This window comes from Serinus canaria, chromosome 1 (genome assembly GCF_022539315.1).
Source record: "Serinus canaria isolate serCan28SL12 chromosome 1, serCan2020, whole genome shotgun sequence".
NCBI lineage: Eukaryota > Metazoa > Chordata > Aves > Passeriformes > Fringillidae > Serinus > Serinus canaria.
In genome coordinates, this window is record NC_066313.1 from 75,545,436 (window position 1) to 75,809,327 (window position 263,892).

The 263,892-nt window shown below is 41.8% G+C and overlaps 2 protein-coding genes across 4 annotated transcripts; both read left to right on the plus strand.

Annotated features, from left to right (window-relative positions):
* The first annotated feature begins 24,704 nt into the window (after positions 1 to 24,704).
* TM9SF2 (transmembrane 9 superfamily member 2) lies at positions 24,705 to 54,824 on the plus strand. 2 transcript variants are annotated; one of them, XM_050974293.1, is made up of 17 exons: positions 24,705 to 24,988; positions 29,969 to 30,036; positions 31,100 to 31,193; positions 31,892 to 32,019; positions 37,993 to 38,122; positions 39,680 to 39,804; positions 40,664 to 40,775; positions 42,683 to 42,762; positions 42,857 to 42,965; positions 43,089 to 43,221; positions 43,471 to 43,590; positions 45,746 to 45,803; positions 46,448 to 46,607; positions 48,060 to 48,211; positions 49,244 to 49,355; positions 49,974 to 50,145; positions 54,158 to 54,824. In XM_050974293.1, exons 1-17 carry the CDS (start codon positions 24,857 to 24,859, stop codon positions 54,223 to 54,225), a joined length of 1,953 nt encoding a protein of 650 aa, XP_050830250.1. In that variant the 5' UTR covers positions 24,705 to 24,856; the 3' UTR covers positions 54,226 to 54,824. The 2 variants fall into 2 exon arrangements, with proteins under 2 accessions (XP_050830250.1, XP_018764339.2); XM_018908794.3 differs by lacking the exon at positions 24,705 to 24,988 and adding an exon at positions 25,649 to 25,729.
* Positions 54,825 to 72,715: 17,891 nt separating this feature from the next.
* On the plus strand, positions 72,716 to 237,651 carry CLYBL (citramalyl-CoA lyase). Of its 2 annotated transcripts, none has more exons than XM_030234906.2 (9): positions 72,716 to 72,784; positions 159,700 to 159,889; positions 209,355 to 209,543; positions 213,084 to 213,185; positions 214,955 to 215,048; positions 216,443 to 216,610; positions 221,660 to 221,784; positions 236,992 to 237,091; positions 237,222 to 237,651. In XM_030234906.2, exons 1-8 carry the CDS (start codon positions 72,732 to 72,734, stop codon positions 237,085 to 237,087), a joined length of 1,017 nt encoding a protein of 338 aa, XP_030090766.1. In that variant the 5' UTR covers positions 72,716 to 72,731; the 3' UTR covers positions 237,088 to 237,091; positions 237,222 to 237,651. The 2 variants fall into 2 exon arrangements, with proteins under 2 accessions (XP_030090766.1, XP_030090767.1); XM_030234907.2 differs by having other exon boundaries at positions 237,496 to 237,651.
* Positions 237,652 to 263,892: the final 26,241 nt, after the last annotated feature.

Here is a 263,892-nt window from a genome sequence, read left to right on the forward strand (position 1 = left end):
GCTAGAAGATGTCTAAAATCCTGCTACTTTGAAATCATTTTCAAGCGCAGGAACAGGTCTCTTTCCTTACCCAGCTCTTACAGCAGTGCTGCCATCACATGTGGAGCACCTGGTACCACATTATCTACTGCTGGCTACCCTCAGGTGAGCAGGAATTCAGCTTTCCTCCTCCTAAGTGTGCCTTCAGCTGCTGGCTCCCTTTGACCATGTGAATGTCCCTGCTCAGGAGGGGAAGTGACAACTGTGGCTGCAAATGGTCGGTGTCAGAATGAGTTAAAGCTTGGCTGATAGAAAATGGGAATAAGGAAGAATATTTCTAAAAGGGCAAGAAACAAAGGGGATTTTTTTTTTTCAAGAGCTGGGGGAAATTTGAGGGAGACCAGTAATTTCCCATCTCTCAGATGTAGTAGTCATCTGATGACTTCAGCTGGCTTTGACCATTAATTATACAATTCACAAAGAGAGCAAAGACACCTCTTTGCAGTGGTCTTATCTGTGGGGTTTTCTGTTTGGTTGGGTTTTCTTTTTGGTTTTTGGGGGTTTTTTGATTGTGTTTTTTTAATGCATTCAATTACTCTGGGACAACAGAGTAATCATTCTAATTCTATTTAAATGCCAGCCCCTGTGAGGAGTATAATTAGCTATTTACTAGAAATGGAGACAGTGTAGTTTCATTTGCCTGACTTTGATACTCCTCGGAAGGTGTAGATAAGGATTTGCACAGTCTCCCCTCCCACACTTTGTTCATGAATTAATAGCCTGGCTATGGCTGGCAGACAGAGTGCCTCGAGGTGAAAAAGCAGTTTCTGCCTTCAGCTCTTTCTCCTAACAGGGAACAAAAGGTCTGGTCACAGCCATGCCAGCCTGGCTGCCAGAGGGAGGCCTGCTGGAGCCTGGTCCTGCCATCCTCCCACAGGCAGACAGGATTCCCATTGCTTCCCAACACTCCTCACCACCGGCCAAAGCTGTGCTTCACTCCAGGCTCTGCACGCACCAGTGACCCACCAAAGCCTCAGCTGCCAGGTTTGAAGCCAGACTTACCAACACAGGTGGGCATCTGCCCACTGGCTTCATGCTGCTGGATCACCCAACACCCAAATCATTCTCAGTTTCACTGCTTGCATGCTTTTTATTTTGCAGACAGTTCTTCCCAGTATTTGATTTGTATGGTTGGCTTGTTACTTAAAAACCACAAACACGTTTTCTGGTGTGATGTGTATTGACAATGTGATTAATATTTGTAATGTTTTTAGTGGCTGACTGAAGTGAGGATGAGGGGGAAGGTGGTTTTATGCCCAGAAACACGTTTTCTTCTTGAGATGTGAATGTTTTCATCCTGTTCTTTGAGGTGGAGCAAATCTGTGGGTAGATTCCCCATGGCTGGCTGGGCCAGGGGATCGTGTACTTTTACATGGAGTTCTTGTGAAAGGAGAAGGTCTTATAAAATGTACTAAGCTTGACAGTGCTTACCACTTGGATGACCCAGTTTTCATCAGAAACCAGTCCAAGGTAAAAGAAAGGTACCACATTGAGGCCCTTGAGTAAGGTCCACTAAGCAAATGCTAATTTGATGCAATTTCATGCATGGAGTGTGGGGCTTCTGTGACAGAAACAACCCTGAGCAGACAGGTCATGCTCTCTGCTGGGCTACTGGAGACTGGGTCCAGAGGGCAGCTTAAATGAATGTCTGCTGAGCCACCCAGCTCAAGAGGTGGCAAACCATGTCCTTAGATCAATCGAAACATTTACTTAAGGATTGTTTCCTGCAGGGAAGCCTTCCCTAAGATGCCTCTGTGCAGCTGGGTGAGATTGCTGTCCTGCCTGCCGGTGAGGAGCTGGGTGACATGGAGCAATGCCATGGTGGGATGGCACACTGGGATTCCTTTCCTTCCTTTCCTCCTGGAGGAAGGGAGCTTGCCAAGGGGCAAGTTCCCCTTTCTCAGGTGGTGTTGAACTTTCTCTGGCCTCCTGAGGGTGCAGGGTGCCTGCAGGGCCTTGGCACTCAGCCCTGAGCAGGGTGATGCCGGGTTGAGCAGGCTGATGTGATAACTAACACCTCCAGGGCTTCCAGGAGGCACAGGAAGGAACCCCAGCCTACCACAGCCACTGCGATGCTGCTGTATAAGATATATGAGCAGCCAATATAAGGTGCTCCAGAGGCCATAGGGGAAAAGTCACTTGGCTGTCACTGCTGTGTGTGCACGGTGCTGCAGGGAAGAAATGCTGAGTGACTCCGGAGTTTCTGATGGCAGACATTTCTCCAGGCTTGAGCTGAGGAGGGTGAGCAGAGCTGTCTGCACGTCCTGGTGTGGATTCACAGAGGTGGTGGAGGGAGGAAGTGGTTGCTCTCATGTCTGCATGACTGCTGCTGCACACCAGTTGTGAAGCCTTGTATGGGGCTCATGACAGAGCCTGCCCTGCACAGGCAAGGCAGGATGAGGAGTTGGTGAAAAATCCCCACATTTAAGGGAAGAAAAGTGATTTTTGTAAGGGGGGAAAATGTGTCATCCCACATCACCTGTGGGTTTGAGACAAGCCCTGCTTGGTGCAGATGGAGCGTGGCAAAGGCCAGCTCAGGCATTCCTCCATGCAGCAGCCATTGGCCCTGGGACCACAGGGGCTGCTGAGGAGACAGCAGCTGGCCTGGTGGCAGGAAGCCTCCTTGCCCTGTGTGGAAGATGTTGATAGGATAGGGGCACATGGGACTGGTTTCCCACCCCAGGATGCCCAAATAGGAGATGAGGCTGAGTTCATCAGCTCATTTTGGCCCGGGAGCTTGGTTTTGTCCAGGGGTCTGGCCTTGTGTGAAAGTGTCAGCAGGGTGCTGGAAAGAAGGGGGAAGAAGTGCAGGAGAAGGAGGGGACTCTCTTCTCTTTCTGGGCCTATCTGGAGCAAGGAGGGGACATGGGGGGAAACTGAACTTCTAAGCCCTAAACCACATCTTCTCCACAGTCACAGATGCCAAAGAAATGTTGATTTACAACAAGAAATTAGGAAAAAGGAGAGAAAGCAAAAATAGATTTTAATCTTCAGATGCTATTTTTTAGGATACCAAGAGGTGAAATCTGCTGCCCACTGTCCTGGGAAGCAGGCTCAATATCGGGGAAAATATCCTGACTACCCACCTCCCACAGATCACAGGGACCGGCTGTCTGCGCTCTGGGTGCAGAAAGCCCAGACCCAGAGCCCGTTTTGCTTCCACCTTCATTTCCTCAGCGGCAGAGGTGAATGGCGGCAGCTCCGGGCTGGGTGCCCAGAGGAGGAGCGGCCCGGGGCCAGAGGCGGCTCCCGGTGCCACTAGAGGTCACCGGCACTACGAGGGAGGCAGCGGCCCCGGCGGGGCGGGGCGGGCGCGCATCCCTCCCAGCGCGGGGCTTCACCGGGGTGCGCGGCCAGCTTTGTGGAAGGGGACGGAGTAAAAACAGCCGATTAACGTAAAGGAGGGAGGGAGAAATCAGACAGAAAATGCCTATTTTTATTTTCTTTCTTTTTTATTTTCTTTTTTTTTTCTTTTTTTTTTTCTTTTTGAGTTTTGAAACTCTAGACGGCTTTTTAAGCATGAAGCATCCTATGCAAAACCTTCCCTACCACAGCGCTTGGAAGCTGATTTTTCCCAAAAGCTTCAGTGCCAAGTGTCTCCCACACTGGCACCCACCTCCATCAAACATGTCGTCTTCACATTTCCTCACCTCCACCCAACAGCGAGGATGTGGGCAAGAAATGGGGTCCCAGCTGCTGCACCAAAATCTTTGGTTTAAAATCTTTGCTTCTTTGTGTGTATGAATTAAAGACATTTAAGAAAATGAGGTGTTAAACTTGCCTGAGGGAAATACCTACGATTTCCCTAGAGCTTCCCCCGTGTCCTTCCTTGGATGTTTGCTCTCCTGCCTGAAGTGAGCTTCAGCCTCTTTGGGCACAGAGAGCTCTCATTTACGTGCCTCAAATGTTCCTGGGTAGGGTAACGTTTAAAAGTAAGTAACCATCATGGTTTTAGCCAGGTTTTGCTCTGAATCACCAACTTACCTCAAAGCAAAACTGAGAAAAAGCTCTGGGCTAACTCTCGTGTTCTCAAACCCTGGACTGTTGCACGTCTTGACTTTGCATGAAATTATTCAGAGCTGATGCTGGCAATTATTGCTCCTGTTAAAAACCAGACAAAACCCCCTCAATTTCAGTGGTTGCGGGATTTGTTTTTAGTGGCTGCCCCCATATTTAGCTGGCGGAAATGCCGGCAGCAATCACCGGTGACACGAAGCAAACTCACTCTCACTTTCTGCGCTCGCACCCTCTGCCAAGCTGCTGCTCTGGTGACACTGCTTTTGGGGAGGACTTGCACCTCCAGCCCTGCTCTGGACTGGGAAATACCACACAATAGGGAGAACTGGGATCTTTGGCCAGTGGAAGGTGATGGGTGTAGGGTGTCAGGAAGCAAAACCTGGTCAATATAGTGCAGCCACTATAAAACATCTTTCCTCATGAAAGCCAACATCCTGCAGGGCTGTGAGGGTGATGACCTCAGGAGCTCTTCCCATGAAATTTTCCATAGAAAAATGCATTTTCCTCGTGCTGTAAGGGTTTGACAGAAATGTTTTGCCTCAATGTTGCCACTGTATGCAGGTACTATAATGCTGGTGGGCACCTCAACTGGAGGCAAAACCTTCCCTTTGCAGCGTGTAAAACAGCTCTGAGTGAGTCACAATGGTTTGGGATGAAAAGAACCATAAAGGTCATCTTATTCCCACTCTCCTGCCATGGGAAAGGACACCTTCTGCTACACCAGGTCACTCAAAGCCCCATCCGACCTGGCCTTGGACACTTCCAGGGATGGGACATCCACAGCTTCTCTGGGAACAGTTCTAGTGTCCCACCACCCCCACAGTGAAGAATTTCTTCCTGATATTTAACCCAAACCTGCCCACTCTCAGTTTAAAGCCTTTGCTCCTTGTTCTATCACTACATATCCTTGTAAAAAGGTCCACCAAGCTCCTATTTACCAGACACTTCCTCAGCTGTCTGGGCTTGCAGGAGGAGAGGGAGAAAGAGGTTCAGGGCCCTGCAGTGTGGAAGGCTTGGCTGGGAGAATCCTGCTGCAGGGTGCTTTTGGACCCTTATGTCTCTCTGTTCTTCTTCTCTGAACTCTGAACCCCAGGGACCAGCAGGCATTTCCATGTTCCCAAAGCATATTCACAAGTTTTTGCAGGCACCTCATAACAATTTTTGTTTTTACAGGGAGTCCTAAGGACTTGTGCAGCCTTCCAGCTTGCCAGCAGCTCCTTGGCACACGTCAGGGGAGGGAATATTGTTTCCTAGTAAAAATAAGGGCACTGGTGTAGGTGCTGCAGTTTAATTTATCTTCAGATAGCCCTCCTTACACAAGGCCTGGTATGGGGAGGAGGGAGGAAGAAACCAATGGGAAGAAACAAAACAGCCTGAGAGCAGTGAGGCCCTGGCTCCTGGAGGACACCTAAGGGTATTTGGCTTTTAAGGGTGTCATCTGTCATTAGAGCCCATGTGATGTGGGAGAGCCCCAGATGCCACACCCCTAGCCAAGGCTGCTACATTTCCTAAGGTGTGGAAGAGGTCTCGCAGATGGGGCACACAAAGCCAAGGCAGGGGAAGGTTCCCCCCAGTCTCAGCTGGAGCAGGTACCACCTCAAGTTCAGAACAATGTTTCCCTCATCTTGTAAGGGAATCTCCTGCAGAGGCTGTAGAGAATCTACAAGAAAACTTCAATAATAAGCCCTGTGGTTCACTGGACTGAAATTACCAAAAGCCAGGGCAGCTTTAGTGGGGGTTTTGTCCATTTAATAAAATGTGCTTTCCATCTCGCTCTGGAAGCACATGACACCAGAGATTGAAAGCAGGCCAGGAGAAGCCCTAAGGAAAACCCCACTGTAGGAATGGGATAAACTCCAGTACAGAAAAGTTAGGTGCTGATTAGAGACCATAAACACCTGAATAGAAAACACAGGGCCAGCCAAGGTGCTGGAAAATCCATTCCTCATAGGAACCATAGGAGAAGGTGAACTGCAGCTGATAGAAGCCTCTGTTTGGCACCAGATGGCCGTGGAAAGCTCCTTCGTGTGCCATTTATTGTAGAGGGGGATCTGGGGACTAATTCTTAAGCCAACATTTAGGCAGAGCAAGGATTTTGGTGCATTTCAGCCTTGTTATTCAGGCATTAAGTGAAAATCAGGAAGACATACATGTACCCAGAAAGCAAATTCCTGTGGAAAAAATTTTAAATGACAAGCTAGTTAAAACAAAAAATGTACAGATTTTGGACATCCAAGTTAAAAATTATTCCCACCAGTGCTGTCTTTATGTGTTACATACTAAACCCAAGAGACAGATGCATGTTATTTTCTAATTTGGTGATCAAATGGTCAGTCTTTACTAATATTATCAACTGCAGCTTGGGTTAGGCTGCTGTAAGACCTATTCCAGCCTTGCCTAACTTTTGATGAGAGTTTCTAAACAACATAGATTGACAGAATTCAATTAATTAGAGGCAGGTTCTAAAGCTCATGGGCTTGCTATCAACAAGAAAGTTAATCCTAGTTAATACCTCAATCAATCACAAAAATAAACAGTCAGAAAAAATCAAAAGCTCCTCCCAGAAGTCACTTAAATACTTTATTCGTCTTTGAGCAATGTCAATGACTTCAATTTTTACAGCTTTTGAGTCTACCTAGGAAAATGAAATTTGTGCCATTTTGACAGATTGGGGAATTTTGAAATAATTGACATTTTTGTGGTCTATTACTTCCTCACAAGGGGAAGCAGAGGGGCAGGCATTGATCTCTTCCCACTGATGACCAGTGACAGAACTCAAGGGAATGGAATGAAGCTGTGTCAGGGCAGGTTTAGGTTGGGTTTTAGGAAGATTTTTCATCCAGAGAGTGGTTGAACACCAGAATGGGCTCTCTAGGGAAGTGGTTACAGCACCAGCCTGACAAAGTCCAAGAGGCATTTGGACAATGCTCTCATACACATGGTGTGATTCTTGGGGTTGTTCTGTGCAGGGTCAGGAGTTGGACTCTATGATCCTTGTGGGTCCTGTCCAACTCAGGATATTCTGTTATTCCATGAAAAGCATGACACAACTGTTTCTTGAATGAAGTCACTGTGTTTGTGTGGGTGAGATTCAGCATCTCTGGACTCACCCACTTACACTGAGATACTGCAAAGTAGCTGTCTTCATGTGAAAAAAAAAAATCAGCTCTAATATTCAGATGCAGAGAGTGGAGCTGAGGACAAACAAACCTTCTGGAACTTAAGTGGGTAAAAAATAGGAAAAAGTTACAAACTGGTAGCCTGGACAGTGAATTAAAAAAACTGCACAGGTCTGTTTGCTGTTTTTTCTTAGATTTGGGACATAATCCTGCTCCAAGTCAATGGGAGTTTTGCTATTGAATTCAGAGGGATCAGAATCAGGCACTTTGTCTTCTCCAGACCTGACCACTTTATTTGGAAATATAACTTTTTAAAACACACACTTCTCTCTTAAAATGCTACAAAGTAAAGCAAGTAATTACATTAGGCTCTACCTGAAGCTCCAGAGAATTAATACAAAGGCTGCTTGACTCTTGCCAACTTTCACTATTACAATTTTACTAGCACCATATGCAGCACTACCGTACCTGCTTGTTTCACTTAGTAAAATCATTGGGGTTTGGGTTTGTTGTTTTTTTGTTTTTTGTTTTTTTTTCCAAAGGAACATGCAATATCCACAAACAAAATCTCCAGGGAGTAGGAACCAGCTCGGAGGCCCATATGGTCTTAGTATCAAAGTAACCAGAGAGGGAACAGGTCTGTTTGCTCAGCAGCCCCACCCTTGTTACAAACATGCGAGAGCTGGCTCAGGAAAAGGTGCTCTTCTGGGTGGTTTCTGTTGCTTGCTGTCATGCAAGAAACTGTGAAGTGAGATCTCCAGTGTTATTTTCAGCACCCCTGTAGCCTAAAAGGAAAGAAGCTGTGAGGCAGGGAGAGAACTGGCTGTGTGAGACCATGGGAGGGTTGGGGACACTTTCCTAAGGACACCCAGGAAAAGGTTTCTGCAGAGGAGAGTTTTAACCAGAAAAAAAGCTAAGCCTGTGATTCTCATTTGACTAATTCCAAGGCAGAAGAACTGAATGCAAATGACACATACAAGGCTTCACATAAAGGCCAAAGTGTCTGCTAAAGCAGAGTAAGAGTCAATGAGGGATTTTTCATCACTGACTTGAAAATATAGTGACTTATTGCTGAAAGATGAGTTTTGAAGACCCAAGATTCTGCCAGTGTGCTGCTCTGACATACACAAATACACTGAGCTGTGACTACTGCAAGGCACAACCCCGTGGAAGTCAGATATCAATGACTTTAAGACACTGGCTAGCTAAGGCTGACAGGTTTGTTTGCAATCTTGGTTCTGAACCCCAGCATAGACTAAAGCCTACCTGCAAGTGCTAGGCTGAGAGCAGCCCTCAGGAGATAGCATCTGGGAGAGCTGCCCTCTCCTTCTGGCCAAGTGAGCTGGCTGATGGTTTGGGACATGCTTCTCTGCTGCTCTCTTGCTCCACAGAATCACAGGAATGTTGGTTGCATGAGACTGCTGGAGCTCACCTAGTCTAATCTTCTGTCAGAACAGGACTACCACAATCACCATACATTAAATTAGCCTTATCTAGCTAAGTCATAAAAAGCCTCCAAGCAAGGAGCCACCATCACCTCTCTGGAGCATCTGATGGAAAAGGCCAAGCTGAACATCTCCATCTGCCACGTGTGCCTGTTGCCCCTTGTTAAGTCCCCTGACATGACCGAGAAGGGTTTGGATTTGTTCTTTTTGTACCTGCTCTTCAAGGAGATCTGCTTTGGGTTTCCCTTCACTGGGAAAAAAGCTCCTTCTACCTCCCTCTTGCTGCATCTGCACTCCAGATGCTGGACCATGGTGGCAGCCCTTAGCTGGATCTTTCCAGTTTTTTTCCATGTTCCCCTTGAGGCAGAAGTCCCAAAACTCCAGCTGTGGATGCACCAGTGCTGGGAAAAGGAAGTGCCAGATGTTCGAGCCACAACCTCAAGTTGTGGGCTAATGCATGGTGCAGACACCACTGTACCTCTATCCCTATTTCCACTGCTGACTGTCAAAGGATCCAAAACAGTTGATATAAACTAGGAGAAACAGAGTGATTTTGGTTACAGCTACAGCTTTGGCTCAGTATCTGTATATAATTTTCCATGCTTACTCAGCAAATCAGAGCAGAGCCCAACTTACGCCTTCTTGTTCCTCGAGTTGATCTTTCAGTCTAAGACTTACCAAAACATAGTTTTATATGCTAATTTCCTCCTAATAAACCCCTTTCTGTATGTCATTCACCGATACCAAGAGGTGTACATGGAAGAGCAGGCCAATATTCTTTGTATATTACCAACTTTATGAGTTAAAGAATTACAATGTGCTTGCTTTATTTAGGTGGTAAACTTTTTTAATGAGTCTGGAGGGTCCTTTACATAAAAGTAGTGACTCTAGCTTGGAATCTCTTTCCATGTTTATTAGAAATGTGTTTTACTTTACCGTGAAAAAAGCCAAGGAAACATGCAGCCCTAAAGTCTAATGAAGTAGTTACTCGTGCAGTCAAAGTTCATAAATTTTAAACACATTTAATTTATAAATTGAAAACATAGCTTGCACTGGCTTTTTCAAGATTATTGCTTGCCACAGGGGTTTTAGGATAGTTGCTGGGCCATGCATGCTACCTCTTTTCTTTCCAAGCCAAGACTGAATCTTCATGATTTGCTCACACTCGTGTTTTTTGATTTTTTTTTTTAAATAAAATTCCTTTCAGAAAGGTATCTCTTTGGAGTATTAAAAATCATAACCCATCCAGCAGTCTCAGCAGTCTCTTTGTTCTCAACTTAGATAGGATTTGCTTATGAGCTGACACTTTGAGAGTTCTTTCTCCTGGGGAGAAGCCTTTTGTCCCTCTGGAGACCTGTCTTCTCAGCTAATTGTGAAGAGCAGTCCCTGCAGTGGCAGTCTGAGATGGATTCCAGTCTCACACCAATAAAACATCAGTGCTAGCCTGGGTGAGGAGCTCAGCTCCCAGGAAAAGGGAATTTGGGGAAGTGGGGAAATGAAGATGCTAACTCCCCACATTTGCCCTCCGCATTCCACAGGTTGCTCATCAATCCCTTGTGAGCGACTCTGGCTGCACAAGCTTCACCATGATTTGTCCTTCTTGCAAAGCAGTCTCAGGTACAAAACACTCCACAGGGATGTCTGGCACACAGCAGCACTCTACCTGTTTCAGGAGGAGATGAGAGAAGGCTTCCAGTCTTATGCCAGCTGGAATTTCCACCAGACATCCTCACTAGGCACACTGCTTCATGTTGGTGCCTCTGTGATGGCACCATCAGATACCTGATGACTGCAGGATCACTTTTTGTTGACTCAGAGTCACAGAAGGTCAGTTCTGGAGCTTCAGGCCACTTCCCATGTATATTAAAGAAATTACACTGTGCCTATGATAAGGGAAAACATCAAACCCACAATACCTGAAACAGCAGCATGGGTATTTAACAGTTGAATCTTTATATTTATATGGACAATTCCGCCAAGCTTCTTTCAGCAATATGGCAATGCAGGTAAAGACAAAAGGGTAGCAGGGCTCATCCTCTCTGTTTCCATGCCCCCAAAACGATCAATTATACCCAAGCCACTTCAGAAAGATATTTGTGTGTCACCTGGCCTCAGCATCCCCATGCCACAACATCCCTTGCCTGGATACCCATGGAGTCCCTGTCCCCACACTTACAAGGGCTGCTTCTGCATGGCCCCTCCAGATCACTCCATCCTCAGTCGAGCAGGCACCTCCAGGAGCTTCTGCAAAAGGCAGCTGGGAGGTGATGCCCTCCCAGTGACGGATGCAAGTCCCTGCTCTGGCTCACTGTTTCTCCCATCTCTTTTCACCCTAAGCCCCGCAGTCCCTGCGTCGCTGCCTGGCTGCTGGCACAACCAGGCCCAGCCAGCGCCGGGAGCAAGGCCAGTAATTGGAAAGGGGAATTGCAAAGCCCCAAAGCTTATCAGCTGGCAGTGAGGGAGCATTCAGCAGCCACTTCAGGGGCCGGCCCAAGGTCTGGAGTGGGTTGGCAGCCTTTTGTTTGGTGGCACGGGGCGGACACGCACGGCTGCTCCGCTCCGAGCGGGCACGGCCGAGGTTAAAGCAGGTGGTGGCTGAGTGGCTGGAGAAGCCTTCTCCTTCTGCTGGGGCTGCCGAGGCTGTGCCGGAGCAGTGCTGGAGCAGGGAACAGCCATGGCATGGCGCTCAAGGAGCTCACACTCACCAGTGAGCATGACGGCCTCAGGCACGGCTCCGAGTGCCACCAAGCACCATTCCTATGCACAGCAGGAGCAGCTCTTTCCTCATATATCTTTTACTCATTAACCAAAGCTTCTAAATATAGCCCCGACTAGCAGTAGCAAGAGATGGGGGTGCCCTCTGTGGTTGGGTCTTTGCTGTCTGCCTACCTGCAGCACCAGCACCTGATCTTCGCTTTGTCTGGTGCCTTCTGCTCTAGGCCTGGGACACACGGATAATTTACACCACAGGTTTCCTGCTGCACACAGCAAAAGCATGCAGTCCCAGGAATGGAGCCCGCTTCTCCCGTGCTCCTGCCAGCCCCGTGCTGTCCTCCCCTTCATTTCTGAATCAACTGACCAAAAAATATCACTCCTGGTGGAGCCAACATGGGTAAAACCCATGAGTTCAAAGCCTGACTCCTTTTGCAGTTGTTCTCACTCATTACTTAGGATGGGTCTATTGGGAGCTCTCTGTTCTTGGCAGGGAAGGATTGAATCTTATCAGGCAGGTAAAATGGAAACTATTACCTTTGCTGGGAAACTTTCAGGACATATTGGGAATATCTGATATACTGGCATGATTAGATTCCTGACTTCAGCCTTGGCTTGATGGCAGGTAGTAGAATCCTTGTATCTGCCAATTACTTACTGCAAGACAATGCTTAGCCCTTCACTCAGCAATTTATTCAAAAAGTGGGCAGCTGGGGAAGAGGGAAGACATCTCATGCTCCTGTGTGAATTTTGGGCTACATCCCCCCTGCAGCTTCTGCAGGAGTTACATGTGTCCATTCCCATTCCTTCTTCCAGTTCTGTAAGAATTGAAAAATATAGTCAAGGGAGAAAAACTAAATGACCATTTGCACTTTGTCTGACAAGAAAGAGGTTATGGATGTTTAAAGATTTGTTGCTATATTCTAGGTAAAGGAATATGATTATGATTTCTTGCATGTTGAAATATGATGTCACTTGACAGCTTAATGTTAATTTAATTTTTTGTCCATTCCTACCAAAATGGCTTTACAATGTAGTAAAAAAATTTCCAAAACTCCTCAGAGCAGCCTACCATGAAACTTCATAATCATTCTATGTGAATTCCTCAACTCATCTCGCTCAACATTATTTCCTTGTAGTAAATGGAAAACCACGTTCTCTATGCCTTGAATTCTTTCTGTTATAATATTTGAGGTAGGATAGCATTTTGTATAGAGAAAAAAACTTTGTAATGGGCACAATATGCTCATCAGAAGTAACCTGCCTTTTAGTCAATGACCTCTTATCTATCCTCTCTTACCCGAGGATCATTTTTCGCAGTAGCTGGAAATCTAACTACCCATGTCTTCTCTCGGGAAAACACTGTGAGAATAAAAATCTGCCAGTGAGCAAATATTTGGTGGCAAAGCCAAAGAAATAATGTTCTTTTGAGACAAAACTCTCTTTACTTACAGCTGAGTAGACAGAGAATAAGTTATAAGGAATCCGGGCTCCTTGCCAATTCATCCCCATCTGCTTGTCAGAAACAAATGCTTTGTTATTTGGCTCGGAGAGGGAGCAAAGAGCAGGAGAGAGGACAGTGGGCCATGGCCATGACCTCCCACAGGCACTCCCCTCTTGGTTTTTGGTTAAAACTTCAACACTCCCCCACCCACAGGAGCTGCTCTTGCAGCACTAATACTCCGTGCTAGTGACAGAGAGAGGGCCAGGACTGGCTTGCCAGCAGAAGTGGGTACCATTCAGGAAAAAAACTCCATCTGGATAAAAAAGAAATGAATGAACATGAATATGTGAGAGTTAAGAAAAACAAAGGTGGGTGTGGAAATCAAGAAAGTAAAGAAGAGAGATTTTCAGTGTCCTTGTGAGATCAAGGTACATTGTGTCACTGATAGGAGCAAAGTGACCTCTGGGGGCTCTGAGCAACTGAAAGAGTTGGTAGTGCATGGAGCTATGTTGCTGTGTCACCAGTATTCTCTAAAAATGTGAAAAATTAGAAGAGCAAGTGCAAGAACTATGTACCTCTACCACAGCAGCAATCTCAGCAATCCTATGAAGTTCAGCAAGGAGACATCTAAAAGTTCTGCATGTGGGAAAGAATAACCTCAAGCTGTGAAGTAACAGCTCTGCTGGAAAGGACCTGAGGGCTATAGTGGGTGACCAGAGGAGTGTGAGACTAGAATGTGATCCTATTGCAGATAACTAACTGCAGATTGCATGCCAGAGTGCTGGGAGGAGGATGGCCAGCAGATTGAACTGGATAGCTGCATGGCACTGGTAAGTCTGCAGGTGGAGTGCAACATCCAGTTTTGGGACTCTTGTCTCAAGGGGGATGTGAAATGAACTGGAAAGGTCCAGCTAAGGGGTACCACTAGGGTCCAGTGTCTGGAGTGCAAATGCAGCATGAGAGAGGGAAGGGAGCTGGGCTTGTTTTTCCCAGTGAAGGGGAGCCCAAATGGTGATGGAACAGCAGCCTATGTCTGCCTGAAAAGAAGGTACAAAGATGATCCAGATTCTTGGTGGTTTCAGAGAATGTAACAAGGAGTCACAGGCACACATGGCAGGTGGGGAGGCTCAGGCTTGCTATTAGGAAAGCTTTCTTTGCCAGATGCTCCAGGGAAGTGGTGGCAGTTCCTGCCTTGGAGAGTTTTCACAACTTGGCTGGATAAAGGCACAGCTGACCTAACAGTGGGGGTAGTCCTGCTTTGAGTGGGGTGATCTTCAGGGTCTCATCCAACCAACATTTCTGTGATCTCATTTCTTGACATAATGTTATCAGAGTAGGTACTGCCTACTTCACTAGCACGGATGTTATTTTAGGAAAGGTGGCAAACAATCAATGCAACATTACATAGACAGCACGTTGCAATCCAAATGTGTCACCCAACCTGAATCAATGAATGCACGGGCTGCATATTCAGCTGCATGTATTTTCTCTTCAGCCAGATCACACAAATACAACTGTGTCCTTCAAGAAGCTTTTCCCACTGCACCCAAGGTGTTGAGGCACTAGCAGACTCAGCTGTTGGTTTTCTGTAATTGCTTCCAGATTCACCATTTTTGGCAAGCCAAGTCAGCACAGATTGTTCTTTCTTTTCTTTCTTTGGCTTGCAGAACTCCTGAAGCACTCAACATGCTTCAGACACAAATACAGGACCAAGAGGTCTTACAAACCATAGATTGCTGGGTCAAATGCATTATCAGCCTTCCAGACTACCACTCTGCACTTATGTATATGGAGGAGGAGCAGTACAGAAGCTGATCCTTCCTGAAACATTGCTAACAAGCATCCAACATACAACATACTGGCCAGTGCACCCAGTTTCAGTATCTGTGAACACAGCTGCAGCACCATGTAATAGCAATAGTAATCACCCCTTACACACTCAAATTTTCTATCATTTTAATCAAGGAGTATAACTGTTCTGCATGTTGCAAAGTCATGCTATTGAAACTGAAAAAGAAAGCGGACTTGACCATTGAAACCGAAAAAGAAAGCTGAGACCATTGAGACTTGCAAAATTCTTGGGTTGTGTTACTTTCCATTTTCTCTGCAGCACTGCTCTATATTCCTGCTCAGCCAAAGCCAAGAATGGCAAACAAGGACCTCTTTCTGAGCAGTGCCACGTAACCTTTTCAGACCTACCCACCACTAGGAATGTTTAGAGATGATTTTCATTACAGGTATACTTGATTTGTTAGCAAATTCACATGTCAGGTGTGATTCTTTTCATTACAGCCTCTGTTTCCTGCTCCTGCCTAGTGGCACAGTGACCCATATGTCGCATGGTAAGTAAATCTCCCAGGGAGCATACTGTAATTTCCAGAGAGAAAAGGCCACTGAGAGAGCCATCTTCATTTCACCAGGACTTCCCAAGCATTTCTGTCTCTTTCCTATGTAAATAACATGCATGGATTTTTTCACATCTGAACAATGTTCTACCCACCAATCATAAATTGAAGAGGCAGTTTTGCATTTATCTGTATTTTACATAATCTTATTATCTTTGGTGAGATATGGAAGACATAAATCAGCATGTAATTCAAAATTTCCAGCATTCCTCTGGTTTACAGTGAATTAATAATACAGAATAGCAGAGATAATAATTCCCCTACCTGGTGTTTTACATGAATTTTTGGCATCCTAATCCCATTGATTGCTAATTTAATTAAGTTTTACATTAACCTCCATCCTGTTATTGACTGGGATGTATTTACAAAAAAGAAAAAAAATTAAAGCATGTGATTCTTTAAAAATTAACTCAGCAGACAATTTATACAAAAATCTATAGGGGGACATACCTCTCCTGGTGCATTCTTTCCCCTGAAATATCTAAGCACTCCTAACACATCACTTTGAAAATGGTAATGAGGCCACATTAAGAAAGAAGTTTATTTGCAAATGAGGCCACATAACTTTATTAAACCAGTTTGTATGTGGGAGCTGGCAAAACCACCTTTTGCAGTCTACCCAGTAGGAAAATACACCTCTTAGTTGTTTCTAATAATTCAAATTTGGGTGCTTAGAGACCTCACCCTCTAAAATATAAAAGGGAATTAATTATGGGAGGAGTTCCAGTAGGTTTGCTTGTTTTTCTCCCTCACTTGGGAAAACAAAAATCTTCATACAAAGGATCTTAATATTTTTGTCTGCTTAGGGCAGGTTTGTATTGACTGATCCAGCAAATCCTGTTCTGTTTAAACTCACACACCATTGCTAAGAGGGCAAAGGCATTTGCATGAAACTACAACAGTAGATCTGTAATACTGTGCTAGGTTTTTGGTCTGGACATTATATTTTTAGTCTTAGAGAAAATAAAGTTCCCCCATTTTGTGCCACCTTCTCTCTCCACACCTTTCTTCCTTTTCCATCTTGCACATACTTGGCTGATCCCTTGCCTCCTTTTTGCCCTACTCTGCAGTAGTTTAATGAAGACCACATGCCCCCTAGTTTACCCATCAGAGTGTTTTATGGGACAGCATCAGAAGCCTGCCTTGTATTGCCTGCCTGCAAGCTGCCTTTTATACCATCTTTTGGACTGTCAGGCCATCTTCCTAGGTGGTCACACTGGCCTCTCCCCATTCCTGCTGGGAGCCTCCTGCATCAGAGCGGTTTTTCATCCCATCCTCAGCGCCTCTTTTAGGAGCTGAGAGTTCTCCAGGGCTCCCTTTCCCATTAAAATTCCTTTCCACAAGACTGCATTTACCAATTCTTTGAGTGTGTTGAAGTCTTCTGGTTTAAGTTCATTAGTCCACTGCTTCTGCTCCCTCCTCTCCTGAAACTCAAGAGCTCTGCTGATTTGTGATCTTTTCCACTCAGAACACCTTCCTCAGCAGCAGCCTCTCATCCAGTTTTCCCACATTAACCAGCAGCAAACCACAAGCCACCAGGTAGAGCTGCACATGCCTCATGTCACTGCAGCAAAAAGCTGCTCTTTATCCACAAAACTTCAGGGATGGGCTAGACATTGTAATTGCCTCCTGAACACATATCTAGGACAGAGTTTCCAGTGCTGTGGAACTCCTACAGGAGTTGCAGGCATCACTTTCCCACGTTCCCTGCTGCACACAGGGATCTGGTTCAAGGTATAAGCTGACTGCAGTTAAAGAAGGATGCTTGTGGCTCTGCAATCAGACTCCTCGTCTCTGTGCAAGCTATTCCACTAGGAACAAGGAACCAGCTCCAACGCTTTGGCTCTGTGCTGTCCCCCACTCCCAGTAAGCCCTAGGATGTAACTGACTGGAAAGAGATGAGTCTGGGAACTTCAAAGTTGTGTTGAGCCAATGCACTTCTTTCCCCAGTAACAGGCAGTCAGATGTTCAGATGCAGATACTGATTTTGCAGTCCTCATCTTGGATGCTGAATTTCTCTCTGAAGCCAAGGAAAGCAGCATCAGGAAACTAGCAACACTGAAAGTCACACCCATGGTCTTAAAAAAGGGCAACAAAAAAACCTCAACAAAATCCACAAAAAACAAGACATATAAATCTGAAATGCAGAATTCACAAAAAAAAAAAAAAAAAAAAAAGAAAGAAAGAATTTTTGCCTGGATTTCTCCCAGAAATAGCCACAAAAATTCTCTGTTGGGCTGATGATCAAGAAAATTATCTTTTCGTTCTACCCACATCATCTTATGTGGTATTTTAAACATATTATTCACTGTAATTTTTCACCCCTAATTGCAATGTCCTTTCACTTCTTTTACTTCTAAGTGCCAAGCTTACAAGAGCTAAGCAAAACTCCTTTCAGTGTCAAATTCTCCCCAATTTAAAGGGCTAGTTGCACTGCATTACTATTGCCATTTAATACACATCCTGCTTTTTGTGGTTTTGTCTTGCTTTTCTCCACTTATTACTTTTTCCCTTTCTCCACCTTCTATTTCAGGCTGTCAAGGAGAAAGCAGAGTCTGACTCCCACAATGAAATGCTTCACCTGCGGAGCCTGCTGAGAGTGAAATTGATAAAGGACAGCACCAGCCCAGGCAATTTCACTCACAGCGGGCACTTGCAGGTGAAGCACTACCATAAAATGGAGCAAGGTTACTTGCCTGCTGCCTCCCAGCACAAGTCACCAGTCGATAGCTGCTTATTTCCTGACCTTTTCAGTTGTCTCCTGCCATGCACCACTTGCTCTGATCCCAGTGGGAGAGGCAGGAATCAGTCATGTAGCCCAGTGTTTGCGGGCAGGGGCTGAGCCCAGGTAAGTGCTCCAAATGTGGAAAACTTGGCTGGAGGCTGGCCCGGCCACGGGACTGCTCAGGCCACCTTCCCACCAGGGGGATCCTCAGGAGGATCTTTGCAGTCCCACCCACATCTTCATGTAGTGCAACAGTCCCACAGAGCTGTCACCACTGCAACTGCCTGACAGGACAAAATCAACTCATAGATGCTTCTGTAACATCTCTGTAGGGTACCAGCCTGATGCCCTATGTCATTTAAGACAACCTATACATCATTTTAACTGCTGGTTTCCATGGATCTATTTCAACACAGGTTTGATCCCAGGGGCTATCACTCTCCCTGTCTCTCCAGCACTGCTTTGCCCCAAGTCCCGCTTTCTTCACTATTTGAAAATCTTGTGTATTAAAGAACAATTCTAGTCAGCTCAGAATTTTAATTTTGTTTTTATTTTGATAGGAATGTTCCTCAATGCCTGAAAAATACCAGGGCTGATGTTTTTCCCAAGACAGGTTAGTGTAAGGAGTGGTCATATGAGAATTGTGGTGATGCAAAGTAGGGAAACCTGGCTCTGCCATCTACCCCTTCTTTCAGTACTAGGAGTCGGGGATGAAACTCAGAATCTCCAGATGTGGAAAAAAACCAACTAAACAAACTTTTCCTATGTAATTCATCATGTATTTAACAAGGTAATTACACCATTTCATACCCAAGACCAAAACATTTTGAAATATAAAAAAAGCTTAAGTCTTTCAGGAGAACAGGCATACTGTCACTTAGATCACATGGACAAAGTAAACTTAAAAGTTACAACAGATCACCTTTCTCATACTTCAGGGCATAAAATTCCAGGAACAGAAGGGATTATTGAGAAACTCCCTCTCTAAATGGTGCTTCTTATGGAGTGCTATACAGTCCTTGTTAGAGACTTGAATACCAGGCAGTGCCAGACATGTGGCAAAGCAATTCCTGTAGCTGTGGTGGGGGAAAATCATTGCTACAAATATTCTTTCTATAAATACCCATCATACCATTTACAAAATTCGAGGACTGAAATTAAGACCTAAGGAGCACAGTGCAAACTCAATGTACTTGAATACCCAGATCCTAATTTGGAACATAATTCTCAATTGAAATTAGTGGAAAAATAGGAGTCTCAGAAGGATTTAACTGCCTCAATGCCTTCATGTCTAGATTTCCAGTAGGTGCATCTCAAATCAGCTGTGTAGCCTTTACTGCGCTGTTCCAAAAGGCTTTTCACAATCTGAAGTGCAAAATTTACCACCAGGAATTTGCCTTCGGTAAAGACCTTTATCAATGACTGTGGCTGATTACAAGTGTGATTATTGTCACGCCACGGGAGGATACAGGGCAAGGACAGAACACTTCAGAAATGTGACCAGAGATTAACTGCTAATAAGCAGATGGTCTCTGTGTGTTCCCATTTATGAGCTAGAAACAGATTATAATACTTTTTAAAAATGATTTTTTCCCGAAAGATCTAGGTTAACTCTTGTCGAAGACCCTGAGCAGTCTCTTGGAGGAAAAAAAATCTACAGGAGATTCTTCTTTTCCCAGTTGATAGAAATCAGTGACTCTAAGAGCGATTTAAGCTTGAAAACTTAAATAAGCCTGTACATTTAAGCTGACAGTAAAACTATTACTTGACCATGCTCACTGCTGAACAGGTAACCAGCTCAACTGATTTGGGGGTCACAGAGCTATAAAAAGAAAGCATTTCCCTTTGTTTTATCCACAAACATATCAAGGGTATAAGGGTTTGTTTCTTTGCAGTCTCTGTAATTCGTACTGATGTTAACAGCATTATATTTTTACACACTAATTGGTGCAGCCTGAACCAGACCCGCTCCAAACATGGGAGATGTGAGCCAGGCAGGCAGCAATCTTCCCACACTTCCTTTTGTGCCGTTTTAAAACTCACCAGGGACCTCAGAGAAACCTTACCAACAGCAACAGCTGAAACAAGTCATAAATGTGGCTGCTCCCAAGGCCCAAAGTGTGCAGGCTGCTCTGGTTGGTGCCACGTGTCCCCTCTCCCTCCCGGGGAAGTCTGGCTTGTGTTTGCTGCAAGGCATCACCACGTCCCTCCTGGCACACTTATTTCTCCAAAGGCTCTGCCCCATTGTTCAGGCGAAGCTGAGCTGAATTTAGCTTTTAATATACAGTAATTGTCTCAGCATTTTCTTTTTAGATGTAATTCATTAATAGTTTTTACCTGACAGAGCTCTTCTTTGCCTGTTTTATTCAGTCAGTCCTTTCTCTTTTTAACTTGGAGAGTCAGACATTGGACTGATTGCATGTTTCTAGTGCCCTTCCCTTTTTCCAAAGGGAAAAAGGACATAGGCCTCCACAGCATACCAAAGGCCTGAAAGGATTTATGTTAAATATTAATTTGAAGTTGGTCATAAAATCACAGGAAGTGCTGAATCTAATGCCTGAACGAAGATTAAAAAAAAAAAAAAAAAAAAAAAAAGTGCCTCGAAACCAGATCCGCAAGTCATTAAAAACCAAACAAAATCAGCAATGGCACAACCAGATGAGTTTCTACACACCTTGTGACTACTCAGAACACTGCCTTGTTTACTTAGGTGATGATGTGGCTTCTGTACAAAAGGACACATTTTTCCTGAGAGACTGTGTCTCTACTTGGACCTGGAAGAGAAGCACGCTTCACGTGCCACCGAGCCCTGATGAAGTCTTCATCATTACTTCTCATTTTATAGAAAAATGGCCAACCTACCAGTGTAGGAGCTACTTAACAGCAGGGGATTTTCCCCCAGATACGAACAACAAATATGAAATTTGTCATTGTTAGTACTGGTTGCCTCAGGAGAGAAGAATTCACTTATTTACAAAACTCTGTATATTAGTTGATTCAGGTTCCAGGCTGCAAATAGACTGTTTATATTAAAAAACAAAACAAAACAAAACAAACAAACAAACAAAAAAAGTTGAAATGACAATTAGCAGCAAAATGGACATTAGTTGTATCCAGTTAGCACCCTAAAAGTTATGCAACAGAGCATTATTTTGTTCTTCTGGTACTAAAATTGGAACAGAACTGTCACCTGTACTGAAAAAAACAACTGTGTGCTTGCACCTGCCAGAGCAAGGATTATTTGTCTGTTCACAGCAAGTAGGACAGCCCCACAGCTTGGCTGCTAAGGCACTCAGGCAAAGGAGGGACTATGCTAGGAGAAGGCATTGGACACTGAGCTACAGGATAAGTGTGATTTTTGGGACTTTGTTTCTGAAATGAAGAGCTAAACTGTGGGAACTGTGAATCCTCAGATGAAGAAGGCACCCCTTGGAGCCCTGACATGAGCAGCAAAATGTGAGAACCACCATAAGAATAGCAAAAGTTATTCACAACACTTCTTGATAAAAAGAAGGGGTAACACTTTTCAAGGAGTGACACTTACTTCCTCAGAAGTTTCCAACTGCTCTATATTCTTATCTCTGTATTTTCTTATGACAATAATTTATCAGGAAAATCACAGAATGTCCTTTCACATTGGCTTCTGTTGGTGTCTGAAACAGTATTTTTTCCTGCACTTTATTTTACAGTCTTGCATAACCTTGAAATTTCTGATGATAAAACCTGTGATACTTGTTCTTCCAGTACTAAAACCACACCTCCTGAACTGTAACCTATGGCTATAAGACTCATAGCAGGGAAATGCAAGAAGAGAAATTATCAAGCAAGTTCCCACTGAATTTCTCATTAAATTAGAGAGGATGGGTTTTGTCCAGTTTCAAACTGGATTACAGGGACCATGGTCATTCCTGGGATTGTAACCCATGGTTAAAACTACTCCAAATAACACAGCCTACAAACAGTTTTTCCACATCTCCTTTGCAGAGCAGTGAGGAGGGAGCATCATAGCATATGGCTCCACATCTACAGAAACGCTGTCTGGACTGACTGGCAGAGCACTCCTTAAAATAGCTCTGAGTCAGCAGGTTTTGCAGTCACGAAGGCAGAACAAGGGGAGAGACTGAAGCAGATCAGAAAGCATTGATGCACACACCGCAACTCCTACTCCTGGCGCAGCTTTTGGAGTGTTCTCAAGGAAGAGGAGTTTTAGATGGGCAAAGGCTTTTAAATATTCTCTCATGCAAAGGAATGGAATTAGGCCCACAAAAGTAATTTGCTTGGAATATTAACCTGGGAAATGGGAGATACATTTGAACTCCCTTGTGGCAGAAAAGCAACTGAACTTGGGTCATTTACAACCTGATTATCCTAACCATGAGTAATTTTAAATAAAAAGAGGGAACTGGGATTTCTTCTCCAGCTGTGCTTGTCATAAGGCTTGATCTTATAATTGTGCTCTTAGGATATCTACAGGATGAGACAAGTAGGAATTAGAATGAGAAAGGTAGATGAACAACTTATATTTTAAATGTATGGAGAGTTCAAAAATATCTAATGTATATGCTATAAATTAACATTCATTCATCTCAAACTTGAAGAATGGCTTGTGTAATGTTGAAAATTCATACAAATTCATTAAAATAACCTTGCCTAAGGACTATGTTATGTGATCTAGGTGCTCAGGATGCTCAGCCTTGTATCTGGTCAGATGCTATGTGAATTGACCCACCTGAAGCTTCACCCTGCCCTAGACAGTTTGGCTACTGTAGGACTGTGCGATCAACAGGTATGTCCCCCGAGCCCTGTAATAAACAGAAGAAATTAAATAAAAGATGTTGGGAGAACCAAGGCAATTAGTGGAAATGCTTGAAGCATTTACAAAAATAGTTTTTCGTGAGAGGGTGTTGTTTGGAGTTTCTGAAGCTGCACAAACTGAAATGGATGGAATGCTTTAGGAAGTAGGGAAAGGTAAAATGATAATCTGAGCAATGTCCTCTCCTACATTATCAAAACAGTGTTGTTATGTCTACCCCTCTTATAGGGTGGGGGTTTTTTGGTAGGGATTTTTTTCAGTAGATTTTTACCAGTGCTATGTGACAGACGTGGAGAGAATGAGGACAGAGATTGTTCTGAAGGCTCAGCTGCAATGGACAGCCACCACAGCCAACATCTGTCTGTCTGCCTGCCTGGCTCCTCCCCAGCTCCACTCAGCCAGCAGTGTGTCTCACCCCAAGAATTCGGTTTGAAAACTGTGAAGAGTTGTCCTCCCATGAGAATCAAAAAACCCAAACCCCATGAGAAATAAAAAGACCAAAACCAGACGGGAATGTTGTTCACTCTGGGTCTGGTATGGGCAGTGTCGTGCCATGGTCACAAGACACCTGAGTCTGGAGGCCATCCTGCCTCCTTAGCCATTCAGCCTTCAGGGGTGATTGCTTCCTGCTAGCTGTATCAGTCATTAATTCCCCACAAGAGCTCATGGGAGGAGAAGTGAGGATTAAAGACTGGATTTTCTATTTTAAAGAGATTATATTTTGCATAAAATTTTTAATGTTTTGTTTTTAAAAAGCCTCACCCCCCCCCTCCTTCCCAATAACAACCATATTCTGCTGCATCTAGAAGAAGCTCCTGTTTTGTTTCAGTGCTTTGAAATTAACTTTATATTCTAATAACCCCTTCCTCACTTAAGAACTCTTGAACTGAAAATGATTGGGAATTCAAGGGTGCTGGTAAGGGGGGCTGGGCATGGCAGTTCCCTCTTCCCAGTGAAACCCTTGAGAATTAAGAAAAAACACACACACACACAAACCCCCACCCCCCCCAAAAAAAAACCCAACAAAAAACCAAAAAACCAAAAAAAAAAATACAGACAATTTTTTTTAAATGTATAATTTATGTTTTAAAAGACAAAATGTATTTTTTTAAAAGCAAGGACTGCAGGACAGGCATGAAGGCAGTGCAGCCTGACCGGGATCAGTGGACCCAGGCTTTGCTGGGATTGACTGTCCAGGTGTGGGGGTCCCAAATGGCAGCTGAGCACCATTCCTGTCTATCACCTGTGAACATTTACAGAATCACTGAATGGGACAGGTTGGAAGGGACCACAGTCGGACAATCTGGTCCAACCTCCCTGTTCAGGCAGGGTCATCCCAGAGCACACAGCACAGGATTGTGTCCAGGCAGTTCTCCAGTGAGAGACTATCTCCAGTGAGGGAGACTCCGCAGCCTCTCTGGAGAGTCTGTTCCAGTGCTCAGTCACTCGCACAGTACAGAAGTTCATCCTCACTTTCAGTGAGGATGCACTTTCAGAAATTTCCAGTGCATCGGTCTCTGCCCGATTCCTCTCGTCCTGTTGCTCGGCACCACAGAGCAGAGCCTGGCTCCTTCCTTTGGCACCCTGCCCTCGACACTGATAAACATTGATGAGGTCCCGTCTCAGCCGTCTCTTCCCGGGGCTCAGCAAGCCCAGCTCTCTTAGCCTGTCCTGGTAAGAGAGATGTTCCAGCTCCTGGATCACCTTTGTCTCACCCCGCGCTGGACCCACTCCGGGAGGTCCCATCTCTCTCGTACGGAGAAGCCCAGACCTGGACACAGCACCCGAGCTGAAGAGAAGGGCAGGCTCACCGCCCCGGGCCCGCTAGCCGGGCCCCGCTCACGCATTCCCGCCCGGCCGCCGCCGAGGCCCTCGGGGCGGGGCGGGGCCGCGCTGCCGTGGCAACGAGGGCGCGAGACACCCCGGAAGCAAACGCGCGCGCCGGCCCCGCCCCCCCCCCCTCGGCCCTCGGTCTGGCAGCCCCGCGCGCGGCGGGTGACGACGTGTCGCGCGCGCGAGGGGGGAGCCGGAAGCGGCGCGGCCGCGTCAGGGCGGGCGCGGGGGGCGAGAGACGGAGCCGCGACCCCGCTGCCGCCCAGCGACCCCCGGCCCCTGCCCCTTCGTCCCCCGGCCGGACATGGCTCTGCGGCGGCTTCTCCTCATCGCTGCCGCGCTGGCGGCGGCCACCGCGCCCGCCGCCGCCTTCTACCTGCCGGGCCTGGCGCCCGTCAACTTCTGCGAGGCCGGCAAGGAGAAGCCGGAGTGCAAGGTGAGCCCGGGGGGCGCTGAGGAGAGGCCCCCGAGGCCGTCCGGGTGCGGCGCGGCCTTGGGTGTTGTCCCCCTGCTGCGGGGGCTGCGTCGTGGAGTTTGTCCGGAGGGTTTGGAGCCGCCTCGCCGTGCCGTACCGGGGCTGTCCGGCGGCGCGGGGGCTGTGGCTGCGGGGACTCCGAGCGTGGTTCGGTTCCCGCTGTGCTCAAGTTGCTCACAGAATTGTTAGGGTTAGAGGGGACCTCTGGAGATACCTGGTCCAAGCCCCCTGCCAAGGCAGGGTCGGCGGGAGTAGGTGACACAGGAACGCGTATGAATGTCTCCAGAGGGGGAGACTCCGTGGGTCTCTGGGCAGCCTGTTCCAGCGCTCTGTCACCCTCCGCTTAACGAAGTTCCTCCTCGTGTTGAGGTGAAACTTCTTGTGATTTAGTTTACGGCCATTGCTCCTTGAAAAGGAAATTGAGGAGACAGATGGGAATGGCAGAGGTGCTTGCTTGGCTCAGCTCCGGCCTGGCTGGGAAGTGACCACGATCCCTCCGAGGGAAGGAGAGAGCTGTCGGCTCATCCTGTGAGTTACGGCCACGTCAGGGAAGTAGGAAGCTCCGGCCGGTTATCTCTTGGGTCCTTTCAGATCATTGCAGGAAAGCTGCAGAAGCAAGGATGGCAGTGACAGGTCATGCCGAGGGGTGTGTGTGTGATTCCTGGCAGGAGTGAGCAGGTGGTGGCTGGAGCAGATATCAAGGTAAACATCCTGTAACACTCTCTGTGCTGTGTCTTCCTGGCTGCAGGAACCTGAAGTGTAGGGGCTTCTAGGGCCCGGGATGTCAAGTGAAGCTTAAACTTACTTTCATGTCTGTAGAAGGGACAAGCCAAGTTTGCATAACCAAATAACTCATTTGTAAGGTGTCGCGATATGGCACGAAATGATGACACAGACACTGCTGTTCTCGAGGGGAACAAAAAAGAGCTCTTTATTTTCTGACTCTAACATTTATAGTTTTCCAAAAGTGACAGTGGATTGGAGGGTGACAGTGCCACCTCTCCAATGCCACTGGACAGACCAAGGGTCCATCAATTCTCTCCACTTCTATGAAAGAATGCAAAACATAGGTTATTTACAGAATTGTGTGTGAGAAAGTTTGTTGAGAAAATATAAACATCAGAAGGCTTACAAAGTTTTACAAAATCAGGGCGACAGTAAGGATATTGGTGGGGAGCATTAATGTAAATCTCCTCTGATGAAAAATCATCTTTGCTCCTTTGGGGCACCTTTTGAAGTTGTTTCCTGCTGCTGTGATGGAAATTACAGCAGACTAGACTTTTAATACTTGAATGAGAAAGTTCAAGACTAATCAGGTTTATGATCCATGGTCTTACTACTGTAGAAAGCAGCTGTCTTGCACTTTCTGAGCTCTCAGCTTCTGCGTTGCCTGAAACACTGGTTCATAATTCTTCAGAGTAAGAGCCTGCTTTAAACTATATGCTTTTGGTAAATACCATGTGCTGACTTTATCCTTCTGCTGTCCTGAATCAGCAGAGCTGGGAATAAGCCAAGCACACAATGAAGGCGGTTCAGTTGTAGTAGTTAAACATCCTGCGGACATTATTTTATAGGACCACAGAAATGGTGTTTGGAAGTGACCTCAACAGGTCATTGCAGCCTCATGAGTATGGAGCATGAGAGGACAAAAAGCACCCCTGTTGTCAACACTAGATCAACTCAGCTCTACCTTTGTTTAAGCAAGCTTTGGGAACATCCAAGCACAAAGTAGCCATCTCCTCCCTGGGTGACCTGTTCTAGTGCTGCACCACCCTCTTAAGGAATGGCTTTTTTACAAATACAGGCTAAAGCTTTCAAGCTGCAGTTTGTGTTTTTTCACAACATCCCTGAAAAACATTGCCGTGTTTGAATTGTTTCTGTTTTAAACTTGTGGAAGAAAGATTTATTTTTTTTAAGTTAGGTGGACCTCATAGCCTACTATCTTTTGTAACCAATCTGAGACACTTATGGGGTGATCTTTCTCAGATGTCTCTGCATTTCTATTCCCCATTAAAACATGTAAAATATTTGTCTTCTCCTCAGATTTTATTATTTAATAAATGTGCCATGAGGTACTTGGGTAATTTAAATGTACCACCAGCAGGCAGCTGAACACCTCAACAGCTGTCGTAGTGCAAAAATTCTTTCTGCAATTAGCCACCTCTTAGCTATTTCCATATTAGACATAGGCATATGGAGAAATCTAAAGCACTTTTCACATCTAATTCTCTCCATGTAGTCTGCAGCTGAGTGTACTCTGGTTCCTGGTAAACAATATATGATTGGATTATTGCTGTATCATATTTATGTAAGTGGATAAAATCAAGCATCCTTGGACAGGCTTCATTTCTCACAGGTTTCTTACAGTTATCACTGTTAATTGCAATGTCAGTAATAGTACATTTTCCTCTGCCTGAGGATTTCAATCCACAGGCCAGATCTCAATACCTTCTATTTGTCTGTTATGATCCCTGTGACCTCCTGTCCTGTGTTGGTGAGGTGGGATGAAATGCTGTTAACAGGGCATGTAGCTAAGAGCAGTGAGACCTGTGGCTTTCCCCCTTTCTCCAAGTTTCCTGCTAATCTGCTTGGGCAAACTCAGTTTAGTTGCTTCTTCTGGTTTTGGTTAGAATATCATCAGAAATTGAATGGGATCTATGCAGACTTAAATATTAATTCTTGCCTAAAGATTAAGAATCCTTACTCAGTTTGTAAAAATCCTGATTGCTCAAAAAATGGTTTGGTGTTGTATGGGAAATGGTTTATCAAATATGCTGATCTGCAGTAATGCATATAATTCCTAGGAAAAATTGCAGCATTCATGTAAATCTCCTCAGATGAAAGTAGCTTATTTAAGGCCATGGTTCTGTGGCCAGCTGAGGTAGTCTAATTCCCTGCTGCTGAGAGATTTCATTGCTGTCTTCCCCTGGGCAATGTGTTCCTGTCCTCTGTATTGCCTCAGCTGTTACTTGTTGTGTTTTTGAGCTTAACATGGTAGGAAACTATCCAACTTTTTGCCAGTCTAGTTTCCTGCTGTGTTAGGGAGTTGGAAGTGACTTACAGCATTACGGCAAGCATAGACTACCTGGAGGTGATCAGCAGGTCTGCATGGCTCAGGGCAGGGGAAAGATGAGCTTGAAAGTGTGTCTTCTCTTAGTGGGTCATAATTACAGCTCACAGAACTTCCTATGTCTCATAGGACTGCATCCTGACTTGCACATGGACAGCTAAGTTATATCAGTAAAACACAGTACCCAGCTGAAGTATCTGAGTTTCAGATACGTGAACATTTCCAGCTTTTCTTTTCCTGCAGAATTTCTTGGTTTGGCTAAACTAGAGTGAATTTTCATAGGGATGAAATGCTCTTCTGTTGGTAAGAATATAGATGACTTGCTGTTGAAAGGGAGAGGGGTTTGTTGTTGAGGGCATTCACCTTTGTGTTGCTCTTCAGCTCTTGTCTGATTACATAGTAAGGCAGCTCAGTTTGTGTTGTGGTTTAACCCTAGCTGGCAACTAAGAACCACTCAGCTGTTTGTTCCCTGCTGACCCCAGTGAGATAGTGAGGAAAAATGGGGGGAAAAGTAACTTGTGGGTTGAAATAAGAATAGTTCAATTGAAAAAAAAAGTAAAAATACTCAAACTACTAATTTAAGTATCAATAATAATAATTTTAATGAAGGGGGGAGCGCAGGGCATGACACCCAGGCAAAACAAGTTGCACAATACAAGTGGTCACCACCCACTGATGGATACCCAGCCCATCTCAGGACAGTGATCATCCCCTTCCAGCTAGTTTATATACTGAGTGTGGCATTCTGTGGTATGGAGTGGCCCTTTGGCCAGTTCAGGTCAGCTTCTCCTGGCCATGTTCCCTTCCAACTTCTTTTGCACCTCCATGCTGGGCAGAGCATGGGAAACTGAGAAGTCCTTGACTCAGTAAGCACTGCCTAGCCACAACTAAAACTTCGGTGTGTTATCACATAATTCACTCATTGAATACAAAACACAGCAATGTACCAGCTACTAAGAAGAAAATTCTATCCCAGCCAAAGTGGGGACAGCCTGCTGTGATATTAAGAACTGCTCTTCATAATTCTTTTGTATAAGACTTTTGCTGTTCAGGCCCATTGGATTGGTTTACTGTGCAAGCAGATAACTGCCAAAAGCAGTGTAAGGCAAACACTTGAAATTTATTGAAACTGCAAGACTAGAATAAGGGAAGGGATTTTGAGACTAAGAGGGAAGAGTGAGAGCCCTCTCCCTTTCCATAGATGCGGAGTAGCCCATCTGTAATTAATGTATATAGATTAAACTAGTCTCAAACCACAGCAGACTGAATTTCAGGTTCTTATTCAAGAGTTGATAGTAAGTGAAAAACTTCTATAGGAAGGTAAATGTGGGTATCCTTGCCTTCTCTTTGGAAAGAGATTCTGTTTAAACTTAAAATGTATCAGTCTGAATGCATTGTTGAAATTATCAAACTTCAGTTTATAGTTACTACACATATAAAATTGTGGAGCATCCTTAATTACAGGGAGAAGTACTGGTCTCATCTGCTCTTTCCTTCATGTTCTTTTAAGACTTATTACACAAAAGTTGTGGTGATGACTAATATGACTCTAACTTGGTACATTAAACTCAAACACTGGCAGCTGTGCTAAGGATATTATTTTTGTGCATGATTTCCTGCTGTCTTGTAGTTGGAATGGTTGTGTTAGCCTTCAAGTGTTTTTGTCATGTGGTCACTGCTTTTGTGATGGTTAGATAGGGCTTTACTTATGCTCCCAGTAGATAGAGTTCATTACACATCAAGATGTATGATTACACAAATCTTACATTTTCAGCTTTCCTTAACCCTATTCAAACAAATCTCTTTTTATATATCCAGGGGAAAGGAAGGAATGCTTTAAATATAACTGCTGATTTTCTCTGCTCTTTCAGTCTGGAATCGAGCTGTTTGTGAACAGGCTTGACTCAGTAGAGTCTGTCCTCCCCTACGAATACACTGCGTAAGTATATTATACCATTTGTGCCATTTTAATTGTCAGTTTTTCCTAAAAGATTGATTTAATTTGCCTAAAGTATTATCTGCATCTTGTTGTAGCAGTGTGCCACTGAGGTCATGGCTATTTATTTTGCTAACATAAGTTTACACAGACAGAATTTTCATTGAGCAGATGGATCCCTACATTGCTTCCTTTGTCTCAGTTTTCATTGTATGGATTTATAGGCCCTCATGCAGGTTGAATCGCTGTTGTACTGTAACTTAAGGTTAAAATATGTGTGTGTAAATATATGATACTTGACTGCATCAGTTGTCACTGTAGATCAAAGTATTACCTCTGTCTTTAGTAGCCAATGCCAGATGAGTTGAAGTGGTAATGAGGTGCGAACATCCCATCAATTATCTTAATGAGGTGTTAAATATTTTCTTTGTACACATGATAGGAGTGCACAAAATGTATCAGTGCCTGGTACAACTATGTAAAGTTTTTGCTATAAAGAATATTTTGACTGTTAATATTGAAGAGCTTAAGTACCAGTTATGTCTGCACTTTAAAGAACACAAATGTGCTATTTTCCAGTCTATTTTAAAAATAGACTGGAAAAACGTGGAGGATGTGCTATTAAATGTATTGGTGAATAAAACTGTAATAACCTGTTTAATAATGCTACTTGTAAGGGAGCAGTCTCTGTCTTTTTTATTTTTATTTTCCCTCAAATTCTTGAATCTGGCCTTCATGCTTTTTTCTGAGGGTCATTATTAAACTCTAGATGAAGAATTAATTCTTGTCTAAAATCCCTGTTCAAATAGGAAACTTCTAATTACTCAAAGAAACTTATGCTACAATGTTCTGAAATAGCTGATGAAAGGATTTGAATGTTGGTTCTGTTTTGTCTGGTTTATTTTCAAATCAGAATAATTATTTTGACTTCACAGGTTAAATGAAGAAACTGTTGTCTGAAGGGAAAGCCATACAGTTCCTTCACTTGTGATGAACATGTTGATTTGAGAACATTATTTGCAGCTGAGAATATTTTATTCATTTTTGTATCTTTTCTCTAATTCAGGTTTGATTTTTGTCAAGCAGAAGGAAAGAAGCGTCCATCTGAAAACCTTGGCCAAGTCTTGTTTGGAGAGAGAATAGAACCGTCTCCTTACAGGGTTGGTTCTCTGATAGTAATGTGTGCATTCAAATGTAACCAAAGGAGATCAGAATCTTGAAGATGATTTTCTCGAGGGCTTTATCTGAGAAAGCTTCAGCATCTGAAATTCCACTCGATAAAAATCTGTCAATTCAACCTAATTGTAACTGTGTACTTTGCATTGTGGGGCTGTACCCTGAAATGCTGTGCAGGTTATCTTCTCTCTTTGGGATCTGACAAAACCTGATTATTGCTGCTCAGCACTGTTAGTTTCTTAGAACCCAATCTGAAAATATTGCAGCCATAAAACCAAAGAATTATAAATGGTGTTAGCTTGCTGGTCTTTCCTGCTGACTGAAGCTCTCACATTCTCTTCTACAGAGGTAGTAGGAGAGAAAGTTACCAACTGAAGCTGCCTGTGACAGCATGGCTGCTGTCAAATGACTTATCTGGTAAATCATGGCAGAAAATGTGTGCTAGTCAGGAACAAGGAGTTAGTCAGTAACTGTAGGGCTCCTACAGTGAGCACAGGAGGGGTTTATAGCACACACCAGTATAAAAACCTCTTCTGGAGGGTTGATGTACCTAGTCTCAGTAATTAGTTAGGTATTTCATTATAATAGTATAGGCAATGAAGTGTATAGGATAAATTGTTATGTAATGAAATAAGACAGTTTGTTACAACATTTTTGCTCATGAGTCTTTACTTTTTCTTAGTTCACATTCAACAAGAAGGAGACCTGTAAATCTGTTTGTACAAAAACATATGATACCACAAAGCCAGAAGACAAACAGAAATTAGACTTTTTGAAAAAAAGTATGCTACTGAATTATCAACATCACTGGTAAGTTGGTAAGTCTAAAATTCATGGTTAGTGTAGTATGTTGGTGATAATTTAGTTTATATATTCTAAATATATAAACTAAATTATCACCAACATACTACACTATATAAACTAATATATAATATTCTTTTATATTTGCAAGTTAATAGATGGAACAATAAATATGTGCACTTAATTTCTTCCCCTGTTTTTGCATAAAATGTTATATTGTTTGTTGTCTTCACAAAAAAAAATCCTTCACTTGAAGGATAAGCATTAGGAGCAAGGGAAATGAATCTGTTTCTAAATACAAAGCTTTGTGCTTACTGTAAAATACTGCTGCTTTTTTTTTACCTGTAAATGTAGAAGTTAGTCCTACCTTAGCTTGAGAAAAGTCTTACAGGACCTTTATTCTGTTGCTATGTTGTCTTTGTTTTCCTTGACAACCCTTGCACTCACCTTCAAATGCTGTGTCCAGGAGACAGGATCAGCAGTTCTGAAAGACTTTTATGCAATGTTTGTTTCTCTTCTATGGATGTGGAAGGGAAAGGTGGCCAGTGAAAACTAATTAATTAAGTAATTTTGGCGAATGCATAAAGGCTTGGTACTTTCCTATTCTCTGGGCCTCTCTGTAACCATCTAATTGACCTTGGAGCATGCTGGAGCTGTCTTTGAGCTCAGACATTGAATCCTTGACAGATGGGCATTAAGGGTGGGGCAAGACTGAATGTATATGCTGAATCTCAGGGAGATAGTCAGTTTCCCAACACTGCACCCACATCCAAGAGCTGTGAAATGTTTATCAGCAGGCTCAGTCTTGACACTGGAAATGTCCCAGCCATGTTATCAGTGTTTATTTAGTGCTTGACGTGTTGGCATGCTCTGCCAACAGCAGCTTTCAGGTGCAAGAATAGAAGGAACAACTTGAACATGAGTTCCTGAGGCCCAAGTCTTTGCAAGGAATACATGAGCATCATTAACTGATGTCACTCACAGGTATGCCCTAATTCCAAATATGGGCCTCCTGCTTTATGGGAACGAATATGATGGTCTTCATCTAATTTGATTTAAACTTTTTGGGTATTTTAGTTAAAATGCAGGTTGAATGTTGCCACTGTCATTACCTGTTTTTCTGTAATGTCACATTTCATTCCTTCAATTTTGAAACAGCTGGAAAGGCAGCAAGTGCATTTTCTATTGCTCTCAAGAACTGATACTGGATATCCCTTTGTGGGGATAAACTGGGGCTCACTGACGTAAATTTTCTGGGAACCTCTTGAAAATGAGTATAGTAGGAATTTGATAGGTTATGTCAGAAGGGCTCACAGGAAATAGTCATATGTACAGGTAGGTGAACAAGAAAGCCATAAAGAAATGTACAGCTACTTTTGCAGGGATTTGAAGTGCGTATGCCTAATGCTATAACAAGTGGAGCTTCAAACATGCTGAACTTGATTATATTCCTCTTAAATACTGCATATGTTTGTGATATTTGCACCACTTTGAATTTTAGTAATGCATGTGAATCTGGCATAAAAGACTCGGCTATAAAAGGTTGTGTATATTTTGGTGTGTAGCCTAAAAATAGCTTCCTAAGACTATAAATCTTGAAAGAAGTTTTGGTTTTTTTTTTTAGGAAAGCCCATAACTTAATCAGATAGAAGCTGAAACCAAACTGTGTAAAATTAATCATACAAAAAAGTACTTCACATTGGTTTGGGTTTTTTTCCCTGTAGATTAAATTGTTTAAAATATATATTTAGTGTATTCAAGTAGACTTTTATTTTTAACCAATGTAGCTAGCTTGATAGATAGGACTGTTGAGGTTTAAGTAAGATATAATTCTGTTTTTCAGTATGAAAACTTCCCTTGAAGTGTAGGTTATTTCTTAATTCTTTTAATGGCTTTTTCTTTCTTTTTTTTTTTCCTTTTTTTTTTCTTTTTTTTTTCCTCTGCCCACTGCCCTAAAACATCCCTGTCTGTTAGTTCTCCTTAGCCACAGCTTCACAAAGTGGCTGTGGCTGGATTTTGTGATTTATAATGCATGATCCAGGAGTATGGTACAGAGGTATGTTGTACAGGGATGAACAAAGTAGTGTAAGTGAGGATTCAGTAGAGGGTTATTATCCAGCTTCAATTTATCTTGAAATTCCTGGGGAACACAGATGGTGCAAAATACTTCTAAGGTTTCAAAAGCCACTTAATAAGATTAAGAATTGACATACTGAATTGGATTCAACAGCTATACTGATATCTTGGCCGACAATGTTCATCACCAGATGTTCTTGAGAGACATATAAGAACACTGTTGAATAGCATATTTGCTCCACATGTATAATCTCTTCAAGTCATTTTAAATTTGAAGATTAGCTGTGAAAAATGGTTTGCTACTTAAACTACCGATTTGTTCTGGCATTGCTGCTGCTGCTTGAAGGCAGCTCAGTATGTCTTTGCTGCATAGATGCAAAGGAAAGCTTTTATCTAAACCAAACTTACTTGCAATATGTTAATGTTGCCTTGTTTTGATTAGGAGATGAAAACACTAATGAAAGCAAGCAATCTCTCTAGTGTACGTTATGGAGATAAAATTTCAAATACACAAGCACAGAATTGTTTGCATTGGAAAAGACCTCTAAGATCATTGAGTCCAGCTGTGTGGTGGGTTGATCCTGGCTGGACACCAGGTGCCCACCAAAGCTGCTTTGTCACTCCCCTCCTCAAGTGGACAGGGGAGGGAAAATGTAGCAAACGGGTCAAGATAAAGGTAGGGAGAGATCACTCATCACCTACTGTAATGGGCAGAACTGAATCATATTGGGGAGTTCAGTTTAATTTATTACCAGTCAAATCAGAGAAGGGTAATGGGAAATAAACCCAAATCTTAAAACTCCTTCTCCCCACCACTCCCTTCTTCCCAGGCTCAACTTCTCTTCCAGTTTTCAACACCTCCTTCATACAGGAGCGCAGGGAATGGGTATTTTTGGTCACTTCATCACACATTGTTTCTGCCACTCCTTCCTCCTCAGAGTCAGGACTCTCCACACCTTGCCCTTGCTCCGGTGTGGGGGTTGCTCCCATGGTAGAGTTTTTAATAAACTTCCCCAGTGCAAGTCCTTTCCATGGGCTGCAGCTCTTCAGGAACTGCTCCAGTGTGGGTCCCTTCCATGGGGTGCAGTCCTTTAAGAAGAGGCTGCTCTAGGTGTGGGTCTCCCATGGATTCAGAGGTCCTGGCAAAGCTGCTGCAGAGTGGGTTCATCTTTCCATGGGGCCAAAGGTCCTGCCAGGAGCCTGTTCCAGTGTGGGTTTCCTATGGGATCACAGCTTTCTTCAGGGTGCATCCACCTGCTCTGATGTGGGGTCCTCCATGGGCTGCAAGCAGATACCTGTTGCCCTGTGGTCTTCCATGGGCTGCAGGGGGACAGCCTGACTCGCCATGGGCTGCACCACAGTCTGCTGGGGAATCTCTGCTCCTGGTCCTGGAGCATTTCTTCTTCGTCCTTCTCCACTGACCTTGGTGTCTGCAGTGTTGTACATATTCCCACTCCTCTTCTGGCTGCAAATGCTGTTTTGAAGGGTTTTTTCTCCCTTTTCTAAATCTGTTTCCCAGAGGTGCTGCCTCTGGTCACTTACGGGCTTGGCCTTGGCCGGATAAAAACCTCTAGCAGTTCTTACACAAACTTCTATGCCCCCCTGCCAATCAAAACCTTGCCACACAAACCAATACAAACGTTAACCTGACACTGCCAATTCCGCCACTAAACCATGTCCCTAAGTACCATATCTAGGCCATTAAATGCTTTCAAGATTGATGACTTTATCGCTTCCCTGGACAGCCTGTTCCCATGCCTGACCACCCTTTCAGTGAAGAAATTTTTTCTAGTATCCAACTTGAATCTGCCCTGGCACAACTTGGGGCCATTTCCTGTCTTCCTATCGCTAGTTTTCTGGGTAAAGTGGCTGACCTTCACCTTGAACATCTGTCGTGCATTTCATGACAGCAATAAAGTCTCTCTTGAGCCTCCTTTTCTCCAAACTAAACAACCCAAACCCCCTCAGCCACTCATCATAAGACCCTTCCCTAGTTCTGTTGCCCTTCTCTGGACATGTTCCAGCACCTCAGTGTCTTTCTAGTTGTGAGTGTCCCAGACCTGGACACCAGATTTGAGGTGCAGCCTCTCCAATGCTGAGTACAGGGGGACGATCACTGTCCTGGTCCTGCTGGCCACACTATTGCTGATACAGGCCAGGATGCCATTGGCTTTCTTGGCCACCTAGGCTCACTGCTGGTTCATGTGCAACAGCTCTGGACCAGCACCCCTGGTGCTTTTCTGCTGTGCAGTTTTGCAGCCACTCTTACCCAAGCCTGTAGTGCTACTTGGGGCTGTTGTGAGCCATGTGCAGAACCCAGCACTTGGCCTTGTTGAACCTCATGCCATTGTCCTCATATAATATGGTCAAAGTATAATGAATCTAAATCTGGAATAGCTCCTAATTTGGAATATCATTGTACCCTGTAGTAGCATGATGAAGTGAGTAGGAATTAGTTGGTGCTATTGCTGCTTGCCACTGTGATAGTCTTTGGAATCTCCTGAAAACTTGGCAATTATGTTTTTGTAGGACCTGTCTTCACCTTTTCTGTTGTGTCAATATAAACCAAGAATACTGCAGTTTATTTCTGCTGGGTAACTACTGGTAGGGATTATGCAGCTCTCTCCATGTTGTGTGAATAAAGGCAGCACATACCACTCTTTTCTCCCCTGTCTGCTGATGTGCTGTGAAAAGTGGTGCTAATTTAAAGGCTGTTCCAATATGCAGTGGATTAAATAGTGCTTTGTTTTTGTTACCTGAAGTCATAATTCCTGTTTGAAATTAAGTATTTAAAAGTATCTTTGAGACACTTAATTGTAAAGACATTCAGGAGCTTGGTAAATGGTACAAAATTGTGTTAACTTTCAGTGGCATGTCCTTTTTCTGGTTTAGTAATGCACAAAATATGACAGTTGTCTAATGTCTTCATGTATGAAGTTAATCAGTATACCTTTGAAAATATACCTTGGGCAGTTATGCTTGTAGATACTGAAGTTTAGGTCTTCTTTACATGACATTCTTTGGGGATTAATCTTTTAGCTGTTTAAAACACTTCATAAAACATAAATTGGTTTGGGGTCTTCTAGTAGTTCCTTTTATGAAGGGACAGAATCCTTTTTCTGTGTTTAAAAGTATATTTTTTGTTTGGACATTTGTACTGTTAGTTGCATGTTAAATACAGTTTGTATCATACTGTCTTACAACTTCTGCAACTCATCATGGCAGTGTGCATTTCCACAAAATTTTAATTGAAACTGACCTACAAACCCCCTGGTTTTAGGTAATATGAGTATAAATCTTGTGAGGCAATAATATAAAAGCAGGAGTTTTGAAAGTTATTATTTCCCCAGTTGATTGGTGGCTTACAGTTTTTTGGCAATGCATATCATCTAATTAAAATGTTGCATACTCTTTGGTAGCTATAAATGAGGTTAATGATTAGGAATTTACTTAAATAGCAAAAAAAAGTTTTAAGGGTGCCATGAAAAATGTATTTTGCAATGAGGAAGCTGGAGAATTAATAATATGTGATATAGGATTTTTTAAAAAAATTTTGTCTTAAACTTGAAATTGTCAATTTTAGCTGATTTAGCAAATTTGATTATTTTGGCCATTATTTAAGGACAAAATAATAAGTTAAATTGTTACGAATTTGGACTGTGTGAGTTTTTGGTTTTGGGCTGTTTTTGCATGGGGACTTCATGAAGTGGTTTCAGTTGAAGAGCTACATGCTTGTAACTCGTTTGGAACTTGGATTGGCAATCAGTGCAATTCCATGGGTAGTATTATTTTTGTAGTTAATATTCCAGTAATGAATGTAGCAAATTAGATTAATGTCAATCTGGTTTTGTTTCCATTACACTGTGTATTTTGAAAAATTGTGAAGTGTCACTGTGTCATTTACAGGATTGTGGACAACATGCCTGTGACGTGGTGTTACGATGTGGAAGATGGCCAGAGGTTCTGTAATCCTGGTTTTCCTATTGGCTGTTATATTACAGAAGATGGCCGTCCAAAAGATGCCTGTGTTATTAATGTATGTTTATGCAATTATATATTTTTTAATATCCCCTTTTTACTAATTTAGAGACTAGCACTTCTCCTCTTTCATGTTTCTATGGTGAGTCCTTGCTATTTTAAGAACACATGTTGCCTAAAAATAGGCAAGTGGTTTGGTCTCTACAAGTACCTCAATTTGAAAGCCTGATCTAAGCCTAAGAACCTTGTCTCTTATGCTGCATAATACAGAAGAGCTCTAAAAGATCACGGGGTAAACATGCAAAACATTCAGTACATGTGGAGGGTAAAGGTGAAGGAAAGCATGTCATCCTTTATTGCCTAAGAAATAGAAATGTTTGAATGCTTGGATTTGACATTTTTGTGGGATAGAAGTGTTTTCATGGAAGCAGATTTGCATAGGTGTGTTTGTACCTCTGCATACTTTTGGAAGGTTTGCTTTCCCTAAAACTGGGAGCTGATGGAAAAAGATAAAAGATTCCTGCAGGATCAAAGATTCTTTTGTGATAGATGGTATAGTGGTGGAGATCCACATAAGTGCACTGAAAGCATTATGGAGATAAGAATACAGCAGAAAGTCCAGGAAGTCTTTAGACTACCACAGACCTCTTCCATGACAAGGTCACTGAGAACTTGGGATAGGTTTTTGGGTTTTTTCAAAATGGTTGGTTTTATTTAATAGATCTTCCCAAAGATAGCAGTTTCTGTGGTTGCCAGTTTTGTTTAATTGCCTCCATAATTAGTTGGTTTTAGGGTCTCCATATGAAAGGATGCATTTATGATCAAATATGTAATCTGGCAATATAATTTTAATCTTATTTTAAGACTTGCTTTTAATAAAAGGAAAATAACCTTTGAAGAAATAACTAATGTACTGTAGAAGAACATTTCATTTATGTAACTTTTCTTATAACTGGGGCAGCTCTATAGGAAGGGTGGGGATAGAACCCTTTGGAGGTTCTAACTGAACTTCAGTAGACATAGCTGTTGAATTACTTGTGAGTTTAACAGCCTCTTTAACTAACTAAATTCCAAGGTGATGTTTCCCTTCACCTGAAGTTTGCATTCAGCATTCTTGCCTGCTGCTTGCTGTTCATCTCTGTGCATCTTTGGTTTCAAAGGTGGTTCTGTCACAGAGAGCATTTATTTGCATTGTTTTGGGAGGTTCTGTTTAATGTCTGAAAACTATACTCATTGTTTTAAAATAGCTGGTGCTTTTTAAATGCTTTTAATAACAAAACTTGTCCCATAGTTATCTCTTCAGTTTGCTACTTAAACAAAATAGGACATCTTCAGTTAAATTTATTAATAAATGTATATATATTAAATATTTTAAAATAATTTTTCTACTTTTAAATTTTACTAGACTGTTCTTAGCATTAACTTTTCTAACTTATGTTTTTAATGCAAGAAGGCACTTACTGTCTGTATAATTTCCAGTATCTCACATTCATATTTGAGAACTTCTTGACAGAAAAACTATATGCAGTTTAAAATTCTGTTATGCAGGCTTCTGTCTAAGGCTTTAAGATGTCTGTATTTTTTGATTGTTTAATATAACCCTTTTTCATTGCAGTCAGAATTTCATGAAAAGGATACCTTTTATATTTTCAACCATGTTGACATAAAAATTTATTACCATGTTGTGGAAAATGAAGCTCTTGGAGCAAGACTTGTTGCTGCTAAACTTGAACCAAAAAGGTTAGTAGTTGAAAGTAACTTGTCATCAAAAAGTGATCCATCCCAAGACACTTGCTTTGATCTGGGAACCTGCTGCTAGTCAGAAATGCTTTCAGATATGTGACCTGTAGATTACCTCTCCTGTTGATTGATGTAGTGTAGTTAGAACAGTTTAATGTAATTTTGTAATTTGATGGACTTTGGTGCACTTTTTCCTACTTGGACCAAGAAAAGATAAAATAAAACCTGTAAGTGTTGGTGGGGTGAGATGAGTGTATGTGTTCATACATGTAGAACCCTAATTTCCCTACCAGGGAATATTCTGTCTTGTGTCAGAGCAGGACACCAGTGCCTGCTGCAGGCTTGACTGGAGTGCAAGATTTGATCTCTTCAACAATTGGGATTTGTATAGAAAGATTTCACAGATACACTTATCAGTTGTCCTCGTGTCTGTGTGGCTTTTGCACAACTGGTGTCTGTTGTGTTATTTCTTAGCATCTTGTCTTTCATGGTATAACTGAGCTTCTTGCATTGTTGGATCAGTTGAAAGTATTTTTCCTGACAGAAGTTAGTAATTCTAGTGGTCTAACTTTTTTTATGTTTTGAAGGTTCATAGCAATACTAAGGCTTCTTTCATTTTTGCTACTCTGCTTTAGAGACTGTGCTCTTTTTTAGACAAATCTTGTTTTAAGAAGTTCAAGTTTCAAAAATTCCTGAGCTTAGGATATGTTCCTTATGAGTTCTGAAATTTATGAGACATTAAGTACAATTCTTATATTTAAGGGGAGAATCCTTGGTATGCTTTTCTAAGATGAATGAATTCTTTCTTAAGAATGTTGTCAGTGAATTGGCTTTCATTCTGTGTTTTGTCTTCCTGCAGTTACAAGCATACTCATCCAGACAACCCCGACTGCTCAGGAGTACCCATGGATATAAGTAATAAGGCCAGTGGAGAAGTCAAAATTGCATACACATACTCAGTTACTTTTCATGTGAGTACCAAGATTTCTGTGGTAGTTACCTTATAAAATCATGCATTAACACTCTGAATTATAAAGATGGACAATTAAAATTGGCTCAGAATAGTAAATTTGTCGTTTTGAAACTTTATTTAAACTGGAATGTCAGAGGTGGCTTGGGATTTAACCACATACATTACAGTTTTGCATACCAATACATACAGAGTAGATGTGAAACACATATGTGGTTTTTGAGAGTCACACTTCCCACATCTGCCTAGGTTGTCTGGTAGATTATTTTTCAATCCAAGTTCTTAAGTCTGAGAAATTGTCTGTTTCATGTAGGTAGGTTGAAGCTGATAGTTTTCTGCCCTCCTGCTGCAAAAGCTTCCTTCTCTTTAAGGTCTTCTTCCCCTGGAATCCTTCAAAAGAGTAGGAAATTGGTAGTCTTTGTTCTACTACTCTATTTAAAAGCAGAGGAACAGTAGTATATCAGGCAACTGCAGGCAGCAGTGATAGCTGAATATTTCTCATTCTACTGACACACAAAAGAGGGAGGTTTTGATTTTGTTTTGGTTTTCTGTAGGTGAAGTTTGCCGAACAAACTGTTTATCAAAGTTCCCTACTCCTTCTCTAACTGCTTCCACTCTGAGTTAAAAATACAGTAAATAGTATAAGAAGTATATTCAGGACGGATTATATAATGTATATACTACATAATGATATTTTGAGAAATTTTATCAGTTGTGGTGCTGAAATGAATTTGTATACTGAAAAGCAAGTATTTCTGGAAACCTGTGAGAAGTTAGTAATTAAGAGTGACCTCAGCTTCATATTATTTTATTGTTTGTCCTTAAAAATGACATGCCCTGCTCTGTGTGTGCACCTGTCTTGTGCACAGTGTTACATCAATTGGAGGTAATCTCCTGAATTTCTGTTGGGTTGGCAGACCAGGTCATCTCAGGAAGACAAAAAAAAGGCAGTTCTGTCCTAGAGTCACTGATATCCTGGTTTAGAAATTTGTTGCTTCCTTTGAAACGTGGTTTTATAATCTCAGTAAACTATATATGTGATCTTGGCTACATTTTTTTAACCCACCGTTTTTGGTTGTTTTTTTTTTTTTCAAAATCTGGCTTTACTGGAAAGCACTCTTGGTCTTGTATGTTATAAATTAGTGAAATAACAGCCTGTCAGACACCTAGCCAGTTTTGTTAATTGGTTTGTTTAATAGCCATCTTCACCTTGATTAACACTGTCTGTTCCTTTTTTCCTGTTTACTCTGCAAAATAAAACAAAGAAATGTTCTTTTTGAAGTGTTTTTGATCAATGAATGTTCATTTTGAATAAGTTTAATCTGTTGAAATGCCTGGAGGAATAATTTGCTTCCCTCTGCTAGCAGTGTAAGTTCTGTAGTATTGTCTCCCCACCTGGCCTGCAGTAAAAGCTGTTTGTAATGGCATTGGTATTTGGTACTGAAATAAGGGTGTGTGAAAGCAAAGGATAATTCGGACAGAGCATGATCTAGAGAGTGAAGTATCATGCTGGAGACTGTATAGCATAGCTTAGTTTCTTGATATATGCACTTACATGTGCTAAAAAATGTATGTTCTTTCATTATTCTGCTAGTCCATTTGTCGTTCATCATTCCAGATGAACCAATACAGTTCTTGAAGGGAGGATGCACAATTATATTAATTTGGTAAGCCTTAATGTCTTAAGAAGACACAGGTGCTCAGATTCAGATAATATTTTGGTTTAGATTCTATGGTCAAAATGTTAGGTTTGCTCTAGGTAGCTATTATTAAACCATTTCCTGTAAGGCACGGAACTTGAAATTTCAGTTAGTCACAAGATTGAAGATTGCTTTGCACAAACATCAACTTTTAAATCTACGAGTTGAGTACTGACTGTATCTGATGTTCATGTGTTTACTCTTCCAGGAAGAAAAAAATATCAGGTGGGCGTCAAGATGGGATTATATTTTGGAATCCATGCCTCACACTCACATCCAGTGGTTTAGGTAAGGAGGAAATTTATTGTACTGAAGTTTTTACATTGCAGTTTGAATGATGATTTTCATTAGCTTTTTTTTTTTTTTTCCTTTTTCTTTTCAGTATTATGAATTCCCTGGTGATTGTCCTCTTTCTGTCAGGAATGGTAGCTATGATTATGTTGAGGACACTCCATAAAGATATAGCAAGATACAATCAAATGGATTCCACTGTAAGTGTAAAATGTAGCTCCTTAAATTTATTTGAAATGTAATTTTTCCAGTTAAATGTGTAGCTGTAACCGGCTATTTAAGTTGCAATCTATTGTATTAAAATAGATGTATTTCTTTTACAGGAAGATGCTCAAGAAGAGTTTGGTTGGAAACTGGTTCATGGTGATATTTTTAGGCCCCCAAGAAAAGGAATGCTGTTGTCAGTTTTTCTAGGCTCTGGCACACAAATCTTAATAATGACTTTTGTTACCCTGTGTAAGTAAAGTGGGGAGGATTTAGTTGATTGTATGTGATTTTTTCACTGCTAACTACATGGTGCTAGTAAAAATAGCAGTATCATTTTGTCTAGAAATTTCATTAAAGTCATTAGAAACAGTGAGCTGATGTAGTAGACATGCAGCTTAGTATGCACAGATTATAAGATAACTGATGTACCAGCTTTAAGTCAAACATATAGTTTAAGGTCTAACATAATTTCTAAAATTGTGCATCTCTGCTTCACAGTTTTTGCTTGCCTGGGATTTTTGTCACCTGCTAACAGGGGAGCTCTAATGACCTGTGCTGTAGTTTTGTGGGTATTGCTTGGAACTCCAGCCGGTTATGTTGCTGCCAGATTCTACAAATGTGAGTAATAGTTACTGAAAATGACAAGGCTTAAGTTCATAAACATAAATTATCATTACAGAACTGATTTTTATTTTGCTGCACTGTTTGTAGCTTCCCTCAGGGCAACTTGGGGAAATGTACTTACCTTAACAACAGAATATGCATATATAGAACACTTAACATAGTTACACTGGTTTTGATGTAATCATGCCTAAAGACTCTGAATTGCTCTTGCTGCTGTGTATTTGTGAAATTAAATAATATTAGTACTAAGGTCATTACATCTTTATATCAGACTGTTTTCTCCTGTTTCCTGTCACTGTGGAGACTGTGTAAACCTGCATTGAATTTTAGCTGTGGATGTTGCTTGGTAACACACACCTGCACCCCCAAATTGTGAACCTCAGTTCTTGCATGCCCGAGATTTGTGACCTCTTTTTAGCTAGCTCCCAGGTATTTTAGAGAATAATGCTCATTGGACTGTGGCCGGAACACAGGGAGAAGGACTATTCTGTAGTTGTAGAAATCAGCCTTGTGGTGTTTGGGCCCCTGACAGGAGTGTGTTGATACTGTTCTGCCTCACTGATCCCAGCTATTGTTTCAATACCTGTCTGTCTGCCAGCCTCAGATGGTTTACCCCTGTATCCTCTGATTTATTTTAAGGTGAAGCATGGCATTCCACATACAGCTTGTTTTAATTACTGTACTCAAGGTGAAAGGTTTTTTGACTGAGAGAAATGAATCTTTTGAACTACTTTAGTTGTGAATATATGGGGCTAGAGGAGAAGTTTATTTCAGAACTTCAGCCTGGCAGTAGATATTGGAGATCATTCTTCTTACCATTTTGTAATTTTCATGTGGGGATAACCAGTGGGAAAAGTGAGCTTGTATCTTGTAGGGAGTTTTTACATAGTGGTGGTGACGTGAAAGTGAAGTATTCTAATATCCAGGCCAGTTAGACTTAAACAGAAGGAAATTTTAGTACTAAGAATATAATTGATGATAGAATTATTCTTTATATTATGGTGTATGCTGTGTGTTTTGAAGGATATTTTGAAGTGTATTGATGGTAAATTGAATCCTGTGTCTTTGGTGGAAATCTAATTATTAAGGATAAAATTTAATATTTTACTTATTGGTAATCACTTAGTTGATACTTGAATGTTGTGTTTAATTACTAAGATAGTGAGTGACTGATCCAGAGATATTTTTGTTATAACAGGAAGTGGTTTATACCCTGTATTAGAGCATGTAAACATGAATGGGGGGTTTTTTATAGTATAGAAATAATATGATGCATAAAACAAAATGCAACTGAAATGGATATCCAATTTTAGAAGTAGGGTTTTTTTTCCAAAATTGCATTTAAAAAGTGAAACCTGAGTTGGAATTAAATGGTTAATCTTAATAACTGCTGTCACATTCTACCAAGTTTTTATGAAGAAATAGAAACTTAATTAAAATCACTCTAACTGTAATCACTTCTGACTCTTGAAATAAAGAAGCATGTCATTATGGCAGTGCTCAGATGAAATTATCAGCTTCACTGCACTCCAGCAGGATATTTTCATTTGAAAGTGTATTGACTAGAATTTTTATCAGCATAGTGCAAATTCAAAGATTTTCTTAAAAAAGCTATCTTTGGTCTTTTGGTATCACCACTGCTTAATGCTGTTAAGACTCAAGAAAACATCACTACTTCTGTAAGCATGTTAGTTTTGACTTTTCTGTAAGATTCATAGGCAAGAATTATTTCAAGAAAACTGTTAAGCTTGGTTTTCACATATAAATGTATCTTTACCTACTGAAACCTGCAGTCAAATGCTAGAAAGCTTAAATTTCTTAATCACTCCAGGTTTAAAACATTTTTTTAAAGGTTTAGAAATACTGCAAATCTGTTTCCTCCTTTTAGTAGATAAAGTTGTCAGAAACACAATTTTAGTTGGATACCTTTCCTGACCTTGGTCTGAGATGTTTTGCTTTGAAGTTCTGTGGTTAAGCAATAGGATAAGGAAATCCAATTTTATTACTGAATATTTAAATTTACAAGTTTTGGGCATGATAGCACGTTATTTGAGTATTTGCAAGCTAAGTATAACAGGTAAATGAACTGGAAAATTAATAGTTGAGCTTAATGCATGTTTTAATGTCTGTCAAATGTTTTAATATACAGCATTTGGAGGTGAGAAATGGAAAACAAATGTCCTGTTGACATCATTCCTTTGTCCTGGGTAAGTAGAGAATATTGTCATGATTAAGAGAATTAAATTGTTTCTCTGATGTGCATAGCTAATTTTTTAGGTTTCAGCTATACAAGTAAATCTTACATTGTCCCTTTATTCTGGGAGCTACAAGAGTATCATGGTGCTTTTGACAAAGATGAGTAAGTTAGTGGCATCTCATCCTTGGATTTTTTTTGGTAAGCATTTGTTTACTCTCACCATGTGAAAAGGTTGATTAGGAAAAAGCATTATGATAGTAGTAAGTTTTAGGCCCACTTTTTCATTGTTTTCTTTTATTCTCTGGACTGCACTATTCTGACTGCACTGTAGTCAGTCTTATATAGTGTCATATAATATATAACACTCTGATAATTTTTTCCGTTTAATCACAGCAAGCAGTCTTACCCTGAAGTGTAGTTAAGACAAGCATATATTTGAAATAGCTTAGTTGGAACGTCAGTGCCTGCTGGAGTTCAGTCCCACTAGATTAACAAAGAATTGCTTGTCTGATCTCTTTGTTTTCATATTTTTTGTGTGTCACTTGGTTTTAGCAGAGATTTGTGCTAAAATCTCAAAACAGTGCCATTGTTTTGTCAAGGTTACTAAATGTTCAGAAGTATTTCTTTGCTCTAAATGTGCTCTGTGTTTTTCAGAATTGTATTTGCGGATTTTTTTATCATGAACCTCATTCTCTGGGGAGAGGGCTCTTCAGCAGCTATTCCGTTCGGTACCTTGGTTGCTATTTTGGCACTCTGGTTTTGCATATCTGTACCACTGACGTTTATTGGTGCCTATTTTGGGTTTAAGAAAAATGTAAGTGTTTCTGAGAAGTTGTTTTTTTAAGTGTATACATACATAAACACGCACAAATATTTTTCTCTGCATAGGCCATGACTGAGGTAGCACCTTAGCTAGTTGCACTGTTGGCTCCAGTTCAGTTCAGTTGCTTTAGAACTGCCTTAGATAACCAGTCTTGGTATTCCAAGGCTGTTACACATGGACGGTGGTACTGATACTTCTCTGAAGTGATTTGGGTTCTCATTGTATTTAATTGAGTGACTGCTACAGATAAAAATGCTCAAATCACTGATTTATTTTAATTAGCATCTTTTTCATATACTAAAACACCTACTTGACCCAGCAAGCATGAGGGAAAGCAAATTATGCATTTCTGGGTTTTGTCACGTATTTCTTGTTCCTGTCTGCCCTCTACACTGAGGATGTTTGCTGATCAAATTGCTAGAGTTCTGTGAAATCTGTTTGCATAAGTGTTCTCTAAATGGTCATCTCTGCTTGGCTGACATTAATTGTGATTTACTCCTAAACCAATAAATTTTACATATTTTTATGAGGGCTCTTTGTGACCAAACGTTTAATAATTTGGTGACCAAATCATTAAACAATGAGATTGGTTCTTTTTTTTTTTCCTTAAAAAACTACTTACTGCCCCCACAAATAAATTTCTATAAGTGCAGATACATTTGTGGGTTTTCTTCTGCATAGGAAGCTAGGATTCTGTCTTTCTGTAGGTCTCCTCTAATACCTTCAGAGAATATTGTTTTAGTAGGCACTTTTTAATTCAGTGTTTTTTTTCTGATAACCATGTTGAAATTCCACCAAGTTCCCCTGCATTGTACAGGTGTGTATGTATTCTTTTAAGGAAGGAAGATTTGATAAGCTAATAAGACAATGTGGTAGGTGTCACAAAAACTTGAAAATCAAATCAGAAAGGAAGTATCTATTAATGCTTTTGATGTAATCTTTATGAAAGGTGAAAGATGCAAAGTATGCATGTATCTTACAATGCCTTACATTGTTTTCTCCCACCATGCTGATCCATGCATGTGTCTTAAATTAGGATTAAATTGCCAGATTGAGTCCTTTCAGTTTATCCTAGTGAGATCTTTAAGTAAATCCTGAAAGACAACATGCAGGAATTTTTAGAAGGTGAAAACAGGAATCTGCACCACCACTACCCCAGCTTAAACGTGGTGAATCAGCTCAGGCTCTGTAGCAGATGATAGGTAGGCAAACATTAAAAAGGAAGTCCAAAATGTCTGTCACTATCTTTTCAGTAAGAGCTGTCTTTTAGCAAGTTTGCCAAGCAAGTGGTGGTAACAGAGATGGAGCAAAAGCAAATGTAGTGTAGCTGGGTATGCACATGCTCAAAATAAAGAGTAGACTTTTTGCCACCAGTCATTACAAAAAGAAAGCAAAATGGTTTGATATTTTATTTATTTAACTGTTTATTATTTTCATTTAAAGGCTATTGAACACCCTGTTCGCACAAATCAAATTCCACGTCAGATTCCTGAGCAATCATTCTATACAAAGCCATTACCTGGTATTATCATGGGAGGGATTCTTCCTTTTGGATGTATCTTTATACAGTTGTTCTTCATTCTCAATAGTATTTGGTAAGTTCACCATAAATCGAATTTTCTCTGTCATAAAAAATGACTTTCACAGTTTCTTTGTAAAAGTTTTTCTTCAAGTTGCTTTCCCTGATTATTTGAGGATGCAGTGTTACCATAATACTACTTCAATAATATTTAAATGTCAATATCTTTTTAATGTTTTGTTATTTCAAAGATGCTTGGTGCCTCTTGTACTTGTTGAGGTGTACACAGAGGTGGCTGTGATATGCTTAGCAATTCACAGCTGACCTACCTTCAGATAGTTTGTTGTTTTCTCATGCTACTCTTGTGACTTCATGTGGAAGTGGCTCTGAAGCTGGTATATGTCATATAACTTGACAGTAGTAAAGTTTATTAAAATAAACTTGAGATTTTTGGTAGCTGTAATTAGGCTAGAAAATTATTACTACTCTTGGGAGGAAAAAAAAGAACCAAGAACAAATTCTTGTGAAATCTTTATTAAAAAAGAGTAGTTATTTTTAAAAAGAAAGCCTCATAGAGTAGTCCAGTATAAGTGAATTTTGATGTGAGCTCACTGACAAACTAATCTACTGTGAGGAATTTGTCTTCCTTCTGGCATAATTTAGTTATTGGATCTTGTTAAACTGTTTCTGAACCTTGAATAGGTGCCTCTACCCAACACAGACAGCTACAGCATTTGACATTTCTTGTTATTTTGGAGCTTTGCCCCTCTGATTGAAATGTGAGGTGAAATCCAGGTTCTTCTGAAGTCAGTGGAAGAGGTCATGCTGACTTCACTTGAACTGTGATTTCACCATTATGTTTAGTCATTTCTTTCTCTAAAATCCCAACCAGGGGCATACTTTGGCCTTGCTTTCTAAGTGTTCTCAGACTGAGCTGACATGGTTACTATTCTTTAGTTAGAAAATAAATTAGCCAATTGTATGGCTGCACAATTGACAGTATTTCAATAGGAAGGGGAAATACTTAAGGTGAAGGTGATGTTACTACCTATGAAGAAATAATAATAGCACAATGGCCATTTTAATTTTTTTTAACTCATTTTTATAGGTCCCACCAGATGTATTACATGTTTGGCTTCCTGTTTCTGGTATTCATTATTTTGGTTATTACATGTTCTGAGGCTACAATATTGCTCTGCTACTTCCATCTATGTGCAGAGGTAGGAAATATTTCCTCTGTTTTCAAACCTGATAATGTTCTAAGAATGCTTCAAAAATGTTAATGCTTTTGTAATTGAAAATAACTATTCCAGAATTCAACATGAACACTAGTGCTAGATGAGATGTACTTAAACCATGTCTTTAAAAAGTAAAGCAGGCTAGTTTTGGCAAAACTTATAAGAAATATTAAAACCTTGCACTGGGTATTGCTGAGTCAGATATCACATCTTTATATTCTCCCAGTTTTTTGAAGGTGCTAAATTAATCCATTAATTTTGTTCAATCAGAATGCATTTTGGACATGCCCAACCTTGGGAAAAAAAATCTCTATGGCTGGAAAGAAGTACACGTGGCTTATTTGGGGTTTTAGTATTTTGTGGTATTTGCTATTGATATTTAGGTTACTTTTCCCTAATTTTTTGAATGTAAAAAATGATGTAATTAAAGCAGTATTGATTATATATAGCTCTTCTCCCTCTAGATAAAAAACCCTGCGAAAACTTAAGTTTTGGATAAAAGTCATTATAGAGAAAGTAGCTCTGCATTTACTAGTAGGATCAGTGGGCTAGAGGTGTACACAATATTTCTCATGCATTTGTATTTTTTCTCACTCCTAGGACTATCACTGGCAGTGGCGTTCATTTCTCACGAGTGGCTTCACTGCAGTTTATTTCCTAATATATGCAATACATTATTTCTTTTCTAAACTGCAAATCACAGGAACAGCTAGTACCATTTTATACTTTGGTTATACCATGATTATGGTTTTGATCTTCTTCCTTTTCACAGGTAAGTGTATTGAAACTGAATTTTAAATTTTGAATCTGCCTTTAGTTTTGCACAGTAGAATCCTTGGCAAAAAAAATCTTTATGGCTTGTTACAGAATTATAAATTTATGTATGCCTTTGATTTTTTTCCAGGTGTAGCATATTGCAACTATGTGCTTACAAACTTTAATAAAAGAGATAAGTGAGGATGAGGGAAAACTACTGCTAACTTGAGGGGTGGCCTATAATTAGGTCTACAAATATGTGATAAATGCTTTTCCAGATTTTATTTTTATGATAGTCATATGACTAACTCAAGTTTTTTTAAATTAGTTGTCTTTGGAGAAGCACATTTCAAATCACACAATCAAGTATAAAGTTACAGTGTCAAGATAAAAACTGCAGATTTTATGGGATAGGTGGAAGAAAGAGAGGGAATAAAGATTGGCAAAGAATGCCTTTTTTTTTTAATTTGCTCTCTTCCAGAATATATTTACCTTTATCCCAGTTGCATTGAAGTGGTGTGGGAAGCAGACAGAATTTCTCTAACATTTTTTTATCAGTCTTGTCAGAACCTTGTAATGCTCATTGTGAGTGTTTGGAAAATACATCTGTCTTAGGTGCTGCATTTCAATTTCCTCTTCAGTTATTGAGATGAGGTCACAAAATTTTCCATTGTAGTCTTCACTCAGACAGAAATAGCCCTTGTTTTAGGTGGAAAAATGGCAGTGAAAATGCAAGAAGTCTCCTTTCAGACTGATGCAAGAAGGCAGCAGCTGCCAACTCCTCAAAAAGATCTTAAAAATTCTGTGTTCTGCTCCAGCAGAATACAGATACTCTGTATACTCTGCCCTACAGAGCAGTACTTCTGAGACTACTTTGAACTGATCAGTGGTTAAATAATTTCAGGCTTCATGTTGATGATGACTTCTAATGATTCCAAAGGCTTGGACATGTATCTGTGTATAGACACTATATTTTGAGGCCTCCTAGACTACAAATGGCTTGTCATCAGAGCTTTTAATACAAATCTCACTATGACTATTAAGTAGAATTTTCATTTCCGCTTAACCTAGGAGAACAAAAATAATGAAAGAAAAAAGAACTAAGAATGGTGTTCATTTTAAGTGTAACTGAATATTTCGAGACATATCCACTTCAGCTAAGGAAATATTGAAGCTGTTTGTGGACTGAATGCAGATGATGATGAATGGGAGCAATGGCCTGCAAGGATTTTCTTGGGTCATTGCCTGTTAAAAAGAAGAAATGGGACTTGAGTGCATTATATAATCTCATTGAAAAGTGATCAAGCTGTGTCCCAAAAGTGGTCAGTTTTATCTTCCATCCTTCATTTTAAGTCAGTCCAATGTATTTTGGCATTGCTTGCAGATAGTTTGTAATTTACGCATCTCTGCTTTTATTCACATTTCTGTACCAGTTTGCAAGTCATTCTGAATGCATAGATCAGAGATTCTGCCTCCCTTGCTCAGGTTTTCTTCTTTCTCACCCTGCTTTTCTCTTAACCTTTACCTCTGGTCTGGGTGTACTGATAGTTTCATTGAACTAAAAAATCCTAGGACATGTGGTTGTTCAACCGGAAATGAATGTGTACTGCTGTATGCAGATCAATTTTAAATGTGGTGCAAACTTACAAAGAAGTGTGAAAAATAGTAAGGCCTTACATAAGTGTAAGGTCAATTATTTTCGTTTCACCAGCTTTTCCAACAGATGTTCAGCAAGTCTGCCTGTAATAGTAAACAGTTCTGCCCAAAACCAGAATTGTGTTTACCCTGTCTCCTTTGTTCACTTTGGATGTGTGCACTAATTCTGGAGCAGATTCATTCAAGATAAAGGGGATTTACAATAATTTTCTATGCTGAGATGTGGTTTAGCTGCCTTTTGCATCTCAGATACCCATATAATATCCATCTTTTGCCCTTACTCTTTTGAGTCAGCCATGTCACATGACATTATCTAGAGGCATTAAGTGTCCACTGCATCCCCTTTTTTCTTTGCTCACGTGTTCACTTTCAGTTGACCAAGTGGCTGTGCAGCACCTGCCAGCAAATTTTTAGGTTAGGTTCACAAGCATGCAAAGATGAGGTGGTTTATTTTCAGCCCCTTTCAGCTGCTTTTTGTGGCAGTCATTTGTTTGTAATTGGGACAGTGGAAATGCAAGTCATCCTGTGCAACTAGAACTAAGTTTTCAGAGTCTGTATGCTCTTGGCTTTTTAAATTTTCAATTTCTGTGTTGAAATCAGGGGAGGATACACTTGAGGTAATTAATTACACAGAATTGTAAAACACTGTGCTTAACAATTTTTTTATCTACTTCCCTCAAGATTAAGTGCAAATTACCTTTTAAATTGGGGAAATAATCCTGTTTCTTAAGATTTGAGAAGAATTTTGTCCATTTAGGTTGATATGAATGTAAAAGCAGATTATGTTCAGTTCTCTGAGATTTACTGAAGTGCTCTGAGATAAGGATTTACAGAAGAAATCAGAGGTAGGGTAAAGGTACAGGCAGTTCTCCTTTTTTTTTAAACAAAAGAACATATTAGCAATTTAGCAAAAACTGCTCCCAAACACAACTGACTTCCCATGTCAGGATGATAAAAAAGCTAAAAAGAAAAAATCATAATTGTTGTATGAAAACTATTCTGCTGCTGCTTACTCATCTGTGAAAAATTGTCAGGATCAGGAGGAAGGGTTTTGATGATGCCCTGCTGCTATGTCAGTGTAACACATGCTTCAGGCACTTGCATCCATACTGCATTCCAGGTCATTGATCAGACTCAGCAGGCAGAATACCAGGAGCTACATGACAAATCTTTGATTCACAGCTGGGATCACAACTACGTATCATAGTCAATGAATCACGTAAACATCAGTAGTTTAGCAAGCGTAAAGTGAAAAAAAATGACCATGATATCATTCATGGTTCCTTTCAAGCTTTTATAGACAACAAGTTACCACACAACTTTTGTTGTCCCTCTTACCAGATCTAAAACAAAGGAAGTTTTTTTTTCTCTAAAGAACTTCTTTGATGCTTATATAAATTCAGCATATAATTTTAGAAGAGGTACTTAGGCAGAAATTAGATAATCTTCAGGGCTTTTTTCCTGTCCTAGTTTTTGTGGGAAATTAAGGTTCCTGTAACAGGTGCTCTGAGCTGCTGTTTAATCCAGTATCATTCTGATTAAGACTGAATTTTGATGTAATCCAGTTAGATTAACAAAGCTCAACTATGTTAACTATTTCGCATTCAAAATAATATTTTTGTTAAAAGTTTCTTTTGGAGTTACACAAAAAGAAGGGATGAAGCCACTTTTTTTTTCTGCTAGAAGGATAGTAAGTTATCAGGGAAATGGCCTTAATCCTCCAGTTTTAGTTCAAATCTGTGTGTACCTTTTGACTGTCATAAGTATTTCAGAAGTGTTTATTTTTAAGGTATGTAACACATGTTTTCAGTCGGACTACAAGTTGTGTAGTAACTACTCTATGGTTTGAAATTTGTAGTAACTCAGTCTATGGAGAAATAAAGGTAGTTTATTTCTCCATAGACTGAAAAAAGCTCTAGTTTTCCAAGACCCTAAAGTATTGCTAAGTAATGGAAACTCTGATAATGTTATTATGTTTATTAAACATAATAGCAATGTTCTGACAGCTCAGCAGATGAGATAAAGTGTGTGTGAGTAGTCACTGAGAAAGGGTGAAATGGAGCAGTGTGAAGGAGTGGGACTGCAGCATACTGGAACAACGAGAAAAAAAAGTAAACAGAAGCATCTTACTACTAGAGTGTTTCACATGATCTGTTTTATGCTTCTGAAAATAATGAGAGGTTACAGAGTAGTTGATGCCTATAAGGTCCAATTACTGTCTGTGACTTTCCATTATCTGATCTGATTGATGTACTGAAGGCTAAGGACAGCAGATCACATATACATACATCCTGACTTATAAACTACAGATAGAAATTAATGTCTCCTGTGTCAGTGTTGTAACATGTCATGTTCTGTTTTCTCTCTTTTAGGGACAATTGGATTCTTTGCATGCTTTTGGTTTGTAACCAAAATATACAGCGTAGTGAAAGTTGACTGAAGAAACCAATGTAAAGAGTTAACACAGAAGAGGTTTAGTCTTCATTAACATAACTTAAAAACCTGGTCTCGTTGATGAACTTGAGCTTTATCAGAAGTATTGGCTTCCTGTTCTTTGAGAATGATACTGAAATGCACCTACTTTTCCACTAACACGTTTGTATTGTGACTTAACAACCTGTTTTCATTCAAACCTTAATGAAGATCAGAGTTATGATATTTATGCATTTGTAAATACAACTATACTTTAAAAGAAATGTTACATTCTAATGGCAAAATAGAAGTGGCTGTATTACACAACTTAATGATACTTCTGATCAAAGTACAACTGTAAATAGGTTTTTCTAGCTTGGTAGGTGGGATGATTTATTTTTCTTTGAGGGAAATGAGAACTTTTTATTATGCTAACTTTGAAGGATGACTCTTTAAGAAGTGTTGCTTTTAGTCTGGATGTGATTTTTATTTTTTACTGGTGTTACGTCCATAAATACTCTGATTTCTGTGACTTAATTAGTTTTGGTGTTCTTGGCCTTTTAAACTATGTGCCTCTGAGTCCTTGAATTTATAAATTCATAATCCAATAAATGTTGTAAAAATGTCTTCATTGACTTATTACATATTAGAAGTTCATAAAAATATGTAAATACAATTATATTGAAGACAGATGCCTACAGATTGCATAGAGTATTTTATGGCATTTTCTATGGTTTAATGTATATTGACACACATTTAGATCTGCAAGAATTATAATTTGTGCTTAATGGCTATAACATGGACATGTGATTGTGGCGCATGGGAACTAAATTATACACCCATTTAACAAAGCCTCTCTGCAGCATTAATCCAGTCCTTAACCCAGAGATTGCTATGGAGTTGTCACTATGTTGAGAAGATCTTAAAATGCATGAGTCAGCATTCTCTGCTGATCTTGCTTTTAGATCTCAATGATGCATATTCTATAGAGCAACTATTGCTGACTGTACTTAATGTAGGTTAAAAAAATAAAAGAAAATTACTATTTTTGCTTTATATTAAAAGACTAATGTCAATTTTGGATGACTGGCATTAAACCTATATTTGCCTTTTTTTGAAATGGAGTATTTTGTTCAAACCTTGTTTGGTAGTTTTAGATTCATAACACAATTTGGCTGGTACAATTTTATTTAAAATTAAACTTCATGTACCAATTGCTATTCATAAGGTTGGGGGGTTTTATTCTTACCAGTTTACTTTTCTATAGGACCTTAACCTGATGATGCTTGAATATTGGACCCAATAAAAATATCCTTGGTTAAGGTAATTTGTCATTATTAACCTCTCAAAAGTTGTCACATAAAGGCTTCAGGAGGCATTCCCAAAATTGAAGTGCTCCACATCCCTTCCCAGATGAACCATAGCACTGGTGCTCTGCCTGTTGCCAGACACAGCTCTGCTCAGATGTGGACAGGTTTGTTCTTGTGCCCCTCCCAGCATGTAGTCACTAGGAAATGCTGATTTTAGGTAAATCTTCTATGCTTTGTGTTCAAAACAGGAAAAGGGTGAGTATGGTAAGTGTTTGCTCTTTACTGCTGCAGTGAACTGTAGCGTGACTCTTGATTCAAATGTTTGTTAGAATAGTCTTCATATCCGTGGTTTTGTGACCACCTACTGTATAGTCACCGCCTGAAATCACCAGTCGTTTTTACACAAATAGGGATACTTCATTTGAGAAACATGACTCAGTTACCTGCTATTGAAATTCAAATTCAAAACCCCAGATTTTTGTGATGTATTTACAATTGCTGTTTTAAAAGTCAGATTAATAGTAGTTACATGAAGCCACTGTGGTGTGCATGTGGGTTTGAAACTGATGGCTGTATTTTCCTGGGGATTTTTCTACAGACTACTTGACAATTTGTGGCAGCTTCTCAAGTATTTTATTTCCAGCTTTAAAGGCAGTCTGTGAAATGTGTTACTATCTTCTGGAATCTAAACCTGCTGCATACACAGCTTTTCAAGCAGCCTTGCTTGAATTGTTTCACAATTGTAATGTTTCAGTGCGGACTACTTCAGTGTGAGACAATTCAGAAAGTTTAATACATCACAGATTTTACAGAAGAGCTGTTCTAAAGTTGTTTTGCCCTTGTGACACATTACTGCCTCAGATAATTTTAAATGTTTTTCTAGAATTTAAGCTTTTGGTGTGTGTTAGGGCATTTAAGCGTTCTACTGTATACTTGTATCTGTTTTCCTCTTGGGAGACCTGTTATTTTGTCTAAACTTTCAAAATACTGAGCTTTTCCAAAATCTTAATGTATTACCCAGTATTTTCTTAAATTGCACTTATGGCATGAGTGTCTGAGAAAATGTAAATTAAGAGGGTTAAGAGGTAGGACAAATTGCTGAGCTGCAGGAAGACGGCAAATTTGGACAAAACACTTCATAGGAAGTGTCAATTTTTTGGTGCCTGATAAATAATTTTAAAACTTATTGTTCAGATTCTGAAAAAGAGGCCCGTCACTGCCAAATTTAGTCTGAAAGGAATCCTTGGTCCAAATCATACTTTGAAAATGTGATATGGATGTGGGAGTTGGTGTCCTGATTTTCTTTCTCCACAAGAAACGAGAAAGCAGCTTTGTGGCAAGCTGTCACTCACCACAGCAGGCTCATTGAGCCATCTTTAGTCTGTAGCTTCCCTTCTTATACAAAAGCTTGGCCATGTTTGAACACCTGTGAGAACCCTCAGGTTTCTGTGGTCATACAGGTTGTGTGTGCCTTCAGCTGCTCGGCTGGATCTTGTAAGCAATGTTATACATATTAGTTGACTGTGAACCAGTCATAGTGTCTTGAGGCTTTTTATGCCATTTTCAGGGCAAAAGGCAGTGAGGAATGCCTTCTGGAAAAGTCTGGAAATGCGGACAAGAGGTGAAACGACAAAATTCTGGCAGGCACCTGAGGTGCTCAGTTACGCTGATCTAAATATCTCTTTTGAAGGGCTGGGAGGCACCAACCAAGTCCTGTTTGAACTGATGTACAAATCAAAAAGGTGAAATGTTTTGCTAATACTGGTAAAGGCAAAACCACCAATCTCTTAAGTAGGCTGGAGCTCGTCTATATTTCAGGCAAGGTAGGGAAGAAGTGAGAGACCTTGAAAGGGAGTGGTTTTAGTATATGACTTTGGTCTGTGGAGTGGAATTGTGGCCAAATTTTGCTGCAAAGCTTTGTGAGAATGCTGGGGAGGGGCTGCTGCAGTTGGTCCTGATGACATGGGTGGTGCAGAGTTAGTTCAAAACTGAGGTTTCTCACTGAATTGTAACTCACCTGATGGCGATCCTGAGTTTCACAGGTAAGAAGTAAGTTACATGAAATTCTGTAATGAAAGTCTGGTAAATCCTTAAGAGCTGTAGATGTTTTTGTGTTTAATGGCTGATAAAGCACAGCAGTGAGCATAGAATCACAGAATGGTAATAGTCAGACATACTTTCCCCCCACCCTGCTTTTTGGTCGGTTTTTTTTCGGGGGGGAGGGGGGTGCGGTGTTGGGGAGCAGGGGTGCTTTTTGGTTTTGGTTTTTTGGTTTTTTCCTCCTTTTAATTGAGTGTTTGGTTTAGCACCGTGTTTGGTTTAGTGTTTCTGCTCCAGGAATTGAGCAAGAACTTCAGTAAGCTTAGCTGGTGTGGACACATGTCCATAAGTTTTTTCCATGAAGTACAGGCCATGCTCTTTCTGTTTGGACATCTTTACCAGTTTGGATCCCACCTTCATTTCTGGGGGCAGCTGTATCTCCAGCTGCCCATCACAGCTATATATTTCCTTAAAGGAAGGGAGATTACTTGTGCAGAGATGTTCTTGTCCCAGATACACTGCTTCCTACAATTCACCTCTAATTTAATTTTTTTTATTCTCAGTACCCCGCTGTTTCTCCTTATGTCAGCCACTAGTGATCTATTTATTTTCATATCTCCATAAATATGTGTTCCTCAACAGGCTCATTAAATAATTCTCCTGTTACTTTAAAGAATTATTTCGGGTATATGTGCCTACACAAGTGTGTGACACTTCAGATTAAAGCACAAACCTTCAGGGACTACTGAGAGACTTAATTTATCAGTTGATTACTGTACAGCTGCCATCATGCACTATTTCTTCTTATGTGAAACATCTGGAACTTGCTGTTGATGAGATGAGAGTAGTTAACTCTTGTAAATCAGATAAGCCAGAAGATTACAAATGAAGCCTGTCATGTTTGGGTGATGGCACATTCTTGCCACTTGCCAGGATTCCAGGACTTCCAATGAAAATGCAGTTGAAGTTCTCCCTTCCCTCAGCTATCTGAGCATTGCCTGCTGGCCACAGCACACACACAAATACAGGGTGCAGGAGTAGAGGCAAGGGCATGATAGGAAGGTTTGACCAAAGCAGTCTACTGGAGGGATTTAGCATTAGATCTTTAAACATGCATCCAAAGTTTCTGGAAGTGCACAGCCTAAAATCTTGGCAAAGAACAGTAATTAACCAAATAATTCATTGGTGAATGTGCTAACAATGCGTTTCCTGCGTTTAGTATGGGCACGCTGCTAGCAAGAGCCCTCTAGAGTTCACTGTATTTGTAAAGCCTTGCTTTATAAAGATTTATTTTCCTTACTCAGGAACCCATTCTGATACCTTCAAACAGTTTTTCTAAGTTCACTACAAAAGGCTGCTTCAGATAGGGTCCCTACAGGGTATCCTGAGAGGCTGTCCAGCCTGGGCAGTGAGGTGGGCAGAATGGCACATTCCAGCTTCTCAGTTCAATAGTGCCAATGCCTTGTTTTCAAACAATTCAGCACAATTGCTGTTTTGCTGATGCTGCTGCAAGACTTAAGACTTAATGTGGCTTGTGTGGGTGGTTTGGTTGGGGTTTGGGGTTTTTTTTGGGGGTGGGGGGAGCAGGGTTGATTGCTGGGGGTTTTGCTCAGGGGTATGTTGGGGTTTTTTTCAGTAATTATATCAGGTCAATTTCATCTCTCTTTTGGGGAAATTGTTCAGGTAGAGGAGATGGTCTTCCTGATATTTTCCCAATTTCCCATTACTATATTTTGATTTGTTTACCATTATGCATTTGGTTGAGGTGTATGAAATCATTAAACTGACTTGGCTACATGACATGAAGAAGGGAAATGTGCAACTAAGAAAAGTGATGTCCCAGCAGGGCAGACACATGCACAGTCTGGTCTCTGCTTGCCCTCTGTGTTGCAGAAGGCAAGCAAACTTCTCATTCTCTGGAGGCTGGTAAAGGCAGGTGGGCTGTGTTCAGCTCCCACCTATTTCATGCACCAGTAATTAGTTGCTTTGGGATATTACTGAGGAGGTCAGTGGGCTTCCATGATGTCCCATCCTCTCCCTTCGTAGCCCCAAGGATACAAGAATCAGTAGGGTTGTGACATTTCTTCTCCAGCCTTGCTTATGAGCTACGAAATGGAGAAAATCAGATCTGCTTCCTACATTCTTCTGCAAGTTCTCACACGGAGCCCTTTCCACTTTCCTGCTGGAAACTACTCTTTACCTACTGGAGGAAGGCTATCAAGACAGCTGAGAAGAAACTGATGTTCTGTTGCTCTGTCTATGTCTGCAGGCTATTGTGACAGCAACAGAGCTAAATCATACGTGTTCTCCTGCTGCAGGATGTCAGATCAGGGCAGCCCCAAGGCAGGTGGAGGGCAAGGCAAAGGAGAAACAGCGGGTGGCCTTAAATTTGCTGTTTATCCCAGAAAGCTGGGTGACTGTAGTAACAATGGATAAAAATTAGAGAGAGGCTTCCTTCTCTTTAAAAAGGACACTATCCACACCCAGGGGGCAGAGTCCAAACAAAGAATTGACTAATGCAACAGGAAGCTGGTGGTTTATTAAACTCAAGTCTTTTCTCTCAGTCTGTTACCTGCTTCAAGTGGGGGGTTTTGCTGGAAGAGACATCTTAGATCCAGAACTGAATTTCTGAATAGACCAAGACTAGCAGACAAATTAAGTAGGCAGATTAAGAATGTGACTAAATCCCTGGAGATTTTCTTGACCAATGTATTATGTTAAGGTTACTGTGTCTATCTTTTTGTCCTTTGAAACAGCTTTGCCAACAGGTTAGTGAAGGCCCGTTGCTGCACAGAATGGGACAGAACTTGTAATCTTGGTTGTGTTGCATGGGACACTGTCTCCTGTCCCACCCATCCCTGACACTTCAGAGAATTGCTGGTAAAATAACCTGAGCAAGCCATCCACCATGTACTTTGATGCAGAAATACACTTCTCATTGCTCCAATTGCACAATGTTCATATAAATACCCAACAGAAACCCCTAGAGTTTGATGTAACAAAAAAAAAAAAAAAAAAAAAAAAAAAAAAAAAAAAAAAAAAAAAAAAAAAAAAACCAAAAAAACAAAAACAAAACCCTTAAACCCCAAAAAATGGGGATAAGTAGGAAACAGAAATTTCATGACAAATGCTAAGTTCTTGGGCTGCAAATAGATGACAGCAAGGACAAATACTCCCTCTTGCAGTTTCACTCAACTTTGAATCTCACAGCCTGAGCAAATACAGATAAAGCTGCAGCACTGCTGGTTCATATACGGTATAGAGCAGAAATCCACCTAAGTCGGGGCTTGTCACACAGGAAGAAGTTCATGGAAAAACAAATAAATATGCTCTTAAAAGGTTTGTAGGAACCAATAATAAGAGCTGTATTTACCACAGGTGAGCTTCAAAAGAAAATCTGGGCTGTCTGAAATGAAAGGGAAAAGGAGAGGGCTTGTCTGCAGATGCTACACAAGCCAGAGGGTCCAGTTTGGTATGGACATGTTCCAGCACTTCACATTTATTTGTGTGGATGCAAACATTTCTTTCTCTTTTACTTTTTAGCACAGCTTCAATAGAGTAGTGAAGGCATAGGAAGAAGCAGGTATTTGCCTCCATGTCTTATGAGCAGTGGCAACATCCACAGCTGGAGTAAAGGAGATTGGATAGAGCTAACAAATTAGAGAGCAATAATTATTAAACAAATAATTATTACCCACCGCTTTCATTATAACTTTGGGCCGTTTATTCCATTATCTCACTGCCTGCCCTGGGAGCTCAACAAATTGGCCAGGTGTTTGTTGGGGTTATTTCCTCCTCTCCATTAGCTGTTGTTCATTGTGACAGGAGCTCCTGTCTAAATTTCAGTTAGGGCCTGCAGGTCCGTCTTAGCAATCCACACCTGGTGGTCTTTGTGAAGCAGCATGGAAGGCTGTGGTGGAGGATCACAGATTGCTATCAGCAAATCGGTAACATTACAAATTAAACATCAAAAATTTGGCATTTCTGAGGGGCCAGGTTTATTCCTGGCAATGAACACTGAGAAGATTTTTATACGTGGAAAAGACTGAATTCATACTATGGTCACCAAGTGTAGCAGTCTCATTTTCAACTATTCTGTTAAAACCTGAACAACTGAAGGCTACTTCTAAATACCCCAAGGCCACAGTGGTTAATGAGGCCAGCCGTCGTTATCTGGGAGATGCACAGGCGGCTGTCATAGTAGCTGTCACTCACAGCAGCATTAAGTATAAACCAAGGCATTAAAATAACAAACAGGAGAGGAAAGCTGGGCTGCAGAAGGATTATCCCGGGTCCTGTCCATGCTGAAAACACCACATGACCTTCTTCCCAAAATGGTAGGCAATCACTTGGTTGCGTGGCAGTGAGTGATCCCCTGGTGAAACTCTGAAAGGCAGCCTCTTCTCAAAATTACTCCTGCTAGAGATTTTTCTTGTCTGCTTAGAGCATGGATTTCTCTTGGAAGTATATTTCACTGTTTCTGAAGATGGTGATCTTTTTTTGAGGACTCTGTGCTTCCACCATGCACGACAATGATTTTCTGTTTGGTGTGTGGTCAACATCTAGCCAAAATTATTTGTCATTTTTACTTTCAGTTTAACTTAGGTTTAATTGTCTTGATTTAAGCCTCTTGCACTAACACTAAGCTGCTTTTGTTTTTACTTTGGATCCAATAATTTTAATGTTTCCTCCATATGGCAGTGAGTTTTTGAAGGAAAAAACAAGGTCTGAGATGAAGTTATTTGAATGGGATTGAAATTTGGAAAGTGAAACTAAAAATATAGATAGGAAATACCAAGTTAATGTGACATAAATGTAGGGAACTCCTGTGTCATATAGAGATTTTAAAAATTGACAAAATTTTTCACTTCTTTTGTATCTATAGTGGATGTCTTATGCCTTCAGCAGCTGGATAAGCAGCACAGCTACTCCCTTGGAGTGAATGCCAGAGAATAACAGTTATAAAATACATTTCAGTGATTCTAAACAATGAATTACACCTCCTTGTCAAAAGTATTTTTGTCAAGCATAACTGGCCTGTGGGCTTATCTGTGAGTGTGGTATGTTTTGTTAGCCAAGTTCCTTTATAGTCACTTGGATCATTAGCACAGGGAGGAATGCAGGTGTGCCGACCCAGCTTTTTAGTCCAATAGGTATATTGGTAAATATTCCCCCTTTGAGAATATTTAAGCATTTGTTAAATTGACAAAACCAATTAATCTGGTAAAACCAATACTGTCTCACCAGAATCTGAATTTGTGTCCTCGTCCAGTTGTGGTTGTGCCCTGTGAGGCCAGGCTGGGGGCCTTTGCTCCCAAACATGGTACTTCAGAGACTACATTCCAATTAGATCTGCAGGCTGAAACATTTCTGTGACCACCCTGAGCTCATTTCATTTCAAACACCCTTGGTTAGCCAAGATCTCCTGCTTAAACCAGCTGATTTCAACTAAACACCTTGGGGAGCAATCATATGATCCCTTCTCTCAAGCCACCCACCAGCTCAGGAGGTCCTGCAGGTCACAGTGGGCCATTTATGACCACAACTGGAGCAAATCCACTTGAACCAGTCTCTATATTGCTTTGCTAAAACCACAACTCTCTTTTTCCCTGAAAAAAATGTGTGAGATACAGGAAGTGGCACGTTTCTGCATCTACTTGCACTCTTTTACTTGCATTTAAGTCTCAGGTTGCTCTCCAAGTTTTAGGTCTGGGCTCCAAGGTAGGAATTTTTTCAGTCCTGACTGATCTAAAGGTAGCCAAGGTTATTAGAGGATGTATTTTGTGCCATGTGATAGCCTTATGGCAATGTCTCTAATGATGGATGATTCTGCTCTTCTTGATGGCAGAAAATATTTGTGTGTCATTGAAATTGTTGTGACAACTATTCACACCATGTCAGTCACAAAACTGGAATAAATTTAAAGAGAGAGTAAATGAATGGAAAGTGTATTTCCAAGGTACTCCTGTAATGTCAGTCACTCTGAGGCTGCTGAGGTGCAGGAGATCTGTGTTCCTGATGGGCACGATAAACATGGATGACAAAGTCAGCAAATACTTCAGTTCAGGATCTGGGACCAGCATTAAATTTACATCTGCCTTATCCATGTGGAGAGCTACAGAGAGCTCCCAGCTTGATCCTGCTGTGGCATGTGGCATGTGGCATGGAGCACTGGCCCGAGTCAGTGGGGGAGCTACCTGGCAACTTTACCCAATGAAATGATCACAAAACCCTACAATTTGAACCCATACAAAGGGGAAAGGCAAATTTAGTCATTAAACTTCTAGCTGAGACAGAACATGGGAGGCAAAGTGCTTGTGTAAATTTGCAAGAGATTCCAGGTTTTCTTAGTGGCCTGAGCCCTCCTGAGCACTTGTAAGGATCCTGAGAGAGTTCTGCTGCCAGCATTAATGGTCTGTGCCTGAGGACAGAGTATAACAAATCTTCCCACTATTCATCTGATGAAGAGTCCCAGCTTTTTGCTGGGATGCTCTGGCACCTGGCTTATTTGAGGAAAACAAAATAATTTCATTTGATGTTTCACACGTCGAAAACATTCACAAAATCTAATCACACTTGCCAAATCCTTTCTTTCTGTCTATAAAAATAAGGATATTACGTTATTGAAGCAGAGTGAAACACCAGCCTTTGGATGTTTAATGGTGTTTGGAAAACTTTTTTTTTTTTTGAGATCCACTGCTTTCTGACATGACAGAAAGCACCAACATTGAAATGATGTTTCAGGCTCTATAAACAGAATAACATATTCCAAATATGCACTGTATTCAGAACATGTATTCTTACCTTCTCGGTCTCAGCAAATTTACTGGTTGAGAAAATCTTACTGGAAATCAGTGAAAGCTCTATTTCCTAGTTTTGTTTTTTTCTGCTTTTTTTACCTTTTGGCATTAAATAATGTACTATGTATAATCATAAGAACTTCAGAAATGTCTAAAAATTATGTAAAGTCAGTCCAAGTGGTAGGTAGAATGGCTAGTTTCAGGTTCTCTATGACTTCTTTGAATGTAATTTTCATCTTTCTGTATTTTCCTCTAGTGGAGCATAATCTCTGAAGCCAGCAGCAACCAAATCTAAATGGTATCACAGGGCTAAGTTATACCACATTTTAACTAAGGAGAAGGAAAGGCTAAGTTGTACAGACCTTTAGTTTAGAATTAGATAGAAATTGAACATTCCTTAAATGTTGCCTCGTGGAGAGGTGTGCAGATAAATCAAGTCAGCTTTTTTCTACCTATTTTCTCCTCCAGTTTCCCAGAGCTGAATCCCCAGTTCTTTGGCCATAAGGGCTCTTTTGGAGATGCACTGAAAGGCTGCCATAGGTCCTTCTTTTCTTTTATTTTGATTCACGTGGTACTTTTTAGGATATGCAGGTCCCAAGTCCCTGTGATGCCTTGTGAAGGCTGACCTGGAACAGAGACTAGATAGAGCTGAAGAATAAAGTAGGTATTTATTAGGAGGCCTCAATGGATCCACCTTGGGGAGCACAAGAGCCCAGCCAGGGCTACATCCAAGACGAGCCCAAAATGGTCATCAAATGGATGACCAGTCATGGGGTCTCACATTTTTTTAAGTTGTGGTCCATTAGCATATTGGAGTTACTGTGCAGTTACAGCTTTAGCCCATGAAGCCCCATCCTTCTTGTTTTTCTCTCCATTCTGCCATTGTTTATGCTTTTGGGCTGAGATTTGGATCATTTGTCCTTGGTCCCCAGCTGGAGAAGGAATTGTTTTGTCTGCCTGCTCTGTGAAGAGAGCTTACTGTCCCCTCATACGAAGCCCAGACCCACACACTAAAGCAGCAGAGAATCTGAAAAATATAAAAGCTAAAACCTGAGGCATCACCTGCTGCACAACCTGGGCACGAGCATTCATGGCCTCAGGTGCCACAGTCACTTCTGCTCGCAAGTTGCGCCTGCTGCCAAAGCGATGCCTTGTGCTGCCTCCATTTGCTGTGCCCCTCTGCTTGGGGTTTCATACCCTCCTCCCAAACCACAGCATCACATGCCCAGGGGCTGTGCAGATGTAGGAAGTGGACCTGAAAACTAGCAGAGACAATCAGCTGGCAGATAGTCTGAGGAACAGAAATCTCCAGTGCAGGCACGCTCACAGGAGTTTGATCTGCAAGATATGAGAGTGTCTGAACCTACATTCAGAAATATTGAGACTCTTCTGCAAAGTACAACAGGGACCTGGACTAGCAGCAATGGGACTAAAAAGTAAAACCAAACAAAATCACAGCTAAAACTGTGATTAGAAAAAATATTTTAATATGACTTGCAGTATAACTGAAATGTAGTATAAAGGTGTTCCATCTGGTGCCAAAAAATGGCTCTGTTCTACTTACCTGGTAAATAGCATGATTTCTGTGCACAAATTTTTTCTTTACATATTGGCACCTTACAACTGAAATTCTGTTTTGCCTCCGAGTTTGCTTGAAAATGAGTGTCAAGCAGAGTTCAGCTCTCCCTTACACAGAGTGAGTTTTAAAGACATCACTCCATGTACACATACATAAACAAACAAACCCGAGGGTCTCTGCCTTTTAGACACACCCATTTCCCTCCCCCTTCAGCCAGTAAACAGCTTCTGGTTGCAGATTTGATCCTTTATGGAAGAGATTTTTAAGATGCTGGCTGACCTGTCCAGCACCCTGGTAATCCTCAAATCATCTGCTCACCCCCACGCTCACGAGGAGATGTCACCAAAAAGGTTTGTTGACAAGCTTCTGCTGCACTAAGGACAAGTCTGTAAAACTGCCACTATCTTACTCAGTTCAACTTCACCACATGGTTGCATAAAACTTTGCCTCCTGACAATTTCGCCAAGACTGTTGACAGAAAAAGATTGTATGGAAAAAATACTTTTGGTTTCCAGTTCAGTTTGGCTTAGATTAGATTGACACTGGTCTGTATAACAGTTTGTGGACTCATTTAATTATTTTTTTTAATTTACAAGTTGGTTTTTTTTGAAGTCTGAATGTCCTTTCCATGAACGTTCTCATACAATGCATTTTAAACATCAAAATACCATAATTTATATTTGCATGAGACTAAAATATTTTAATTAGATTCATGTCAGTTATTCAGTTTTTATTGTTTCCATATACAGTGATTAATTCTCAGGTCTTAACAAGAACTTGGATGGCAAAAAGTCAGTAATTTAGTGATAAAATAAAAACAGTGATATTATAAGCACCTATGAATCCTTCAATCAAATTTTGCATTCAGTAATAAGTACTAATCTCAGCTAAACTGTTTTGTTTCACATACAGCATGCTGTGATCCCAAAGAACTCCTTAATCCACTATTTTAATAATAGCATATGGATTAAGGGATCTATACTGTATACTGACACAATGTATTGAGTTCAGGGTCTATAGATGAACATTTCTGTGATCTATTTTAATGGCACACAAGCCATCATAGCATTATGGTGTCAACAAGGCTGCAGATTATCTCCTGGCTTTCAAAGCATCCTGCAGGAAAGCGAGTTTAATGAATCTCCAGAAAGGTGAAAACATTATCAAATCTATAGGGAGACAGGACTTTGAAATAAAAGTGATCATATAATAACCAACAAGCATTTTTATATAATCAACTATAGGATACACAGAATGTTTGGAGTTTTGAAATCTGTCAAAATAACAATGTTAAGAAGGACAGTCTGCTTTTTTGGCCACTTCTTCTCAGCATGTGCATCATCATTTTCTCCTGGCATCCTCATTTCCTCTCACAATTTGCCACTATTTCATGTAGGAAACCCATCATGATGCACTTCACTCTTTTTTTAATTAACTTGCTCCAGATAGCCCCGTGTCTGTTATATTCCTGCTCCTGAACTACAGCCCCCTTGCTTTAAGTCAAACCACAGTGCCCGAGCAGAGGTTCTCCAGCACCAGTGCAAAGGAGAGGAGTGTCCCCACCACCCACTTCACATGGAAATGTCACCATGTGTTTAAGGTCATTTTCCCCAAGCTCTGCCTGTAGTCAGGGAAAGGACACACTCCTGCTGGAGTAGGAGTTGTTGTTGCCAGCTCATATGAAACCCAGTGCAGAAACCACACCTCTTTTTGTAATAGATCACCTGCTTCCACCGGGAGAACTGGTAAACACATCTCTCCAAAGCCTCTTACAAACTCTTGTTTTCCAGTTGTTTCCCCTGTTTCCCCCACCTTCTAATCTTTCCCAGCCAGTGTACAGAGCACACAGGATGTGTTCTGCTTTGCAGCATGAAAATACTTTGACTTTTCTGAGTGCCAGTGGTTCCATGGAGATACTATTCAATAATCTCCTCCCACAATTGCATAGTACATAACAGCATCTGAATTGTATGGCAACGAATTCACTGTAATGTCCTCCTGATGCCTGGAAGCAGGGATTCTTCATTTCTCTTATCAAGCATTTACTTCCATTTATGGCTGGACCTGTTCTCCTAGTTTATACTCCCTGCAGCTTCACCTCAGCTACTGGCCCTTTGTTTTTTCCAGGTGTTTCTGCCTTCTTTTCCTATCTGTTGACGATGCTTACCAGCATCCCCAATTTACTGCGGAAGGGAAGAGTTTGATCTCAAAGGTGGAGAACCAGATTTGGACAAGCAACCTCCAGAACATCTCAGGTAAGCAGGGGTATTTACCTTTCCTGAGATCTGGAGAGGATCCAAGAGCATGAAGCTGTGGATTTCCCCTGGTTCAATAGGATGATGGTAGCAGGGACTCTCTGCCCTTCCCAAGTGGAGGAAGCAGCTGCCTGGGTGGTGCTTCTGAGGTAGTTGAGAAAGGGAAGCTGCTTTGGGCCCTTCAAGACCACAGAGAAAGCTTTTCCTGACAAAACAATCCTGTCTCAACATACCAGGGCTATTCAATCTATTTTCACCAAAATCCACCTTCCATCACTCTATATGCCCCAGATGATGTACTCTACATGGATTTATGGGGGATTAAAACACTCTGCACTGCTGGGATACGACACACACTGCAGTTCCATTGAACATAACGGTGCAATGAATAGACACTGGGCAATTAATTTTTCATCGCGAAAATGCTGGCTTATTTCTAGTTGTATGATAACACAGTTTTGGGGAAGGTTCTCAAAACTTTTTGGTGCTGGAAAGCACATTCCTCCTTTCTCATCCTACAGGAGGAGATGTGTGTCATGAGGGAGTGCTGTGAGCTGTCTGGTCTCAGGTTTTTGTGGTTGAGATGACCCCTGAGCTGTTAGAAAGTCTCTTTTTTCCCAGCCCCGCGACCGAAGAAGTGAGAGAGATTTGTCAGTTCTGCTTTTCAAGGTTGTTTATTTTCCCTTGTCTATTACATTCTTTCTCTGACCTGCAGAGATCTGTCCAGCAGGTCGGATTGTGGCACAGTGTCTGCCCTGGGGTGGTGTTAACTTTTTACACTAAGAACTATGTGTACTTTATTTACAATAATTTTCCAATACCTGTCACCTATGTCAGACAATCTGTTTCTACTCTAAACCAATCAAAAAGTGTCACCATTCCAGCAGAAGATGGAGGACAAGAAGAAGGAGAAGAAGGACAGGACACACCCAGATTTCTCCATCTTGCTTCTTGAACCCCCATTCTAAAATCCCAAAATTCTACTTTTTCGCCCTGTGACAAATTAACTATCATTCTACTCAAACTCCTGTGGCTTGTAAGTCTTCACACAAAGCTGGTCATTTTTTCCATGAACTAAAATCAAAGGCACAGGTGTCTTTGACTCCGTGCCAAGGTCTCTAAGCCCCTTGCCAGGGTCTTGACTCACCCAGGGCAGCCAGAGGAATGTCCCGGGTCCCGAGAGTCTGGTGGCACAGGAGGCATGGCAGGACAAAGCTCCCTGGGTGATCTGTGGTCTCCAAGCTGGGGGGCAGCAGACACTCAGGCAGGGAGGAGGTCAGGCCCAAAGCAGCATGCTCACCACAGGAACACTGTAACACTGCTGGCCAGCAAAAACCAGTGCCTGTCAGAAAGAGGCACAGGAGCCTCAGCCAGATTGGTGCCAACAGTTATTTGTTTCCCAGTGTTGCACAACGAGCTGAGGAGGACATCCTTTTATGTTCACACAAACACAGAGAGGAAGGCACAACATGCCTTGGCTGTTATGATGCTCATTTCTCTCTTGAAAATCAAAGTAAATGAGTGTCAAGAGGACACTGACATGCAATAGCTTCAGGCAGCAGCATGGCTCTTTTTTCCACTAAGATGCCAATAAAAAATTTCTTTTTATCAGCATGGTTTATTAATAGTTCTACAGTACTGCAGTAGTACACTGCTTCTTTTTCCCTTTCTCATTCAAAAATACTTGGGTTTGTCACTATCATACCATTAAGAGATCATCATAGAATTAGAAAATGCTTGTAGAACAAGGACCACCACATATTCTGCCAAAAGATTTGGTTTGCTCTTTTGTAGCAACCTTATTCATTCAACATCTCAAAAGACACTAGACCAAGATTACAAACAAGGTGTTTGAAATCCAGCAATTTAAAAAAATACTGTACATTAAACGTACACTGTGTTTGGTGTGAAGCTTTATTGAAATATGAGAAGAAAAACTGGTAGGTAGTTATCCTTTTTTAGAATATTTTTCCTAATCCTTTATAGTTGCTAAATGATTTTCACCAGCACAGTCCATGAGTCATTCGACCTTCATAATTTATTATTTATCTGAGAAATTGCAGGATCCCTCTCTCTGATTAATTTATGTGCAGTTATCTCAGGTTGAGCTGCAACATTTGTGCACAGGAGATTTTGCAAGGAGACACAGAACCCAAAAGCACCCACAGAAGTATCCTAATTTTGATGAGCAGTCCCAAATTAGCTCAGCAACCCTTTTCTGCACGTATTCTTCATGTACACATGGCTCCAGGAGTCTTAACCCCAAGCATACTGCTGCTATAGGATTCACATCCTCAAATGTACCTCACACCTAACTCTTGAGGATGCCAGTGAGAGTTAGGCTCATAAACGCCTTCTGAGCATCCTGGAAAATGTTCTACTGCCTTAATCCAATTAAGTGAAAATGTAGCATCTTTAAAAGGCTTCCCATTTTAAAAGGACGAGACAGATGTAGTATTTTTCCCAGAATACAGAAGGGAAAAGATGCTAATGAGATTTAATTAATGCCCTGTGTTCCCATGATCATTTACAAGTCAAAGGGATGCAACAGGCCAGGAAAGTCCAGGTTTGTCAGCACTGGTTGATGCAAAACCCATGCTCAGCTGCTAATGCTGAAGAAAGGTTACTTGGACTTCTGACAAAGCCTGAAAGCTGCTCATGTCAGCACAGTGTCCTGCCTCCCCCTGATGTCACACTAAATGCTGTTCCTGCAAGGAAGATTCTTCTCTTGTCTCTGGTGACCAGTGACAGGACTCAATGAAAAGGCAGGAAGATGTGTCTGGGAGGTTTTGGTTGGGTATCAGAAAAAGGTTCTGTCCCCAGAGGGTTGGGCCCTGGAACAGGCTCCCCGGGAAGTGGTCACAGCACCAGCCTGACAGAGCTCAAGAAGTGTTTGGACAGTGCTCTCAGGCACGTGGTGTGACTCTTGGGGTGCCCTGTGGAGGGCCAGGAGTTGGACTTTGATGATCCTTGTGGGTCCCTTCCAGCTCAGGATATTCTATGGTTCCATAATGCATGTTTCAGGGGTTCTGCCTGTTCCGGCTCTACCCCTGCTCACATCCTCTCCAGGCTGCTGCTCTGCTCTGCTCTCTCTACAGGGAGCCACAGAGAAAGAACAGCCAAGAGGGTCTATCAGGTGTCACACATCTATCTCTTTTTCTTTCCCCATTGCAGGCCATCCTCATCAGTGAAGTGTGGAAGGAGAGCACTTTGTACACCTGGGAGTCTTGGAACTGGAAGAGGAAAAGATAAGAGAGGTGCCACAAAGGAAATCTACAGAAATAAGAGGGGGCCAAGGAAACAAGTCCAAGGTTCTCCTCCACCATGTTGTGCAATATCATCCTGCACGAGGAAGTTCCCCAAGGAGGTAAGGTTGGAAGGAAGAGAGAGCAAAGGAGGAAACAGTAACAGGAGGGAGAAGGAGCAGTCTTTGCCACACGCAGTTCAGTGGACCTGTGTTGAGAAGAGTTAGCACTGTCATGCTGCTGGTGATGAGGAAATGTTTGTTATCACAGTGTGTCAGATTCAGGTGGTATCACCCACGACTTGCACGCAAGATTACATGGGGGAGGGACACTGAGCGCAGATCACGTTCACGGTTCAGCACAGGTCTGCAAAACAGCACATTTTATTTTTGCTAGGAGGGGAAGCTCATGCTTTGCTGACACCACTTCCCCAGTAAAGTGATGCTAAGCCACACTGGAAAATTTCCACACAGCTTGCTGACAAAGAAAAGCCAGTTGTGTGTCGGGAAAAGAACAAAGTCATATGGCAAAACTCAGTGACCCTAGGAAAGAAAAAGCCCTTCCATGGAGACTTGGGATGAACCTATGTGGATGTGATCCTGGGTTTTCCAAGGAATGGGGGCACTGGCTTGGGGTGTTTCGTTATCCATCTCCTGGTTTTATGAAAGCCACTGCAATTGAGTGTCTTGGGGATGTCTCTCCCATGGCCAGGGCAACATGTTCAGCAGTTGTGGAAGGACAGAAATGAAAGATAACAGGACAGAGAGGTGACATGATCCAAGTGTGTGACCTTTGGGAAGGAAGCTAAAATATCTACAATATTGGAGGACTTGCTGGGATTATGCTTTGTGGCTCTGGCACATTCGAGCATCATGGCAAAGAAAATTATATTATATACTCAGTCTAAGTTTGGACTGATGGAAAATAGAATCAGAATCCCTATTTCCTTTTCCCGATCCTTCTCTAGTTTGTTTCTTTCCCACCCCGCCCACTGCTACTTCCTATGTTATCTTCGGCCTTGTCTCTTTATCCTCTGCACGAACGAACCGTTCCCACTCACGGCAGTCACCCGCGCACTGGGGGGAGCGGAGCTGCAGCTGGAGCATCCCGGCCACCGCGGGCTCCGGAGCCGGGAGGAGCTGGAGCAGCGGGAGAGCGGCGCTAGCCCGGGAGCGCGCCCCGCCCTGACGTCACAGCCGAGCGCGCGGCGGGGGCGTGCCGCGGGCGCCGCCAGCGCGGCCAATGGAAGCGCGGGGCGTGTCGCAGAAGAGCCAATGGAAGCGCGGGGCGTGTGGCGGCGGCGCGATGGCGGCGGGGCTGTGCTGGCGGGCCGGGCTGCGCGCGGGGAGGCGGAGACTGTGAGTGACGGGCCGCGCGCGCGCGGGCGGGGCGGGGCGCGGGACCCCCGGCGCCGCCTCCGCGCCCCCTCCCCTCCCCCTCCCCGCTGGAGCCGCGCCCGGCCGGGGCTCCCCCGGTCCCCCCGGGTGTTCCGCGGCCGGCCGGGCGTGCGGCGTCCGGGCTGCCCTCGGGCACGGGCAACGTGGAAATGGCAGTCGGCTTTCTGCTCTAGGGGACGGTGTCCCTGCCCGCGGCGGGGAATTGGAGTGAGATGGTGTTTTAGGTCCCTTCCGACACCAAACTGTTCCTGATTGCTCCCGTTACCGGAACGTTGCCCTTGCCCGGCTGTCCGCTTTGGTGCAGCTGCTGCCTGGAGGGTGACCTTGGGTCTTTCCCATTCGTGCGCCCGGCCTTGGAGCGAGCGGGCTCCTGAGGGCCCCCGTGCCCCGTTTCCCGCAGGGGGAGCGGGGCCAGGCGGGCCGGATCCGCACGGGTGGCTTTCCCGTTGTCCAAAGAGCATCCTGTGCCGCCTGCTCCATCGATGGCCCGGCATAAGTGGTGATGTGGGCAGAAGCAGGGCTGCCAGATGCCCCCTCAGCATCCCTTATTCTTGGGATATCCTGGGAGCCGCCTGGGAGCCCGGGGGGTGCGGAGTTCCCGTGCTCCTGCGGCGGCAGTGCCTGGCTGAGGGAAGGTTGTGTAGGCAACGTATGTGCACTTGTCAAGGGTCTGACATCACCAGGTGCTTTCCCACAGGTGGGTGAATAGCTGTCAGGAATAGCACGGAGTTCGGGCGGGATGCTGGGAAAAGCTCTGCTTTAAATAGAGGATCGCCGTACAGGTCGGTGTTGCAGGATCAGGCTCCGAGTGACAAACGCCACCGAGGACAAAGGCTCCGCTGCACCTTCCTCCTGGAGAAGTGTGCAGGTTTCATGTCCAGCTTTCTGCCTGCAGGTGTGTGCCTGTCTGATCCCGGTGACAGGGAGTGACTTCTGCCAGAGGGAATGATTGATGGGTCTGTGCTCATTTAAGGCAGGTTTTCAACTGTACTGCTATAAAGAGAACACCCTTTTTTTTTTTAGTATTGATATTAGGAAGGTAATCCAGAGTTAATTCATTTTAATATGAATATTTAAAGCTTTAAATTCTCGCATTCTCTGCTGAGACCATGGTTCTGTAAATATTTTATAGCTGAGTGACAAAAGCCAATGCGGTCTGTAAAACTGTAACATAGATGTTACTGTGAACATGCAATATTGATGCTGGTGTTCTTGGGGAGCCTCAAGGACAGCTGGAGTGCTTTGTGCTGTGCTAGAGGCACACTGAAGAGCCCAGTAAGTCAGTCATTCCTGCCCACAGTAATGTCCTGCCTAGCACCCAGGGTCATTTTTCCAGCCTACCTCCTTCAGTGCACTTTTACAGCCAATTTCTGGGGAGGATGCATGCACATGCATGCCTTTTTTTCCCCCCCTTTTTTTCACTCCCTTTCCTCCATAGTAGTGCAGAATCATAAATGCTCTGCCTTGCTATTTGGGGTCATGAAGGATTTTGAATATTCATGCTGTGGGGGGTAGAGGAATCTACGCAGTGTGAGGGCAGTTGGGTGATGACATTCATGTGTGTGCAGCACCTTTTCAGGGCTGGGAGAGGAGGCTGCCTGCATGCCCATCGTGAGGCTGCCCTCTTCCAGCTGTGGCTCAGAAGGGGCTTCCTTGGCTGGTGCTGCCATGGCTTGGGACATGGCTGCCAGGCATCACAACACCCTTGCATGACTTCCAGAAGATCTGATGGCCTCCCCGTGGTGGGATTTGACTGCTCCTGGTCATCAGTGCTGCTGTGGAGCCCAAGAGGCCACCAAGGGCAGGTTGAGACCACAGAATTTTGGGCATCCAAGCAGTCAGAGACCACAGCAGGATGAGGCATGAGGAGTTCTTGCTCACTTTTGAGCTAGGCAGCCATGGGGCTGTGTGCACTTGGGAGAGAAAATACAGCAATGACTTCAAATGTCAACAATCAATGAACACGTTGATTGGATTTAATTAGCTCTTGTGTCCCACAGAGCTCTCTGCCATGCTGTTGCATTGGGACCCTAATTACAGCAGACGTGGTGTGGCTGCCTTTCCAGCTGCTGCCCTCCTTCTTCCTGTGCGTGCTGCTGCCGCTGTGAGGCTGGGGGGAAGCAGTGCTGCCCGGAAAAGGTGGACCAAGAGTTTGTGCTATTATCAGGCAGGTACCCAGAGCTGGTTTTTCTTATTTGCCATGTTCCCGGGCCTACTGGGCTCTCTCTGCCTGTGAAAGATCTTTGTATTGGAAAAAGTTAAAAAAACCCTTAATCCAGCTGTTTTTTAGTAGCAAGTGCAGCTGGTTTTGCTGTTGTTCTCTCATTGCTTGGTGATTATGCTGTAAGAGAAGAGCATTGCACATGTAAGCACAGTCACCTGTTTGCCCTCAGCGAGCCAAGTGCACGCTGGCCTCAGTTTATTACGTGTATTCATTTACATGGCATACTCCAGGCAGATCCATACCCGCATGCCTGTACTAAATCAGTCAAAGGCAGCAGCCACATCTCAGTGGAACACTGCAGAGTATGGAATATGCAGTGTGGGCACGTAGAGCCTGTTGTGCCAAAGGTGCAGACACCAGCATGCCTGCTAGGAACAAAGGAGCCTGACGAGTACTAACCCCGTGTCAGATCTTCTTCAGAGACTCTGCCTATGTCATTTAAAATTTCTAGCATCGGGAGTTTCTTTTCTCATCATCAATTCTCATCATCTTCCTTCCCAGGAGTCCACCACTCCTGTGTCTTGTGTTTCAGGCTTCAAGTCTGTGTCTGCTTGGTAAATGAGTGAAGATGTTGTTTTTCATGTTTTGGACACTGGAGGGTGCTAATGCAATGGGAGCTGAAATTGTTCTAGCAAATTAAAGGGTTCCCTTTTGTTAGTTGTGAAATAGTTTCATTCTTTGTTGCAGGATTTAAATGAAAAGACATGAATTGTGGTCCTTACCAGTAGCTGATCCTGTTCAGCGTGTGCAGAGCTGTGACCAAGAATATCAATAAAGTGTTATGTCTGTGAGGGATTTCTTTCCTTAACCTCAATCAAAAAAAATCACTCATTTTATGTTCTGCACATTTTTAAGTGTGTCTTTCGAGATTGTGGCCTCGGGGTGAAAATTATTTGAAAGTGTGACTTTCTAGTGATAAAAACACTTTATCTGGCAGAATTGTTGAGCTCCGTCTGCAGAGTCTGCTTTTCTACAAGGTCACTTTGGTTCACCCAAACGAATATTGTTGTGTTGCTAGTGAGGTGAGAACGTGATAGCAGCTCACATTGGGGAGGACACCCACTGGGGACACCCTGAGCACCCCTAATCAAGTCCCTGGCACTGCAATCCTGTCTCTGGGGGTGGACCTGATGGAGCCTCAGTCTACCTTGCAACCAGCATTGCTGGCTGTGTGTGAGGGCATTCCATCCCAGGGAATGTGTGTAGGATGGGGCGTTCCATCAGCCATCACTGCTAGGCCAGGTGAAGCACGTTACAAAACTGAGCCTTAGCTCTGGTGTTTCAAATTCACTCAAACATTTTTGTCAGGTTGAAGTTACATTGAGAGGTCTTACAGCAAAGGAGGCATTACCTATTCACTCTGCTCCAGCTTTCTGCTCAGCCAGGTCTCTGCTCTCCTTTGCCCTTGGCAGGAAGACACAGGGCATATATAAGGTCCCTGTAGTGCACACTGGCAGCTCCACAGTTGGCATGAAGGACTGTGAAACAACTGCCCGAGCCAGTTTTCATCCTGGCAGCAGCAGAGGTATGATGACGGATAATTAATGCTAATGAGAAGCAGGGTGCAAAGCTGAGTGTGTCCAGCTAATCACCACTGGCACCTCAACTGGTCCACTAAAGCCTGTGCTGTTCTGGACACTCCTGTGTGCTCCTGTACCTGGCCTTGCAAACTCATTACCCAAATGAAAGCCAATATTTGTACAGTGTGTGAGCAAACAGAACTAGGGACAAATGCATCTTCCTTAGCAGCCTTTCTTGTTTGATGTGCATGGCAAATGAGTTACTCCTCTGTCTTATTCCTTTTCCAAATGAATTGGGCTGTCCTCTCCTGGAAAATACTGTTATCTTGCTGTCTTATATCAGTCAGGTTTTATTCTCTCACAGGTGTTGAGGTTTGTTTACATATGGTTCAATTTTTATTTCTTTTAAAAATAAGTCTTTTTTTCCTGAATTCCTCCTTGAACTGAAGATGTATATGAGCCTGTGGATGAGGAAACCAGAATCTCCTGTTCTGGTACCAGTAGGGGCCTGCTGTTCATCTTGCAACCAGAAGCATGGACAATTTCACAGCAGAGTCACTTGGGTGTTTATCAGAAGCAGTAGAAATGTACCCAGTTAAAAGTTTACACTTATTTTGCCAAGAGTTTTAGTAGCTTACCAGAATAGGGTTATAAGGGGATGTGAGCAGAAAAGCTTTTTAAAATCATTGTAATGAGTATTGGTACTGAAGACACTCTGCTTAAGAGTAGTCTAAGCACACAGATGAAGTCAAAGCAGACAGAAAGAGATCTGATTGACAGTATTGGTCTGGTTTAGCAGCTTTCAGAGAAGACTGCTTCTTCCATCACAGCTCCATGCTTCCAAGCAGAGAGCCAGGGTATGTATCCTGGTGTTGTTTCCAGAACCAGCGTACTAGCTGTGGTGCCAAAAGGATTTGAATTTGTGCATTTTATGTAGATGGTGTCCTAACTTGGTGTGGGAGACCTTTCTCCATGAGAGAAGATTAATGGACCTCCCACCAAACCTGTGTGCATGATTGCGCTGAGTTTAAACACTGCCAGCTGTGGGATGGCATCTTGAGGTCCAGTGCCAGCCCTGCCTGGGGGCCCTGCATGGGAAAGGAGGGGGTGCGTGCCCTTGGTGGGTGCTCGGTGCCTTCCATTGTTGAGCTTTCACACACTTGGGCAGTATTTCTTGGCTACTCATAAAGGCTGGGGAAGTAGGATCCCTGGAGTTTTCATACCTGTTGGGGAGATTGGGCTGCTGTACTTGAGGTCTTTTGTCTTAAGAACCATTCTGGCAGGTGAAAGCCCCTTGATGCTATGAGCTTTGTAGAATTTCTGCTGATGAACCTCCGTGTATCTCCTCCTGTCCTCTGCACATCATATGAGTTCCTGGTAGTGGTTTTTCCTGGACCCCTTTCTCACACCTCCCCGAGTTCTGAAACTCCTTGTTTGGAAAGGGGAAACACTCAATTTGCCCTTATTTTGTCACCTGGGCTGTGCTTGGAGGTGTTTCTCCAGCCACCGCCCTTTTATGCACTTCCCTCTTCCACCCCACAAGGCTGAGGAGCACAGCAGGTCTGCAGAACTTTGACTGCAAGTGGGTCTGGAGGTCAGCTTATGGTTACTTAGCCCCAGGATGTTGAACAAATCTCCTTCATATATTTTCCCTTATTTTCTGGTCAGATCTATATTTACTTCTCAGGTTTCCCTGTGCCCTTTAAATCTCCTGGCATCACATGATTTTCCTGTCCCTGTGAAATGGGCATCTCTGTAGCTGCTTGCCCTGCCTTCTCTAGCTCTTTGTGGGACAGGGCTGTCCAGTTGTCATTGTCTGCATGGCCAAATCTGCCTTCTTCTCTGCCTTTTTAATTAAAAAATGTTGGCATCAGGGGCTCTGCAGCAATAAAGGGGAACGATGAAACTTTGAAGAATTTGGGGCATAAAGTTGATCTCTAAATTTTAATGTACTCGTTGCACTTAAGCAGTTGATACATTTTATTATTGAGCATTCAGGTGACCTAATTTCCCTTAGTACTGTACATTTAGCTTTATACATCTGCACCTAATTTGTAAAAAAGGACTTAATGAGAAACTTCAAACAGTTTAAATGTCAATTACAAAGAAAGCGAGGTTTTAAAGTTCCAGTAATCTGTCCATATTGGTCATCGAAACATGATCCCAGGTGGACGTTAATTCAAGACAGATGGCATTCCAAAGGCACAATTACAAAGAGCTTATATATTTTCAACACTAACAAGCTGTCACGCTATGTTGTAGCTACACTTCCACTACTGTATAAGCACAATTGCTGCTTTATCTGCTGTGGACTTGGTAATAAAGGGGTTTGATTCCCCACTCTTGATATTGTCAGTGGGATTTTTGCGGGGGTGAACCGGAGAGCGGGGTTAGTTAGTGTGAATATCTTTCATCTGCCCAGCCTGTTGGGTCGGGGGTTTGTGTTTGTTTCTATAGTTTTTGTTAAGTTGGTGAAATGCTCTTCAAGGAAAGGAGAGGAAATGCTGAATATGAGCATAACAAGACCAGTTCATCGCAGCTATATTTCTATTTCCTGGCAGCAGTAATTAACTTCAGCCTTATCAGCTGCTGGGCAATAGCTATGATGATTTGTTAAAACCCCGAACATCCTGGATGTTTTCAGTTAAAAAGTCATCTGAAAGCCTTTGGAGTAATGCACATGTTACTTGGAAGACTGAAGTCCAAGGGATTAATAGTGGCTTGACTTGCAGTGGTGTAAATGGGCAGCAGCTTGGCTGCAGCTAGGTAGGAGTGCTACCCTGGGAAGAAGGCAGTTGGAATTATTTTCAGATTTCTGAAAATACTCCTAGGCCCAAAGGCAGAGTTGGAGGAGCAAGGTCAAGGATGAAGCAAGGTCAGAGCAGGGTTTCCATTAGACTGAAGCATCAACATGTAGAGTAGTTGATCTAGTAGTAGATGCCCCTAGCCATGGCAGGGGGTTGGACTAGCTGACTTTTAAAGGACCCTTCCAGCTCAAACTATGGGAGTTGACAAGGTTTGTTGTAGAAGGATAATGTTTCATATCTAGTTAGTAGCTGAGGTGGGCAGTGATCCATTTAACTGAATGATGAAAGTTAATTTGGCATCATTTCCAGATTTTTTGTTTGTTTCTTGAAACCAGGTCACTAAAAAGCAAGACTTGCATGTCTATGACTAGACGGTGTTTTAATAGGCTTTAAAAATTCTGTGCTGTTAGCAGCAAGATTAATAATACTCCCCAGGAAGGTTTTTAAGCTCCTATGGGCACGAGTGTCCTCTAAGAGGTGCTGAGCATTAAGAGCTTATATTTCTGCTTGTTTATCTACCTTTCATTGGTAAGTGGAGAAGAAAGCAGGAAGGCTAAGATGTTCATCCTCGCAAGGCAGGAATTAAATGGTAAGCTTCCACTCTTTAATTTTTGTTTTTCATTAATGAATGTTATAAATGGGTTTTTTAAAAGCATCTTACCTGGCTTCCACTTTTGAAGGAGTTGTAGGTGCTATTTGAAATATGCAGCTCACCAACAAGTGAATTGGACTCTTGAGCCACACTTGAAACAAAATACCAATTTTACCTGCAGTTTTACTAGGTTTCCTGGTTTATGCAGTGGCATTTGAATGGCCTCTAGTAATTGTTTTTAGCAGGAAAAAAATTCTAACAAAAATGAAAAGCACAACTCAAAGCTCATTAGCACTGTATTTGGCATGCCATGAATCATTAAATCTTTATATAAATGCAGAAGTAATTTGTAACAAACAAAATCCTTTCTTTTTTTGGAAAGACTTTCTTTTGACTTTTTGTTCATACTGCTAAGGTACAGTATGCTTTCCAAACACTGAATATTATTATAAGAATAAGAGCAGAACCAATCAGTGTTTTAATTAAATATTATCTATAATCCTTGAGCGTAGGATATACTTAGTTGATAAGTGTAAAAAATATTAGGTGCAAAAAAAAAAAAAAAAGACTAATAAATACTTAGATAGGGTCTTTTTAACCTGTTTTTTTACCTAAATATGCTGCTATTGTGTGTTGTTCTCAAGTGGCTTCCCCTTGGATTTTTCCAGTGCTTATCAGGGTAACACACTGAAGTCTTTTTATTTAGATCAGGCTTCTTTTTGAGAGTAACTAATTGTTCAAGTCCAAGTGGGAAATTTTCTTGCACCTGGAAAATTAGGAAAGCTAAAGATGTCCACATCCTTTCCCTGGTGGTTCTTCACCTGCGAATTTGAACTGCAGTGGTAGTAAAAGTTTTGTGGACCTCATTTTATGTGAGATCATTAAGCGACAGGGGAATTCAGGACTAGCTGCCCTTCATAATTCAGGACACTGAAAGGTGCCATTTATAAGCTCAAAGTGCCTGCAGGAAGGCAAAACAGGCTTGTAAAACCCATGCTCCAAACCCTGAAAGGGAACCGGTTTGTACTGCTGGTTGCAGCCTTGGAGTGGCAAAATTGCAAAGGTGGTGGGCTTTGGTTTAAAAAATTGGAAAAACACCTGCCTTTAATATTTCATGAAATAACTTGAGTTTTCACACTTCTTGTGTTGATAACTCTTTTCTCCCCAAAACAACCCCAAAACATCCCAAGCAGTGATCCCAGAAAAACCTTAGCAGTTGAACTGCCCAGCTGTTGGACTTACTGTCTTCCCTGTTACAGCCCACTGTTTTGCTGAGCTGTTAATTTGGCTATAAAATCAGGTCTGTCCTGGCTTTTTAATAATATTTTGCAACTGGTGACCTTTGCCCATGATATTGGCCAGGCATTTTGTAGGGAGAGCTCCTGCCTCTTTATTGCTTGAGAAAGAGTAGCAGCATGTACAACACTTGAAAGGGGATGATATGGTGATATGCCTTTGTTACAACTCTGAACAGGCAATGTAATCTTAAAAATTCACAATATGCTTTATGGACTTAGAAAGCCCAAAAGGCAGCCCAAAGAAACACTGAGCCCAGTGTTTTTTCCCAGAGCAGGTACTGATTTCCTTACCTGCTCCCCTGTTAATCCTCAAATAAGAGCTGGAGCTGTTGTTTTAAAGTTCATGACCAAAATGTAGCAATTCCTGCCTGGAATGAGCCATCCATACCTCTAATCTGAAATGGTTGGGGCTGAACTCTTCCAGTCAGGCCAGAATAAGCCAACTATTCATGGCCACATGAATGTCCTGTGACTGAAGTTACCTGGGTGCCCATTTTCACCATCAGAGCCCAAATGCCAGTGGAGACAAGAGCTTACTGCACATCAAGTCTACCTGCAGTATCTTTGCTTTGTTCATCTGATTAATTTCACACCTGCCTGCTTGTGCACACCTATTCCAGCAGCACCTGGCTGTCAGTGTGGTATCCAGGCTGTCATCCCTCCTCAGGTGGATCACGTAGGAGCCAGTGGAATGGCTGCACTTCGGAGGCACATCAGTATTATTCCATTTTCTGTCACTGCTTTTTTTGCCTGGATTGCCATGCTCAGGGTCCCAGACACTGCACTGAGCCCATTGTGACCCCAGGCCTTTGCAGAGCGAACTGCAGGACTCACACCTTTGTAACCACTATTAAAGGCAGTTATGTGACTGTTTATGTTACAGCCAGGTGCTTTGCTGCCTGTGGACATGCTGTTACTTGACAAAACTTCGTATTTTTTAAATTTTTGATCCAAATGTGATGAATATACTTACCTGAGGACCTTACTCTGGGTAAATGGCTCAGCAGCCTCCAGCCACCGCTCAGATTTCTGTGGGGGACGAGTCAGGTTTTTCTGGCTCTCTGTAGGGATGTGTCCAGGGCAGCATTCCTGTTATTTCTCTATTTTCTTTGTGAAGGACATAAGGTTTCTAGATGGCATGTCAGTAATATATTTTTAATGACAGTTTTTGGGAATTTATTGTTCAAGTTCTCTAACTTGTAGTACATTTCTGAGTTCTGTGGGTTCGTTTATTTAGGCTTTCTATATGAATGCATGTTTTGTGGGCTTATTGTCTTAACCATTCACTTGTTTTGTTAAATCTCTAGTGATACTAAAGCACTGAAGGTGCTTTGGGTTGGGTCAGCACCAAACAGTGACTTCAATATACTGGAAGTATAAAATCTGTTTTCTTACTGACTGGTTTTTTTAGAAGTTGATAGATGTGAAAGCCATTTAACAGTTGGGGTTTTTTTACTTTCCTGTTAAACTAAGCTACTGAGGAAATCTTCCTGCTACATGCTGCAATATGTCAGAAACACCGTTATGTTATAGTTGCATCATTATCTAAAGAAAAAATTGAGTGTGGGTTTGAAGTCGACAAGTGATGAAAGTAGCCCTGAGGTTGTCAATTAGAAAGCTAAGGCCTGGAACTGATAAGTTAATGGCCAGTCCCCTTCACACCCCCTGGCTTTGCTGCCTGCTCCCACCTCACCCCGCAGCTTGGAACAGAAATGAAAGGCTCCCATTACTTTGTATCTCACTGATCCTGTTCACTCAAAGTCCTGGATGATTGTGTTCTTAGTATAGACAGATAGTTAAATGAAAAGAAATGAGATGTTGCAGATCAAAAATACAAACTCAACATAATCCCTTTTTTTTTTTTTAATTTGTTCATTTTAATTTTTTAGCTTGTTCATTTTTGTTTAAATGTTGAACTGTTAACATGGTTTTTTCATACTATCCTCCTGCAGTACACACAGCAAATTTAGCAGCAGTGCATAATTTTAACTTCTATGTTTGTTTGCAGGTTTTAAAAGCTGAAACTTAATGGCAGACAGTTGGAACCCATGTGTGCCTGCTAAATGCAGAGGGCAACGTGTGGTTTTTTGTGAAGGGAAATACTGGTTACCAAAGTTTATGCTATAATGTCATGTAATACAAAGTGTTTGTATTTTGCTTGGGCAGGAGGGAACTAATGTGTTGCCATTTCTCCTGGGGATCACATGGGCTTAGATAAATAGATAAACCATGTCAAACAACAAACTTTCTCAGATTTTAATGATTCTTAGTATGCTGTATGGTGAGAACAACAGTAATTTTATGAAAAGTGTAGTATTAGAAGTAGATATAATTCAAACAGGCATTGTGCAAAACAAAACATGTAATTAATCTTCAGTTTTTGAAAATTCATGTACAATGTACATCTTTAGGACTTGTAAAAGTTTGCAGTTGGGCACCCCCTCTGCAGCCTGAGGTTTTTCTGTTATTGGCACTGCTTCAGTGGCAATGGAGAACTAAGATTTTTTCCACATAGCCCTCTCTCAATCTAGAAGAGATTAGGAATAATGATGAGTTTGAGAAAGCAGTTTAATTTGTAGGGACATGAAAGTTTTTGACCTTTCTGGTAGTTTCACTGTAACCAGCAAACATCTGTTGAAAAATAAAAAAAATTGTAGTTGCTACTTACCTGACACAATGCAATGAAATGGTGCTCTGGGCAGGGACTGCTGCTCTGGACTCCCTCTCTCCTCCAGCCAGATTTCCAATCATGGAGTAAATCTTTTTCTAGCTTAATTCACAGAAAAAAAGATGTGACATTGTGTTAAACAATTCGGCATGGATGGAGTTTTCTCCTTATGTGCCAGCTGTGCCCGAGACCCATTGGGTTGAGTTTTTCAGTAGTTCCCCACAGAAGCAGTGCACAAGAGGTAGTACATGATTTTCCAAAGGCACATGTTCCTTCTGTGCCCTACTTTAACTTACTCCTTGAGATACATGTTTCACAGTACCCATAAATAATGAAACTGTGCAATGACATTTTTAATTAGAGGCTTTGTTTTCTTACACATTGTGACGCTGGTGTTTTGAGAGCTACAGGATAACCTCTTGTGGTGGTCTGCTGCAAGAGAGGTTATCTCAAGATGAAGAGCACTGTATCTAGTTTAGTCTGGCTGGTTCAGGTATCACATCTACCAGAAGGCATAATTCTGCAGTTTCCTCCTAAGATGATCTTTCCCTTGGATTGTAGTTTTGTCTTTGCAGGAGTCTTCTCTAGTTATTTTTTGAATGAAATTCTGAAAGTTAATGGTGTTGGGTAAGAAAAGCTCCTATCTTTCTGCATTTTTTTTCTCTTACCCTCTTGCACACAATTTTACTCACCCATCAGCCCAGCAAGGCTGTTGTGCAAGGTACAGCTACATGCTGTAAGGAAGCCTGTCAGCCAATTTTTGGTGGAGCCAGTAACTGCTCTACAAAAGGCAGACTGATGCCAAAAATCTCCATCTCTCTCAGTGGGTTGGGCTCTGCTCCTCTGGAACTTTTTTCCCCTCCCCTTTTGTTTCTGTTATTGATTGTGTGTTTTCTCACCCATGACACACTTTCAGCTCGAGAGTCCCTCTCTTGCCATGTATTTCTTTACTTTGTCATGCTCTAAGCACAGCCGTGTCTTTCAGTGTGTATGGTTTGATATGTGTGCCATTGCTTACTAGTATAGACCAGTTGCTTCCACAGCACATGAAGCACAGCATGCTGAACAGTGCCCATCTTAGGGTAAAGGCTGTGGTGCCCTACAGAGAAGGTACAGGTTGAATTTGGTTTTGTCTCCCTTTCTCTACCTAAGGAGTAAGAGTCTCACTTTAGAAGGAAAATGAGAATTCTTTTTTGTCTGCAATGCTGGATCCACATAAACTCCTGACTCTCAAGAAGTTTGGTTGCATTGGATCATGTCTGTCTGAAGATAGGGAGGCCTGGCATCAGAACTTTTGATGATATAAACTTTCTAAGGCTAAAAATCTAAGGGGCTCCTTTCCACCTACATACTTTACCTTCTCTGCCAAACAGAACCTGAGCAATGCTTCCTTCCCTTTTGAGTGCTCTCAAGCCCTATCTCACATTCATCTAGCCAGGTAAATGTAGGAAAGACATGAAAATGACTTACCAAAGAGTGGTGTGGCATTTCCTAACATTTCTTTTCATTCCAATAGAGAACCTTAAAACAGGGAAAATCTTGCCTAGATCCAGTAATTTGGAATGAATAGAACCATGTCTTATACATAACAAATAAAAAAAAAAAAAAAAAGAAAAAAAGAAAAGGAAAACACAGTGACACAGTGCTTGCACAAGGACACATTCAGGGTGTGAAAGTTGACTTGGGATTTGCAGATTTGTAATTTCGAAGACAAAATTGAAGTAAGTGCACTGTGGTCTTTATGCTGTTACAATGGATTTCCTTTGAATATGTCTGAAATGATACACAGCTCAGTTAAGTCAACCTTTTCTTTAATGTCAGTATCGTCATCTAAGACACATGCCATTGGCAGTTTGTCTTCCCACAGAAACTCAGCACTGGTGTTCCTGAACAACATAAACCAGAAAATAAATGTGCTCTCAGATGGCTGCATTTCTTTGGGCATTTTTGCTTTGGGTATTTTTTACCAGCTTCTTTGACTGCTTTTGCCTGGAAAATGGTATATTAACTTGAAAACACAACCAACAAATGGCAGAATCTAAGAAACAAAAATACAGACATGATAGTTTAAGTTTGGTATTGTAATCTATGACTGTATAAAATGACATTGATTATGCAATGATAATGGCAAAATTAAATGGTTTTGAACTGAAGCATAAATTTGCTGGGGCAAACCAGCAACAGTTTGGGCCTTTCTGGTATTGCAGACTGCAAATATGTTGGGACGCCTTGGCTTCAGAGACAGGAATTCTGACCCCTTGCCAGATTGATCTGTTGCAATGCCTGACAAGGTCTGCAGTGTGGACAGTGGGGCCTGCAGGATGTCTTCACTCTACAATCATGAAGGGAATTAGTTTAGGAAAGAAAGACATTGAAAATTTTTAATACTTTAGACTCTGTTAGATTCTTTTTCAGACCACTTGCGGCCTGTTTACAATTGATAAAAATTATGTTCTGGCATCTTTTTATTAAATACATGAGATGTAGGTCTTGCTGCTTTCTGCCACCAGTAATGGTAATGCTGGTATATATTACTCCATTAAAGGAAAAAATTCTGGAAGTAAATGATAAGCAGAGAGCTGAAATCAATGAGATGGCAACAACTTTGTGAACAAGAAATAAATAAGAAAAACAGTTTTCAAAAATTTATGCTGGGTGTATTTATTTTTAAAAATATGCCTAATAAAATGACAGCAAATCCTAAATTTACTGTAATCTGTTTGAATAACGATCCCCCACCCCCAGCCAAAACAGAACAGTGCTTCCAGGTTGTGGATCAAACCATTTAGCTGATGAAAGTCAAAATCTAAACTCTGGAAGCCCAAAGTGTTTGAAGTATTGTGTTGGCTTTTGAGATCAATAGCCTCCTCTGCAAGTACCAAGAGAATATTTTCTTCAATATATTCAATTAGCTCAGTTAAATGACTAATTTATTCAAACTTGACCAATTGGGAGTTGAAAGAAGCAGAAAAGCTTGTTCTTCTCTACCAATCTGTGAATAAAAGCTAATTATGAGAGGATTAGATTTGTTAATACTACAATATTGGAGGCTATTAAGACCAAATACTAGATTGGTGCTAATTCTAGCTAATACTAAGTTATTTTAAAAGATAAATTTTTAAATCTAATCCGAAATTTTTTCCAAGTCCAGCCTCTCTCAGATAGTGCTATGCAAGCAATAAGCCATCTCATTACATTTTAAATTGTATTCCAGTTTTCATCCAAAGAAACATAAATCCTAAGTAAACACAAAGAGATCAACTAGTAAATAAGAATTGTGCCATACATGATTTTCTAATACAAACAGTAAAATTAATCAGAAAAAAATATATAATGAGGTATAGAAAAGTTTAAATATATATCAGCAGAGCTACTCTGTCCTTCTGGCTAGCAATAAGAAGTGCCAAATTTAGTGTAAAAGCTATATTTAGTTACAAAGCAACATACTTTAGTGGTTACAAACTGAGAATTAACCTTTCTCCAAGAAAATAACTAAAACCTTTACATGGGAAAACATGCTTCAAATTAATTATCTAACTCAAGGTTTCCCATTTGGTGAAACCATTTAGTGTCTTGAAAGATTTAATCCCACTGAAAGTCATCAACAACTGAAGTACCTAGAAGCAAACCTAACCATCATTGCAAACTTGACATAAGGATTCAGAAATTCAGCCAAGAAAGCTGTGTCAAGAAAATGTGAGGATACAATTTTTCAGTCCTGTCCATAAACATTTGGTACACGGGACACCCCACAATGAAATTTAATTACCTCTTCTGCTGGTAGAATCACGAGAAAAATCCTTGCTTCAGGCACCAGCAGAATGAGGTACGGAGGACACGATGGAGCGTCTCGGTCATTGCGCCTTTGCGGCAGAAACGCTGCTGAGTCCTGCTGCCTTTGGTCCGTGGTGTCCCAAGCTCTGGGACAGAGCCACCATGGTTCCTCTCCATCTACTGGTCACTTTGGAAGCTGTTCGGTAAATGCCAATTTGCTTCGAAAAAACACTGCTTTCAGTTGCTGTTTAAAAATCATTTTGGCAATTCCTCACAAACAGAGTCCCCAGGTGGTGCTGAGTTTCTGAGAGGTGGTTCTTCTCCAGCAACTTACTTGACAGTGTGGCTGGATGATTCTTCCTCACCTTTTAGCCAAGATGCATGACTGGAGCAGTACAGACCAGTGCTTGGTGCAGTGCTGCCAGACCAAGAAGCAATCTCAGGGTGCTGCAGCACCCAATTTGTGCACTTGTAGCTTATTTATGTTTTGAGCTCTCATGAACATGAGTTCCTCATCTCCAGCAGGTCCATAAAACAGCTGTGTAACTTAGAAGTAGCACACTAGTAAATAGAAAAGGAATTTATGCTGGACTCTTTGCTGGGTAGAATGTCCTGTTTCCCCCAGCTCCCCATTTTCCCCAAGGCTGATCACTTCTGTTGCTGACAAGCCTGGGAGAGAATTGTTCTTAACTGGCCACCCAGCCTGGTACTCACTACTGGAGGCACAGCAATGCAGCAATGATGGGTGTTTAGGGGATGAAAAGCCCAGATGATCATGTTTACATTCCCAAAACTATTAAGATGAACAGCCTATGGGTTCATCCCAGCCTCTGTTCTTTGCAGCCTCCCTTACTGGGCTGTGGGATCCCCAGCCCTGCTTGGGCATTCACTGTAACAGCGACGAGGCTTTACATCTTTATTGAACTGTAACCACCAGTGCAAAGGACGCTGAGATAAAGGCTGTGTGTTACCTGCCCTGTGTGTCTGCCAAGGCTCCAGATTTTTAAATATGCTATTTCTTTGCAGCCCCTTTCAAGTGAAAATTCAGATTTTGCCATCTTTCCCCCAAATACATCCACTGTGAAATTTAGCACAGTATTTAGGTTTCTCTGGACTGATTTTCAGGACAACTTGGACCTCAGTTTTTTTTCCTGTAATGTTTCTAAAACTGGCAGAAGAAGAACATTTTTTTAAGCCTGCATATGCTGCAATGAGTATTTTAAAATAAAGATTTTTTTTCTTAATCTGTAAGCATGTTTAATGCTTGTATAAGGTGCCAGATTTTAATTACAGTTGGCATTTATAAGTGTGGTGCTGGCAATGGCAACCATATTGCTGAAAAAAGGCATAAATTTTGACACTGGCAATATGGGAACCCAGCATATGAGACTGTAAACCTCATTGCTTCCTGTTTTAATATGCTGCTTTAAGGGAAGGTCTTTTAATGGTTAATATTTAACTAGAACATTAAGGGTTTGATATAAAGTTGTTCTAATTTCAAACTATTTAGTAATTTAGGTCCTATGAAAGATCAGCTTAGGTAATAACTTTCTATTAAATAGCCTTTAAATAAGCATGCTTAAAGTAGGGAAAATAAGATGCTTCATTACAAGAAATGAGGTTGGCATCTACCAGGTTTTCCATTAAGTTCCAGGTCACAGACAAATAAAGGAAGTATGTTAGAAAAAAAAAACCTTTTTAAAAATAATTAGGGAGATGTCTGTTTTGTTCACCAGATGGAAAATCAGTAGTTGTGGGTGGTCTGTGCTGGATGGGGCATCTCACAATTGGCAGAACTATGCCTTTAACTTTTAAAGTCCTGGGACAAAATGTGAAAGTAATTGACTGTTCCGAATGCTCTCTCTCTGGATACCTAGCATGCTTTTAAAACCAAGATTTGGTGAGTTTCTGACTTTTTTTTCCTACAAATGCTCAAGCTGTTGTGTCTAGTATTAGGCCAATTGGGTATATTTTTGGTAGCTGTTTAGTGGAGCTGTTGTCTTTTGTGTTTATGCCTGCGTGTGCCTGGACCTGCCTGCACACAACTGAAATGCCACAGCTTTACAATTAATTCTCCATTAACACAAGATTTTAGTAATATTGTTGGTGTTTGCTGTGTTCAGGATATATATAACTTGGTTAACAGTATTCGTTTCTTTCTTCTAGTTCATTCAATTTTAAGGAATTTAAATCTATCCACTTGCCAACATACTAAAGAAAACAAAGTTGCAATCTCATTTTCATAAACAAGAAGAAAATTCCTGGTTTAAAGTAATTCAGGCATTTGCAAAAGTATTAAAAATCCACAGTATTCTATTTTTTTTTAATGGGAATAAAGAAATCCAAATGTGCATGCGTGGATACTATGTGTAAGATATGCATAGTAAATACGTTCATTTATGAACACATTAGAATCTTTTTGGTGCAGTTTGTAACTTTGCTTGCTGTTTCAGAACTCGTACTTCATAATTTCAGAATAATTTGAGAAAACAGTATTTGGAATGTGGAAGATGGGTTAGAAAATCCTTCTATTCACATTAAGAATAACAGATTTTATTATCTGCACTGCCATAAGAATGTATTCTGTTCAGTGGTGACCTCTGAAAGAATGAGACAGAACCCATTTATGTCACAGGAGGCAATTGCTTTATATTTACCTTACTTTACAGACAATTTTTTTGCAGTTATCTATATGAACGGTCACAGGGAATTGTATGTGTGTGTTATATCTATATTGTAGCTTGTGTTAAACCAATCCCCACACTTATTATGTAGAAGCATTCTTGAAGATAAGTGAGGCACTCAACTTAGTGCCTTCTTTGTAAAATCCCTTTTGCTATGCATGACATGTACTCTGTATTTTTTTCCTTGCAGTAAATTAAAAGCTTTTTTCTTTCCATGAATCTCCTTCCAAGAAAACACATACAGCCTAATAACACTCGCCTTGAGGACCGTGCATTGCCTCCACTACAAAGCCGTGTTTTCACTGAAGAGATAATTATAATATGGTTTAATGTTCTTGTCAACCCTGAAACACTGTCCCTAAAGAGTGCTATTCTGCTGGATGTCTTTTTGAAGAGAGCTGAATGTGGCTAAGAGAACATACACATAGCCACACACTTGTCTGATAAACCAGGACACATTTTTAATGCAATAAATCCTCTCTAAAAAGAATTATGTTTTCTAAGGTGCTAATTCAGAACTGCATCTACCACTGCCAAAAAACCACAACATTTTCTTGAATTTATTAATTTTACTTTCTTCTCTCCCCATCCCCCATAATATTTATACACTTTAAATCCATCTGAGAACATAAACTCACAATAATAATTAAAATGTTTTTAATGCGCTTTGAGGCACAGCCTTCAGATGAGTAAAAAAAGCCCAAACTGGAACACAAATGGTTCTTCCTGGGCAACAAACATGCTTGGCTGTTAATATGCTGTAATTTGCTGCTTTACTTAGTAAAAACAGCAATTACTTATTTGTTCCACATCCCCCCCAGCACAGATGCTCCTCAGTCTGTCCACGTTGGAGCTCCGAGCGCGCTGCGCGCGCGGGGCCACGCGTGCCTGCGCCGAGCGCGACGCGGGGCACCCTTGCTCCCCGCATGCTGCACTGCTGCCAGCACTGCTTCATTTGCCACGGAGGCTGCTTTGCCACCAGCCCAAGACAATGGTGTGCTGGGAGCGGCTGGGGCCAGGAAGGCCTTGCTTTGAGCTGTCTCCCCTGCTGAAGGCAGATGTTTCCAGGTGCTTTACCAAGCTGACCTTGGCTGTGTGAAAAGCTGGACAGTCACACCAGTTAAGGCTGAAGTCCAGCCGAAGAAATCTTTTACAAGGTTTTTGCTGTCTTGTCTTTTGTGGTGGTCTGGTGGTTGGGAACGGTGTCTGGTGCTGCTGAAAGCAATGTAGTCTCTGAAGCAAAAAGGCTTTAAGGGAAATGGAATCACAGGGGGGGCTGAAGGCAGTGCAAGATTCCCCTTGGTCCTTGGCTTCAGGCTGTCTGGGATTTCCCCCTTGGGTTTCCAGTTAAAGGTTGACACACCACAAAAAGTACACATGACCAAAAAAAACCCCAAAAAGCTACGGACAGCACAGTTCCCTCACTCCTCATATGGCTGTTAGTGTAGACAAGAAATTGTGTGGCTCAGCACAATGCAACCTGCTGCTGAATCAGGGGCCTGGGATCTTGAATTTAATACCTAATTATTTTTAAAAGCCGTTGTAATATGAGGAATATGGGAGAATATGTTAATTAATTGAAAGGCATTCTAGTAAGTATTTAATTAGCATAATTCTGGAAAGGTAGTACAAAAGAAACACAATCCCTGGCAAAAGTGTATAATTTGAATCTTCATCGCAGTTATGTCATCATAAGCAATCAATTTGCTTGCTCTAAAGCCAATGGGATTTATTTTTTTTTCCTTTGAGGAGAATTACAAAGTAAGGCCTTAAATTAATATTGTAAATAATCTCTCTAGAGAAACTTTTCACTGGAAAAACTTCCTCAACAAGCAAATGTTAAAACGTTTATTGTGCACAGTTTAAAAATATCCTTGAGATTTGTCCCCACAGGTTTATATGTTCAAGATAGAAAGAATAAGCAAGTGTTTCTAGCATAATTAACATTTTACCATCATGACAAGTATGTTTTGGTTTCCTCATCATTTTTCTTTCTTTTTTTTGAAGGAAGAAAAAAATAGCCCAAAAATACAAAACCTTAGTTAATGAATGCAGATGCAAAGCGGCATAAAAATGAAAAATGCCATTTTCCCACTGCCCCTTCTTTTCATAGCTTTGAATGTTTTACTATACACACTATTTTAAGAGTTTTTCTTTTCACAAGATACACTGTGTTCCCACCTAATCTTTTTTAAGCAAATCAGCATGTAACATTTTGTTAAGTCTTGGGTTTGGGGTTGTTTGGTTTTGTCTTTTTTCCTAAACTACCCCTTTTTCTTTTTTGAACAAAAAAACTCATTTTGGGATTAAATATGTGACAAAAACATACTGGACTTTGCCAATAGGTGAATATACATTAGTTTGGCAATTTTATTTCCTCTTTCTTTTTTTTCAGGCTACACATTCAATTTATTTTAAATTTTGTTTTGTCTTATTTTAGCTACGGTGATGTCACATATAAATCCTGTCACATTAGATGCTACTGCAGTCACAGCTAGAGCTTGGTGATTTCTGTCCAACAGACAAATATTTTTGTTGCTGTGTGTCCTCACAAATCCCCCTCTCTGAGAATGACTGTGCGGCGGGATACTTCCCTCCAGCCTGTTCTGTGCAGTCCTTCTCCTGCTGCCCAGAAGCACTCCTGCCAAGGAAATGTTCCTGCTCTGCTTTTAACAGATTCTTAATATTCCACTCACCTTTTCCATGGACCCTTGCAGATAAGGAATCCTTATGCTCTAAATGCTCTCAGTGTTTTATTTAAAGTAATCTTGATTGCTAGCACCTAATATTTGGGAAAGCACTTAACTTCCAGTTCACATCCAAATCTTGATATGGGGAAAGCACAACAGCATGGAAGGCTGCGTTGTTGAATGCTGATGACCAAATCTGGTTTCAGTGTGTAAATACTCTCTCTGACCACATTTCTTCTGGAAATTCTCATTGGCTGCATACTATTGTTGTGAAATCTAAGCTGATTCACCAATATTTTCTTGCCTTTTAAAAGACCAGAGCAAAATTTTGCTGAAGTTCTCTTTTGATATTATTAATATCGTTTTCTTTTATAATTCTGGCATTCTTTCAGCCTCTGTATCTCTCCACACACAGTATTCTTAGAAGTGTTCTTTTATATGGGAAGCTGGCAAAGTCTTGCAGCAGCTCAAAGCAGCTTCCTTAAGGCTGGAGAGTAAAATATTCAGGAGTTAGGAAATGTCAAAATTAAGATAGCTGGTGCAGTTAAGTTCAGCCCCCTTATATATTTGCTTGATAGCACAGTCTTTTAAAATCAAGATCATGCATAGCTTTTTCCACAGGACCCCTGCCTCAGCTAGTGAACAAGATGGACGATGCTGAGTTAATGAGCAGTTATTCAATATTTTGTTTTCTCCTAATTTTTCAATGTGTAGCCCTAGGCCTTATTTACTGCACACTATTGAAACCCTGCTGTGAAGACAGAATTGGTAATTTCCTTATGAGGTTTTCTATGGCACTTATTGCTATAAATATCTGAATGCTTAACAAACATTAATTAATTTATCTTCAGAAAACCCTCATGATAAAAAGGGCTCGTAATACTTCTGTTTTACAAATACTCAGCTAAGGCATACGGAGATTAGAGTCATGAGTGTCCCATAAATATGGGTGCTTCATTGTCAGCTTACAGTTAAGGAAGTATAGATTTCTCTTCACCTGCACTCTTTTACTTTTGAATATCCAAATAATTTTAATTCTGTGCCAAGTAGAAACTTCTAAAGAGACTCACAGACCATCACAGCAGTTGACATCACTAGACTTGAGAAGAGGTGGAAATACTTACCTTCTAAGTGAGCAAACCTAGACAAGGGGAAGTACTGCAGAATAGCACCCCTTAAATCACAGCCTTTTCCTGAAAGCCTTACTGTGGCTTTCAGGAAAGCAGTTTCTTCTACTCAAGATTCAGAGCTCTTAGCCCTTTATATATTAGAGTCACTTATCTAAACTCCTGCATCCAAAAGCAATTTGGAATTTGACTTAACTAAGTAAGACATTCCAGAACAGGACAGAAACAAAAATGTTGACAGGAATGTCCTCTTGCTTTAGAAGTTGCTCAGTGATAAGGAGCAATGGCATGAGTGCATTTTTATTTTTGAGGTTATTCAAGCCTGTATTTTCAAAACACTGCTTTAACCAGTAATGGGTTAAACCATGACTTTCTACATGAACAGGTAGAGGGATTCACTTGGTAGGGGGCAGACCCAATTTCCATCTTTGCTCCAATTAGTTATCAAAGTAATTAGTATTAATCAAATATTGGTTACAGTAAAAAAGACATTTTTGGTTGAGTGTCATGAACTGTCCTCAAAAGTCATGCTTGGGCTTCTGTGGATCATCCCTCTCAGATGCAGTGAATATGTAACTCTGTGCCAGTGAGCAGCGCTTCTGCAGTGTGTCCACCAGGAAGGGCAAGACCTTAAAAAACCTTAAAATGGACACACAAACAAATAAAAAACCTCTCACATTCCTACAGACAATAATCTTCCTTATCAGTGATGATTAAGGTCTGTCCTGTAGAACATCTCTGCAGGAATATATTATTGCATGCCCTGAGGACCGAATTCGGATTACACAGAAAAGTCAAATTGGCTGTTTCTTAACTTTCTGTTAGTTTGCCTCATAGTATTTGCAGAAATGTTTTAGTGGGTTTTTTTTGCAGATTGCTAAGAGGAGATTTTAGCCTGAAATGAAACTGGACCCCCATGGTTTGTCAGCATGACTTCTGAGCTGGAGAGCACCAACCCATGGGGCCAATGTGCAGGTAGTGCTGTAATATTTCATTGACCAATATGCATATGGTACCAAGATACTGGGCACTGATATGCTGTTGGTGTCCTCTGCACAGGCGTTTTGTCTCCTCAGAGTGGCCTGGGGTCACTGAGCCACCACCCCTGCCGCTTTTGTCCCCAGAGCATGGTTTGTACCCGGCGCTGTCCATGGGTGGGAGGTTGCCATCCTGCTTCTTCAGAACAGAGCCAGGGAAGGACACAGGAGCCTGGTCCTCCTGAGAGCAGGGGACAGAAAACAAGACCACAGGGAGTGCAAGGAAATGGGGACTGCAGTGCCCTTAGGGCCCCTTTCTGCTGCAGCTTTTCCTCACCATGTCTGAGCCCCCACTATGAGCAGATCACAGGAGCTGCTGCCTGCTGAAGTCCCATTTACTGTCTAACAACTGATTTATAGTTGGTGGAGCTATGACACTTTTTCTTATGGGGGGAATCTCTACAACTAAAGATGCCCAAGGGCAGCAGGGCCATTGCAGGTGATGTGATGCTTTCTGCTGCAGAAGAATCTCACTCTCTGAAATAGCCTGTTACCATTGTAAACCTCCCAGAACTTTACCCCAAAGTGGACAGATAGCCCTGGCATTTCCTTTCCCTGCTTGCAGGAGAACAGCATGCAACTGAAACTGAGAACTATATGGCACCTTAGGCTACAATATGATCCTACTGTGGATAGCCCGCTTCCATGAGAGAAGCTGAATGTGGAGAATGATGTTGCTGTGCTAATGGAGAAACAAAACTTTCTGCAGACTTCATGGAGAAAAATGGCTATTTTTCCAGTCTGCTTAGGCTGCAAATTCCAGAACTTTAGAAAAAATGAATTCAAGCTGTAGGCAATGATACCCCTCTCCAGTGTTCAGGTGCAGAGCTCACTAGATGTGGAGGTTTGAGGGGTTTTGATTACAAAAAGACCAATGCTGCTGATGCAGACCCCCTGCTATTGGAACACCACAGTGTTGGACTAACAAATTAGCACACAAGAAGTCTGCAATTGCGGAAAAACACGGGTGTCATGATTGTAACAATTGTTTACATCTTTCTACAGCAAAAAGGCTGTTTAATCATGTTGAATTACAACCTCATGTTCAGATAGTGGGCTCTCACATTACTGTCTTTGTGAAGATGAGTTGTCACTTCTCTGATCTAGGTTGCTCTCACAACAAAGAGGCACTAAGGCTTTCTGTTTGAATTAGAAGAAACGGAGGAATTTCATTTGGTGCTAGGCTGTGCAACAGTTTCCCTAAAGCTGAGCCTTTACTAATTGGTACTGAAATGAAAATGAATCTGTGTGAGAGAAGGGAATTCACAGCTCAATTTTAATTATTGCAGAGAAAGCAAGCAAAACTGTGCCTGGGCTGTGCAAAAGCATGGCCTAGGAGTAAAATGCTCAGCTCGAGCTTGTTAACTGGAACTGATGTCCTGGAACAGCAGCTGGTAGCCAGGTCATATCTGTGCACTTTGGAGCCAGCCATGCAGGTTGAGAGCGGCACTGCTCCCCTCTCACTGCCACTCCAGGAGAGGCGATGGCTCCCGTAGGTGTGCCTGGGAGAAGTTCAATACACACTAATGGGGCTCACATCGGCACTGAGGCAGCCCCTTCCCACCAGTGCAGCTCTGGAGGCAATCACATCCGGCCTGGCTGATCCCAAGCACCCCAGACTGATGCCATCCCAGGTTAGGTTCAGAAGAGGACGTCTGCCTGCAGCCTTCAATCACTGAAAGCAGTAGGTGTCCTGCTGGTATACGTTTTATGGCCTCTGCTTAGCAGAGAGCTCCCTGGAAAGCATTTCATGTTCCTCTTCTCCCTCTCCCCAGCTGAACTGCATAGGCTTTCCTTCCTCATGGGTACTCAGTCAATGGAAACACATACCTCATCATAATAAAAGTGTTGGTTTTTTACATGTCTCCATGAAGAGCAAATTCATCCTCTGACTAATATGCTACATCTCTACTAAGCTCCTGTTTAGATAATATTCAAGCTGACTTAAAAATTTAAAGCAAAGTATCCAGGGTTTTGGAAAAGGATGCTTTTTTCCTCTTGATATTTCTATTGTTTAAAGAAAAATTAAAGGGTTTTTTCTTTTTTCTTTCTTTCCTTTCTCCTCTTTTTTTCTTTATTTTCTTATTTCCTTGTTTATATTAGTTGCCTTTGTAAAATTAGAGGGCCAGTGAAATGAAAGCAGTAGATCTGGCTATATTTTTTTGGCTCCCGGTTTTGACTGGAATAGCAAAATAGCTTTGACAGTGCATTTGGGGTTTTTAAACTTATTCTTTCTTAATTAAAATTTAAAAATCAACCAGCCCTAGTGAGTAATGGCTTTAGAGGACTCCTGGAGGTTGTTCACAAACAGCAGTAAGATGGGGATGAGATACTGTAGCAGCAGTTCGTAGGCTGTACCCTTCTGGTTTGCATAGCAGTCATGGGAAACACAATGCTGAAGTCATACCCCATGTGAAATGTGGAATTACTGCTCCCCCCAACACTGACTGTTACTGTAAGGGGCAAAACCAACCACAACTGGAGGTGCACAGAGTAAGAAAAGATCATGCTTTTTGCAATCTCTTTTCTGAAAGACTTTTAAAATTTGATTTTTTGTTAGCAAATGGCAATACATGCTGGGTTTTACAAAAGTATTTTTTAAAGGATTTACAAAAACTTGAAAATCCGGTGACAAAAATACAGGTGTCCATCTGATTCCTTGGCAAACACTCATTTCCGCTCTTTTTCTGCTCTGGAACCGTGGCATTGTCTTTGTCCTGCATATTTAGAGGGACTCAGGCAGAAGAAAACAAGAAGGGCTGAACTTCACAAAAGCTGTACTTGGCAATTATCTTTGCCAATGCTAAAGTCTATTAACTGTTGATTTTTTTTTCTCCAATAAAAAGTAGAAATTAAATCCTACTGTGCCCATTGGAGATGTTTTTCAAAGGAAGAGTTACTGATGAGCTATTCTTCCATGATTGTGCTGGTTTCTCCAAATAACAACATTGCCGTGTGTTTTTCTCAAAGTGAGTAATTTGCATAGCATGCTTTTGGGGGTTTCTGCTGCTGCCAAAGCTAATTTAATACTCATTAAAGTACTGAGCAAGTCTAATCCAAAGCCTTATGTGCCTTCAATGCAGGCCCATAAAATGTGCAGATTTGCACTTGCTGGGCTGCTCCAGGGAAGGCATGCTGCGGAAGGAGGGGGTTGGTGTGCATCCTGCTATCACAGAGCTGCCACTGCTTAAGGGGGAGTTCGGACAAGATTCCCATCACCGTAGGCAGGGGCATCTAACCTCTGGTAGCAATCCTAGCTGCCAAAGCTGCAAACAGAGTGAGGGTCCAGCTCTGATGATGATGATCCCACCGCAGGAGGCTGCCCAAGCCATGTGACTGGAATTCCATGAGGAACAGCTGGCGTGGGCTGCTGTGATGCCAGGGTTGCCCTTTGCCTTGGCCCAGAGAGGTGCTGAGCTGTGCCCCCCACCAGCCCGGCTTTTTAGGAGTGGGGCCCAACACCAGCTCTCCCCTGACATTTCAGTCTCGTGAGGAGTGCAATGGGTGAAATTGCAGCACTGGCTTTGCTTTACATGGGGCCAAGGATTTACCCAGCTTGTTGTAAGTGCCGAGCAAGCCAGCTGCCCGCACTGTACACCAGGGCTCGGGTGAGCCTCTGCGAAAGTGGCACAGGCACGGTGTGGGTAAAGCCACACACCTCGGCGACGCCACCTGAGCCTTCTCCTGACGGCATGAGTGCTGCCGAGAGCACGGAGGGGCCGCGACTGCCATCGCCCGCCCCAGTGGTGGCAGCTGCGATGCCGAATCCTCTTTTGGCTCCGTGTGCGCCCCACACCTGGAACAGTGTGAATTAGGGCACGGCGGCGCCATAAAGACCTGCGCAGCTTTGCGCTGCCGAGAGGCAGCCGGGGCTGCTCCAGCCCCTCGCCGGGGGTTGCCTCACTCCGGACGGGGCACGGACCCTGTCCCGCACCTCACCTGCAGCTTCGGGGGTGTTTTGTCGCAGCTCGTGGCTGCTTTCCAGGCCGGGAAGCGGGGGTGTCCGTGGCGCGGTGTGGGCCCGGCCACGGGGCCGCTAGATGGCAGTGCCGGCCCGGCGGAGCGGCCTCGCCCGGCCCGGGGCCTGCTCGGAGCCCGGAGCTTCTGCCGGCACCTCAGTGCTGCTCTCTGGGCACAGCTGCCGCCAGCACTTTACTCTTCATCTACCTATTTGTTAATTTATTAATTTATTAAATGTCAGGTGAAGTATAGATAAATTGTTCCCTGTCAGTCGCGGAAACAGCAGCAACACAGGGCCCTTTCCAACCAGCCAGGATCTCTGATGTCCCTTCCGAATCAAGCCATTCTGTGATTCCAGGAAAACATTAATTCTGAGGCTGTTCCCAGCTGGTCTGATGGACAAGCAGAGATAAAATGTCAAGTGACACTGTCTAAAGGCCATAGGCCGAAGTCTCCTGTGTTACAAATTGAGACACTGCCATTTAAAGGAATCGCATTGTACTATTACAACCGAGATTAGGGCTAGACAATTTTATGTGTGAACATATTCATATAATATTCAGGAAATTCCTAATTTTTCTGTTGGAAAGGAAGGAACAAGTCTCCTTGAGCTACCACCTCCATGAAACGATGGCTGTCTGAGGCAGCTCTGCTTGTGCTGCTCGATGAGATGTTCAGAGCCTACATGCGAGAGTGATTCATCTCTGTGCTTCTGGGTTGAGATAACAGCATCGCAAACCCGGCTGTTAAGGTTAACCTGTACACTGCATAAGGACAACAGATGGAAATTCTGGTGTAGAGCCACTGCAAAAAATAAAAACACGTTCCAAAGGGAAAAGGAGCTTGTATTTCTGTGTTTGAACCTTTGATCTTCGCTCACATCTGAAGGGAAGAGTAGACCTTTTGCTGAAGACACATGGTTTTGCATCTGTGAAAACACAGCTGTATAGAGCAAAACAAAACTGGTGCAAAACACAATGGGTTTGCTGTGTCAGTTTAACTGGTGGTGCTAAGATGCTTTAAAAATAGTGGGGTTTTTTTTGTAGACTCTTTTAGAAAGTCTGTCTTTACACAATTGTTTGTTGAGCTTTTACTCTGTGGATTTGCAGTTCGTCAGTGATCAAGAGACAGCTGCTACCTAAATATTTAAAGCAAACTCATGGGAAAGTCTGGCAGTCCCTCAACAATCCTGTTTTAATAATTTTCAGAAAATATAAATGAGAGCATCAAAATTTACAGGAAAATCCACACTGGCAAAACCACCTTGATTCTGAGGAAAAAAAATAATCCATCTATCATCAATGTCGAAATTCTTAACTGGGTACATGCCGTATACAGCTATTTCATGGTAACATACTGCTTAATCTGAGTTGCCCAAAGCACCCCCTGAACGTGTCCCCATGTCCTCAGTCACATCGCTTTGCTTTTGAGTGTGATGGCAGAGCTGTTCCCGGATGCCTGCCTGTTGTCTCCTGCCTCCCTGCATTTGCAGCGACACATCGCTGTCCCAGCAGCGTTCCCTGCAGTCCTACTGCCTCGCTGCATAGCCCAGCACTACCTGTCCCCCCCCGCACCCATCTGTGTGTCCCCCCAGCACTGCCACTGGCACATTTGTGTCAGGAGTCTGGCAGCATCACTTGTTTTCTGCCTTAAATTCCTACTCACTCTAGTTGGTTTATTATGAAAGACAAAGAGGAGCTAGAAATGAGGAAGGCTAAATGCAAAGATGCAAAATTGTTTCTTTAATTAGAAAGAAGTATTCTCTTATTTCCTAACCACCAGATTCCTTTTTGGACAGAGAGGAAATCTGGCTTTGTTTTTCTAATTCTTGACATCATCACAACAACACTTTGCTCTTAAAATTTATCCATCCTGGAGCCTTACGATAAATTTTCAAATGTGTTTGGGTTCCTAAACATGCAGCTGGCACTTAATAGGATTTTCAAAAGAGCATAAGCAGGTTAGACGTCCTCCCGTCCACTGAAATCGGTGGGATTTAGGTACCTATCTTGCTCAGTTGCTTTTGAAAATCCTGCCAGGTGCCTGTCTGCATCTTCAGTTGCCCTGGAAAATCTGGTCCCCATCTATCTCCGTGACACCATCCCACCCCACCTCACCCCCACGGCTCCCATGAATATTTGTCTTCTGTCTCTGCCTCCTGCACTCTGGCCTGTATTGATGCTGGAGTCTCCTCCTTTGTAGTTCCCAACACCAGGGACATCCTGCTCCTTTCTCTCCACCAAACTGGCTCTTCAGCTGGTTAAAAGCTCAGTTGAGCAGCTATGAGCTTTCCCGTATTTTTCAAATTAGTTTTCCTCTCCTGATAGTGATTTTTAATTCCTTCTTGGTGTTGTTTTGACTGTGGAAAGCATTCGAGGGTAAAATTCACAGTGCAAACGAGAGTGAATGTGAGGGGAGCTGCCTGTTATGCCTCTGTTAGGCTGAATGCAAGATGGGGAATTAATTTCTCCATCAGCCTGTCTTCTCCCCTTCCCTTGGAATGGTAAAGTGGTCAATGGGTAGTATATTTAAAGATGAGAAAATTGGTATCTTAATTTCCTTCTCGAGTACGGTGACTCACTGGCTCTCCTCGCGCAAGCAGTTCCCCATCTGTAAAATGGATCCCCGGGTCCCCGTTTGCAAGGATACGGAGCACGGGTAATTAATTAGTGTTTGTGCAGCCCTTTGAAAATGCTCAGACAGAACGTGCTGGAAGGTGCTGCGGGTTGGCCTGGGGTTGAAGAGGCTCACTCCGGAGCGCTGCCGCTGTCAGAGCCCCACGGGGCCAGGACGGGAGCAGAGGATCCAGAGGGAGCTGCTGGCCAATTCCTTCGCCGGAGATATTTTCCATTTTCTTCAAGAGAAAACAAATTGGAAAGGGAGTTATCGGTGTGCACGCCTCCCTCACCGCGTGTTGCCTTCTCCTTTCCCAGGAATAACAACAGCTTCATTAGCAAGCTGACAAAAAAAAAAAAAAAAAAAAAAAGAGAAGAAAAAAATAGACAGATAAAAGAAGTAAGAAAAAAAGGAAAATAAAATTAAAAAAAAAAGCGGGGGGGAGAAAGAGAAGTACGAGAGTATTGAAATATTAAGAACAGTAATAGTCCGGCTAACGGAGAGACACAACAACTCTCGTCTTTGCCTCATGCAGAAAGTTTCCTCTTTGAAGTGGTTTCTTCCCTCCTCACCCCGCCGGGAGGGAAAGGGGAACAATTGTGGAGATCTAAAGCCAGCCAGGAATGCTGAGCTGATGGCTTTCCTGCCTGCCCCCTGCCCGCACCCCTGCGCACATTCCTCTCTGCCCCTGCCCGCACCCTGACCGAATCCCAGCCTGCCCCATCCACATCTCTGCCCGCCCCTTCACTACCCCCTCCCAGCGCACTGCCTGCCACAGCCCACACTCCTGCTTGACACTGCCCGTATCCCCGCCCGGGTCCCTGCCCGGGTCCCACCCGGCTCCCTGCCCGGCTCCCTGCCCGGCTCCCGCCCGGCCGTGCCCGTCGGGGAGGGCGGCCCTGGCCGCAGTTCGCGTGGTGGCCGGTGGGTGTCGCCCCGGCCCCGCTTTCCCTCCGGGCCCGGCGAGGCGCGGGTTGTCACCCCCGGGCGAGCCGTGACCGTCCCACGCCGCGGGTGTCCCAAAGAGAGGCATTTCCACAGACACACGTCGCGGCTTAAAAGCGTCGGGTGCTTTGGGTTTGGCTTTTTTGGTTTTGGTTTGGTTGGGTTTGGTTTGGTCTTTTTACCGAGGGTGTTGTCGAGTTCCTCCCGCGTGGGGAGTATTCCCCTCCCTTCTCCTGAGCGTGGCGGGCGCCCTCCGACTTGTGCTGCCAAAGCGGCTGCTCGGAAAGGGCGCGATTCCCATCACAGTGCTTCAGCAAATATGGAAATGCCACCGGTAACAGCGAAAAGGGGAAATTTTCCCCTTTCGAGGAGCAGGTGTGCAGGTGTCCGCTTGCCATCGGCAGCGAGGACAAGAAATATTTACGTCTTGCTTAAGATCATCAATGCACATGAGCAAGAACTCCCTGTCTGGCTTGAACCAGCCAGTGAGATAAATAGATATTTGCTCTTTTGCAAAATACACACTCAAACAATTTTTATCCCTTGAAGTTTCTTGCATATCTCACAGGCACACTTTTTCCCAGTCTAGGATTGTTTTCCTAGAGCATTGTGATTTCTCCCTCTTCTTTTTCTCATTTAAAAAACCTAAAACAACCCCCAAAAATAAAATAAAACCACAAAAACCAAAAGCAAAACTCAGCCAAAACAAAACATAAAACAAAAAAAAACCCAACCAAAAGACCCCCAAACAAAGCAGAGCAAAAACCACAGAAAAATACCTTTAAACATCTTCCTATGTTACGGGTTATTCACGTTTTGCAATGTATTCCCAGTAATTTGCAACTTTTGAAAGCCGGGCATTGTTCATCTCAATTTATTGAAATGCACAGATATGTTAAATAGGAAGGGAAAGAATCCCAACCCCAGTGACTTCTGTTTGGCTGCATATGCAAAGAGAGGGCAGCTTGACTCTTCCCTCGGCGTTTGTTAGTCACATCCTCTTGGCCATTGTTTTGCTGTTTGTGCTGGGAATCCAATTTATTTAATGGTAAAGAGCCAGGGGTTCTTTGGTAGTTTTTTGGTTTTAGTTTTGTTTTTCTTATTCCACTCATTTTGAGCTGATCTGAGAAAGAAGGAAAAAAAAAAAAAATTAGCCATACCAAGGGGTAGCTCTCAAAGGAAGCTTTAGTTGCCTTGAGGGAGGGATGAGGATCTCCTAAGTGACAGCATACAAAATATACAGCGTTATTACACTTTCTTAGTAATTTTTGGTTGTATATTTTATTTCTGAAGATCTTAAAACCCATCCTGTGAGTTGATGGTGAAAACTTGGCTGTTATTTCAGACACTGGGCTGCATGTACAGTACTTCTTTCCTTTCTGTAAGCCTTAGGAGGTGGTCCCCTGGCTGCTGTAGGTTGCCTGTTTCTTGAAAATTGAAGTCCCCCAGAAAAACTGTTTATAGCAACAGGCCTGTTTCCAAAGTCAAGGGGGGAAGGAGGGGCTTTCAAATTACTTTTTTTTTTTTTTTTTTAGGGAAACAGAAACAAATAAGTTCCTTGTGAGAAAGGTGTGAGCTGCCTAAATTGAGAAACTGTCCCGTCTTTGAAAGCTCCCAAATCCCAAAATTATTTTATTAAAAAGGACATCGAGGAACAAATTTCTGATGTTGTTATGGCAACAGAAATGGTTGGGTGGCAATGTGGGTATCCAGAACGTCAAGACTGTAAGAAACCAGCAAAATAAGAAGTGTGTTGTATTTGGCAAAACAAATTGAACGATGGTGGCCAAGTCTTACACTTCTTTCATTCAGTGTAATCCCCATTTTCTTCTGTCCAGCCATGCCGACAGTGCCTTAGCGAAGGTGCCAGCAAGTCATTACAGCACTTATTGCCCTTAAATGCGACCTGAGATTTCAGTTTGTTATTTTTTGCCGTTGACATACTAGAAGGATATTTCCTTGTGTTTTATATTTACTTCTTCAGTGCCTCCAACTTTTTTCTTTTATTTTCTTTTTTTCTGCCTTTCTGTAGCGACACGTGCTCCAATCCCTTTTTGTCCCCGCGCTCCCTACCTCGCCTGCCGCAGGACCGTCGGCAATCCCCCTGTAAAAACAGCCGGACGTACTCCCCTTAAACCTCCGCGATATTAAAATTTCACCACCCGCTTTCATTTCGTTCTAGCTGAGGGAGCCCTGAAACCGCAGCTCCGTATCCCTAGTTTGGAAATAGTCGAAGTATTCGGGAAGCTCGCGGGTCCCTGCTGTAACACGCTTCAGGGACCTTTTGTACAGCAGCAGAATGAGATGAATTTGCCAAGTTTCAAATTTCAGGGGCAGGCAAGACATTTGTAAGTCGGTGGTTTTGTTATTCTGGAAAAGTTCTTTGATTTGCAGGCTTTTTTCCCCCCCTTTTTACCTTACTTTTAATAAAAAGGAGATGGAGTGTGACATTAAGCAATTTTACAGCATTAGCAGCTTTGGGCTGTAAACAAAAACAAACGAATCCCGCTTACTTTCAGGCTCAGAAGTTTGCTGTCAGCCGGTCCTAAACTGGGGACTGGATCCTACGGGACGTTATTCAAGCAAAACACGGCTTGAAGTCTCGGAGAGTTGTGTCTGAGTAAGTACCCGGGAATCAGCCCCTCTGCCTGCTGGAAAAGAAAAGTGCTGGTTATCTCCTTTTTAAAGTTCTTTAAAAGAATGCGGTCTTTTAAAATGCTGTCGCAGACTTCATCCTAAAGCTTTTGATTTCCTTTCAGATTGCCTTGCTAAGGCAGGGTTCCTGATGCAAAAACTGGAGAGCAAAAGAGAAATTAATGTTTCTTTTTAGTAAGACTGGAGGTTTTTTCTTTTACATTTAAAAACATCTCCTCCTCCAAATAAAACAAACCAAAAAAGCCCTTTTTCGAAGCATCTGATTTTAATTTGATGTGATTTTTGTTTCAAGTTTCTTTAAAAAATTAAAACATATCCCACTCAATGATTTGAGCTTCAATTTTCAGCCTTTTACAATGTAAGATTACTTGACATTATTTAATTGGACATGAGGGTGTAATACAGGAATTTCCGTTATGTGATGGATTAATTGTTTTCCTAATACTTTAAAGGCTGAGATCCAAACATTTTTCCATTCTATTGCAAAATTAACTGCAATAAATCTGTCAGACCCAATTATTCATTTAAAACATTCCACACTGATTAAATCTGCACATTTGCCTGCGTGCAAGTGCGAGCGAGGGAGAGGAGGTGTGCGCGGAGGGGGGAGTCCAGGTTTATTCCCTCTCCTCAAAACGGCAGTGGTGATAGAAACGAGTCCTTTAAATTTAACCTGGAAAATGTGAATAGCGGAACAGTCTAGCGAGAGGATGAAGAATATGTGGATGCACATCCCTGAGCCTCCCTGCTATATCTCCTCCTCGCTGCCAGGTCCAGACATGCTTCTGCGTCACATTTGGATGCTTGATGCTGTTTGAAAAGATCATATTTTACTTCTAGTGCGGGTGGGGTTCTTGATTTTTGTTTTGTTTTGGTTTTTTTCTTCAGTTTGTTGATGTTTTCAAAGTCTCTAAACAAAGTCAGATGTGTTAACAGTCTTATTAACAATGTTAAAATGGAATTAACAGCTTGTGGATACCTCTGGAGTACAATAGCATGTCAGCCTACCCTGCCCCCTTATAAATCGCGTCCCGCTGTCTTTCTTTTGTTTCGTGCGCAATCAGCAAACTAAAGTTTTGTTGAGACAGAAGGGCAGTTCAAGTGTTCCTGCTCCGGCGGAGGAGGAGCGGCGGTGGGCTTTCTCCTCGGCCCCGGCGAGGCCCCCATGCGAGCGCGCGAGGGAGCGAGCGGGGAGACGGAGCGACCCCCAAACCTGCAGGCAGGGCTCTGCTGACCCGCCTGCCTCCCTGACCTCTGCCGTCCGGTTTTGTCAGTTTAAAAGGCTTTGCCGAGGTTGTAGTTTACTTTTATGGGCCTTTCAGCGCGGCTACAAAAGCTTTTGTTTATTTTAGATGTAGCGCGGTTCAGATTTCTATTAATCTTCATATAACTTCGGTGGCTTTGCCTCTTCAGTAAGGGTTCGTTGCTGAAATGGTGCCGTGTTTGGGTCTGAGGCAGCCAGCATCGTCTGGGTAATTACAGCGAGTTTGGGGACTTTCAGAAATAATTTGCCTCTGAGAGTGGAAATTAGCACCAACACATGCTGTTGTTTAACTCGATTTCACCATCATTTGGGCTCAGCGCTAAGGAAAGACTCTTGTTTTACTTTTTACTTGCTTGAGTTTTTACTTTTTTACAATAGAACTCTGCAGAAGCATCGTCCAGCCAATTTCAGCATTCAGTGCAAAGTGAACATTTAAGACAATCTTAATTTTTTCATGTGGCTGGAATTACCTTGGGTTAATTTGCATAGAAAATTTATGGGGAACTCTTAAGTGTTTTCCTTTATGGTAATTATAGTTTTACTCCTTTCCTCCAAGAATATCCAAGTATTTACAATTCCTCCTAGAAGAGCAGAGCGCTACCAGGCAGGCATGCATTTCAAGTCCTTTTACTGGTCAAAAAACTGCAAGGCCCAGACAGGTTGCAGTTCACCTAAGGACTGCAAAGCATTCTTAAGCCCAAAATGGAAAATGTAATCCCTTTTGTTGGGGTACTCAGGCCCCATGTGCCTTCAGCCAGCCCCACAGGCTGCCTTGGCTCTGGCTTTCCCACCCCACTCGGCTCCCTGACCCCACAGCTGGCCACTGGACAGGGAGCTTTAGATGCATCTGCCCTCTGCAGTGCCCCAAAGCAGGTAGTCTCTGTGTCCAGAGGCTGCTATCTGGAGCACTAGTTTTGTCTCTGTCAGCCCCTCATACTGTGCCCTCTCTGAATTACTTTGGCCAAGCTGGACTATACTCTTTCCCTGCTGTCTTTGGGCTTCCCAGTGCTGGCTCCCACTGTGTCCCCTCGTGCATCCCACAGATCAAGGTGCTCTGCCTTTGCTTTCCATGCAGGTAGCAAAGGGATGCTTGGTGTCCAGTGTCACAGCTGCAGCTGGACTGCCTGGCCCTACTTGTCTCTTTCCTCTCTTGTGTGTGTTCACCCTCAAACCCCAGCCTAAATCCCTGCTGCCCTCCCTTCCCTGCCCTTCAGTTTACACAGCTGTTCTGTAAACAGAGGAGATGATACCAAATGCAATGCAAATGGATTGGTAGCCTGTGGGTCGTTTGATTCCACTCTGGTGCACACCAAGCATGGCTTGCCCACCACAACACATGAAAATATTTACCCTTTCTGCAGATTGTGTTCTTGAGAAGGTGTGCAGAAGGTGTGCAGATGTGCACTGATGAGGATTAAGTTCATTGTTTTCTTAACCAGTACAAAAACTCTCTCACAGGGAAACTTGTACCAGTTTTGCACTTATAAAACGCAGCATATGGTCTTAATATGGAAAGAACCAGAATGATAAAGACTAAATTATAGAGGGGAAAAAATGTATCTTATTAGTAGTATAGTTTAATTTACTGTATTGTAAAAATATTATATTTAATAGGCCATACAGTAATATGAGAAAATATAGAATATAATATTTTCTTTCACCTTATCTGAACTGCTAGGGACCTATTTTTGCACTCCAAGGGTTTTATATCAAAAATCTACAGAAAAAGGATGCATTTTCATCTTGTTTTAAAGTTGATGAAGCTGATGAAACTGATGAACAAAGAAAAATTTATAAGTATGTACTAGTTTACTTATAGAGAAAAAATAAATGCCCATTTTTGGGAAGCAGATTCATTTTTATGCAACATCTGCTGAGAGAAAAAACACATCTTTTGTCTGACTCCTTAGGAAATTCATAAACAGCATTTATTGATAAAATATTAGTTGTTGATTTAAATGGTGCATTATAAAAAATGGCATTAGTACTTTGTGCTTTTTGCGATTTTCCAAAATTTGGGCATCTCAAAGTGTCTCAGAGGAGCAGTGCTCCCAGGAAAGGTGCTTAGGAATTCCTGGGTGAGCTCTGCAGGTCACCCTCTGTACAGAGGTGCTGTGCTTGGCACTGGCCATCCCCATCACCAGGGCATGGCCTGCCCATCAGTTACTGTGCTTCTGTCATTGTGGTGGTAAATCTCATTTGTTTTAGTAGCAGACCGACAGCAGTGGAGGAGGGCAGAGTAGCAGGGCAGCCCGTGCTGGCTCACCTTCATGGGGCACCAAACCCAAACATCAGAGGTGCTGAGACCATCCCATGGAGTGACTTCGACAGACTGGTGGCTGCTGCCTGCTGTTTGCCAGCATCAGCCCTGGCATCATTTTATTGTACAGAAACTTGGTCTCATGTGTGATTTTTCCAGGTTCCTTAATTTGTCTTGTTATAGAGAGATCATCTTCCTGCTAGAAATTTCCTGAAAGAATAACCACATTTCCCCCTTCTTATTTCTATTCTTTATCATTTGTAGCAAATTCCTATTTTGAGGAATATAATACAGTTTGTTAACTTTTAATGTGTGGAAGTTTTGTATATGGAGCTATGTGGAAACTCATCATCTGTATTGTCATCTCGATGAGCTGTCAATTATGCCCACAGGAGTTTGCACAAGCTCACTGAAAGGAGACCCCTACAAACTACATAACAATTAAAAAAGAAAAAAAAAAAAAAAGAGAAAGAACAAGCAAATTTAGTGCCACTTATTTAAAAGCAATTTTAAATGACAGAATATATTATCCATTTGCTTGCCATTTGGGTCCAAATAATTCTCATACAAAATTGTACACTGCAAATTGCACCATAAGAACAGGGTCAAAGAAGTGATTCATTCTTGATCCAGAAGAATGTACCCACATATTCCATATTACAAGTGCAAAGAGATCTACTGAAGGTAAAATCAAGATACTGAAAAAAAAATCTTTCCAGGATTTAGCCCTTACACAAATGTCTCTATTTGAAAGAAGCTAAAACATTATACAGTATGATGCTATCTTTTATTGCAGTCTAAAACTACTGACTAGTACCTTTTGGTCATATTTCCTGCTTTATGTCTGGAGAGCCTCTTGCAGCTGTTGGAGTAGGCAGGATGGGAAGAAAGACTCCATTGTAGTAAAAAGTGGCTATGCAAGAGAGGTGGTGGTCACTTGTTGACACCCCCTTGGAGAAGCCCTTTTCCTAAGACCTCAGAAAAGACCCATAGATGTCCCCAGAAATCTTTCCTTTGCCCTTAACTGTAGGAAAAGCGAGCACATGGCTTTGGGGGAGGAGGTGAGGGTATGTCTTTGATGGGTGCCAATATTGGGCTTTTTTTTCCTTTGGGTGAGCTCCACACAGGTTGAGCCAGTGTGGGGGTCAAGGTATGGGCCAAGGGCAGAAGCTGCCAAGGATGGAATATCTCATCTTTCCTGCAGAGCAAAAGAGGCACCGTGACACAGAGAGCACTGTTCTGAGCATTGGGGCACGATGGTGCTTGAGAACCAGACACTGTCCATTCAATCACTTGCCTGGTGCTCAGCTGAGTGGAGGGAGGCACTTGGACCAGACTCCCAGGAGCTTCACTAGAGTATTCCTCACCTCTGTACTTAAATCTACCTGGCTAAGCTTTTCTGAGGCAAATAGTTGTGTTCACATTCAGTGTTCATCTGTCCTGGATGACTTATTTACCTTTCCCATGCCAGGCAAGTTTTACTGAAGGCATCCTGCAGGGTAACTACTTGCAGGTGACTTTTTGTTTTTCATGGCTCCTGCCCTTGCAGCGAGGTGGCCAGAGTGAGGTGCAACTGAGGAGGCTGCATTTCTGAGATCTGCCATGGGGCAGGTGCAGATGAGCCATGGCTTGGGAAAAGAACGAGGTTGTGGGTGCCAGAATGACACTTTGTCTTTCCCAATCAATGGAAGGGTCCTATCACATAAATTCTTTACTATAACTTTATTTCTATGAAAACATATTCATGGTAGGAATGCTGCCTCACAATGTGTGATTTATATGGGTGTGCCTCTCTAGCGATTTTTCCCTAGAGGTATAATACTTTAAAAATGTATGTAAAAGGTACGAGATGCATTTTGAAGATGTAATACTTTCAAGTCTGTATTCTTTCCTACTTCAAGATGATTTTTAGATTGGAAACTTGAAAAAACCTTGTAAATGAGGCTGTTAGTTTATTTATTTATTTGTTTCATTTCAGCTGAGACAGATGGGATTCTCGGATCATGCACTGTTAAGCCTTCCTTTGGAATTCGCGCCACTGTGGCCACAGAGCCCAGATGGTGCTTAAATCTGTCATTTTTTAACAACCTGACTTTCTTAATTTTATATCCAAGCACATTGAGCATTCAGAGTGATTAATTACTGTCCAGATATGTCTGTGCTGCAGCAATTTACTCGTGTGTGCCAAAGATCATTTCGTTTTGGAGTAGGTAGTTTGATGAGGGCTGAGTGGGTGGCGAGCAGCACCCAGCAGACACTTTATGCTGGAGGTAGCAGCACGGTGCTCCTTGTATCATTCTCCCATGGCAGCAGCTTAGCAAAAAGTTTCTGTAAGTAAAACAGAGTTTTTTTTCACCTGGACATTTTACAGCTTTTCTAGGGAATTTTTACTATTGCATGGAAGTTTCAGTCTTACCAAATCTTCTATTTCCCATCAAAAGGGAATTTTTTGTTGCCTGACATATGCCAACATTATTTTTTCAGGATTTTAACTCCAGACATTAGAAGCTTTGCCAAGATTATAATGGCCAGGTATTTAGCAAAAGAAAGCTGAAGAGTTTTCATCAAGAAGCAGACCTTGCTCCAGAGGGTTTTGTTTGGGGTTTTTTTTAAGTGGTAATTTTTCTGGAGGAGTTTAAATACTATTTGCGAGTCCAACACTTGCATTAATTTTCATGCTTGCAGCAGGCTGCCATCAATTTTTCAATTTTGGAAGTGAGGGAAAAGCTGATGCTGCATGGTCTGTGCTACTCGAACTTTACAATATAGCCTGTCAAAATCCTTGAACATCTGCCCTTCAATTGAGAACCATTAGGCAACCATCAGAATAACCAGAAGGTTATTATTGGATGTTACTGTATATTGTTCATTTGGCTGTGTGGGTTTTGGTGCAGGTGGAAGTGCAGTTTCAAAAAAAACTAGAGAAGTGGGAGCTTTCTCCAGCCTTAAGTTAACAAGAGTTTCTAAGACTTCTGTCCACTTTGTGAAGGAATTGTGGTGCTTGTGATATGTTAAACACCAGCAAAGCAAATGTCCAACCATTCCTAATGCTGGGGGACACTAGTCAGAGTCAGGCTGTGCCACTTCTTCTTCACACAGTCTTTACACTTGCACAGTCTAGACTGTTCATGCCACTCTTTCGTGTCTTACCCATCGTGCGCACCACTGCTGAGGGCCACTTCATGCTCAAGAGCAATTGGCACTTCTTTAAGGTGTAGAAGCTTATCAGGGATGAGTTTGGGCTCTTCTCGAAAACCTAGAAAAGGAACTGCTCCTCGCCATATCAACACACTTTAAAAGGAGAGTGCGAGCGAAGTCAGTCTGAATGTTCCCGGTTTGATACTGTAGCTTCTATTATTTAACTGCTGCTGTAGGCTTTTGTTCCACAAGCAGATACATCTTGGAATAGACATCTCCCTTGTTACATTTCAGTTGAATTTAATTACCTTTAGTAATTACTGACTGGTGTCGTTGTTGCAAAATTGACAATTAATGTTTAAAAGCTAATGTATAGGATTAAAAAAAGAAAGCTTTGGAGGAGGGAGCTTCCTCACCCCCAAAGCCCAGTGCTGCATCATAGCATTGCTTCTGTGGCAGTGAACTTCCCCTCTTTCATGGCCAAATTTTCCTTCCATCTTCTAACACATTCTAGGAGGTCTTACAGTAATTATATGAAGTTGCAGCAATGCTTTGATTTTTTTTTTTTTTTTTTTTTTTTTTTTTTTTTTTTTTTTTTGTGGTTTATGATTTAATAAGGCAGGAGAAGGCTGAGCGGGCTTTGGATTTTAGGAGGAGAGATTTATTGGCTTGCTGGGCAAGGAGTTCAAGTTACTGTGTGTTTCCTCACTCTCTCACAGGTGATATGGTATCTAGCGTGACATTTTTCAGACAAGCTAAATGTTAAAAGGGATTTTTTTTGGTCCTTACTGGTTTGTACCCTGCAGTGTACTGAGAGGTGCTTACAAAGACACCTTCTATAGCACTGAAATATTTGGATAAATTTTAATGTGAGTTATAAACTTATAGTTTATATAAAATGGACAGATAAGCCCTTAACCTAACCCCACTCTAAAAAATCTGGTCTGCATAATTAGTACTAAATTAGAATAATTCTGGTTAGTATTCCTTTTTTAAAATATTTTTTAATTTTTATAAATAATACAACTTCATAGCAACTCTATAAGCTATAAATAACACCAAATTAATGAAATCAAATAAAATTAATTAAATTTTAGGTTTCCATTAAGCGAATCCCAGTGGTGTGGTGGGAACTTATTCTTCACTCAGAAGGTTCAGTTCTCTACCCATATTGCTCCTGGGTACCTAAATTTCAGTAGCCTACTAAGTGCCTGTACTAAGCAGTCACTTCTGCACTTTCTAGGTACCCCTAAAATGTAATATATGGAGTTTCTTAGACAATGGAAGGGATAGTTTTGTAAATTTTTTTGGCCTCTTTTATTTAATAGAAACATAGGTCAATTTACATCTCTAGCTTCAACCCTATTTTGTCCTTACTGTAAAAAGAAAAATGCCTTAAGTTCTATGGGAAAGTCCTGATTTCCATTCCCTTTATTTGCAGGTAGATATAGAAAATCATTGTACTATAGAAAAGTGCTACCAGGCATGCATTTCTCAAAATATTTCACGGCAATTTCACGCTGAAGGAAATTACTGCTGTTGACACATTAATATTGGATGTTTGGTTTTGACACAGAGATAACTTGGTATATCTCTACACCATCTTCCTTAGCTCTTGTTAGCCAAAGAGTGACCTGGCATTGCTCACCACCTGCTGACACTTCAAATGCCTGAGTGTGCCTCCTCCTTGATGCGTACCCCTCAGGAAATCCAGAGGTTTGATCTAACTGCTCAAAATATAGAAGTCCTTTGGAGAAGTAAAAGTTAAATCAGGTTATCTAATCAAAATTTCAAAACACAATAAAAGGGTTGAAGCTCCCAAGACCTTGGTTCCTATTCACTTTCAAAAAAGAGCCCACTTCACAGACTCATAGAATCACAGAATGGTTTGTGTTGGAAGGAACCTTAGTTCCATCTAGTTCCAACCCGCCTGCCATGGGTAGGGATACTGTCTGCTGGACCAGGCCCTGAACACTTCCAGGGACTGGGCATCCACAGCTTCTCTGGGCAGCCTGTGCCACTGCCTCACCACTCTCACAGTTAAGAGTCATTAGATTCATCTTATTTCAAATCTGTCAGCTTCTATCTTAGTTATTCAATGCAGAAGGATAATATTTCTATCAAAATCTTTGTTAGGCAATGATGCCATTTTCACCAGTCCTCTGTCAGGGCACGCTATAAAACTTTAATGGGAAAAACTGCAAAACAATTTGCTTTTTTCCGGAGCATATTTTTGTCATGGGAACAAAACATGGTGAGGAAAAAGGGTACCCACTCTGCCTAGGGCTCCTTTCTCCTTTCTCTGGGAGCACCTCTTCCCAACACCCCAAATGCTGGACTCTCCAGGATGCTGCTCTGATCACACACAAAAAAAAAGCTGTCTTTCACAAGTGAGTCTTTTAAACCTTTTGCTAATGAGTTCCCAAGTGCTTTTTGGCCATAGATATTAAAGCTTGTGTGTTTGCGATTTCCCTGGCAAGCTGCCGTTCGTAAAAAGGATATAGTGTTTTCTTGGTCCTTTGCCCAAAGTAATTTTGCAAGGAACTGTAAGTGCATTTAGTACATGTCATTCATTGGAGAGAAGTCATTGTAATTGCATTTGATCACAATCAGTTTATGGCTCTTTTATCATGTTTTCATGCTGCATATCTACTCAAACATCATAGCAAAACTTAATGGCTACTGTTTTACTTCTGCGTAAAACATTTTATGGCCTTTTTGTGCAGCCCACATTAGGTTTCAATCACCATTGCCCCATAGAGAGAGAAAAAAGTTGGATGAAGAACTATCAAAAGTCCTTAACTACATAAAATTTTATTTTAGGTCAACTTCCTATAAAAGATATTAAATGTATTTTGTGGTTTATTCTGCACGTTAACAATTTTAGAGGAGCTGCAATATTTCGGGGGAAGCAGTATGAAAGGGGGAAGTTAATTCACAGAAGATGTTTAACATTTGGGGTAGTTTTCCTTTGTAAAAAGATGGATTTGAATATGGAAGGGGTGGCTGGAGAGTACTGCTGTTGCATTCTTGAAGCAGCTTTAAAAGTTCACTGTTGCCTCCACAAAATTCAGATTTCTGAAATTCTGCTGAGTCTTTTTAATCATTGCTTTAAATTTTTAATGTTCCATTCATAAAACCCAGCTCAATTCTCGTACCTTAAATTATATCTTAAATTATATCTTTGGCTGCCTGAGTGCTGCCAAAGTTCCCAGCTGAAAAGTTTAATTAAAAGGGAAACTTTGACATGCTGCTGAGAAGATTAGTTCGCATTAGAATGGTGAGATAAAAGAAAATTTACTTCTAATCTAATTAACACCAATTAAAAGATGTAAAAGAATTTGCATCAGCCAATTGTTAATTATGCATCAATTTGCCTTTCCTGTGACAAAAAAAAAGCAAAACATGACCTGTTTTGTTTTAGGATACCCATAGTGGGATGATATTGCCACAGTCATTTTTCATGTGAATTGACTAAGATGGTAACACTTGCTTTGCATCATCCTAGTGCTTTGGTTTGTGTTCAAGACTTTAGCAGAAGGTTATTTCAGAATTAAGCAGAAGCTTAATTGGTCTGTAACTTGACAACTGTATGTAGGGATGATGGAAACGCAAAAAAAATTCCAGTTTTACAGAAATCTACTGCATGTATATGTATGCTTCTTCTCCTTAAATGTGGTAGTTTGGAGGTGTGAGAGGGACATGCCTGTCCACTTCAAAGTTTGTCTGTGTATTTACACATGCTTATATTTATCTTGATTCGTGGTTTTAAGATTATAGCCAGGATTGTCTGGTAATAAATATGGGTTTATTCCACATGCCTTGACTGTGCTTTTATGAATGATATAGTATTTTGGGAGAAGTGGTATACCTAGTGAGCTTCTCAACTTGCTTCCAGGTGGAGGGCTGAAGGTCTTTCGTCACTGTATGGAAGGCACTTGCTGCACACTTAAAATGTTCTTTTTTCATTTTATGTGCATTTGATTTTTAAAAATTTGTTTCTAGTTTTCTTTTGCAGCTTTACAATTTAAACAAGATGTTGAGTATGAAGAAAAGGCCTAGAGAAGACTAGGGACTAGAGAGTAAGTCCTGTGAGGAGCATCTGAGGGAGCTGGGCTTGTTTACTCTGGAGAAAAGGAGGCTCAGGGGAGCCTCTGCAGCTGCCTGAAAGGAGGGTGTAGCCAGGTGGGGGTCAACCTCTTCTTCCTGGCAGCAAGTGACTCCATGACAGAAAATGGCCTTTAGCTGCACTAGGGAAGGTTCAGGTTGAACATCAGGAGGAATTTCTTCACAGAAAGTGTTGTTAAACATTGGCATGGACTGCCCATGGAGGTGGTGGAGTCACCATTCCTGGAGGTGCTCAAGAAATCACTGAACACTGCACTTAGTGCCATGGTCTAGCTGACAAGGTGATGATCAGCCAAAGGTTGGACTTGATAATCTCAGGGGTCTTTTCCAACATAAATGATTCTGTGGTTCTGTGACTAAGTTGTTTACATTCTGTGAACTACATTTATTTTGATTGAGGTTGTCATATTACTATTTTTTATTTAAAAATTAGGGTATTTTGGTAACACAACCAGACATACAATTAGTTTATGATCTTGGTTGCTGCTTGTGCCATCAGCAACCTGGATGTAAATTTAATACAAGTATCCTGAATTCATGTTTACTCTATTATCTTTCCTAATGCTTTTATTCACTGCCTATCTGTGCAGCTGATGATGTAGATACAGTTTGCCTTCATGTGGCAAGCCTAACAGGGTTGTGAGGATGTCAAAGCCCTAAGCAGAAGAAGGTTGGGTATGTCCAGAAACCATCTACAGAGGACAGCGGATGTGTTTTGGGGTCTAAGAGAGCAGTTATGTCAACCTGCTGTAGGAGAGACATATGGGAAGGGTATTTTATAGCCACATTGTAAGTTGTGGGGAACATGTCAAAGGGAATAGAAATATTTGTGTTACAGCATTGCTTGCAATCTAGTGGTATAGAGTGGTAACAATGTCTTAATTAAGAATTGTCCTGAATTTGCTCATAATATTCAAAAACATAAATAATTCCTTTCCTCTGTAAAAATGTATCAAGTAACTCTTCTGTGTGTCTTCGTGTTCTGCCTTGCTGTGTTGTTCTTTACACTTTATATTGCCTTTTGTGCAAAGCATCACAAAGGTTCTTTCTAAAGAAAACAAACCAGGAGCTAGAACATTAAGAGTATATTATATATTTGACCAATCACTTTTATAAAGTCTGATGCAAGTCTTTAATCTGAGATCCTTGGAGAATGCTTTAGTTTTTAATATTTCTATGACCTTCTCCAGGGGACTGAAAAATTACTTTGAAGTAACAAAGTGGTGCATGGAGTTTTAGCAGTGTGATTCCCATTAAAGTCAGTAGGAGCCAGGTAGCTAAAACTCAACACAACTATGAAAACACACTCCTTGTGCAGTGTTAAGTAGTAAAGCAATTCTGTAACATGGCAGTGACATTTTACTGCATTTGCTGGCTTTATAGCTCCACTCAAGGCTTGCATTTTTACTGAAGTTTTACTGTTCAGTGAAAATAATAAAAGAATATTCAAAAGCAGGTGTAGGCTATTCTAGTAAAAGGCACAGCTGTAGGAAAAAGCTGGCAAATTACCTATATTTTTAGTGTGAAATGGCAACATCTATTTTGCAAACTCTAGTTCATCACCTGCAGACTGGCCATGCTGTAAGCATTTGTTTGAGGTGCCTGGAAATATTTTACATTCTCTCAGCCCAGGGCCAAAATCAGCCCTTGTTGACCAATGGTGCCAGCAGCTGATGGGGACTTCTCATCCCAGCCATGCCCCTGTCCAAGGAGAAAGATGAGCCAGTGCTTCCCAGAGGTACTGACAGGCAAAGCAACCATCCAGAAGAGAAGCCTGATCCAATTAATGAAATTTCTTTCTGAAATGTCTCTACATTTGTTGAATATTTCTACGGAATAAGCACTGATTGACTCTTTGAACCTCAGCAAAGGCAGAGCAGCTGGGGGGGTTAGTGCCTTTTTTTTTTTTTCCCCAAACCATCAGGGTGGTGGGAACCTCCAAGAGGGCAAAGTGTTTTCTATTTCATGTTATTTCACCTATGGACCTGGAAGACAAGGCTTTCTATGGAAATTACAGACATTTTCAAGACTTTGAACTGGAAATTCCAGTATTTAACTGGAAATTCTGGTATTCCAGTATTGTCCTGATGATTTGTGTTGGATAGATCTCAAGGAAGTCTGTCACCACATTTTAATCATTGTCACCAGTCTCCAGTAGTGTGGTTTTACTTTCAGTTTATGCACTAAGATTTTTAGTATTGTCTGTCAAAGATCTCCATATGTGGTATTTTATATGAGCTTCTGATTAAAGTCCAAACCCTTATGCAATAAGTTTCATCCTGTATAAAACCTGTATGTATTATTTTGTGTTAACCATGATAATCTGTCCTACATTTCTTTCTAGGAAAGGCAACCCATGAAATCAGAGGTATTCTTTATTCTCATTAATAACCTTTTAGCTATTCTTGTTTTGCAAGTGCATAGTTTGAATCCATATTATAAAATCAAATTGCTCCGTGCAATGCTGGTTTTATCCCCTCTGGAGCTACATTCAGAAATCCACAGGGTTGTCCTACACCAAGGACCATTTAGAAATAATTGATAATACACTATAACATTAACAATGCTTGAGAAATGAGAGTATCACAATCTGTAAGCAAAAGATAATTCCAATTTTTTCTGCCAAGGTTATATTTTCTTTGTCTTCTACTTTACAAGAAGAAAAAGTGTCAAGAGGAGCTGGCAATCAGATCTTCATTCATCTCCTCATATGTGGGCTTTGTCCATGCTGACCTTTGTCCAGCGTGAAGTACCTGGAATCAGCACATCTCCTTTGCTTCCATATGTCCAAAATCAAAACACCCTCTAAAAGGTCACAATGCAATCAAATTGTTAAATGCTGATGAAGTTAATTTACAGCAGTGTGAGACAAGAAGTCAGCTGTTCTAAACATCTTTCCTAAAATCAGAAAGGAGGATTTAAAGCTTCCAAATCTTTCATTTCACAGCAAGGTTTAGTAGCCATCTGGACAGCCTTCTAATGACATCCCTACCAGGGCCTGCCATGCCCTCCTGATCAAGAAGCAGAGCTGTCCACCAGGGCTGCTGGCTGGGACGTGCTTCTTGGTGCAGTATTAGCTCACAGATGTTTCTTCTGAGAGCAGTCCTCCAAGATTCAAAAGAGGAGTGGAATACCTGATGAGGTGTATTGTCACAAAATGTTGTTCAGGAAATAAACTTATAGCTAGCTTGTCTGTTTCTCAGGAAGCACTGAAAAATCAAAATCAATTACTCCAGAATCTTGGGGCCTGAGATCATCTCTGACTGACATGACAATAACCTATAATGCTCAAAAGATAAATCTAGCCATTAATATGTGACTATAGCTTCTTGATATAGCCAATGATATGCTGACATTTGCATTTTCACCCCAAAATGTGAAAAGTGCGTAATGCATCACACTACCTCAGTTATACTGCAATTTTTATGCAGCTGGGCAAGTGTATTTATAGTGTTCAAGTTATAGCATATCACATTTTATAGCATCAAGTGTTTTGTCATTAACACCATCATTTCAGCTTTCCTCAAGCTGACAAAAAAACTTCCAGAATTAAATAACATTGAAAGATAGCAGGTAGTGCCCATATGTCCTTAATTCCCAAATTTTTATTGTGTGGGTCTCAGTGCAGTCTACCAGGATCTCCCCTAGTGGTTTTTCTTAGAGAGGTGGTGGTAATTCATCTCTAACATGGGCATAGAGTTCCCAGAAGCTACAGGCTACAGGATATAAAATAACCCAAAGCACAAACTGCAGAGACAAAAATTCTGTGTCAAAGAGGGGTTTTGCAGCACTTCTGTTTTGAAACAGGACTCTGCATTTGACAGTCATTGTGTTGACTTCCACAGGTCCATCATTTATGTGAAATACATTCTCTGAGCTTTCTTGAGGGTTTTTAAAATACCATTTTCATACCTTCTGAAGGGGCCACAATGATGAAATACTGACTTATACTATAGGAACAAGGCACAAGGCCAAGGACTTGCTCCATTTTCATCCTCTGCTAACCCATGCATGTTTATACTGACCTGTTAGGAAATGTATATTGGTATTTCTTGCTACATGACAATACAAAGTAACTCTTTTCATATGGTAATACAAACTGATGTCTCTGTAATTTTATAATAACACAGTGTATGAGAGTGCATCTGTATTTTCATGTTAAATTCAATTACCAGAAAAATCTTGCCTTTGATTTGCAATACATAGCAAGCATCTGAAAAACAGAAGAAATAGTGTCATTTCATTAACTTGGTAGACTTTTCAGGCTTACAGATGTAAACAGATTATGATTTTATTTAATAGACTATTATTTTATCATTCATTTCTCTTTAACTGAGAAGTATTTTGAAGTATGCAGAGATTGAATTGAATTTTCATTACATACCTGGTCAGGGATCAGTCTAAATGATTCTTTAAGCAGTTTGGAAAAAAAAAATACTCATTGAAGACTTGTTAAGTTGTGTGAGAATATGCATTAAATGCTTATCTCTCCTGTGGGTATGTAGGTATCAGCTACTTAGTTTACTGTGTGAGGTTTAATGCTTTTCTTCTAATTTCTAATGAACTTTACCACCAGACTACTTGATCATGACTAAGCCTATGAACAATGCAAATGGAATTGCCCCCTGATGGTGAGGAATGGGGCCCAGATGGCCCTTAAAAGGTGATAATTAGGAAATATAGCATATCTGAGTAGCTAGAAAGAGAGAAATTTGTTGAAGACAGTCAATCTGTTTGAAGCAATGGTCTTTCCCTTAATTATATAGATTTTCATTTAAATCTGCTTTAAAGTAAATTTTCCCAGAAAGTTCTTTTGCAACTGGAAACTAGAAATCACTGATTCTGCTTCTTCCTGTTTTAAATTCTCTGTGGAATCCGTGTCATGTTGTCTTCAAAATTTAGGTGACAGGCTGGCTGTGTATGTTGAGACAGTATTTTAGGTTGTAGGTATTCTTCTGCTGCAAAATGGCAGAAAAAATGGGAAGCACCAGAGATACAGAGATTGGTAGGCTGTAAAACATATGTATTATCAGAATTCAGCTGTAAACTCTGCTGGATGAGGGTTTACTTGCTTCTAGAATGATTTTTCACTGTTTTGAGTATTTCATTGCCTTTTGGGAGTTTCATTAAAGCTTAGATTTTTATTTCTCTATTTAACTTTATAACTTTATTAAAACAGTGTCATTTGCAAATATATTGTTGCTTTATATTATGGCTCAGATGCTAATGAAATAGTACCACAGGTTGTTTAAGGCTTTTCATTGTAGCTCTCCCTTTACAGCCACCTTATGAAACGAGGGGGTTTTTTTTATTGTGTTTGCTGTGTTGTGAAAAAAATGCCTGTGGGGAGGGGACATCCATATTGCTAGCTTCTGGGAGGATGCCATGGGGGAAAGGGTCAAGTTCTCCATCAATCCACTGCTATTAATTTCCTACATTCAGTAAACCCTATCCTTGAGAGTGATATGACTCAAGCAAATATCAAAATTTCAGAGAACAGGTAAACAGATATAAAGGGAGAGCCATATCACATGTTCTTTAACATACATCCATCCTGACTTGAATTCAAATATTGAACACAAGCCTGTGGGAAGTGGTTAGCAGTAAAATCTGTTGGGATGGCCTGCTTGTCCCAAGCTTAGACCATGAGTCACCATGTCAGAAATAATTCTTCATTACAAAGGTTTGGAGCCTTGCAGACTGTGTTTTATTGCTTTCTTGAGAGGGGACAGACTTGCTGACAAACTAGGGAATGTGCTCCGGGAGGATTATTTTGTTCTTTACAATTTCTAATTCTGTCTCATATTTTGTGTTTTAGGAAACAGTACCATGTTCTGACTCTGTCACACTGAAATGGAAATACAGGGCTCAGCAATCACTGTATTGCCTGGGCCCACAAGTGCTCTGATCATCATCATTGCCTCTGTTACCCTCCCTCGTGTTGTGTATTGTCCTTGGTTTCTAAATGCATTTTCCTCAGCTTCTCCTAGGCTGAACTGGATCATTGAAAGGTCAAGTTTCTAGATCTTTAAATATCAGTGCATTACTGGTTCCTCTTCTGCTGGAACATCCTCTTGCTAGGAACCAAAATCTAGTGCTAAAGAAAAGCCAGCCTGAGAGGAAAGCTACAGGAAAATTGTTTTTTCCATGATTTGTTTTAATTTTCTTATTTCCAAGTCTACAGTAGGAGTCTAGTGCATAGTATGATATCTACATTCAGTTATCACTTCTAGGTCTGGAAGTCTTACTGCAAAAGGTAAAAATATTTCCAAGACTTTGAATACACTTATTTGATGATACAGATAATATGAAATGGCAATATTAATATGAAGTGCAATTAAAAACATGATCTTTGTTGCCAGTTTGTGATAGGTTAATCAGACATTGTTGTAATAGATCCATAAGTTGCTCATCAAGCTAATAGTTGTTTGAGCTCCAAGATTTATTTTTTTTTAATTGTTTGGAAGCATGAAAGCAAAGTTTGTGAGAATTGTGAAATTCTCATTTTAGGAGAATTTTAAAACTATTAGCTATTACATAGAAAACAATGTCAGTCATTAAGAATAGCTCTGGCTGGTAGTGTTTAAATTCAAATGAATATAATTTTAGGAGACATGTGACTACTGAAGTGCCAAAAATGTACCAGCTGTAAGTGCTTGTGTGTGGGCAGAAATAGTAAATAAACACAGCAGATTTTGTCCTCCCTACCTCACATATCACAGCAGACTGTAAATAAAAGTACCATTTCAGCAAGGCCTGTGGGATCCACAATGTGCCTGACCCAGGAGTGGTCCAGACACAGACCCCACTAATCAGTGTCCATATCTACGGCCAGATCCAGAGTGCGAGTGGGAGCAGTCATGGTGAGAATTGCCTGCGGCCTTGCATAATTTAGATGATTTTGTGGGTGTTGGAATAGCACTGTGTATTTGGATAGAAGCAGTTTAGCAAACACACAAAAGAGGTTCTTGTTCTTCTCGAGTGTGAGTGTTCTACATGCTCAGCTGCATGTCCATCCCAAGCAAGAGGCACATCCAAGTGGATGGGGTTGAAGGTGTGCAAATGGAAACCAAAGGAGACAGACAGATGATGTCTGCACCTAAGGAGCTGTTTGCCTGTTCATCAGTTCCAGAAGTGACTTTCCATTTGACAAGCCATGTCGTTATCTTCCCACTTTTCCTTCTATACTTACTGCCTACTCCAAGAGGCTGTGCCTCCTTTCCTGCCATAAGGGAAAGCTTTGCTGCCACCCCATTGTGTCTCCCAAGTCTCTTGAATGCTTCATTTCTTTATGTTCTATTTTAAGTGAGCTAAGTAAATCTCATCTGCTAGGCATGCTTGCACTGCTTCCCAGTGTTTCTCTAGGGCCAACATTTTGGGTTCTCTTCTGCTTTGAATGAAATAGGTTGGGTTATTCTGCTTCTCTTTTGCAGTTGGTTAAAAAAAAAAAGGAAAAAAGAGAGATTCTTACTGCCGTTAATGTTGTTCGTTATTCAAAAAGTGGTTTTAGTCTTTCTATCCATTCCCAGCCTACCAAAAAACTTCCAGAACATTCCAGATTCTGTCATTTAGCAAGTAATTTATTGCAAGGTTAATTTCACATGGCAGGAAGGAGAAGTCAGAGGTGGAGGGTTACTGCATGGTGCTCTGATGTGATTCAGTGTGCTTGCTCTGTTTATTATAATTGATTGGGAATGGTTAAAGTACCTAACAGCTGCCTACTATATTGTGCTGATATTTATATGGTACTTTTATATTCTGTCTGAAACCATAAGCACAAAGGGCTTCTAAAGAATTAATATAAAACTTGCTTGTAAAATTCCAAGGTTTATAGCACGATTCGTTTGGTGCAGGCCTGTTTGGTTTATGTGAGTGGATTCTACTTAACTCTGCACAATCCTTTTTCATGTTTCTCTCATACAGAAAAACTTCAGGTTTTGAAAAGCTTAAAACATTTTATCTTACTGAGACAAGCCTAACATCTTTTTGTAAAGAATTATTTCTAAAGAACGTGACAGATATACATGCAAGATTAATGTGGCATAGATATCCTGAAGTACTTTAAATCACTTAGGTAACCAGTGGCCACTTTTCCCTAGCACTTGAAACCTTTTGTTTAGGATTAACTCTTTAGAAGCTTGCTTGTTTTTCCTGTCAAACAACCAGCCCATGGTTTGATCCCGGACATGATACCAGTGCAAACTGGCTCAGGACCATCTTTTCCCTTTATCCAGTGACCACACTTGTCATAAGACAGACCTCTTCTGATACTTGCTCCACAACTGAAGTTTTGATTTCTTGTGTTTTACACCTAATCCTGGGTTTGAGGCTCCTGGTTTCCTGTTCTGGGTGCAGTAAACCACAAGCTGTTTTCCTCATGCTATAGCTGTTGCAAGACTTTTTACCACCTCCGTCCAGCTGCATTGGCCTTTTGTTGAAAAAGCACAAGAGGCTGAGAGAAAACCTGCAGCACTTTTAGGTGTTGGCAAACCTGAATGTTGCAAATATTTCCTCTGGAGCCTCTCCCACTACTACTGTGGTCACTTCTCCAATTTCAATTACTTCCGGGGAGCCACTGATTTCAGTCCCATAAAAAGAGAGCAGGCATATTAGTCCCAAGCCAGAGGCTTTGCTAAGGGCAAAGGAGGTGTAATGTGAATTTTTTTGAAATCCCTTCTTACTGCAGGAGGCAGTGGGGCTGTCCTGGACATTTCTACCTCTTGGAAGGCTGCTCTTTCCCCAGCCCATAATCTCTTGTCTTCAGGATTGGTGTTTGGTTGTGGAAATATTGCAACAGGTGCACCAGACCTGCCCCATGACAAACTGAGCATGGCTGAAAAGCAGGTCTGCTTGGAGCTGTGTTAGCTGTGTGTGGCACTGGGCATTAATCCAACCTGATGCTGTAACCCCACTCAGTTGCCTTGCTTTGGTGCTGTGTCTGCTGGAGCACACGAGTGTCTGATTTCCTCCGTGAATGAGGTTTCAATGAATTTGCACCTGAAACATTAAAACTCACAAGATTTCAGCACATGTAATAACAATGCTGAGAGTATTCTGGCTTTGAACTGTGTGGTTCCCACATTTCCAAACTTTTCTCTGCAATCAGCCACTCCTGAGATTTACCTCATTTAAAAATCATCATGTAGGTCTATGTTTCTTAGAAAGGAAGGATGAACAAAACCCAGCATACCGTGTTTTTTAATGCCTAGAAATCCCAAGGGCACAGCGAGCATCTTGTATGTTGACAAAAATGAGAACAGGCAAATATCCCTACGAGTGTGGTTATTTGTGCCCATTTTCTCTTCTTGGGCTGGATTCAGTTTTAATGACTGCATCAGTGTGGCAAGATCATCCCTGCTTCTTCCCACCCTTCCCACCTACCCCCCTTCTGGTCCGGATGTTATTACACAATGTTAAACATATTCTTTCCTGGACATTTGCAAAAGAATAGGAAGATTACCTTATTTTCATGTCTATAGCCTGAATCACAGATAACTTGTTCCCTGTTAGAAGTACTTATACTTAAAAATAAGGCTGTGGTTAATCTGCACTCACAGAAGACCTGTATTAAATAAAGAGGCAGAAGCAGGGTGGGATTAGAGAAAGGAAGAACTAATTGGTCGCACAGAAGGAGCTCTCGGGCAAGTGGAGGAAGAGCAAACTCCCAGATGCATTCACCTTATTTTGTTTTGGTTTGTATTTGAACAGCTAACCCATGGATTGCAGACATGAAAATCAGAGAGTAGGAATTTGTGATTTGAGTAAGCAGCAAAGCTGCCTGCTTTAACAGAGCACTCCGTAGTGGGATATAAGGATTGTCTTCACTGGGAAAAGCAGTTTTGAGTTCAGGTAGCTAATATACATCTGCTGAGCTCAGGTAAAAACACAGTGAAGACGAGGCACTTGGGTTTTGTTCTGAGGTCATACCCTGACTCCACATGGAGTTAACCTTCTGACAAAAACGAAGTACCTAGTTTCCACTGTCTTTCTACCTGCCCATATCTGCCATGCACAAGTTATTTCAGTGGGAGAAAAAAAAAAAAGGCAAGCTGCTTTTTTATCAGGGAGAAGCCTGAGGTGATGGAATCCTCAGCCTTACAGAAATATAAATGACCAGGCTTTGATTCCTGCAGAAGGTTTAAGGCTGATTATTTTAAGAACCGTTGAAACCTGAAGCCGCAGCTCTCTGATTACAGTCCTAGTCTGTATTTGACATAGTGCAGTAATGATTTCTAACATCTATTTTAGTTTGGATTTAGGGAGAGAGAGGCAACCTACATTGAAGTATATTACCATGCTCTGACTTGTGTGCATTGTGTAGGAGGTTTAAGTCAGATTATTTTAAGAACTCAACAAGCCTGAAACAGCATTTTTATGATTATAGCTTTCCATCCCCCCCCTCCTCCCGCATCCTTTCCACCCTGAGCAGTACTGAATTCTAACATCTCTTTTAGCTGGCTTTAGAGCGGAGCCAGCCTACACTGAATTGGCCTCTTTTGATGCTACAGTATTGACTGAGGGGAGGGACAGATGGAACAAAAATCCTAATTGCCCAAACTTACAATAGGTTCCCAGCAGCAGCCACCACAAAAGAAATGTTAATGCAGTAAAAGGTAAATGGAAGCAAGCTAAACCCAACTTGTGGACAATTCAAAACCTACATCAATTTATTTTAAACTGCTTCCTGCAGTTTGTGAACACCTTCCTTGTCATAGTAGCATTATATTTGTTTTTACATTAGTCACTGCTCTGCAGAAGTCTTATCGTGCTTCTGCAATTTGTAAAGTAACTGCAAAATGTCATCTGGAATGAGGAACAAATGACTTCCTATGGTCTGGGCCAACTCTCTTGAAGTTATTTTTTGCAAGTGGTCAACTTCCCTTGCAGCTGAACACTATCTTTTCTAGCAGTGAGAGCTGAAGGTATCTGCAAGCACAACAGATGGCAGTAGTATTTTGATGCTCCAGCCATAAAATGAGGGGGCAAAATGTCATTACTCATCCATCCATCTCACAATAATTTTACTAACATGTCATTCATCACATTTATATTTGCTATGTTTTCTGTTCCATTTCCATTTTATGATACCCTTACCTGTTCATTTGCCTTTTGAAATGTAGATCTTACATCATGAGGGGTGCATTGCTGGAAGTGTGTCCCTGTTCCATGCCATGAAAAACATCCCCTCATTAAACAGATTCTAAGAATTAGTTTCTTTGGATGACCATAATTACCTTTTCTAAAAATGGATACGGCTGAGGATCACTTTGCTGGTTTCTAAACTTCCACACTAGGCATTAATTCAAGATACAACTTCAATGTGCTTTTTCCTGGAGTGTAAAGGATCTATAATCACAGAGCAAGCCCCCTTATGTTAGATCAAATATTCATTTTTTGGGAAGGTGATCCATTCTCTAAAGAGACATCCGTCATAAGTAATTAATATGTAATTTTCTTAACTTGTGTTTGGGATGATTGTCACAGACTGTCTGCAGTCCACTGTTCTACAGTTGATGGATTCCTGCAATTACACTCTGAGGAGAAGCAAATACCACTGTCCTTTAGAATTAAAGTGTGGTGGGACCTGATCCATATTTAGCACAGAAGACTTTAATTTTTTTGTTCCACCCTGTTGATGAAAATCATTAATGAAAAACAGTAAGTTTACAAGGACTGTGACTGGAAACTAAATCCTGACATGAGTGACTCAGTACCTTACTGAATTTGGCAGTCAGGTTCCTGCCCTTGCCTTTTCATGATCATGCATGTCACACCAGCAAAGTCTCTCAAGTGGACAAGAGCAGAAGACAAAGCCCTCGGCCACTGGGCAAGGAAGAAGAAAGTTATTAATGTGATTGCATATTTAATCAGAAGCTTTCTTAGTTGCTAGACATACAGTTTAATAGACTCTGCCATCATGATAATTTTCTAAGAAAAATTAACCTCTTGGATGTGACTGCATTAGTCCAGCCATGGAGTCATGTTCAGTGACATGGTTGGTGTCTCCCTGCTCCTCTGCACCCAGAAGGAGGCAGTCAGAGTCTTGGAGATGAAGCAAGAGATGCCTTCACTTTTGCTGGTTATTAATATGAACATGCTTACATGAACATACATGTATGATGATCTGTGCTTTTATTGCACAAACCCCCCCCAAAGTTATCTGTATGCTTTGACATTATTCCTCATTCAGCTCCAGCTGGGTTCAAGATTTACATTTTAATTATAAAGTGCTTTTTCCTACTTCTGCCTGATTATTAACCCCTTCTTTACCTGGTACATGCACCACTGATGGGAACACTGTGAAAACAGTGCTCCTGAGGTCCAATATCTGAGGTCCCTGGGGGGTGCATCTGGTACTACACAGAGGCCACTAGCAGAAACATCTCCCCTTCTCCCATTTCCCTTTCTGCCTCCTTTTCCAGGTGACAAGGAGTGAAACTTGGGCTCTTATGAGCCAAATTACTTCCATCCTGTAGCGGCCCACGACTGTGGGGCGCTTGGTTTTGATGCCTGGCAGCAGTGTCGCTCGCTGGTCCCCTCCACGCTAACAATTCAGGGTCTGTATGTTTAGTTATAAAAGTCAAAGGTTAAGTGATTTGGGAATAAAATGTCACTTAATGCGACAGAAACACGACAGAACTGAACCCACTGAGGCTTGCATTACTCCTGGGGTTTTCTTTTTGCTCCCAGGCTCAGTGTTAAGTAATTTTATTAACTGAGGAGGGGGAAACATATTATTTGCTAACATTTTTATCCTCATTGCAAAATTTATTGTGTGTTGCTTCATAAGGTTTTGAAAGCAACATAATTGTGGAGGCAAGGAAAGTAAAAATGAAAGATGTTTGGGTTTTGGGTTGTTTTTTGGGTTTTTTTTTGTTTTTTTTTTTTGGAGGTGTTATTTAAAACATTGTGTGATTAGTTAAAAGATTAATTGTTGCTTGTGGCTAAACAGATGATAAATTTAAAAATTATATTATTACAGTGTGTCAGCATAAAAGCTCTGTGTCCCAAGTGTGTCGCCTTTTTATGTTTCTGTTGACAAGGTTCACATTTTATAGCACACTACCAGAAAGTGTTGACACATATTCAGATCACTGATTAAATGTTTTAAAAACGTGCCACTCAGAAACTAACCCTGATGGTCTTGGAGACCGGCATTTTAGGAGTCTGAATGCATTTCCCTTCATCAGTTAGGCTGTAACACAGTGAGCAGTATTAATTAACAATTTTTTTTTTTCTTACACTGCAGTACATTACTTAGGAACAAAGCAAGTTATATTATATTTTAGGCTTTTTTTTTTGTTGTTGTCTTTAATATAGTGTCAAAATTGTACATTAAATAGCTATTCTGAAATATACCTAGACACTGAAATGGGGGGAGAAAAAATAATCTTTCTCATGTAGGAGTTTATGAAGGTGTATTTTGGTTTGGAGGTTTTTTTGGTTTTGCTTATTGCTAACACTTTGGTTTGTCTGCCTTGAGACCATTGGACAATATTAAAAAGTACAACTCAGTGTGTTTGTAATTCCAAGCTGCAGATACTCTCCTTATTTTGAAGGTTTCACTTATAACTAGTTCCAAGTCTGATTTGCCACCTCAGATGTTTTTTTCTGCATGGAATTGCCTGCAGATGGTCAAGTTTCTTCCAGACCCACCATTCAGGTTTGCTCCAAAACTTTTTATTATCTGGTCTCACAGGTTGCTGGGTAATTCCCATTCCCACTGCTATCACGGAAGGGCTAGTTTTTCTCACAGAAGACTCATAGAATAAAAAGCAAAGCTAGTCTGAAAGTACAGATTGGCATGTAGGTGGTTCCTCCCCAGACCTGTTCTCTTTTGCAAATTCAGGCTTCTTTGTAGTTTCTGTCCCCATCCATTTTCTCTTCTTGGAAACCAAGCAGCCTGTTTGCAGGGATAACAAAGGTGTACTATTAGTTGATTGTAAAAGCCCCTCCTGTGGGTTATCGTGTGTTTGAGCCTCTGGAGCCTGAGCCCAGCATGGAAATCCCAGCTCTTGCTCTGGGCAGAAGCTTCTGAGTAGTTTCTTCACTGTCTGTCCTTCAAAGAAAAATAATTAATCCTCATTAAAAGAGCATTACTTTTTATTTGAGATAGGCTGTGGAACTTAACCTGATATTTTCTACTGGGATTTTCTAAGGTTGTAGAAGTATGAAACATGCTATCTATTAGTTTGTGACTCCTATTTCCTTTCTCAGTGTTTGAGACTACTATTTGTGGAGTGAAAAGTTTAGTCAAGTAAGAATATCCAGTTGACAAATTACTCTTGGTATTTCATGGAAAAGGAATGTTTAAAATACTATAAACATACTTATAATTATCTCATCTCTTGGTTCACTGGTAGATTTTATTGTGCCTATTATTGTCCGTCAAACTCTATTCATATTATGAGTGCCATCTGTATTCTGTTTTGTTGTCTTGCAATGCAACTACTCAGAGATATTTTTGGTTTTGTTCTTAAAAACACTACTAAAATTTTGTGCAAACTTGGAAGCTGACTAGCTGAGTGAAGAAGGAATTTTTAATTGCACTATTTATAACTTTTTGCATGCTTCATTTCCAAAATATTATCCTTCATGAAAAACAGGTGAGGCCTCATCTTCATTTTCTAGTGAAAACTCCCTATTAAGTATTTTTAATTCAAAAACATCTGACAGAAGACTTCCTGACATCTTTATGAATTGAAATAACCTGTTGGGTGGCAGATAACTTCTGTTTCTACATCTGTAAGCCCTGGGAAGAATCATATATGCTCAAATAGAGCAGATGAAAGAGACCTATCAATCTCCCTTCTGCTCTTGATGCTGACCTGTCTCTTGTTTTCCTTTCCTGTTGTGCCACTGAGGAGCATTTTTAAGTCTGGACTGTGATACACACCTGTCCATGGGGCCATTGTGCAGCCATATGTACAACAAGTCCCCCTGGTCACCACCTCATGTGAGAGCCACCCTTCTTGTTTTGCTTCTGCCATCTTTGAGCTGCCACCCTTCTGCTTGTCCTATCTGCCAGCAGGAGAGTTGGTTGAGCTTGTACAGTACAGAGTGGTAGGTATTTGTTAAAGAGAGAGAAACTGTGATTTTCCTCGGGAAGGTAGTTCAGCCCATCCCTGACACAGCAGTGATAAACCATTCCATACGGAGCTGCCTCTTTATCAACAGACTGCCTAAAGGAAACATAACTTGTGTAGGCTCACTACCTGATACTTAGTTGACTAAAGAATCTTAAAAGGCAAACTAATAAAATCCTGGCTCCGTTAAACCAGTGAGGTTTTGATTTTGTTGAATTCAGAAGCATCAATGTAATTCTTCCATAGTGCTCTGAAAACCCTCTCTGGCAGTCGGGTGAATGGCTGGGCACAGGGCACCTGAAGCAAACCTCTTGTTTGGTGAAGTGACACAACTGACACAGAAATGCAGGATCAATGGGCTCAGCATGGGGTTTCCCAAGATAAACAAGAAAGCATTGCTTCAATATTAGCTTAATTTATATTTTTGAAAAATTAAATACCTTCTGAGCAATAACAAATGGAGCCATCACCGCACTAACAGACATGAAAATGCATCCATCGCTTTGCTCACGCTACAAAAAAGCCTGCACCCAAACTCCCAGTTGGGTATTATTTCCTGGATTTACTACAAAAAGAACAATGCATGTTTATTAAAAACAGAGTGGCTTTTAGCAGCAGCAGTAGCTCCGCACACAATACACCAAAGCACAACGGGGGCCTTCTCCCGGCAATTGATGTGGAGAAGACCTTTGGCAGAGCAATATGGAAATTCGCATTCAGTGGCTTGATTAATTTGGAGTTTGGAAGCCACCTTCCCGAGATGGATGACAGTGGCTTATTAAATAAATAAATAAGGAGCAAGCTGAAGTCGCGCCGGCGTTATAGCATCAGATTTATGTCATCTGCGCAGGCAGAAAAGGCCTTTGTGGCCGCTATTGTTCGGGCTGTCAGCGGAGGCCTTGGCAGCGCCTTTTGTCAGGACTTGTGTCGGGGGTAATGATGGGGAGATGACGGCGGTTGGTCCGTTTGATGTAACCCACTTTTATGGATGCGGAGTTGGCACCCGCGCACGCGGGCGGAAGAAAATAAGCGTGCCGGGGTGCCGGGCCTGCCTGCCCTCGGCTCCCCTCCGCAGAGCCGGCGGGGAAGGTGCCAGCCGCAGCTCCGGGGCTCAGCCCGCGGCCTCGGCTCGGTTGAAAGGGGAGGAAAGGTGGGATGCCATCCCTCGGGATGGCAGGTCGTGTCTGCTCCCCACCAGCATGGCTTTCCGCTCCCCAGGCTCTGGAGAGTGTGCAGGTGCTGCGGGAGCATCAGGAGCAAGCAGCGGGGTTCGGAGCACATGTGCCTAAAATTATGCGGAAGTAATTAAGAGTTGTCTGGCACAAATCAAAATAACGTGGTGTATGATAGTAACCTGGCACACTCAGGGTAGGAACATTGGAAAAAATGCTGCACCACAAGTTGCTGTATGACATTTTTAGAGGGGTGAAGGAACCCTGATTTAACGCCTTTTCAGGAGAATCGATGTGCAATCCCTGTGGATTTTGCTAAGATCTTTGTACTTTTGCCTTGATGTTTTAATGTCTTATCCAAAAAAGCAGAAGGCTTTAAAAAGCAAAACTTTACTTGGAGTCCTCTGTGATTCATTTTCTCTACAGAAACATAAAAGAAGTTTATGTTGCTCATGTGGGAGTCACTTGGCTCTTCCACACTACACATGAAAAGTACGTAGATCACTGCAAGTCATCAAAAATGTGAGCACACTGACCTGAAGGTGGAAGATAAAAAAACCCTCTTATTCTAGAATCAGCTAACAGCAATCCACTTTATTATGCCACAAAGTCAATGTTATTGGATAAAAAAATTAAAGACTATTTGCACCCACTGAGAGTACCTGTCCAGTCTGAGCTCTGTGGCTACAGATGAGTTTGCATGAGGACTGAAACTCTTGCCATTCATATTAGAGGTCTCAGCCAATTAAATCCCACAAATGCAGAACTGAATAACTGGGAATTTTTTATAAAGACTGCTTGAACTTCCTACTTTGGCCTTTTTTTGGAGGCAAGTACCTAAATGTGAACTGAGTTTGACATCAGTGAACCCAGTGAGAAAGACTCTTCATCCAGAAGCCCTTTTTTGAGGAGTGGAGGGAGGGGAGAGAGTGTTGGAACAAAGTCATTGAGATTCCTAGTTAATTTGTGAATCGATTTTATACAAAATTCCACAGTGTTAAACAAACAAACAAAAAAGCAGTAAGCCTGGACAAACTCTTAGTCTCTCATGCCACTACTAACTAAAGAGATTTGCCAGGGTGGAAGTACAGCACAGAAGTTTGCTATAAAATCCACTGGGCAGAATTTAATCTCCTTAGTATAATACAAAATCCATAAAAATACTGATCATTATTCTGGATTATGCCCAAACTTTAGTTTTTTTGGAAGCAGGAGTGTTAGTTCTTTGTTGTATGCATGTAATGGAGAAAAATGTTTTCTTGAACCAGCTTACTTACTCTTAAATTGGAGGGGGAGCTGAAGGTAAAGAAGAAATAAATTTTACTGGCTAGTATTGTCCCATTAGCTTGATGTGTGCTGTAGATGACCACTTTGCATGAAGATTCCAGAGGAATGTTTGCTAAGGTCGGAGATGTTACAAAGATTGCATGGTGTAAGTCTGGTATTAACTGAGATCTCTAATAAAGTAATTTCCTTTAAGAAACTGCCCATTCTGTTCATCTTTATGTTACTGGCCGAGTTCAGTGTGAACAATGAAATATGCTTTGAAAAACTGTCTAGATTGGTGAAACAGAACTGCTCTGGTAAGCTAAGAAGGTCTATACTACATGAAACAATTAAAATTTAAGGGCTAAACATTATAGATAACCATATGAGTCAATTTAGACTAAGTCTTGTAAATTCATGTTATATATCTAACTTTGGAAAGTATTCATGTTATATATCTTTAACTTTGGAATATATTTTATTAGCCTTACATAGAATACTTTGTGTGATATTTTTAAATAACTCCTGCAAACATACCATCAGCTTCTCAAAGTGGTTGATGGTTTCCTTGGTGCAGTTTTCATCCACAGCTGGCACAGGTTTCATCCACAGTAACCTTCTGGAAACAGAAAATCCTCTTTCCGAAAGGTCTTCACTTCTGTGTGACTTCAGTTGATGAATTGGGAGCTTTGGGTATTTTGGAAGAAGCAGACCTCATTTTGCAGCATTTATCTACCCTAATTTACCCATGTAAAAAAACCCACAAAATCAACAAAAAGTCAAATTTGTTTTTGAAACCTCCTTCTGCTGTGCATGCTGTGACTTCTCGTTATCTCTGGAGCCATTCTTGCATGTGCTCAGTTGTGAGTGCAAATTACTGTTAGACAATGTCTTGAGGTGATATTCAAAATGTCTTAAAGAAATTAGGGCACATATCTAAAGGAGGGCACCTAGTTATGGTTTGCACTGAAAATAGTGCACCAAAAAGCTGGAATGTTACTTGGGGTGAAACAAAGCCCATCTTTTCATTTTGCAGAAGTATCAAGAACACCTTCTAGCCCACTCAAATATTGTTCATTCACCATCTCTATAAATATGAATATAAGCTAGGCAATTGCTCTGATTACCAGTGTAATGTTCAACACCTGCACACATCAGAGGATTTGTTGGGGTTTGGCAGGGTCTCAGGTGTACCATTGTCTGAAAGCCTCTGATTATCACTGATTTAGCCATGCAGACTCTTAGGAAGAAAATATATTTAAACAAGATGGTGCTCTTTAAAGGCATACCAGGAGTTAGCTAATGACATTTCTCTTTTTCCTATTCAGTCATGGAAATCAGTGGGAATTTTACCAGAGCAGTTTTATCAAGAATGTTGGGCAAGTGGATTTCTAAAATACTCTCCTTTGATAAAATGTTCGTGTTTGTTTCTTGCTCTTTTATTAAGTGTATGGCACTGGTGTCCTATCAATCTTCTCAAATCTTCTTCTTTTCTCTCTATTTGACTACATTTCCTTTTATATTGTTTAATTATGTAGGATTTACTCCTTTCCTGTTTGCTTGTTTGCAGCAAATAGTTCCAGTTGCTTTTTTTCAGGGACAGAAAGGATTTTTAGGTGAGGATCTGCTCCCCCAGGAACTGGGATCACCATTTCAGTTAAAGCCTGAATTCTCAAGCAGCCCTTAGAGTGCAGTCAGACATATTCCAGGAAACTTTGTCCCACCAGCTGGCTGTACAAACAGAGCAAGGCTTTTACCTTGACACTTCCTTTGCAAATCCTTGCACCCCTCTCATCTGGCCAATCTGATTGGGTTTTATTAGGTAAAAATATGTAACACCTACTAATTGGTAAAATGTTTTTGCTAAAACTGTTTTCCAGATTCTTGATGTTAAGGGACTAGAAGAAAAATTAAATTCCAAAATTCCTCTTTACCTATGCATTAATATTTCTCAAGACCCAAAAGCAAAAAAAAAAAAAAAAAAAAATCATAGACAACTATGTCTGAGAAGCAATGACTGTTTCAGGTGTGTACACCAACTAGTAAAAGATAATTCCAAATCAGAAAACTGTGTTTGTGTTAAAGCAATGCACTCGGAGATCTTTCTACAGCTGTTTTGTAATGTGCTGAAATGTTTTTTGCTTATTTCTGAGCTAAGTTTCTGGGTCCTAACCAAATCTTTCAAAAAGAGAATGAAAAAGAGAGAAAATCTTTTTGGAGTATGCCCTGACCTATAAAAGCACCACTCTGCAGGAGTTACAAATGGCTTTTTGGCTAAGTTCAGCAGCTGAAAGGGCCTCTACTTTTGTCTCCAACCCTGACAATAGCTGTGGAGAAGAATGTCTTCTTTAAAATTTCTGAGGATCAAGCTGAACCTTCAGCTGCCAGAGTTTTGTCTCTCCTCTTCCCTGCACACTCCATCCCCTCCCCCCACCCCCCCAAAAAAAAAAAAAAAAAAAAAAATTAAAGAGTCTAATCCTGCTTCCATTGAAATTGATGTAAGTTCGTCTCTGGTCAGTATTTTTTTAAGGTAGACTCCTCTTTTTGGGCTGCTGGAAGTATTTTTAGGTTACTTTTGACATTTTAGAATACTTCTAGGCTGAAACCAGGTTTCAGATTTTACAATACAATATAAAAATAGCTAAGGAAAGGAGACAAGATTTCATTTCTGTAAAACCTGTTTGTGTTTGATAGTAAGCAGTAGAAAGCTGATGTTTTCTACATGGTTATAGACAGTGTAAGCTCTCCCATTATTGGTTGCAAGCTTCTGTATCAGGGCTATGTGCAGCTGTCCCTCGGCACTGGGGATCCCGGTCCAGAAGGCTCTCTGGAGTCAGATAAGTAAAGCAGTTATTCCAGGAAATAGCTGAGCTGTCAGCAGGTCTCCTAGTTTATTTTTTTTTAAAGGAGTGCCTTGGTGTCTATATTTCTGATATTCCAGTGCTACCCCACCTGTCCTGACAATGGCGTAGCACTGGGCTCAGACTCACCATCATTCTGACCAGCTTCAGACTCCAAAAATGCCTAAGTTGTTCAGCCATTTGCTTTTTTGACCCAGGATCCATTATTCTTCCTATTAAAGTTCAGCAAGAAAGAAATGCCAATAGCTTTTTATATAGCAGAAATGTACCTGTGCCACAGTTCTCCCCAAACCAGCTGGTATCCTGGAGCACAGGGCTTCTCAGAGAACAGGGACAATAGGGGAGACCCAGGATCCCCTTCCCTGGAGCAAACTCATATGCACAGTCACCTGCCCCTCCTTTTGTCCAGCCAAGTTTTAGGACAAAGAGGTGCCTGTGAGGGAGCTCCAGCTGGACTGGAGATGTTCTGCAGTAAGGAGGGGATCCATCAGAGCACACTTTGTTTCTCCATCCCTTGGTCTTCACAGAGAGCTGTGGAGGACTGAGGACACCAGAATACCACAGGAAGGATTAAAAGCCTCCTTAATTGCAATTATCTTAAATTGCTAAGACAGAAGTCTTGTGATGTAGCTGTAGCTTTTAAAGCGCAAGTTGTTAGGGTAACTTCTTTTTAGTTCAGCAAAGGGAGAGAGGCAGGTCTTCCAACCCAAAGAAGATCTTTCTTTGGAAATACCTGATTTTCTTGGTTGATAAATAGGGATCACCTACACAGGTAATGCATTAGATTACTGATGTGAGATATAATGAAATCTGCCTCTGAACTGGTAAAGTTCTTAAATTGAAAAAGTTGTGATGCCACTGAGAAGGTAGCAGTCCTGAAGCAGCTGGGGAAGCAGAAAAATAAATCTAATAGTTAGCTGGAGAAAAAAAATATTATCCTAAAAGATGTGGATTCCCAAAGGACTTAATCCATGAATATATATCTGTGAATTTGTAGAACTGCTAGAAAAATACATTATGCTTTGCAGAGGAATGTAAAATGGGCATCAGACTGACAGATTTTGAGAGAATTATTGCAAGGGAATAATGCCACTTTTTTCATTATTCTTTTTTTTCATATCAAAAGTGCAAATCTTCAGTTTAACAGTTTCTGGGTTTTATTTTAAAGGGGAAAATGACATATAGAGACTTCTGAGAGACTTCCCTGGTAGCAACAACCATTTTGAGCCGAAGCTGTGTTTGCTGGGTACAATACAGTGTCATGTAGAAAAGCTTAAATTACTTCTGAGTGAGCTAGCTCAGGAAGTCAGAGCAACGTAATTGCATTAAGTGCTCTACTCAAGCTAATGTTTTTTTTCTGCTTGTACCAAGACACCTTTGATATGTCTGATGGCATTACATCAGGTGTGTCAACTTGCCTAATGCACAGAGTAATGCACGGTGCCTAAAGAGCTGGAAGACCAAGATAGGTGCCATGAAAGGTTCTGACACTGCCCTACAAACTCTCTTTCCTACAGCAGGAAAACATCACGTGCGTGTTTGTGGGTGCTGTATGAAATCTATATAATCTATTTCATATAATGTCAGGCATAAAGTAAGGCCTTAGAGGACGATTAAATCAGAAAGAAAAAGGAACAAAAGTGGAATCATTTGTCCTCCTGAGGCCCTTAAGGGAACAGAAAACAAGTGTAACAATGTGATGATTGTAGCTCCAAGTTGTCTCCTTGGTGTGACACTGTTGTGGGGCTCCCTTGTGTACCTATGAACTGTGGGATTTGCCTGTGTGTCCCACTGAAGGCAGCCTTGGATGTGCCCAGCGCCACTCCAAAATCACAGTTCACCGGGATAAAATGGAGAGCAGTGAATTCTTTAAAGGTAGAGAAGCCCAGAGGATAATGCAGTCATTTAACTGCCTTGCCTGGCTTGATGTATGAAGTGGATTCTCGAGTAGTTCCCATAACATTTTGCTGGTGGTTTAATCATTACCAAGAGAAAAGCCTAAAGAATGCGGAGAACAGGACACTGCACTTGTGGGTTTTTTTCAGGGGCAGTGTTTTCTTCTGTTTTTAAGAAACGCATGTCTTTGATGAGATATGGCTGCAGGCTACCATTTTACATTTTATGGCTGCAGGCTACCATTTTACATTTTATGTCAGCTACCTTTTGTCAGTGGCTCATTATTGATGCTGTATTCTGTTTTAATTCACACTGCTTTGCTAATCAATTACAGCATTTATCCATTAATCAGGTGTTCTGACAGGGTCAATAACTGCTTTGCAGTTTTGTGGAGTGTTGCGCGTTATCAAGCAAGTAGCAACAGTCAGTGGATTAGTTTAGCATGGTGTTGTTTTCACAGGCTGGTGGACCTTCAAGGGAGTAAACACCTAGTGAGGCTTCTGGCAATTATCTGGGTTTTTTGGATTCCTTGTCAAAAAACCTCATCTGTTTGCAAAATTTGTCCTCGCTGGTGGGTGTGCGAGTGCAAGTGCATGAATGCGTGCGCTCACGCATGTGAGCCCACATGCACCCATGTGTGCCTGCCTTCCCCCATCTGTGTGTGTGCAAATAGACATAGGTGCCCTGTAGCCTAAATATCCACCTTATAAAACGTGCCAGCTCAGCTCCATGGCTTGTACCAACTATACTGGTGGTAAATCATCACCAGCATTAAAGGGTTTTTTTCATTTTAGCAAGCGGTATAGATAGCAGAGGAGGCAACACTTAATTGGACAGTTACAGTTTTGGTAGTTAAGTTACCGTCTATAATGATGGTAACAGGTTTCAATTATCTTTTTTATGACAGATGTACCAACATTTAATTGTTTCTCGTCAAGTGTGGAAAGAAAAGACACTTCTGTAGATTTTTCAATTCTTCTACATGTCACTTAGCTGTCTGCACCATTGTTTGAGCTCCTTTCTCTCATCCTTTTTGCAGCAATGAGTTGTGTCATTCCCTCATGATCAGCACTTTTGTTGTCTTTGTTTTTTGCTGTACCTCAGAAGTCCATCTTTTCTTTCATCTCCTTCCCATTCATGCATGAGGGAACAGTTGTGCTCTGTTGTGGGGATGTTCCGCTGGATTTCAAACAGTAGGGTTTCTTTTTATTCTCTTCTAAGTAGTACAATGGGGCTGAATGTCTGTTGCAGAATGCACACACTAATATGCCAGGTTATTTGGTTTCTAAGAAGTCAATAAAAATGCTACATTTAGGTTCAGTACTTGGTTTGCTTTTTTTCTGCTGTTTGCCTTTCAGTCTTCAGTTATAAATCTGTTTGTTTGTTTCTGGTTATAAAATATAATCCTTGATATTAAATCCAAGCGTGGAATCAACAAACACTTAGGAAAAAATGTTACTGGCGATGGAGTATTTTCACACTAGCAGATTTGGCAGACTCTGTCTTCCCTGATAAGGAAGGGAAAATTGCCGCCAAATCTAATTAATGAGGTCTATAACAGGAAAGGAGAGAGAGGGAGTACAGGGCGGGGGGTAGATGCAATCATGAGTTCATCTTGGCAAAACTTTCTTGTTTCTTGGAGACTTAGCTAGTCTTTGCATTTAAGAAAAGGTAGCTTCAGTAGATTTCATTTTTAAGGAATTTTCCTTTTTCCTTGTGGATGTACTTAGTTTATAAACACTTGTTCAAAATCCATTTCAACAGCAAAAGGCTAAAGACATAAAAAGCTAGAGATATCTTCAGACACTTTGTTCTCATACTCAGGAACAATCTTCAAAATCCTTCTTAATGAGGTCATAAAAGAAAAAAAATCGAACAAGTGGTACTTGTGTACCTCTCTAGGATGTGTCATCGGGGTCACTTGCCACTAGGTTATCCTATTTAAAAAGGGATTGGGATAGTTCAATCAAGCATTGCATTAAGAGAGAGACTTTGATTAATTCCTTCTCTTCTCTATTGTGCTATAGATAATTTCAGTAAATTTGTGATACTTTCTTCTTAGTCAGTGTTGAGGCTTAGCGTTCTCAATGCGTCATGCTGAGTATTAGCATTTATTGGGCCTATTTGGCTGAAGTAAAGACGAGTGTAGGCTGCAGACAGCCCTCTAATCTTTGACAAGTGAGGCCATTCTTTCAACATTACCGTTATCTCAGGTCATAGAGAGAAAGTGTTCTCTTGCAAGGTTTGCTGCAGGAACAAATATGTCATGTAAAGGAAGGGGAAGAAGAAAAAGTAAGTAGGCTGATGATTTATTACAGAATTCTTTTTAGAAAAAATAGACATGACTTTTAAGGAGAAAATTACTGTCTTGAGTAACTTGTTCATTTCGTGACACAATGGGAGAGAATTAAAGGAAGGCAAAGCTAAGCCTTGTTACCAACTTGTGCCGTGACTAGAGACTTGAAATGCAGCAGAACTGCAATTCAGAGCCCAGCTGTGATTGCGTTATATCTGTGCTTCTTGAAACCTAACTTAATTCTTTTTAAGTGATTTGCTTTGGTGGGAAATTTCCTTTTTCATTAAAAAAGAAAAAAAGGAAAAAACCTCAAAGGACCTGTTTTGACAATGAAGAAATCATGTTGCGTCCTATTTCTCAACTTAACATGCACTTTTTTCCAGTTAAATGTAGGTCTTTAGAATTTGTATTGTAATAGACATGTATTTTTATTCTTGTAAAAAATTTCTCTCTTTATGTTGTTTGGTGTAGTCTCCCTTCTCTTCCCCGGCTGATTTTGAAAATGTGTGTGATAGTTGCTCCGGAGATTCAAGGCCCTGTTGGGCATACACATATTTAGGCTCTCTTTGAAAAGTGGATTTTTGACCTGATAGACCGTAACGGCTCCCAGGGAGCCACTATGGTCATTGTGTAAATCCTTCTTAGTTTTCGGTTTACTCACTTGATATACCGTAACGGCTCTTAGGGCCGTTATGGTCTTTTGTGGTAATCCAGCTGCTGCACATGCGTGTGAAGCTTTTGTGCCTGAAAATCCTGGGGAAGTTTTGTTGGGACCGTAGCGGGCGCGTCCAGAATTGCTTCCTTTCTGGTGGGATGGGATGAAATGGCTGGAGGAAAAAGTGATGGCTCTTCTTCCTTTCCCTCTGGCAGTTGCCAAAACCACTGGGGCACCTAAAAGACCAACAGACTGCCAAAAAATGTATACAAAAAAGCCACAAAACCTACTGTTGGGTACTCTAAATATCATATGGAAAGAGTGATTTGATTCAAAATGTTCACAAGAGTGTAACAGCTGATTTTTATTTATGCAGTTGTTTCATTTATGTCTAAGATGTGTCAGGCTACTGCCCAGTGGGATTTTTGACAACTGAGTTATTGACCCTTGAAAACGGGGAGTTGTAAGTGAAAGGCTGATATAGTCGTAACTATAGCAACACTGTCAGTGTTCCTGTAATTATTAACTTTTTTTAATAAAAAAATTAGGAAGCTGTTTCTTTTCTTAAAGAAGCCTCTATTACAAACTGATGATGCCACCATGGAGATGTGATATGTTGAAACAATGCCTGTCAACTAATTACTAAAATAATTAAAGTACTGCTAAAGTATTGACAAGAACCGAACATGGCTTGCGCGTATGAGTGAGGCTTATCAGTTCAAACTGTTCGTACCAGACAGTGATGGCAGACAGGTTTAGCCATCATTTTGTGCTGTGCAAAGCTGTTAGAAGGCTTGATTTTCATTACTTGTGCAACTTTTCATGGAGTGCTCCCCTGACGGAGTCAATGTTTGTACTGAGGCTGCAGACAGAGATTCAGACATTTATTTGGAGTTAATTCTTTTTGTATGGGACCAAGTGATTTGACTGCAATGCGTGTGCCTGCTCTTAGCATGGAGAGCGGCTGCGACTCCCACAGATGCAGTTTTCCATGGGCTGCTTGGCAGAGTGCAATTCAGGTAGCAATGCCAGAGGATTTTCAGAGCCTGTGATGCAACCTTCCTCTGCTAAGAGCTGCCAGAAGTCGTAGATCTCTATCCTGGCATGACATGTGGGACATATCTTCCTTGTACCACTTCCCATGCTTTTCTCCCAACTCTTGCTCAGTGGTGGCTGTCAGCTGATGTGTTTCAGGTGAAGCACCTTCAAAAAATGATGGTGCTATTCTGGAGTAACCTTTCACTCCCTTGGGGACACAGCCAAAGACTGCCCCTCTCACTGAGTATGGTTTTCCAGGACTATATGCATACATGTTTTGGCGGGGAATCAAGAGGGGAGGGAAAGACTGTCATATTTCAGCAGGATCTCCTGAGCTGCAGACCACTTGAAGAACACTGTTATGTTTTCTAAGATTTGTCAAGTCACTAAAGCTTTTATTACTAGCCTAGAGTTTATTTGCATTCTATAACCAACGTTCTCACAAGGATGAGAAATGTCTGGTTCTACATAAAACTAGAGCACCTTAATATTTAATGTAAGCACAGAAAGAATTTAATGTTGCCACAAATGACAGCAAGCCCTCTATTTTCTTATTCCTTACCATCCAAACTATTGATAGTACTATATTTAATTGAGTTCTTTAATTCCTTCTGTTGAACAATCAGTTGCTAAGCTTTCCTCAGCCAGGTTTTAGATAATGGCTTTTGTTTTTGCTTAGCCATCTGTCCCTGTATTAATTGTCCTTTTTCCTTAACATTCACCCATAATTTTGGCAAACTGGTTCCTGAGGTTGGTCTAAATTCCTCGTGCTTCATTTTCTATTGTTGGACACTGTTACCTTTAGCATTTCACACATTTAATAGACACAGTTCTGGCTACTGAAAGGAAGTTCAGTCACTCGCACTGCGTTGCAGGGAGCTGAAGTTTCTTTATTTTTATACAACATTAAGTGCTGGCAAAACAATCTAGAGGCCTAAATTAAAATTATTGCTTGTGCACAGGAAATCAGTGTGTAGGCCACATAAATATATTTCTCTGTTTTTTTCTATGAAGTGAGGTGACAGGTCACACTTAAAAGGTTTCAGAAGAACTTCTGGGATGACCATCGAAGTCCCCATTTCATTTCCATTCTCAATGCTGAACTACTGTGTTCTGTCTATTTTACACATCTTCCCCAGTCTTTTGCTGGAAGGCTCCTGAACCAGGCCCTAGTTGACAGTGGTGGTTAGTCAAGTGACACTACACAAGTGCTCAGACTCTTCACTTTAGGCTCAGCTTATTGGCTGAATCAAGATCCCACTGTCTCCTTTTTGCTTTCTCCTCTTCCTCCCTGGTGCTCCCATCCTTGACTCCTCTTTCCACTGCTTCATTCCTCAAAGACTTATGCCACTCTACTTGTTTTCCTTAAGTAATACAGTTGGCTCCCTGAGCACATAAATCTTCTCTGTCTCTGATGATGGATCAAGAGACTCCTCAGTCCCTGCTTCACTGATTCTTCCCTCACCAAAATCTCCACTGACCTTGTCCTTTTCCTTTTTCTTCCCTTTTTTATCTTTAAATTACATCTTCACCTTGCTCTTTTAATCTTGCCTTTGACCTTGTTCTCTTCAGACTTTCTAAGTGAATGCCTACTATGCCTTCTTTTTTGCATCCCTGGTTGATGGTGTCGTTTCTTTTCCATGGTCTCAACCTTGTTCATCTCTCCCACAGTCCTTCCTTGCTTTCTGTGGTGGCTCAGTTGGGGACGTTTCCTGGCAGAGTCTGCCTTGTCACTTGCACAAACCTAAAACTCCTTGTGGTGCCTGGGGCCCATCTCACCAAGACCCTTTGCATTTGTCACCCCTCTCCTGGCAGAATGGGCCATCCTGCCTTGCTGTGTGCTGGCTGTTCAGGACTGCCTCTCTTGCTCTGACTCCTCTCTAGAGCTGCCTGTTGCATGTTGTCAGCTTCAGGTTTTTGTGTGTGTCCTGGGCTTTCCTCACTTCATTACTCTGCCAGACCTGTAAGCTTCTTACAGCTTACTATTGCCCTTTCATTCTCTTCCTCCTGTAGATGATTTCTAGGCTTCTTCCTTACTGGCCCTCAAATGTGAACAGTCTTACAAAGTTCTCCATCTTCCCTGTTTTCAAAGCCACCCTAATATTCCTCATGGTAGGTTAAACATTGGTTTGTTGATTGCTGTTTCCAAGCAATGAAAAAGGAGTAGAGAGTAATAAAAGTGTATTTTGAATCAAGATGTGAATGTCTTTTAAAATAACAGGGTAATAAATATACTGCAGCCACCTGCAACCTTATTTGTCTCTCCAGCTTCTTTTATCTTCACTTCTCCATGACTCAGTCTGTCCTGGTCTAGAATCTGTCTTCTGTTTCTTTTCCTCATAACAGAACATTTTTGCAGAGGTTAGAAAATAATGAAACAGAATATTTTAAGATTAGTATAATTACAACCACATGCAACTTAACTACTGGTTATTTATTATTCAAACTAATATAAGCCACAAAGTCATGAAAAAAGGTATTTACTAATAGTTATAATATCCTTTTTGTGGATCAAAATCTAACAATGTCTTCAAAATGCTTAATGGTGGGAAAACAATTTACATTTTATCTGCTTAGGACAGGAACAGAGTCTGTTTTTCTGAGGCCTCAGCTGCAGTTTTCACAGCCCAGACTGGGCCCTTAGGAGAGGAAAAGAGAAGATAATTTGGATTGGAAAAGACCCTTAAGATACTCATGACAAGAGTGTGCTTCACCTTATCCTGGTGCTTCTCAAAAGGGAAAAAGAAAAGAATCTTTATCTATTCTCCCAAACCCCCACTTTTGTGGTTCAGTTAAATGTCTCTGGTTACTGCTGTAAATGCTTGGTTTAGCCATTAGTCTTTCTTCTCCTCTATTAACAAATACTGGTAGAGAATTGTTGAAACAGTCCCCAAATCCCCTCCTATGCCTCCAAAGTAGTATGAGCAGGGTCAAGGAAAAGAGGATAGGAGTGTTCACTTTTTCAGGGCTAAAAATGTGGAGCTCCAAGAGATGAAGTGGAAAGAAGGAGTGTCACTTGTGGCAAAAAACATGTGGCTTGTTGATTCTGGCAGGGATTTGTCAAAGACAGCAGCAACGTGAGGGGCAGCACTGCTTTGGCTCACTGAGACACTGAGCTTCAGTCTACAGCAGCTGTAAATATGCAGGGTCACACCTGAACTTGCAAGATACACAGGATGCCCACAGTGTGTGGATGCAAAGTGTGTGATGCAAAGATCTCAAGCCTTGCAATAGCAAGGCAGGGCCATCGGTAAGTAATGCTGGAGCAGCCTTCAGTCTGGTACATTTGGGGTCCTGGCGAGACTTTGCATTCCAGTGGAGAAATCCCACTTTAATGCCTGAAGATGCAGGAACAGGTAGTTTATTCCAGCAAAGTATGAGGAATGTTTGAGTCTAAAAGTTGGGGAAAAAAACCAGTTTTATTATTCCTTGGATTTATGGAAGTCAATTCTTTTCTGCCACTTTCCACTGATCAGTGCTGCTGTTGCACTATGCCAAGTCTTCTATACATACACGTATCCACATGTACATCTAGGGACACTTACATATGTCCATTTATATGTGCACAAATACATAAATAGATTGTGTATGTAGATAGGTATATACAAGCACACAAATATATAAACACAAGCACGCACACATATAAATGCTCACCTCAGACTATTGTGGCTGCAGGCCAAAAGAAAACCTTATCTTTAAGGGTGGCCCTATTTTAATGTCTGTTTGGTGTCTCACATTCTGTTCCTGCTTGCACACAGAACTAGTGAGGTCATTGTTTTGCATGTTCTCCCTTAAACACAAATGACAAAAAAAAAAAAAAAAGAGGAAGGCTTTGCCTGCTGGATGTGTTCTAGAGAAGAGAGTGAACATGCCACAATTTTTTTTTCACCACATCTGATGTTAATCTCTGTCAATAAATTTTGCTGTTACTGAGACACCAGCTCAACTAAACTATTATTCAGGAAGCTGATAAAAATTGAAACATCCATAACATTTTTCCTATCAGCAAGGAAACAGACGATGGCAAGCAAGGCACCAAGTGAAACTAAAACTGGTTCAAATAATCCAAATTCCTGATATATAATATTAACTTGGGGAGGTACTATTTCTTAATATTCTTACAGAATACTGGCATGTGCTGCAGAATTAAAATGTATCTCAAGGCCTTTACACTAAAGTAAATCTAAAATGTTATCCAAAGAAAAAAAATTGGCTGATTCAGTAATGGAATAATATTTCTCTTTGTGCAGTACAGGACAAAAGGCATATGTGATCTAACTGCCTTATTTCCTTAAGCTTAAACCTATATTCATGACACAGGTTGTTAAGGAAGACTTAAAGGAAAGCCAAGCAATGTCTTTATGCATTTTCACAGGGATTTTTTATCCTCACAAGGTTATATATCAGTGAGTTGAGAAAGTCTGTCATTCAGTTTTTATACAGATGTGGAATGCTATAACACTTACTTAAAGAAACACAGCTGCTCATTTAAATGTCATAAAAGCTGTTATGTGAAAGTAGACTTAATCCTATTTCTCCTTATAGATTTTATTTTCCTGTAACCCAGGACTTTTGCTTATCTATAATGTACCATCATTATGAGCTATAAGTAATTTTTTTTTATTTGTGCAGATTGCAAGGGAGGAAGTGGATTTTTCTTCTTCACTTATTTTTAAATAATTACTGAACAGCCTGTGTCAAGAATTTAGAGGAGGAAGTCCTGACTCTTAAACCAAGTTGGAAGAATTTCTTCTTCATGGGTCTCCCAAGCAAACTGTGTGCTTGGTGACCTCTTCTTCTGCCCCTTTCTTCCCTTCCCTCTCTTCCAACGTCTCTCTAATGTCCAACTCTTTCCTCCCTCTAGGCAGCCATTAAGGACAAAGCTGTTTTCTAAAATTCAGTTTTAAGAGAGGGGAACCAATGATGAAGATGTGTGTTGTGATGCAGTGAGATAGGAAATCCCCATTTAATGGAACTGCAATGTCTGGGAGAAAAGGAATATCCTGTGGAGCAAGGCTGCTGGTGAGGAGAGAAGCTTTGGTTCTTCAGCTTTGCCCAAGTGTCAGTGAGCCTTTTCATGTGTTCACTGGCCACAGTGAATATATGTTATAGCAACCATAACAGCACAAATGATCTCACCTGGAAAATACAGATAAGAAACTTCCACAGGGCAGGTCATAAGAGTGCTTGGACTTACACTTGCACAGGCCCATCAGGTGTCCCCAAAAAGAGCTGCTACCTGATAATTTGACCTTTTTTTTTTCATGAAAATAAAATCATACTGATTTGCAGAGAAGTTGATTTTCACCCCATCTGACTTTCAGTTTGGATGATTTTTTAAAGTGTCCTCATTGATGATGAACTGCATCTCAAGTGGGATGGGACTTTGACAGTGGGGGATCTGAAACAGGGACCTGGGAGCCATGGTTTTACGACAGGTTTCTGAGTTTCCTGGGATGTGGCAAAGCTAATCTGAAGAGTTCTGTGAAGATGAATTAAATTATAAAAGTATCTTAGGAATAGGGCTAAAAAACCCCAAACTATAGCAATCTTCTGATTTAGTGTTAAAATGTTAATGGTTAATGTTTATCCCCCATCACACATTCATGTTATCTGCCTGGGAGGTTCAGCATCTTTATGGTCTCTGAGCTTGCCTACACAGCAAAGGTTGTGCCTGCTAGGACAGGCTGTCATGATAGGACCAGTGTGTTCCTTGAAATTGGTTCCCTGCTGTGGACACCCTGGGGTGGGGTTCATCTCCCCCAGGCACGCTCGCCTCCTCAAGGGACATCAGGAGCTGCCTGAGTCAGGAGGGGGATTGTGGTTGAATCTGCCCTTGAAAGGTTCACCCAGGGCTTTGACCACTCCCCCTAAATAAGCACCCATGGGGGTTGCAGGACCTGACCCACCAGCTCAGTGGAGTGAGGGGTTTGTCCCTTTCAGGGGAGCAAATGCTGGTCACTCAGCATTTGGGGAACTCTGTGCATAGAGAGGTGCTGAGCTTGAAGACACTGGTGGGTGCTAAATTTGCAATTTTTAGTTTGCTGATCTTACTAAGGAGATGGTTTTGGAGGGCCATTGCTGAGGTAGGGTTTGTCATTCCCATCTAATAAAATTATCCTTCAGCTGCTTATGTGAAAGATCAAAATGAGCTGACAGCTGTCACCTACTTATCATTAACGTCACCATATTTGTTATTTCCTTTAATCCCAATTACTGAAATCTCACCTTTCACTTTTTTTTACTTTTCAAGAAAATTTTTGCCTTTGAAAAAGCTTGAAAATACAAAGTCAAGGGCACAGAACCAGAAAATAATGTTTCAATATGTACTTTAAAAATATTGCAATTTTGAATGCATCATGTTCACGATTTTTTGAATTCTTGGTGGTCTTGGCAAATAAAAAATGAACAGCTTTTTTTCCCAAGTAATGTATGGAATAAGGGGCAGATGCAGGATAAATACTGAAGAAAATGAATATATTTTGTACAATACCAGTAATAATATTAAATTTTGTAATGTACTGGAAAAGGCACGGAAAAAAGGAAGCTTCATTATTGCATAATAAAGCACCTAAATAGTGTTTACTTACTGGAGATCAGGAAGGTGCTGTCTTTATAATGTTTTTTAATCCATCCACTGCTTCTAGTTTGGTATGTTTTAACATTGGATAATAGAACAGAGATGTAATTAAAGGCATGAAAATATAGAAGGAAGAATTTTAGTGCCTTCCTTTCTGTAATTTGAAATTAATAAAATAAGAGCTGGTTTTCAATTGATGTCATTTTCAAAGGAAAGAGGGCTGGGCTTACTATTGTTACTGCCACAATCAGCATAGAAAGAGTCCAACACTTTGCTAACACTGAGTAGTGCTAACAGCACAGAAGATTCATTTGATCTTATATAATGTTTTCATGGTTAATAAGATTTTCATATGACATTTTTGCATGATTATAAGTGCTGGAATTTCATTGCAGTAGGCATTAACTCCTGCGATTGAAGTTAAGGGAGATTTCTTTTTTTTTTTTTTTAATAGCTAATCAAGAGTTTAACTGCCTCTGGGGCATTTTAAGAAAATGTTATACTGTACTTAAGGAACATTATACTACAAATAAGAGTGATATTCCTGTAATTAAAGCAGTCTGGATATTGCTTAATGAATGTTTTTCTTATCTTAATGTGTAGGCAGTAAGGATTCATGTAGTTGCCTTTATTAACTTGTGGAGTTAGTTAAAAAGCTGGTTAAAACAGTAAGTCCATATCAGGTCAATATAAAATGCTTATGTAGGGATTTCATTGCTCTTATAAATCCACTAGTTAAAAAATAAACACAGATGCTTGTTTGTGCCATCCTGAGCCATATTGCAGGGTAGTATTTCTGCCTGTAGACATTTCCATAGTTAAGTGTTGCCTGGAGCACTGCAGGATTTGTAAACGTTCTTCTTTATCGTCCGTTTAGGAAATATTTTTAAATTTCCACCAGGCTTGTATTCAAAGCCAAAGAGCAGTTGGTTTTCAATTAGTGTGGCCACAATTGCTGTTGAACTAAAAGCATTGTGTATTCGTTCTTTTTTTCTGTCATATTGCATCAGCTTTCATGTCATTACAACATTTTCTTTTTTTTTGGATGTAATTGCAGTGCATTGTAGTTTTATAGTTCTGTTCTTCATTGATTTAATATTTACTAATTGCTTGCTAAATTGTTCTTCACTGCTCAGTTATTTGGTGCAAAAAACATTCTTAATAAGTCTAGTTTAATACAAAATAATTCTCTGACTTAGTAATTCCTCCACATAATAATTCTACAGAATAATACTTGGCGAAACATCAATAATATTTTTAATCTTATTCTGAAAATATCATGTAAGTTTGGTTTTTTCCACCAGCTGAAATTGATCATCTTTATATTGTTTAGAAGATATTCACCACTTGGATTGTGTCCATATACATCTAAGGCTCAATTTTGCACAAGTCTCTGCGCAAAAATCTGAAAAAAAGCAGGTTGACCCATGTATAGCCTAAGAACACAATGGAAATGGATCAGTTTCATAATTCAAAATTAATCCCCAGTCCTGGAGGCACTTAAGCACATGGTTAACTGTGCCTCCAGTGCCTCAAACTGTGTTTGACTAGCCTTTTTGATTTCTCTGGGCTAGGCACATGCTCAAGTAGGTTTGCAGGAGCAATTTCAAAATGCAAAGAAGACTGCAATATTGTTTTCTTTATCTTATATGGTTAAAATGTCTGTTCTTTATATAGTATTATAATTTACCTATGTTTCTAAGTACAGGAATTACCAAAATGTTTGTGGTTTGACTAAGTGTAGACTGATGTATATTGCAAACTGAGATAAAATATAGTCTATCAGTGAAAAATTCCTAGAAGTGTGAAGGGACCTTCAGTTTGTAAAATATCTCCACCACAGCCAAAACTATGAAGACAACAGTTTGTAATAAAAAAACCAGAAATTCTGGAAGACCTGAAGTGAATGACAAATGCCTTCTTTCTCCTGACTTCTGCAGCACCAGTATATTGACACTCCATTCATTTCCTTCTGCTAAATATTGTCAGTCACAACTTCGGTGTAATTTTATTTTAACTCAGATATAAATCAGAAATGGTTTCAAGGACTGTACTGTTTTCCTTTTCTCTCACACCATGCAGACATGGATATCTGACCTGCACAGGCTCTGGTGAACATAGTGACTCTCTGTTATGGATGGCAAGATCATTTTAACAGGCAGGAATAGCACTTTATTGATTCTGACTTTATCAAGTGCCTGTTTCTTACTTTGCATATAACTCATTAGCAAACTGCTCAGGAGTCTTTGGGTGAGTTTGGGACTCGAACTTTAATCACAGTAATTAGCGTGGAATTTTTGAATCCCGGTCTGGATCTTGACCTTGCAGCATTTAGGCAATGCGCACACAGCTGGGCCGGTGGCAGGGGCTGCAGGAGCTCAGTAGTGGGGATGCTCCCGGTGTCCTGGTGTGGGAACCGACGCGGAGGGAATGGAGGGGAGGGGGGGAGAAAAGAGGGGAAAAACATGCTCAGTAAGAAAAGAAATTCTGCCCAAACCTCATTACCAATTTTCGTGCATGTCCACCGAGATGGGTGGGTGCAAAGTCAGTGTGTGAAAAGGCTGGGGCAGATTTAGGAGCAAGGGAAGTACCTGATGGTAAGATGGAGGGGAGAACTGGAAGAGCCAAGAGTGGTTTTGCAGTGACATAAAGAATCCCTTCAAAGTTCAGCTTTTCTGCAGAGGCCACCAGGATAGGTCTGACTGTATAAAAACACAACCATTGCAGATTTGTGGGTCTTCCTAAGACAAATTTTGGCACGAGATGTTCCAGGACAGCTTTCTGGTTTTATGTGGTCCTCCCCCTGAACTGGAAGATTCTCAGCCTCCAAAGGCATGTTTTTTCCTTTGTGCCACACAGCTCTGATAACATTTGGTGCGTATTTGTCTGTACACAAAACCCAAACCCAAGTAAATCAAAACAAGTCATACATCGTCACACATCCAAAGCAATATCTTCTTACTTCTCAATGCATACCTTAAAAAAGGCTAATTTATGTATAGTTTTTTTTTTAAATGTCTCAATATTGGTATTGGATCTTCATCTTTATTGTGGGATGTTCTTGTTATTTAAAATGTGTGGCAAATTTCTCTTGCAGCTGCTACTTGCAATTCTGTTAAAAAAATGTAATGCAAGAGTCTCGCTTAAAAAAACATATAGCTAGACAAAATTTTGCAATATCTCTTTACAGTGTTGTAGATTTTTAAAATGCAACTTAAAAACTGAATTAGTTAAATAAATGAAAGCACTTGGAATTTTCTTAAAACAAAAACTGTCCATACTTAGTGTTTATTTCTGTATCTTTTTATGTAGGAAGACAGAGAAATTAACTGTTATCCTAACGGCATATTCCTTAGTGGCAAAGTGAATGTGTTACAGAGAGACAGAGTGCTTTTGCAGTGCCCTGCAGTACTGTGGGTCTTATTAGGCAGCAGAAAGTATCCCAAGAAGTCAGATACTTTGTCAATGGTAAAAGCAAAGCGAGGTACAGCTCGGCTGGAGAATACTTTATGGGCATGACGAGTGATTCAGAGTTATCCACACCATAAGGAAGGGAGCAAAGCCTCAACTGTATGTCACATATGCTAAAGCTCCCCAAGACAGGACACCAATTAACCTTGGATGATAGCAAACACACACACACACACAGGCTGCCCGAGAGGAGCAGCCTGTTGCCATTAGTAGGTAGCAGCAGCCCTTTTCACCCTGAGCCATTATTTAAATCTCTTTTAAAATTCACTTCTTAAGTCAAAGAACCATAGCACTCTCCTCTTCCTCACAAACAGGCTATTTTTGCTGCCCTGAAAACAGGACACATTAGTAATATGAGAAGCCAGTGGTCCTTTTATTTTTATCCTCGCTGTCTAATTTGACCATTTTGAATTGAGAAGAAAAAATGCCTGATCTTCAGTCAAAGCAATTTAAGGCATGATGGAGCTCAGAGTGAACCAAAACAACAGGGTCAAATGTAGTTGAAAGAACATGGTGGGGTAAATAAAAGGTCTTTTTTTTTTTTTTTTACATTTAGTGCTGGTGGGAGGAGAAAGTTTGGTTAACTATTTAACCTATGATAGCCTTTTATCATTTTATGGCTTAGGGGTCCATGATTTTAAGCTTTTGCTGGTTACTGGTTTGTATTCAATCTTTTCTCTGGTGCCCAGTTATATGACTTACATTGATTTACTGGAGATAGGAAAAAATTATAAATAGCAGACAAAGACAAATATTTTTCCTAAAATTGCTTTCCAGCAGCTTTGGATTTGGTGCTTAGTTTTCATTTCCACTCACACTTACTGTGTCATGATTTGTTTTTTGGACAGTGGGGCTCTCCTTCCCCATTTGGTACAGCTCTCTGTTTTTTGGCTATAATGCAATGTGTCCTGATCAGCTGGAGTGAGTGCTCGTGAAAGGTCACTTGGAAGCCCCCTTTTCATTTCTCCCTGCTACAGTTTTTCCAGCAGGCAAGTGCTCTCAGGAGCAACCCCCTCCAATCTGTCCCTTTTGATATCCAAAGCTGGTTGTTACGGGGGTTAAATTTCTTAATTCGCTGAGTTTTTGTGAGCGCTTCTTCAGCTCACCACTCTCAGTCCCCGCAGCTGGGTGCAGACAGCCTGTCTCCCTTAGGATGCTGAAGAAGTGCTAGGGTTTATTCTTTCACCTTCTTCACTTTTGGGAGGCCAATTTTGTACCTTATATCTTCCATCAGCTTCAGGGGAATTAATCTTCACCTTACATCTGTGAGACATAGTATCAGCCTTGTGGTGGGAAGTTTAAAATCAGACAAAGCTTCTCCTGGTAAAGAGAACTGCTTGTCAAGACATCTCAAACCATGAGAGCTGTGGCTTCTGCCTGCCCTGGAAAGGGCTTAGGTTTGGGGGCGTTTCTTAATTAGTTTTTTGAGGGTCAGGGAAATGACCGTACTGAGTCTGGAACAAAGGAAGAAATCAAAATGTAAAGCTGAGTGTTTGGTATGTTGATAACCCTCCAGTTTTAATTTCAGGATAATTGGATCAGGGTTGGCGGCAGTTGTTACGTAAAGTTCCTTCCCTTGCATTTTATTCAAAAGTAAATATCATAGCTCTTCACTTTTAACCTGAGTGTTTTCTTTTTTTTCTCTTTCTTTTTTTTTTTTTTTTTTCCTAAAGAAGAGCTTCTTGCTTTACAGGGATTTATTTCCACTAAGAGAGCACTAAGATTTTGGGGACCTGTATTCTGATGGTAAAGCTTGTGACATGAGCTTTTGTTTTCCATTTGAGAAAATGTTAGCATTTTTTCACATGTTAACTTTTTAACAATTACAAGGAATTTCTTTTCCTTGAAAACTGCTGTCCTTTTCTTTTTCCTCCCCTTTTCTCTCTTCTTGATATTTTTATTTCCCTTTTATATGGAGACTTGTAGATTTTGTCACTTCAAACGTTTGCTGTTCCTCCTCTTTTCTTTCACTTTACAATACACACTAGGAGATTTTTTTTTTTTTTTGCATATTCCTTCCCTTTCTCTGTGAGATATTGTAGTTCACCAAATTTAAAACACTACAGTATTTAGAATCCCCGCAGTGCCATTTTAAGTATTTGGACCTGGAAAATGCCCCGAGTAATAACTACCTGAATTGCTTTTAATTACACAATATAGCTGCATCATTTTACTTCAGATTCTTTTTGATTGATGCTGTAAGGCAATTGTAACCATGGATGATGGGATTAAGTGCCTCTTGAAGTGACTTTAGCTTCTTGTGGGAACAAAGGGAAAGAAGAGAACACTTAGTCCCTTTTTGAGTGAACAGCCTTTTTTCACTTGCTATATAAAGAAATACAATTAACAAACATTATCCCCAGAGGTGAATTGAAATGTACATGCGGACAATAACCGCTCTTGACTGCAATTAGACATATATGATCCGAGGTATTTTGGCCATTCATTAGTGCTAATTGTTTGAGAAACAAGCCCAGAGAACAAATGATTAAAATGTTAGTGCCATAACCAGGATTATTAGCATGTGTGATAAAATGCATGCGCCGCAGCTGTACCAATAAAACTCTCCAGCGAGTCGCTTTGATTCGACAAACACTCAGCGCGGCTGCGAGCCCTCCGTATTTGCACAGGGCCTGCTGATGTTTATAACAAACAACTTGTATCTTCTTTTCTTAATTAGAAAGAATTACTATGCAAATTGTGGGGCTTTGTAATTCCATAGAAGTTTCCTTTGTTTTTGGCGGATTATTGGTGTGCGGTGGTGTGCTACTCCCCGGTAAATTCAACACAGGAAAACTGTTACATTTTCTCCGGAGTGGGGTTTTTTGCACGTATTACAGAAATAATTTGTACAATGTTTTCCTGCATTAGCTGGGTCTTTTTTTGGGGGGGTTGTGGGTCTTGGATCACTTCAGTCCTTCTTCCACAGCTCCATAGATATCGAGGTGTACAGTTATATGCACAGAGGTAAAAAATACATGTGGAAATTATCCAGATTTTTTAATAGTTTTAGTGAAATGTCTGAAAATGCTCTTTGCAAACACTTTTCTACACTATGCCAAAGAGTGTAGAAGGAAAGATTTGGCCTATTGATCAATGAATATTTTTCTATGTGTTTGGCAGGTCTTCCAGGAGTGATTTGATTTAGCAAATACACAGGGAACAGAGGCACAGGTTAAAGTGCTAGAAATCACTTGTGCAAGTACTTTCTTTTGTGAGCTATATGTTGTTGGCTCCAATGTCACTGCACAGGTGTGTGCATTTAGGTATCTGTATGAGCAATGCTGGAATGTGAAAATGCAGTTTACAGCAGGGAAATTTGCATAATTTGGGGTAATTTCACTGTTCACAGTCGTGCTGTATGGCTGCCATTGCAAACTGCAGTGTCTCTTAGTAGTCAAATAGGTTTTCTTTTCTCCTTCCTGAGGATGAACTATTCACTCTTGGGTGAAATGGTTCTCAAAGGACCATGAGAAACTTTAACTTGCCAGCTACTTTTACATATTTGATGAAGACTTTAGTAGAGTGTTATGTTTGCTGAAGAAATTTAGTTTTATTTCCAAGACCCAAGAGCACTCAGCATGCTGCCAGATGCTATGAATGAAAATATGCTGCTGTAAAACAATTTAATGAGCATTACCCAATAGCCTAGTCCTTGTTTTAACTTACAGTGCTTAAAGGAAGAAACATTGTCTTAGCAAATTCACTTGGCTTTTGTCCATGTGTTTAGTTTAAAGCATAGTCAAGCTTAGTTTGAATCATTAAAATACTTGGAGCCAGGAAACATATGTAAGATTTTCCTCCTCTTTATGGCACAGGGTTAACAGTATAATCGAGACTGCAGTGCTGTGTGGGTTTTTTGTCCTAAAAAAGCAACTGCTGGGGATTTTTTCATTCTATCAACATAACAGAAGTCAAGATAATCAGGGGAGTGTTTTCTACCAGAGTTGCTAGCTGCTCATATACAGAGCACCCCAAGCCTTGCCACTGTTTAAAATAAGTCTATAGACAAATGGATCTATTAATTAATCCGTGTGTTCCTCTGCTTTTTTATTGTAGAACATAAAATACGACTTTGCTAGCAAAATGCACAGTGATGATTAAAGAATATATGTCAAAGAATTAGCATTGATACATTTACTGCAGTCATACCTAAAGACAGGTATGATGTTGATGTTGAAAACTCTTGTTTTATATGACTATTTCTAGATCTCTTAGTTTTGAAAGGAGAAGGATTCTGTGTTGGTCCGCTGACACCACCTCCTGCTGTATATACTTTTTTCCTGGCCATACTTTATGAAAAAATTATTTCTTCTTCAACTTGCTAAGATATCCCATAAAACGAATAATTTGACACATTGACAGTGTATTTTTTATAATAACTCATGTCCTGAGAAACCTGTTGTTTGAGCCCATGTGGTTACAAAGTTGTTTAGCTCAGGGGGAGATACCAATAGTCACCAGGCAGTAGCATTTCCAGCATTGAGCCTATTAAGTGATGGTGTTTTAATGGATTCAGTCTATCACTTCTGTGGAGTCAGGTGGTCTGCTGAGGAAGCTGTACTGCTCCTCCATTCTAAACACAAGTTCACAGACCTGGATGGTGACACCTGACTAAATCTGGTCTGCAGGTAATGGTGCTTTCACCGACACAACACTACACGCCATTGTGTGTGGTATGCAGAGCTGGGCTGCCTTCATGGGGCTTGCATCAGTGAGAGGGAAAACGGCTGGTCAAACAGCCCTTGGTTTGATGACAGCCCAGAAGAAATCCTGGGAAACATGTGTGACAGAAGATACATCTCATCTCAGCATGCTCTGAGATTATGGTGTTAGCCATGTCTATCAGGTTTCTGGCAGGTTGGAGGGCTGGTGAGAGGCAGTCATTAAGGGTGCTTCAGGGGCTGCTTGGCTCCAGGCTGGAGTTAACTATTAATGGGCTGAGCTCTTTGACTCCTTTGTGCTCTTGGGAACCATAAGGCTGAAGCCATCAGAGAAAGAGAATAGAAACTAATCACTTTTGTTCCCTCATATATGTTATGGGAAGGACTGCAGACTTCTTTACTGACCCCTGTGTCACACTGAAAAAAGATCTTCTTCGTTCCATTTGAGATAAACCACTCTTCCACCTCGTCCTTGCTCTCCCAAAGTGTACTACTGCAAGAAAATGAGATTAAGTGGATTTGTCTAGCAGCCACTTGAGTTGCTACAAGTTCTGTTACCATTCCCACTTCAGCCTGAAGCGGGGAACCTGAAGCAGTTTGTGAGAGAGAGGCAAAGAGAGTACTTTGGAGGGGCTCAGTGGATCTCGGTTGTGTCTCCAGGTGTTGATAGGACCTCCTACACCTGAGTCTTGAAGCTGTTGCTGTTATTAAAAAGGGTAACACTGGCACTTTTAATAAAATAATGCCTGTTTAACTGCCAAGCTGTCCCATTTCTTAAACTGAGTTAAGCATTACCAGGCACGTTGCAAAGAAGAGCTTGGCAGTGGTTTTTGTGGATCCACACAGGATAAGCAGAGATGCAGCAGATGAGTTAATTGAATCCTTTTCCTTTTCAATTTAGTTTACTGAGGTAAAATGTGATAAAAGCTTGTTTCATATTGTTAACCCAACTCTTATATTCAGCATACTCTAAGGGTGCACACTCTAGGGGAAGAGAGGGTTCCTCAACAGATTCAGCTTAGAAAGGCAAGTATTACAGGGGTCTGTCAGTGACCACTGGCTCTGATTTAGATTGACTGAACTCATTTCCAGGCATTTGAGAGCATTAGTCATGTTTGCTTTGAAGAAAACCCACATGTGTGTGTAGCCATGTGTCATCCAAGTCTAGCAACTTGGGAAGCATTATTAAGAGGGGCACAGGAAAATGCATGGGTCCCTGACATGATGTGATAATGACATGTTCAGCATGGTGCTAGGAAAGCTTTGCATTATTCAAAATGCTGAATAATATACATGATAATGCATAATGGTGTTATATGGTGGGATTATTTTGTGGTTGTAAGTGCCTTGTGCTTAGTACGAAGGTAAATTGTATTATTTTGTCCTCATCTTTGATGTAGAAGAATAGGCCTGAGGGGTACAGCACGCAGTGGAGAGGAACAGGAGCAGGCAAGGGTTTTTGGTTTTATTTGGAAGGCCAAGAAACACAGTGGCACCCTCTATAATTTATTTCTCTGTGCTTGTAATTACGGAGCAAAGCAAGCTCCCCACAGCACTCAAGAGCAGCCTCCTCTGGCAGTCCCACAGCCTCCAAGTGCAGTAACCCAGCTCCTGCCTGGAGTGGGTTAGCTGGGCCCTCACCAGGAATATCGGCACGTGGTGGAGACCACCCCAGAGCTCACACCTACGGGCCACAGGGATGTTATCCTCTCAAGCCATGTGGCACTAGAGGCTCACACCTGCACTGAAGTGTGGTGCACAAAGCATTTGCAAATTTAAAAAGACACCACAGCCAAAAACCTGCTGCTGCTGATGCTGCTGGGTTTGAGAACTCTGTCAATGGAAGTCTGTGCTGTGGTTGTGCAGGTCTGAAGAGAGTGGGGAGGTTCCACACTCCCTGGGGTTTTCATTCTTTTTTCTTCATTTTCTCCCTCCATCCATCTTGCTTATTTAAAATTTCCATGCAAATACCTTTGTTGATATAATGCCAAGGTTGTAAAATGAACTTCACAAACCTGTGTTTGTTTTAACCAGCACCCCTGCTTCATTCACAGCATGGCATCCAGCTCCTGGAGGAAATGTGGCAGATAGCAGCCTCCTCCCCAGAGCAGTCCTGATCCATTCCCAGCACAGTCTACATCCTACAGAGGAGTCTTATGACAGGGAAAAAAAAAAACAACCACCACCTTTCTGTATTCCATACTTGCTGTAGCACCCAGAATAAGCAGTGTAATTAAAGCTGCATGGATAAACCTCAGCCCTGGCAGGTCTTCAATTATGATTAAGTTTGCAACTTCTATTGAACACAGTGGTTTTGGAGTTTTATATTGTAATTAACTATAATACTGATATGTCCCTAACTTATCTCTTCCAAAGGGGAAAAAATATGTAAGTAGCCCAAAACCAGTCACTATCTAGGTAGGAATGTTTTGCTTTTAAAATACAGTCAAGTATGACTTACAGCATTGCTGCCAATAGTCTAATTTCAACAATATCCTTTACAGGGTGGATTCTCTTCTGCCAGCTGGTGTTCCTAAGCTTAGTTACCGCTTTACATCATCACACAAGTATGTTCCCAGACGGGCTGTGCTCTATGTACCTGCGGATGATGAAAAGAAGATAAGAAAAATCCCATCACTAAATGTAGATTGCGCAGTGTTGGACTGTGAAGATGGTGTGGCTCTGAACAGAAAGGTAATTAAAAATTATCTGTGTGATATAATCAGCACTAAAGAGAACTTGTGGAAAAACATTGCCTTTGCCTTGGGGAAGTGACAACCAGAAAGACAAAGATAATTCTTAAGATATACAGAGTAATGTCACAGTGATAGGCTTTGTGAAGGCGTTGGGAAAATCTGGTTACCCAGAACTCAAAGAGATCCCTGTGAGTAAGCAGGGAGGGAGTTTTGCAGGACTGCAGAACTGGGCATAAGCTGTCATCACAGAAGAGTGGGAGATGCTGTTATTTTTGCAACACATTTCTTAGGGAAGAGGAAGAAACAGAAGTCTGTACAGAAATCTGTAAGAAGAGAAGTGGGAAAGGAAGCGTTAGTTCAGAATCACCAGGTGGGCAGTTTGTTATTGAAATAAAAGCATCTTCGGATTGTGAGCAAAGCGGCATGAGTCTGGGTTTCAGCCTTGGGGTGTTTGGAAAGATATACTTCCTGAAGTTTTGGGGGGAAATGCTGTCAGGGATGTTTCTCAAGGAAGAAGTTAGATCCTGAGCAGATCAGTGTTTGGAATGGGGATGGAGAGCAGAGTGGGAGATGGATGTAGATGTGTCAAGTACCTGTGCCAAGTTTTTGTTAACATTAAACTGTGGGAAAACAGAGAATGATCTAGCATGCATTCAGTTTTGCTTGCAGACAGTTTTTTTATGTATGGAAGTAACCATTTTAGTATGTTCCACATCTTAGAGCCATGGAATCATTGGAAAAGACCTTTATGATCACTGAGTCCAACCTTAAACAAAACTGCCAAGTCAGCCATTTTAAACAATGTGTACAAGAAATTGGCACAAATTTTTCCTAATGAAAGCTATTTCTCAACAGGAATGTAAGTTTGCTGTCACATTATTTTCATATTTGGTTGGTTTTCCTAACAGTGTCTCGATGCTTCAGACTACAGCAAGCAGTGGTTAGGGTTTGAGTATAAATATCTTGTCCAGATAGTTAGGAAAACAGACTTGAAAATTTTCCCATGTCCTTTCAAAAATGTGGATGAAATTTTATTCTTTTCTTTTTCTTGTGAGTTAATGCTTTCTAGAAGGACTCTCTTGGATAGTGCTTTCTTTAACCTTCTGCTCTTTACAGGTATGTTGGACAGGAAAAATTTTACAGAGTTTGCATGTACCTGTTTTAATTCTGAAAAGTGAAAGTAGCACTGCTGGATGTTCCTGTGTGCTGCTTAAGATTATTCTGAAAAGCATTTTTCAGTTGCTAAAATTCTGTGTTGAAAGACTAAGATTGTATCTCCTGTCACAGTGAATTAGTATTGTTTCATCACATTTCAGAGGCTGCTGCTGTATGATACAAGATGTAGTTCTGTATCAAACTGAAGTATTTTTAAGTGCAGCTTAATTATATCAAATAATTGACAGCATAAGCATTTATTTGTAATAAACAATGACAGAAAAACAAAATTTTATGATCAAGATGACAAAGTTGACAGTAGCAATTTCTCAAGGGTGATAAAATTCTAGCTCTGTTAAAGTGAAGTTGTGCCACTGGGTATAAGATTTCAAGGAAATTAGGGGGAAAATTGGTAATGGAAACTTGAGATGACAGATGAGCCCCTACCTCAGCTTAAATGGAAAAAGAAAGCAGACAGGAGAAAGAAGTGGGGACAAGCTACCAAGAAGCAACAGAAAGTGTGGTCCAGGCTTGTAGGAGCAGAATGAGGAAGTTCAGAGCTTGTCTGGAATCAAAACTGGTGAGGGATGAGCAGGACAGCAAAAATGGCTACTTCAGGTGTATCAGCAGGAAAAATGAGAAGGAAAATCAGTCAGATGGATGCACTGCTCCATGAATCTGCAGGCTTTACTGTCAGAGTCTGCCCAGTCTCAGGCCTAGAAGCAAAACTCTGTGGAGGGAGGGAGCAGCCACGGTAGGGGAGGATGGAGTTAGGGTCTATGTAAATAAGCTGGCCTGTGGGACCAGACAGGACACACTGGAGGCCTCTGAGGGAGCTGTCGTGGGTCATCATGAAGATGCTGTCTGTCATCACTGAAAGGTCAAGGCTGGGGGATGTTCCTGAAGCCTGGAGAAAGGCACCTCTGCCCAGAAAGCCCTGGGGGCAGCTGTACAACAAGCTGCACAGGGTCACTGGTGTGTCCTTGCAGCACATTCCATACCCAGGGCTGTGCTGGCACAGCTGCACCCAGCAGGTCCAGGGAAGGGCTCCTTCCCCTGCACTTGATTCTGACAGTCTCTGTGTGGAGTCCCTGTGCCAAGCTGTGGATCCCAGGACAAGAGAGAGGCAGACCAACGGGAAGGAACCCATGAAGGGCCATCAGGCTGATCGTGGCACAGGAGGAGGGGCTGAGTTTCTTCATCCTGGAGATGAGATGAGTTGGACACTTTGCTTCCTGAGGGGAGCTGAATGGGTGCAGAGCCAGACTCTTCTCAGAGGAGCTCAGAAGTGGTGCAAGGAAAAACACTGGGCACAGGTTGTGTGACAGGAGATGCTGACTGGAGACAAGGGAAACATATCTTGCCCATGGCCAAAGGCTGAAGAGATTGTCCATTGGTGGTGTATCCTCCCTCCCTGAGGGTGTTCAAGCCTTGGCTGGGTGAAGCTGTGATTGGCCTGGTGCAGAGCATTAGTTAGTGCTGCTTTGAGGTGGTCTCCTGAGATCTCTTCCAAGCTGAATTAGACTCTGTGATTGCATGATTTAGTAGAGAAGCCTAATTCAAAGTGATTGGAAGTTTGGATTTCATTTTTAGATCTGCCACAGATACTCAAGAAGAGTTTGAGACACAGGTTCTGTGAATGTGAAGCTGAAATTATTATTGCTCTTGTAGCTTAATTTATTAATGTTTATGAGGTGTTTGGAGACTTTGTGTGAAAGATATGTCAAGAACATGCATTGAAGTACAGTGTTCAGTGGCCCATTGCAAATGGGTCATTTCAAACTGAGGGGAAAAAACCACTAGGAAACACAGCAACACTGAGTCTGTCCTTTATTCATTCCTCTTAAATAGCACTGATGAATTTGAATATTTATTGCTGTGTCTTATGTTACTTAACATGCTACTTATGGACTTCCTTCAAACTGCTGCAGAAATGTTGAATTTGGGGAAAACCAGGACCTGACTGAAGGCTCACAGTGCCTTTGGCCAAACCTGCCTGTCTACAGATCTTCATTTGTAGGAAGTCCAAGCAGCAAGTTTAAACCACACCTAATGGATCTATTTTAACAAGATGCTGTGTGGTTTATATTAGGATTAAGTTAAAATTTGACAGATCAATAATCTGGCATGTCAGCAGCTCTATCTGCTTGCTCATTCAGAAGGAAACGAGGAAGATGAGCTTCCTCTTACTGAAACTGATAACATTTGCAAAACTGCATTTGGCTTCAGTAGCAGCTTTTGAAGCTGTGGCCAGAAAATTAAAATATTTAACTATTTCCTATGCAGTATTTTCTCTCAATGAAGTTTTGAAAGACTTCCTTCCCTGTGCCTTACCCCCACAATTATGTTTTCTAATGGCTGACAGAGAGCACCAGAAGGGGGGAGCCCATACCCTAATCTCGTTTACCATTTTGCTGCCTACATTTCTTACCTTCAAGAACTACAGCACTGACCAGAACTTCAGGTGTCATCTCTTTCCCATTCTTTTGAATCTTATTTTCTGTCTGATATTTTGACTGAATCAGAAAAAGAGAAAAAAACTCCCAGCATTCACAAAGACAAAATATTTCAGTGAATTCTCTGAGGAGAACCAGTGGGAAGAAATGGCTAATAAGCAAAGTTGTAATAGTATGCTGAGTGCTGACCCTGAAAGTAGGGTTAGACCTGATCCTGGTATGAGTAGCACAGGGGCTTTTGTAACACCTTTGGGACCAGGCAGAGAGGTAGGAGGGCTTCAAAAATTTAGACTAGGATAGGGAGATATGCTGGTGTTGCTGAAAATTTATTTTACAGAAGTAGCTTTAGTCTTTCTGAACATACTCTACAAGTCATGCTGTTCTCTAATCCTGGCTGGAGATCCAAATGCTGTTTTTACAGGTTCAGATGCATAGTGCCATATGATGTAGACTGTCAGCTGCCTCTCAAGATTTCTGACTCTGTAAGACTTTGGGTATTTCTACAACAGAAATTTAAGTTTTGGTTGTGGGAACAATTGAATATTAGTAAAGGGAAGTTACCTTCCCTGAGGTGCTATTCACGGACAAAGATATGATTTCTTTGCCATTGATGTACATGCACATTTTAAAGAAATTACTCAGAATTACAGGCTTGGTGATATTTTAAAGTGAACAGTTAAAATAAAAATTCTAAAACTATAAAATTAGAAATAATACAGATTGTAGTGTTGATATGTCACAAATGCATCACGCTCTTAGAGACAAAAATAGCTTTAATCTATTTCAGCTCTTCACAGGAAAAGGTCTGAATATGCTTTCATTTTGATTCTAAAAAATAAAAAGGTTTTAAAAATGGCTGCATTGATATGCTTGTATGAATCATATAAGCCAGCAAGCTGAATTTCATCTTATGAAAGATCTCTGTGTAGGAGCTGAGCTGTCTCAAGGGCTCTCAGCCAAGCCAGCAGTCCCTGCTGTAGCTTTCCTCAGTAGAGCTGCATCACTCATTGTGCTTGTAGGTCAGGTGGATCTATTATCATGTGGAAAAGTTCTCTCTTCCTGTTGGAGTAAGGAAGATTTCCATGTCAGTGCATTCATTTTCCAAGGACACGGTGAGCTGAGATTTTGTAGTTCATTCCCATGGGTTATGTAAAGTTACCACCCTTACAAGTTTTTTAGAACTGCGTTTTTTCCAGCAGGATCCTGTCTTGGTGGTGCTGTTCTTTAGAGCATCCAGGAGGTGTTAGCTGCCAGGTCAGCCTAGCAAGAGAACAGTTGGGATTGCTACTATAGCCTTTCTATATCTTCCTGAGTCCTTGGCAAGAGTTTTGGAGAATTTTAATGCCTCCAAATCTATGCTATTTGTGGCTTCATCTTGTTTGTGGCCTGCAGGGTGGTTTTGAAAAACTGGGATAAAACTGTGCACTCTGCAGCTCCCTTCAGTGTGCCATCAGGCCAGGCAGGGCACAGTCCCTCCTGCCAAAGATGACCCTGGAAAATTCTCTCAGGCAAATTTTGAAAGTGATAGGATTTGGCCTTTTCTTTCCACAGGGAATGCCAGTGTTATAATTAAGAATCAAAACAAAGCCCCATGTTCCCTTTGCTCATGTTTTTTTTTTGTATCAGAGGTGTAAAAGCAATCCCTTGGAGTGTACATATGGCTGAGAAACGTCTGTGCTCTCCTCTGACATAAAATACTTGAAACCAGGAAATTTTATTGTTGATCCTCGGGAACTATATGGAGCTCATGCACCCAATAAAATATTATTGATATTCAGGGCTTGACTGTAAAATTATGTCAGACTGATTAGAGTTTAATCTCCTAAGCTTTATTTAATGTGAATTGTCATTATGCCGCTTTGTCTCTTTTAGAAAAACGTTGCTCTCTCTTCCACCACTTAAGCAAGAGAAGCTGGGGAAGAGGAAGCCTCAGCTCTGTCCTTTCCCCATATCCCTTCCTTGAGAGGGAAGTGGTGGCTCCTGAGCCTCTCCTATTCTTCCCAGTTTCCTCAGCAGTGAGGGGAAGTTTGGTTGTGTTAAGAGGAGGTGTGGGGAAGGACCTATTTTACTTATCCGAAGCATGTCCTCTTAGAATCATAGCATAAATGTGTTCCTACCTAACATCACTGAGCCACTTAAAAACTCATTGTGCTGTGTTATAGAATGAGGAAAAATCAGTTAATTCTTTTGAACTGTCTGTTTTAAAGAATAGGATTAAAGCCTGGCCACCTTTCAAAGTGTTCCATTATGAATAACACATATGTAAGAGATGACTCTTAGTTCATTACAGTTAAGAGCAGATCATCCACAAACATGCTGATTTTATGGAGATTTCTCCCTGTGAGAATGCCTCCTCCATCTCTCTAGTGATCTCATCCTAGGGTCAGAACAAACAGCATGCCAGAGAGAGGGCATCCTTGCCTACCATTTTCCCCTTAATCTGAGACCTTCTGACCTTTCTAGTCCTTATCATTGATGACAAGAGGCTCTTGCAGATATAAAACAACACTTCAACTAAATTCGGGGGTGGAGATAAATACATAAAATGGGTCAGAGTGGTATACAAAAAAAAAGTGAGGCTTTCTTTGTGGAAATGCATTTCCTTATTGACGTTATTGAAGGATTTTATAGTATTAGTGGAAGAAAGCTCCAGTTGGTTTCCATAAATCTGTAGTTACTTCAATTAAACCCAACAGTTTTCCTGTATTATATGATGATAATCTCTTTTTTTTTTTTTTTAATAAAGCCATGTTAGTTAGGATTTATCAATGCTGCAGGTATTTCTCTAGGCTCATAGTGAGACTGTTAGCTAGTACTTCATAGGCACAGTTGCATGAAACATTGATAACTAGGTTATTTTACCAGGTCTTTGCTTTATTTATAATAAATTAGTACTGTACCTAATTGTATTCCTCCTACAGGGAGAAGGCTTGCTGATAAAGTGTGTAGAGAATGATTAAATGTACACAGGCGCATAGTAGGGTGACTTCTTTTCAAAAGATGCACAAAATTAAAATGGGAATGCTGCTTTCCCCACTGGCTTGCCATTATTAAAAGTCTGAGTAGCATGGGAAATTTCTTCTGTAGGAATTGGGGAGTCCAAAAGTCTCTCTGGTTTATTGTAGGGGAGCTGAACTGTACGGTGAAACTCTGCAAGGCCTTTTTGATCCTTGAAGAGTTCTGATGAATATACATTTTTATGAAAGTTGTAAAGTGTTTTCATTTCCTCATTAATCCCACCATGGTCCTGGAAGAACTGCCACTCCTGAGTACTGACTGTGACAATAAAAGTTTTTGTTCCTATTGTTTTACTCTACAAGCCAATCATCTTCCTTACATAAAGATTTGAGGATTCATAAGGAGATCGCAATATTCAGCAATTTTCTTCTTAATGAGCTCAGCAATGCCTGTTTCTCTTCGAGCAGAGCCTTTGAATTGCCAGTTATTTCTTTTCCACTGATTCAGATGTATCCAATTAAGTTTGACTTGGACATGTACTGATGTAACTATTACTGCTGACAGAATGGTGTCTAGAAACTTAGGGAAAATGTCTTGGCGCAGTATTAACGGGGGTTTCAGACAGGAATACATTAATAGGCCTGGGAAAATATTTTAAAACATACAGTTAATATTTGTATGGACTTGTAGGTCACAGCCCTTCACTTTTGTGTGTAGTCCACTGTCTGCAAGCCCATCAGCACACCTGTGTACTAAAGGCTAACTGCGGGACTAGAATGGGTTGCTACACATTTCTGGACCAAGTTTCAATATTTCATCTGTTCCTGTAGCAGGAAGGACCTGGCTACACAGCCATTGAGCACCTATCATTTAGTTTGAAAGGAGCTATTGAGTTTCAAGTGTGCTACAGAAAACCAAGCTAATACTAAGAAATTCAGTTTACACAGGTAGCTGAGAAACAATCTGTAGGATCGAATTTGGGCACTGTTTTGTGTGCAAAGCCATGTGCTGTGCTGTGCTGTGTTGTGTTGTGCTGTGTTGTGTTATCAGGGTTCCAATGGGGTGAGGGAATGATAAAGGTACTGCCCCTGTCTCATTCACAAGGGTACTCAGCACTTAACACCATTTGCTCCAGATCTCCTTTGCTTTTTTTTTTTTTTTTTGTTGGCAATGAGCAGGCATTGGAATGTGTTTGTGTATTCAAGTTTCTATTGCAATTAATCTTGAAACCTAGTCTTGAACTTCAGATTTCATTGTGCTTTCATAGCCAGTAGTCCACCCAGTTTATTCTTCCTCATTGCAAGACCCACACTTCAAAAAGAGAGTAGTGAGTGAAGCATGAGGGAACCCAGAGACCCTCATCAACAGGGACATGGACCAGAAAGTGATAGGACACACAGAGAACACTGCCCTTGCACTCTTTGGTAAAATTGTCTACAAGGTATCTCTATGGTCGCAGGTAGGGGTACAGTGGCCCTGTGGTCTGATTTGGGCAAGATAGGTAGGGAAGGAAAGGTGGAAATGCGTGGTACTTTTTCCAATGCATTGGTGCCACCAAAGCTGGACCTGTCCCACTGAAGAGTGGGAAGAACCTCAGAGATACTCAGAAGATTATGGGGAAATCCATGGTTTATTTTACCAGACTGTTTAAACAATACCTGTTCACCTGGGGTTTAGTGGTGTTACTAGGTAGCAAAACAAGGTCATGTGGTGAGATGCTGGGTAAGAGAAAAGAATTTTTGATGTCAGGTGGAGAAACAGCATAACCATATACGTGGAAATTGCCAATGAAGGTGAAACTGTGTGTTGTCATGGCTAGGCTTGGGAATCTTGGCAGGTCAGCTGCCAAGATTCCCTAAAAGACATGGTGTTTAACATCTGTATCTTTGGGTTCATTTACTATTCTTCTGGAGACCAGATAAAAGGATCCTAGCACTCAGTGGTGGGAACTAAATGACCAGTACCTATGCAAAAGCCTCATTTCCTTCCACTGTGTGACCAGGAATATACAATACTGACAGTGCTATGGATTCTCTGTCCTTATTCAGAGAACATTTCACATTTCATGAATTAAGGACATTTGTGTCTAAATTAGTAACTGAGAGTTAAGCCCCTAGGGAATTTGAGCTTCTTCCTCCTATACACCATCAAATATGGAACTGAAGACATGTGAACTGTGCTAGTTGCAAAATAAGCATAGAACTGTCTAAACCCAGCCTTTTATTTCCACCATGAATCAAACCCATGCCATGACATCCCTTTAACTTGGAGTGGAACAATTTATCTCTGTTCAACAGAAGAAAAAACACATGGATTACATTTTCCTAAAGCCCGGGTTTTTACATATTCTGTGAATTGCTTTCTTCTCCAAATTGTGAAAGATTGTAAAGCTGTGCTTTATACACCAAAAGAATACACTTTCATGGAACAAGCTGATACCCAAAATCTCTGGCTCACTGACAGTGAAGAGCATCCAGAGCCACAAATCTAATGTGCCCTCACGTACAGAATAGAACACAATATGGAAGTATTGCAATTTTTCTAGTCCCTGTCATAAAAGCCACAACAAATGGGGATGGAGCATTAGGAACTACATGCATTTTTTATTCCTATCTAAACCTGCACAGGTCTGCTGGCTCCACACTATGCAGTAGGCTCCAAGGGCATGAAAGCTCTTAATGCATCCCTAGGTTACACATTGCCATGCCCAGAATTTAGGGTCCAAGCAAGAAATTCTTTTACAAAGAAGTGAAAAACTTACCAGTTTTATTATTATTATTATTATTATTATTATTATTAGTATTAGTAGTAGTAGTAGTAGTAGTAGTAGTAGTAGTAGTAGTAGTAGTAGTAGTAGTAGTAAGTCAAAAGATCCAGCTGCATTTGAAAAGTTGTTTTGACAGTGGGTTTTGTAGCTGTATGGAGCATGTTCAGTTGTTAGCATACCTAAATATGCTGTCCAAAGCATAGTGTATAACTCCAAAAACAAGTGCACCTGTCTGCAAATCCGGACTGACACAGATTTGGATGTTAATTTCAGCTGCTTTGCTGAGGTTGCTCATCTTTCTTTTTGGCTGTAATATCACAAAATGAACTGTCTTTTTGTCTATCTATAAGGAAAGTGATAAGCTGACTGTGGACTCTGATCAGCACTTTGCATCTTTTTGAAAACATAAATGAAATTCTAGTGTTTTCTGAGTCTGACTAACAATTCCTACCTTTAAGGCAGCTTGGTTGCTCTGAGATTGCTGCTTTAACTCCTGTATAACATAGTGCTGCCTGCTGTGGATGGCTGTAATGGCTCTTTTGCTATCCTTCTTTCACTGCAGTACAGTAGGGCTACCCTCTCCAGAACAATGTACTTACCAGTTATTTCAAGACTGGGAGAAAATAATTATAAATACTTCTCTTTATTTTGATCACTGAGCTCCAGAAGACCATAAATCCTTGTGTTGTTCCTCATTTGGGAGCAAATGGTTATAAAGATCCTGGCTGTTCATTTTAGGATGATTATAAACCATGACTTGCTCATTCTTTCCTCCTTACTTGTTACAGCCTCTTGCTAGATTGCCTCAAAATAGCTGCTACTATGCCAGACTTCAGATAACTTTATCTTCTAAGGTTTCACAATACAACTGTGTATTAAAAGGGGATATGTGGAACAAATTGGTATTTTCTTCCAGCTTAGTCAGGTTATTTGGTTACATTTTAAGCTTTGATTCCACACAGACCAAATCTTCCACTCATTAACTAATTATTTTTAAATTGAATATTTATAGATCATAATTTAGTATGCATTTTCTTGAGAAAAAGGGCAAATTAATACATGTAAACATGGATGAATCTATTTAAATACGCTGTCCACAAAATCCTTACAATATGTAAACAACATTTGTTATGCCTTGGAGATAACATATGATTGGACTCATGAGACCCTGTTTATCCTACCAAACAGTTTCTTTTATAACTTCAAAGGGAATTTTATATATTTATGGCAATAGCAGGGTGTTAAGTGCAGCTAGACAGAAATTATACCTCAGCTATTTAGTTAATGCCAATAGGGATTAAATTAGATTTTATAGCTGTTAGTAGAAGTCTGTTTTGTAGCTAACAAGTGGGATTTTTAAATCCTGGAAAGCATAATCCTATTATAAAACTGGCAGCTGAATTAACATTATCTAGGAAGCAAGTCTTCACGGATTAACATTTTTTGACATTAACAAAGAAAAACTAATGCTACAGGGATATTAGATGCTTTTCCCAAAAGTAGGGAAAAAAAGAAAGTGAATATAGGACAAGATAAATGGCACAAATAGTGCAGGAGGGGAAAATGGAGTGAAATATGCATGAGGTGAAGTCTGGGAGTGGTCATGTTCTGCCTCAAATACAAAGGAAATACACTGAGTAGGAAGAGATACCACAGTTGATAATTCATATATAACCCACACATTGATTTGTACGTGCCTTGTGGCTAATTCTCAGTTATCCAAATGAGCATGGGACAGCCACAGAGGCCTTCTCCTGTCCTGGGAGGCTGCCTCTGCATTCCAGCTGTAGGAAGACTGACAGCAGTGCAGAAGGAACACTCATGCCTTTACTGAAAGGCCCATCAAGTTCCACAGAGACCCTGATGAAGTTCTCTTTACACACTTTGAAGAGCAGTTCTGGAGCAGTTGCTGTAGGCAGTGGAACAGGGGATGAATGGGACAATGAACTTGATCCTCCTGCAATACACAGACTGAATAGCTATAAGGGTATGTACCATATCATATTTCAATTAAAACATCTTTGTCCACATCATACTTGCAGAACAAAACTTTTATTACTTAAAACTGTGAATTATGCATCTCCTGTAAATTATTTTAAAGGTTCTGTGCTTAAAATCCGAGGCTTTACTTAATCACAGTTGCAGCACTGAAATAATTAAATTAGTAATCTTCTGTGTGGAGGACTAAGAAGAATCCACTTGATAAACTCACCCACCAGTCATAAAAACATGACAAACATTTTCTTCTAGATTTTGCAACAACATATTCAGTATTGTTGACCCAGTACAGATTTTATGGTAACTTCTTTCAGCTTCCATCTTGTCTCATAAATTTTTTCTTTCTTATCAAATAGAGAATTTCAATAATTACAAATGAGAGTATGAAACATCTAAGTGGCCAAACTATCCATCCTCCTCTGAAGGCAGTGCCATGAGGAAGAACCTTGGAACCATTATTTCAGTGGGAAAACACATATCATTTGGCATCTACAGGACCAAGATTTATATCCTGTTGTATGCATTTTGCACCTATGATAATGAACCCTACTAGGAATGGGAGATAGCTGTGATAGCTCTGTTGAAGCTCTTTTTCAAAAATCTGTCCTCCAAATGTATTCTTTTATTCCACAAGCAACAGACCATAAGCCTGGTGCTTTAAAGCACACAGGGATCTTGTAGCCACTGCCACAGCCCTCTGAGGTGCTGAGAGCATTCAGAGAAATGGGCGTACAACGTGCCTGTGATTTCTCACATCAGGAAGGACATGAACTTCATGTCTCCCAGGAGCACATGGTCCTTGATGAAGGATCTGTCCTTCCTTTCCCCTTAAGTAATGAGCAGTGCTATGGCATTTTGTTTCCACTTTTGCTGTCAGACTTGGAAGGTATACAGACTTGGCCCGTAAGACAGGTTGTTTTTAAAACGTTCATCTATCTCCTCAGCTTGTGTCAATAGGCTTAACTCTTCATTTTCCATATGGAAACGGCTGTCAAGTGAGAAATAAAGAAATATTATGTGGAATGAGACTGTTATATGAACAGGGAGTTGCAGCCACATCACCTGACTGACACTCATCATCTGCCTTCAGTCTCTGGAAGAGAGAGATGAAGATGCAAGGGGGCAATGGGCTTACTGAGCAGAAGACCCTTCCTCCAGATCATCCTATGCCTGCTGTGACTGGCTGCTGCCTGACTGTGAAAGAAGTCATCAAATGGGGAGGGAGGGATGAAGGATGCTTGGCTCTGCCCCCCAGCACTCTTGTATCTCAGTGTGTGTTTTTCTGGAGTAGATGCTTTGTAGAAGCTCATTCAGGGCCAACATGTGGAAAACAACAGCAGCATCACTTGAACATTGCCAGTCAGGGCACCTGACCTCAGAATCTGGCTTCATGTTGTCAAATTTGCTTATCATCCATGAGGAACTGTGGAAGTGCTGAGGAGAAAAAGACATGCCCAGGAATGTGAAGGTGGGTTGTGGTTTTCAGTGCTTGAGGCTGTTACAAGCAGCCCTGCACACATATGCTTTATTTTGTAGCTAGAGGTGATTCATGCACTGAGCAACCTCTAAGTAGTGCTTGATGTGAATTGACAGAAACTAGCAGAAAGAGCAACTGGCTTCTAACCTCTGACAGCAATTCCCATTGCTGGTCATCAGACATCACCTCTTCCTACATCCACCTACATACATTGAGATGTGGTACTACACAGCAAAACATTGCATGGTTCATGCCCTCATGGGGGTGATGTTTCCTGCAGGAAGAGCAACAGCTCTTTGCCATAAACAAGGGCTCTCAGAGACCTCCCCCGCTTTTAATTTTTCCTTTTCTTTTCTTTTTTGTTTTTGGTTTTATTTTTGGTTTTGGTTGGGTTTTTGTTGTTGTGTCGTGTTTGTTTGTTTGTTTGTTTTGTTTTGGTTTGGTTTGGTTTTGCCATGGAATCTCTGGGATTTCATTGTGCTGCTAGTGATGAACAGAGCCACAAGTCTCAAGTCTTGGAAGGCAGACTAAGGTCAAAAAATATAACTATAATGCATGTTGTGCATATTTAACGAGTAGTGGTGGGAAGTCCAGACAATGGCTGAGGCAAGATCTATGAACTGGTTGTGTCCACAGTAGCTGGAGGTAAGGAGGCTCTTTTCCAGTGTGGTCCAAGAGTTGGTAAGTGGAAGACAGGGTGTGAGGAAATGCTAGGGAAGTAAATGAGGTGCTGCTGAGGAACAGTAGAACAAAGCAGCAGCCTCTCAGCTCACTGAAGCCTTGCCTGGGGTTTCAGATTGGACTGTCTATAGGCCCTTTTTTTACTTTCACTCTTCAAGAGCAGAGAGCTTGTGCTACATTTTAAATGAGCATGTTACACACAGCAAGTTCCCTCCTTGTCAGCCAGACAAGTGGCACCCTGAACTCCATAAGTGCTTAGTAAACTTAGAATGTGCTGTAAATCTGCTATGGCTATCAAGCCCAATTCCTTGAGTGAAGCAGAGAATTTATAGAGTTGTGTCCTTTTTTCTTGTTTTACTGATGAATGTATCTGGCAGGGGAAACTAGAACTTCCATTTGAGATAATTTGTCACATTAGCACATTTCCTTTGAAGTTGCTTTATGCAGCAGTGTCAAAAGCTTTCTCACATCTTGACTGCCCTCCACAGTCTCTCAACACCTCTCTCGAACTAAGTAGCCAAAGCTGGAGATTGTATTTCAGGAGCAACTTCACCAGTGCTGAGTAATTATCATGAAATCATGATGTCAGCTTGTTTTGTCCTGTCTTCTTATTTAACCAGGTAGAATCAATAGATATCATGAACAATAGACTTTGTTCTTACTTCAACATGCAGCTTCACAGTTTCAGGTATTTTGAAGCATCCTTAGCACTGGAACATGTTATAGCTGCCTTGAGTTAACTTTAGACAGCTCTAGACATTCAGGAGTGCTATTCCTAGACACACTGGTAATCCCTGAATGTGCTCTTAAGTGCTTGAAAATTTGCTTTTGTGCCAACTCAGCAATGTTTCTGACTTCTTGTGGTGGCTTGTTCTCTTTCATGCCAAGGTTATCAGACATATATCTTCTGTCTGAGGCCCTTGAGCAATCAAAATTTCCCTAGCAGATTTTGACAAGAGACACATGCGAAGCACACAAGCCATGGCCTTTTTATTTCAAAATGGCTAGGCTAGGAAAGAGGAAATAATGGTCATGTCCATGGTGGCATGGGTAAAAGGTTTACTAAAAGCTGACGGATCAGGGTCAGAGGGCAAGCCAGAATACAGGAATGTCTTGATGGTGATTGATCAAGGAGAGACTGTGGACAAATATTTCTTTAAACAATTGAAGGAAGTATCTCAGATTCTTTCTGACTCTCATGGAGAATTTTAACCATGCTAGAATCTACTGGCAGGAGCACATGATGGGTCACAAGAAACCCAGATTTCTGGAATGCAAGAAAGACAAATTTTTGGTGGAAGTGCCAAGCAACTAACTAGGGGAGATGCTTTGCTGGACTCCTGAATGAAAATGAACTGTCAGTCAATAGCAGTTTTGGCTGCAGGAGCTGTCAGACGCTGGAGTTTATGATCCTGAAGGCAGTGATGAAGGCAAGGACACAAGACTTCATCTGGTAGACAGAACCAAATCCACATTAATCTTCCCCTGAAGGCAAGGGAACTCATAATGGCTAGTCAGACTTCAGTGACAATCTGCACAAAATACCAAAAAAATAATCTGAAGGGTGGAAGAGGAGGCAGGCACGGCTGACGGCCAGCTTGCTGCAAAGGGAACTCTTGATTTAACTCAAACACAAAAAGGAAGCATACAGGAAATGGATGCAGGAATGGGCTACCAAGGAGGAATGCAGAAATATTACCTGGATATGTAAGCACAGAATGAGGAAGGCCAAAGACTGGCTGGACTCAACAGCCACAGCCTGCCTGAAGGAAGATGCTGACTGGAGACAGAGAGAATAAAGTCTTTGCCATGCAGGTGGTCAGCCATTGGAAGAGGTTTTTCAGAGCACTGTTCTATCCTTGCTCCATGGGGTATCCAAGCCCTGGCTGGGTGAGGCCCTTACCAGCCTGGTGTAGAGTGGTAGTTAACCCTGCTTTGAGGAGGCAGATGGATGAGGTGGTCTCCTTTCCTTCCTGAAATAGACGCGTGATTGCATGATTTTCTTAGTGGTTAGAAAACTTGTCCAGGAAGCCAGGAGCACAGGCCTATTCCTCCTTATCTGGTGTGATGACAGCAGCACCCTGCTTGCTAAATAAAGTGCTAGTGCTCCATCTGTACGCAGGCACCCCTGTGGCAGAGACATCCACCACCTTGCTTTAAATAAGTAGATATTAACTGGGCCACAGACCAAATCTAGGCCTGAAGCTGACTCTAGCTTAGTGGTCAGGACATGAACCTAAGCGAAGACAGACCTGGATTTATATCTGTGCTCCAGGGACAGCTTGTACATTTTGGTCTGTGGCTTTTTTTTCAAGCAGTACAGTGCATGTCTCCCTGTGTGGTTCTATTCCTGGTTTACTGACATAATCAAGAAATCAGACCCTCAACAGACATGAAACTGATACCATCACTATACTAGCAGGAAAATTTTCATTTTGCGTTCTCCTAATAGCTTGCCAGCTCCATGAGCAGCTTGTCCTGTTTAAAGACCTTGAAACAATTTGTGCAGTTTTTACTGCTTTTCTAATTGCAACTAGAAGATTATGCATTTTACTTTTAACTGCCAAGAGATGTTTTCTCCTTCCCTCTGTACTCTTCCCTCACCTGTTGCAGTTCGATAAACAACTCAAGCCAGTTCTTCCTTTTGTTGGAAGTGCCTGGATAGAGATTGAAAGGATCAGAAAAATTCAAAAACAATTGCTGGATTCAGCAGCTGGTTAGTACCAGTTTCACCATCAATGAGCCTGAGCAAGTGTTCCTCAGATCCCATTAACAGGTCAACTTCCCTTACCATTAGCCTGAAAATTATCACCTCTCACTGTCCATAGCCATATATATTGTTAGCAAATTAAAGGCAAGATTTCTCAAAGTCAGAGATTAAAGGCAAGAAGTTTGCTGTTAACTTTTTTTCAACAGAAGTCTGGTGTTACACTGTTATTCCAAATTCTGTTCATCTAGAGATGTAGCTATGAAATGAACAGCTGCAAGTGTGGCACGCTTGAGCATTTTGTAGAATTAAGTCGGAGACTTCACTGATGCATGTTTTATTTGCAAGTAAAAATTCAAAGCACTGTATCACTCAGCTGGGCTGACCCACATGTGAGGGTCTGTATGTGCAGCATGTTTTACTGATCCTTTTGTAGAAGGTGATGGAGGAGGAGGAGCAGCTCAACTGGGTTAAGCACAGTAGATGGTTTAGATAGGAGCTTCTGGCTACCCTGCTGCTCTTGCAGTTGATTAGCTGTTTTCAGTAATTATGCATTTCCATCAGGGGTGCAATGGTTATCACCTCTGGTAATGAGATTACTCCCATTTCATACAAGTGTAATGTTCTGCCGGTTCCCTTTTGGCACTTTACACGTTTCTGTGCCTCGCGCTTCCAGCGCTTGCCGAGGTTGCACACCATCTTCTCTCCTATGCACTCACTGAACCATGCAAATGGGTTCCCCAGCATTTGTCAGTCTCGTGGAAGCAACCTATAGGCCTGCCAAGGTAGCCTCACAGCACGTGCAGTAAAGAGCTTGCTTTGCAGTAAACACAGTGAACTAGTTCTGGGGTGGTTTTTGTTTTTGTTGTGCAGCCACTTTCTCCCAAGTGGCTGCACCAGGCTGTCACAGAATGGGAATTATATGTTTTTCACTTATGTGAAAGCATCTCTGTAACCCATGACATAGCATCCCAAAGCATGGCTTTGCACCCCATTCACCACAGTAGGGAAGGCACTATCCTTTCACCACAATATTGAAAAACTTGCAGACTTTGCTTGGATTTCCTTAATACAGAGTACTCCTTCCTTAAAGCACTGTTAAAAATCATTATTGTTAATTATAGGACAAGCCAGAGAAGTGGATACTGGTGTTGCATCTGACTTAGCCAATTGATTTGACCATTCTTCTGGTGGAAATTTCCCTGGAAATTTTTTAAATGGCAAGAAAGAGAGACACCCTACAAAAGGAGAAGTAAGTCACTGAAGAAGGTAAAAAATTGTGATGCACACTTCTGGAGCATAACAAAGAGGAAGGAGTATGCAGTGAAACATTATACTGCACAGAGCTGCAGATTCCAGGCATTCCTTTTGATGGAGCCTCTGAAGGAAGTATAGAGGCTGTGTATCCCTTTTGAGGCAGCTTTACAGGTCACAGATCTGGCCTAAACAAAAGTATTTTTTTTCTAAACTACTCCTTTCATTTTCCTCCTCCTCATGTCAGGACTCCAGCAGAGTTTTGTAAGCAGTCCAAGGGCCATCCTGGCAGCATCTACCTCCCTGCCTCTGGGGACTGATTCCAGGTCATAGATCAGAGGGAAGGTATACTTCACAGAATGCCTTGGTGCAAGCACACCTCCTTTCATAGGGTTTTTTTTCCCTTCCAGAGTGTGGCATGAAAAGGGCAACACTGTAGGCTACCAATCAACCACCTCCTTAAAATAAACCCCACCATCACAGTATCTTTCATGTAGACATCCCAGGGAGTAAGCTGCATGGTGCAAAGAAGGGCATCTGGTTTTCACCCTGTTCTGGAAATCAAGTGAGTACATAAATGCAGGTTTTGCCAAGAAATATAAATGCCAGTGCTTGAGCAGCAGCCTTGGAGTGTGGAGCCATCCTGGACTCTCCATGTGATTCCAGAAGCCATGTGACAAGTTCCTTTAATGCTTTTTGCCATTAAAAATTGATCCAAGATACCAAAAGATAAGCTATGAAATTCCCCTTCTCTGTGAAGCTGCCAGATTTCCAAAAGAAAGAATCCCATCAGGAGACCAGAAAACAACGCTACCTCCGCAGAAAACCTCTCCCTGTCACTTCCAGAAAAGGTCTTCATCCTGAAGGTGCTGATAAAACCAAGTGCTTCCAAGCAATGGCATTTAGGGGAAAAGACACTGAAGGTGCCTTCTTTAAGAATGGGAAGACCTGAGACTCCTGCACCAAGAGGAGGCTCAAAGGAGCTGCCAGAGGAAGTCCTGCCACTCAAGGAAACAGTCTCCTCCCTTCCTGCTTTTCCATGTATCGTTTCTTGCCCACGGCCCTTGTTTGCAACATCCTAAAATGAAACAGGGTGGTGCATTTGCTTTCTTTGGGCTTTAGAGAGTCAGGCTTTTGGAGGCCAGGCACCAGCTGTGACATTAAATTGATAAGATCTACATTTCAACAGAGTCAGACATTTAATTCACCCATGAAAAGTCAGAAGCCGGATTTCTGAGAACCTGCTATTTAAGAGATGATTTGACTATGCTCTTGATTCAATCTAATCTACTCATTCTAATTATATGCTCATTTCTTCACTATCTGAGAATAACGGTAATAAAAAAAAATAATATAAAATTTGAGATTTTTTTTCAGCATTGCATGAGATCACTAAGCCAGGGCCATGTATGTGCTGTGAAGACAAAACCAGATTTTCATTGAAAGGGTTTGATAAGGGACTTGCATTGTTGCAGAGAGAAACACACTTGGAAAATCTCACTATTGAACTTGTTACTTCATGTAAAGCAATAACTGCAATAATAAGAAAAAAAATGCATCTAATTTCCTGAAAAGGTGGGAAATGGAGAGAATGTATTTTAATAGCAGTTGTATCATTAACTCTTTGAGATTCCAGTGTATTTCAGTGTTCTCTAAACACAGCTGTACAGTAAAAGTGCCAGTGCTGGCACAAGCAGCATCTGAGAAAGTTCCCCATTGTGCCAAGACTGTGACATTGCGTTCTGCTGGAGATCTCTCTGGCTTCGTTTCATGCATACCTAGCAGATTTAGCAGATTGTGAAAATGAATGTTTTCCATTCTCATGGCTGATTTTTGCATGCATCTGTTCACTCATCTAAACCTTAGTTACATGCTGCTATGAGAATGAAAGGGTATAATTTTTTCCTTGGAAATTGGGATTGTTTCATGCACCGCAATTTCTGCTTAAGGATCCTGCACAGCAATTGTGAAACACTTGTCTCACTAATGTCTTAGAAAAAATTATAGCTACAGGGATGCATTTCTGTCTCCTTCTGCATGCATATCTGGGCTTCACGTAGTCGGAATTATGTGCATAAATCAAGAGAAAAGTACTCCCCCTAGAATGGAAAATACCTGTTGGCAGGTACCAAAAGATAAATATTTAAACATTCCATTTGCATATAACATTAATAAACCCACACTGATTATGTTGCAAATACTGTATTGTAATTCACAGTGCTTACTTCATATAGCAGGTTGCAAGTTACTGAGAGTGCACAGAGTTTGCCAAATTGTTTGAATATTGTAGCTGTGCTATATTACAGGGCTTACACAGACATTTATGTGCTGAACGCTCCTCATTTTATTTTTCTTGAAAAAACATAGCCTGGCAATTAGGTTGATACAATGAGCTTGAATAGGATTATGAGAGAAAATGGATGTATGTGACACTCCAGAATTAACAGTGTTTGCACTCTTGCTTCTTAAAAGTTACCTTTCTGGCATGTAATATTTTTATGCTGTAATTCCTCTGTGTTAACCATTCTAAATAACCTTTAATATTTTTTTTCCCCATAAAGGAAGAGTTAAAATGGCTTAACCACATTCTCATAAGAGATCTAGCCAAAGACAAAGGCTGAGATTCAGATAGCTCTCAGCCCACCCAGCCCTTGCAACGTTGCTAGTAAACAGCACAAGTCGGGAGTTTTTCTTCAAAATTATTTGTGTTCTGCAGATTTGTATTGCCTTTGTTGCAGAGATGTACTTCTGTGAGCCTTGTCCCCATGCCACCAAAATTAACATGCACCATCTGAAAGGTAAAGACAAGGATACAAAGCCAAAAAGCCATCAGCAGGAGCATTGTGCCCCACAGCACTCTTAGCACACTCTCTTCTTGTGCATCCAAAGCACCCATTAAACCTTTATATCACTCTTCAGAGACTGTAATTTCTTTTTCCATAGCATAAAGTTTACTGGTTCTTCTCTTTTCTAAGGCACCCTCTTTGCTGGGTAGTCACACAAAAGGAACAGAGCTAAAAAGTGAGTCACATTAGTCATGCTGCGTAAGGTCCAGTGAAGTGGATTTCCAATTATTGCTAATTTATTCAGGGGTAAATTGTTGCACTGCGAGGGGGCGAGCAGTAGGGGTGGGTGCAGAGCCCAGCGGGCTCCTGGCGGGGCACGCCGTGCTCAGGCTGTCATGGTTGCTGCATTTCCCAGAGCCTGGCTTCAAGCTGCAAGCACAAACATGCAGAGGCCCCTCTGCCATCTCACAGAAGGATGAAGGAAAGATTGGGTTTTGCTGTTCCCTTGCTGCTCTGTGCTCGCTCTGGGGACCCAGACTGCACACAGGAGCTGAGCTAGACCTGGTCACGGGAACATCAGATCTGCCCTTGGGCTGGGTCCTACCAGAGGCTTCTGTGAGGATGGGATGCTTCCTCCTCATCTCTGTCACCTGAACCTGTAGCAGTGCTGTAGGCAACATCCAGGGACCCAAGAGATCTCAGGGTGAGCCTCCACTGTCACACGTGCTTGGCTGCGCCCAGCCACAGGGACAAAGGAGAAAGTGTGGCCGTCAGCAGCAGTGGGCTTTGCTGGCATGCTGTAGTCCAGAGAGCTCCCTGTGGAACACATCTCTCCTGCCTTGTGCCCTGACACAGTGTTGCTCCTTTAGCTTTGTCATCAGCATGGGTTCCAAACCATTGCCCACCAGGCACTGCTCAGTTCTGCATTATCTTCCCTCTAACTTCCATGGCTCCAGTAAGGACACATTGAAGAATTTGTATTTCATTTTCAAGAGCCTGTCTTGTGCCAGCTAGTACATATGCTGTCCATGTTCTTGCAATGCAGGGTAGGAAAAGTCCCCACTCACCTCATAGAGCAGCTAGTCAATGCTTTCTTATGCGACTGGAAAGCTCACATGTGTGGGCACCTCAGGCAGTATGATCAGAGCACTGGATAAAGACACCTTTGCAATTTTTAGCTACAAACTCTTGTGGCTGAGAGTAGCTGGTTTGGTTTTAGGGGCAAGCTGTGTGTTTCTGGCTGGGTGAAGTAGCTGCCCACGGGAACCAAGTCTATCTGGGCCCTTCCCCAAGGGCCACTCTCTCTTCTCTGACTAAAGGCTATTTCCCAGTTGAGCTTGCCAGCCTTTCTCTGGAAAGGAGCTAGCTACTAATTTTCACAAGCTGTGTCGTAGTGAACTTTTGAAGACCTTCTAAAAAGCTCAGGATCTTTTCAATGAAGTTTAGACATGCTACTTTAAAAGTCTCATTTAGCCCATCCAAACCTCTAAGTCAAAGACAATTAAAGTATTGTTTCATAGCAATTTTCTCTGCTCAGGGATCACAGTGGTACTTGCAGAGCCAGAAAGGCTGTCTTTTCCTTCTTAGACTAGGAAGAAATACAGTGAAACAGGTGGCGTTTGGAGCTTTACAGGTTGGAATTAATCCTGCTGTCTCTTGCATTAATTTAAAATTTCCATTGTGTTAAACTCAAAGGAAAATCATGTTTCTTCAAGGAAATAAAATGCCCTCAGACTTTTTACAACCCTGCATGCTAGAGGGTAGCAACACTAAGAATAACCAATCTTATTTTACCAATTCCTAAATAGTCTATCGTGCTTTGCAAAACTTTCCTGCATATTTTTAATATGTGTGTGCTAATTTGTCATAGAATTAGAGGTTTAGGCAGAAGGTTGTAAAGTGTTTGCATTTGTGAAGATTCTGTTAAATTGGAATGCTGCTGTATTCTCCACTGGTCTGATATTTTACATAATGGAGATGTAAGTTTTCTTCCCTTCCCCTTTTTTCTTTTTCCATTGCAAAATGTAAGAGCTGAGAAGCAATTAGAAATGGTGTTTTTCTTTTGGCAACTAAAACCTGTTAATAGTTGGAAAGTTCTGTTTGCAGCATAGATTGCTAATAAAATTCGCCTCTTCCTGCCAAAATCAGAGATTCCAATTTTCAACATCTCCCCGGTCTCTCTCTCTGCACGAGCCATTCACACCGAACTCGCTGCACTTCTGGCTGTTTTGCTCGTTCACTCTGTCAAAAAATATTTTCTGCATCTCTAATTTCATCAAGATATGCTTGACTGGGAGTGTCAGCATCACCGAGCAGTAGTGTTTAATTCAAAATTCGCTGTGTCCGTGGCTGCGGCAGCTGAACAACTGAAATATCAGTGAGGAACCAGACCTCCGAGGTGCCGCGGTTTGTTGGCGTGTTTGTGCAATTAGGTGGGAAACGTCACTCTTGTGTGACTGCCTGTGCTTCAGCAGTGCTCTGTTGACCACATAGCATCCATTTCTAGTATTTACGTCAGCAAAGGGTGATTTGTAAAAGCTCAGGATGTAATGGTTGTGTGCACCATATTATGAGGAATAGAAAATTCTCTCTTTTCGCCTCCCTTAAGTCATAGTAACGCATTTTTAAATAGCAGTCTGCAGTGATATTTATCTCGTTGTGCAATTGCCAAGGTATTTCTTATACTGAGATACAGTCAGCAGGGTTCAGGCTTTGGTAGTCCTGAAGTCAGATGTGGGTAGGGTGGCAAAGGTAAGAGCAAAGACTTTAAAAAAATAGATGGAAAGACATGGGGTGCCTGTCTCTTAAATATGGATTACTTTGGGGGACATCAGTCTTTTTTGAAGTGAAGCTTTAACATTCGTATGTCCTCACTTTCACTGTTCATTGTGATCTACCCTGGACACAATGGTGTTTTTTTCCTATCCTGGCTATTTTATTGCCCTGCTTTCAGCACTGGTATGCTGGGAGAGGTAGATGCCCAGGCTGTCAAGTGAGTGACATCAAGGCATTGCACTTCTATTCAGAGTTGGACTTGGTATTGTACGGCGAGGGGTCACGTGTTGGGAGCAGGCAGCTACCTGAACACTCAGAGGTGTGGAGTACAGCTGGGCTGGTGTGGCCCAACATGGAAAACTGGCCAGTGAACTCAGTTCACACTGTGTTTGTAAATCCAACCATTGCTGAACTTCCCCTGAATATATTTAGCAAGGGAATTGGGTTTAGGGGGTGATTGTTTTGAATGATGAGCTGTTCATTACATCTGTTTTCCTTGACTGCTGATGTGAAATAATTGACAGATGAAATATGAGAGGATAATTTCATGTTTCACACCAGTGAGTCCATTTTATTTGGTACCCTTCTCACATGATTGGGGAAGACTGGTGTCATATGAATCCTTTGCCTAACTGAATGGTGAATCAGCAGGTCAATGATGAGGTCATAACAAGACATCCTGAAAAGCTTTTTATTGTTGTTTGGGTTGAACTGGGTTTTGTGTCTGAGTAGGTTTCATGATGCAGCATGCAGTTTAAATACTTTCCCCTTGGTTCACATTTATTTGGGTTTGGCACTGCCAAGGATTGCAGCTCTCTGACAGAAGCAATACTTGGTAACATCCCTTTCTCTGGCAGGTTTAGCAGAGTCACCAGTGGTTGGTCAGACACAGACAGCGGCCAGTGCTTGCAATTTCGCATGGATAAAATCTTTGTCTTGGGGATGAGCAGTACTTGCATGAACTTATGTGATACCTTGTTAGAGAAAACTGGGTGCTTGGGCTCTGCCTGCATCAGGCAAGTCTAATAAATAATGAAATTTAATCAGAACAGAAGGGCCAGACACAACTGAAACAAAACCTGTGGTAGGTTTCATCCTGGTAGATGGGCCTGAAGTATCCTTAACTGCTTGCTTTGCTTCAGATGCAACTGGCACAAAGCAGAGGGCAGCTCTGTGTGCTGTGAAACGTAATGACTGATCCAAACTACAGCAGGTACTCCTGGTGGAAATGAGACCTTAGTCACCAGGAACAGCTCCCCAGAGCAGTGACCAGTGCTCAAAGGCTGCTGCCCAGTGCAGGAGCTTGCAAAGCAAGACAAAAGTGTAAAAATCAGCCTCCTTTCTCCACTAGAGATTAGAAGTTAATTTTTGTTAAATTTTGTAATTCTGAAGCTTCATGGAGATCTATAAAATAGTATTTGTCTCCTGTGTTCCAGTGGCAGTGCTTGACTCTGAAAAGATAACAGCATTTCCTTCTGCTGCCCCCATGACAGAAGAGGGTGGGGGAGTCAGAGCATGGCTGCTACTGTGAGCACAACATTGGTGACACCATCCTGGCATTCAGAGTTCTAATCCTTTCCATATTTCTGAGGTGCCTGTCAATAGAGTTTCCTTGATGCACCAGTGCTCTGGGAATAGAGCAGATTTCTAACTTACAGAGGGCTCTGCACAATCCCCACCTCACACACTCCTAGCACAAGATAAATAATTGCTCTACGTTTGTGCTTCTATCAATGGTACTATTCTTGTGGCTGTTCCCAGTCCCAGTGCTCGCTCTCCCTGCCAGCAGGTGCGGGAAGCTCAGCCAGGGTGGTCCAGCTCAGCACACTCTGCGAGGGGGTATCCTGTGTTTCTCCATAACAGCTTCTCCAGCCGGCGGATGAGCCCCAGAGGGAGTCCTAGACAGTCCTGCACTGGGCAGAAGAAGCTGGCAGCCAAACAGGGCCTCAAGGATGTCGTTTATAAAGCCGGGAAAAAATCCCCTCCTGCGGTGTGGTGCTCTGTGCCAAGGCCATCATCCTTCCAGCCAAGGCGGGCTGGATGGGTCTCCCACAAGAGCCTGTCAACCCCTTTCATTAGGCAGCCAGAGGGGCTGCTGCTGAGTGATGCACGGCACCTCCTTCCACCCCATGCGTGCTTCCTGCCAGCCCCGGGAACGAGAGGCTGCGATTAGAAATCAAACTCCGGTTCTTCTGCATGACTGTGCAGGGCATATTGGTATTAGAAAACACCACAGCCCCCCTTTATTTATTTATTTATTTATTTATTTTAAATAAGCCATTTGGGTTGTTTGTTTTTTTCTGCCATCAGTGGTTTTGTTCTCACCACCCCCCCCCCCATTCCCTCCTCCAGAGGCGTGGGTATGTGGGGGATTATTCAGGATGTGGATTTCAGGGTTTTGTCCATCTTGTTACAGCGAATGCATCACCTGCGTGACTCAGTCATTCTTTGGCTGCCTGGGGAGAGAGGCCTTCAAGAGCAGTTGCAACAATAATCCTGTCTCATTACGGCCCATGGCACTGCTGCTGTGAAAGTAGGCAAGCTAGCAGATCTCCTTCTTAGAAAATACCAGTCTAGCCGTGCGGAAAAACTACCTTCTATTACTGGGTAGTCAACACTCTACTGTGGGCTTCCGTAGATGGGGTAATTTAAATCACAATAATTAAAATGAAAACGTGATGCCAGGATAGAGCAATTTCCCTTTCCTTCATCTGATATCTCTAGTGGGAAAAGAAACTGCAAAAATCTCTGTTGATAACAAAAGAAAAAAATCAAAATAGCCTGCAGGTATACTAAATATTTTTAAAAAGCAGATTTACAAAATCCTCATGATTCTCTATGTTTGTCTGGTGATCTTTTCCCCTGAATTTGGGGGCAAATGCTCAGACCCTATGCAGTCAGTGGGTCCTGCTTTAAGTCACTAACTCAATTTGCCACTCTTGTGTCTGCCAGGCTTTTCCAAACCACAGCCCATTCACTGGCATTTCCTTTGTTCCACACATCTTCTGGTGAATATCCATGCTTCAAGTAGGGCTGGGATAAGTTTAGGTAAAGGTTTAGGAGATCCTCTCCATAAGAAAGAAGTGTGAACTCTCACTTCCTATGAATTCATCTCTTCCTATAAATCCATCTGGGACCACCGGGAACAGTGGTTCTATTACAGCCTTTGTCCTGCTATAGCCACCATCATGGGGCAGCTTCCCTCATCTCATCCTGCAGCCATGGCTTCCCCAGAAGCTTTCCCTTTGCCTGCTTCCAGCCCCAGCCAAGGAGCTCCCTGGAGCTGCATGGGGTCCTCCAAATGGGGGCTTCTGGAGCTGGAGTTTGTCTCACTCACACTCCCACTGAGTGGCCAGAATGGCACTGCCGTATTTTAGAGAATTCACTGCAGGAACATCCTCTCAAACCATAGATGTCCTTGCCAAGGAAGGGTAGTCAAGCTTATGTTTTCCATAAGAAAGACGTTTGCTGAATGATAATTTTTTTTTCTCTGATTCTCTATATTAACATATTTTTTTTAAAAAGAAAATATTTCTTCTCACATGTGACTGTGTATTTTAAATATAATTAAAGGGAAACTAGTCTTTTTTTCTGCCTCTAAAGAGTTGAATGTATACATTTTAATATGAAGATATTCTCAGTAGGGAGCAGGAGCCTATCATCGGTTTCTAATACAGGCAACACAAACTGCAAATCTAAAAGAAAGGGCTATGGCACAGAAAGGAGGAAGTGAATTTTAGATGCAGAGGGAGAATACAAGTATTTAGACCATATCTGTAGCTATAAAGCTAGAGATAAAAGGCTTTTTCCTTTATATTTTCTTTTTATTGTTTTTTTATAGTGCAGTACAATACAAACATTACAACCTGGCTGGCTCCTGCAGAGATGCCAGGCACAAGCATCGTGTCCAAAAATTAGCTTTATACATATGCTAAATTAAAGATTGGCAGCCGCAGCAGCACAAATCCCATATTGGCAGCAGTTTGCAAATCCCACATTGGCAGTCTTCTCCACATGAAAGAAGAGAGGAAATACAAAGGGCAAAAAGCCCAAGAGTCTTTCTCTAGCAAATAGCAGCGAATGGAACACAGAAACTATCTGCAGGGAAAAAAATCTCCAGATTACTGGAGATAAAAGAATATAGCTGAATCTGTGATGAGCTCGAACAAGAGCCCATTTACACCTTTTGGAGAAAGAGACATTATTAGTAAGCAAATGTTATTTTGGTGGAAAGGGTGGGAGTCTGCTGCCAGACAGAGGACAGCACTAGCCCCTGCATGATCTGCAATCAAGGGGGGGCTGGATTCTTCTTCAACACTTGTGCAAAGATTTCTTTCAATCTCTTTAATTTGGCTTTTGCTAAATGTATTGTATCTAAAGCATACAGGGTGAATTCGGCTCTCCTTTACAAATTGTGTGTTTTGATTTATCTGCAGAAAAAAATTATTGCATGTTTTATGAACCAACCAAAACTGTCATTGCTTTTAATTCATTCATTTGAACATCCTTATTTTCATGTTAATTCTGTTTATAACTGTGTTCAGGGTGCATTTTACAGCAACAAGTGGTTTCTCTTACATGTATGGTTGGTAGCAGTTCTATGTAGGTCTACTCGGGATGGATTTCTTAGCTCCTTCAACCTGCCCACCTATGTAATTTTGGCTGGTCTGGCTCCCTTCTTTTTGGACATAGATCTGGCACACAGTATCCCCTGCCCTGTTGCATTTGACTTTCCCACCCCCTGCAGTGTAAGACACTGGCCACCACATCAGCTAACCTGCCATGGAAACTGTGCCATTGCCAGGACGCTGTTTGATTTTCAGCAACTCACACAATACAGAAGCATGTGCTGGGAGAAAACAAAGACCCTATAAAAGGGATCAGAGCTGTGCTTGGAGTCTCCAGCCACCAGTCCCATCTCCTGTGCCATCCAGACCATGCACAGGGAGAGCCAGACTGCAGGTGGATCTGGAATTACAGAGCACTCCAGTGCCTGTCCTGTAGGACGGGGAGAGGCAGGGGGTCCAGCAGGCGCAGGGAGAACTTAGCAGCAGTGCAAGAGGTGCAGGATGAGAAGCACCACATACATAGCTGATGAACTCCCCTGCAAAGAGGGAACAAAACCACTGCCATGGCCACCTGGAAGGTGGTGACTGCACAGCTTTCTCTGTTACACTACCAAACATTTGTGACTGCAGAGTGAAAGCCAGCTGAGCTGTTGGCCCTCTCTTCCCACAGATGACAGGAACATGGGTTGTCAAAGTGCTCTTCATTGCATTGGCTTTCCAGCTGCACCAAGAGATGGGATCTAAAGGCTGGACATGGGATTTAGATGAGAAGAAAGCATTGTTACTGGATTATTCATTAGCTGACCTCTGCTAGTCATTTTCTGGACAAAGGCCCTTACGTTTTCCACTGAGGCACTCACTGAAGCCTGGATGTTCTCCACTCTTGTGGTGGCTTTCTCTGCCAAGTCTGATTTTGCACGTTCACTCTGTGGAGTCTTCTCTCAACTCTGCAGCCTTGGTTTTGTTCCCAGGGTTTCTCTAGAGCTTGTAGGACCAGCTGTGTCCTTGAGTTGTCTGCCTTTGGCAGCGGATGCCAAGATGCTTCAAACAAGAAAAATTACCAAGTGGCACGTTCCAAGCAAATCAAAAAGCAGCTCTGTTTCCCACAATGAATAGTTAGACTCATTTTCCTTTCGATAATGTGGCAATGATCATCAGTCAAAAAAGCAAGAGTATATTCATTAAATAATCCAGTCAAGGACTATTAATCACAAAGGGCCTGCCACTCGTTCCAAGGATCTCTCATCCAGTGTAGGTAGAAGGAGAAAGTTGTTTTCTTCTTTCTCCTGGGAACAGAGAATTTTTGACAGCTTCTGTGAAAAACTAATGCATCAAGACCAGCTTCCAAAATACAAGACAGTAAGAAGAAAGTGCTTAAAATGACTTTTTGGTGATGACTCTGACCATTTGAAGGCATCACACAGACCAGAGGATGTGACTTGGACCCATGCTATTCTAGGCTGACAAATGCACATCTTGGCTCATGCCAAGCATATCCTTATTCCGTGATTGCATACTGTGCCTGCAGTACATTAAACCATAAGAGTTTTGGGCAGGTTTGTCTGGAAAAGCTTGCTGTGCTGGGAATCTCTTTTGTTATCTCAAGTTCAAGTTTAATTTTTATAAATCCTGAAGCATTAGATGAAGTTGAGAGGAAGATTTGTAATTATGTATAGGCTTTGCTGTGCAAAATTCCTGATTCTCACAAAATCAATGCCATGTAATTCATAGCCATTAATCCTAGTGAGTAAGCCTGTAAGGAGAATGTCCTTAGGTCATGGAAAGTTTAGGCCCTGTGTCTTCTCCTGGGAGCAGAGAATTTTTGACAGCCTCTGTGAAAGATGAATGCATCAAGAGCGGCTTCCAAAATACAAGAGAGTGAGGAGGTAGAGCTTAGGTTGACTTTTTGGTGATGACTGTCCATTTGAAGGCATCACACAGACTGAAGGATGTGACTTGGATCCATCCTATTCTAGGCTGACAAATGTGCATCTTGGCTCATGCATCAAAACCCCTCTCCTCATGAATCATCATGGTCCTGCACATAAGGGAGGGTAACCACATCCAAGGGACAGCCAGGTGGCTTTGGAAGGGTGGGAATGGAAGGGGAATAAGAAGGAATACATGAGAAATCCATGGTTAGCTGAGGGAAGTCCAGTCGTTTTTTTGCATACTCACAGCCTCTGATCTGGGCTAAAGTTACCATTTTAGAAATTTTGAGCAGCCTTCACCTGGCAGAGGGACCTTATTGTTGCATCAGTGCTTCACATCATGTGGTCAAAGTTATTTTTAAATCTTGGATTAGGTGCTTTAATCATTAGGCATACTTCCCCGCTGACAACAGCTTTGGTTTTTGTAACTTCTTCATAGTTCTTATCCAAAATGCTAGTGATGCTTCTCTTTTATTATGTTCAAGTACTTACCACTTTTAGTGGAGCGTTCAAACACTTGAATTATTTGTACATGCCTTGCATCTTGGTTATAGTTAAAGCAAACAATACATATTTATCTCTTTTAATCTCTTTTTTCCACTTTGCTCCTTTTTGCTTCCATTGAAACTTAATTCTATTCATTATGATCTTTCTGATGACAAAGTGACCAGAATTAGAAGTAAAAACTGGCAGTGCTGTTGTTGCTGAACTGTGCAGGGATGGAGATGACATGATACAGCTCCATTGGCCCTTTTTTTGATTACTGCACAGTTGTGTAGCACATCCCTCTCTCACTCTCATCCCTCATTAGCTACACTGCCACTTTGGCTTTGTCTTTGCACTCATGGTCTGTGGCTTTGAATTTTGATTCTATCCCTATCTCTTCTTTATTTAATTCTCATCCTCTTGAACCACTTTTATTTCCTGCTGCGACCACTTGCAATTTTTACTAGGATGATGGTCACATTTTCTCCAAGACCATTAACACAGATTCAAATTAGAGAAAAAATCCAGCAGGAGTACCCTGGACACTTTTTTTAACTCAATCTGATTATTTTACTGTTTATTTCAGCTTATGATCTTTACAATCTTAACAATCTTTTCCAGCAATGCATCTTTTCCCCCTTGAACATAAATTTTGAGTGCTCAGATCTCAGTGGTAAAAGATGTAAATTGCAATGAATATGTGAGAAAATCTTCAGCAGTAAAATGCTGATGCGATGCATAATTATTGGAATTGTCCTCCTGACTCCACTGCGTTATTTTCCTTCTATTATATCACAATGGCATGAGCACATATATCAAAAAGCTGAAATGTGCAAGAAACATGACCGTCTACTCCTCCCCCATGTCCTGTCAGTTTCTTCATCCCAGATTAGTGTCTGTTGGCTTGGGAAGCAAAGAGGGAGCAGATGGACCACAAAATGAGATTCTGTAACCTTCTTACCCAATAGATCTGCTTTCTGCATGTATTCAGACATATTTACTTACTGTAGTGACAATTATCAGTTTTATTTCTTTTAAGAAAACCAAACAACTTCAGCTCAGTATGAAAGAGCAAACTAATTTGTCTTCTGGCACTGTTACTGTCCATATAATTTCAAATCAATTAGGAGAAATGTGGCTGGATTCCTATCTGCACAGTACCTGAATATGCCCATTAAATTCATAGACATGCTTAGGTATAAGGGGACAAACACAACATGTACCTTCTCTGGACCTTTAGGTAACTTTTTATTCTTCATAACAAAGATCAGAAGAGTGCAGTTGTTTATTTTCTGGTATACTTTGTTTGAATATATATTTGGACAGCCAGATGAAGCATCTTTTTATTTGCCAGTGAAGGGACTTGGATACAAACATAACCAAATAATAATAACTACAAAGCTTCAAAACCATTCTGTGATTCTATGAAAATGCATCAAGTAAAGAATTCCCTTTATTCAGAAACTTGCATGTTTCCCGTGCCTCATTTAAAATGTATTCATTGAGAGCACTAGACATGTTTTAAATGAGAAGAAATGAATAAATGTTTGGTTAGGGTGTAGCAGTTAATGAAAGCTGCCCTCAGCCATGCAGCCTGACAGTACAACCACACATTGAGCTCAGATCCACTGCTAGTGTAATATTCTTATAGCAGAAGAGGTCTCTACCTCTGCCTTTCATTTTAGCAAAATGCTGTGTGTCTCATCTGGGATAGGAGGACACCAGCCTAGAAAACACTGAGGTGAGATTCAGCCTGACTGTTGTAGCTCCTTAGGAAGAAGGTGCTTCAGCTGTGGGATCTGGGTGCCTCCAGGGAAGAAATAATCTCAATGCTGCAGGCAGCCGCTCTAGAAGATTAATCTCCTTGCAGATATGCTGACCTCTGTAACAAAACCTCTAGAAAAAACCTTAGAGCAGACACCAAACTTGTAGATGACTCAGGCTGGACACAAGGAATCCAAGAGTATTGTGACAACGCATTTGGCCAAATACAATGCGACAAGCTCCTGTAATGAAAAAAGTGCCTTCACTCTCACGCTGAGCCAATGGGACTTGTCCAACAAGTATATGGCACACATATGGCCCTGCACTGGAAGCACTGGGTATCTTCCTTAGGAGGAAAAAGGAACGTGTTAAACCTAGTGATTAGAACCCAGAGTTTTAGGATGTTTAGGAACTGGGGAAAATAAAATTGAGAGGTAGAGACTCCGAGTGCAAGAATTGCCTGGCTGCCTTATACACACGAGTGCATTGCCAAGAGCTGCAGGTGTTCAATCAGGCTGCTTTTATTTGAGGTGCCTAACGTGGATTTCGAAACCACCATGTAGGCAACCCGGCTTGAAAATTGACCTTAATTTCTTCTAATTGCATGTCTTATTCTTCATTATTTTTCTTGTTAGAGACAGAATTTTGAAAGGCGATTCACTAGTGCAGCTATTTTTGACTCATCGCTGCCTGTCTTACTTTGTGTTATTTAATGGGTTCCAGTGGCCATATGCTGCAGAGAATCCTGGAACAAAGTGAGTAAACTGGGAGGCATTGCTCAGAAGGATAAATTTCACAGTTGGAAACACACTTAATACTAAGCCTTCTAACCAGTTTTTCCAGAAATCGCAAGCTTGATTGCCATGATATCTGAACATGGCATTAGCTACTCTAATGAGGAAAATAATTGATATGCTATGGAAATTAGGTCTAATTAGATCTTGTTAAGATAAATATCTCAGTTCAGCTGAAAACTTGAAGAGATACATTTTGCAGCATTCCAGATTATAAATATGACCCTTGTTCTTCACCCCCCTCTGCGTCTTGGGTTACTACTGGTAGAAATGGATGTGAAAAGCCTCCTTATCACAATCACTACATTCTAACCCACTTGACATGGAATAAGTGACAAAGATGCTGGACAGTTTAAATTTTACATCACTTAAAACCCATTTATTTTTCACATTGGCTTTAGACAAAGAGTCAAATTTCAGAACTGTGCATCAAACTGTATCCTGCCTATTCATTTTTCTTACATTAAACAAATATATCAATTTTTATAAATTTTCAGATCCATGGCAAACAATGTTCTTCAGTGCTCTTTACCACTGTTTTCAGTGACTTTAGAACAGCATGCATGCCAAATTATATCAATATCATCTTAATGGAGGACAAATATCAAATGCAAACGCTAACAAAATCAAAGTTCCTTTTAAATTTAGAAGGAAAAAGAAGAAAGAAAGTTAAAAAATATATGAGGTGGGCCATCCAAAAGGTGGCTAAATTTCATTAGTATTTAGACCAAGCAGATGACTTATACCTCCATGTATACTTTTCAAGGTACTACCAAGCAATGGGCCAAATTCATCTCCCCTCTTCATTGGTGGAGGTGCCAAGGGACTCAGAGCAGATGAAACCTTGTGGGCAGCTGCTTTCTTTTCTTCCATCTTGCAAAAAAACACAGATTCAAAATATTTACTGTCCCAGTGGGCTCAAGTTTCCATCTTGCACACTGGCACTTCTGCAGTGCAAAAGAGACGGGAATCGGTGTTCTGCAATAATTTTTGTTTGATGTTTTTTCATTCTCACAGAATAAGCTATTTAAAGTGAATCCTTTAGAAGTCTGTCTTCAGATACTGTTTTTTCAGATCTGCTGAGCTAATGACCTACAAGCCCTAAAACAACTTATCATGTAACATCACAGGCCATTTTAAAAACAAAACATATCAAGGAGTCAATTTCCCTTATTTGATGCAATTCCTTTGCCATCAGCCTGGCAGAGCTGGCAGTTTTAGACAGCTGTTTCTGTTCCCTGCACTCACCAGCTTGCCTTCTTGGGAGCAGGATGTGCTGGGAGCAGAGCCCCCTCTGCAGAGCCCCGGGGACACCACCTTGGTGCACCAGGGCCACTGGGAGCCAAGGGCATGGGGAAAGCACAGGGGACCAGTCTGGGCTGGGGATTTGTCCAGGAGGATCAATGAGGATCACCACTCCAGGAGGCAGATCCACCAAGCAGTCCCTGCAATGATGAGGGTCTGATGGCTGAAAGCACAAAGGCTTTTTCTAGGCAAATCCACTCCCTCTGAAAAACGAGGAAAGAAAAATCCATCTGTATGTCCAGTTTGTGGCAAGTCTTGAATGAGGGGAAAGGTGAATGACCTGGTGCTGGCAGTCATGGTTCCTGACAGCTTTTCAATGTCCCTGTGTCTTGATAAATACGTACCTCTGTCCATTGACCTTTTTTCTTATGAGTGTGGGGGAAACTAGCTCACAGGGCATCTACTGTGTCATTTCCCTGGATGAAGGAGAATAATAAGTGAGTAAAACAAGGTGACTCTTCCTATGACCTTTAAATATTGATAAATTAAATATCTATTTGCATCACTCATTTTCTATTATTAATGTATTTATCTCCTGTTTTTCTTGGTCTGCCTGGTCATTACCATCAGAAGATTCTGCATCTTCCATTTCAAAAAGTACTTGCAAGAACTGAGAAGATTCCCAAAGATTCCCTCCATGTAAATATGTACATATGTAGTCACTGGATGAGATGCCATGCAGACCAGCAGCAGATGTATGCAGATTTCTTCTGTGGCAGTCTGTAGCAATGATTTCACTATTTAAGTCACACAGCACTAAGGCAGCAGTTGGGTTTTTTAAAAAAAATCTATTTACTCTTTTTGTAACAAACCTAATGATTGCAGAAATGAGAAATCAGCCTGCAAACAGTCCAAATTTAAATAAAATCACCCCCACGCTAGACTATAACAGTGGCAGATGGACAGAGGAAGAAAGTGTATATAGTCATATTTTTTGCCATTATAGTATAGACCCTTTCAGATTGCAGCAAGCAACTTGCCATCTGCAAATCTGAGTCTTTCCTTTTCTGCTGAGGCACTGATTCAAAAATCATGATTTGTGAAGTTTGAGTTAAAGTATTAAGAGGCTTATCTCTCATTTTAAAGGCATACTGGTCTCCTGATTTTACTTCAAACACAAGGGAAAAACATCCTGAAAATTTCCCTCAGCTTCTTCTTAGGACAAAACCCAAAGCCACTGGCTCACTCTTAGGTATGTGGTGAGGTAATGGGTTCTGCACATGAATAGCTTTTTGTCAAATAGTCTCTTATTGCTGTTGTTCTCTGGCTTTTGTTTGGTTTACTCTTTGAGGAAGCGATTTGCTCTATGCCTATAGGATATGTAGATCACACTGGGCACCTTCCTTACAGCAGCACACATACTGACAGCAGCAATGAGCATTTGGGTTTAAGCTGACCCTCTGAAGAGAGAAGAATCTAATCACTGCATAAATATCATTAATTTTTTGGGGCCAGATCTTCATTTAAATGGCTGCTGATTTAGTGGGTGTGTCAATTTAATTCAGATTTGCAAACAAGATCTGGGCACATTTTAAAAACATTTCAGTGTGTCTACCCACCTCTGCTTTCCACAGTTTTATCTTACCTTCAGTAAGGATGTGCAAAGGATGTGACCATCACAGAGATCAGGCAAACACAATTTGCAGCCTACTGGGGTTTCTGATGCTTTCACACTATGGGCAGGGAGTTACTTCATCTAAGGGTCAGGACTCTTACACAGGTTAAACTTACCAATAACCAAAAAATCGCCTCTAGGTATGAAAGCCTATTTTGAACTTGTTTAAGAAGAGGAGGATGCAATTAAATTCTGGCAATTCCCTTTCAAGAGGTGCTGCAGTGTGCTTTGCATTGCAGTGTTTCTAATTTTCACTAGGTCAGGGTTGCTCTCTGTGAAGCAAAAAAAGAAAAGGTTTATTTTCCTAATCATACATGCAAAAGCCATGTAGAAAATAAAATATTAAATACAGTAATTACAGTAATTTTTGTTAAAATGCTTTTACACAATAAACCTTTGGCTTTGAAAGCTCTACCAGAAGCAAAAGAAAAACAAACTGTAATGAAAAAACTGAAATCAGAGGCCACTAATAACACTAAAGGGAGCCCAGAAGCCAAATTAATGTTTCTACAAAGAAATACTTTTCTACACCAGGCAAATTCCTAGTAAGACCTTTACCTGGGTCTTTATAGACAGGATTCAAATTTCATTTTGAAGTATGTTTTTTACAAACTGTTTAGTGTTCATATGTCATTACCACTGTTGGGCCAGATTGCACCTGGCATCGATATAAACAAAGCTTTGGCAAGAATTCTTTCCTTTGGGATGGAGACATCTGATTTTCAAGCTGAAAACATGTCAGTGTTGCAAGACACTCCAAATAGCCTGTTTTACCAGTGCAGTAAATTAACCCGCCTGGTGTAGTGTTAAATGCTTTACAAACATCGACTGAAGGTGAGGGAGGGAAACACCAAAAAACAAACAAAACATTTCAATAACTCGTTCGACTACGAGCAGTGAAAAAAAAAGTACGAGGAGAGCTTGAAGGGAGGGGGACATGCCTAGGAGACAGGACAGCAGGAAAACGAATTTTCAGAATTATGTCCTGTATTTAACCTAGAGATTGTGTGCCATGGTGTGGGAAGACACAGAAGGAGCAGAACAAGTTATATAGATCATAGAAAAAGCACGTTCATTTGAAAAGCAGATCAGGATAACAGCAAACAGTGACTCTAACTCATCATTGCCTTGTCTAGAGGAGGAAGGCTTTTTGATAGCTATTGCATGAAAGAGGTTCACCTTTAATGCCACAGAACACTGGTGGACAAAGACTACGTAGGCAAAACAGAGGATGAAATATTAGGCTATCCCCCTTGCTTCCCCATTGTTCAGGATGAAAAAGCTGAGCTGAACTTCTGGGCACGCAGAATTGGCTGCGTGAAAGCTCTCGTCGCTAGATCGTGCATTTGTGCTAAGCTTGAATGCTCTGGAGGACAATGGGGTTCATCCTGCCTGTGGCTCTGCAGTGATTCTGCAATATAGATGTGAAACGAGAATAGCTGGAAAGTAGGTCCACATGCGTACGGAGTGGAACAACAGCCTGTCCTGAGAAACACAGGCAGAAGTAGTATTCTTTAATATATATTTATTTATATAGCTGTTAGACTGAAGCCATTTTGCTACTCATCTTGCTGTTTTAATTGTCCTAATAGCTGTCTATTTACAAACATGCATGTAAGTGGGCTAGAATAATTAATTAATATTCATAAGCATTCATAAAATGTGACATAGTTTATGTTAGGGCAGATGTTAATTCCCAAGAGGATTACATTTCTATTAAGTGTAAATTTATATTAGTAAGATCCAGCATGATTGATTCTTGCTTGGCCAGCAATAGAGGACTTAGCATCCATACTGGCAGAGATTATATCTGGTCAACAGGAAAGGAAAACTGGCCAAGAAACTGCCAACACAGAATCTGAAGCTGTGAAACCTGGTCAAGAAGAAATAAAGCCAAATAAGCAACAGATGAAAAATTATCTTATAGCAAAGATCAAATCACTCAGTTGGAAATGAGAATTGCATTGGAAAAGGTGATGCTGAGAGCATGAAGGGACATGAGAATTTTAAAAACAACAATATTAATGAATAAAATGGAGTGCTGATTACTAGTATTTTTTTTTTCAAGTGGACCTTAACATTAAAACATAAATAGAGAGTTTTAATGTGCTCAAAGATGTCTGAAAAGAGCAGAGAGAACTTCTAAACTTTGCAAATCATGTGGAGGGGGATGCCAGAGGTATCAGTACGCAAGAGCCATGGATATACTGGAGAAACCTCAGGAATGGGCTCCAAAAAAGTTGAAGGAATTGGAATATCTCTCCTCTGAGAAGAGGCTTAGAGAACTGGAATTGTTCAGCTCAGGAGGATCCCATCAGTGTATATAAATGCCTACAGGGAGGGTGCAAAGAGGACAGAGCCAGGCTCTGCTCAGGGGTGCCCAGTGACAGAGCTGGAGGCAACAGGCACAACCTGAAACACGGGAGGTTCTCTCTGAACATCACAACACTTTTTCACTGTGTAGGTGACTGAGCACTGACAGTTTTCCCAGCAGTTGTGAGTCTCCATCCTTGGAGATATTCAAAAGCTATCTGGACACAGTCCCAGTGCGCAGCTCTGGGTGTCCCTGCTGCTCTGGGTGTCCGGCAGGGGATTGGACCAGAGGTTCCTTCCAGCCTCAGCAGCCCTGTGATTCTTTGACTTCATCTGAAGCCCGGTGGGGAAGGTGATAGATCAAATGAAGAACCAGGAAAGAAAGAGACTTTGGTAAGGTACAAATTTTACAATAGTTTTCTAGTACTGTTGTACTTTGCACCCTCAGATACTGGAGTGGTCTAGTGGGTTCAAGAAGGACTTTTTTCTGCACCCATGCTGCAGAAACCTGCTGCCTCTAAAGAGGGACTTCCTAGGAAGTTTATAGATGATTGCTTGCCAAATCGAAGAGGGAGGAGAGAAATGGGTAGGGAACTTTCCAACAGATAAAGTCAAAGAGCATTGATGCCACTATGTGTTTTGTCCTCAGAAGAGAAGTGCTCTAGATGTAGGGTAACTGTAGGAACGCTTTGGACTGTGCTGGCTCCAGCCCAACCCTAAGCAAAAGCAAAGACACCTCAACCAGGAAAGAGCACCAAGAACCTTCTGTATCCAGCAGCATCAGCACATACCAGCGCAAGCACTGCTAGCACACTGCCAGGGACAGTGCCTCAGTGGCCAGCTGGAATGAGGAAATGGAGCCAGGGAGCTTCCGCAGGTTGAGGGGTGGCTGCCAAACAGACACCATGCTTGGTGGCAGGCTGGCAGTGCAGGGAGAAGCCACTGCCAAGAAAAGGGAGGGGAGCATCACCTGAGTCCCACCAGGGTTAACCTGCCCCTGATGCAGGTGATGGGAATGGGGATTCTGGCTGGAAAAAATGTCCCTGAGCACTTTGGGGGGAAAACTACCTTCTGTTCTTAATACAAAACACATTATTACTAGGACAATCAAAAATATAAACTGGTTAGCAAGTAAAGTGGAACAGTTTCCCAAAAATGTGCTTATTTTTTTTAGGTAAGTAGAACACATTTTCACGTAATTCCTATGGCAGTCCTTCATTCAGAACAAGAAGGAGATTCATATCAAGTCAAAAGGTCAAAAAAAATTTTCTAAGTGTATACTTTGTTCAGACAGTTACACAACAATAAAGCAAGTTGGCCAAAAATATAAGAGGAAAGGAAAGTGAGAGAAAAGGCAGTTTAATGGGTGTCAAACTTGTAAACACTGAATTCTATTTTATCACTGTTGGTTTAATATTAATATAAGATAAACAAAGCAGCAGTACTGTATTAATGCAGTTATATTGCTGTAAAATCCTGATTGTCCATGAATTTTATTCACATGGGAGAATAAATTATATTGCTAGTAGCATTTTAGCAAATAGTTTCATGCCAGAGCATTGCATCAACTTAATGTTATTGGTGTCAAATAAATCTGAAGCAGTTAAATCAGTACAAGGTCCAGGCTGACCCCAGCATTTATTGTATGTTTATAGAAATGGTTCAAAGCTGAACCCATTTTCTTATTAGACTTTTACTTTCACTACATTTGACAGAGTCATTGTCTGGAAAATGAGAGAAAATACCTGATAAGCCGTGTGTAAAGAATTTGAACTCAAACCCTGACAGTCTGCTTGAAGTGAATGAAATTCGTATCAGATTTGAGCAGATGCAAGAGAAGCTAACAAAAGCACAGGTGAAGGAGCCCTGCAACTTCAGGTCTGGAAAAATGTTATGAAGGGAACCACATAAATGAAGGCAAAAGTTGTGTTATTCAGGTAATCAATAATTTAAGAAGGTGCTCTGCTTCCAGATGCCCCTGTTGGTTATGCTGAGGTAATTTTATGGGGAATTGCATATGGATGCAAGAATGGGGGCTTGTAGTGAGGGCTGTTAAGGGATGCGGGCATCTGCTGGAGTCCTACCTACCACTCTCCTCATGGGCACAAACTGGGTGCAACAGTACTGCAGCTGGGTGCTCAGCTGGCTGGGCTGTGGTGGAAAGAAAAACAAAAACTGCTCAAGAAGTTCCTTTTTCCATGTTGCCCTTCCTCGCTGCTTGTTGTCATCCTTTGCCATGCCCTTGCTTGCAGTGGTGCAATTGTTTGTTTGGCCAGGCTGTAAACAGGACTGATTAAATGGGCTGGGGTAAAAAACAAAATCCTACTCTCCCACACAAAAAAGCCTGAGTTTCTCTAATAGGATTGCATCAGTGATCCAGTTTGCATCTCAGCTCGAGAAAAAGTTGATTAGAAAAGCTTGCATAAGGAAAAAAGTGGGGCATGGAATGGAAATAAGCAGAAGAGGGTAGGAACTGCTTAGATGTTGCGGAAATAATAATATATTGGTTTATTTTATCATTTTCTTGGGAGATATGCACCAACTTTACTTTATACTTCATAGATATTCCAGAAGCCCCACTGAGGAGCACCTTCTCAGTCAACCTAGCATTTAAAAATAATTTATTTTATCAAAGAAGTTGAAGAAAAGCTTAGGGAAGGAAATGTTATAAGGTCTAGTAACTTGTTCCACTGCCATCAGGAATATCTAAATGAGGAACTTAATCAAGTTTTGAAGAATACCAGTAAACAATTCTCATCATGTCTTATAGAGGTGTGTATTGTACTGTACCAGGACAATACATCTATCAGTGATGTACAAATACCACCCCACAATCCTGGAGGACTGACAGAGATCTGACCTAGAAGACAACCACCTTCTCAGGTCTCACTTTCAAACAGGAAAAAAACCTCAGTTCCTTTGACACCAATCACAGGTCTAGGCAGGGAAAAATTCACATTGACAGGTTTTGTTTAGAGCACAGAACACAAGTGAATTCATTTCTAAAAGGTTCATACTCCTTGCCATGAATATATGAGTCATGGAGTTTATTTTTAATAATTTTATTTTGTCTCAGGGATCACTCTCTGCCTCAGCTAGTCACTGCCAATACAGGGACACATGGGACATGGTGTTCTAGTGCTGTTTCCCCTCTCCCACTTCTGGGGTGTGGGGGTGGAAAGAAGGGAGGGCAACTGCTTTTGTACCACTGCCCATCCTTCAGGGACTCTGCCAGAAGGTGTAGTGGGCTTTGCCTCATCATATGAGGCATCTGAGAAAATGTTGCCTGCAGGACATGCTAAAGCCTGCATTTGGGGAGAAGTGGGATTGCTGGGTTCCTTGAGTCACCCCAGTCCCCCATGCAAGTGGAATTTCTATCAAAAGCAAGCCCTTCTTCTGGTAGAGAAAGAAGAAGAATCTCTGGCAAAATCCAGCTCAGTGGGGTGGATCTTTGTTAAGGTGAGCACTGACTGAGAAATACAATTATGAAACAAGTTTGTTTTGCAGGAAGGTAAGAGTTGTGTCAATTTAGTGCAAAGCTCCTTAGATCAAAGCTTCCTGTGTTGAACATCTCACAACATTATTCTCCCATGGAAGTAATTACTGCAATTCCAGGCTACTTCTACAATGCTGAGTGTGTGGGATCCAAGGAGAGATCCCTGCTGCCCTCACCTAGTGTGGCAGAGGGGCTTGTGCCCACATGGCATAGGGGCAAATCTCTAGAGCAGACTAAGTGCTGTGATGCATAAGTAGCACATGGGTACCCTGAGTCTCCTCGTGGGGTTTTGATGGAGTAGTTGGGTTTGTAGTATGGTTTTTTGGGTGGGTTTTCTTGATTTCCAGCCTATGAGCAGGGTGGCATACCACCATGAGGTTTTTAAACTTGAACTGAGGGTATGTTGCACACCCTGGGGCTTGGCAAGACAGCTCCTGTGAGTGTTTGGAGGGACACAGGCTTTGCTGGAGCTGCATCACAGGAGCAGGGTGGGGACAGCTGAGCTTTGTGCAGTCCTGCCCAAACCACTCTCTGGGCATGATGCCTGAAGAGATCTATCTCTGAAATCACACCTGTATTGTGGTTTGGAGGAAATAGATGATTCAGTGCCCCAAAGCAGAGTCTGGATGTACATCGGCAGTTGCGCCTTTTGGGCAGCTGAGGCTCAAAACCTTCAGGTGAAACTGGGAACTAAATTGATCCAGAGGTATAGATTTTCTCAGAGAGGCTGTACATGGAAATTGATATGAATGGCATGATCTCACAGTATACATGAGGTAATTCCTGCTTTTAAAAACTGCCTGTGGCATGAGGAGGTTTCAGAAGTCCTCTTCTAGGTGGCTCAAGAACCCATCTGATGGGAGAATTTCTGGCAGTGCCTTTCCCACCTGAGTGACCAGTTCTGCTCTTGAATTCCCACTGCATGGAAAGACATGCATCTACAAGGTGACATCACTTAACTTTAATGTAAGCTGAAAATGAAGAGTTGAGGGCTTTTTTGTACCATTACAGTTTTACTGTGAACACTTGGACTTAGGGCATTCTGTGGGGCTTTGATCACATTACAGAATATTAATTTGCTAATTTACTGATGCAGATAAGGCACTTTATGAAAACTGAAATAAGAGCTGTTAATCAGTGTTTGCACAACACCAGAAACACAGCTGTCATTTCAAGCCATCTCTTTGAAACACATAGTTTTATTGAGACTGTAGGTATGCTGGGAAAAGTTTGTTCCAGAGAAGAGGAAGGATAAAAGATGCCTTGACACACCTAGCCTGATTTTTCTTAATGCCTTCCTTGTTCCTAGGAGCTATTAAGCAGCTTGGGGCAGACACTGGGTTCCTCCTGTACAAGCAGGCATAAAGTTCTGGCCAGCTAGGATTTTTTCAGAAAACCTCTGTTTACCTCTCTTGAATTTAAGTAGTTTTTTCAACCAATTTATTAATTAATTGAGGCAATAATTTGCCATTCTTTAAAACATTTGATCTATATCTCACTTAAAATCATCTGAAATCAGCTACTGAAGAGGGATTGATAGTTTGCTAAAGCATATGTACTTTTGACAGACAGCAGTGCATTTCATTATCAGCATTAACAAAAAGATCCACTTGTAAAAATAAAGAATAGACGTCTAAACGTACACATTTTCCATAGATATCTATTACATACTGCCAAGTAAATACATCTAAAACTTTAATATTTTAAAATAAAAATTAACATAATGTTAAGTTCAGATGAAAGAAAAGTATAATCCTCTTCTTAACTGATATATTAGATTGTGTATTTTGTGGGCTTATTTCATCATTCAGTAGCTCATTTGGACTGTCCAGGAAGACTAATTAACACTAATGCTTCTAAAGAATTTTCATTTGTGATGCTAATCTGTCACAAAACAAAAAGTATCTTCAGAAAGCCAGGGGAAAAAAGTAAAGAGACTACTTCTTGCAGCCAGCTTAAATTAGTGCTAGCTTGATTTGTGTCAATTGAAAGGTTGTTTACATCTCTTTTGTAAGTGTTTATAAAAGTTGGCAGACAGAAGAATAGCTGCCTACCTGCATGAGCAAAACTTTGATTTATTTAAGGTGCTGTATATACTGCTGTCATTAAAAACCTCTTGGAACATTTCTGTACACATAATCTTAAGGTATCAGCCTGTCTCTGTGTTTATGTACACACAGACACACACACACACACACACACATATACAGTGCTGTATCATTTTTGCTACTGAGACATTTATACTCAGTCCTCATGTTATGTGAATATTTCTATGTGCCAGTTCATTCTAGCAGCCTACTGGCCTCTATTTAAATTTCTCTGAGATATGTGCAAGTCAGAAAAATACCTTGATGTAATGTCTTGCTGTTGCATTCAAATCCACGTCCTTGGTCAGTCAGGCTCAGCAGGAATTTAGTACTGACATAGCTGAGCACCCTTAAAGCTTTCTTGGGATTCCTGGACCCTGGCTCCTGTCTGCTAGCTGAGACAACCTCAGGCTCTTGTTCACTGCTTCTCCACATTCACAGCATCTCAGGACAGGCCACCTGACCACCATATGTGGAAATTACCCAACTCTGATGGTGTTGGATAGACCCCCACCTAATATCTTCAGAATCCACATTGTCCACGCTGGTAGAGGGGGGGAGAGGCTTGCTAAGCTGACATGGCAGCAAGCACTCACAGCTGTTCCTGGACAGATTTTAGAGATCTTGTATTTTAAAAATACAGGGTAGCTATTGTTGATAAGTGCACTGATGTGTTCCCAAACCTTAAATGGAGCTTCTAGAGAAATAGGCAAAGAAATTTGGTTTCCTGAGCAGAGCATAATTAAATTGCTGCTTAGTTCACAATGCTGATTGCTACTGAGGTTTGCATCATTTTAGTGTTGCTAGATCATGTACTGCATGTAAGGACAATCAGCAGAGCAAAGAGAAAAGCAGCAGATGCTAGAAGTGCACAGAGTTAGATGACTCATTTTGATGTCATAAGGAATCTTTTTCAGAAAAGGGGAAAGTTTGGTATTAAACAAAAAAAAAATTAAAGAAATAATATGAAGATTTCAGAAAACAGTAGCAGCAAAATCAGTGTCTTGCATTACACTGAAACATATGTTTACCTGAAATACAGAGGAGAGATAGCAACATACATGATGGAGACTCAATTCTCCCTGCTCGTCCTCACTCCTGCCCCTTTTAGTCTTTAGGATTGGTTACACGGTGGGTTTGGTGTGTTCCATGTTGAACCAAAAGAAAATGTGTTCTAAAATTTCTTAAATCTTTAAAAACTTGTTAACTGATTATCAACTCAGAGGTAAAAATAAGAAAATATTTAATGACCACTTCCTGGAGGCTTTGTGCATATTTTACAGCACAGTTTTACAGTTTTTCAGTCTAACAAGGCAAACTAGAAATATGTACTTGCCATTTCAAAGATTTATTCTCATGAGTACCTGATATATGTAAGGTAGAAAGCAAGTCTCATGACACAAGTACCTGCTGCTCTCAGAAGTGCTCTGCTCCCCATTTATGGTTCTCTTTGTTTCCTTAAAAACAAATGCAATTTGTCTTTTCTCTTGCCAATCCCATTTGTGAATTTGAAACTAAATGGCATTTGTATGCTTTCAGTCTGTATGGCATCACTTCATTGATGGAGAGTTATGCATGGAGAAAGTGTCAGACTTTCCCCCTACAGAAACTATTTTGCACAAAAGCTGCTATAGGTATATAATATACATGTGCTCTTCTGCAAAATCTTATTTGAGACATGCATTGGTATGGCATGCACTAATACAAGTGACAAAAGATTCAGCAAAGTCAAGTTCTGTAAACAAACCACACCAAGGAATTAACATTAACACATAATTGTATGTTTTTATCATGTCAGACATGTCACAAAAAAAGAACTTGAATTGTGATTATAGTAATTAATTTTTCCTCTCTTATTTGAAACATGCCAGCTTATTATGGCATTGAGGATGATAGATTCTGGCCTGCCATTTTAGTGCTTCATATATTTGCCTTTCCATATGAAGAACCGTTACCAAAAGATGTTAACAGGATGAGATCTATACACAAACACATATTTAAGTATGATCACTATCTTTACACTAAGACCTGGAGGTCTTTAGAAAAAAAGGGGGAAGACTAGGCAAGAAAAATAAAGCAAAACAGAGATTTTGTCCTTAAAATCAGGTAGGTCTAGAAATCTAGAAAAAAGTGCTGAAAAGCAGGATTGTAGGGAATTGTACCAGTTAGAAAAGAAAGAAGAAAATATAATTTTTCCATCTGCTGTCAATCTGAGCATCTTTTGCTGTATTAACAGTGTGTCCAAGGTGAGTGGGAGTCTGTGGCCTTCTTCCTTCTTTAGTTTTCCTGTTCTGAAGTGGAATTTTCTATGTTTTTACATATAACGTACAGGAAAAAAAAGGTGAGAAAAAGAAAAAAAGGAGGGATGGAAAGGTACTGATTCAGATGATGGGAAACTCTTTCCAAATACTGTTACCACAAGCACACACTCAGGTGCACTAATACAGTGTGGTTTTATCAACAAGCCCAAGGGGCTCCCTCTTTGCCGCCACCCCCTTCCCCGAGTCTCGCGCTCTGCCTGCCTGATCCCATCCGACAGTAGAGCTGATACCGCACTAATCCCCACAAGTTTGGGACTAATGAACTAACTGCTGGGCTGCCGCCACGGAGCTTGGTCCCAAACTATACTGTACTTCACACTCGATTTATTCTCCAGATGGCGAGACTGCGCAGCCCTGCCGCGAGGGACCACCTCTTCCACTGGAGTGTAAAAGTGGACGGATGTTGTTTTCTTTGCAGATTTGATAATTCAGAGCTAGAAACTCATGAGGATGGTTAGTTATTAGGTTTAATGGGTGCCAGTGGAGCCAGCAATGTGCGTATTCCCATTTTTCATTTCTGGATGGGGGTGTGTGTGTTGTGTGTGTGTTTGGGTAGCAATGGATTTGTCAGCGATGCTGCGTCACCGAAACCTTTATCTTCACCAGTTGGCGTAGCTGCACATGATAATGAACCTCTTCCTGTGTCCTCCTCAGAGTCAAAAGAAGGGGTGCTAAAGCAGCCACCCTGACCAACCATTTTTTTTCCTCAGTGAGCTTTCCAGCACAAATTTAAAGTATTTTAATAGCATCACTATTTACCAGGAAGCTTCTGTTGTCTTTCTCTCTTGTTCAGTTTGATAAAGAACCCAGCTCACATGGGACCCAAGGAGGATACCACCATCCCGAGCTACTTGAGCATGAAATATTTTACTTAATGATTTGGTTTATTTCTTTATCAGCTATTCCTTCATGACAAAGTATAATCTGATGTTGTAGTTCTCATGTGAAGAACAGGGCAAATATTTTTCTCACAATTCCTTAAAAATTCTAGTTTTCCCATTCTTGGCAGTAAGGATATTATTGTATCAAGGACTACCTTTTACTCTGTTACAAATTTGGAGTAGTTTATCTAGCTTAGGATTTTAGCTGTTGCATGAATTCTACAATAAGAATAGCCTCTACATTTCCCTGCCTAAAGAGGCAGAAAGGGCTCTCCCTTCTCTCCATGTTTTAGTACATTTGGTCAAAGGTTTTAGTATATAATTTTTTTATTTACCCATGAAATGTTTTATTGGAAACCTTTATGGGAACCTGATACTCCCCACTAACATTAGTCAGATTTCCTCCATTGTAGAAGAGTAGGCACAGAGTCAGCCCCCTCACAAGCTCTGGCTTTGGCATCCAGGTCCCATCAGTTTGTTCCACAATTAAAAACATAAATTGATTCTTGCTGTGTAAACTATAGTGACTAGAAGTATTATATCATGGAAAGGAAACATTTCCATTCCTGGGGTATCTAGGCAGACAGATCTAACACATAATGGTTCTAAGAAAATGCATCAATTCTCAACCCAACAGATGGCATGGGTGTGTTAACTAACATAGCAACATATTTTCTATTAAAATATGGGAAAAAAACATCAACCCCCTCCCCATGTTTGTTGGTTGGTATAAATTCAGTGAAGTTGTTGGTTATTTTTGGGATACGTACCAGAGGGCTGCACATTTAGTTTATGTAAATTGATAACAGCAACAGCCTGTTAATAAGTGTTTTGTATGGAAATATACCTAGAAAGACACGATCTGTCTTTTTTGGGAAGGGAGTTTGCAGACTGAGGAGAAAAACAGATATGAGATGGCCTAGTGCTCATTATTATATTCTGAAAAAAAATCATAACAAATTAGGCTGCAAGTTTGCTGGAGATGTGCCTTCAGCTGGAATTGAGTGCTGCCTTACAGGATACTTTGGGAAGATCTCTCTTTTGCAAATCGCATCTGTGTGCGCTGAAACTGTGATAACCTGACATTAATTAAAAGCATAAATTGGTTTGGAGTGTGATTTTAAGCTACCCTTCTGCATCATGTCCAGAAGCTTTCAGCCTAGCCCTAGAAACCCGTTACCCTGAGTCAGAGAAGGAAAACACAGGGGATTTGTATTTCCCAGTACTGGCATCACTCGGTTGGGTTTACCAAATTTGGAAGAGCCATTTCAGACAGCAACGGGCCGGAGCTGTCTTCCAGCTGGACGTGTTTGTACTAAACTGTGTGCATGTTTATGTGGCATTCCTAATGGCTCCAGGAGTCCATTCACAGCAGCTCAAGTGTTTTGGGTTGCATTTTTCCAGAGATTCCCTCTGAAGGCGCCCCTTGATGGCAGCCCAGGGATGCATACATGGGTGCCTTGTTCCCGTCTGTCCTATTAACAGGCATATGCTCCCAGCCTTCTGAGGAGCACAGCTAGTAGCCCCAAGCTGAAGGCTGTTTGCTTCAGATTTCATTAACTTTCTGCTTCATTATTCCTTCCTTTTAGCCAGTTAGAGCCACCAATTGCTTTTCTCTAAACTTACCCTAATTATCAGGGGTCCCAGCCCTGTAAATCAGTACACTGCAGAGCTGTCTTAAACTGGCCTGGGAGACCCTGTTCTCATCGGTCCTGACAACTGTAAGCTACTGTTCCCTCACACTGTTTAACTCAGACCACATTGGGAAACCACCTCTGCCCCTCTGGTCGGCAGAGGTTTGCATCCGTCTGGTTTAAATCTACTGTCATGTGCTCTCTTGCTGATTTGTATTAGCCTGGATATTAACTTTGATGATTTTCTTTTAGCTGTTTTTTTCCTTTTGAGTTTGCCTTTTTTCTTTAAAAGCATCTCTATTCAGCAACTGCATATTGTTAAAGTCATTCCTGAGCCTCCATGAGTCAGGAGCTTTAAAGTTTTATTAGCCCCATAAAAACTCTTCACAAATGAAATGATAAGTGTGCATTTTGACAATGCAAATTTGTTAGGGGCTGTTGGTGAGTGGAAGGAATTTGGGGTTGAAACTTCAGTTGGCAGGAAGCAAGGAGCCTAGCACCTTCCTTCGACCCCTACCCCCTTCTCCAGGCCAAGAAATGCATTTCATTTCAGAAAAGCACACCAGTATTCTTCATGCAAATCAACCATTAAACAGATTTGTAAATTTACATTCACAAAAATAGCAAACAACCAGGGAAACGTATGTCTTTTTGAGATTTTATTTTGTGCCAAGAGAATGCCCTTTCATGTGGTCTAAGAAAAACCTTGGAGTTATTTCAGCATTGTTTTTATATGCAAGTTGTGAATTCTATTACTGCCTTTAATGCACTTTGAATACATGGAGTAAAAGAAAACCAAAGAGGTATATATACATCTGTACTTTTTGATATTCAGACAAAATTACAGAGCTAAATTACAAAAGTTAATTTTTTATGCAAATTTAAGAATATGCTGTTTTTGAGAGAGCAGACAGTGCAACACGTTATGTTAGCATAAAGATTTGTGTTTGTTACACATGTTCAGCACGAGCAGTCACAAAAGTCTTGTTTTCTGCAAGTGGTAGATACCCCATGCATTGAAATCACCACTTATAAAGAAACAGTAAAGAGGGAGGTAAAATTGTGAGGTTCTGGTGTGATGACTGCTTCAATAAAGCCCAAGAGTGACAGACATTTTGGGGAAACCACTATACTGGCAGTCTAGCTTTTCACCCATGTAGTTTCAATAAGTTTTTTTCTCAATGTGTTTTTCTATCAATAGAAAATATGCTTTCTTTTTCTTTTCCTGTCCATCTGAACTCATATATGCTGTAGAGAGAAGCAAGACTGAACATTGTGAAAACCCTCGAAGAGTTTGACTTAGGCCATGGTGAAAAGTGTGTCAGGATAAACTCTGTGTCCAGCGGCCTTGCAGAAGAAGATCTGGAGGTGCTTTTGCAGTCCAAGACCCTGCCTTCAAGCATGATGCTGCCAAAGGTTGAAAATGTTGAGGAAATAAGATGGGTGAGTACCAGCAACAGAGTTGCTTTTGACTGAAGCTGTTGGGCCAAGTTCACCCGGCACAGAGATGAATGACTGTGAGTTAAGAGGAAGGCTGCAAATGCCATATGATGTTGTTGCTTGGCTGAGGTAATTGGGCAGTGCATCCACTTAAATGTGTGTGTGTGATGTGCTGTATAAAAAGCATATATGGAACACGTTTATAAAGAAAACCAGGTGTATTTCTCCCACGGCTGACAAAGAACCAATATTGCTGTCAGAACATATTATCAAAAGTAGTGGGGTAAGTGCCTGACTCTTCTCAGACTACCCTAACAAGCAAAATTATTGTCTGTCCAAGAGCCTTAGGTATGTGCATTGGAAGAAGGAGATGGGAAACCATGTTAGCAACATATGAAAAAATGGGTTGGGGGGAAGGTCACTCCTTGGGGCAACTGGAGGAACAAACAGGAAGCTTTTAACTAGTGTTTTTAATTAGCACAGATATTATTTCCTGAACAGTTCTCTACTTCTTCCTTTTTAATTGCTGACAGGTGTGTTTGTGTTTCACGACTGACTTTTCAGCCAATAAAAACCTGAAATGTAAATGGTTGGCATGTCAAATTACTTAAGAAAACTTTGAAATAGGCCTAATTATGCTATAATTGTTTTAATTGTCAAAAAAGAGGGATGCTTGTTTGGATATACCATTATTGCTGTAACACACCAGTAAAGGAATAATGCCTAATTATTCACTTTATATTTTTTGCAAACCGCTAGCTGAGCAGCTAGCATGCGTGCAAGCTGTGATGAAAGGCAGGCAGGCGCATTGGGGTCTATTTTAATCTCAGCACCTAACCTTGATCGAGCCATGGAGATGGGTCTGAGCACACCACGGAGCTCAGCCCCGGACGCCGGGGGTGGGACAGGTCCCGTCCGTTCCGTGGCGCTGCCCCTTCGGCCTCCACCACTCGCCACGGAAGGTGGAAGGTTCGCCGTCCCCTTCCACCAACGGGTAATTAAATTAACCAGAGTGCACCTCTCACGGTTTACGGCCGTGTAAGTGTTAGACAGAACTTGTCAGTGATGAATATTCATAATACCAAAATGGCAGAGCCCTTGCTGCCACCAACTAGGTTTTGCAGGGAGATGGGATGCCAGGGCTCTTTTGTCGCCTCATCCTCTTCCACCTTCCCTCTGGCTAACTTATATTTCCATCATGGAAAACAAGCCAATCCCAGAAGCTTCTGCGTAATAGTCCTTCTTTTACTTCTCTCTCCCTTTGCCCAACCTTTGCACACAAAGAACATACTCTGCCTAACACCACTGCCTTCTTTTCCCAATCCTCAAAAAATTCACTCCAGCATGATTTTTCAGTCTCCCAGAAGCTGTTTCTTTCCCCCCATGCACACCCGCTCCCCCCCTTCATTTTTATTTATGTGCAGCAGAAAACCTGGAGGCTGATGCACAACTAAAAGATGGGCTTACTTGTTTTCTTTTGTGTGAGAATCTCTTGCTTTCCTTTTGTCCCTAGTGTGGGTACTTGTTTGACTGGCATGGCTTATTGGACTATAACAAGCGTAACTCTCCCTCCTTTGTGGCGGGACAATTCTCCCACAAATCCTGACCAGTGTGCATTCTTCCCGACACACTATTGGGTGTGCACTGGAATTGAAAGAATTGCTGAGGCCTTGCTACTTCATCCCCTCCCCAAGCTTTGTGGGGTTTTTTTTTCCTCCGCCTTCTTCTTTTTTTTTTCCCCTTTCTCCCTGAAATGAACACTTTACCGGGCCGGAAACATTTAATCGTCTCCTTTTGAAAAAAAAAAAAAAAATTAATTGAAACTTCTCCACTCGTTACCTTTTGTATTGGTGCTTATTGCAAATCTTTTACAAGGGAAAGGAAGGGAGGCAATATTTAATTAAATGTGCTCCTTTTTTTTTGCTTTACCTTCAAAACAAAAGATAGCAAAAATTCCAGGAGTGTGACTTTTAAAATATTTTAAAATAAAACAGGAACTCTGCTCTTTAACTTTTACCTAAAATATACACACAGTACCACTTTTTTTTTCCTCTTAAGAAAATAAAAACCAGGTAAGGGTTTTAAGCGGGTATACTGATACCATTATATCACCTCATTTTCTGCGTTTGTCTGGGTGAACTTTACTGTTTTCTGTCACTGTAGTAACCTGCCATACTGTACAGAATGAATTGGGGTTTTTTTCTTCTTGCACATTTTTGAGTGGAATTCTCTTCGCTAAAGAAAAGTTACCGAGAGGGCCATGGTGATGATGCAGAGCAGAGATGGGAGGGCAGAATTCTTCACCAGAGAAAGCTGTGATTTATTTTGGCCTAATTGTAAAGTTACTGCAAATTGCTGGAAAGCTTTTTTTTTTCAAGATCTGGGTGATTAGATTTTCCTTCTTTTGGGGAGGGGTGGTGGGGGGAAGCTAAAAGGGGAAATAACACCTCTAATCCAGCTTCTGGTAAATAGGCTGCCAGCTTTTAAAATGAGTTTCCTTTCTATTAGTCAGAATATTATGCTAAGCCTTAAGCATTAGTTTTTTATGTTGCCATAGCAGCCTTATTCCTGCAGGGTTGTGACCTGCGATGATTACAGTACAAAGCTTATAGGGTCTTGAAACCCCCTTTGAAGATGAAAAGTCTTTGATGGTTTATATTTATGCAAATCTCTTAGATATGATTTACCCAACTGAGACTGAATGGAGAGATGATTAAAATTCCCTTTCCTTTGATATCCATTAATAGTTGAATATTCCTTAAATTTAAAATATATGCATATGTGATTTTTGTCTTTATTTACTAACATTTTGCAGTACCTGCAATATGTTTATCTTGACGCAAATTACTCGATCTGGACAGACATAATGCATTTACAATATAGAGCTGAAGGCTTCCCCCCTCCTTTTTTTTTTTTTTTTTCCCCTTTTGAAAGGGGAAAAATCTGTGCAAGAGCTTTTGTATGTTTCCAGATGATAGATTTTGGAATTTGGGCTACCCCACTGGCAGCTCAGAGCTAGCTGTGAACTGGTCTCATGGAAAAAATTGGCAAGCTTTGGTCTTCAAAGAATTAAACTTCCTTTTTAAGGCCTTCCTAGGTAAGCTAAAAAATTATGAAGAAAAGCCTATTGAACAAAAGGGTAACGGTGCCGTAATGAATAATACGGATGCCACTTAGAAGGCTGGGGAGCGCTTCCAGTGATGGCAGTGCTGGACCTGAAACAAAACCGGACCTCAGGTACAGCAGCACTTCATTGTTTTCCAGAGCCCACGGATTTGCATTTCACTAAGCCAGGGTGAGAGGTGCTTAGCTTGGATTTTTTTTTTTTTTTTTCCCTTGCAAACCAGCCTCCAAATTTAGAAATGTATGGGAATGTTGCAGTTTCAGATCACAGGCCTTGTTAAAAGCTGTTCTAAATTTTTAGTTATCAGGTTTTGGGGTGGGGAGGGGTGTTTGTTACAGTCAGGTAAATATTTGCCATGTTGTGTATACATGTAGACTGTTCTTTTTTTCCCTCTGATAGCTCATTCTGTCTAGTTTTAGTTTTCAGACAAATTCTTACATCACCTAAAAGGCCGAACACTTGTAGAACCAATGAATTTTATCCCCTTTGTGGAAACTGCAATGGGCTTGCTCAATTTTAAGGTAAGAAAGTCTTGAAGTGTTCATATTTTGCCATCTCAGCAAACTAGGATAAGCAGAATACTCCTCAGTCTCTTCCTGATTTCACCAAGGAAAAGAGGTTAAAAAATACAAAACATATTGTTCAATCCCCAAAAACATTTGCACGTTTAACTCTGATGTTTGTATTGTAAAGGCCTTCATAAATTCAAAGTATTCCAGTGACAGAACAGTTCCAGACAGTCCACAACAAATATCAAAACCTCTCTTCATTCCTGTACTGTTTTGAACACGCTTGGAATGGAAAAAGGCCTCTCCAAAGATTTGGAATACTCAGTGTTGCAGGCTATTTAGTAGCTGTCAGACACAACTTTTGTGTAACACTTCGTTTGAAATAAGAGTTAATTATCATCTCACTATTGCTAAACTTGCTTCTTTATAATGGTTTCTACTAATAATGTTACAAGCAAATTCCGTGTTATCGTTTCTTTGTTTGTGTGATAGAGTGTTTAATGCTAAGATTAGAAACAGAATTAACTTTGAAAATACCTGAAGAACATGCTCACTTTTTAGGGTAATTTTAGATCAAATCTAATTTATTAATTTCATTTTCATATAAATCACTCCCCAACCCTTACTATCAAGTCCAGGTTTTTCAGAATGGCAAAGCAACATGGTAATGAAACATAAGAACTCGTGCATGCACAAGGAACTCTGTGTTCCCCTCCCAAGCTCTAAGGGAAAAGTTTCAGACCAGCTGAGGACACACAGATCAGAAGTACCTCCAGAAGTACCTCACAGGCAGCCTGATCGTTTGATACAGCCATTTATCTTACAGCACACACTCACCTATCTGCGAGCATGATAAAGCCATAACCAAACGGACACGCTCCTGTCCAGTGTGCAAACACAGAATTAGATCATATATTAAAACCACTGAGGTTTTTCTTCACCTACTGTATTTTATAGTGGAGGTTTAATGTTGCAGTTGCTGATGCTGGCAGGAGAGTTCCCTTTTAAAGCACACTCTGTTACGGAATAATTCTGTGTCCCACCAGCTGCTACAGAAGAACACCCGATAGTAGTGCTGGTAATTACATGTCTCTCTCCGTGTACCTTAGCCTTAAAATATAATAATATTATCCAAACATCAATATAAAATAGCAATACTACTTTCCTCATGAAAAAAGCTACAGCAGAAAAATTGTTTTACTTTTATTTTAATGCTTTTATGCAGCACTTGTTGCATTTTTATCTTCCTTAGTTTATTTTTAGTTATATGTAGCCGGAGACTTATATTGGCAATCCTTCTGTCTTGTAAGGAACTTAAAATAATTGTAAACCATTAATATTATTTATTTCATAAAAGAGTTTCTGATCTTTATTTCAGTTTCTCATGCAGATATATTGCTAGTCAAACTAATCAAATTTAATACTTTTTGTTTGTTGTTAAGCAACATTTACCAAATGTTTTGTTTCACATTGCCACATAAATGTCTGAAGTAGTGATCACAGAAATACCTGGGGCATAATGTAAACCAGAAGGTGGGGAACCTCTTATTGATGTCCAGTATTTGCTATCTGGATGCTTAAGGAAAGCAAAATACTTTTTTTTTTTTTTTTTTGCTGAGTCATTTTAAAGCACTGTGCATTGTCGAGCACCTACAGTGGCTTTGCTTTGTAGGAGCAATATTCCAGAAGAATTTTGGTTACACTGGGTTGCTGTAACAGCCTCTGTATTCTCTCTGCATCCTGCGTCTCTGTAGACATTAATACTCTGTTTTCACTTGAAGGCTGTCTGTGAAGAAGCACTGAGAAGAGGATCCCAGGCTGGCTTTCATTTGGATGCAGTTGTCTTTGGAGGAGAGGATTTCCGTGCCAGCATAGGTTGTTACTTGACTCTTTACTAGAAATGTTTATGTATGGCATTTGCTTTGGAGAAGCCTGCAAAATTTCTGACAGCAATAATTAAAGTAATGACACTTGAGTCTGCATTTCACATTTTCATTTTACTCCTTAATTTCTTTTCAGCCCAGAATGTACCACTGGCAATTTAAAACATGGTCCTTGTGTTACAGGGCACTGAGACTTTCTTGTGCTTTTTGCCAGTCAGTATCAAAAGTTAATTTAAAAAACACCACAAAAACAAACAAACAAAAAAAAAAACAGACAACCAAAAAAACCCTCACCCTTTTGAGTCACTGAAATAATTTTAAAATATTGTATGCATAAGCAACACTCACACGCTTTTTAGAACTACATTTGAAAGTCCTAAAATTCTGGTGTCCGCTTCACCACTTCTTTACATACAACTGTCACTCAGGTTTTTGACATCAAGCACGAACACTCTCCTGCTACATTTTACTTTCAAAAATTTATTTTAAAGATGTCACATGTCAATACAGCCACATATTCACATGGAAGCACTATTAATCTTCCTAAAAAATAAAAAGTGCTTCACTATTTCTTTCATGAGGGCACTTAGCTTCTGGTTTAATTTAAAGATAAAAGCACAGAACTATGAACTTCTACATTAAAAATAAATATGTTAATGTAAAAATCAGCATTGCTTTACTAAAATATTCCTTACAGACTGAAAATCTCTTTCTAAGTAGTAACCTTGTGGTTATTATTGTTATTATTTTTTTCCCACTAGCCTTCACATGAGTATGTTGCTTAGCTGGTAGCCTGTGAGCACACGAAGTCTCATGAATACTTTTGCTTCTTCTCAGAAGTCATCTACCATCAATTTTTCATTCAAATACTAAAGCTTAAATATTCAGCTTAGGACATCAGTTGTGACAAGAATCAGAACCAAGGAAAGTGCAATTCTATTCTCAGTGTGAATTTTTTAACCATTTAGTTGGACCCAGTATATCAATTCGTGTAAAGCTTCTCTTGCTGTAATGCTTCTCACTGTACATGCAGTAAATAGCAAAATCTAATAATTACTTTCATTTTAGCCAAGTCAGCAGTCCTTACCAGACAAAGCTTCCACTGACTTCAGGCTTTCAACTCCTGATTTAAACTAAATCAAAATCTGAATTTATAAGCTAGTGTTTAGAGGGACATAATTTTTTATTTTTGCTAAAGCATCTTTCCTTTTTTCCTTAGAAGAGTATCATTTTGACTCTACAGTATAGCCTTACATCCCTCTTCTAATTTCTAAATCAGTTAAATATAATCTCTAAGTTTCCCCTTTTTTGAACATAAGAAATATTTAAAACAGAAATATTTAAAACACTCTTGTCAGCTTTTCTTTGTTCTCGTTATTTTCTCAGGTGCAACAAGCAGTAAGGAAACTCACGATATTCTATATGCCAGGCAAAAAATCATAGTCACAGCAAAGGCATTTGGCCTCCAAGCAATAGACCTTGTTTACATTGATTTCCATGATGAAGATGGGCTCCGCAGGCAGTCGAGGGAAGGCGCCTCCATGGGATTCACTGGTATGACTTTCTGCCGATGGCTCAAAAGAGCGCGGACCTTGTTCATTTTAAATAGGCTGCTACCTTTACTGTCACTTAGAAAAATAAGTTGATTTTTGTTTCAGAGCACTTATTGAAAAACTCATTGGCATCAAGATCTTTTATGCTTATTACTATCTTAAAAATTGTGGCTGGAAATTTTGCCTGAAAAGTCACAGGCTGCTTTTTGATACCGTATGCCATGAAGCGTGTGACCGGTTTTGAAGAGAACTTGGGGTAGAGGCTGTGCAGTGATTCCTCCCTTCCCAGAGCATGGGAAAGGCAAGACTGTACTCTGCAGTAGCTCCTCCACAACTGGAGCCCTTTCTCTTTGTTTGAACAATAGGAGCAGTTAAAAAATACTTTTTAGGCAAAAAAATTGAGAAGTTAATCTCATATGCTAGCTGCTAGGGGAAAGTTATTTCCTTATTGTTTTCTTTGGTTTGTTTGTCATCTCCTGGCTTTCTCCCTAGTAAGTGCTGGTGACATCTACGGGTATTGGCAGACAAGAGCAGCAGGCTCCTTGCCCCACTGTTCTGTAATAGAGCCTGTTACCCTGTGATTGGTGTTCCAGGTCACTCGGACGCCTCGTTGGGACAGTGCAGCCACCAAAGATTGGGGTCTGCAATAGAAAGCAGCCATTTGACACGAGCATGAGAGAATTCTAACACATAGGACAAGCACCACATTGTTTTTCTCTGACCACCATCCAGGATACACATATGAGAACAGTTCCTCCCTTAGGTTTCTGTTACTAAAAGCATGGGTCCTAGCAATGCCACCTAGCAAACTCTGGTTTTACAGTTAGCTGTATATAACATCTTAAAGCACCAAAGAAAAAAATTAGTGCAATTTTAAGTGACCTTGGCATGCCAGTGAAAGGATAGCAATCAATGCTTTTCAGCACAAGCTCTGTTTCACTGTCTGTTGAGCTTTGACATTTGCAAACCCAAGTCTTGTTTTGGAGGTGAAATGGTTAGCTCCTCACAGCTACATTATCCAAGGCCGTGTGGACTTCCACCCTTCCCTTGGCTGCCTTTGAAGTTGGGAAAATAATAGAGCTGCTGAATGGTAGCACCTGCTGACGGCTACCTAGTCTCAACCAATATTTCCTAGCTTAAGGAAAGGCTTCATTTTTGAAAAAACATAAACATCTGAACCTCCTGTTGACAGAAGATGGAGTTGCAGGTGCCTAGACCCTTTGAGAGCACTCTTTTTGAACGCTTAATTCACATTTAAATGCTTAACTGAGGCTGTTAGTTTAGGAAATGTTCAGCATAACCAATGCTGATGGTGATTTGGACTCCACTGACTTTATGGTGGAAGTTGCCTGACCTTAGAACAGGGTCCAGACAGAAGACAAATAAAAAGGTCACACAGCAATTTAAGGTGTAAAATTACTTTCTGTCTTGGCTGTACATGTGTCATACTTGCCTTTCCATACAAGGAGTAAGGGTCTGTGAACAGTACAGATTTTAATAAGTGCTCTCACTGCACCAGCCCTTTGCCTCCTGCCTTTCTGCAGCTACCATCAACATATTTCCAAAATTCAGAAAACAACCTGACAATCAGTCCAACTGTAATTAGAGATGGGGCAATACTGACTCTACTGATTTGGTGGGCAGAAAAAAATTAAAATCTGTTTGAGCTAAAACAAAACAGTATTTTTCCTTTTCCTCTGAAAAAAGAAAAAAATATTTTAGGTCAATCTAAAATGTTTCACTTGTTCTTTGGCTTTTTGCTCTCAGTTTATCTAATATTTTTATAATCTTTCCTGCTTCTTTTGATTGAAATAAAATCTAATTCAAATTTCAAAACTGATAGCAAAATCATGTTTTTCCAAACCTGTGCAAATGTTCCAAATCTATATAAGTGAAACATTTTACATTCACACAGAAAATTACAATTTCACATTCATCACAGAAAATTACAAATGGGCTTTAGCTTAATCCATGACCTTGTATAAAACAGAAGTATGCACACTGTATTTGCCACTGATAGTCTCTGATAATGTAAAAGTACTGAAATGTCAACCTAATAAATTCAAAATGTGCAATTCTTCTAATTTTTAAATATAAGATCCCTCCCTGCTACTTTTTTAATAAAGAATCAAAATCATTGAAATCAACAGAACTGAAATTAACTGAGTCTTGCAAATTGCTCTCATAGCTGGAGAACACTCACTTATTCGCATGAACAGGGCTGAACTCACCACCCTCAAAAGCAATGCAAATTCAAAATATTTAGCTAAGTTATATGTCCTTAGATGTCCCCATATTAGGCCAATAAAATTGCCCTTAATGTAATCAAATAACTTCCCTCAAGATTAAACAAGCAAAATAATACAATGAAGAATTTACCAGGTATTTAAATATTATTGCAAACCTCACTGCTTATTGCAGCCAAGTTTTCTTTTCCAATTATCCTAAAATCAGCCTGATTTTCCTTCATTGAGTGTATAAACATAAAATCAAATGTTTTCATACGTAATCCAGCCAAATTACTAGTCCTTTCATATTTATATTTTTAAATATATATATATTCAAATATCCATAGACATCCATCAAGATGTTTTACACTACCGTTTCCTGTGGACTTTAAATCAGTGTGTTGCCTATATAAATGGGCATAGGTTTTAAGAATGTGTGTGTGAAAAATTAGGTAAACCTTGCCATAAGCTTTAACAGCTGACTTAGTCATTATAAAAAGTCCTGTGCTACATGCTGAGAGAGCAGATATAAATACGAAACAGTCTAGGTGTCCTCTCCTTTTCAGTCTTTTGTAGAAGACTAAAATGACACCATCATACAGTTACCTAAAAGACTTGACAAGTATTGATTTAAAACACAATATATCAAGTGGTACTGTAAAAAGGATTTCGTGGTCATAAATTTTAATGTCTTCCAATTTTGCACTCTCTCAGTAACTTGTCAATAACAACAATTCTGTTTAAAATATTTGCTTTGCTCCTGCATGGCATTATGTCTGTAATACAGTTATTTGGATAGGTATTCTGTGACCAAAGTCAACCGAGTGCTATAAATCAAAAGTTAGATTATATTCTCTCTTAATTGTTTAGTAGTGTTTTAATGATTAAAAGCATAGTTTACTACTATAGATATCTTTATTAAAAGCATGTATTTTTACAGAAATGCTTTATACTTTTAAAAAGTCATATGTGTGTATTTTGAATACAAATTTTCATTTTCTTGTAATTAGAGATTGACTTCAAATATAATTTAAAATATACTCAACATTTTTTTCAAAAAGTTAAGCTCCTTAGGATTTTTAAAGAAATTGTTGTACACGCTTCAAGTTTGGAATTAATGGTTTAGCTATGGAGAATTTGTCGTATTATAAATAAGAAAAATCAGCAGCTTATTAATTATGGCATTTTATTAAAATTACTAAAAAACCTCTGAGTCGACTTAAGATAAAACACATTCATTTAAAAAAATTATTTGTGTCATTTCTTTCAAAAATTATGGTTCTTAATGAGGTTTAAATTTTTACCTATATTTAAGGTATTTTAAAAATAGTTGTGATTTAAAAATTTCAAACTGATATTTGCATGTCTGTAAAATCATTAACTAAACGTTGTTCAAGAAGAAATAAAGTTGAGCTACTTGTGGCATTTTAGCAGAGGAACATAGCAACACTAAAGCACTATTTCTTTGCTCATAGAATTAAGTGGAGTTTCTTTGTACTCCAGGTTATCACTCAGACCCACTGCAGCCTGATGAAAGTAATCCAGGGATTTTTGCAGTGGGTATTTCATGGGAAATAGGTGCATTCCTGCGCTCAGGCGTGAGACTTCTCAGATGCAGTGATGGGCTGATTCCTGAAGTACAGCTGGCTTAATGGCAGTGAGAGCACGGGAGCAGACCCCGTTGTGCCGGGAACCTCCTTGGGTCCTGACACTTCCAGCGTGTCCTGGCAAAGTGCAAAAATCTCGCTGGCACAAGAGGCTGCGGCGGCGGCGGGGCTGTGGGACCCTCGGTCTGCAGGGCACTGCTCACTCGCTGGCAGCTTTGCAGGATCAGGCTCACCCCTCTCACTAGTTTTGTTATCTGGCACCGAGGAGAGTCGTCTCTTCCGAAGGAAGCTGGGAGTTACGGCAGCCTCCCTTTATTAGTGCACCTTAAAAGCAAACCACAGAAATCCCACCGGTCTGTGAAATTCCCATAGAAAGGAACTAATAACGTCAAACGCTGCACTTTTTAAAATGTCAAACAAATTAGACATGTATTTGTTTTAAGGTAGCTAAATTCAATCACAGATTAAAAGGGATTATGTGGCTGTCTATTCACGTTTAAAAATCTCTAGTGAAAAAGACAACATCTATTTTTATTTTCTTAACTTATGTTTATACAAGAAAGGATTAAAAAAACTGTTTCATCAAGCCTCAGGGCACTGCTGGTGGCTGTTTGCTACACCAGTGACTAAATAAATATTGCAGCCTACCTGCAACTACCAATAATTGCAGCAACAACAGTTTAAACAACATTGGGGATTATATGATGCTAAGCCAATACTGACAATTTAGAGAATGATTCTTAGAGTGCTGGTAACTTTTCAGCCCTACTGATCTCTTGCCATCTTCTTCAGATTTCATTTTCTGAACACACTTTAACACAACTTATTTAAGAGTGGCTGGAGTTGTTATTTACAGAGTCAAATTCAGAGATGCATTATACTTAATTGTTTTTGACTGCCCAAGACAAACAATTGCACCTGAAATGACTGAGGGAAGATGTATGGATCAAAATGGGGAGGGAGGAGAAAGAATTGTGGCTTCTTTCAAACTATACTGAATGCAAGCATAGCACAAGGTAGTCTTACTTTTAAAATAATCTGTCAAAAAGCTATCTGCCTGTTTTGCAGTTTTAAAAATAAAATAAACCAAGTAAAATAATTAGTTAGAGAGCAAGAAAGTCTGCAAGGCATATGAGAGCCTCAAGTGGTTGGAACATTTTGCTTGAACATCTGTTTGTCGATGCATGATTCTGGTGTTATTAATCTTCTTTGTAGGTAAGCAGGTGATTCACCCCAACCAAATTGCTGTTGTCCAGGAACAGTTCTCTCCGAGCCCTGAAAAAATAAAGTGGGCACAAGAACTGATTTCTGCTTTTGAAGAGCATCAGCGATTAGGCAAGGTAAATATTTTGTTAATATGCCATACTGGAACCAAATTTGAATAATATTTAAGATTCTATTAGAAAGGTCGGTGATGGCTCTATGCTTTTATCTTACGAAGTGCTGTAACTGAGAGTATTGCTTGTGAAATCTGTTTCTGGATAGTGGATATTATTAATGTATCACTTCCCAATATATTTAGAAATAGAATGGCTATCTTTTTCCTTCCTCCCCATTTTAACTTTAATTCTTTGATTATGCAGCCTTTTGAGTACCTGCAAGTATCTACAGCATCGGAGAATTAACACTGCTTCTCCTTTACACTGCATAATCACAGTGTTATTGTCAGAGGAAAATATTTGCAACCAAAAGTCAGGTAGCCTGGCAGAGGACTCAGACTGCTTGCACAGACATCATTTATAGAATGAAATAAATGCATCAGGAAGCCTTTGGTTTCTAAACAAAAAAAATCTCTGCATTGGTAGACCTGTTTCACTTTTGGGGGTTTGATCCCTCAAACATGCCCAGTAGTAATTGAATGTACTTTTGAGTGAAACTGCTTGCAGATTGTGGTTCTTAATCATTAAAAATGGGAATGTTTTATGTGCATTTGTACCAATTGCTGGACTTGAATTTTGGATAGAGGAGAAAGCAAATTAACGCTAGAATATGATTGTTCCTAATTTAGTGCATCATTGAGTCTCACGTTTCCTGCTCTGTGGGTTTCTGCTATGTAAATATTGCGGTGGTGATGCACAATCTGTCTCCACTTTGTGCCAGTAATACTTAAATTAGGGGTCGCCTGAAGGAAGATTTTATGCTAGTTGCGGCATTGTCAGTTAATTATCTTAAAGGTTATTTGCTGTAATCCAGTTTGCCTCTTTTTGAAAGAAAAAAAAAAAGTTGCAGCCAAACATGTTTATCTTAGTCTTAGCCAAGCCTGGGCTAGTTAAAAAGGAAAGTCCCAGTGTCAGAATGGGGAGTGCAGATGAGTAGGAATGGTTCACACGTGCTTGTGTGGCACTCAAGTAGGAGACAAATCCCTCTGGTTGAGAAGTTCACCTATAAGACTGTGCATAGGGTCTCATTTCACTGGTGCCATATAAATGTTTTCTGAACATTTTTTCCACTTTCTAGTGGGTTAGAAAAAATTGGGACATCTGCCTTCCCTGTTCCCCTGCATTTCTGATCCTATGGATGTTGTGCATTAAAAATGCTGCAAAGGTCAAAAAAGATACTGTGCTTTCTTCTTGGAGTTAAAGTGTGACAAGGTATTTGCTATTGCTCTGCCCTTCTCATTGCTGGGCTATTGCATGCCCTTTGTGGTATCTGGCTGTTTCCAGCACAGCCATGACTGTGCTCTTTGGGTGCTGTCCAGAGCAGTGATTTCAGGGTCCCTATTAGGATGCTGTATGCCAGGATCTCTTTGTTCTCTCCACCTCAATTTTGAAATGTAGCTCTCTTCTTGCAAGCAATATAGAAATAAAAAAAATACGTGACTGTTTTCATCCATTATTCTGATTTGCAAGGCTTGGCTCCCTCACATAAGGCATAGTTACAAACACATTGCTGGTGCAAATATGTAGGTACATGCAGCAAGAAAAAAAGTCAAACTACTTACTCAATCAAATATTTTTTAAGATGTGCTTAATACTATTCATTCAGCTGAATTTAGTGTCAGAAACTCATCTAAGGAACATATCTGTCATATGAGCACTCAGCTAGGAGACTGGACCAAATTTAACTCTAGTCCCAGTATCACAGAATCATTAAGCCAAACATGTTAAATATTGAATAATTTAATGTTAGGCAGGTGTTAGTCTTTAAATTTATTTTGAAACTGCTATTTTTCTGACATAATGCTGAGGGTTTTGTTCATATCAGCCATTCGGGGGGGTTTATTTGGGTTTAGGGAAATTTTTTGTCTTCATTAATGCTTTTAAAATATATTGTAAGCTTCTGTAATCAGCTGCAAGGGCAAATTTGCTGAGGGTTTATGGTGCAGACTATTTTTTTAACCAACCAGGTTGCATGCTTCATATATTTTTTGCATGTAGCTATCTATCAATAAAAAAGAACTGGCAGGTTAATATGTGAACTTCTGGATCTCGTAGCACTGTCGTATTACTGAATTTTATAACAAAATTGGAAAAATAGCTTTCCATGTAATACTGGAAACTCATTAACTGAGTTTCTAATTTGCTGTTATGGCTGCGTCAGTGAGAAGAGCTTGGACAGTCTGATTACTTAATTTTTTTTCCAAAGCAAACATATCTCACAGAGGGATCCTCTCTCTCCACATCCTAACGACTTGCTAAAATGTGAGTAATAACTCTTCCCCTACCACCTCCTGGCAAATGCTCCACACAGCGGTTTCAGTAATCCTCGTGTCCTAATGAAACACCTCTTCTGTTTTCCTTTCCCTTTTATTATATTAAAGTGTTCGTGTCAGTAGGACTAAAAATATAGCTGTGGTTAATATGGTTGAGACTTGCATGGTTTTACCATGTTATTAATCAAAGTTGAAAGCCTGGAAAAAATAAATGTGAGGGATTTGTGCAGCTGTTTGTGTGGTAGATAAGTTACTGGTCTGCAGTCTCTGGGATCATAGTTTGCTATTAATTTGGTTTAAAGTTTGATGCCCTTGGTTAACAATATTTTACATTAAAATACAGTAATAAGCTTTTATAATCTATTCTGATTTGAGACCTACAATTACCATAATAATCTTCTTTTGAAAGAAGGCTGAACCAGGCTACTTCATCCTAGACGCTGAAAAGCTCTGACATAGTAGCCCCCAAATGTGAGTACTGAGGTCAGGAAAAATTAGGATCTCAGATGAGCACTGTGGAAGTAGAGATGCTGTGGCAGTGTCCAAACAGAAGGAAATTAGAGAGCTAACCAGCTAGCCAGGAGTATTTGGGCTTGCCTTATGGAGATAGTCCTGTTTGAGGGGTTGCTTTGGTTTGGTTTCTAGGTTGTTTTGCTTGTGGGGCTGTTTTTTACATTTCTAATCCAACTTAAAAAATGGCATGTCCAGGAAATAAATGGTAATGTTGTATTTTGGAGAAGTAGAAACCGATGTTAAAAAAGTACATTTTGAATTTTATTCAACTATTTATTAAATGCTCTCTTTTGTCTAAAACTTTGAGATCTAAAACTGAAAAGTGCTTAAAAAGAAAAGTGTTATTTCCAGGTCATTTCAATATTTTTCCAGTAGAGCTGCATTACTAAGGGATATGATTTTCAAAATTAAAATATTCATCCTAAAGAAAGCAGGAATAGCTGTCAGAAAGTCTAAATATAAGATAGATGTCAGTGTGCTCAAAAATAAAAAAAGAAGAGTGATAAACATAATTCCAGTGATCTAAAGGCCATTTTCTCTTAGAAATGTCTAAAGCATTTGTTCTACATTAAACAGGGAAGTGATCCTATAAATACAGATAATCTGAATGTGAGGGAGTAGAGTTAGTGGGAGAAGTTACTAGCCTATTTTAAGGAAAAGATCTGATTTCTAACAATGAGGACATAATAGTCTTTATTATTTAGGTAACTCCTGAGTTTATATTACCAGTACACTGGATACAGGACTGTGTCTCTTCTATAAGTAGTTAGTGTTTATATATGACAAAAATGTAAGGCATTGAAAATGCATTTTTAAGCCATTCAATGTGTAAATATTCAGGCATAGTATCATTATTGAAGTTGAATCTTCCCAAATTGCCTTACTTTTAAATGAAATTCAAATATAAGAGAAAGCAGAAGAATAAAGTAAAAGGTTGATTACACATTTATCTCACATACTAATTTACAAATGCTTTCAAAGCACCCACATATTAAACTAGGGAATAACTGAATGCTGCTGCTAAGGTCACTTGTCAGGTAAGGATTATTTAGAGTTAAGGTAAGTATACCACAAATCCAAGTTGTAATATGGGTTGAATACTTAAATCCCATAGAGCAAATCAAAATCAATATTTGTACATGCCACATACAAATGCACAGACTGCTTCTAAGAAGACCTTTAGCGTATGTTTTTTGCATTATATTCTGTGCCATTGTATATTGTGTTCCCAGCAGCTGAGGAATAATATATATGAACTCCAGTGATTTGGCAAACTGTACAGTTTCATTTACAGCCCTTTCCAGGGCTTATGAAAAATCTTAGGAATGCATTTATTTACACAGCATCAACCCAACAAAGGAATGGAAATTTCCAGCAGTGGCTCTCTTATAATGCTCTTTGTTTAGGAAAACCTACCCCAAGCCACTGTATCTTAGAGACGATGCGCCCTCGTGCTCGGCCAGCTCCAGCTCCCACCGCCTTACAGGGAGGTCTGCCCTGACTTTCTTCCCTCTCCTCGCTGTGCCATGGACCCCCGGAGGGCTTCCCAGCCAAGTGGGATCCACCCTTTCTCAATCCAGCCCGTGGTTGCTAGGAAAGTGGAACCATGTCCAAGGGATGCCTCTTGGAAGGGATGCATGGGAGCATCCCTCTGGCATGGGGCTGTATCAAACCCCATCAATCCCCAGGGATTATATTGCACCTTACAGGGCATTATATCTCAGGCTTAATGTAAGCTGGGAGCGAGGGAGCAGCCCAGGCCCCTACTCCCTTTGCCCAGGACAGACTGCTGAGTTTTGAGGTGCCACCAGCCAAGCAGGATCCCATCCCAGGGCGGCAGCAGCAGCACAGGGTACCTCTGTGTGTGCAGGGCTGCAGGACTGTCAGCCCTCCCTCCGAGAGCACAGGGCATGTGCTGTCCTTTATGCTAATGAGACAATGTGTATTCCTTTCACTGCAGACTGGGGAATTCAGGAATTTGTGATAAATTTAAGGAGCACCAGCCTTAAGAAGTCTAGGCTCAGGTGCATCTCTATGCAAAGATGAAGAGCGCCAGTGGGATTTAAGCATGGGCCATGGTTATGTTGTTTGTCTTTAAAAAGTGGCCAAATGAAATTTTAACGTCAAAAATGAGATCAAGAGAGCTCATATTAGCACTCAAAATTTCCCTATACATTTTTAGCATTTGAAAAATGCTTTATAGTGTGTTTTGTGTCATGGTTGAAGGCTTTTCTCTTAGAAAGATCCATCTGGGATGGATTTTGAACCTCTACAATAGAGCAGACGGGGCTGTATTAGCTAATTGCTTGTGCTATACTGGTTCCTACATTGGTGCAATCAGTCCTGAGGGAGTTATGCCAGGTGGGGAGAAAAGGAGACAGATTTTACTACACGGGGCTGCAAAAGCTTCTAAGCAGGGCAGAAACTCATACAAAAACATTTTCTTGCCAGCTTCTGCCCTTTCCACTCCCCAGCAGGCATTCAGTGGCCCCTAATCTATTTTCCTCCACTCATTAAAGACCTGTGTCCAAAACACAGAGGGAGAAGGACTCGGATGGCACGTTGCTATTTCCCGCTGGGAGAAGTTTCGCCATCAGCCAGGAGCAGGATGGATCTGTCCCCTTCATAGCCTTTCCACCCGGAGGTAGCCCCTGGAGGGGACAGCTGCTCCTGTCCCAGGGGACACAGGTCCTGCAGACGATGGCAGCTCTCTGGGCTCCTCCCCAGCAAGGCACTACTCGTCCATCCTTGCCGGCTCAAGGAGGTAAATGCAGGGTGAGCTGCTTTCGGAAGGGCCATGCTGTGTCGGCACTTTCCCAGTGCAGGCACTGCTTTGCTATGAGAATGGAGTGGGAAGACACCCAACACTGCAGACACCTGCCCACCATCGTGCCAAAACATGCTCTGCACCAAGCAACACACCAAGGCAACTACTCACTTCCAAAATCCCTGTTTAAAAAGCATTAACGAGTGCTCATGAGCCTCATTTCAATTTCCAAAGCAGGCTCTAACTAGAGAGGTAATGTTCTGACCAGATGGCTCATTTTAAGCCTTACTGAGGGAATTCAGAAGCCTGTACGGCCAAAATATTGTTTCAGTTAATTTAAGTAGCAGCAGTCTTGCTGCCTTTTCACTCCTCTCTGTGCTAGCCAGCTTTTTCAGGGACCTGGAGTGGCTGTTGCAAAAGCTCTGTTAGTTGAAATAGAGAATCACAGTAAAAAATGGCTATTCAATCCTATTCAGAAAATGAATCTGAAACTAAAAAAAACCACAGAATACAAAAATATGGGCAATTCCATGCTTGTTGGTAGAACAAGCCTCACTATTATTATTTTCCTCAACTCTATTGTATTTTACAGCTACCTTTCCCTTCAGTATCAAATGCTGTCTGCATGCCCTGTAGTCATTTACTTTCCAATTGCATTTTCTAGTTTATATTTAACAAATTGCTTCCGTGACTATAAACTTCAGGTTATTTCCAAATTACCAAATGAAGGTCATCTGAGGATCCTAAAGTCTTAATATCAGTTACTTTTCACTTTTCCATATAATGACCATGATGCTCACTAGGGAGGAAAAATGCATGGTTGGATAAGCTGTTTGTCCAGGAAGCTGCTTTTGTGCTATAAAATAAAGATTTGCTTGGCAGCAGCAAGTGTGCTCTCTAGGATTCTTCCGTTCCCAATACAGTATAAGGCAGAGAATGAAAACCAGTGGAGAGTATTCCTGATTTCTAGAACTTTCCTCCGCTTCTTTAGGTTTTTTTTTTCCTTCCTGCTCTAGAGGAGCACACAGGAAGGCAGCAACCACAATAAGAAGGTAACGAAAGAAAATGCAAAGACAGCAATAAAAACCCTCCTATCTGCCTTTCATTCAGGGATCTTAAAGAGATTTTTTGCTCAGGCAGAGGGAGAGACTTTGGTGGCCTGGGGAGTTTCTGGCGCTGGACCAAGCAGCATCCCCAGGCCCATCCCAGCTGAAAGGGCTGTCCCTGGTGGTTCAGGGAGCTTGGGGGATGTAAGATGGAAAAACAGCTTGTCTGGCTCACACAGCAGGGCAAAACCCTTATACGTGGGCTGGAAACAGTACTGCCAGGTGGAGAAGAAATGGAGGACCTTGTAGGTCCTTGTTCTTCATCTTTCCTGCCCCACTGTGGACTTGAAGGATCACAAAGTCCTTTCTACCTGTTGAGCTTTAGAAAGGGTTTCTTCTGTCAGAGTTCTTGCACTGCTGCTCAGGAGTTATTTGAGGCAAAAATCAATCTCTATTTCATGTGGTTGTTGCTCTTTCTTTCTTGACCTTTTGTGTCCTTCCATCTGCTCCTAGAGGCAGAAGCCTATCTCAAACAAACAGGCCTGCTTCTGGCTTTACAAACTGATTTATCCTCTGAACTCACTGACTACTTCTACTCCAGTGGAAGATTACACTGGCAAAAAGAAAAAAAAGGTAGCGATTTCTAATGTTTTCTACATATCAGCAAAAAAGCTACAGAAACTTAATGATTATGATACTTTGCAGAATTCCCTCCCTATGCACACTTCAACAGATCAGAGAACCACTGAGCATCTCCTCTTGCCAAGAAGATATCTTTGACAAACCTTTTCAGGGATCACTTCTTTTCCCCAAAGATTTTGTGTGCAAGTTTCTTTCCACCCATAATGTTGTTAAAGAGGCGAATGTGAAAAGGTCCAGAGGAGAGGCTGTGGAAATTTGTGGCCCAAAAAGCTTTGTCCATACAGCTCACTGCCTGTGAAGTCTTCAGTTTGTCATATGTGACTGCACTGTTTTTTTGGGCATTTCTGCCTAATGCAAAGACACTTAAAGAAAGCCAGAGTTATGTGCGAGCCTGCTCTGAAGGCAGGACAGGCCTGAGCAGAGAAGAGGGAGAGGCATTATCTTGTCACAGTCTGGAACATACTCTCAGTTGACCCAGATTTCACTGAACACCTCCTAGCAGCTCACTAACCTTTGGAAGTTCATTATGAGAAGGTAGAATCATGACCCAGCTCTTTATGACAGCTCTTTGGCTACAACTTGCAGAAGAAAAAAAATTAATTAAACCTGCATTCAGCACCATCACAGCTGTTAGCTCTTGACTTCCCCAAAAATATGGTCTCAACCTTCTGTTTCAAGAGAAATCATTCCTTTGTACTGAGGATAATCACTCCTCCCCCAGGCACAGACCCAATGCCATTTGCTGTGACCAGGCTCCTCTTCTCCTTTGTTCATTACCTGTAAGCAAATCCAAGCGTTCTTTTTAAGCCCCAAAGCAAAGACTTCCAAATTTCCTCTGCAGGGAGTCACTTAAACAACGTGTGTTTTCATTAATCCCAGGGGAATTATCTTCATGAATGCCATGCTTTTTAGAGGGAGCCTTTGCCATCCACCTGCTCCTTTCCCTCCTCAGAAGACCAAATCTGCCCTGCTTGCAGAACACAAAACTCTTATTGCCTTATAACAGCTCATATTATACAGGATTAGAGGCTATGTTCTCAGACCCAAGCAGATTTTAGCACATTTATTCTTTGCATCTTTGGTGCCTCCAAAGAGTCATAACAAGACCTTTGGGTTTCAGAAGTGTGCGAACTACCATGGGAAGAACTTCTGCCTCTCAGATAACTGTGGATCAAAGGTTTCTTGTGTCTGTGGACTTGAGGCCGTTTGTCTGTATGGGTTAGGAGGTACACAAGGTTTGCCCTGGCCCACTGGCATCACCCCTTCTGCTCATTTCCATTAAGCCTGGCATCTGCCCACGAGTGCCGACACAGGTCACCGGGCTGGGAGGGCACTTACATAATTGCATTTTACACAAAGGCTGTATTCAAACCAGCCTCTGGCCCGTGTTGCCAGAGCAGTGTGGGAGCTCTGTTGGACTCACGACATCTCCTAATGATGAAGGGGGTGGAGGAGAGAAGGGTGGCTGGCTTGTTGGTTCCCTTATGCCCATTTCCCCCACGTCCTGGGTGTACATCCCCTCCAAAGGCAGCCCAGTAGGACAAGGGGATAACCAGACTGCCACACACTCTGCAGGGATGTGGTCTGCAAAGGAAAGTATTGCAAAAGTGTTGAGAAAACTATTTGGAAAAAGCCCAGTGCCCCAGCCCCCAGTGGGGCACTATTTCTAACTGTGTGACAGCAGAGTTCAGTCCCAGGACCTCCCCTCACTTGTGAGACTGTCATACAGTCAGTAGTCCCCTGAGTAGTGGAAGAGGGGTTTGGGGCAATTTCAGAAGCATCACATAATCCCTATTTTAGACCCATACTTAATTCAAAATTCAACAGCAGGTGATTTCTTGTCCATATTGCAGTTTCCTGGCACATCATTATCTTGTCTTGCTTTTTCTTTTTTTTCCACTGGCTTAACTACCCAGAGTTTCCCCCATGCCAAAGCCTTACCTAATCCCAGGACCCCCTAGCACCTTCAAGCCTGCCATCTAAGTACCCTGACTAGATTCCCAGAGAAAGCTGCCTTTGAAAGAGTCAGCTGTCTCTACACAGTGACCTGGGTCAGCCCAGGTATGGACACACACAACAAATCAACCTAGCACTATTAGTTACATTCTTTCATCTGATGCAGGACAATTGGGTTTTTCTTTCTGCAGTGGACAAGCCACGATCCTAATGTAACCTATAAAAATATCTTTGAGAAAATCCTGGCAGCTGTCACATGGGAGTTAAAGTTATTGGCTACATGTATGATGAGATCAAGACATCAAATCAAAGGTTTATCAGCAAAGGCTGGACAATGATTGAGTGGAACCACAGCAGTGGTTCCAAAAAGAGAGCACAGAGACGTTAAAACCAATGCTTGTGCTTGGAGTCCCATCTGCCAACAGACAGGGAGCCAGCTGACATTTTGAAATTTACAAGAGTTATTTGGTACTTCAAAATTTACATTCTTTCTTATTTTCATAGATATTTTGCATACAATCTTCATATTCAGTACCAATGCAGGTGATTAATAGATTACAGCGGTCTAGGAACTGAGGGTCTGCAGTAACCCTCTTGGTGAGCTCATTGCAGTCATTGGGATGGATGTGGTTAGAGGCACAGGTAACCACAGATAGAGCAAATGCTGAGGAAAAGGCTGCAAGCATTGGCACATGCAGGAGTACATCTAATTCTTCTGTATTGCCAGCCAAAGGGGACTAGCTCGTCTCATCACTGTCCCACATGTCCCAGAACAATTATTGTTTGACTTTAATTAACTCAAGTACTTCCATACACAACTCAGAGATAATTGTGTCACATTAGTTAGAGATGCTTTGAATGTTCTGTATCATGATAGTTTTACCCTGCTTATTTCTCTCCTTAATCCAGCAGTACATAAAGAAATAAAATACAGTGAGAGTAAAACCCTGTGTAATATTGTGTATCATATAAAAAGGTTTTGGTACAGATGAAGAAGTATAAAACTTTACATTCCCTGATCTTATGGAAAAACATAAGGGTACCTTGCCATCCTGTCCATCCCCTGTGTAGTCAAAGTCAACACAGTTCCACGTTTAACACAATTCCATTATACCCATGGTGAACACTAGCACCTGTATCATTTCTTCTCCTCTCCTTGTTCCACCAGAGAATACTGATCCCCACACAACACTGAAATAATGGACCCTGAATCCTGTCCATTTAACTTCTATGATGGTAAAAACCAGCATTACTCTGGTTGTGAAGTGGTCTTACAGATTTTCCAAGCTCTTATCTTCTCCCAAAAGTTTCACAAGGTAAATATTCCCGAATACAGGAGAGACACACACAAAAAGAGGAGGCCTTCATGTTCTAGGAAACACTGCATTTATGTGTTCATCTTTTGCCATGGCAAATGACAGACCAATGTTGAGACTCTTTCTGTGACTTGTTACATGTCATTTATTATAAATAAAGGAGATCTTTAAGGACGACATATAGATGACAAGATGAGATATAGATAACAAGAGCCTCTTCAAGATTCATGGCAGCATGCAGCCAGGGTTGTATTCTAAGTTGTCAAAGAAGAGCCCCCAATTACATGTTGAACTTTGCTAGGTCTGAGCTGTGCTCGAGTGGCTGCATTTATCTAAAAGGAAATTCATATGATACAAACATAAAATCTGCCAGACTTGTGTGCTACAAAGTTTGGTTCTGCATCTCTTCAGTGTCTCCACAATCACTTGGAAATTTGTTGCATTTGTTATTTTTATTGCACAACTGATTTGCCCTCCTTTATCATGAGCCTGTATCTTCATGTCCTGACCTGTGAAAATGACTGTTCTCCGTCAGCTATGCCTTATGGCTTCTCTTGCCTGTAGGCTGGATCCTTGCATCACTTGGAGCTGACCATTGTCAATTTCCATTTTTCCAAGACTATCATTTGTCATTACCTCTGAGAGGAAAAAAAAGAAAAAAAACAACACCACCACCAACAAAAAGCCACTACCAGCTGTCTGTAATTTTAATTCACTTGCAGTTGTTTTCTATATTTGCTAAATCTTCTTTTTCTCATCCTTACAGCACTTTAGGATATACTGACATTTGAAGTAGAACTGTTAAGGCCTTTCTCAGCCTGGCCTGCATCTTGCATAAATTGCTGTTATTTTTCAAAAATTTTACAACTGTCCTAATAGAGCATTAAATGTCACTGTGAATAATACTTCATGCCAAAAGGAAAAACCTTGAGTCTTTCCTTGCTTGTCACTCAGTTGGGAAAGACTTTTAGGCAGTCTGAATGATGACCCAAACAGGGAACGCTGCCCATTCATTTTCTTCCTTGATTCCTCCTTGGTAGTCTGCCTTGCCAGAGCTGTAGAGCCATCAGGCTGAGGGAGCACAGACATTTTGTATTTACAAACCCTTCTGCTGTGTTGTGCTGCCTTCACAGCTGTGCAGTGTGGACCAGCCAAAGTGTCCTTACAGCTCCCATACACTGCAGACCAAAGTCACCCTATTTCTTGTAGGGCTTTGCCTTCTGCACGTTCTCTGCATGAAGGATGGCACTGAATAGTCACAGCAGAATCTGTGCTGTGTCACTTTAAACAGAGGCACACAAATCTGGTTTTGGCTCACAGATCTGCCCATTCCTCAGTAGGGCTGCACTTCCAGACACAGTTGTCCTCCATTCCCCCCTTCTCATCCCAGCTGAGTTATTTTCATCCAGGTATTGTCACCCCGAAGCTGTGCCCACCATCTGCAGCTCTGCCTCCTGCATGCTCCTCCTCCCCACTTCTCCATCAGCCTCTACCTGGAGGGCCTGTCTCTTCCCAAGGCTCCCTCTGAATGATTTATATGATTGCATGGTGAGCAAGAACCAAATGCGATGGATGTAAATCCCAGCCTTGCTTTACCCACCTGCCATTGTTCCTGTTCATGCTGCAAGCTTCCTCAAGAGCAGGCCCTTGGTCCCATAGCAGAACTACTGGAAATCTAAGTACAGACTGGAAGTGTGAGAATGTGGAGAAAATTAGCCAAAACCAAAATTTAGATCTATGGCTAAATTAATCCCCAGATTAAGGCTATCAAAGCAAATGGTGTTTATAGAAAGTCTTGTTTTCTTTATATTCATGTGAGAGAAAATCAAAAGAATGCTAGAGGCAAATTTCGTCTAGCAGAATTGGAAAAGAGAGCATGGGGACAAAGCTGTAATTACTGGTATTTCCTATCTGTTGAAACCTGTGGGTGCAAAGAGAGTCAGTGAATAGGGTATATTCAATGGCATTAAAATTAGTTTCTTTTTCTGGACTTTAGCTCAACACTGCAAATTAGCAGGGGGAAAATAAGCCTCAGAGTGAACAGGCAAAGAAGCCAACTTCATGTTACCCTTTGCTGTTCGGGAAAAAAAAAAGGCATTTTTTTCCTTCAAGAATTCAAATTCCTAGCAACCCGCAGTACAGCTGCACACTGACAAGCAGGAACTGTACTGTGTTTCTCACGTGGCTCAGTGTTTGTGTGTCCATATACACACCATTATCCTATTCTCCTTTTAAACATATTACTTTAATGAAGAGAGGACAAGCATGGTGTTTAATTAACTCTTGCTTTATAAAGAAGACATTCTGACCCAGATTCATCATGGTACAGCTTAGGTACCTGCAGGGGAATCTGACTTTAGATCTTTCTGTATCCAGTCAGTGGAAGGGTTGAGACCTTCCCAGCCATGGTTTGGACCACCAGAGATCAGAACTGACAATGCAAGGCACCCATCTCATTCTGCAAACCATTGCAGGTACTTAGGATAGCTGCACTCCTAAGTCAGCCTTTCACAGAACTAGGAAGGATTATTTGAGGCTTCAACATATTTCTACTTATGACTGTCATCTCACATGCAAATTTCTTCTATAAGCAATAGCTGTTACTGAATTAGCTTTACTCTATTTTGTTACTGAATTAGCTGTTACTGAATGCCTACAGGAAAAAAAGGACAAGTAAATGATGTTTTCCTTACAGTTAAAAAAATGTACCTTGCAGTTTGTGATCACTGCACAGACCTGAATTATTTCAAATAAGTCCTATGTCACAAAATGTTTACTTAGTTCCTAATTTTTTTCACAACAGTTAATATATTTAATAGTTTGAGACTGCCTTTCTTTAAAGTTTTAAAAGTATAATTGGAAACTCCAGAGATGTAACTATAATTAGAAGTGGTATATTATTAATAGCAGTAATAATAATTATATTGATGTGAGTGTTGGGGTACAGTAGGATTGATTGATTGCTCAGTACACAAAAAATTCAACTTGAAGCACCAACCTTAGAGTATCTGTCAGTACTATTCTCCAAACCTACCTGAAATACTGCAAATTATAGTAGGAAAATCTACTTTGAATAAAATAATGTTTTTTACTGTTCTGTTTTCAATGGCTTTAATGCAGCCTGCTCTTACATGCAAGAATATCGATTTGTGTTAGATTACTATTTAAGGTGGATTTTTGTCTTAATTATTCCAGAACATGATTTAGTATTGAATTAATACTGCTTCAGTTTAGCTAGATATGCCACTGGAGAGACACATTTCCTAAATATTTTTGTAAATGGGTTATATTTTCACTTTACTTGCTTTACTTGGAGTCCTCTATTTAATAATTACCAAGCCTCAAATGAAAACCAGAAAAAGGTTTGTTCTCCTATGCATTTCACTCACTGCTCGTGCACAGACACGTGTGCTGCTATGGACTGTGCCTTGCTCTTGGTTAGCCTTGCTCACTGTCAAACCCAAGGCCAGCCTGTGATCCCATGTGGATTGCAGCAGGACATTAAAAGGGTGTGCAGTGCTTCTCAGAGCCACCCTATGCACTGCTGGGGCTCAGCTCTGAGTTCTTCAGAGAAGGGATTGCACCTTTGCACTTGGATTTTTGCGTTTGTAGTTTGGGTTTTTTTCTATATATGTGTCAAACTACTGTTAGAATTGCAAATAAGATTTTTTTTTTGTCTGTTGAACTTCAGCATGTCTTAATGCAGTGTTTTTATCTTCCAAATCCTACCTCAGAGACTCGTGGAGATTAAAGTATCTAAGGACCAAGTCAGGTTTGGCACTATTTAAAGCATATGTCTTCTGTTTAAAATTTAACTATGATTCATAGTTAATTGTTTTAAACTTGTCACCATGGTACCAACAAAAAATTCTTAGGAATACAGAGTGACTTTTGACACCTATCCTGACTCTCAGATTGGCACCGCTGAGGCACACAGAGTAGCTCTGCATCCATTTGGGTAAATTCCCCAAATGTGGTGCTCAGGTGGGTTTTACCTTGGCTCCAGAAGAGATTTGGGCAATATTATTGTGCCACCCACTTGGTTCTTTCAGCTTTCATCCCAGTCCCTGGCTCTCAGCACAGGCCCAGCCTATCTTTAGCCCTGCAGACTTAACGGAGGGGTACAGCAGCAGCAGCACAATCCCAGCAAACCCCCGAGTCAAGAAAACTTCCCTCCACCTCCACAAACACCCATTGCTGTTTGCTGACAAAGGAAACTTCTGGCTTTGCCCTCTGTCTGCAGGCAGTTTCCCTGCTGCCCTGTGGCACAGCCCTGGACGGATGCTGGATGGTGATGCCAGAGGTGGGGAGCAGAGCTGCCCCCAAGGTGTGGTGTCTGCCAGCCCCTCCCCAGCTGGCACACACGGCCTCACTGCTCTTGGCCCTCAGTGTCTGCCAGCTACAGAGGCTGAAATGGGCCAGCTGCACCCTGGGCTTCTCTTTTCTCTCTCTTTTTACCTCCCCTTTGGAGAGCTTGTTGCCCTTCTTTCTTTAAATGCACTTGCCCTGTCTCGATGAGTTTGCCTCCTAAAACTTCTTCAGGATTCCTGAGGGAGATGATGTTTCTTGGCAAGCAGATGTGTTTGTAAAGAGTGAGACACACCAACTACAATTTCCAAAGGTGTCTCAGGAAGTTCATATTCTCTCTTTTCCAGGGAGCTTTTACTTTCCGCGGGAGCATGATCGACATGCCATTACTGAAGCAGGCACAGAACATTGTTACACTTGCCACAGCCATCAAGAAAAAATGAGCTGGTAAATGAAGCTCTCGCCATGGGGCCCCAGTAGCTGTTTTAAAAGATGACTATAATACTTTGGGGGGAGGGAAGGGGGGTGTAAAATTAAAGACGTCAGGCTTAAACAGAAATTCATTTCCATTTTGCAGATCTGTCATAGTTTGCATGCTGGAATTGCTAATTACTTAAACTATTCCCAACCCAAACCACTGCTCACTCCTGCATGGTGCATGGTCTACTCATAGCCTGCAATGAAGTTACATCATCAAATCTGTGACATCACAGTAATTACTGCAAATGTGGGAGTATGACTTCACTGAAGGAGAAAGGCAAAACGTGAGCCCTGAGCTCTGTTAAAAGAGCAGATGGAAACTAATTCAATTGTTTCTATTTCTTTCTGTGCTTCTTCCTGCTCTGATGCAGAACTTCTGGCAGAAAGGAGAAATCCTCGAATAATTACGTACCAGTTGAAATAGCTGTGATGAAAATCTTTACCCTGTGTGAGCTTTGCCTTCCCCCCACACTGCCCTTCTGTAAATGTGCAACAGCCATTAAAAATAATGCTCCAACAATGCAGGACTCTTGACTTTCTTCTCTTTTTTTAAAGCAGTCTCTATTCAGAGAGTTTCCTCCAGGAAGCGTCCAGCCCGGGAAGGGTTGGACGGCAATAAACTTGTAGTTTTTGGAGACACAATGCAGCAGAACTTGTGCATATGGTCTCGAGTCAGATTTACATCACATTAGGGATACGGCTACAGATCATGTGGGCTGTGTGGTTAACGGGCTTAGTAAAGCTGTTTTGAAGAGGTTAACCCAGCTTGTAGTAAGGGTAAATAAACATAACAACCAGGCATTGTCCTCTATTCAGCATGTACTCTTATATGGAGGGCTAAAGGGTATTGAAGCTGCAGAGGATCAACTTGTGGTTGCCAGAGGACTCCAATGAAGTTTGAAACACCAACAATCAGAGATTTTGTTTCTGTTCCTCATTAAATCATGAGCTTTTGTGCTCAGACTATGAACGACTGTTCTTTAAGAAATTAACAGAATGGGAAGTTTTAAACTATGCACCAACCTTTTCATGACCTACACAGCAGCAATGCTGCTGCACTCAGACAAACACCGCGGGGAAGGCTGTTCTGTTTATTTAAAATTGTAAATAGAAAACAGTTGTTTTTTAGTTTCATTTCTCACCGCCTCCATGGCCATTTCACGTATGGAACCACAGTGCCTTATTCCCCCCCGTTTCCCAGCTTAGTGTGTTTCCCCTCCGTCACCGAGCAGCGATTTCACTTCTTTGGGGTTATTCTTGGTTTAATTAAGGGGAGAGGAAAAGGGGGGAGGAAGAACCCCACCATCCGGCCCGCGTGGAAGCCGCGAGGGAAGGGAGCGCGGGGGCGGCGGGAGCGCCTCTCCGCGGCTCCCCCGGGAACGGCGGGGACGCGGCGGGGCCCGGCCCGGGGAGCGGGAGAGCGGCTCAGCTCCGTCCTTGTCCACCGGGGCTGCCCCGGGAGCGCGGGGCGGGCGGGGCCGGCGGCAGAGCCCCCCGCGGCCCCTGCGCGGAGTTCGGGGATGAGCAGCCAGGGCCGACCCCCCTCTCTCCCCCTCCGCCAGCCGGGTCCCGTCCGAGGCTCTGCGCCGGGGGATCCCTTACAGCGCGGGGACCTCCGGGCTAATCTGATTAATTAAAGACTACCTGCTTATATTGCAGCTCCCCCTCATCCCCGCGCGTTTCAGGACACCCTCCGTTATTAATTCCAGGCTGACTAAATTATGGGCAGCACTATTAAAACATTATCAGAACTAATGAGAAACAATTACTTAGGAGATGAGCTGGGACGAGCCGTAGCCGGGCACGCGTGTCGCTCTCCCCGCAGATTGCGTTAATAAATCATCAGGTGCACGGCAAGGCGGCGGCGGGGCCTGGCGCGGGGCACGGAGAATAAGATATATGAGATAAGGGTTGTTTGGGGTTGTTTTTTTTTGTTGTTGTTTGTTGTAAGTTGGAGTGGGTTTTTTTCCTTTTTTTGGCATAAGTTTTACATTTATCTCAATGGGACGCGTGTGGTGGAGATGGTTTTATTCCCTCAATACCGCGCAGGAAGAGGGAGCGGGAGGGAGGGAGAAGTAGGATGAGGGCTATTTCAAAAACTAATGTCTTCATTGTTTTACCGAAGTCTGAATGGCCGGGCGTGAGCAGCCCGCGGGAGCTGCGCGGCCGCGGAAGGCAGCGCGGGGGGCGGCGGGGGCGCCCCCGGGCCCGCACCCGCGGCTCGCCCGCGCTCGGCGCCTCCTCCCCCTGGGCGAACAGAAGGGATGGGAATACACTCTCCGAGGTGTTTACGCGCCCCCTCCCTCCTCCGCAGCTGACTGCTGAAGGAACTTCGTGACCCGTACGCGGAGAAATCGAATATGCAAATATAGTGAGGGATATATTCCGATTTTTCCTTAAATTTCCCTGACACCCACCCCTCCAGCGGAAAATCCCGCTTTCTTTTAACAGCCTTAACGATTTTTGCTTTATCAAAAATAAAATCCGATTTATTTGGCTTTTCCGTTTACTTTCCGAAGCTTTCCGTGATTTTCCGGCTTTATTCTTCTCCTCTTTCTTTCTTTTTCTTTCTCTCTTTTTCTTTCCCGCCTGGTGCTAGGCAAGCAATTGATGAAACAAAACAGATTATAAGATTAGCAGCAGATTTTGTGCATATTAATGATAGGGAAGGGCACCGAATGGGTTTGTAATTGCAGATCTTGCGCTTGGGATTGGGAACTGTAGCTCTGCTACAGCAAAGACCCCCCTGTGAGGTTTTCACATTGGAACTTAGGGGAAAAGTGAAAAAGTAATTACCAGAGCACAACACTGAAATGTTAAAGCACTTATTCTTTCTTTCAGCTTTCTGTTTTAAAGGGGGAAAACGGGCGAAATGGAAAATAAATTGCTTTCAAATAAGTAGGTTAGCACCTGAATGCTGGTGCGCATTTTCCCGGCTCTTTTTTTTTTTTTTCCCTGCTTTTTTTTTTTTTTTTTTTTTTTTTTTTTTTTTCCCGAATTCTAGCAATTATTTAGCCGGGCATTGCCGACCATCCAAGCAGCAGAAAAGGGGGAAGGGAGGGCAGGGAAACCTCGGGAACACAGGGGTACTGCGCCTGTGAGGTTTGAAGCAAATATCTCCAGGAAAACTCTTCAAAGCTGCGGTTGGAAATTTAGTGGGATTTTTCTGGGGTGTTGTTTTGAGGTTTTTTTTTTTTCTTTTGCTTGGTTTTGGTTTGGCTGGAGTTTGTTTGGTTTTTTTATTTTGGAATCGGGACTTAAAAGGAAAAAGATTGTTTTGGTTTTCTCTTCGACACGAACATCAAACGGTATTTTAGCAAGGGATGCATTTCACAACCACAAATCCCTTACAGGAACGGCGTATTCCTCGCAATATCGACAAGTAGCCTGACACTGAATTTTAACTCTTATTAAGTGTTTCTCTCCTTGTTTCTTAAGCTGCTTCAGCCCCTCTGAGCTTACTCTTCCTAAACTCCGGATTTTTGCCTTTCAACCCCAGCGCTCCTTCACTGACTTTTCTAATCCTTCTCTCCCGTGATTAACTGCCAGAGATGGTTTAGCTTTAATGGCACCTACTCCCGCTCATTGTTTTAATTCTGTTTTCAACGGAAAATCAATGTATCTGGTAGAAATTAGGCTTTGAAAACTTTTTTTACGAGCCCATAAAACGGAGAATCTGCTCCTCGGGCAGTAATTCCTGATTTTCAATTGGGGGGCGGTCGGGGGGGAAACCAACTCTTTGACTGCAGTTCATCCATCCCATCCCTCCAACCCCTCTCTCCCACTTTCACCTCCCTCGGGTTCAGAGCATGGCAAAGTCCCGAGGCAGGGCTAGTTTATAACAACTGTTATAAAGATTAAAAAGTGGGAAGAAGGGAATGAAAGCTGGTGCGGACATGTCCACGATCTTCTATTTTTCCGCATGGCTGCGGCTGGGCAGTGCGCACTCCGCGGAGGGGAGCCGGGGGGAGCAGAGCCCGGCGGGACAGGGGGGATCACTGCCGGCGGCTTTGGGGTGCTGGCACTTGCACGAGGTGCCCCGCAGATGGGAGGGGTGTCCTGCCCACCCAGAGCTGAGAAGCGGTGCCCGGGCGGCAGCAGGAAACTCCCGGAGCGCTCCGCCCTGCCGAGGGACAGCCAGGCTGCGGCCGCAGGACCGAGCGTGGGATGGACACACGGACGGACGGACGGACGGATGGCAGCCCGTGGCCCCTCAGGGACCGGAACTGTCCCATGACTTCCTGGGCTGCTGCCAGGAGCCCTGGACACAGAGGAGAAAGGGAAGGGGAAGGAAGGCAGAAGGAGCAAGAGGTGATTTAATCACATTCATTACTCTGCCACAAAAACGGTCTCCTCCAGCCACCCTCAGACCCACAGCATCCTTTCAGTGGGGACCAGGGTGCACATGGAAAGGCCACCTGCAGAGTGGTGCACACACACACACACACACACACACACACACACACACACACACACACACTCCAGTGGGGCAAAAACGGTGCCTGCAAGGGACAGCACAGAAATTCGTGCTCTCCATTTCCATCACACCCTCCCTCCCCCTCACCATCCCCACTTGGTCTGGTTCTCGTGGTGCTCCTCAAACCTCCCTTTGCCTCCCAGCACTGGGTGTCCCTCATGGGAACAGAGTGGGGGCTTTCTTGTTCACCCTGGGGTGCAGGGAATGGGATGCACAGTGGAAATGTCCTGCATATGCCCACACTTCAAGCAGGGGAGAGATCAGACAGCCTCACTGTGTTTAGGGTTATTGCTTCCCCAATTAATTCTGAAGCTCCCAAAACGTGCTATCAAAGCCAGTACCATAAGGTGATGCTCAGAATGATGTCTTCAGAAGTGCAAGAGGCCCTGTTTCTAAAGCTGTTGTAGGTGCCCACTGCCTGCTGGCGACATTTGAAACTGATCATCCTGATGAGAATGAGGAATAATAAATGCCTATGCTGCCGTCTTGGGCCTCTGTAATTTAAAGTGTGACTCCGTGCAGCTTTGGATCTTATGTTTAGAATTTTGTTCCTACTTCTTCTAGTGCTGCTAATGTTATTAAAGCTGTGCTGTCAAGTACAAAAACCAGTTAAAAATTTTCAGAGCTGAAGCTTGCTGAAGGTAAAAGCCTTGTCTCTGTGTGACACATGCCTACAATAACCTAGAATTTCTGGCAGATGCTCATGCTGCTGGGAAGACCTAGCCTAGGCTCCCAGATACCTGTCTTCCTTCCTGGCCTGCTTTTGCAGTCGTCCCTGATATATTAAGTAGTGTTTGTGCTTGTCTGTTGCTCTATGGGATGCCACTGGAAGTGCTTTGTGTTAACTCTCCATGTCCTGCTCTCCCTTGAAATGTAGCTTAGATACAGTCAGTAGTGCATGTATCTGCAAATCTGACCATCACTGACAGCCCTGCCTCCAGATTTGTCACCAAGAGGCCTCTGCTCGTACAATACAGAATTAAAAACTTGCAAAATGAGAGGGAAACCAGTGGCAGTGGATGTGAAAAGGCTGTCTGGTTACATCATTGGTATTACTGAGTGAGAGCACAAGCCAGGGGAAAAATTACTTCCACCCTCCTCAATCATCAGCACCTAGGTCACCAGCAAAGACTCTGTGCTTTACTGTAAGCTACTGGAGGAAGGTCCCCCAGCTCTGTGGTACTTGGTGGGAGTGCAGGGAAGAGCTGTGGTCTCTGCCCATGAGATGCCTCAAGAGGAGCTCACCCTGCAGAACTGCCCATCTCTGCCTGCCCTGTGTGACTTCTGGGGCACTGGTGAAAGCTACCTGCTCATTTGAAAGCAGGCACTTTCAGCTCCACATCATGACTCCGCTCAGAGACCACTTAAAATACGTAGTAGGGAGAGACATCTCTTGCTTTCTTTTCAATCAGTTTTGAAAAAACCAGTTCCTTCTGAAAGAAAGGGCCAGTCCTGTGTTAACGGCCAACCCTCTATTGGTGCAGTTCTAAGGTTTTGCAATGAGTTGCAAAATGGAGAGGCAAGCTGTGTTAACTTACTTCACCATATGGACTTGTTGGTGTCTAACATTTTGTTAGAATACTGTTATGAATATTAAGTATATGCCATAATTTACAGATAAAGGCATCTGGTAAGTTCAGTCATAAAAGGTAAATATGTCTCTACATTGTGGATGAATTTGGAATTCTGTCTTTAATGTTTAACAAGCATTTTTTAAAGTGGTTATGTGAGGGCGATGTGTACAGAGGACATTTACTGACAAAGCCTAAGGAAATGAGTGTGTCTTTGTGCCTAGGTTTTTCTAAAGTATGCACATTCCTGAGTATAGGCAGACAGAGAAAATTGGAAGGCTGTCCCATTTCACATGGAGGGAAGAGGTAAAGACATGTGCTTGGTTCCTGGCCTTGCTCCCCCATCACTGACATCAGTTTGTGTCAAGTTTACCAAAAAACCCTGCTGCTGTAACACTCCATTTGAGAGGCAGAGGGGAAAAGGATAATAAACTTTTTTTTTAATTGCTTCCCTGGCTATAAATTAGCATGCATTGGGCTAATTTTTTTTTCCATGAACAAAAGCACAATTGACTACAATTGCCTAAGCAAGGCTTAGGAAAAAGTAGGAAGGGAGTTCTAAGCCTCAAGGCTCCCCTGTGTATTGAACCTAAGCAGGGGGAGGTCTTGTCTGTGCCCAGAAGTTGAAGGGCACCGAGAGCTACAACAAAACAATAGGGATTTTTATGTTTCACTGACTGTTTTTGCAGCTGCATCTTCCCCCCTCCTCCTCTCCCCCCATTATTTCATATGAGAACCAAGTATGGAAATAGAAGCCATGGCTTTCCCTCTGGATACAGTCAGCGTGCATAAAACCAGGGCAGACATCAGCAGAGAGCTAAGGTTGGTTATAACTCAGCATTATGGGCAAAAGCAGAAATTGGTTTTTGCTTCTACACCATATTTCATGTCTGTTACCACAGAAGTAAACACAGGGCTGAAGCCCAACTGCATTGTGAGTTCAACGTGCTCCTCTTTGCATCACTGAGGTTCCTGATGGCATTTGAAGAGAAGCTGGCAGAACCCACGGAGTTCTGCCTTTACAGGTCCCCTTCCATGCTTGCCTCCCACTCAGTCCTAGAATATTTGGCAAACCATCTTCTCCCATGGCAAAAGCTCATCTGAGGGGATTTTTGTCCAGAGCTGTCTGTGGAAGCCCTTATACTGCTTCTCCTCTGGTGCATCCGGTTCGTAGCCTGAACAAAAACCAACTCCAAGTAAAAGTAGATGGGCATGTAAAACAACTTGCAAAGCAGATGTTAACAGAGATGTGGCCAAAGAGGTGGGGGAATTACTGCTAGAGAGTGGCTGAGAAAGGTCTGAGGAATGGGGGTGGAGAGCATAGATGCATGTCTATTCCCTCATAGCCTGCAGGGAAGTCATCCCTTGTTCTCAGCATCCATGAGCATCTTCACTCTTTGTAAAACAAGAAAGAATCTAATTGAAGACCAGTTGCACAATGAGATGAGTTGCTAAATAAAAGGGATGAAGTTTCTGTAGAAAAGGCAGGTAAGGTAAGCATTTGCCACAGGGCCTTCATGAGGGGGTAGACTAGGTGCCTACCCAAGGTCTCTTCTAGGAATTTTTTATTCTGTAGCAAATCTTTGTCGCTATGGAATGTACAGGGATGGAACAAAACAAAAGGATAAAGAGAACTCTTTAAAAATGAACAAGGGAGGAATTGGAAATTTACTTTCTTACTCCTATATTTTTTCAAGATGTTCTTACATCTTAGTTTGCTGCCTAGATAGCTACACTAATGAACAGCTTCTCCCTTGTGAAACAAATTGCTTTCTTTCTGTATTGTCTGTCTTGGCGTTCACGGCGTTGCATGCCGGTAACGGCAGGAAGTCAAGGTAAGGCCTGACGGACTTCCGTAAGGCCTGCATGTCCTTCCTTCCGTAATTCCTTCCTTCCTGTCATTCCTTCCTGATCATTCCTTCCTTCCTTCCTGTCCTTCCTTCCTTCCTTCCTTCCTTCCTTCCTTCCTTCCTTCCTTCCTTCCTTCCTTTTGACCCACAACACCACTATTTAAAGCGATAAAGAAGTCTCTGTATTTTGGCATTGTCCCTCCCTGATTTATTCTATGTTCTTCCTAACTCAGAGCACCTTTGCCTCAGGACAAAGTGGTGGTGGGCTGGAAAACTCAGATTATGTTCTTCTGAAGCAGCAGGTACCCTGCCTCATTCACTACACTTTCACTTGCAGAGAAGCTCTGTCTCCTGAGATACCTTCCCATGTCATTTATAAGGAGTCATGTGTGAAGGCCCCTCTCCCATGAGTGTGTCAAACCTCCCCCCATCCAGAAATCTGAGTAGATGCTGAAGGTGTGACCAGGCAATTGTGACTTCCAGGGTGGGTTTTCTGTCAGGTACTGACTGCATTTCATATATCAGTTACACAGCAGTGACTCCAGAGCAGCAAATCTTTCAAGTTAAAGCGCATTCCTACTGCTGGTCAGGTTATGAAGATGTCCACATTCTTTAAAATGTGAGTGTTTTTAGTTTGCATCTTATTTTAAAACAAATTTAACCCAGAGGTAAATAATTCTTTTATTATTGTGTTATGGAATGGAACATTTGCAAAAGTCATTACAACCCCCATATTTGAATCAATTTCAGACTAATGTCCCATTATCCAAAGTTGCCAGTTATTTTTTTGACATTATTTTGGGTGATTTTAAAGTTGGTGTGTTCTTCACTGTTGCCATTAGAATTATATAAAGCATATTGTTTACAGAGCTGTGAAAATGCTTTAAAAGCAGCAATCGTCCAAATTGAAATTTATTTCATCTGAAAAATGTCCTGAACATCCGGGTGGTAATAAACATTTTTCAACTGCATGCAAACTGTGAATTACATTTGAAATTAAATCCCCACATTAAAATCTGCATTGCTGAACCTCCCACTGGCAGCCACTGCTCTTCCAAAAAGTGACATCTTCCCTGGCGCTGGTGGGGCGGGAGCTCTGGCACAGATGTTGCTGAATGGCTGCTTATCACTCTTCCCATACTGGGGGCTTTGCAGCCACACATGCTAAAAGTACAAAGCATGCAAGGTGTGTGAGGAATACGGGGGGGGCCACCTCAGATTTAGCAGCTATAGATGTTTTTGTCCTGACACACAAGGGTGGGAACCGCTTTATAAACCCCTATTAAAGCAGCATATTGCTGATGTCACAAATTATGTCATTTTTCAGCAAGCTGTTAGGTAGCAGCAGGATACTTAGAGGTCCCAATCTGAGTGCACAGCTTGAAGCCTCATCATCCATTGAAGTCAAGGAAATACTCCAGTCCCCTGGCCCTCTGTTTACAAATAATATATCAAGAATCAGGATGCCCACAAATGAACTTTCAGGCACTGAGCTAAAGGAAATATGTTTGTGAATGTGTATCTCCAGACATATATACATCTATACTATGTATGAGTCTATTTGTGTATGTGCATGTGTGCATTTGTGAGTAATGCGACTGAAGTCTGCAGTCTGACCTGAGATTTTTTCTAAACCGTCAGTTTTCTTTATTCCTTGATATACAGAGTGGATTCTTCACGACCAATTTTGCGCACAAAATCCCCACCAAAGTTAATCCACATCAAAAAGGGGTACACCACATACTCCCATTTTTTCTCCTCTTTAAAACAGTGAGGGGTATAAAAGACCTCTGATTTAACAAAAACTACATAGGAAGAGATTTATCTACAATGGAGTTGTGCAAAATAAAATAACAGAAATGTCTATACTCTTACTCATTAGTACAGCAGAACAACTAGTTGGAGGCTCTCCTCATCTCTTGGATAAACCATATTTACTCATATTCCTGCTTTTCCCCTCACTAGAGTGGAATACATCGTTGTGTTTTTCCAACAATTCACATGCACTTGGGAAACAACAGCCTACATTAGAAGACATGAAATACATAGTATGTGGCCTGAGGTTGCAAAACAGATGAAGAGAAGGAATTAAATCCAAAGCTAGCCATGCCAAACTCATCAGTGGGTGCTTTAACCCCCCCTCCCCATGTATTAGTGGGAGCTAAAGAAGCAGTGTCAAGGCACAGCTTTGAATTGCCTGATTTTTGCCAGTGTGCTAACATCACCCCCCTGGCAGAATGAGGGTCCTGGCAGGGAGATGGATTAGATGGCCAAACATGGCATTTTAATCCCCACACCCTCTCCCTACACCGATTCCAGTGTTTTGCTACTTATTTACTGACGTAGTTGGTGGTAACTTCCTCTACTGGAAACATTACAGGGTTGGATTAGCTTTTCCTCTGCAGCTATCCCTGATTTAATTACCACTGCAGCTATCCCCCACTATCTGCACCATAAATACTGTTGCTTACAGAAACATGATTACAGGATTAGAGTTATTGGGCCCCCGCCCAGACGAATGCAGTGACACAGCATAGCACTGGCACCTCTGAAAGCTACACTGACCTCAGGCATCTCTACATCAAAGGCCACAGCCACAATCTGAGCTTCATTAGCTTTCAAGGCTGAAGTTACAGGAGCACTACTTCCTCAGCCACTAATGGGAAACATTCTCCTCCATTTGCTGTTGAGGTGTTAAAAGTTTCTCTTAACATCAGTTACTGAGCTACAGCTTCGCCGGTATCCCAGAGAAATAAAAATGAGTTGTGGAGTGGGAGCTGAGCTCAAATTGAAAAGCAATGTTGGACATCCCTTGCTCAAGGAAAGGGCAGTCACCAGTGCAGGGATGCTTCGTGAGGGACTGCAGGGGGAGGTGCACTCCAAATCCTAGACTGGGAGCCATAGGGAAATTCCCACAGCTCCTGAAGGGTTTCATGTGGTTATTACCAAGTGTTTAATGATGGAAGTATGTGAAGGATGCTCTGGTTTTCATTTGTAGGATGTGATGAGGGTGATTATGCAGCTAGCTGCAGCTCAGAGCATCATCAGGTCCATATCCACCACGAGAAATCTGTGATCTGTGGTGATAACTCCTCCAGCCCCCCCGGGTGGATCTCAACCTGCAAAGAGCAAACCTGGGAGGTAACATTTAATTCCAGAGGGAAAAGCTACTTGGAGAGAGAACCACAAGGTCATAAAGCACTAAGTTGGACCTAACTGAATTTTTTCTTCTAGCATACATTCCTTATGTGGAAATTTCTCTGAAATTTCAATATACATCAGTTCCTCTTTGCACAGCTGGATCATTAGTGTTTCCTTTGTCTTGTCTATTTAGATGATGCATTCTGGCATACAGGTCACCTCTTACTGTGTTTGCACAGCTCTAGCAAAGTAGTTTGGGGCTTGCAGTCATCTTTGCCATAATTGAAGAAACCAGGTAAGTGTCTAGGTGATGTGAAAGAAACCCCAAGGTTTCATGACTCTATCCAGAAGGGGAATGAGATATTTGTTCCATGAAAATATTTGAGAATGGTAGGACATAGTCCACCACAGTGAGCACAGAAAAGCTGGAACTGGCTCCGTACAAGAATTAAGAGGCTGAAATACATAATCTGCATTAAAAAACCTCAATAAGAATAATTTTTTAAAAAATTTTAAAAAAAGAAAGAAAGAAAAAGAGGAGAGTAGGATGGAGCTAGAGGATATACACTGAAGGGCCTGCTTTTCTTTTTTCAGTCCAGCTAGCCTTCTCTGGTGCTTTGCCTATGGAATTATAATTTCTACTTTTTGAGCTGGGGCTGAATAAAGTGGCTTGCCCATGAGCCTCCCAGCTGGGCCAGCTGGATAAGGTGGGCTGCTCAGGTGCTGCCAAGGATAAGGCTATGGAATTACAGGCTGGCCTCTGGAGCTAAGCTGCTCCTTCTCCTCAGGAGGTAGGAAACTGTCCCAGGTCTGAGGAGCTCCTTGTGGCTGGAAGATTTCATGGAAGATATTAGCAGGCTCACATGCCACCTTCAGAGTTTTCTCCAGCTTGTATGTTTGATAAAGCTTAGAAGCTTTCTTCAGCTGGCAAATTTAACTTAATCTCTTGGGTTTGTTGTGCCCTAAGCATTCTGTTCATGTTATCAGAGCTCATTTCAGTTTCCCAAGCTTAGGGCTGGGTAAGGAACTGAGGCATGTTTAGAAACTAGAGTAAGATTTTCAATTAAGTACATTTTCACCACAGAGATTTACAAAAAGGCATTTGTTTCCTAGGAAGTTGTTACTGGATTTCTTCTTAAATTAAATTACTATCATTCAAAGAAGTAAGAAATTCCTTCTTATGTGTACATTTTTCACCAATTACTGATTCTTTCCAGGCTTCCCCTTTTCAGGGCAGTGACCCCCAGCTCAAACACTGCAACAGCTCTCTGACCAGTGACGGCTTAAGTATTGCAGCAGCAGCCACTGCTGTTACAGCAGAAATCCAAGCCCTCTGCTTTGCAAACCTGGCAAGAATGTGATGTTAATTAGAAGCACTCACTCCCTTTACTCAGATCAAGGGTGGTGTGAAGGCATAGGTTGACCCAGGGAGGGTAAAGAGGGCTCTTCTCCCTGTCATCACCAGGACCTGCAGCCCTTACTATCATTGCACATGACACACATACAGCTCTGCAGTCATTTTTATTTTCATTATTTCAATGGCTTTCATTCATCATTTTTATAATTTTCATAATTTCCATTATTTTCTCACTTTGGGACAAGGCAGAGTGTGCAGTGTGGTACAGTTAAATGAAAACAAAAAGACTGAACAGTGGACATGGGCTCCAGGTGAGAGAGTGACTCTTTACAGCTGGCACGTTCTTTAGAGGTGATGTATACCAGTTTCTGGTGTGTCACTAATGATTCTTGCTGTAATAATTTTAAGGTGCTCAAGACTCCGTTGAAGGGTCTAATCCAAAGCCTAGAAATGTGGACAGGAATTTTGTATTGAGAGGAGCCAGAAAAAAGCAAAGTTTTAAAGATCTGGGGAAAAAAAAAAATTCAAAGATTGTCTTTATATAAGAAAACAAAATGAGGGAAGAAAACAGTTTCTCTCTTCCTCTGGCTTGCCAGCATGCTTTGATGGAAAACAGGGAGGTGATTTCAAGAACACTTGCGCCAGCCTCCTGTTCATAAGTAGCAGGAAGGCCTGTCAAACCTGTCAAACTCCTTGAGCTCCTGGGGTTTACAGACTTCTCTAAGCTACCCCAAGCTAAACCACAATCCCATAAAGAAGCCTTTTCAGTAAAACCTTCTGCCATTTGCCTGAAGCCAACATATCACTCATTAAAAAAGAAAAAATATTTCTCATTTGGAAACATCCCTTCCCCCTGTGCTTTCTCTCTGCTGGTGAAGCCCCGAGCAATGGCCTTGCACCATCAGTTTTTGCAGAAACCTGCCACCACAAGGTATGTCAGAGCCCAGAATCTGCAGTCCATACACAAACCAAAGCCTTGATGGTCCAAGGAGAGTCTGGTTCAGGTAAGGACTGCAGAAATGACCTGGCTTCAATCAGAGCTCAAGGTCGGTGTTGGATGGCTTGAATTAATTTCTGTGCCTTGCCTCTTGGTGGACTTCTCTGAGCTCCTTGACTCCAGCTAGCTGCCAAGGTGCATGGCCTACACTCTTTGCTAGACATCTAGGAGAGACCTCCTGGCAGCCTGGCCTTTGCCCTTTCTTTCACTCCCTATTTTGCCTCATCCTTTCCCTGGAATTTGTTGTGAAAACAAAAGCTCTCAGATGATCACCACCAGTACCAGCCTCCATCTTCATGCTGCACCCAGTGGCTGCTGCTCTCCAAACTCCCCTCTCTACCTAGTCTGCTGGAATATGGAAACCTTCAGTGCCACAGATCCAAGATTCCAGCTGCCCATGGGACAAATCTCTGCAATTCTCAGAACCACTGCTCTGTTAAGGTGTCTAATCCAGTGACAGAAATAAATAGTAGCCCCAAAAGAAGAGGGCAGACGCGAAGAAACAGTCATTTTGGAGGCATTTCTGGATTTGTTTGAATGGAATTGCAGGGGCACATTCTGCCCTGCTTGACCATGGTTTTGTCAGCTAGTTCCCAAAATTATTTTGGGCTTGTCCCAACTGGCACATGTGTTTGGCAATTATGGGACTAGTTATATGTCAAATCATTTTCTTTGATTTATAGGTGGCAGATCAGAGGACAAGACACCATATTTTTTTCAAGTTCTTGCTGAGAGCAACAGAATCACACTCAAAGTCCATCATGGCAGAAGCAGAGCAACACCATAATGAATAAAACAATGATTCTTCAATGGGAGCAAAATGTGGCAACTTCAAGCTGCAATTTATTCACAATATGGGAGGCACGCTCTGGCAAGAGTTAAACTCTCATCAGTACATGTATCATAGGGGCAGAGGTAGAGCAGAAGTAAATCTGTTGGCAACACAGTGAACAGTGATACCATAAAAACTAAAGCAAAACTTAAAACATACCCCAAAATACAGGTTTTGAAACCTGGCACTTAGTCTGTGTTATGAGGTGAAATCTTCTTTCCTTTTACATCTGCTCTTACTTAGCAAACTGCTAAAAACTCTCCAGCAGAGTTCATACTGAATGTTCATACTGTGTGAAAAAGGATCAGTACATGGACAATACAGTAATTGTTGTTGTCCAGAATGCAAAATATGAAAACAAAGTTAAAAGGAGAGAGAACCAGCCTAACATACTTCTTAGGACTTGGAGCTATTGACTCCATAATTAAGCCCCTTAATAGACACAACCAGACAGATGACAGCAAACATGAATTAATCTCCAGGTCATTACCCAAGTTCCCATGGACTGGGACTTCTCCATGGCAAAGGAACACACGCATGTTTCAAGGTAATGCTCATGCACAACCATGGATTTTATCCAGAAGTGCTGCATAGCCCTATTTATTAACAAACACATACAACTATTATAGTTGTTGATTTTATAAATGTACTTGCAGGAAAGAATACAAATGTAGCAAGAACAATGGACAGAAATACTTAAGATGCACTGACAAAAAAACTCCTGCCCTTTTCCCTTATGCTTCATGCTTTTGTTACTTAAGCACAACCCCTGTAGCTCAGGATGAATAATGGCCAGCAAGCCAGGAATCCTGTGTCCAAGGATGTGTGCTGGACTCCCAATGAAAAGGATGAAAAGCACAGACACTTCCAGTGCACTTCCACAGCCCACTCAGCTCCTCCATCTGTAAAGGACAGCGAGATACTCCAGCTCATTGCACCGTCTCAGACCCTGCACCAACACTGATCTGTGCTTTGTAAGGTCCAGAGTCCCTACAAAATGCTCACATAATGAGCAATTAGGACAAACTATCTATTTATCTGGGACCTGAGCAACCAAGATGAGCAGTCACTCAGACCCAGTCCTGTGGCAGCCTGTGCTTTGAGTGTTAGGTCACATTTTACAGTACAGCCAAGGTTGGAAAGGTACGGGGGAAAGTTGGAAAAGGTGTCATAGTTCTGATAAAACAAGCAATGTCCTCAAAATTGCATTTACAAGAAAAGAAAGTAGCCAGTACTTGGCCTCAGTTTTATGCATGATGTGCTAAAACTGAGGATTGTTACACCAGAGGGCTAGGGGGAGGGAGAACAGATCCCAGGACTATTCACTTTGTCTGGGATAGAGTTGACAGGATACATAAAACCAGTGCATGGTCGAGTCAGCCATGTTGGCTTCTGCTCCACTCTAAAGAAAAATGTTTGCCACATGGAATCAGAAAACATTGGCAGGAAAATAACTTTAATTTCCAAACCTGAAAAAGAGTGTTGCAAGCACAAAAAAAAAAAAAAAAAAAAACCAGGAATGGGGGGGAATAACATTCACCTGGACTCTCCATGTTTGAAAGAAATGAGTTTGTGAAAGGGATCTTAACAGTGACTTCTGAATGTAAGAGGTGTACCATCACCTGTGGGCTGGGACAAGGATGAACAGATACTTTTTGGAGGAAGTCAATGCAGGTCTCCCATACCAGTTACCAGCACAGAGAAATGGCTGGCATTATGGATGTGTACATGTAGTTATATACACATGTATTGGAAAAGGCAACGGAAGAAGTCCCAGCTATAACATGCACTCTGCAAACATCCAACCTTCTACATTTCTCATTATTTCCACCTTGAATCAGCTTAGGACTCAGAAGAAAGACAAAAAGACATATTTATTTCTAGCCAGTGACATCAGAGAATGGCAAAAACCTTATGAGACATTTTGTCTCATCTACAGCCTTACATGCCTGTTGTCATTTGCCTCCTGAGCCTAATGGAAACCTGCTCTGGATGGTCTGTTCTTTGTTATTCTTTCAATTTTCTTGTCTTTTATTTATTTCCCTTGCCTCTCAAGAGCCATTCAGAGGTCCCATTACTTCCTGCTGGCCAGGGAAGGCTATGAGAACAAATAGTTACATTGGATTAAAATACATACACTGTCACAAGAAAAACAGAGGGAAGGGGGCAAGGGACTTGCTTAGCAAAGGGTGGTGGAAGTCGTGGGACAGAGAGCTGCCAGAAATATTAAAGCAGGGTTTTATGTCAAGACTTGTTTTAGCCATGATCTCTGCAAGGAACAGAGCATCTGAATTCTCACTGTGGCGGAGCTGCAATTTGAACCTGCTTATATTGAATTAGTTCAATGTTTCCTTTGGATTTTAAATGAAAGTGTGTTTGAAATAATGCAAATTACAGGTTTTGGCAGTGTGGATTCTCCTGGTACTGTAGGGGCCAGTCACTGCTACAGCAGGAAGAGGAGAGCTCGCACACAGTGTGCTTCCCCTCTGCAGCAAAGAATTCACAGAATTCACAGAAAGGCGCTACACTGACCGTCATCCTAGAGGAGCACAACACAATTGCCAGAACCGTGGACATCATTAGCCCCCCATCTCCAGGACATCTCCCGTGCTCCATGCTTGACCCAGGCAACAGCAGATTGTATCTGCTGCATTTGGAAATTTTCCTTTCTATCATCTGTTAAAAAAAATTATTAGCAGGTGCTGAAAATTGTGGCCTCCAACCCAGAGACCAAGAGCCAAAATACCAGAGGGGGAAAAGCCACTTCTTGACAACCACCTGACTCCAGGGTTGGAGGAGCCAGAGAGACAATCTGCTGCTATTGGAGATGCCACATCAAAGGAGGGAAGTGGTAGCACCTCCTACAATTAGTGGGTTTTTTTGGTTTTGTTTTTTTTTTTTTAAGCTACAAGTGGCAAGGGCCAATTCCTTGCCTCTGTGACGTTGTAAGCCTAGTGATCCTTTCTGGTGCCCTAAAAGAGTTAGACCAGCTCGCATCTGATCAAAAAAGTTTGGGCTACCTGTGCATCACCCAGAGTAACAAACCAGTCATCTACCACTACCTGTGTAAATGGAACACTGCTATGTATGCATATCTCAGTGAACACAGGAGAATAGATTCTTATGTGCAATGTAATCACACACACACTGGTATAAAAATGGGCTGACATAAAACAAATATGCATATAGCTATGCCTTTGCCTATTCCAGCCTCTGGGTTATAGCATTGCCAACATGTTGACATAAAAATGCAGTTTTATGGATCACATCTCAATAGGAATGTGTGAAAAGGGATTTTGTTTTGGCTACAGCTCAATCTCTTAATATAATTATAATTACAATTTTTACTACAGCTACCACTACCACAGTGAATTGGGAGCCCTCTTCGTTCTACGTATGGTACAAATAATAAGAACAAGCCTGACCTAAAAGACAGGACAGCTGAAAGAGGGACAGACACAACACAATTGTCTCCAAGATGGAGTAACAGGACAGGAGGTGGTTGTAGGATTCAGCTCTCTTAAATTCCAGTCCCTGGTGTGCCCCAGGTCCCCTCTGACACAACTTTATACACAGCTTTCTCAGCCAAGAAAAGGGGGGAAATATTACTTTATTGGTGCAATGGGGGGAGTGGCTTTTGTTACAATTGGTGCAACCTTGCTCGGCGTTCCTGGTGTTCTTGCAGCAGAGATGGTGTTTAGAGTGGTGAGGGTTGTACTGTGTGTCCAGGGCTGGTGGCCTTGGCTGCACCTGGCCAGTTTCCCTGTGACACTGTGAGCCACCACAGTGGTATCTGAGCCACAGAGGTAGCAGCTTGCTCAGGTCACAGGCACATTAACAAATATGTGGGGGCAACAGCCAAGCCAGCTTTTTTTTCCTCCTTTCTTTTTTCACCTACCTGCCTTTATTGGGGCCATAGTGCTAGTCATTGTGCTTTGCTTCGGCCTGAAAATCAGAAATATCTCTCCTTAACAGTGTGTCAATATAGAAGAGTTTTTTAAAAACCCCTCCAAGGACAAAAAAATTCACTCTGAGTGCCATTTTGGCATTTAGCAGACCTCTTGTTGCTCCATGCTGGGTTCTGCTGGGTGCTTTATGAAAAACCCTCTAAAAGTGCTGCTTTTTTTCTGACAGTGATCTTAATCACAGGCACACAGCCCGTGCAGCCGGTAGGCATCTCCACCACAGCCATGCTCTGCACCAGCCACTCTAGTTCTAAGGTAGCTGCTTTCTCCCAGCTCTGGGGCTCAAAAAATGAAATAAAAGAGAATAAGAGCATGTCCTCCCCTCCCCAAAAGGAACATTTTGAAAGAAAGGGGCAGAAAATGCAACATGAGCCTCTCCAGTAAAAGGCAGTGGGCTCACGAGTACCGGGAAAGCTGTCTGCCAGGAGGCCAAATGGTTTGCCTGCAGCTCCAGAAAAAAGAGACGTTATTTTTGTTGAGATCGTTTAAAGAAAACAAAGGATGACTGCTACATGCCTGCCCGTGATCGTCTGGAGCACTGTGCTGTTGTGGGGTATTTCTGCCAACCAAATGGCAGCAAAATGCCAGCGTGTGGAGCAGGGCTGCACACAGCGCACAGGCATGCCTGCGGGACCGGCCCCGGCAGCTCCGCGCACGGCAGCTAACGCACCCAGCCCCAAGGAAGGGAGGATGTCCTGCTCATTATCTCCCTTTTACAGGTGTTGAAAGGGAGGCTGGGGAGATTTGCCACCAAGGGGGTCTGTCAGAGCTGAGATTAGTGGTTGTGCGTCCCAGCTCCCAGCCCTGTGCACAGACCCCATCTCCTGGAGCAGATTTGGGGGAAGATTTTTGTTTCTCTCACACAAGAGAGAAAAAAAACACCTTCCAGCTTCCACTAAGGGAATTCCTTCTTCCTGCCAATGCTGTGTTGATTTATCTTAAGGACAATGTTAGTATTAGCTGAGTTAGAAATCCATATTGTCAATTAAAACTTTACATCATCCCAGAGAGACCCTAAAGAAGACAGGCTTTCAGAAGCAAGAATAACCAAGTCTGCATAATGACCAGCAACAAGAACCATCATTTAGGAAAACTTGTAAATGATCCTGCTCTGCTAGCTGTCCATGTAGTCACAAATACCAAATTATACTGCTTCAAAATACTTCTCCTGTTTTGGACTTCCTCTTTCCAGCCATCCAGCATCCACCCTGCTCTGAAATCCTTCAATGCCAAAAAGAGTGTGAAGATTTCCTACCTCATTACTGCCTTTCAAAGGCAGCCACAACCACAAAAAATAGACCTCAGGGAAGGGGGAGAAAATCTCTGCATGCTCAAACAGAGCCCCACCTGCCAGTTATCCCCTCTCCTTTGTGCTTTGAAGAAGTATCTCACCTCTTACAAGGGAAACAAGTTTGTCGTGGAGGGAGATGTAGTTAGCAATTCTGTCTGTGCTTCCCTCACCTCCTCTGAGCTGATGGCGCCGTGGGCCCAGCGCTCCCTCCCGTGCTACAAAAAGAGTCAGTCTTGAACTAAACTGATTCCCTGGCACCCCTGGCCCCTCCCAAGTCATGCATCTCCCAAACTGTCCTTTAAAAATGCAGTACTGGTGGCTGAAGAGATGGTTAGCTAGCAGCAACTGGACCATGACAGAAATGTGAGATTATAACCTGGCAACACAATTTTGGCTCTGAAATGTAATTGATCCCATTATGATCTCTGCACTCAAAGACTTGAGTTTTAAATAATCTTTCATTGAAAGATAATGTCCCAAGTGCATTTCAGCTTTAGTGACGTTTAGTTTATGACCTGTTCCTGGCCCTTTTCAGCTATCAGTGATGTTTTCCCAATGCCCCTCTTGCTGCTTTAATGCTGCCTCAGTTAATAATACCTGCTGGAGAGGCAGCAGCATCTCTTGGCAAACTAAGTGTGCACGGTCTCAGGAGTCAAAATCTGAATATGTATAGAGCACGTAAGTAATCATTAATGCATAGCACGTCCCCTCTGGTCATTGAAATAAATTATTGACATCAACATCAACAAGAAATAAACCAGGTACCACCCCAATGGTTGAGACCCCATAGGTAAGCATAAATTAACAGAGTGCCTCAAAATTTCTAAACCTCCTGAAAACGAAAGAATAATCAGGCAGTGCTGATTGTAAAGATGGTGTGTGCACATACATGAATGTCTGTGTTTGTGTGTGAGCACGTGTCACACCTTAATGTGTGCACACCATCATCTTGCAGCCTTAATCATTTGTCTAAATGGCTGGAGAGGGATCTCCATAGCATCTATATGTGCACAGCCAAGATTCACACTTGCCATGCCAATTCTTATTGCCACAGAGTCTACAAATTGCTTCTGGAAAAGTGTAATCCTCATTTTACCTCTACATTTTAAAAATCATTTCCCCACATATTATCTCTTCACGGCTCTGTACATTTCTGCTTCTACTCTCCAAATTCCTTGACTAGAATGCTATATCCCTGAACAGAAATATATTCACCCCTGCTATTTTTCTGCAGGAGCCTAGTTCATTCAGAAACAAGGAAAAAAATACGAATGATTGTTTTTAAATTCCCCAACATGCAGAGCTCAGACAAGCCACAGATGCAAATGTGGAAAGCAAATGTAGCGCTGGCATTAGGAAATGGCTGGGTTCACTGCACTTGTAAGAAAGCACCTTTATTATTTAGGCATGGTTGTAAGCTGCCATTTTGATATAATCCCTGGGTTTCTGGACTGGCTACACAGAAGCTGGCACAACACATCTACTGTAGCCCCACAATACCCAGCCATCAATCAAGCACCTTCTGCCAGCACTGAGCTACACTCACTCCCAGAGCTGGCAGCCACAGACAAGCCTGCACATCCATGTCACCAGCAACTCATGTATTGTCATACTGCTCCCTTTTATCACTGGGGAACGCCAGGGCCTGTGCTAGCACAGCAAATGGTGGTGCTGCCCTCTGTGAGTCACCAGTCCAGTGTTGCCATGGGGAATCCTGAGCTGGAAGGTGCCCTGCCATGTCAGAGCGTGGGCACTGCCCCAGCAAGGGTAGAGGTGGGGTCCTTCCCTCGGGAGCCTGAGGATGCCCTCCTCAAAGCAGCAGACAGAGGCAGCAGACAAGATGTGCACAGCCCTCTCTCCTGGGGACCATCTTGGGCTGTCTGCACACTCATTTCAGCATTACCCTTTCCAGTCCCATATCTGGGCTGCCCAGCTGCCCTGCCAGAGGATGGGATACATATTCCTCCCCATCCCTGTCCCTGCTGGCTCATCCGACCCCCAGGTTCTCTGGGGAGAGGGGAAGCTGCAAGTGATGCTTCTGGTAGGGCAGCAGGTAAGATGGACTTGACAATGATTTAGCCCCATGTTTTCTGGCAGTCAGAACAATTTTTTTAAAATAAAATTCTGCATCTTGACATTTTTAATTTGCTTTAGATACAATTAATGTGTTTTGTAAAATTCTTCGTTCTTCAACAGATAGGCAGTTGAAAAAGAGAGGGAGCAATGCCATAATCCCTAGGAAAGATGGGATTCTGCTTCTTCAGTGCAAAGTAATAAAAATAGCAAAAATAAAGAAAACACTACAAAACAGGCCAGTAATATAAGGCAACATCTACCATTAAAGCGGACCTTGCTGTCACTCTGTGCCCCATGCTCTGTGTGGTGACAAGGTGTGGGGAGTGTCCTTGGAGAGCTCAGAGGAGAAGGCAAGTAGATGCCAGCAGCATCATCATAGTCTTTTCAAAGCTGTTTTTGTTTCCCCTATATTCTGGGAAAATCCCTGTGGAATTTATTCTTCTAATGAACATGATCTGAGGGTACTCGGGTGAGACTGGTGCCTGCGTGGAGGGGCAGGTGTAGGTACTTGCATGTGTTATCTGTGTCTAGAGGGGTTTTAGCTGCAATTGCAGACATTATCCCTTTTTGGGTAAAACACAAAGCAGAACTGGAGCAGCCAGGAGGCAGAGAGACTTATGCTTTATGGTGCCTTACAAAACACTGAATGTAGCTCCATTTACGTGGCTATAAAATGTTGCTCAATCCTTATCTTGCCAGCTCATTACCATCTTGGACAACCAGGACTGTTGACCTCCCAGCTTCTGTACCCCACTGGAAGAGCTCAATGCCCACAGTTCATTTTTGAATTTGGGCTTAAGTTCTTCTCATTTTCTCTGCTTTTAATTTGAGAGCCACCTGGTGCAGAATTGCTTGCACCCAGCTCAAAGTTCCCTCTCCAAGGACTGCCTGGCAGGTTCATACCCCTGAAAAGATCCCAGGTGACAGCTGCAAGCATCAAACCCCACAGGTATGCTCCCAGGTTAATCTCATTCCTGGGTTATAGTTCTCTAACCCTGGCAGGATGCACTAAATGGCAAATGCATCTGGCATATGAACATTGCCAACTAGAGAATAGAAATCTAAGTGGTGATGAAGTAAATGTTGATAAAATCCTGGGCAGACTGCCCTAGGTCGGGTGATGGCATAAAGTAATTCAAGGTTTTCAGGCACAGTTTCAAGAGAGGGTTTTATGGTTTTTTTCTGTGCTAGAGAACAGGGGGAAAGAATCCAAGGGCTGTCCCCAGCAGTTAGGCACACTTGGGCGCTTGGGCACGGCTGTCAAAGCCAGTGCCTGGTGCTGCCCTGGCTCACCACCAGCAAACTTGGAACCTAAAAATCTGCACTGGGCCAAGCCCGCTTCCCTGTCCTGTGAGAAACGAGAACAAAAAATAAAAAGAGGCCTCCCACAATGAGGGTATCTGAGCTGGGGTAGAATCAAAGCAGCAGGCCCCTGTCTCTGGCCTGCCCTGGCCCTTGGCCTGTGGGATCACGGCCCCTGTGCCTAAGCTTGGTCTGAGCTGGGCTGGTTTGTATTTGGCTACAATTTTAAAAGCAAAGTCTTGTATCAATGCGGAGAGTCTGCATTTTTGTGAAATTCAAATATTCCTTAATTAGATGTTGTCTTTTAGTAGAATGAAAGAAGAGGTTTTATTTTGCTTTACCTTGCCATTTTAATTTACTCCCATTTGTCTTTAATAACTGGGTAAGAAAACATTAAACAGCTACTGTAAAATATTTAGTAGCATGGCCCCAACTTTCAAACACGATCTGCCATCCAGGTTGGTGATGGCAGATGTCTGGGAAGCTGCTTCCAGGTTTGGGACAGGGGAGAGCTGACTGGATTTGTCTTGTTGATCCTTCTCTCCTCACCCATTTCCCACAGGACGCAGCTTTCCTCCTCCTTAGAGCAGATGAAAGGGATGTACCCTGCGAGAGGGTACAGCCCCCAACAAATGTCCAAGAGCTCCTGCCAGTGATGAACAGCACCAGGGGCAGAGACAGAGGGTTGCTGGTACAGGGAATGAGGGTTGGGCAGGCAGGGACAGGCCAAACAAGACAGGCAGGGAGGGTGGCAGAGGCAGGACACAAGTGGGACGGGCAGGCACGAGAAGGAACACTCGTGGCCAGGCAGGAGAGGCCGTGGGGCAGAAGGAACTGGAGCCAGAGGCTGGGGAGTGCTGAGCTGCCCCACATGGACACTGCCCGCGACTCCCCGAGGCTCCACCCGTGTCGTCCCTCTGCCCTGGGGCCTCGGGACGGCACAGCAGCAGTGCCGCCACCCACACAAACGGGCTTTAGTCTATAAAACAGGTCCGGGCTGGAACGTGCTCCCAGTTCTATAAAACTCAGGCGCAAGGTCAGCACCCGCTCCTGGTCAGGGCAGGTGTCTCTGCCGCAGGCCGCCTCGCCCCTTGGAGCCGCGCACAGCGGGAGCAGCACCGGGACGGCTGCCCGGCACACTCAGCTCCGGGCTGGACGGGAAGGAAGGATGGATGGCCTGGCGTCCTTCTTCCCTCCTCCCACGAGCAACTCGCGTCACCCACGGCTGACGCGCTGACTCGTCCTGCTGCAGCCAGTGCTGCCTTCCCCACCTGCAGCTCTTTTGCACTGCAAAGAGTGGGGTTATCCCTCCATTTCCAGACCCATGCCCTAAAAATAGCACCCTACAACATGTACCGCGAATCTGTGTGAGCACTCCCTGCGGACTAAATTGCGGGATTTGTAGATTTGTGAGGAGGAGGAACAGAGGATGACATGGGTTTTCTCCCCCCACAGGAAACACTTTTTTCTTTTCAACGTTTGGGGTTTCGGCTCTGTCCCGGGATCGGTCTCCTGCTCCCCAAGAAGAGAGCTTGCCACGCTGGGACCTCTCTCGGCCGCCGTGCAACCTCCGCGTCCGCGCAGCCTCCCTCGCCGCCTCCCCGCTGCCATCGGGGGGGAAATCCCATTTATCCTACCCCGGCGACAAACGCGCCCCTCTCGGCTTCTCGGACGGTCGTTTTCGGACAGAAGAGACTGGATATGTTGGAAGTTTAAGCGATTTAATAACAAAAATACGTAGCAACTAAAATCATGTCGCGTGCCGGCTGCTCCGCGCAAATAAAGCGTCTCTCTCCTCTCCGACTCCCAGATTATATTTACGGGGTTTTTCCCTGCTATTTGTTTGAATTTGGGAACTTAGCCCTTTGCTCTAATGCCGAGCGGTGTTTTCGGGGCGGAGGGGTGAGAGGGTTCACCCCCCCCCCCCCCCGGCGTGTTTTATCACCCGTATGCGAACGGCCCCGCAGCCACCACGGCAGTCCTGCGCGACCTCTGCCCTGCCGGCCCCGCCAGCCCCCCACTTGGGCCCCTGCAGCTGGGAGGCTCCGAGGCTCGCTCCCCTACGGCCCGGGCCGGGGGCGATGGAGACCCACCACGCTCGACGACATGACCGACAGCACGGTGAAGGGCGGCTCCATCGCGGGTGACACCTGCACCCTCCCCTGTACTTGTCTTTCCCCGGACCCGGGCTCTCTCCACGTCAAGGATGGAAATTAAGGATGGCCCCATCCCCTCAGCCGGTAGGAGCCAACAGAGGCAAGTACCGGCTGGGCCGTTCGTCCCGTTCACCTCGACGGGTTTCCGTGAGGAAGGACCGGACCGGCAGCGGGGCGAGAGAGCCCCTCTGCAGGTGATCTGCCGAGATATGGGCAGCGCCCGAGTGGGGGTGTCGTCCGAGCCGAACACTGTACTACTCCCGTACAGGGGTTCACACAGCCCGACCCGCCCACTTTTTCTTTTCCCTCGTGTCGCTGCCTCGGTGCCTACCCGCGACTGACCCGCGTGGGGTACTTAAGCCCAGGAGCTTGCGGGCGCGCTGCAGCCTACAACGGGGCTCCCCTCCTTCCGTCAGGCTGAGGGAGTGAGGGAAGTGAAGGGGCGATAGGCAGACACCCCAAAACAGCCCCCACTCCTCAGACCCCTGCCTGATAGGAGAGCGTCTGTCTGGGAGCGAGCACAGCCCAAGGAGGGAGTGGGCTGCAAAACCCTCCTCTCCCCGGGGAGGCCCGGGATCCCTACCCCTCACCGCGCCGGCGGGCCCGGCACAGGGCCCGAGCCGGGGTGCGCAGAGACGCTGCCGCTGCCGCTCCTGCGGCGGGAGAAAGGGGCTAGGGCTGTCGCCTGGGGGCAGCCCTGGGGCGGCCCACGCGTGAAGCCGCCTCCCCGTGGGGAGCCGCGATGGCAAGGCGCTGGCTGCGGGGAGAAGCGGAGGAGGCCTGGCTGGTTACGTGGGGGAGTTTTTGCTCTTCTCCTCCCGCCCCTAACATAGTCACGTCCACCCCACATCCGATGCGGCTTTCCCTGCCCTACCCGTCCCCTTTCCTGCCCCGAAGCCCCCGGACGAAAGCCTTCTTGCTGCCCCCCCGGCGCTGAGCCCCGCTGGTTTCTCCCCAACTCGCACACCCAGGGCCGCGGGCAGCCGACTCGCGCCCCTTTTTCGTGCCCTTCAAGGCACCGAGCCGCTCTCTTTTGTCCTGGCTTAGGATGACCCATTTCCTCCCTTTCTCCCCCTTCGGCCCCGGCGTCCGTCCCACCGTCCCGTCCCTCCGCCCTCCTCCCCGCCGCACGGCCCGGGAGCCGCACAGCGCCCGGCTGCGCGCAGAGGGGCCGGCGGCCCGAGCAGGGGGGGGACACGGAGACCGGGAACCGGTGCCTCGTCCGCTCCGTGTTTGTTTTCCTTTCCTCCCTGAACGCTAGATTAAGACGTGAAGATTACACTTTTATTGTGGCGGCCGAATAATACCACGAGTCAACACACACAGCAAACAAAAGTGCTTGTAGTACATGGCCAACCCCGCTGGGAACCGGGGAGCGGGCTGCTGCAAAAATCAAGCTCTTCAGTGCTAATTACAAATAAATGATGATGTGCTCACTAAGTAATTGATTTAATGAAGTTCCTATGAAACTATTAAAACCGGGTAGAGGTCAGGCTGGAGACGCCCCAGAGCGCCCATTGTGGGATGTTTAACTCCGCCAATCTCCTCGGAAAGACATCGGGGCTAATAGGTGAAGTCACAGCTGGGTCGGGCTGACTTTTGCAGCACCGGCACCGGCCTCCCCAATTTCGCCTAGCGGCCCGCACCGCAAGTTCGGGGAAGCGAGTCCCACTTGCACACCCCCGGCCCGCTATTCCCACCCTCATTCCTCCCCTCCCACATCTCTCTCCGGGGTGCAGCTGCTCGCTTGCTC

Coding starts and splice junctions, on each gene's coding strand:
- CLYBL (XM_030234906.2), top strand. CDS start 72,732: ATGGCGGCGGGGCTGTGCTGGCGGGCCGGGCTGCGCGCGGGGAGGCGG. Junction 213,186..214,954: donor TGGGCTTGCTCAATTTTAAG/GTAAGAAAGTCT, acceptor TTTCACTTGAAG/GCTGTCTGTGAAGAAGCACT. Junction 221,785..236,991: donor AGCATCAGCGATTAGGCAAG/GTAAATATTTTG, acceptor TCTCTTTTCCAG/GGAGCTTTTACTTTCCGCGG.
- TM9SF2 (XM_050974293.1), top strand. CDS start 24,857: ATGGCTCTGCGGCGGCTTCTCCTCATCGCTGCCGCGCTGGCGGCGGCC. Junction 42,966..43,088: donor ACAATCAAATGGATTCCACT/GTAAGTGTAAAA, acceptor TTTCTTTTACAG/GAAGATGCTCAAGAAGAGTT. Junction 43,222..43,470: donor AATGACTTTTGTTACCCTGT/GTAAGTAAAGTG, acceptor TCTGCTTCACAG/TTTTTGCTTGCCTGGGATTT.